At 45.5% G+C, this 288358-nt stretch overlaps 3 protein-coding genes across 9 annotated transcripts; 1 reads left to right on the top strand and 2 right to left on the bottom strand.

The window, feature by feature from the left end:
• Positions 1–13589: 13589 nt before the first annotated feature.
• CASP7 (caspase 7) lies at positions 13590–55411 on the bottom strand. Its single transcript, XM_061403534.1, has 7 exons — positions 55281–55411; positions 47748–47857; positions 22391–22527; positions 21659–21787; positions 18714–18889; positions 18032–18161; positions 13590–15413 (listed from the first exon to the last, which is right to left on the bottom strand). Exons 2-7 carry the CDS (start codon positions 47855–47857, stop codon positions 15190–15192), a joined length of 906 nt encoding a protein of 301 aa, XP_061259518.1. The 5' UTR covers positions 55281–55411; the 3' UTR covers positions 13590–15189.
• A 9193-nt stretch (positions 55412–64604) lies between these two features.
• Positions 64605–140114, top strand: NRAP (nebulin related anchoring protein). Of its 7 annotated transcripts, none has more exons than XM_061403526.1 (42): positions 64760–65006; positions 65299–65393; positions 65963–66050; positions 70274–70378; positions 71698–71802; positions 73609–73713; positions 74421–74525; positions 75694–75801; positions 76096–76200; positions 80609–80713; positions 81704–81820; positions 84486–84590; positions 86040–86147; positions 87714–87818; positions 92315–92413; positions 93975–94079; positions 95083–95190; positions 95455–95556; positions 96912–97109; positions 97698–97802; positions 100457–100555; positions 101860–101964; positions 103514–103621; positions 105337–105648; positions 106756–106860; positions 109868–109966; positions 112186–112290; positions 113394–113501; positions 114050–114163; positions 115840–116037; positions 117978–118082; positions 119332–119430; positions 121585–121689; positions 122033–122140; positions 123008–123319; positions 130195–130299; positions 131086–131184; positions 132427–132531; positions 136106–136213; positions 137980–138291; positions 139202–139333; positions 139868–140114. In XM_061403526.1, exons 1-42 carry the CDS (start codon positions 64935–64937, stop codon positions 139970–139972), a joined length of 5193 nt encoding a protein of 1730 aa, XP_061259510.1. In that variant the 5' UTR covers positions 64760–64934; the 3' UTR covers positions 139973–140114. The 7 variants fall into 7 exon arrangements, with proteins under 7 accessions (XP_061259514.1, XP_061259515.1, XP_061259513.1 ...); XM_061403525.1 differs by having other exon boundaries at positions 80606–80713; XM_061403530.1 differs by lacking the exon at positions 84486–84590 and having other exon boundaries at positions 64605–65006.
• Positions 139378–174855, bottom strand: HABP2 (hyaluronan binding protein 2). The gene is made up of 13 exons (XM_061403533.1): positions 174680–174855; positions 160293–160329; positions 153979–154089; positions 152408–152515; positions 150880–150996; positions 149721–149840; positions 149042–149213; positions 147755–147852; positions 145593–145848; positions 145055–145197; positions 144081–144215; positions 142953–143098; positions 139378–140706 (listed from the first exon to the last, which is right to left on the bottom strand). The coding sequence occupies exons 1-13, from the start codon at positions 174746–174748 to the stop codon at positions 140542–140544; spliced, it is 1677 nt and encodes a 558-aa protein (XP_061259517.1). The 5' UTR covers positions 174749–174855; the 3' UTR covers positions 139378–140541.
• Positions 174856–288358: the final 113503 nt, after the last annotated feature.

The raw sequence follows: 288358 nt of genomic DNA, 5'->3' as shown, positions 1-288358 counted from the left end.
CAAATGATTTTTCAGGATAAGTTTATTTCATGGAATATTTGGGGCATACTTACACTAAAAAAAAAATTGTTTTGAAATTCCAATGTAACTGACACCTTGTTTTCTATTGGGCATCTCTACACTCAGTGCCCATTCCTCTCCTGAAGCTCAGACTATCAGCTCCGCCAATCTTTTGCTTTCCTATATTGTCCCAGGACCTTGACAGCCAGCTCCTGCCTTCGTCCTTCCTCTCCTCTGCATTCAGTTCAGTTCAGTTCAGTTCAGTCGCTCAGTCGTGTCCGACTCTTTGCCACCCCATGAATCACAGCACGCCAGGCCTCCCTGTCCATCACCAACTCCCGGAGTTCACTCAGACTCACGTCCATCGAGTCAGTGATGCCATCCAGCCATCTCATCCTCTGTCGTCCCCTTCTCCTCCTGCCCCCAATCCCTCCCAGCATCAGAGTCTTTTCCAATGAGTCAACTCTTCGCATGAGGTGGCCAAAGTACTGGAGTTTCAGCTTTACCATCATTCCCTCCAAAGCATGGGTAGCCATAATTCTCAGAAAGCCTCTTCTGTAGCTTAGAGTCCACTTGCTCTTCCTTTTCTCCCCATTCTTAATCTCCTTTCTGTGTCCTAAATTATTAATAAGGTCAGGTTGGGTTGTTTGCTTGTTTGTTTTATTTTTTGGCCACACTGCACAGCATGTGGCATCTTAGTTCCTGCATTGGAAGCTCAGAGTCTTAACCACTGCAATGCCAGGGAAGTCCCACGGTTTAAAAACATAGTTAAATATTCACTGAGTACTTTCTGTGTGTCAGGCATTGTGTTAAGGGCTTTATACTCATTATTCCATTTATTTATCACAAGACTCTTCAAGGTAGATATCATTTCCTAGGAATCTGTGTGCGTGCATGCATGGTGTTTCTTCAGTTGTGTCCAACTCTTTGAGATCCTATGGACTGTAGCCTACCAGGCTCCTCTGTCCATGGGATTCTCCAGGCAAGAATACCAGAGTGGGTTGCCATGCCCTTCTCCTACATAGCCTAGGTACCTATACACGGCTATTTCCATTTTAAGATGCAGAAACTGAGGTTTAGAGAGCTTGAAAGATTCCTCAAGGTTATGCAACTTGGATAGATGGGGAATAGGGCTCTTCCTCCAGAGTCTTTGTTCTCAACTAGCACACTAGGAAACGGAGAAGGTACAGAGAGCCTTGTGGCTTCGCTGTTCCAATTTTCCAGCTTGTTCAATTTAGCTTTCTGAAGCTCCTGGGATTTGGAACAACCACTGGATAAACCTCTTCCATGCCACATGGGTGGCCTAGGAGATGAAAAGTGTTGACAACGTAGCAATCCATAAGATGCATACATATTTTTGGAAACTTTATTTTTAACTCTAGAAAAAAAAAGTGTCACCCACAAGGCTCTTGAAGAAGGCTTCAGCATCCATTGCCAGCAAAGTAAACAGTCAACCCGGGACACTGCTCTTTAAACACATTTGCTGAGGCTAAGGGGCAAATAGTTTGTGCTGATTCTGGGTAACGGGCTGCAAATATAATGTGTCAGAGAGATTTTTTTTTTTTTCAAGTGTTCCATATCTTTTTTGGTATAAGCTGCCCCTATGCTTTAGTCTGTAAATATTTGTGCAGTTAATGTATGCTGGCAAATGTCTCAGGAGACATGCAGGCTTCATAACGCCAAGCAAAATCGTAATTAGCAACACAAAAGCAAAAGAATTTGTCTCTTTCATCTCAGTGCTTAAAAACTGTCAGCACTTAATACAGCTGGAAGCTTCAGAAGAGATAATTTGCAAAAGCTGATTTTCCTAAGTTTTTTAAGAGTTGGTCCTACACTCTGGTATAAAAAAACATTCACTTGAGAATTAATTTTTCCTCTTCTTACTTAACATTAACCTGGTTAACATTAATTATGAAAGATGTAGGAGAGAAAAGTTCCTTTTAAACTGTCAGTAATGTTGTTAAAGGCAGTATTTTTCACTGTGTACCTACGAGAAGTGAGAGGATAGGGAAAACATGAGTGGCCCCTCTTGCCTAGAAATGACTGCCTAAGTGATTTGAGAGGAAGAGGAAAGAGGTGTGCCTGCAGATACCAGCTGGAGAAGCCCATGCATCTGGACCCACTCACTGCAAACTCCCTCACACTTCCCAAGCTTCCTCCAAAAGTTACCCTGGGCTTGAAGTTCCTGTTCAGCCCCAGGAAGTACCTGGGCTTCAAGTATTCTCTAGTTCTGAGCACATTTGGTATTGGGATAGGATGGCCAGCTGGGTGTTATGGACTGAATATTTGTGCCCCTCCCCTAAATTCATATATTGAAATGTTAACCCCCTGAAATGTGACAGTGTTAGGAAGGGGGGCTTTTTTAAAAAGTTTATTCATTTTTTATTGAAGCATAATGGCTTTACAAAATGTTGTTTTCTGTCAAACCGAAACATGAATCAGCCATAGGTGTACATATATCCCCTCCCTTGTGAACCTCCCTCCCATTTCCCTCCCCATCCCATCCCTCTAGGTTGATACAGAGCCCGTGTTTGAGTTTCCTGAGCCATACAGCAAATTCCTGCTGGCTATCTATTTTACAGAAGGCAATGGCACCTCACTCCAGTACTCTTGCCTGGAAAATCCCATGGACAGAGGAGCCTGAAAGGCTGCAGTCCATGGGGTCACTGAGGGTCGGACACGACTGAGCGACTTCACTTTCACTTTTCACTTTCATGCACTGGGGAAGGAAATGGCAACCCGCTCCAATGTTCTTGCCTGGAGAATCCCAGGGACGGGGGAGCCTGGTAGGCTGCCATCTATGGGGTCGCACAGAGTCGGACAAGGCATATGGTAATGTAAGTTTCCAAGTTCCTCTTCCATCCATCGCACCCTCTCCTCCCCTCTCCCCATGTCCATAAGTCTGTTCTCTATGTCTGTTTCTCCATTGCTGCCCTGTAAATAAATTCTTCAGTACCATTTTTCTAGATTCCATATATATGCGTTAGAATACGATATTTATCTTTCTCTTTCTGACTTAACTTCACTCTGTATAATAAGTTCTAGGTTCATCCACCTCATTAGAACTGACTCAAATGCATTCCTTTTTATGGCTGAGTAATATTCCACCGTGTATATGTACCACAACTTCTTTATCCGTACATCTGTCAATGGACATCTAGGTTGCTTCCATGCTCTAACTATTGCAAATAGTGCTGCAGTGAACAATGGGATACATGTATCTTTTTCAATTTTTGTTTCCTCAGGGCATATGCCTAGGAGTGGGATTACTGGGTCAAATGGTGCTTTTATTCCTAGTTTTTAAAGGAATCTCCATACCATCTTCCATAGTGGCTGTATCAATTTACATTCCCACCACCAGCGCAAAAGCGTTCCCTTTTCTCCACACCCTCTCCAGGATTTATTGTTTGTAGACTTTTTGATGATAGCCATTCTGACCGGTATAAAGTGATATCTCATTGTACTTTTGATTTGCATTTCTCTAATAATGAGCAATGTTGAGCATCTTTTCATGTGTTTGTTAACCATCTGCATGCCTCTTTGGAGAAATGCCTGTTCAGGTCTCATTCCCACTTTTTGATTGGGTTGTTTGTTTTTCTGGTACTGAGTTGTATAAGCTGCTTGTATATTTTGGAAATTAATCCTTTGTCAGCTGTTTCATTTGCTATTATTTTCTCCCATTCTGAGGGTTGCCTTTTCACCTTGCTTATAGTTTCCTTTGGTGTGCAAAAGTTTTTAAGCTTAATCAGGTCCCACTTGTTTACTTTTATTTTTATTTCCACTACTCTAGGAGGTGGGTCATAGAGGATCTTGCTTTGATTTGTCATTGAGTGTTCTGCCTATGTTTTCCTCTAAGAGTTTTATAGTTTCTGATTTTACATTTAGGTCTTTAATCCATTTTGAGTTTATCTCCATGTTCAAGGTCAGGAGGGGTGGCTGTGAGGAGATACCCCTCATCCAAGGTAAGGAGCAGCAGCTGTGCTTTGCTGGAGCAGCAGCGAAGAGATACCCCACGTCTAAGGTAAGAGAAACCCAAGTAAGACTATAGGTGTTGCGAGAGGGCATCAGAGGGTAGACACACTGAAACCATAATCACAGAAAACTAGTCAATCTGACCACATGGACCACAGCCTTGTCTAACTCAATGAAACTAAGCCATGCCGTGTATAGCCAACTAAGATGGGCAAGTCATGGTGGAGAGGTCTGACAGAATGTGATCCACTGGAGAAGGAAATGGCAAACCACTTCAGTATTCTTGCCTTGAGAACCCCATGAACAGTATGAAATGGCAAAATGATAGGATACTGAAAGAGGAACTCCCCAGGTTGGTAGGTACCCAATATGCTACTGGAGATCAGTGGAGAAATAACTCCAGAAGGAATGAAGGGATGGAGCCAAAGAAAAAAGAATACCCAGCTGTGCATGTGACTGGTGACAGAAGCAAGGTCCAATGCTGTAAAGAGAAATATTGCATAGGAACCTGGAATGTTAGGTCCACGAACCAAGGCAAATTGGAAGTGGTCAAACAGGAGATGGCAAGAGTGAACATTGACATTCTAGAAATCAGCCAACTAAAATGGACTGGAATGGGTGAATTTAACTCAGATGACCATTATATCTACTACTGCAGACAGGAATCCCTAAGAAGAAATGGAGTGGCCATCATAGTCAACAAAAAAAGAGAGTCTGAAAGCAGTACTTGGATGCAATTTCAAAAAAGACAGAATGATCTCTGTTCATTTCCAAGGCAAACCATTCAATATCACAGTAATCCAAGCCTATGCACCAACCAGTAATGCTGAAGAAGCTGAAGTTGAATGATTGTATGAAGATCTACAAGACCTTTTAGAACTAACACCCCAAAAAGATGTCCTTTTCAATATAGGGGACTGGAATGCAAAAGTAGGAAGTCAAGAAACACCTAGGGTAACAGGCAAATTTGGGCTTGGAATACGGAATGAAGCAGGGAAAAGACTAATAGAGTTTTGCCAAGAGAACGCACTGGTCATAGCAAACACCCTCTTCCAACAACACAAGAGAAGACTCTACACATGGACATCACCAGATGGTCAACATCAAAATCAGACTGATTATATTCTTTGAAGCCAAAGATGGAGAAGCTCTATACAGTCAGCAAAAACAAGACCAGGAGCTGACTGTGGCTCAGATCATGAACTCCTTATTGCCAAATTCAGACTTAAATTGAAGAAAGTGGGGAAAACCACTAGACCATTCAGGTATGACCTAAATCAAACCCCTTATGATTATACAGTGGAAGTGAGATATAGATTTAAGGGACTAGATCTGATAGATAGAGTGCCTGATGAACTATGGACAGAGGTTTGTGACATTGTACAGGAGACAGGGATCAAGACCATCCCCATGGAAAAGAAATGCAAAAAAGCAAAATGGCTGTCTAGGGAGGCCTTACAAATAGCTGTGAAAACAAGAGAAGCGAAAAGCAAAGGAGAAAAGGAAAGATATAAGCATCTGAATGCAGAGTTCAAGGAAGCCTTCCTCAGTGATTACTGCAAAGAAATAGAGGAAAACAACAGAATGGGAAAGACTAGAGATCTCTTCAAGAAAATTAGAGATACCAAGGGAACATTTCATGCAAAGATGGGCTCGATAAAGGACAGAAATGGTATGGACCTTACAGAAGCAGAAGATATTAAGAAGAGGTGGCAACACTAGACAGAAGAACTGTACAAAAAAGATCTTCATGACCAAGATAACCATGATGGTGTGATCACTCACCTAGTCACTCACATTCCACATCCTGGAATGTGAAGTCAAGTGGGCCTTAGAAAGCATCACTATGAACAAAGCCAGTGGAAGTGATGGAATTCCAGTGGAGCTATTTCAAATCCTGGAAGATGATGCTGTGAAAGTGCTGCACTCAATATGCCAGCAAATTTGGAAAACTCACCAGTGGCCACAGGACTGGGAAAGGTCAGTTTTCATTCCAACCCCAAAGAAAGGCAATGCCAAAGAATGCTCAAACTACCGCACAATTACGCTCATCTCACATGCTAGCAAAGTAATGCTCAAAATTCTCCAAGCCAGGCTTGAACAGTATGTGAACTGTGAACGTCCAGATGTTCAAGCTGTATTTAGAAAAAGCAGAGGAACCAGAGATCAAATTGCCAACATCTACTGGATCACTGAAAAAGCAAGAGAGTTCCAGAAAAACATCTACTTCTGCTTTATTGACTACACTAAAGTCTTTGACTCTGTGGATCACAAGAAAATGTGGAAAAATTTAAAGAAATTGGAATGCCAGACCACCTTACCTGCCTCCTGAGAAATCTGTATGCAGGTCAAGAAGCAACAGTTAGAACTAGACATGGAACAACAGACTGGTTCCAAATTGGGAAAGGAGTATGTCAAGGCTGTATTTTGTCACCTTACTTATTTAACTTATATGCAGAGTACATCATGCGAAATGCTGGGCTGGATGAAGCACAAGCTGGAATCAAGATTGCTGGGAGAAATATCAATAATCTCAAGTATGCAGATGACATCACCCTTATGGCAGAAAGTGGAGAAGAACTAAAAAGCCTCTTGATGAAAGTGAAAGAGGAGAATGAAAAAGTTGTCTTAAAACTCAACATTCAGAAAACTAAGATCATAGCATTTGGTCCCATCCCTTCATGGCAAATAGATGGGGAAACAGTGGAAATAGTGACAGACTTTATGTTTCTCGGCTCCAAAATCACTGCAGATGATGACTGCAGCCATGAAATTAAAAGATGCTTGCTCCTTGGAAGAAAAGTTATGACCAACCTAGATAGCATATTCAAAAGCAGAGACATTACTTTGTGAACAAAGGTCTGTCTACTCAAAGCTATGGTTTTTCCAATAGTCATGGATGGATGTGACAGTTGGACTATAAAGAAAGCTGAGAGCCAAAGAATTGACGCTTTTGAAATCTGGTGTTGGAGAAGACTCTTGAAAGTCCCTTGAACAGTCCATCCTAAAGGAAATCAGTCCTGAATATTCATTGGAAGGACTGATCCTGAAGCTGAAACTCCAATACTTTGGCCACCTGATGTGAAAAACTGACTCATTTGAAAAGACCTTGATGCTGGGAAAGATTGAAAGCAGGAGAGGAAGGGGACAACAGAGGATGCAACGGCTGGATGGCATCACTGACTCAATGGACATGAGTTTGAGTAAACTCCAGGAGTTGGTGATGGACAGGAAAGCCTGGTGTGCTGCAGTCCATGGGGTCACAAAGAGTCGGACACAACTGAGTGACTGAACTGAATTCTTCGTATTTCTGCATTGTCTGTTGTAACCTCTCATTTTTCATTTCTAATTTTGTTGATTTGATCCTTCTCTAGGAAGGGGGCTTTGAGGGAGGTGATTAGGTCATGAGGGTGAAGCCCTCATGAATAGGATTAGTGCCCTTATAAGAGAGACTCCCAGAGAATTCTCTTGCCCATTCTGCCATGTGAGGATACAGTGAGAAGATAGCCATATTTGAACTAGAAAGCAGGTTTACACCAGACATCAAATCTACTGGTGCCTTGATCTTGGACTTTATAGACCCCAGATTTGTGAGAAATAAATGCTGTTTAAGCCTCTCATTCTATAGAAATTTGTCAGCAGTCCCAAGTGACTAAGTCACCAGATATGATTATAGCCCATGAATGGCTGAACCTTTCATGGTTTTTCCTAGATGTTTAATTGAGGTTTTACTGCCACTCATGCTGATCTGCAAGGGAATCTTTTAATATCAGTATAAAGCACACTGTCCTCGGACCACCTACATCAGAATCTCCAGGCACTTTTGTTAAAATGTGCACATTCTTGGTCTCCAACCCAGAAATACTGAATTACAATGGAAGTGAAGTGGGGTGCAAGAAACTGCTTCAAACACAGATCCTCCAGGGTTCTCAGGCACCTAATACTTGAGAATCACTACAGTAAAGAAAGCTGAGCACTGAAGAATTGATGCTTTTGAACTGTGGTGTTGGAGAAGACTCTTGAGAGTCTCTTGGACTGCAAGGAGATCCAACCAGTCCATCCTAAAGGAAATCAGTCCTGAATATTCATTGGAAGGACTGATACTGAAGCTGAAACTCCAATACTTATGCCACCTGATGCGAAGAAACAACTCATTGGAAAAGACCCTGATGCTGGAAAGATTGAAGGTGGGAGGAGAAGGGGAAGACAGAGGATGAGAAGGTTGGATGGCATCACTGACTCAATGAACATGAGTTTGAGTGAACTCTGGGAGTTGGTGATGGACAGGGAAGCCTAGGGTGCTGCAGTCCATGTTGTCGCAAAGAGTCGGACACGACTGAGCGACTGAACTGAAGTGAAAGTAAACATTTTCTACCTGCTGACCTTTGTTTCCTGTGTCTGCTGCCTCCTCTCAGCCTTGTTGGGAGGATAAAGTGGAAGAGAGTTAGATATATCCTCCGGGAACCCCTCTGAATCCCTAGGCAGAGGGACACCTCTTCACCTATACTCTAGAGTAATGAATGCACAGCTCAGCTAATAAACAAAAATAAGTCACTATTTTACTGGAGTGATTTCTTGGCCTCCTCTGGGGTAAGTATCATTTCTTGGCCATCTTTTTAGCTGCACCCCTAATAAAACATCTGGGATTTAGCTGCTGCTGCTGCTAAGTTGCTTCAGTTGTGTCTGACTCTGTGCGACCCATAGATGGGAGTGGGGTGCCATTGCCTTCTCCGCTGGGATTTAGCAGTGCTCTTTAAATGTTTGCTGTATAAATCAATGTTTGGTGTAATGCCTGTACTTGGGAGACCTCAGACAAACCTAGAGAGCACATTAAAAATCAGAGATATCACTTTGCCAATAATGGTTCATAAAATCAAAGCTATGGTTTTTCCAGTAGTCATGTATGGATATGAGAGTTGGACCATAAAGAAGGCTGAGCACCGAAGAATTGATGCTTTTGAACCGTGGTGCTGGAGAAGACTCTTGAGAGTCTGTTGGACAGCAAGGAGATCAAACCAGTCAATCCTAAAGGAAATCAACCCTGAATATTCATTGGAAAAACTAATGCTGAAGCTGAAGCTCCAATACACTGGCCACCTGATACGAAGAGCAGACTCATTGGAAAAGATTCTGACGCTGGGAAAGACTGAGGGCAGGAGGAGAAGGGGGCGACAGAGAATGAGATGGTTGGATGGTATCACCAATTCAATGGACAAGTGTTTGAGCAAACTCCAGGAGATACTGAAGGACAGGAAAGCCTGGAGTGCTGCAGTCCATGGGGTCACGCAGAGTCAGACACGACTGAGCAACTGAGTGACTGCTGCTGCACCGACATAAGCAAATCAAAATCTAAGCCTATAAACATCTCAAGTTCAGGAAAGAGAAAGCTAAGGGCAACCAGTCACAGCCAACCTGGGTTTAAGCTACAGCCAATCAATAATTTCCTTACTTTGCTTCCACTTTTTCCCTGTAAAAGATTTTCCCCAGCTCCCTTTAGGGAGCACTTCTAACCACTTCCCCTTTGGCTTAAATAAATTTCTAAAATTTTAGTTTGCCTCAGTTTATCTTTTAATGGGACTCAGAGCCAAGTTTCTTTCTTTATTTCAAAGATCTATTTATTATTTATTTACCACCTTTTTTTTTTTTTTTTGCTGTGGTGGGTCTTTGTTGCAGCACACAAGTTTTCTCTGGAATGCAACTCTAGTTGCGGGGGCACGGACTTCTCACTGTGGTGGCTTCTCTTGTTTCAGAGCATGGACTCTAGGCATGTGGGGTTCAGTAGTTGGAGCATGTGGGCTTGGTAGTTGTGGCACACAGGCTTAGTTGCTCTGTGGCACGTGGGGTCCTCCTGGACCAGGGATGGATCTGGTGTCCCTTGCATTGCAAGGCAAATTCTCAACCACTGGACTACCAGGGAAGCATCCAGAGCCAAGTTTCTAAATACTGATGGTTAAAAGCACCTCTGCTAATGCTGGCTCATAAGAAAGAATTTGATGCTGTGAGCACTGATATGCCTCAAACAACTGAAGCTGGAACTAGCAACTTATTTTATTTTGTTTTTATTCTTTGGCTGTGCTGCACAGCTTGTGGGATCTCAGTTCCCCTGCCAGGGACTGAACTTAAGGCCACAGCAGTGAAAGCATGGAGTTGCAAACCACTAGGCCAGCTGGCAACTCCCTGGAACTAGCAGTTTAGGCCAAACCTATCAGACTGTTTCTACCTCCCTTTCTACCAAATTCCTTCTGAACCTCATGCCATCTACCTGGATCTGGCCATCAAAGCTCAAGAAATGCCTGGCTTGTATTCCTGCTTTTATAAGCCCAAGTGCCTTCCAAATGTAAATCCTTTGACACAGGTTGGCTTTAAATGCTTAAAACAAATTTATTAGAAAATTGTACTGTCATTAATATTTATATAAACCAAACTTCACGCTAAAGTCAACTCATCATATCTGGCTTTTGGCTTTTCAGGTGTTGATCATGTACTTTTAGACGGTTAGACAAGCATGAACTTGCAAGCTAATGGTGTTTCCATGTCCACACCAATACTGTGGCGCTGGCTGGGACCTTCCAAATGTGTGCTTGGTATGTCTGTGCTAATGATTTATGAATCAGAATTATTTACTATCTGACCCAAAACAAAGTACTGAAATATATCAAGGGTGATCTATGGCCTGAGGGCACACTGGCAGGGAGAGGCAATTATTCTCTCAACTGGGAGGACAGGTGGGAAGAGAAAGGATCTGTGGTTTCAGTGCACAACAATCTGTGCCTGTGACAAAACCATGCAAAGAATGGCTCCCTTAATCCCATTCAGTCTATGAAAGACATTTTAAAGCCTGCAATTCACATTCTCAAACATTTTGAGAACGTGTAAACAATCTTATTGTATCATTCAGCAGAAGGCTCACTTAAAATGGAGATGGGCATAGAAAGTATACCATGGAGATTAATGGCATCATATAATTTTACAAGAAGATTTTGCTGAAGATTAAAACATGCTTGAAACATGTCTTCTGTGAAAGCTCCAAAACATGTTATGTTCTTTCATGAATTCTTTTTAGGCATATGGTGCTAGAGAAGACTCTTGGGAGTCCCTTGGACTACAAGGAGACCAAACCAGTCAATCCTAAAAGAAATCATCTGTGAGCCATGACATTAAAATACGCTTGCTCCTTGGAAGGAAAGCTATGACAAACCTAGACAGCATATTAAAAAGTAAAGACGTCACTTTCCTGACAAATGTCTGTATACTCAAAGCTATGGTTTTTCCAATAGTCATGTATGGATGTAAGAGCTGGACTATGAAGAATGCTGAGCGCCACAGAATTGATGCTTTCAAATTGTGGTGCTGGAGAAGACTCTTGAGAGTCCCTTAGACAGCAAGGAGATCAAATCAGTCAATCCTAAAGGAAAGTGAAAGTGAAAGTGGCTCAGTCATGTCTGACTCTTTGTGACCCCATGGGGTTCTCCAGGCCACAATACTGGAGAGAGTAGCCATTCCCTGAAATCAACCCTTAATATTCATTGGAAAGACTGATGCTGAAGCTGAAGTTCCAATACTTTGGCCACCTGATGCAAAGAGCCAACTCATTGGAAAAGTCCCTGATGCTGGGAAAGACTGAAGGCAAAAGGAGAAGTGGGCAGCAGAGGATGAGGAAGTTAGATAGCATCACTGACTCATTGGATGTGAATATGAGCAACCTCTGGGAGACAGTGGAGGACAGAGTAGCCTGGTGTGCTGCAGTCCATGGGGTCACAAAGAGCCAGACACGACTTAGTGACTGAACAACAGAAAAGTATTATGAAGCTCCAGCTTCAGTGCACAGGGGAAGCAAAACGTGTAAACAAGTGGTCCTTGCCGTCAAACCTGAGTTTCTCAAACTGCCACATGAGTGTTGATCCCCTGGGGCTCTGGTTAAAATGCAGGTTCTTGCTGAACATGTCTGAAGCAGGGCCTGGGATTCTGCATTTCTGACAAGCCCCCAGGGCATGTGGATGTTGCGGGGCACAGACCTTGTATTTACAAGGCAAAAACATTTATAAGGCAAAACAGTGTAAAAGAACCTTTTGACTTTGCATATTTTTGCAAAGAGCTCTGAAGTTCTTTGCAGAACTCTGAAGGATAACTTTCCTTCGGACATGCGTGCTACTTGGGGCTACTGGTAGCCCCTTTGTGTCCCTGCCTAAAGACACAGATGCATTGCTGCTGCTTTAATTTGGTGACCACCACAGCTTCTCACCTGTCCAGACATCTGATGGAAAAGAACCTGCCAGATGGAAAGCCAGACAGAAGGGTGTGTTCCTAGGAAGTCAAGAGGCAATCCGTGGTGCCCAGAGTATCTAGTCCAAAGATTTCGGGTGATGCACTGCAAGGCTGGACAAGAGAAAGGATTTGTCAACCAGTGTCCATGTCCTTTCAGTGAACATTATCTTCTTTCTCGGTTTCCTTGAGGTCTTAAACCGTGCTGAATACACTGCATCCTAGTAGAGAGACCTATTTTGGGCAATTTACAAATATAATCAGCTTATGATGGTTTATGGAAGTTTGCTCAGAGGAAAAAGCTCAGGGCAGAGCCTAAAGCTGGTACTTAAAATAGGCCAGTGGCATCTTGAGAAAAAGCAAACAGAAACCCAGACTTGAGCCCATGATGCCAAGGGAAGCATCTTCCTCATAGACGTCAGCACTCTGCTTGGTATTTTTGCAAGGAGGAAGCTTGGACTCTAAGTAACAATAACCAGGAATGTGTATTCACCAGGATTGAGTTCTCCTTTAGAGTAATTTTTCATCAGAATTTCAGATTATAAAAAGATCAAAAAGTTTAAGAACGGAGATGGGTATGAACACATAAACAACTTGGGATAAGATTTCTGATCTTGGTAAATGAGAGCATCTGCCCCATGATGTACTGCAAGACAAAGGCTATTTTCTAACAGTGATTTATATCTTGGGACTAAAGAGCATGAGGTAATATTCATAATTTATAAACTTAATACCTATGACTGCTCAGAGAACTAAAAAACAAAAAATTAATGCTGACATTAATGCTGATCACGTCTGCCTATTTAATGAAGATTACAAGGCAAATAACTAGAGTGCCATGATTTTTACTTCAAATTACAATGCACTTGGGCATATTCTAAGATAGGGAACTTTAATAGGATGGCCTATTTCCCAAAGAACAGCCAGTGAATTCTGAGAACAGTGGGGTAGATGCTTGTTGATTTTCTTGATTCATGATCACCACTTATGTTTTGAACATTTGGTATATTTTAGATGGCAGGAAACCAGGGGCAAGTCTAAGAAACTGGCCTTAAATTAGTTCTTTTGTTGAAAGAAGATACTTTTACACGATCTGATTTTGTTGCCAAATTAATAAATGCCGGTCCATCACAAATAGCTTTACAGGTTCATTAACTGTTTATGTGAAAATTTTCAGCTTCCTAAGTGATGATTTACTTGTTGTTTTATTAGTGTCCGAGCTTCAAAAGAAATCATGAATTACGTTCTGTGTTGAGGTCAAGTCATAGGGTCAGTTCTTATCCTGTTTTCTCATTTTCCAACTGCCATAAAAAACAAAACAAAACAAAACTTCAAAAGGAAAGCAAATGAGCAGATTAGGAATTAACCACATTTTAATCAATAAATATAAACACTTGTTAACAAGTTACTAGGCAAAATAAAACAGTAATTTATCAAGAATTCAAAAGAGAACACCACCTTGAAAACACAGGGCAAACATTTTCACCATAAACCTTTCTCCATTTAGAGAATTAGAGGTCACAAAAATTTACTCTGAATAAAGCTTGGAATAACCTAAAAAGTTCCAGGTAGATTATAAAGCTAAAACAGATGATTTTGCACATAGTAGGTAATGCACAGATTGTCTGACAACTCAATGAATAAATGACTGAATGGATGAATCGCTGAACACAGGGAATAGAATTCCTTCTGTTCACATTGTGAACCAGGCCCATAACCATTTCTCGTTCCTTCTCTGCCTCACTATGCCTGGCTATGCTCTGTATTGCAGGAAATCACATTTCCAAGGACCCTTGCCAGATGGCTTCCAGGTAGAGCTGGAAGGGTAAGATGTTGAAGGAAGATTACAGGGCAGGAGCAGAGGTGGAAAAAATGAGGAATTCTTCCAGGTCTGACTCATCTGGTGTTGTTTCATGGTGGGCAGTGGCTTTGTCCCTGCCATTGCTTCATTTCCTGCAACTCCTGGGCGGTCTAGCTCCCACCAGGCAGCCCCACCATGGTTCCAGCTCCTGTGCAGGATCCCAGTTTCTGGACTTAAGGAACCGCACCTCCTCATAAGCCTATGTGACAACGCACGTGCATGTTAGGTCACCTCTGTCATGTCTGACTCTGTGACTCTATGGCCTATAGCCCACCAGGCTCCTCTGTTCATGGGATTCTCCAGGCAAGAGTACTGGAGTGGGTTGTCATGCCCTCCTCCAGGGGATCTTCCTGACCCAGGGATTGAACCCGAGTCTCTTACCTTTCCTGCGTTGGCAGGCGCATTCTTCATCACTAGTGCCACCTGGGTTACAGCTTCCTTTCATTTATCTTCTCTTTCATCATCTACGTATGTCAATTTCCTCTATTAAATTCTCTCTACTGAAATACCTAGAATGGTTTCCGTTTTCTTGACTGGATCCCGACTGCTACATATTAGAATCATTTTATTTTTTCCTGCCTCTTAACATATCTGGGAATTTTTGCACAAGAATCTTCCCTAAGTCAATGAAAAATTCACTCAAACTGCATTCGATATTCCACTTTCTGCAATATAGGCGAATGAATATCCCTTTGGCTGTTTTTTGTCAAGACTCTCTTTGCCACTACGAATATGACTCTGACAGTCTTCCAAAGTCACCACCAGTTATGGTGGACACAGTCAAAAGTCACTTGCAGAGGTCATTTTTGTTGTATGTACTAAGTGCGACAACAAGGAGAAAGACAGACAAAATGAATCTTAAGAGAAAAAGTCATCAAATGGATAACAATGTAAAAAAAAAAAAAGTCTCTGAAAATTCAGAGACCGTAAGACAGCACCAGAGAGTTTCTTTCCCATTGAATCAATAATTTTCCTGAAATTAAAATCTTTTAGAATTTCTGGATCTTTTAAGAGCATTACAAAAAAAATTTCTGATTCATCAACAAATGATCCATAGTTTCTCAGCTGGAATGCACCCCTGGAATGAATTATCTTCAGAAGTAGAGTTCCTTGGTGAGCATGGAGACCACACATGGAATCTGCTTCTTCTCGTGGAAGCGTGGGTCATCAGACTGGGATTCAAAGTGCCTGGCCACCCTGTCATTCACCCGGGTGAGGATCTGCAAGATCTCCAGGCTCTTCCCATGCTCATTCAGGATGGAGCAGAGGGCCTGCACAAACCAGGAGCCACTCCCTGGGTTCCTCCATGAATAATAGCCTTCAATGGGAGAAGAGAAAGGAGATAAAGTCAGCTGACCTGGCTGCTGCTTTGCTCACTACCCAGAAGGAGCTGTCTGTGATTGGGGCCTTCACATGCGCTCTTCTGAAATAACATCAGTCCCCACTTACCCATACTGGATATGTGTTCTCCAAACTTTGTACTCCAGGGAATCATTCTAAAACACAAATCTCATGTTGTCCCTGAGAAATGGAATATTTCCTGCCATATCAGTAAACGAGGATGTCACAGCCATCAGTGACTGCAGCTCTCCAATGTGAGCTGGTGAGCCCAAAGGGCACTCAGGAAGGAGAAGAATACCTGTGATCCGGCAGCCGGCAGACTGCAGCCACTCCCGATGGTGAGCCTCAAGGGAGCTCAGGTTGTGAAAAACACAGGATACTGGCCCCAGTAGTTGATGCATATGAAAGCAGTGATTTCAGGCAGTTCAGACTCTTGCCTCTTCCCATACATAGAGAAGCACTACATTAATTTGGGTTATCTGGTTTTCTTTAATTAACAATAACCTTTTGATGTTCAAACTACCTGCCCTTTTGTTGCAAAACTTCTATACAACCTGGCTCCTTCCCTTGTCTCCTTGGAGTTCTCCCAAGATTACTTGAGATGCTATCTCCTGGGCTTAAGTCCTAAAAATTTCCATGTAATAAAACATAACTCTCAAGTTTTAGGTTGTGAATATTTTTTAAGTCAACATCCCTCTCTTACCTAAAACAGCTCCTTCTATATAAGGGTGAAATTTAGGCTGCTTAGCCCTATCTAGGTTTGAACCTTGTTCATGCCCAGTCCTGCAGTCCATGGGGTCGTGAACAGTTGGACACAACTTGGCTAATGAACAACAACAACAGCATGCCAATCATATCCTGTGCTATGGCCTCTCTCCCCTCCCTGGGCCACGTCAGTGAAGAGGCAGTGGTTTACAAGCTAGGGTAGCAGCTCTCATCAGAAGCCACAATGCCTGGCACCTTGATCTCAACCTCCAGAACTGTGAAAAATGAACTTCTGCTCCCCAGCCTGTGGACTTACATTAGAGCTGCCTGAAAAGACTAACACACCCTGTGGTCTGGCTCTTGAGTTTTACCAATGCACTGAGCCACCTGCCCCTGGGCACTCTGTCTGATAAGCCATTTCAACCTTCCTCCTGTTATTTGATTTTTTAAGACTCGGTTACAGAATTTCTTTCTTCGGAAGCCTCTCTCACCTGCCTCCCTAGAATTCACCCTTAGATCCACCCTTCTTCCTTCAGTTCTGCCAGGACCCGGCTTAGGGCCCCTCCAACTCGACTGACAGGTTGGATTGCACAACGGCATGCTCCCATGACTCTGCCTTCCTCTCAAGGGCAGGAACCAAATTTCTTTTTTACAGGATTCTTAAAACTTGTGAAGTTTCCATTCTCACAAAATCCCATCTGTACATCTTTCCAGAGCTGGTTTTCCAAACACAACAGCCAACTTACTGTAACCAGTACTTCTATACCAAGCACTTGACAAACTACTACCGCAGCTGGGAGAATTCTGAGTGATGGTTTTTAACCCCAAACAATGGAACTTCACTGAACTTGCTCAGGCAAACCCAAGCAAGAGGGAGGCTTGGTTGCTGCTGGCATTTCTGGTGCTTGTTTACAGGCTACTGTATAAAGGAATCCTGGTCTGAGCTAAATGACTCTATTATGTATGAAAATCTCTATATGACCCTGGGCAGGTCACTTAAACTTACTCAAGCTCAAATTTTTTTTTTTTCTATCTGTAAAATGAGGACAGAAGTAACACCCCTCCTAACTACTACAGAATTATTTCAGGGTAAAAGACATGAAAAACACTCAGTAAATAGGTGCCATAGACACGCTTGTTCTTACAATTACCAATAATAATAACAATCATAAATGAGAGAATTCAGCTTTCTTTTGGAGAGAAAAGTGACTATATCCCCATGGTAAGCAGAACAGTGGCCCTCAGAAATGCTCATGGCATAAAGCAGGGGTCCTCAGGATCTAATGCCTGATGACCTGAGGTGGAGCTGATGTAATAATAATAGAAATAAAGTGCACAATACATGCAATGTGCTTGAATCATCTGGAAACTGTCCACCCCCACCCTGGTCCATGGAAAACCTATTTTCCATGAATCATGTCCCTGGTGCCGAAAAGGCTGGGAACTGCTGCCCTAGAGCACTTCACAGATGGGGCTGAGGTCAAGGAAACAAGATAGAGAAATTACCCTGGGATTATCCAGACAGGACTAATCTAACCACAGGAGCCCTTATAAGAGGGTCAGAAAGAACGTTAAGGATGGAAGGAGAGTCAGGTATGAGGCTGCCGGCTTTGAAGCTGGAGGAAGGGGGCCACAGGCCAAGGGATGCAGGCAGTTCTAAACATGCTGGGAAAGCAAGGCTGTGGATTTGCGCCCCCTACAGTCTCTAGAAGGAACTGCTGCCCATTCTGGAATTCTGACCAGTGGAACTGTAAGGTAATACATTTGTGTGTGTTCAGCCACCATGTTCGCCGCAATTTATCACTGCGGCAATAGGAAACTAACACAGCTCCAAGTCTCCATTTCAAAGGTGGGATGCATGGTGTGGTTAGCAGACGAGGGACTTGATACCTGGAACTGTGGAATAGGCAAAGAGAAAGTCGGCTTCAACTGGGATCTTATAACGGGGATTAGCATCAGTGTCATTGATAGGTCCCGAGTCGGCCTGGATCCCGTCATCAAGCTCTGTTCCCCGGCAAGCCTAAAATCAAAGCAGAGATGGCTGCATGAAGCTGAAAATAGGAACATGTGTGCTATTCACAGCTGTATCCCACTGCAGTCTTAGAACTGTGCTTGGCATGTACCAGCAACACAACGATGTCCAAGATAATCTGAAGATGTGTTGAATTAGCAAGCAGAGCAACTAAAAAGACTATAATGTCTTAAACTAAGATAATTTGTGATCTAATGCAAATACAGATGCCAAGCATTAGAGGTAGAAAAATACAACCTAAATTTGCATACCCCAATGGAAACAGCATGTAGATTTGTAAAAAATGATACAAGCCAAGTCAGTCTGTAATCTTTTTTCATTTCTATTGACTTTGTTTTTTTAAATTATTTTAATACTTAAAGAAAATTAATTTATTTGTCTGTGCTGGGTCTTAATTGCAGCTTAGTTGCACTTAATTATGACACGTGGGATCCAGTTCCCTGACCAGGGATTGAACCTGGGCCCCCGGCACTGGGACAGCAGAGTCTTAGCCACTGGACTACCAGGGAAGTCTCTCTATAGACTCTGAAAAGGGATTACCTGAATGAAGAAGAGTTTGGGTTTCTCTAACAGGGTTTTGCATCGATCCCCCCTAAAATGGGCTGTCAAGTCCTTTATTGCTGTCTTGCCGTCTGTTCCATAAATTAAATTTTCTTCTCCATGGCTTAATAAGATGCAGGCGAAGCAGGCTGAATTTCTGTGGTCTTCTTCAGAAGCTGCAAGCCATTGATACATTGAAAAGTTAAAATATGACTCCTGGGTGTGGGACCTCAGACGTTCTATTCCCTTCCAGTCTGGTGGCTGCCACTGATGAAGAGGGACAGGCAGAGGGTGGAGGAGCACCCTGTATGACACTGAGGAGAGGTTAGAGGGAGAATTCTAGAATTCCCACTGAGTTGAAACCAGAACAAGGCTGCCTCATGTGGAAGAGAATCCCACAGGCAAGCGGGCTTCAGGCAGCTTCTGGGACAGCATATTGGGCTGCTGAAGGCTGGGGCCTTGGTTAGGTCTGTGACACTGGGCAAGCTGCTTAACCATTTTGTGTCTTGGTTTTCTTGTCTGTAAAATGGAGCTACCCATTAAATGGGTTGATATTTGCAAAGCAGACCACATGAGTATCAAGCAAGTATTTGTTAAAGAAAATAAAACACACTAAGTGAAACAAGACTCTGACTAAAGAAAAGAGGCCCTATGATTTCACGTATATGAGGTTCCTAGGGTAATCAGGTTCACAAGGCAGAAAGCAGAATGGTGGTTACCAGGGGCTGAGGGGATGGGAAACGGGGCCTTAGGGTTTAATGGGGACAGAGTTTCAGTTGTGCAAGATGAAAAGACTTCTTCTGGAGGTAGGTGGTGGTGGTTGCCAAACAAGGTGAATGCATTACTTTTACTGAAAAGAAAAGAAAGAGTTAGTCGCTCAGTCGTGCCCGACTCTTTGAGATCCCATGAACTGTAGCCCACCAGGTTCCTCTGTCCATGGGATTCTCTAGGCAAGAATATTGGAGTGGGTTGCCATGCCCTCCTCCAGGGGATCTTCCCGACCGGGATCAAATGTGGATCTCTTACATCTCTCCTGCATTGGCAGGAGGGTTCTTTACGACTAGCGCCACCGGGGAAGGCCCAGTAAGTTGGCTTAGCTTGATCTCATCTACGGTTCTATGGTTCTAACTAACTAGCTAGCTAGAAACTATGCACTATAACCTTTCTTCTCTTCATCCGTGATGAGAGAAGAGTAAGATTCAGAATTTCTTAATTCCATGGCAGTCAAGTGGTTAGGACTCCATGCTCTCACTGCTGAGGGCCTGAGTTTGATTCCTGGTTGGGGAGCTAAAATTCCACAAGCTGCGATGTGGCCAAAAAAATAATAGTAGTAAAAGAATTTCCTGAACACCTACTGCAGCAGTGATCTAGGTACTTTGCCCGAGTTACCTTACTTAATCTCTACAAGAGCCCCTTGAAGTAGGCCTCATTCATTTTTATTTCACTGATAAAAAATGGCATCTCAGAGACATCCTAGAACTTTGCCCTGTCAAGAAAAATCACCACATTGCTATTTTGATAGGACGATAAACGAGAATTCTGTGATCCTGATGTGACCTGGGCTCAGGTGGAATAATCTGCTTTTTAAAAAATATTTATTTTTATTTATTTGCTTATTTGGCTGAGTGGAATCCTAGTAGCAGCATATGGGAGCTTCGATCTTCCTTGTGGAATGTGGAAGCTTTCTAGTTGTGGCATAAGAAGTCTTAGTTGTGCCATGTAAATTCTCTGACCAGGGATCGAACCTGGGCCCCCTGCATTGGGAGCATGCGGTCTTAGCCACCTGACCTCCAGGGAAGTCCCAGTATAACTCACTTTTCATAAGAACAGAAACCACCATTGGGAAAAGTCCTTACATCTGTATAGGGCATTACCCTTCTCAAATCATGCTCACAAGCTTTCCCTCAGCTAATGCTAATTGCAACCCTAAGAAGCAGGACTTACTGTATCATGATCCACATTTCAGGAAAGCAAAAAATCAGGAGGGCACAGACACCCTGCCTTGCTCACCCTTGGACTGCTCAAACTTGGACTAGACCCCAAATGTGTACTCGTGATTTCCAGTCTGCTCTACCACGTGGCCTACTAGGGTACCGAAGGTCGGCTCTTAAGATCCTTGTTTGAAGAAGTAAGGAAAAGATGCCTGGTTTTTAAAAATGTAAGAGATGGGTACTTAAGAGAGAGTGTTATAAAGTGGGGAGAGGGACCTTTTTCTTGTTTAGCTGCGCATCTGAGAAAAGGATCAGTAGTTGAAACTTTCTACCCTCTGCCCATGGGTCACTGTCTAACAGGTTGGGAGGGTGTTACTTTCAATTATTTGCCTTAAATGTGAGAATATCATAGGTAGCTTCCACTAGATAGGTGTGGGATAATAGAAAACATAATTGTTCTGGAATTAGTTAATGCTTGAGTTTTGGTCCTGCTCCTCCTAACTGTGCCTTCAGTATGACCCTTATTCTCTCTCTAAATCTCTGTCCCTACATTTATGAAATGGGCACGATGATGTTGTTGGCCAACACGGCAGGGGTTCCATTAAAGATCTAAAGAAACAATTCTGTGAACATGTTGTGTAAGAATTAAGGTAGTTCTGAAGTGTATGGGGATTATTATTCTCTATCTGCCACCAGTGAAAATTTATACTTAAACTCTGTTCTGGACAGAAAGGTAAGATTTGCCACTTTATTAGCCTTTTGAAATTGAGACTGTTCTGTAGCTACAGAACCTATTGCTGTGAGGTAAGCTGCTTTCCTCCTTTGAGGGGGAAATCTAAGTTTACCAAGAGAGACAGGTGTCCTGGAGACAGGTATGCAGTCGCCTGGAGGAAGGAAAGGCCTCCCATGCTGAGATCCCTCCCCCCGTCACGTGAAGGCAGCTTCTCAGACCAGGTGGGGCTGGCTCCACTGGGGAGCAGGAAGATGACTGAAGGAGCAGGGGCAGGAGTGTACCTTTTTTCAGCAGATCTTGCATCTTGGCACAAGAGCAGTCGTTATAGACACTCACATCGAAACCCAGGCTCCGGAAGCACTTGAAAAGAGCCTCTGCATCTTTGTCTGTGCCGTTGCGGACACCCATTCCTGTGGGAATCGAGCACCGAGTTCACCGATGGGCGCCACATGCACAGAAGGTGAGTACCGCCGCCCCCCTCCCCACCAAAAGGTAAGCCCCTTCATGCGGCTTGTACTCGTGCTCAGTCATGTCCGACTCTTTGCTACCCCGTGGTCTGCAGCCCACCAGGCTCCTCTGTCCATGAGGACTCTCCAGGCAAGAATACTGGAGTGGATTGCCGTTTCCTCCTCCAGGGGATCTTCCCCACCCAGGGATCAAACCTGCGTCTCCTGTGGCTCCGGCACTGGCAGGCAGATTCTTTAGCGCTAGCACCACCTGGGAAGCCCATCACCTGGCTCAGCCGACGCCAAGCAGCCCGCCCCCAACTTCATCCTCCGAGTCCTTTGGTCCAAGCCCCACATCTGCTAACCCACATGATGGGAATCTCAGACTGAAAGTTCCCAGTTTCCCCTCATCCCTCTCTCCTGGACACATGCCACCGCCTGTGCAGGGGCTGTCTGCCATAGCAGGTAGACACAGAGGCCTTCTGACGAATGTCTGATACCAGTCTGAATGAAGCTGAAGGAACTGGAAGGGAACAGGAGAGCTGAGCCCATGCCCCCAGCACCCACCTGTTATTCTGTCAAAGTTCTTGTTGTTTATGATGATGCATTTGCCCACCTTCTCAAAATTCATGTTATACTGATATGTAGGCACTCGGTCCCGGGGGATGTTGACTGATTTCCCTGAGTCATTTTTCTTCTTCTTACTGGGAAAATATAAAGCCAGTCAGGGGCTATCGAAGTTGTCAAGACAGTAATGACCTCTTGATTTTACTACTAGCATAAAAGGCATGCCTAAGAACGCTGCAATGTCTGTGGGGAAAAAAAAGACCTGGGGTGGACAGATTGTTCTGTTTAACTGTCGTATTTAAAGTGAGCAGGATCTCCTGCTTAATTTCATTAGATGCTACAGAAATGCCAACTAAAATCATAATGTGATACCAGTACGCTCCTTACAAGTGCTACAGGGTGTCGGTGACTATGCCTTAGAGTACGACAGGGTGTTCAGCACCTGGAGTTACTATTCGATGCTGGGGGAGCCCACTTTGTACATCCCTCTGTGGAAACTGGCAGAATCTACCAAAACTGAACTTAAACATATCCTTTAAGAGACCCAGTCCACTGCTGGGTATCCAGCCCAAAGGAGAGCAGATGTTTACCTAAGGACAGAGCCACGCGTGTGCACAGCAGTACTGTTTAGTAACAGCCCCAAACAGGGAGTAATCCAAATGTCCATTTACAGTAGAATGGATTAACTGTGGAATATTTGTACAGCGCAACACTACAGATATGGAGATGTGGGCTCAGACCACTGCAATCAAGCAAATATTACAATAAAGTGAGTCAGATTTTTCTTTTTTTGGTTTCCCAGTGTATATAAAAGTTATGTTTACACTACACTGTAGTCTACTGTGTGCAACAGCATTGTTTCTTAAAAAAAAATGTAGGTGTACCTTTATTAAAAATACTTTATTGCTGACTTCCCTGGTGGTCTAATGGCTAAGACTCTCCCAAATGCTGGGGGCCTGGGTCTGATCCCTGGTCAGGGAAGTAGATCCCACATGCCACAACAGAAGATCCTGCATGCCACCATGAAGACTGAAGACGCCACATGCTGCAGCTAACACTTGGCACCGCCAAATAAACTAATACATAATTTAAAAAACTGCTAAAAAATTCTAACCATCATCTGACAACATAGGGTTTGTCACAAGCCTTCAATATGTAAAAAAAAAAAATTCATGATCTGTGATGCATGATGAATAGAATGCATTAAAACACATGCCTACAATAACGAGATGAATAAACTATGACAACACAGAGCCATGCGGATGCATCTCAGATAACACTGAGTGAAAGAACCTAGACACAAAAGGGTACGTAAGTGTGTGCACTTCTCCATATGGATCTTATCATTCAATCAACATTTCCATGAAAGGGGGAAAAAGGAATAGTAACTTAAAATGGAAAGTAGGCCCCTTCCAATCTCCAGACCCTGACCATCCAGTTTTCTGAGTCAGGCACACAGGCACTGAAGCTGGAACCTGGGGCATTGTTGAGAGGGTAGAGGGAAAAAACATCAGATTGAGTGGGGAGCTGCATTGCTAGTCACCCACCTGAATGTAAATTCCATGAGAGAGAAAAAAAAAAAAAAAATATATATATATATATATATATTCTGAAAATAAAATCTCTTCTGAAAAATTGCAGAATTCCCAATACCTAGAACAATGCTTGGCTTGTAAGTTGCTCAATAAATATTTTGCTGTAAGCTACAGATCAATATCCTTCATGAATACAGATGCAAAAATCCTTGATGAAATCTTAGAAGCCAATTCTGCAAATCTATAAATAGGATTATACACCATGACCAAGTATGATTGATCCCATGAACACAAGGTTCATGGGATCCAATTTAACATCCAAAAATCAATCTATATAATCCATCATATTAACAGAATAAAGGACAAAACCTATGTGATAAACTCAGTTGGTGCAAAAAAGCATTTGACAAAACCCAATACCCTGCTGAGTTAAATTCACCCACTCCAGTCCATTTTAGTTCACTGATTCTTAAAATGTCAGTGTTCACTCTTGCCGTTTCCTGTTTGGCCACTTCCAATTGACCTTGATTCATATCCTGAACATTCTAGGTTCCTATGCAATATTGCTCTTTACAGCATCGGACTTTACTTCCATCATCAGGCACATCTACAACTGGGTATTGTTTTTGCTTTGGCTCCGTCTCTTCATTCTGGAGTTATTTCTCCACTGATCTCAAGTAGCATATTGGGCACCTGCCAACCTGGGGAGTTCATCTTTCAGTGTCCTATCTTTTTGCCTTTTCATACTGTTCATGGAGTTCTCAAGGCAAGAATACTGAAGTGGTTTGCCATTCCCTTCTCCAGTGGACCATGTTTTGTCAGAACTCTCCACCATGACCTGTCTATCTTGGGTGGCCCTAAATGGCATGGCTCATAGTTTCATTGAGTTAGACAAGGCTGTGGTCCATGTGATCAGTTTGATTAGTTTTCTGTGACTGTGGTTTTCATTCTGTCTGCCCTCTGATGGAGAAGGATAAGAGGCTTATGGAAGCTTCGTAATGGGAGAGACTAACTGAGGGGGAAACTGGGTCTTATTTTGATGCAGGGTCATGCACAGCAAATCTTTAATCCAATTTTCTGTTGATGGGTGGAGCTGTGTTAGGTAAGAATCCTTTAGAAGAAATGGAGTAGCCCTCATAATCAACAAAAGAGTACAAAATGCAGTACTTGGATGCAATCTCAAAAATGACAGAATGATCTCTGTTCCTTTCTAAGGCAAACCATTCAATATCACAGTAATCCAAGTCTATGCCCCGACCAGTAATGCTGAAGAAGCTGAAGTTAAACAGTTCTATGAAGACCTACAAGACCTTCTAGGGCTAATACCCAAAGAAGATGTCCTTTTCATTGTAGGGGACTGGAACACAAAAGTAGGAAGTCAAGAAACACCTGGAGTAACAGGCAAATTTGGCCTTGGAGTACAAAATGAAGCAGGGCAAAGCTAATAGAGTTTTGCCAAGAGAACACACTGGTCATAGCAAACACCCTCTTCCAACAACACAAGAGAAGACTTTACACATGGACATCACCAGGTAGTCAATAAACAAATCAGATTGATTATATTCTTTGCAGCCAAAGATGGAGAAGCTCTATATAGTCAGCAAAAATAAGACTGGAAGCCGACTGTGGCTCAGATCATGAACTCCTTATTTCCAAATTTAGACTTATATTGAATAAAGTAGGGAAAACCACTAGACCATTCAGGTATGATCTAAATCAAATCCCTTATGATTATACAGTGGAAGTGAGAAATAGATTTAAGGGCCTAGATCTGATAGACAGAGTGCCAGAAGAACTATGGATGGAAGTTTGTGACACTGTACAGGAGACAGTGATCAAGACCATCCCCAAGAAAAAGAAATGCAAAAAGGCAAAATGGTTGTTTGAGGAGGCCTTACAAATAGCTGAGAAAAGAAGAGAAGTGAAAGGCAAAGGAGAAAAGGAAAGATACACCCATTTGAATGCACAGTTCCAAAGAAGAGCAAGGAGAGATAAGAAAGTCTTCCTCAGTGATCAATGCAAAGAAATAGAGGAAAACAACAGAGTGGGAAAGACTAGAGATCTCTTCAAGATAATTAGAGATACTAAGGGAACATTTCATGCAAAGATGGGCTAGATAAAGGACAGAAATGGTATGAACTTAACAGAAACAGAAGACATTAAGGTGAGGTGGCAAGAATACACAGAAGAACTGTACAAAAAAGATGTTCATGAACCAGATAACCACGATGGTGTGATCACTCACCTAGAACCAGACATCCTGGAATGAGAAGTCAAATGGGCCTTAGGAAGCATCACTACGAACAAAGCTGAAGGTGATGGAATTCCAATTGAGCTATTTCAAATCCTAAAAGATGATGCTGTGAAATTGCTGCACTCAATATGCCAGCAAATCTGGAAAACTCAGCAGTGACCACAGGACTGGAAAAGGTCAGTTTTCTTTCCAATCCCAAAGAAAGGCAACAAAGAATGCTCAAACTACTGTACAATTGCACTCATCTCACATGCTAGCAAAGTAATGCTCAAAATTCTCCAAGCCAGGCTTCAACAGTATGTGAACTGTGAAATTCCAGATGTTCAAGTTGGATTTAGAAAAGGCAGAGGAACCAGAGATCAAATTGCCAACATCCTCTGGATCATCAAAAAAGCCAAAGAGTTACAGAAAAACATCTACTTCTGCTTTATTGACTACATTAAAGTCTTTGACTCTGTAGATCACAACAAACTGGAAAACTCTTAAAGATATGGGAATACCAGATCACCCTACCTGCCTCCTAAGAAATCTGTATGCAGGTCAAGAAGCAACAGTTAGAACTGGACATGGAACAAGAGACTGGTATGTCAAGGCTGTATGTTGTCACCCTGCTTATTTAATTTATATGCAGAGTACATCATGAGAAATGCCAGGCTGGATGAAGCACAAGCTGGAATCAAGATTGCCGGGAGAAATATCAATAACCTCAGATACGCAGATGACATCACCTTATGGCAGAAAACAAAGAAGAACTAAAGAGCCTCTCAATGAAAGTGAAAGAGGAGAGTGAAAATGTTGGCTTAAAACTCAACATTCAGAAAACTAAGATCATGGCATCTGGCCCCATCACTTCACAGTAAATAGATGCGGAAACAATGCAAACAGTGACAGACTTCTAACCAGTCAATCCCAAAGGAAATTAGTCCTGAATGTTCATTGGAAGGACTGATACTGAAGCTGAAACTCCAATACTTTTGCCATCTGATGTGAAGAGCTGACTCACTGGAAAAGACCCTGATGCTGGAAAGATTGAAGGCGGGAGGAGAAGGGGATGACAGAGGATGAGATGGTTGGATGGCATCACCGACTCAATGGATATGAGTTTGAGTAAGCTCTGGTAGATGGTGATGGACAGGGAAGCCTGGCTTGCTGCAGTCCATGGGGTCTCAAAAGAGTTGGACATGACTGAGCGACTAAACTAAACCGAACACCCTGCTATGAGAAAAATCATAAATAGACTAGGATTACAATGGAACTAACTTAGCCTGCAAAGGGCATCTATGAAAAACCCACTGCTAATATCATATTTGATGAAATAAAATTTATATTTTTAGGCAGGGCAAGAAAAAATTAAACACAAACTCTGTTTGTTTGGGCTTCCCCTCCCTTCCTAATGTGCAGTAAGCCTCTGCATTATACATTAACCAGAGCTCTTCTAGGATGCGGAGAAGGCAATGGCACCCTGTACTCCAGTACTCCTGCCTGGAAAATCCCATGGACAGAGGAGCCTGGTAGGCTGCAGTCCATAGGGTCGGTAAGAGTAGAACACGACTGAGTGACTTCGCTTTTACGCATTGGAGAAGGAAATGGCAACCCACTCCAGTGTTCTTGCCTGGAGAATCCCAGGGGCGATGGAGCCTGGTGGGCTGCCGTCTATGGGGTCGCACAGAGTTGGACACGACTGAAGCGACTTAGCAGCAGCAGCGGCAGCTTCTAGGATGGGGCTGCCTGCTCAGCTGCAAAGATCAGTACTTCTTTTTTCTTCTGATGCTAGCAATGTATATAATATTCTCTCCTGATTCTGCAGGGGGTCATGGTGACTTGCTGCTGGCTTGCTTTATGCTTACCTGGGACTGTGTGTCTTTGGTGAACTTCATGTGAAATACCAGTGTGTCATTTTTTTTTTTTTAATTAAGTTATTTATGTGGCTGCTTTGGGTTTTAGTTGTGGCACATGGAATCTTTGTTGAGGCAGGTGGGCTCAGTATTTGTAGGGTAAGGGCTTAGGTGCTCCATGGCATACGGGATTTTAGTTCCTCAACTAGGGATTGAACTCGTGTCCTCTGAATCGCAAGGTGAATTCTTCACCGCTGGACCACCAAAATCCCCAGTATGCAATTTCGATGTATGATCCTATGTCTCAAAAATGTTTATAATTATGCCTTTCACTTCTAACAGGTGGAGCAGTTCTCAGAGCTTTCTGTGAATCTGCTTCCTAGAGCACAATTCTCAAGTTTCAAAACTCCTGTTTTTTCTGACTTGATAGTTAACTGAATTTTCATGACATACTTAATGATAAAAGGCTGAAAGCTTCCCGCTTGAGTCCAGGAAAAAGTCAAATATATCCACTCCTGCCACTTCTACTAAATATGGCAAGAAAGGTTTTAGCTGGGACAGTCAGGATTAAAAAAGTGTCATATGAATGAATGAATCAGGTTTTGTTTGCTCATTTGGCAGACACAGAAACTGAGGTCCACAGAGAGGAAGGGAGTTGTCCAAGGTCGCCCAGTTAGTGATCGGCAGAGTGGGACCATCCCAGGTCTCCTCCTTCATGTCAGAGTTCCAGAGCCCTATGCCCTTGAGTATTTGTTAGAGTGATGTATCCACCACCCTCCCAAAGCTCTGATCAAAAGTTGGAAGAAGGAGCTTCTTTGGTGGTTAAGTGGTTAAGACATCACCTTTAATGCAGGGGGTGAGGTTTCGATTCCTGGTCAGGGATCTAAGCTCCCACATGCCTTGCAGCCAAAACCCCAGACATAAAACAGAAGCAATGCTGTAGCAAATGCAATAAAGACTTTAAAAATGGTTCATATTAAAACCAATTTTTTTTTAAAAAGTTGGGATAAGAAAAATGAAAGTGAAAGCTGAGCTTGTTTCCTGGTCCAAGGGTCCTTTACTCTGGGTCTTCACTCAATGTTACCTGAGTTTATCAGAATCTGAAAGGAGGTGGCCTTTCCCCTCCTACCTTGGCCCACATTACAGATGAGCTGTGTAAGTTCAACATTCAGATTCCTTATTGCTGTTTTCAGCTTCAGCGTGACTTTATCTTCTACTTTTATAAGGTCAAATTTCTTCTGTCATATCATTTTATTTCTAAAAGAGAAATGTCCTCGGTCTGGTCTCCTGCCTTCTAAGACTCCCCTTCACCGTTGTTTCCTGTCTGTTTACAGGCGTGATGCCAATCTTCCTTCATCCTACTTCCCCCGGGGCTTTCCTGGTGGCTCAGTGGTAAAGAATCTGTCTTCAATGCAGGAGACATGGCTTCAATACCTCGGTCGGGAAGATTCTCTGGAGAAGGAAATGGCAATCCACTCCAGTAATCTTGCCTGGAGAATCCCATGAACAGAGGGGCGTGGTGGGCTAGAGTCCATAGGGTTGCAAAGAGTCAGACACGACTGAGCGACTAAACAATTTCCCCCAGAAAGGCAGTACAAAAGAGCCCTGGACTTGGGGTCAGACAGAGGTCTGCACTGTCCCGTGTGCCCTGGGTCGGTGAGTCTCTGCTTTCACAGAGCATCAGCTTCCTCTCTTGAATTCCCTGGGGCCTCTGTGACTGTCACAAAACAGTGGGGAGTTTCGGTGACAGCAGGTCTTCCCGTGGCGTCTTCTCCCGCTCTAAGGCCTTCATAAAAGCTCAGAGATGAGTGTCAGCAAAAGTGTTTCTGTCCTGGTCAAGGACACCCCGTTTGGGGAGGAGCAGCACCGGTTTCCTTATTGCCACTGTGTCAATGACCTCCACGGATGGTGTTCTCTGTGCAAGTTAAAATATCTACACCGTATTTCACACGTTTACAGAATCTCTGGTCTTCAACTGACACCTCTGAGGTAGAAGGATGGGGTATAATCACACCCATTTTATACATAATAATAACAATAATTGGTGTCTGTCAGTATTTCTCCTGGGCTGCTATCTTGATAAAATTCTCATATCTGCATTTTCTCACTGACTCCTGACAGGTCTTTAGCTAATTTATGGCCACAGTCCATGGGGTCGCAAAAGAGCTGGACACAACCTAGCAACTAAACAACAAAGACCCTAACAAGAGGAGCATTAAGTCTGACATGCTGGAGGTCAAGTTTAAGCCCTTTAAGAGATAAAATTTTACTTTTGTTTTCTAAAATATAGATTATTTTCAAGCAATCTGTACAATGATATCCAAATAATAAACAAGCTGTGATATCTTTAGGCTGCCATTAACCCAACCTCAGGGGTGATAAATCAAACTACACCAGCAAGTATCTTTTATAAGAAAAACAGGCTCTGGGGATTCCCTGGCCATCCAGGGGTTAGGACTCTGCACTATCCATGCTGAAGGTGAGGGGTTTGATCCCTGGTCAGACAACTGAGATCCTGTAAGCCACAGCACAGCCAAAGAGGTAAAAACAAAGAAAAACAGGTTCAGCTAAAAATTACATAAAGAAAAGGACTCAGTTTCTATCAGAACAGAATTTGGAAAATAAACTGCTTTAAAAATAGGAACACAAAAGTATGCATGTAAAGATACACAACTTAAAGAAAATACTTTCCATGGTTCTAAAAAGTACCTTAAAAATGAATATGAATGTGATTCTGATCCTGATTAAATATCTTAAGGGAGGTTAAGGACAACTTCCCTTTCTTACTCTTTCCCCAAAAAGAAGGCTGAGCGCCAAAGAATTGTTGCTTTCCAATTGTGGTGCTAGAGAAGACTCTTGGACTTGGACAGTCCCTTGGACTGCAAGGAGATCAAACCAGTCAATCCTAAAGGAAATAACCCTGAATACTCATTGGAAGGACTGATGCTGAGGCTGAAGCTCCAATAATCTGGCTACCTAATGCAAACAGCTGACTCATTGGAAAAGACCCTGATGCTGGGAAATATTGAAGGCAAAAGGAGAAGAGGGAAGCAGAGGATGAAATGATTGGATAGCATCACTGATTCAATGGACATGAACTTGGGCAAACTCCAGGAGACAGTGAGGGACAGGGAGTGCTGCAGTCCACGGGGTCACAAAGAGTCAGAGACGACTTAGCGACTGAACAAGAACAACAACATTCTTCCCCTAAACTGAAATCTCATTTTCAAAATGAACTTCATATCTGCTTCCTCCTTCTGGATTTGAGCGTCCGTATTCATTTTTCCTTCTAACCTAAATAGGTTTTTGTTAAAAAACCTATTTTGAAACCCAGGTCTTTCTCTACCAAAGATGTGGATCAAAGAGTGATAATCAACTTAATCCCATCGAGTTCATCTTGCTAAGAGGCACCAGGGAAGTCCCGCTAAGAGGCACAGGTTTTGAGAAAACTCCACCTGTAGCTTAAGTCTGGGGAAGCAAACCCTGATGATTAGACGATGTAACAAGAGACAAGTAAGAGGAAGAACCGATAGTCGAGAAGTCACCAGGGGAAAAGAGCCAGGAAGAAACCAATTGGACCTGACTTTCCTGCTGGTCCAGTGGCTAAGAATCCACCTGCCAATGCAAAGGACATGGGTTCGATCCCTCCTCGGGGAAGATTTCACATGCCGCCTTGGAGAAACTAAGCCTGTGTGCCATGACTACTGAGCCTGCACACCTAGAGCCTGTGCTCTGCAACAAGAGAAGCCATGCAGTGAGAAGCCCTTGCCCTGCAACTAGAGAGAAGCCCTCACTTGACACAATCAGAGAAAGTCTTCATATAGCAATGAAGACCCAGCCCAGCCAAAAGCAACAAAAAGCAAAAACCAAAAAAAATAAAAAACAAAACCCAAGTGGACTGAAGACTGTTGCCTGGGGATGTATTCTGCAAGAAAGACTCCAAGAGACTAGAGTCTGCCACCAACTGGTTGTGAGGCTTCAGGCTCCCTCTTCCTGGGGATTATTTAGCTCCCTTCCACCCCATTGTCCTTCTTGTGCCATCTCTCCCACTCTGTCAGTTACTGCTGCCAGGCTGCGGCAGAGACATGAATTGAGCACAGCCTCACAAGTAGGAAGGGGACTGACTCCTGAGAGAGGCTTATGTTCGGAAGCCCCAGTCGCTGATTCCGCAGGACACAGGACAATCATTGTGCTTAAGTCTTTCTTTTGTGTCTGACACCTAACATTGTTTGGAAATACTTTTGGACAAGTTCTCTTCCATTTTTTTTTCCCCTCCACTGTTCCCATTTCCAATTTTGAAACTTAATAATAGCAAGCCGCCTTGAAAAGACCTGGCTGGCAGACCTAAGTTTATTCAATTAGCCACTCCCTCTTATAATAACCAGCAGGGCAAGTATCAAGATCCAATTCGGTCTCTACTTCCTGGATGGACTCTAAAAGAGAGGGTCTTGAATCCAAATCAAACAGTATTGTTAAAAAATAATGGGGAGGCTCTCCCTGTCTTGCTGTGGCATAATTGCCAATAAGTAGCGTTAAACGAAGAGCAAAACAAAGCAGTAGAGCAGTGGGAACACTGTGCCACCTGCCAGGAAAAATGAGTACCTCGCTTGGATTTGCATAAAGAGACTCCTGCAGGATGATACAAAGGATAAATCCACAAATTCTGGGACTGGACTGCTTGGGTTTGAAACTGTGCTCCAGCACATTGCTGAATGATAGTGGGCAAGTTACTTAACCTAACCTCTCTGTGCTTCAGTTTCCTCATTTGTAAAAAGAACAATAACAGCCTCTGCCCCAAAGCTAGTAAACAAGTTAATACCCACAAAGCACTTAGAACTGTGTTTGGCATGTAGTAAGCTGTAAATAAATGTCATTATTATTACTCATGTTTCCCCATCTATTTCCCATGAAGTGATGGGACCATATGCCATGATCTTAGTTTTCTGAATGTTGAGCTTTAAGCCAACTTTTTGGATGGGGAAACAGTGGAAACAGTGTCAGACTTTATTTTTTTGGGCTCCAAAATCCCTGCAGATGGTGACTGCAGCCATGAAATTAAAAGATGCTTACTCCTTGGAAGGAAAGTTATGATCAACCTAGATAGCATATTAAAAAGCAGAGAGATTACTTTGCCAACAAATGTCCATCTAGTCAAAGCTATGGGTTTTCCAGTGGTCATGTATGGATGTGAGAGTTGGACTGTGAAGAAAGCTGAGTGCCAAAGAACTGATGCTTTTGAACTGTGGTGTTGGAGAAGACTCTTGAGAGTCTCTTGGACTGCAAGGAGGTCCAACCAGTCCATCCTAAAGGAGATCAGTCCTGGGTGTTCATTGGAAGGAATGATGCTAAAGCTGAAGCTCCAGTACTTTGGTCACCTCATGCGAAGAGTTGACTCATTGGAAAAGACCCTGATGCTGGGAGGGATTGGGGGCAGGAGGAGAAGGGGATGACAGAGGATGAGATGGCTGGATGGCATTACCAACTCAATGGACATGAGTTTGAGTGAACTCCAGGAGTTGGTGATGGACAGGGAGGCCTGGCGTGCTGCGATTCATGGGGTCGCAAAGAGTCAGACACGACTGAGCAACTGAACTGAACTGAACTGATTACTCATGTTATTTATCACATGCATGCCTGTCAAGTCTCTTTAGTCATATCTGACTCTTTGCGACCCTATGGACCAGAGCCTGCCAGGCTCCTCTGTCAATGGGATTCTCCAAGCAGAAGTATGGAGTCGGTTGCCACGCCCTCCTCCAGGGGATCTTCCCGATCCAGGGATGCAAACTGAGTCTCTTACCTCTCCGTCTCCTGCAATGGCAGGTGGGCTCTTAACCACTAGTGCCACCTGGGAAGTCCATGTTATTTATTAAGTAGCATCAAAAGTGATTACCTGTGTTCTAGAGGCCAAGGGTAAGATAGTAGGAAGGAGGAAGAATTTTGACTGTATATCTCTTTTTGTATCTATGAATAAGTTACCTATTCAAAGATTTTTAAAAGTTATTACTTAATAGTTAAAAATCACTTGCTGCAAATGAATTTCAAGATTGGGTCTGTTTTGAACATTACTTTTTTTGAAACTTTTGGATTCATACTTTTTTTGTGCAATTGTTGAGAGATGTCCCTGAATACCCCATTTTTCTGTTTTCTACTGCAATTTCACCTCTTTCCCTAACTTTTAAAACTTCTTCCTCCTCTATGTGTCAATAGTAACAATAATAATAAATACAGTTCTACTAAGTACCACTTTTTGAACACTTGCTGCTTTACATATTATATCTCATGTAATCTTTACAATAACTCTTTGAGGCATTAACCCCATAACTCATAGAACAGATTGCATTAACTTGTCCAAGATCACAAAGCTAGACAGTGGCAGTGCCCATATTTATTCTGCGGTCTAACACCTTATTCCAGCGTTTCTCTGTTAAAACAGATTCCCAGGCTTCGCCCTAGATCCAGGCTCTGATCCCCAGGCCTGGGTGTTTTCTTGGAGACACTCACACCCTCAGAAGCCTGAGGGCCTCAGCACTAGTCTGGGCCCTTTTGACCCTGACCTTTCACTCCTGTCTCTGCTCTTGCTTTAAGACACCTGGTTACTTCCAGAGCCAGTGGAAGCAGATGTCCCAGTCCTGAGGGGTAGACCAGTCCCTCTCCCTCCTAAACAAGGTAGGAAGCACCAGCTCGTCCACCCTATCAAATGCCACTCTTCACAGGGCTGCAGCCTTTGGGCCCCTTAGCTCTGGGCCAGATCACACGAGATATGCCTTGGGGAGCACGGCCTTGTGGAAGGCACCCTGGGTCAGCAGCATGGCTATATTTAGGGTCACGTGTGGGATTTATGGCTCTCCACGAAATCTGCAAGGTAACAGAGGTGACAGCTGAGCTGAACATTAAACCGAAATTAACAGCAACAACCAAGACACTTTCAGGAAACGCCTCTTTGCAAGCAAGGTCATCCTGATGTGCCCTTGTTTGCACAACGTTTGAGCGAGTCTCCAGCACTGCCTTGGTGGCCCCATAACTCATATCAGCACAGTGTAGGGAGGGGAGCTCTGCCATCCCAGCGTTAGCAGCTCATAAAGTTACTGTCTGGAGATCAATGGCCAGAGCCAAGCAGATTGTTAGATAAACAACTGCTGTTGGACAGAATCATAAGACCCTCAAAAGCTCCAAAGAGATGGTACTAATCCATCAGCCAAGTGCACAGAGATGAGGGTGGTCTGGTCCACACCTCAGCACTGCAGGGTCTCCAAAGGTGAGGGGCCGGGGAGGGAACAAACAGGGTGATAAGAAGCTTTCAAGGATCCAGGTTAAAAACTTCAGCTGGTGATCCTCCCCCGAAGATAAGATTTTCTAAAAGTGGCTGTTCTTGTCCTCTCAGGTTTATCCAGCTTTTCTGCAAGAGGTGCTACCATATGTGAAAACTGCTATTACAGAGACCCCAAGAGGTGGACACGACGCGCACTTTGTTCCAGTCCAGGTCAATGGAAACCAGCCCTTCTCTTGAATCTGACAAATGGCATAAATGGTGGAGGAACCACTTCAGATATCCCCCAAGTCACCAGGAACAGGGATCACTGATATATTTTTAAATTTTATTTTTTTGAACTATAGTCGATTTACAATGTTGTGCAGCAAAGTGATTCAGATACACATATCTGAATATATATATATTTTTTTTTTTCACATGTTCTTCCATTATGGTTTACCACACGATACTGAATACAGTCCCCTGTGCTCTACAGTAGGGCCTTGTTGTTCCATTAATATTTTTAAATAGTGTTTAATGCTTTAACGAAGTCTGTTAATAATCATTACCAACATTTGTTCTACAAAGTACAATGAGAGGTATGGAAGGATCTAACAAATAAAGACCAGCCATGGTACTTTTAAAGCCAGATTCTATGCCTTCCCATTCTACCCTCCCCAGGCCCCATTCTGTCCCCTCCCTTTGCTGATTTTGTGCTGATAAACTTAGTCTCTAACTTGACCTTTCTACATTCTGAACACACTGGCCAAGATTACTGCGCTGAGGAGAAACACCGGATTCTGGTTTTGAACCCTGCTGTTAAGTTCAAGGCTCTGATAAACCATTGAATTAAAAGTTCCAAAATCCTCTTAAAAGCTCCTGTGTTACACAATTGGCTGCAGATTAAAAAAAAAAAACAAATCTGACCACAAAATCACCATGCTTAATTGTGGCCAGACAAGCAAGATCACAAGAGCCACGAAGGCCTAGCAGAAGGACTGACTTAGGAAGTGCGTTCAAGTGTGCACTCAGATACAATGAGCAGCTAATTTACAGAAGCTGGCTGGCTGACTATGGTGCTTCCCCACCATCCTTCATGTTGCCTGCTGTTGTAGTTCCTCGCTCATATGGGGAAGGACCACTATCTTCAACTCCCAGATGCATTCCGGTAAGCTCAAATCTCTGCTAGGAACACAGCTAATGCCAGCACTGATTATCAGGAAGGAACTAGATAATTCTAACCTCTTAGATTGAGAGCTGTTTTTCAGAACCTCAAATTTCACAGTGCACAGCCAACTCAGTCATTTCAGCAACATCAAGAGGCAAAGAATTACAACCAAGCTCCGATGGTTATTTATACAAAAAGACTTCCTTGAAGAATCCACAGTCACTCGTACCAGAAAACATTATAGGATAAAAATACTGTGCCTACTTTACAAAGAAGTAAAAAACCTCAGAAGGCGCACAATAAATTTTTATAATACACTCGGCACAAGTATTATTTTCCCCATCACCAGAGTGAATAAATACAGGTTTTATCTTCTTACAGATCCCCTAGGCTGCTCAAAATGTGAATTATACCTTTCTATATTTGGAAGGGAATATATAAGCACCCAAACCCGCTCCTATTTATTTTCTAAAGTGTCTCCATGAATAGGATTCCCAGTAGCTCTGTTTGCAGACATTCATCAGCACCAAAGTAAACACACCACCAGGCACACAATTCCCAAGGGCTGCTTCAATCGGAACCAGAGCTCTGGTTTTCATAGCTGCTTTGTCTAAATATTTTTGCGATGATTCATTCATGGTTTCAAGATTTAAGGAGAGGGCATCCCCAGGTTGGGACACACCAAGGCACAGAACAAGACCAACAGGAAGGAAAAGAGTGAAGGTGGTACCTCATGTCTCCATCCGAAAGCACCCCCCTCTGCATCAGAACTACACTTCGCCCTGCGATGACCGGCAGCGAGTTTCCTTCTTCCCTGAAATAATAAAAACTCAACATGCTCGGAGCTCAGCAGGGGCAGGAGACTGGCACAGTCCGCCCGGCCCTGAAGGCCTGTGACTGAATCAGCAGTGAACTGCACGCTGGACTTTTCCATAGGACCATTCACACTGGGGCTGGGAACATCACACTGGCCTCCCCCTTCTCTGCTGACCGGCAGAAATGCCCAGGCTCCACGTGGCTGCCTCCTCCCCATTCCCGGACGGCTCCCTAGAGAAAAAGTGACTTTCTAGGAACTTGGGGTCCCAAGGGAAAACCCACACACTTCCACGAAGATGCAGCCAGCAGCACCATTTTTAAGAGTGAAAAACTAGAAACGATGGGACAATGGCCGAGCAGGGGACAGAGGATAGGGAGAATAAAATACTACACAGCTATTTAAAGTGATGAGCACGCAGATGCAGGCAACCCACCGAAGTGTCAAATGCACAAAAAGGTGGCAAAACAGCACACACAGGAACTGTGAAAAGGTGTAAAATTTTATGTAAGTGAATGAAAGTAGGAAGTGAGTGTGTGTTCAATCAGAGTTCAAATTCATTAAGGTTATTTTTTTTCCTTATCAAGATACTCAAGATAGTACTGTAAGTAATAAAACAAAAGACCACAGATGTATACCAAGCCCCTTAATTTTCAAGTAAGGCATATAATCATTTTTCAAGGGTCCTGAAAAAAGCAAATGGTTCAGGAAATGACTATAATTTTCCCCTTTCACTCCTCCAAATGCAATGAGGAAGAGGCGAACACATAAAAACCCAGATTATTAAGCAAACAGCTCAGCAGTGCTGTTCTCAATTTCCTGGTTCAAGGTCACAGTCAATGAAAGGTGTGAAGCTGATGAAATCGAGTTACAACATCTGCTCTCCTGGGCAAACCTCCTAATCACTTCCCATCCTCAGGTTTGTGAAGGAGAGGAAACTGGCTCCATTCCTTCTCTGAAACTACATTTGCAAAAATACACTTCCATTGGGAAACAAAGTCAGTTTAAAGTCAGGCTAAGGAGAAGAATTACCAGCCTCCATATTTCCAACTTCCTCCTTGAAAAAAGAATAGAGACCTCTGGCAATACAAACTGATAAATGACTTAATCATTCAGGGGAAATAAAGGACTGAATTCTCTTTAAATAGCCTAGAACAAAGTGGGAGACACAATGGTATCTGTATTGTGGCTGCAGGCTCCAGAACTGAGAACAGCTCAGACACTTCGTTTTGATTCTCTTACAAGCACTTCATCTACCTCTTCCACTTTCAGCCACGGAGTTTACAGAGTCATCTTAACAGCTGTAGGCCAGACAGAAAGCCCTAAGCACCAGCGAGCTGGGGTTTGATCATGCTAGGCCATAATGCACATTTCTTACTGTGACTACAAGCTCCCTTGAGAAACAGTGGGTCTTATTCTCATAGTACTTTTCTATTACTGGACTTCTATGCTAACGGCGTTTGAAAAGTTCTATTACTATTTACCTGCCTTTCTCACCTTTTAAAAAACCTTTTATTTTGTATTGGGGTATAGCCAATGAACAACGCTGTTCAGGTGACCAGCGAAGGGGCTTGGCCACACATATACATGTATCCATTCTCTCCCAAACTCCTTTCTCACTTTCTCTGTTAACTTTATAGCTTCATTATTTCTCTTCTAGAAGAGCAATCATCTATACATGTAGAAGTTATGGCTTCAGAGTTTTTGACTGCCTGATCATGTTTCAGAGGTGTGGCTCGCTGCTCCTGAAACGGTCACGTGGCCCCCTTTATCAGAAAGCCCATCGCTAGCCCTGTTGAAATGCTGTCTGTATACCATCCCTCAGCTGAAGTGAAGCAGAAAGGGAGCAGTTTCAATGAAGAATTAAATTTGCTGACCCACTTGGGTGGAAGAAAAAAACCGCCCCGCTGGTGGATTAATATGGTTGAATAGCTCGATGTCACTGCACTTGTGGACGGTACTTGATGCAGTGCCCCCAAGTCAGACCCGGGTCTTGGTCTTGCTGGGTGACTGTGAACAGAGGACTTAACCTCTCTGGTCTTCACTTTCTTTGATCATTACAGAAGGGGACCTGGATAAATTACCTTTCAAGGAGTTCTCTGGTTTGAAATTACGGTTCTAAGATTTCTCCCTCATCATGTCCTTTAATTCTCACAAACAACCCAGTGGGTGGTACTGATATTTCTCCCACACAGATGAGGAAACTGAGGCTCAAGAAAGCCAAAACATTTGCTCTAGTTGCTCAACTAGAGTGGGACTCAGGGCCAGGATCTGAACCTGAGTTGTCCAACTCTACACCACCACGGCTGTCATTTTAAGCAATACCATCACTGCTTCAACTACATCATTAAACCATGATTACTCTTTATATAAAAAATGGGGAGACAGGCCTCCAGGATTCCAGGGTCTGAACTTGAAGGCTACCTTTACTGAAAACGTAAACTGCCTGGCTATGTTTTAAAGTTCTTTTTCTCTTAGGGTGCTTGGACCTGGTCTCTTTCAATCAATGAGTATGACTGAATGAACTTTTGCTTAATTAGGGACACAGTCTTTGGAATGAGTTAATGTCTGCTTTGTCCCTTCTTTTCTCCAATTCGCACACCCCCCCTCCAAATGAACAGGCAGGCCACCTGGATCTTTCTTATAACCACACAAATAACACTTTTTTAAAACAAAATAGGGACCTGTTTACATATAACACTTACTGGTGGAGCAACTCAAGCTGCAGCCCAGGAGAAAGAAGAATTACAACCAAGTGCTATTTATGAAACACACTCCAGGAAGGACAAAAGTTGGACCACAGAGATGACACAGAGGGGAAAGCCCATGGGATCTGAGCCAGAGCCTCAAAGTAGGGAATTTATCAAGCTTCGAAAACAAGCCTTTTCTCCTGCCCTCCTCACTCAGGAACTGGAAGGATAAACACACCCCTTGGCAGGGACACCCCTGGCTCCACCAAGGCCCCGGGGAAATTTGAGAGCCTGTGCAATCTGTTTTCTGCGTTTTTTATTTCCTTTAATAGTGACCTTGGGCAGAGCTCAGAAAGGAGTCTCTGATTTCTCAGCTGCAGTGTTGCTGGGAGGGGGTATCTTCCAGGCTACTGGACAGGGCTTGGTTTTGTATCTGCCATGGCTTCCAGTGGTGCCACTGGGACAAAACTCACCCTGTTCAAGGGCCTCCACTGAGACCTGTGCTGCGTGGCCTGGCCTGACCATCACTCCCCTGTGGCTTTGTGCCCCACCCCCACTCCCCACCAGGCAGGCTCTTCCCATCCCCTGATAACCCACTGTCTATTCTGACAAGTCCATCCTCCTCCAGCTTGCCCCCATCCTTCCTCTCCCAGCCTCATGCAGCTCCCAATACTCTACAATTCTGTGAACAGCTATTCCTGGTTACCAACTATTTTAGCTGTGCCTAGATATTCATTAAGAACTTGAGTTTATACCCAGAGCAGGGACCACATCATTAACACAGATGGCAGGTAACCTGGGCTAGGACCTAGGGTTACTGTTAATATCAAGAGAGATCCTTCTTCCAGTGCTCAGATGACACGAAGTCTTGTTCAAAAATGATGGCTCATAATGAACATAGATGGCACACACACCGTTGTCCCTTCGTATCTGAGGGCGATTGGTTCTGGAATCCCTGAGGATACCAAAGTCCTTGGATGCTCAAGTACGGTGTTTAAAATGGGGTAGTATTTGCATATAGGGCTTCCCAGGTGGCAACAGTGGTAAAGAACCTGCCTGCCAAAGCAAGAGACCTAAGAGATGGGGATTCAGTCCCCGGTTGGGAAGATCCCCTGGAGAAGGGAATAGCAACCCACTCCAGTATTCTTGCCTGGAGAATCCTATGGACGGAGGAACCTGATGGGCTACCGTCCAGGAGGTTGCAAAGAGTCCAACATGACTGAAGCGACTTAGCACCGTGTGCATATAATATAGGCATATCCTCCCTTATACTTTAAATTATCCTTAGATTACTTACATAATACTTAAAACAATGTAAATGCTGTGTGAATAGTTGCTGGTACTCTGCAAATCCATTTTGCTTTTTGAACCTTTCTGAAACCCCCTTTCCCAAATTTTTAATCCACAGTTGGTTAGATTCACAGGTACAGAACAGAGAGCACACAGCACTTACTTCTTCTAACTCATTTAAAACAATTTTTAATGGAACTTTTTCTATTTTTATTAAAAAAAATTATTGGAATATAGTTACTAAGTCCAAGCATTTTACTAATTTAAATTTTACATTCTAAATATTTTTACTTTGAGGTTCTCTGTCTTTTCCAAGTGTACTTCAGTAATCAGATAAGTAGAAGACATTTTAATAAAGTTTTGTGTTTTAAGAAATATGAATTAAGGAACAGTCTGGTTTACTCTGGAAAAAGAAATGGCAACCTACTCCAGTACTCTTGCCTGGAAAATCCCATGGACAGAGGAACCTGGTAGGCTACCGTCCATGGGGCTGCAAAGAATCGAATACGATTGAGGGACTTCACTTACTCAGGGCCCAAAGAAATGGGCTTCCCTGATGGTTCAAGAGACCTGGGTTCGATCCCTGGGTCGGGAAGATTCCCCTGGAGAAGGAAATGGCAACCCACTCCAGTGCTCTTGCCTGGAAAATCCCATGGACAGAGGAGCCTGGCAGGCTGTAGTCCATAGCGTTGCAAATAGTCAGACATGACAGAGCATGAATGCAATGAAATGGAAATAAAACGATGCTGTCATGCCATCTAGTGGCAGTGAGACAAAAAACCAAGACAAGTCTAAGGGCCTGGGACTGCCTAGGTCACTGCGTCCATCCCACCCAGACTTCTGGGGAGAAAAGAGAGGTCTTTTTGTTTCCCGGAGTCCTTGGGGTTTCCAGTGGAGGGTGAGGGTCCTCAATCAGAGACAGATGGGGTGCTACTGCCCCCGCCACTGCCTTCAGTTCAGTTCAGTCACTCAGTCGTGTCCGACTCTTTGTGACTCCATGGACTGCAGAACGCCAGTCTTCCCTGTCCATCACCAACTCCCGGAGCTTGCTCAAACTCATGTCCATCCAGTCCACTGCTTTACCTTCCTGCAATTCTGACACCTAGAGAAGGGAGCTGGGGATGGGCCAGGAGGGAACATGCCTGCCATCAGCTGCAGGGAGCACCCAGGGCAGCAGCAACACTCCCACACCACAGGCTGCACCCACCCCTCTGGCGTGAGGGATGCAAAGTTCCCCACACTCTGCAGAGGGAACCACGGAAGGGCTGCCACACACCTGCCAGACTTGCAGGAAACAACCAGTATCTAGGGCTGTGTTCACCCCAGTTACCGAATTACAACCCCAGTCAGAATCCATAAAGCACAGATGGTAAGTGTGGGTGTCCATGGGCCAGGTGTGGTAAGGGACACTCCCTCTTTGCTTCATATTATCCTGTCTTAATCACACTTGGAGTTTCACCCCATCATATACGAGGTCTCTGACACCATCCAAGTTTCTCATGAGGTTTTGGTCAGCAAAGCCACAGGCAGCAGGCACGGTCTGAAGCAGGAAGCACTGAAAGGCAGCAAATGCTGCCTCGGTGCTATCACCGTGACACTGGAGATAGAAAGGGCTTTACTCCTTTGCTGAGCTAGAGGGCTCAGTGGGCACGAGCCACCTTCAACACTCCGTGGGATCCAGGTTCACTTTCCTCTTGTCAATCTCTTCTCTGGCTTCTCCTTCCATTCGGTCAAAGTTTGACAACTTCTATCTCTCAGAAGCTCTGGAGGCCTCCGTCCCGCTCCATCTACACCATCCACTCTGCCTGGGGAACTCCTAGCCTGCTTCCTCTCCCCACAAACCCCTCTTCAGAGCATCCCCCTCCGTGCTGCAGCTTGGGTGATATTGTGGGTTTCTGTAGGTATTATCGATCAAGTCACTCTACGGCTTAAACCCTTTAGTGACCTCCCCATCCTTAGAACCAATTCCAGATCCTTTCTGTGACCTGTAGACAAGTCCTTCTAAAATCCGGCTCGGCCAATCTCTCCCCATCTCTGCTCTGCCCACTCCTGACACCACCACACTTCAGTTACTGGTTCCATGTGTGGTTTCCCTACCAGAGTGTGAGTGTCTGAGGCAGAGACCACACTGATCATGCTGGTCTGCTTGCCGGCTGCAAACCCAGGGCCAAACACAGGACCTGGCACATAAAGGCGGCGACTGAGAGTGGTGGTCAGAGTGTGAATGTCTGAGGCAGAAACCACACGAGCATGTGGGTCGGCTTGCCTGCTGCAAACCCAGGGCCAAACACAGGACCTGGCACGTACAGGTAGCAATTGAGAGTGGTGGTTGAGAGCTCGTGAGTAAAGGTTGAGAGGCAGGTGAGTAAAGGTTCAAATCCTGGCTCTGCCACTAGTCAACTATGGGACTTGCTGCAAGGGACTTACGTTCTCTCAGTCACTCTGCAAATATTTACTGAATGGGACTTCCCTGGTGGCTCGGTGGATAAGAATCTGTCTGCCAATGCAGGGGACACTGGTTTGATCCCTGGTCCAGGAAGATTCCACATGTGGTGGAGTAACAGAGCTCATGTGCCACAACTACTGGAGCCCACGCGCCTAGAGTCTGCGCTCCACGACAGCAGAAGCCACTGCAATGAGAAACCCACACACTGCAACCAGAACTACCTCCCAATGGAGACCCAGCACAGCCAAAAGTAAGGAATACATTTAAAAAAAATGAATGAACAAATGAAATAATCAATTACTGACCGAAATGATATCTCAAGTGGTTAATTTTAAAGATACTTTACTAGATGAAAGAAACTTCTATCCTATTAAAGTTAAATAACAAAAAAAAAAATCAAACAAAAAAAGGGAGGAAAAATCTAAATTTTAAGCATTTGTCACACATTTTACTTGAATTTTAACTGTCTCTTTGGTAGGTGGCTGGTGTTTATCTAACATATGGGTACAGGTCAGATCTGACTGAAGGCAGAGAAAATAAACAATATTTCACAACCTGGATGAAGACAACATTAAATTGACATTTAATGTAGCTTGAATACTGTTTAGTAAGTCAACAATTATGGATGCAATTCATATAACTAAAATAGGCAGTTCAGAAGATGGAATTTAATTTAAATATTTTTTAAGGGTACTTACTGTTTATTTTGATAATATGAAGGCTGATGTTAATATCAGCCACACTATAAAAAAGGTAAGATCCCCTGGAGTAAGGGAATGGCTACCCACTCCAGTATTCTTGCCTGGAGAACTCCATGGATAGAGGAGCCTGGTGGGCTACAGTCCATGGGGTTGCAAAAAGTCTGACCACGACTGAGAAACTAATACATAAAAAAGGTGTAGTGGGCCAGAATATAGGTTATATCCAGGCTTATTTACCTTTCCAAAGAATTTAGGGGGGTAAAAAACCCCGGCATCAAAGACCACACCTATTTTGTGCAAGATGATGGGTCTTCTAGGCAGTGGTCTCCAACCAGGGTGCTCAAAGACTTTCCGAGGGATGCAGACAAGACATTTTTAAGTGAATGAATTGCCAGATCCTCAGTTTCCATTTGTATTTTTCCTAAAACTGGTCTGCTTGAGTATGCTACCACCTCCCCTTTACGAACTCCCATCTTGCCAACAGAAGAAAAGGATGGACTTCTCACCTACCCTGAATCTTAGATGACCTAGAAACTGCCACATGATCTGACCAAGGGCCAAACATCAGTGTCCATGTGTCTCCCTGGCTCGCATTGAGGTGTGCTGAAGTAGGAGGCAGGGGCTCGTTATTAATACTTATACAAGAGTCTGATCAGGGTGAAGGATGGCATTAGAAATAGGGCTGTTTGGGGCCACACTGGACTGTTTAGATCCAATTATATATCAAAAAATATTTAAAAATACACATGATAAGATGAAATGAGAGTGCGTGACTCTCATTTAAGGATTTTAACACCCTGATTATTCCCAAAGACGCTATCACTTCTGAGCTAGAGTCCTGGGAGAGCAAAGTAAACACTTAATCACAAATAAGTGAATAAATAAAGCCCAGCACCGGGCTTTGTGCCTTTTCCTTCCTTCCTTATTTCCATTTGGTTTCGGGTGACTGTTGGAGAACAATGTCAACAACTCAGGTGGAGAATCGAGAAGGAGAGCAGTTCATGAGGAGAAAGGACCAGTTTTCAAAAATAAATAAACAGCATCCAGGGTAAAAGCATCTCACCAAAACGATACTGACTAATATTTATTAATGCAATTTTAATTATCTTCTATCTATTGGAGCATTTTGGGTTAAACAAGTTGCCTTTAAGTAAAAAAGAAACAGGTTGAATTAATAGTTATTTGAGGAGTTTTGATCAAGTCTTTTTGGTGTACTTCCCAGAAACTGAAAAAAATTAAAGGTCTCAAGGGTTGAATAACAATTTATTTTGTAAGTCAGATACTTTCCAATTCTTTATTTTCAATATAACTGAAGAAAGAGCTAATTGAGCTGTCGTGTTCGGCACAGAACTCAGAAAGAACTGAAAGAATTAAGTGACATTATCACAAAACTGCTGCCATCCCATGTACTTATTCACAGTTTCTCAGCATGTCTATCTCTAAAAATGAAAAACAGGAAAAAATGATGATACGAAACTCTTTCTTATTCTAGCAAAAAGTATTATTTGTCCATTTAATCACAAACTAGCTTTTCAAATGCCCTGCCCTCCCATATTTGATCATTATTTCTATGAAAAATTATTTAACAGCACTAACAATTTATCAACATTTATTTGTTCTGATCAACTGTCAATAAAAAACAATAACTTAGTTTAGGAGAAATTTCTTTCAATACTCATAAAACCTGGAAAAATGTCTTCAAACGTATGCATATGTATATATGCATACATATATATGTTAAAGAAATGTATGATGAGGTGATCAATAAAAGACTTTCAAGCAACTAAATCTATTACATCAGAATAAAATACTGTGGACAGAGACAATAAAAAAAAGGGTTCGAGGGGAAAAAAAAGAAATATAAAAATTCTAGATGTTACAGGACAGCTTGTTCACGAACCTTTCTAATGGGTTAAATTACTAAAGAATTAGAGTCCATACACTCAAAGGGATGATTTTTAAATGTTAGTCTTGAGAACACCCTTTTCATTTTCATAATTTCTGGGAAGTATAACAAAAGGCTTTACTAAGACTTCCGAAATGACTATTACATGATTCCAGTTTCTCTTTTACTTAGAGGCAATCTACTTAACCTGAATACTCGAGAGAGACGGGAAAACAGAAATACTATTACATCCTTTGCAAATATTTTGACAAGAAATTTATATGTCACCTTAAAGTGTATGAGGAGGTGTGTGTCTTAGTTTTACATTATTTGGGGGGGGTATGTGAGCAGAAACATTTGAAGGCCACTGCACTGGGGAATGGTTCAGCCTGGACCACCTGACCTCATGACTTTGAAAAGTTTTTAGCGATTGGAGCTGTATTTTCTGTTCGTCTCATGGGATATCTTTGGCCCCAAATGGCAACCAGTGCCAATGGAATGCAGATCTAGGATGCTGAGGTCTTCCCACTTTTCTGAGCCTTGTTTGGGATGATGTGACCCAAGGCTCTCTGTGGGATGTTACAGGGAGCTAGAATGCCCCTTGTCACCAGCAATTCCCTTCCGGAGCACTGCTGGGGAGCACTCCCTAACCTCAGACTTTATCCCCCTCACTGTCTCTCCAACGTGGGGCTTGGTTTAGGAGCTAGCAAGAAGGCTGATGCTTCTGACCACAGACCATCCCTGCCTCTTGCCAGGGAGCCCCACTCACTGCCCTTCCACGACCAATGTTAAGGAGGGCAGGTAAGGGGCTCCCCCACTTCCCTGCAGCCCTACTTTTAAGTAGAAAGCACAGCAGAGGTGCTAAGTGAGCAGTGCTGGTGCTACTTGGATTCTAATCTCAGCTCTACCAGTTATTCACTGCCATCGCAAAGGCAGGCTACTAAACCTCATAATGTCTCAGTTTACTTACCTGTTAAGTGATGGTAACAACAAAACCATCTCCTGGGGTTGTGAGGATTACATGCAATACTAAGCTGGCATACAAAAGCTTAATAAAGGAAGCTGTTATTATTAAATGTAAAGCTCAGGATTTAAGAAGTGAAAAAAGGAAAAGGAAACGGTAGGAATCAGCAGGGTGCTACCGTAAAATCTCCTATCCCATGGTCCCCAGTTCGGCCTTTCAGCCAAGCCTGGTCCCAACTGGCAGCAGTAATAATCCATGCTTTTTCTCAAAGGAGGCTGGCTGCAATTTACCTCTGATGGGGAGCTGGGCTCCCCCACACCTGGGCCTACCCTGGAGATAGGGGAGTGCACAGGGGGACCCCAGTGTTGTCATACACAGCAGCAGGATTCTGCACAAATCTCCCATGCACAGCACAGGCTTCCTCCCCGAAGGCCCCCCTTCTGCCTGGGTGAGTGGAGATGACAGAGGCGTGACAGGCTGAAGTGACCCAGGGTTCCTCTTTAACTCAGCGAGAAAGGAAACTTACCTGAAGATCGATGAGACAAAAGAGGACCGGTCTGGCTTTGCATCAACTGTATCATTGTTTGCGGGATCCTCAGCCCCCTGCTCCACAATATGGCCTTGATCGTCTGCCATCTGGAAGGAAAAAAAACAACCAGAAAATTGGTACCCAGTGGCATCACTGGCCTCATGATGTTTTAAATAACACTCACTCAGTGACACAGTTTTTATTTAAGCCTAGAGATGATCAGTATTGCCTATCTGGGCTCCAGGGCTGCCATACCAATAACTCATTCAAATGCTCGAGTGCCAGCTCTACTTCAGGCTTCCCTCCAGAGTCTGGATACACAGCTGCAAAGAAAGCAAAGTCCTTGTCCCTCTGGGAGCTTCTAATCCAGCATCCATGATTTTGTTAAATGTTCACTGTGTAGGAGAAACTGTGGAAGGTTCATCACGGTCTGTAATAACAAGAAACTCCTCCTGAATTCCTGACAGGTTGTAAGATGTTCATCCTTTGCCTGGCATCCCTCAAGCCCAGTTCAAAAAACAGGGACTTCACTGGTGGCTCCTTGGTTAAGAATCCGCCTGCCAATGCAGGGGACACGGGTTTGATCCCTGGTCCAGGAAGATACCACCATGCTGCAGAGCAGCTAAGCCTGTGCCCCACAACTATTGAGCCTGTGCTCTAGAGCCTGCAGAGCCTAGGTGCCGAAAATACTTTAGCTCACGTGCCCTAGAACCTGTGCTCTGCAACAAAAGAAGCCATTGCAATCAGAAGCCTGCTGCCACAACTAGACAAGACCTGTGAGCAGCAATGAAGACCCAGTTCAGCCAAAAAATAAATAAATAAAACAGCGGCAACCTGGAGTATAAAGCTCTCTGTTTCAGATGATTTTACATAGTTCTACCAAACAAATTTTCACCAACTTATTTTTCTGCTCAAGAATCTTCACAAGATCCCTACAATCTAAAAGTACAAATCTTAAACTGAACTCCTTGGCTCTTCAATATCTAGTACTGGTTTACTAGTTGCTCAGTCGTGTCTCACTCCTTGGGATCATATGGACTGTAGCCCGCCAGACTCCTCTGTCCATGGAATTTTCCAGGCAAGAATACTGGAGTGACTTGCCATTTCCTTCTCCAGGGGATTTTCCTGACCCAGGAATCAAACCCAAGCCTCTTGTGTCTCCTGCACGGGCAGGGAGACTCTACCACTGAGCCACCTGGGAAGCTCATCTATCACTAGAGTAGATGACAAACTATGGCCTACCATCTGTTTTCTTCCTTTGGGGATTCTCTAAGTTTTATTTGTTCTTCCTTTTTCTAATTTTGTAAGGTTGAAGCTAAAGTTACTGATTTGTGACCTTCTTTCCTACATACACGTGTTCGGTGCTAAAAATCTCACACTACATACTCACCACCTGTTTTTGTAAATAAAGTTTAATTGGAACACAGTCACATCCATTCATTTACATATTGTCGATGGCTACTTTCCCACCACAACCACAACTGAATGACTGTGACAGACATCATGTGGCCTGAAGTGCCTAAAATATTTACCACCTGGCCCTTTAAAAAAGATTCACTAACCCCTGATGTAGGATAATTACTAGCCAACAGGATCCCCTGGGACTTCCTAGGTGGCTCAAGAGGTAAATAATCCACCTGCCAAAGCAGGAGACAAGGGGCTTGATCCCTGGGTTGGGAAGATTCCCTGGAGGAGGAAATGGAAACCCATTCCAGTATCCTTGCCTGGGAAATCCCAGGGACCGAGGAGCCTGGTGAGCTATAGTCCCTGGACTGGCACAGAGTCAGACACAACTAAGCAACCAAACAACAACAGAATCTCCTACTCACCTACTACTTCCCTTACTTTAAGTAGCAAAATTAACAATAATAAAAATTAAAACTCACATTTATTATTTGCCGAGCTAATCGCTTTCTAAGTATTATCTTATTTAATACTCTCCCAAATGATGTCGGGATCTCCCTGGTGATGCCAGTGGTAAAGAACCTGCCTACCAGTGCAGGAGACATAAGAGATGGGGGTTGGATCCCTGGATTGAGAAGATCCCCTGGAGGAGGGCATGGCAACCTACCCCAGTACTCCTGCCTGGAAAATTCCATGGACAGAGGAGCCTGGTGGGGCTACAGTCCATAGGGTCATAAAGTGTCAGATACGACAGAAGCAACTTAGCACACGTGCATACAAATACTATTAGATCAGCCCTAGGATCACTGCCTTTGACATGTGAGGAACAAGAGGTTAGAAAAAGCTGTAACTGGCCCCAGGCTAAGTAACTAGTAAACCAAACTCAGAACTGAAGCCAGCAACAACACTCAGAGCCCAGCCCTCACCAACATATCATTCAGCCTCCCAGGGTCTGAGCATCCCTGGGCCCATCATGTTCCATCAGGGCTTATGGTTCTTTCAGTCTGGAAGTCATCACCCAAACCTTTGCTGGACAAGCCATCTTTGGCCAGATGGCTAGTTCTCCATCTTCAAATTCGGTTCAATGGTACCTCTGCTGGGAGGTCCTCCCTGATTACATCTACCTCCCCAGCTCCTTCCCTTCCCCAGTCCCTTTACAGTCCTTGTATTTGTCTTGATTATCAGCATTCTACTTATTGCTTGACATTGTCAAACATGACAATGTAAGTTCATCCTGACAGAGGCAGCTGGCACTCATAAACTATTTGCTAAACAAATATTCATTGAATGGGAAGTTGGAAGAAACAAACACCCCAAAGGAAGAGAATTAGCTAAAAGTGACACAGCTGGTCAGAAACAGAGCCTGTACTAGAGTTCTTTCTCCTAAACCAAATCCTGGGTCCTTTCCTGTAAAGGGCGTGGCCTTTTGTAACAAAGCGAAACCTCCCCAGACTCTGGTTTCAGTCTCAGCGATCGTGGGGTCACAGGTGGCAGCTGCAGGTCTGTACTCCTATCAGCCTCACCCCCAGAAATTTTCACCCAGTTGGAAAATAAGAAGGTATCTATCTGACTGTGCCCCAGAGCACAAGCAATGACTTTTGGAGGGGGCAGAAGGAATCTAGATGGGGGGAGGCGTCCAAGATGGCAAAGCGCTGACCCTGTAGCCCTGAGTGGTATTATCCTGTCACCTTGCAGCTTATTTAGGGGTCAGCTGGACAGTGAGAAGTGACAGGGAGAGTGAGTTCCGTGACCAGATCTCTACAAGGACAGTGAGAAGTCTGATGGCCATCTTGTTTCTCAACACATAATGAACACCCAACCATAGACAGCAAGCTGTTTCCGATTGGGAGGCAGTTAAGATTTTTCAGATTAGGACCCAAACCGTTTCTCAAAAACAGAGATAACCCATATCAAGAGGAAATGGATGTTAAGTATCAGCTCAGTTCAGTTCAGTTCAGTCGCTCAGTTGTGTCCGACTCTTTGTGACCCCATGAATCGCACCAGGCCAGGCCTCCCTGTCCATCACCAACTCCCGGAGTTCACTCAGACTCATGTCCATCGAGTTGGTGATGCCATCCAACCATCTCATCCTTTGTTGTCCCCTTCTCCTAATGCCCCCAATCCCTCCCAGCATCAGAGTCTTTTCCAATGAGTCAACTCTTCGCATGAGGTGGCCAAAGTATTGGAGTTTCAGCTTTAGCATCATTCCTTCCAAAGAAATCCCAGGGCTGATCTCCTTCAGAATGGACTGGTTGGATCTCCTTGCAGTCCAAGGGACTCTCAAGAGTCTTCTCCAACACCACAATTCAAAAGCATGTTAAGTATGCTGCTGCTGCTGCTAAGTCGCTTCAGTCGTGTCTGACTCTGTGCGACCCCATGGACTGCAGCCTACCAGACTCCTCCATCCATGGGATTTTCCAGGCAACAGTACTGGAGTGGGGTGTCATTGCCTTCTCCGATGTTAAGTATAGACATGTAGAAAACACAATCATTTTTATTTCATCTCCTTCACACAGACTTAGTTACTTGTGGATCATTATTAGTAAAGCAAGGAGATATTTTCAAAATTAACAAGTTAATGTTATACAAAATCCACCAGAAAAAGATAACTTTGACATGTGGTGTTGAAGCCTTAAGTCTTTTGTCCTAGAGATTGTCAAACAGAGTGAAGTAAGTCAGAAAGAATCACATATTAATGCTAAGGCTACTCTTAAAGAATGAACCTAGGATATATGATTGATGATAAAACAATGCGACCATTATATAGACCATTATATCTATATATCAATATACGGATACAAGTTCCCGGAAGTTCAATGCACCAGGTGCGTACTAGGAGTCCGGGAGACACCTGACCTGGCCCTGCCTTGCTGAAAGACAGGCATCGACGCATTGCATGAACGTTGACAACCATGATCAGGGCCACTTGTGGTCAGAGCAAGGACCTGTCCAAGCCCCAAAGGAATTAGGGAGGGTTCTCTTGACCTGGTATTCCCGCTGGTTCAGATGGTGAAGAGTCGGCCTGCAGTGCAGGAGACCCGGGTTCATTCCCTGGGTCGGGAAGATCCCCTGGAGAAGAAAATGGCAACCCACTGCAGTATTCTTGCCTGAAGAATCCCATGGACAGAAGAGCCTGGCGGACTATAGCTCATGGGGTCGCAAAGAGTTGGACACGACTGAATGAATAACACTTTCACACTTTTACTCTTGACCTGAGGTCTGAAAAGCGGAAGCAGAGAGGGTGGAAGTGAGGGAGGCAGCGAAATGCATGCCCATCAAGCATCCAACACGCTCCATCGACAGAGGGGAGCAACATAAACCCCTCATCCCTCCCTGACACTTGAAAGGGGCTTTGGACGTAAGTGACAGGCTGATTTCCACAGCTCAGAGGGAGGAAGATCTCCAGAGCATTCTTTGCAAACACTAAGCCAGAAGGGTCTTCTGTTTGAAACCTATAGCATTTTTCTGGCCTGAGGCTGAACACTGTCTAGGGGGGCACTGAGAGACCCTTCTAACAACATTTAGAACATGTGTCTAAAATGAGGCAGTGAGCTGGAGCTTCATTCTTGTATCTGTAAGGCTAAACATTCAGTGACTGTCTTATTCCTCTGAGGCTGGCCTTAATTTCTGGTGGATGCAAAGTTCACCCAGAGTGAACTGGGTGACCGAGTGGGGTGCCTGCTCTTGGTCCCATCATTTCAGTTAAGCCAAGGCTTGGTGTTGACCTTTTATTTACGCTTCTCTTTGGAGCCCAAGATAATCCAGGCCTATCTCAGTCCGCTAACTGGAGAGAGCATGTCTGGCGTCGTTTTCTTGTATTCATTCCTGCTGTAAGGCTAAGGCTGCAAAGACTAGTCAGTCATTTGGGGGAATATATAGCTTATTCAATTGTCAAACATATCTATCTTCTTTTTAATAAATTAATATTTAATACACATACAGCATTAGCAATGCCAGGCACTGTTATTATTATTACTCTTACTATTATCCACTAGGACTCTTATTTGTCATTTGAGAAGTTATCTTAATCATTTTTTTTCTTTTTTTTTTGTCTCGGTCATAGAAAAGTGCCAGGTATACAACAGGCACTCAATAAATATTTCTTTATTAACATCACAACTGAAATGTACTTAAACATTTTAAATCCTTCAGGGCCCTGACTAAATTGTTGACATGGGACAGACAACGGAATCAAAGGGACTCAGGAAGGTGGCTGAGAGCCTAGTCACGGTGAACTGCAGGCCAGGGGTGTAAATCAGCACCTCCACCTATATTAGCCACGGGACCTTGAACAAAGCCCTGGAGGAGGGCATGGCAACCCACTCCAGTATTCTTGCCTAGAGAATCCCATGGACAGAAAAGCCTGGTGGGCTACGGTCCATAGGATTGCAAAGAGTCAGACACGACTGAAGCCACTTAGCACACATGCACGCGCTTGAACAAAGTACTCAATGTCTCCAAGCCTCAGTTTCCTCATCTGTAAAATGGGAAAACAGTGATGCCTAAGTCACACATGGCTGTGAGGATGAATGGAACAATGCATGTAAGATGCTAAATGTTCTAATTTCATGGTGTCTAAATGTTCGATAAATACTCCCTATTATCACCACTGTCTGGAGAACTCAAGACTAAGACAACACTCTCCTGTCAACTCTTACTGGTATATGAAAAGAATAGAAACATGTATATGCATGGCTGAATCTGTTTACTGTTCACCTGAATCTATCACAACATTGTTAATTGGCTATACCCCAACACAAAATGTTTTGGTGTTAAAAAAAATTTTTTTTTTTAATTAACAAAGAAAGAATGCTACAAAGCATGAAAAAAAATTACATTAATATTTTAAACAGCTTTTGTGAAGACTGAAAAAAAAGTTACCCTAGTGATTATTTCTAGACAGGTTTAAGTGACTCATACATATGTAGTAAGAAATCCACATATGGTAAGAATTTCCAGCTATTATCTGGGAATAGCTGGTAAGAATTCCCAGCTATTATCTGAATTTTATTGCAGCTGTTTCCCCTGAAAAGTGACATAATACAACTTGTGCCTCACCCTAGCCCCAATGAAGACAATTTTTCTAAAAGGCTCAAAGAGAAGGCACCCAGAGTACCTCCACCGCTCACCTCCAGCACCGGTGCGGGGAGAGGGGGGTGGTTTCTGCTGGGCCCTGAAGTACTCTACCGTCCCCTGATGCTCACAGCACTGCCAGGAAGCTGGAGCCTATTACAGAAGAAACTTCGGTTTTTTCAGAGAGGTTAAATAACCTGCCCAAAGCCACACAGCTAACAGGAGGCAGAAGTCGACTATGAAACCAGGCAGTGGCTGGCCACCTGGATGGCCATCAGGCTCTAAGACCCTGAAGGAATAAAATGGCCTGTAAGTAAACAAAGGTTAGGGCCACGTCCTTGGCCAGCCCAGGAGTTCAAGGGAAAAGGCCCGGCGATTACTCAAAATCACTCGCAAATAATTTTACTGCCCCATAAAAGGCAAACTTGCATACAAGGGTGAAAGGTTGCAGACGGAGAGTCCTGCCTTTCTCCACTTCCTCAAGGAATCAAGAGCCCCGCAGGATGACAGCGGCTTAAGTTTACCTGTAGTGTGCTAAGCCCGGACAGAGGCACTGCTGCGCACTGCAATCACCTCATTCAGCCTCTCAGCCCACCACCATACCCATTTCACAGACAGGCACAGAGAGGGTCAAGGCCCCACAGCTGACAGGCGGGACGCTGGGACTGGAACCCTGGGCTGTCAGACACGGGAAGCCCCCTGTGTTAGCCAGACGAGAGAACAAACCCCTCCCGCCCTCCCAAGTACCACCACCCCACTTCTCGCCCTCCCAGGTCCATCCCTCCTTCTTTTCCGAAGCCCGAATAGCACCGAGTGTCCCGAGCCCGGGGGCTAGAAGGAAAGAGAGGACTAACTGAGCAAAGTAGGTGATGCTGGGGGTGGGGAGAGCCTTCTTTCCCAAGTTTTACTGCTGTGCCCGAAGGGACCCAACCCCCGACGACCGCGCTCGGAACGACACCGAGAGGGCAGCCGGGCGGGAAGGGAGGAAAGCGGGAGAAGGAAGGGCGGCGGCCCACGGGAGATACGCCCGGCGGAGACGGGGGCCGAAGTTACCTTTCCCACGGCGACCGGACGGCTGGAGATGGCGTACGTCTCCGTCGCTCCGCTGCAAGGGTCTGCGGCGGCTTGAACGAAATCGAAACTAAAAGCTCCAGCGTAACCGGGGGAGGAGTCGCCCGGGGCTGGACCCGGACCGGGCGGGGCTGCGTGCGCCGCCTCCGACTCCGGACCCCGCGGTCCGTACCGTCGGCCGCGCGCAGGAACCCCGCGCCTCCGCGCGCCCTATCCGGGAGAGCGCACCCAGCCGCGCTGGCCCAGCGTCGCGCGCGCAGTCCCCGGAGAGCGCCCGGGGCAAAGCTGGCGAGCATGCGGGGCAAAGTTTGCAGAGCTCTAAAGGGATCCCGCCGCCGCGCGCGCAGTTCCTCCGAGAAGTTTTTGCAGAATCGATCGCGCTCCCAGTGACCGAAGAGCGCGCTCTGCAAATCCGCCGCACGCAGTGTCCCCAGCTGTGCTGAACTGAGAGCACGCCCGGCCGACTTCCCAGGGGCGCCGGATCATGGGGCGCTCGTCAGAGTCCCCGCTTCTGCCCTTTCGCTGCTGCCCTCGGTTTACAGCTCGACTTCGGCCTCCGCATCAGCTCCGGGACCTAGTTCCCAAAGCCCGAAGGCTGCTGCCCAGCCAGATCCTGACCCCACTGTGTGCGGTTCGGGCCCCTTGGGGGACTGGGCGCCCGCATCTGCACGAGTTTACCAAGGGCAGGCGGTGGGAGCCGCTGTGGTCTCCAGCTGCCATAACTTGGTTACACTCCGCGGCGCGCCTTTCTGCAGAGCGCGTTCCCACAGCCCAACACCTCCTGCTGGCCTGGATGTAGCTCCAGAATCATTCCTGGACTGTCTATTGAGCGCCACCACGTGTCAGCCACTGGGTGCGTGCCTGCCTGCTGAGTCGCTCAGTTGTGTCCGACTCTTTGTGACTGCATGAACTGTAACCTGCCAGGCTCCTGTGTCTATGGTATTCTGCAGGCAAAGATCCTGATTCGGGTTCCCGTTTCCTCCTCTAGGGGCGGATCTTCCCGACCCAGGGATCTAACCCCCGTGTCTTTGGTCTTCGGCATTGGTAGCCATGTTGTTTACCGCTAGTGCCACCTGGGAAGCCCAGCCACCGGGTGTGTGGCCGTAAGTTAGTCTAATACGGGAGACACATTGTAGTTGCCCCAATACCACTTCACCCCTCTCCCACGCGTGCCCCCACATTTGTCTTTCTTCAACCTGGAGGCCAGCGGAGGTCTCCAAGGCCTCGCTCTCCGAGACTTCTCACCGGACTGGCTAATGAACACAGGCGCGCTGAGGTGTAAATAGCTGAGGAGAAATTACAGTTTTCTTCACACCAGAGACATTTGCTATGAAACTATAAACGCCTTGAGTGAAAGGAGTGAACCTTGAGGATGTGACGTCAGGCAAGAACGGGCATCTCCTCTTTGCTCTCCTCTGGGCCTGAGACTTCAATATGCTCCATAAAATCTCACCAGGTAAGGACACTTTATTGGTTTAAGAAACACTGGCCCCAGGCAAGTGTAAGTGAATAATTATAATTTAATAAGTTCTGCCAGAATCCTGAATTCATGAATATTTTAAACAGGCCATTATACTATTTATACTATGGCTGTGCTATACTGAACGTCTGTGCACTGGTCCGCCAATTCATGTGTTGAAACTTAATCCCCAGAGTGATGACGTTAGGAGGTGGGGCCGTTGGGAAGTGCTTAAATCTTGAAAGTGGAGCCCTGGGGTTCTTGCCCTTGTAAAGCTGGCCTGACAGAGCTTCCTGGCCTTTGCCACCAAGTGAGGACACAGAGAGAAATTGCAGTCTGTAACCCAAAGAAGGCTTTGACTAGAACCCAACCATAATGGCACTCTGTTCTTGGTCTTCTAGCCTCCAGTACTGTGAGGAATAAATTTCTGTTGTTCGTAAGCTATTCAACCTGTGGTATTTTGTTACAGCAACTGAGACTAAGACAGGCTGTCCTATTCTTTCTTTAATACCCATATTTCTGAAATGTCAGGGCCAACTAAGTCATTGTAGACCCAAAGATAAAATACTTTTTGAAGGAATTCAATTGTGAATCACTTGAGAAATGAAAAATCGTTTAGTAAGGCAAATACATCACTCTTTAATTAATCTGATTTATACAATTAAATTTTTTCAAGTTATAATACCATAAAATACCTGAAATACCATAAAACAGTGATAGATGTGGAGGATGCTTCACAACTAATCCCTCTGCTCATGTTATAGATAAAGAATCTGAGGTGCAGAGAGGTTGCCCACAACACAAGCTTGCTAGTGACAGAACCAGGATCAGCATGCTTATAAAAATAATAAATTTTCCATCCACAAGAATTATGTCATAATTATATCATTAAAACGTGTTGCACACAGGAATTCACTGCTGACTCAGATAGATGATTTGAAGCAAAACTTCCCTTTTTAAGTTCTGTAGTGTGGTCTGATATGGCAACTCTGAAAGTATTGCTCCAAGGATGGATTATCACAACACCGACAAATAAAACTACAGATATGTGAAAGGGAAGAAACAGTTAAAATTTTTTCCCTCCCTGGCGAGGCAGCAAAAGAGACACAGATGTAAAGAACAGTCTTTTGGACTCTGTGGGAGAAGGCAAGGGTGGGATGATTTGAGAGAATAGTGTTGAAACATGTATATTATCATATGTGAAATAGATCTCCAGTCCAGGTTTGATGCGTGAGACAGGGTGCTCAAGGCTGGTGCACTGGGATGACCCTGATGGACGGGATGGGGAGGGAGGTGGGAGTGGGGTTCAGGACGGGGAACACATGTATACCCATGGCTGACATGTCAATGTACAGCAAAAACCACTACAATATTGTAAAGTAATTAGCCTCCAATTAAAATTAATTAATTAATTTTAAAAATCGACATTCAAAAAACTAAAAAAAAAAAAAATTTCCCTCTCTGATAATTGTACTGACCTGTTAGATCCAAATGCTATTTTCTTCTAACTGTTTTTCCTGTGTTTCTCTAGCTTTGGCCCATGTCACTGTTTCCTGCTTCCTTTCCAAATTCACATGATTAGAGCTAAGTCTTTCTCTTCACCCCAGAAAAATCCCCAACTCCATTATTCAGAAGTCTTTACAAGAGCTAACCTCATGGGTGCTCCTGAGTTGATCCCTCTGGACTTTGCCTCTGGCCCTCTGCTCTAGTCACCAGGATGCGGCTGCTAATCCTGCTGAGCCCAACAGTCCCACCTTCATCCTGCTGGGTACCACACCTCCATGAGATACAATCAGCGACTGCTTCTCTTGCTGTTCACAGAACAGCTCAGGCCAGGCCATGACTTCGTACAAGGATACATGACTTCGCCACTGAAGGATAATCCCTTGAGTAACAGAAATGCCCATCTTAGGACTCACAGGCCCAAGCCCAGACTCTGGCTGAGGCACCAGCAGGCTTCTGCAAAGGGACAGAGGTGTGGGTCAGGGTTCAGGCTGAATTCCCTGACAAGAATAATTGATGCTATTAACCACTGCCTGTAAGCTCTCTGTTCTGTGAAAATGGAACTGGGTTTTTAAATAATTTTCCTTTGCCTGTGGTTCTAGGTTCAACTTTGCCAGTTGGGGACAGTAGAGAAAGATTGTTGTTATTAAGTCGTCAAGTCATGTCCGACTGTTTGCAAGCCCATGGACTGCAGAACACCAGGCTTCCCTGTCCCTCACCTCTCCCAGAATTTGCCCAAGTTCATGTCTGTTGAGTTGGTAATGCCATCCAACCAGTGATGCCATCCCTTCATGGATCACTGCCTTGTCATGGCTTGTGTAACTCAGTGAAGCTATGAGTTGTGATGTGCAGGGCCATCCAGGACAGACGGGTCTTAGTGGGAAGTTCTGACAAAACGTGACCCCTTGGAGGAGGGAATGCAAACCACCCCAGTACACTTGCCGTGAGAACCCCATGAACTGTATAAAAAGGCAAAAAGTGAGAGACTGCAGGAGTTAAAGGTTTTGTTCCCTGGCTCTGGTGTGTCTGGCATACTTTGGAGGAATCGGGCTCCTACAGCAGGGATGCACGCCTTCTAGGTTCCTATCACACACCTGGCTTCCCCAGCGCCCGGCTGGGCCTGCTGGGCACCAGTACCCGGCAATTAGCAACTTCCCTGGCACCCCCTTCAGGCATCCTTCCATTGAGATACTTTCCCACGAGCAGCTCTCTCTGGCACTAGAGGACAGATCACTAGCAAGTTCCACTGGCATAGTCCCCAAACTTCTCTGTATCTAGTAAGCCATTAACATGCTCTCTCCAATAAAGTTTGGATCACAGCTCTGGGGTGGGAAGAAGGCACCCACCTTCTGGGGTGGGTCTCTTCCTTAGGCCTTCTAGGGGTAATGGCAAGTTGTTGTTCAAAGTCGCTCAGTCGTGTCCGACTCTTTGCAACCCCATGGATTGCAGCATGCCAGGCTTCCCTGTCCTTCATCATCTCAAACTCATGAGTTTGAGTCAAACTCGTGTTTGCTCAAACTCATGTCCGTTGAGTCGGTGATGCCATCCAACCATCTTGTCCTCTGTTGTCCCCTTCTCCTGCCTTCAATATTTCCCAGCATCAGGGTCTTTTCTAATGAATTGGCTCTTCACATCAGGTGGCCAAAGTATTGGAGCTTCAGCTTTAACCTCAGTCTTCCAATGAATATTCAGAATTGATTTCCTTTAGGATTGACTGATTTGACCTCCTTGCAGTCCAAGGGACTTAATGGCAAGTTAAGTTGTATTATATTGTTGGGCTTCCCTAGTGGCTCGGGGGGTAAAGAATCTGCCTGCAGTTCAGACCCCGGTTCAATCCCTGGGTCGGGAATATCCCCTGGAGAAGGGCATTACAACCCACTCCAGTATTCTTGCCTAGAAAACTCCATGGACAGAGGAGCCTGACAGGCTATATGGAATGAATTGTTTTTTTTGCCTCCAACTTCATACTTTGAAATCAACTCTGCCTCTGTCTAACCCCATGTGATCACCCCCAGGCACCTGAAAACACCAAGGGATGAGGGTGAGAGTGGGGTTGGAGTTCTGACCTGGGAAAGCCTGACAGCTAGAGGCAAGCCCTTGCTTCTTGAATTCTCCACCCCAAGCGTTGGTCACACGTTGCACGGTGCAGAGAAGAGGAAGGAGGGAACAGAATTGACACCAGCAGCCGGAAAAGAAGACCGTGGGAGTTCATGGTGTATTTCATGTAAACGCTTTCCTTCCTCCTTCTCAAGTTGCCTTGAGTGACTGACCTTGCGGTACCCTGTGCGCATCCCTTCGGCTCATCAATAGCTCCTTGTGTGGCACCAGGACCCCCTTAAGTTCCTGCAGCATCAGCCCCCTGCTTCTATGCCTCTGGGCTTTCTCTGAATCTGTAGAAGTCTGTTCAGCTTGTGCAGACAGGTGTACTCTAGAGGTGGAGGGAGTTAATGCCCCTGAGATGCAGCCAATGGGAGATGAGAGTTGGGTGGATAAGTATCCCAGCCTCTGTCCTTCAGTGGGATGGTTTGGGGAAATATTCTACACAATGCCTCAGAGGATCCCTAACAATATTGAGCCTCAGTTGCCCAGTGGTAATTAGCTCAGGATGCACCCTTTATTGACTCTTCTTTCTCTGCTCACTCACCTCAGACCCTCATTCTTACCTTGTAAGATCATCTCCCAAATATACCACCTACAGCCAAATCCTCACCTCATGTTCTGCTTGTGGGAGAAGCTAAACTAAGGTAGGCACGCACACACCCCACCATGGGAGGAACAAGCCCAGTCTAACTAGACTGGCGATGACAGACAGAGGCTTGATACTTTCTTTTTACTTCTCTTTGGTCATCTCTTCATAATCTCAAAACCATTTTACATCCATGGCCCTGCAGGGCATTGGAAATGGTTCAGAGCTAGGAGGAATTACCTCATAATCTCAATGACAGAACCAGGGTTCAAAAAGATCTTGACTGGCTGAAGCAATGGGGCTGCCATCAATAGGATACAATTTAAAAGAAACAAGTGCTATGGTAAAGTTGAAAAGAATCGATTGTTCATGTACTGAACATGATAGTCACTAATGTGAAATGAAATGTGGGGTTTTTCATTGATCACAATCTCCCTGTGAGTCAAGACTTAAAAAAAAGAAGCAATATGGGACACTGTTGACAGAAGCATCTAAATCAGAGCTTAACAGGCCTCTACTTGAGCTGACTCTGGCTCACCACCACCAAGCCCAAGTCCTGGACTTTCTGCTGATAGGCCAACACCACACACCTCTCAGGTGCCTCTTTCCATCCACTTAGCCTCACCTGTCTTAAGACTTATGCCAGTCCAGCCTTGGCAGTGGCCGCTAGCTCTATGTCGGTTTAGCCAACAGTGTCTTTGATCTGCTGTTGCCCTTGCGTTTTTCCCTGTTGCTATTGAGACATAGGATGCTGTGGGATTCCCTGGGCACATGCACAGCATGGATGTCTAAGGGAGTTAACACCCAGTGGGACCAGACATTAGTCAGTGGTGGGCAGGGCCAGCAGGTACTTCCTTCCCACTTCCTTCCTTTAGCAGACATTCCTGAGTAGCAGTGGCTTATGTGGCTTCTTGGAAAGTAGAGACCAAGAGATCCAACATCCAAAGCTTCTGTGGGAAAGGATGTTGACTCTCCCCCTCCACTTCCTGCCTTCTTACTTCTGCCCCCTGGATCACACTTCTGAATAAAGTGCTCGCATGGAAGCCTTTGCCCCAGGTTCTATTTTGTGGGAAATCCAGACTAACACATGTTGTCTGAACGGATCCCAGGGGCCAGAGGAGCACCCTTGTTCATTGGCTAAGATGTGGAGGGTCTGATGTAATCGCTGTCAGAAAGGGGAGGGGCTCTGCCTGATGTGAGAGGGTTAGAATGCACACAGGGAAGCCCATCCACGAGGTCTGTAAAGCAGATGAGGGCTGTGTGTCTCTGGCACCAGCAATGCATGTTCATTTCAGTCTTTAAACTGTCCCACTTCCAGTTCTATGGGGTTGTTTCTTCTCACAATTTCTGATACATAATAAGCACCTTTCAAAAGCAGAAGTGATGGTACAAGTCAGATTTAGCATCTTGCATTTGGGTCATCCTTGTTTTCACAACTTATAGCAGTGATGCAATCACAGCCTTAGAGAAGCGTTAGGTCATTTTTCTTTAAAGGAAATCTGGCTGCGATTCCGCATCCCTCTGGATTGGGGCAGAGTTCTTTCTCAGTGATTATTGAGACTTCCAGCCCATGTCCAGGTATAGCTGGAGAAATCCCACACAGAGCAAACTATCTGGGGAAAGTGTAGGTCTTTTTGTAAAAGGTATTATTTGGCCGGGTCTTGGTTGTGGCACACGAAATCTGTATTGCAGCATCTTTACTTGTGGCATGTGGACACTTGGTTGTGAGATGTGAGATCTAGTTCCTCGACCAGGGGTCGAACCCAGACCCCCTGCATTGGGAGCGCAGAGTCGTAGCCCCTGGACCACCGGGGAAGTCCCTAACCTGTAGGTCTTAGTTCTTTGCCTTTACTGTTCCCTTTTGTTCAGGCCGTGTTGCATCACATTTCAGCCTGAGTCTTCCTGAGTCCGGGGCCCCTACTCAAAGTCTCCTTCTGGTGCTGAGAGGGCAGCTCTGCGCCCGCTCTCTCTCTGTGGGGGACCTCACGGCACCCTCTCCTAAGCGTCATGGGGACGCTGTTCTTCTTCACCTGCTCTGTGGCCTCCTCCTCCCCGTGGTTCTCCTGTCACAACACAGAAACACTACTGGGTTCTCTCTGTCTTCCCCGAGGTCCCCCCAGCAGTTTCCTCAGAGCCTTTTCTCGAGGTGGAAAGTCACTAATTGGTACCCTGCTGATTAACTACTGCCCATGACCCTGTTTTATTGTTTTATTCCCAGTGTTTTTCAAAAGAGGGAATTTCAGGTGCAGATGCAGATAGCTGGCTTTTCTGGAAGAGTCAGAATATTTGTCCCTGCTGGCTACTGATTCCCTCATCACAAGCTGGCTGGGGTGGAGAGGTGGTTCAGATGGGGCCTGTGACCTGTGGCTTCACCTCGGTCCCAGCAGGCATGTTGGCATCAGTGTTGATTTCTTTGATTTGATAAATATTTGTTGAGCACGTTTTCTGTATCAGACCTTGTTCTCTGCATTAGGAATACAGAAAGGACAACATGGACCAAGGACCCTATTTTGATGAAATATCTTGATGGAGGAGACAGATAATTTTTAAAAGCAGATATACTAATATTTAAGGTGTCAGGTGGTGGTAACTGCTGTGAAGAACATAAAGCAGGAAGAGGGTTGTAGAAGAAAGACAGTGAGCTGAGGGGTGGGGACAAATGTGTTGCCATTTTTTGTAAGCTGTTTCTGAAAGGTCTGTATTCAGTGACATTTAGGCAAAGAGGGGCTTCACAAAGCCAAGAAGAGAAACCGTCTTCACGCTGCTCCCTGGGAATCAAGGGACTAAGCAAGACCTGGAAGGCAAGAACTTTTGGGACCCGCCTAAGATAACAGAGGTCAGCACTCAGAGAGTTCTCATCTGCCCTTATTTTTGCATCCTTGCAGAAGCTAAACCTGAATTGATATCTTAATAAATTTTCTGTCCTACTCTTATAAAGATTTTAATCTATTTAAAAACATTTCATTGAAGTACTGTTGGTTTACAATATTGTGTTAATTTCTGCTGTACAGCAGAGTGACTCAGTTATACATATGTATATTCTTGTTCGTATTCTTTTCCATTATGGTTTGTCACAGGGTTTTGAATACAGTTCCCTGTGCCATACCGTAGGATCCTGTTGTTTATCCATCCTATCTATAACAGTTTGCCTCTGCTAATCCCAAACTCCCAAGCCTTCCCACCCCCATCCAGCTCTCCCTTGGCAACCGCAAGTCTGTTTTCTATGTCTGAGTCGTTTTTGTTTCAGGTACATTCATTTGTGTCCTGTTTTAGATTCCCCATATAAGTGATATATCATATGGTATTTGTCTTTCTCTGTCTGACTTACTTTCAGTCATCTCTAGATCTATGCATGTTGCTATAAATAGCCTTATTTCATTCTTTTTTATGGTTGGATGATATTAAACATTTTTAAGAGATAAGGCTAAATTTCAAATATGGTATTTACCCTCTATGGAGTGAGTAAATCTTTTTTCATTTTCCTCGGAGGGGTGAGTTGGACCTTCTGCTTTAGTCACAGGCCTCACAGAGAGAGCTTTTCTCATTTAGTCTTCGTATGAGGGTGTGGGGTATGCCTTTGGCTTCTTTTCTTGGGTTATGATCACAGCTAGTGTTAAACTACTGCATGCTGCCTGATCATACACAAGGATTTGGTCATCCACATAAACATGATGCTGTTGTGAGTTCACTTTTCTATTTAGAGAAACATGTCAGCTAGAAATACCTCCACCTTATTACCCAGACGCATGCGTGCCGAGCAAGTCTCCAAAATAGCCCTTTGAGTAAGTGGCAGCTTTAAAACCATCCAGCCACCGACTTCAAACCAGAACGTCAGCAGAGGAGAGTGGAAGTTGGATACTGAACGGTCAAGGTGCCCACAGGAATTTAATAGGAGTCAGGACTTTGGAGGCTTGAACAACCAGACGGTGGCTTCTCTTTGGATTTCTTGCCTGTTACCGATCTTGGTCTTCTCTCTTCAGACTTCACGATGAATGTGCAGGCTTGTTCTAGGTGTGGGTACGGGGTGTACCCTGCTGAGAAGATCAACTGTCTAGACCAGGTCAGTAGACATTTTTTGGCCTTTGCAAATTGTCACAAACTTGGGAAATATATCTTGTCACATATGGACATGTGGGTTTTTCTGAGCCACCAAGATATAATGTTTTCCCCACTTTTCTTCAGTTCTACCAATTTCTAGCTACATCTCCTGTATTGTCTCAAAAATTTGTAGCCGAGTATGAGTTTTATCATCATTTTATCCCTAAAGCTCATTTTTTTTTGCCCTGAAATATATGATTCCTGAGAATGAAAGAAAAGGTAATTTTGCTCAATCTTTTCTATTTGGTTTCTAGATATGGCACAAAGCTTGTTTTCACTGTGAAGTTTGCAAGATGATGCTATCAGTGAATAACTTTGTGAGTCACCAGAAAAAGCCATACTGTCACGCGTAAGTGTTTGATGTCCTTCCCCACCACCTCTTGAATTATATTTGTTTTTTTGTTTTTTTTTTTTTTTAAATAAGTAACCAACCAGAGGTTCAAATGGTGCACTCCAGGGTTAAATCCAAGAACCCAAGAAATGTCTTCTCAAAAGTTTTTACTTACATACAGTCATTAAAGAGATCTGACACAGGATTTTATGCAATGGACAGAAAGTTGAAAATTTCAGATTTCTTACAAGTGAAAAACAAAATCTATCCTCTATAACCCCATGTCAAATTATTAAAGATTATGCAGAACAGTATAATTGATGTGGCTATGCAGAAAGCTTTAAAATGTTTTCTTTTAAATAATTTCAGGTAAATAATTTCAGTTAAATTTGGTGTTTACGTTAAATAGGGTGAATTTATTTGATTTGCTTTTCTTTCTTTACGACTTATTGCCTGGAAACTCTTGAATTTAATTATTACGTCTTATATTTTTTTGATGTAAAAAGTGACTCTTCCTTTAAGAATAGTCACTCAGTCGTCTTGGATAAAGTACATTTCTAATTCTGATTTATATCTACTTTTTGTAGCCATAACCCCAAGAACAACACTTTTACAAGTGTCTATTACACTCCATTAAATCTAAATGTGCGGAAACCTCCAGAGGCCATTTGTGGGGTAAGTTACTTAATTTTGAATTTCAAAATAGTATTTAAAGAAAATTGCTTAGCTCAGGCGTTTCTTAGTTTTTAAGTGTCTCTGTAAATATGGAGAAAATGGGCAGATTTACATCTAGGCAGAAAATGGGCAGGTTTACACCTAGGCATGTTTAAGTAACAAATATTGCTATTTGTCCTACCACAACATAGACGCCTATCCAGGATAATCCAGCTTGAATATCTGAGATCTTGTATCCATTTTAATCTCCTTGTGTCTGTCCGCTCTGTACACATTGATACAGCAGGCCATACGTACACCAGGTGCTTAATACATAAAACAAATCATATATAGTTGGAAAATATCACAAAGCCCTTTTCTTTGCCCATTGTATTTGGGTACAGACATGGAAACCTCTAGTTCCACACTCTTAAATCTCTCTGCATTCGGTAGTGTTTAAGATCTCTTACCCTGTGGGTAGGGGTAGGTCCGAGATATTTTGATCTGGAGCTAATGTTTGGGTAGGCCAGGAGGCCATATTGATTAACCAACCTGTTTTGAAAAACTAACAGTAGAGTTTTGTCAGGTAACTATTGACCAGACGCTTGCATTTATTAAAATGATGAATCATTTCACTCGCCTCCCCCGGGCCCCATAGCAAGTTGCTTAGGGGATGGAACTAGCAGCTTTCTAAAATTAGAGAATGACACAGGAGGTGGAAGGCTCTCTAGTAATCTGCCTTCCTCATGTTACCTCACCCTATCCTGGCTCTCCTGCCTGCCCAGGCCACGTCCTCCTCAAGAAGACGGTTTAGCTTGAGCTTATCCTGATCATGGCTTTCTACACATAGTTGCCAACTAGCTTATTTCACTAAGTGCTTTGCTCCAATTGTGAGTTTATTTATTTATTTTTTTAACAAGTTTAGGTAACATTTACTGTGTAATTGCTTAACTAACTTAATACATTACAATCCAATAAAGTAAATACTATTATTATCCCATTCTACTGGTGCGGAAACTGAGGCTTGGAGAGTTGTTCCTATATCTAGCATTGACTTCTAACAACTGAGAAGCCTGAAGAGTTCTCAAGCCATCCATTACTGAGAAGGCGGATTCTTTTACGATTTTGCTTTCATCTGTTTTTGCTTGTTTGTGTGGGTTTTGTTGTTTGTGTTTGTCTCTTAATGTCTAACTCAAAATTGACTGTACTGAACTTAACTCTCAGTTCGACAGAGTGCCAGGCATGTTGCAAGGCCCTTTATCTGTATAATCTCACTTGTTCTTCACAAAACCCTCTGCAGTATTACATTATAGCTGGAGAGGCTGAGGCTCACAGAAGTTAAGGAACTTGCCCAGTTTTTCCCGGCCAGTTGAGTGTATACAAACCCAGATCTCTATTACTCTAGGACCCACATCCTAAACTGCTCAGTCAGCCTACTCCCACGTACCTAGGGTGTGGCAAAATCTTACAACAGATCAGGCAGTACTTCCTTCCTTTGAAGTGGTGGCGAATTCACTTTTTTGTAACTTGTATGACAGGCCGGACCTGGAGCGAGATTATGGCTGGTTCTATTTCCAGCCACAGGCAGTGACGTGAGCTTCCCAGGAAGTCTGTGTGTGTGTGTTAGTTCACATCTATGTGGATATGTGTGTATGTGTGTAAATATGTGTGTTTGCATATGGGGAGTGTATATATGTGTGTATGTAGGTGTAAATATGTGTGCACGTGTATACATGTGTGTATACATGGTGTATATACATGTGCGTATATACATGAATGTGTATATACATGCCTGTGTGCACATTTGTGTATGTGTGTGGTATGTGTATATGTGTATATGTGTGTTATCTCTGTGTGTATATGGTGGATGTGTGTTTACATGCATGTGTATATACTCGCATATGTGTGTACATGCATATGCGTGCATGCGTGTACACACACGTGTGTGTCTGTGTGTGTATGCATATATGTGTATACGTGTGTGTGTGTGCGTGTGCATGTGTACAGAACAACTGACTGCTGAGACCCCTTTCTCCTCCTTTCCCACCAGGGGAAAAATCAAGTGGACACTCATGTCCCTTCTAGGCCCCAGATCTTACAACCCCACTGGGGAATGTTGTGGGTTGCATTCTTACTCCCTTTTCTTCTCTGGGAGACTTTGCCAACTGAATAAAAAACAGATTCATAGTGCATGTGCTAAAATTAAAAAAGGAAAGAAAGGGATTCTTCAGTTACGGCGATAAAGGTGAAATGGCATTTGAAGCTGGTCAACATTTTTCTGTTTTTTTAAATATCACTCTTCGAAAAATAAATGCATAAATAAATATTCAGTAAGACAGAATTTCCTGTTTGGTAGGTGTGAATGGAACTTTTAGCAGAACAGAACATCTAGATTCTCTCCTATTCAGAGAATGAACTTTAACCCTTAATGCTTTCTTATTCCACAAATAACATTTATGGCTTTTTTCCTCTTCCTATTTCCTCCAAATAGTCACGAGCCCTGTGAAAGGTCTGTAGGGAGGCAGGCACCCCCGCCTTCCCCTCACTGCCTATACTGTGGGAGAAGGGCAGAAAATACAGATTCCTGTGCACTTTGGTCACGTGATTCTGATTCCTTTAGTCAGTGGCTGTAAAGGAGGGCGATTTTGCCTCCTAGGGGATATTTGGTGACGTCTGAGGGACTTTTTCTGGTCAAAACTGGGATGGTAAGAATACTGGTGACATCTGGTGGATAGAGACCACCCATCTTGCTCAGCATCCTGCCATGAGCTAGACAGGGTGCCCCCAACAAGAAATGAACTGGCCCCAAATGTCAGTGGAGCTGCTTACATGAAACTTTGCCATGAGTTTATGTAGTGTTTAGGTAATTTCTCAATAGCCAAGGGAAAAGGCATGTAAAGATTTCTCAATTTATGTACTTAAAAATATACATGTTAGTGCTGCATTAAGCAAGCCCAGACAAAGTGCCCTTGACAGGGAACTAAAATTCCCGGGTTCTAAACCTGGCTTTGCTAACCTGCTGAATGATTTCAATAAGTTCACTTCTCTTCTCTGAGTTTCTTTCCTCATCTGTAAAATCAATGATTTAAATTTCAACTTGTTTAAGTTGCAGATTTCTGGGTTCCATCTTGGATCTCAAACATTATGATATCTGGGTTTGAACCTGAGCCCTGATATTTTCTTTTGTGGTTAGTTCTTCTTATGTTGCCCTTAAGAAATCTTTGCCTATTCTGAAATCATGAAGATATGGTTAGATGTCAGTTCTCTTCAAATTGATTGACGCAGTCAATGCAGTCCCAGCCAAGATTCTGGTGTTTTTCATAAAAATAGACAAACTGATTCTAAAATTGATATGAGCATACAGTGATTCTAGAATGGCCAAGAAATCTTGAAGAACAAAATCAAAGGACTTAGGTTACCAGGTTTCTAGGCTCCTCTGTCCATGAAATTCTCCACGCAAGAATATTGAAGTTCCCTTCTGCAGAGGATCTTCCCCATCCAAAGATCGAATCCAGGTCTCCTACATGGCAGGCGGATTCTTTACCATCTGAGCCACCAGGGTGCCTCTTCTAGTTGTTAACTCAGTGTAGTATTGGCAGTACTGTAGAATTGACAGCTCAGTGGAGAACAATACAAGGTTAAGAAATAGAGGTGCACATATGTGGTTACTGGAGTTACAACAAGAGCACCACTGCAATTCAGAGTAGCAGGAGTCATCTTTAAATAAATGGTACCCGAGTGACTGGACACTTACGTAGAAGAAATGGACTTGATACCTACCTCATACCTATACATAAACATTAATACAGGGTGTGTTATGGATCAAGATGTGAAAGGTGGAATCATAAAGCATAGGACAACACCTACATGAATTTGAGGAGCCAGCATTGAACAAGCTCCCTGAGTGTTGCACAGGCTAGTTAGGAACCACTGCTCTCACGTCTGGTGTTTTCTAAGCTGAATACTTGGTACTGTGTGATAAGCTTGTAGAGACATTGTCTTTTTATTTGCGCTGCAAAATAGAGCTTTGCACACAGTAGGTGCTATCCACGTGCCACTTGGCTGGTGGTACAGATGAAGCCGGTGGTGACTCTTGACAGTACAGCGTGGCTTTGTCGTACAGTTAGGATGCTCTGTAGTTGAGACGTAGGAGCCACATCCCCCGCCCCCAATTTCGTTCTGTGTTGTTTGTTACCTTTCTCCTTTCTGATGGAAACATTACTGACGACATCTTCACTGTGCAGATCGGTGGCCAGGAGGATGGTGAACGGTTTAAGTCGGTTTTTCACTGGGACATGAAATCCAAGGATGAGGCCGCCGCACCTAACAGGCAACCACAGGTGGATGAGGTGAGGCGAGAGTTATAAACAGGTTTGGAAGCAGAGAAAGGAATGACACATTGTGCAGGTGACATGTGTAGTCAGCATTACTTCGAGAGGGAATTGGTTAAGCTTTCTTTTATCCATCTTATCCTTCCAGCGGTCTACAGAAGACCTCCATGGTCTGTTTCCCACATTTTCACAATACTTGGTATTACCAGACAAAAGTGTTGACAACCTGTATCTTGTTTTTTTCTGTTTAAACTTTCCTGATTGCGAGTATAGTTGAGCGTATTTTCACATATGAATGATCTGACTTTCCAGATCGCCAAAGCATGGTTCTACCCAACCTGTCCAGCTTGCTGTACCTTCAGCCCCCTTGGCTCCCTATCTCTTCCCCCCAGTTCCAGTCAAACCCATTTCCTCATGGTCTTTCACACAAAGTCTATCATTGCCCTCATGCTTTTATTCATGGTAGTCCCCACTCTTAGAATTTATTCAACATGTGTGTTTTTATTTTTTGCCTTTTTAAAATCAGCATGCCGTTATTGAGTATTATATGCCAGGCACTATTCCAGGCTGCTGGAATACATCAGTGCACAAAACAGACGAAAATCTCTGCTTTCATGGAACAGACCTCCTTGAGCAGATGCTTTTTCTTGTCTCTTTGCATCATCTGGTAACTGACCTCACCCCTGGAGGTCCAGCTCAAATTCCTGTCGAAATCAGGGCCCTCACATGGAGATTGCTTTCTCAAAACTCTCACTGTGTTTATCTTCAATACAGTACCTTTAAGCACCAAGCGTTTTCTAATTGCTAATTGTTTCATATATTAGTTTTATCTCCCTAGAAAAACCACACATATCTTAAAAGAAGAATTTTGTCTTCTTTTTTTTCTTTTTTGATTGTCTTTTCCTAGTGCTAATTGCTTAATCTAGCGCTTGGCACACAACAGGTAGCAGATTTTTGAAGCTTGGCTGAATAATGCTGATTAAGCTCAGATAGGTGGCTTGTCCACAGCAACTCCCCGCTGCCCCATCTTGGTGCAATAATGTGCAAAAAAAAGTTAAGTTACATTTTGAACTCTGCTGTGATATCAGTCAATCTCTGAAAGTTTTGGTTATTTAGGAGATGAGGTTATTTTCTAGTTTGGAAAAAATGAACATTTTGGCTAGCTGAGACCTGCCATGTATCAGGAGGAGTTTATCATTTTAAGAGAATTTCTGTCTTTTCTATCTTATGTTGACGGTGTGGGTGGGTGTTGCTGGAAGGGTCGGGTAGGTAGGGTGATCTTGCCAAGCAAGTGTGTGGGCTGTGTGTTTGTATGCACTTGTGTTTCTCCTCTCCAGAGAGCCTATTGGAGTGGATACAGGGAAGGGGACACCTGGTGCCCAGGAGCTCTTCCAGACCCTGAAATCGTAAGGATGGTGGAGGCACGAAAGTCACTGGGTGAGGTAAGGGGCCTAGAAGATTACTTTAGCAGTTAGCTTGAATGTTCATTAAGATTGTGATAGAATACTGGCCCTCGCCCAAACATTCCCATGTCCTAGTCCCTGGAACCTGTGAATATGCTACTATGCATGGCCAAAGGTATGATGAAGGTAGGGATTTTTTTAACAGAATATAGCTGCTTTGCTTCCCAGGTAGCTCAGTGGTAAAGAATCCACCTGTCAATGCAGGAGAGGCTGGAGACAAGGGAGACACGGATTTGATCCTTGGGTTGGGAAGATCCCCTGGAGGAGGAAATGGCAGCCCACTGCAGTATTCTGGCCTGGAAAATCCCATGGACAGAGGAGCCTGATGGGCTACAGTCCATCGGGTTGCGAAGAGTTGGACATGACTGAGCAACAGAACAAACGTACATATATGTGATTTACAGCGTTGTGTTAGTTTCTGACGTACAGCAGAGTGATTCAGTTAGATGTATACATACATAGGCGTGTATATTCTTTTTCATGTTCTTTTCCATTATAATTAATTACAAGATAATGAATATAGTTCTCTGTGCTAGCCAGTGGGACCTTGCTGTTTATTTTATATATAGTAGTTTGTATCTGCTAAACTCAAGCTCCTAATTAAGGTAAGGATCTTGAGATAGGAAGATTATCCTGGATGATTAACATGGACCAAATGTGGTCATAAGGGTGCTTATAAGGAGGGAGGCAGGAGAGTCAGAGTCAGAGAAAAGATGATGTGACAACAGAAACAGAGGTCAAAACTGTTTAGGGCTGTAAACCAAGAACTGTGGACAGCCTCTTGAAGCTGGAAAAGGCAAAGAAATGGATTTCCTACCAGAGCCTTCAGAATCAGCCCTGATGCCCTATTTTAGATTTTGGACCTGTCGCACCATAAGAGAGATCTTAGTAGGTTTTCATTGTAGGAAAGACAATTTTACCCCAGGCTATGGAATTCCTTAATGATTTGCATGCTGTATCCTCTAGTCCTCTCCCTAAACCCAGGGCACCTGTCTTTTGAAGAAACCACTTTGGAAAATATTGTTAGTCTTGAGTAAGTTTTCTTTAGCACATGGAAAGAAAGCAACTGAAGCATAGTTGCTAAGGTGCTGTGTTTTGTTAGGAAAGCAGACTAGCAAAGATATTCAAAAGTAAGGAGGAGAAAAGAACAGATATTTCACTCCCAGTGCTGTAGAAATGTGTCTGGTGGTGGTTGAGTCGTTAAGTTGTGTCCAACTCTGTGACCCTATGAACTGGAGAGCCTGCCATGGACTGCGGGCCCATGGACTGAGGAGCCTGCCAGGCTTCTCAGTCCATAAGGACTTTCCAGGCAAGAATAGTGGAGTGGGTTGCCATTTCCTTCTCCAGGGGATCTTCCTGACCCAGGGATCTAACATAGGTGCCCTGCACTGCAGGCAGATTCTTTACCGACTGAGCTACCAGGGAAGCCCAGAACTGTGTCTAGCGGATGAGTTGCTGAAAGGTCTCCTTCGGAATAATTGCTGCATTATCTTACAAGCCTTTGAGTCAAGGGGCCTCCCTTGGGTTGTGCCAGGTTCCACAGAGTTTAATATAAACAATGAAAGGGAAACTCTTTGACCTAGGAAATATGATTTCTTTAGCCTTGAAGGTGTTAATTTAAATCACCAAGTGAATAATTTTCAAATTTATTCCAGGAGACCAAAATATTTTCCTAGTACCATATACATCCAGTTGCATCGGTTCTGATGATGCTTGCTGTTGCAGTTTATTCATTCCCATTGGAGATCCTGTTGGTTCTCATGCTGACATTGGTCTCACCAACAGGAGTATCCAGAAGACTATGAGCAACAGAGAGGAAAAGGGAGTTTTCCAGCCATGATCACACCTGCTTATCAAAGGGCCAAGATCGCCAACCAGCTGGCCAGCCAAGTGAGTGTCTTACTGCTAACTCACCATTGATTACACTAATTTTTGTCATTAGTGAATCCCTGGGATTCAGGTAAAATCCAACAGGAGAGTTCTTTGGGGGCAGTAGGTACCCTGAGTACAATATTATGAAGAAGACTGTGTTCTTATCTTTTGTATATCAGTCATTCTCTATGCCTGTGCCTCCTCTATCAATGGAGAGAAGACCATGTCACTCACCCCGAAACTGAACCAAATAATATTTCGAGGTTAAGCATCAAGGACACTGATTTTTATTAAGAGGATGGCAGATCCTACTGAAGAACAGCATAGCTGGTTGATTTAGAGCTCAGATTCTGGAGCCAGCTGTATTGGGATTCGAATCCTGGCTCTCTTGCTTCATATCTGTGGGACCCTGCACGAATTACTTAACCTCTCTGTTAAGTAATTGCCCCAGCTGCTCATCTGTAAAATGGGGCAAATCATAGTCCTGCCTCATGTGATTGTTATGGAGACAAATGAATATTTGTTCAAGTTTAGCAGTTCCTGGCACTCTCTTGGACTGAACACATGTGCGTGTTTTTGGAGAGGAGCCCATAAAGCAGGCCAGAAAGACTTGCCATAGGTTTGCCTTGAGTGTTGCCCAGTGGTGTAGCTTCAGGACAGCTGCAGGGAGAGGTCCCACAAAGGCTGCTGGGTGTTACCTTGACTTCGTGCTGTCTCTTCGCCAGGTGGAGTACAAGAGAGGGCATGATGAGCGCATCTCCAGGTTCAGCACGGTGGCGGATACCCCCGAGCTGCTCCGGGCCAAGGCTGGTGGACAGCTTCAAAGTGATGTAAGAAATGATAGAAGCCAGGGATTTCCCTGGTGGTCTAGTGGATGGGACTCCCTGCTTCCACTGCAGGGGGGCCTGGGTTCAATCCCTGGTCTGGGAACTAGGATCTCCCATACCATTTGTGTGTTAGTCGCTCAGTCACATCTGACTCTTTGCAACCCCACAGGTTGCTGCCCGCCAGGCTCCTCTGTCCATGGAATTTCCCCAGGCAAGAATCCTGGGGTGGGTTGCCATTCCTTTCTCCAGAGGATCTTCCTGACCCAGGGATCAAACCTGGGTCTCCCACATTGCAGGCAGATTCTTTACTGTCTGAGCCACCAGGGAAGTCTATGGAGTCCCATGCCATGTGGAGTGGCCAAAAAGAAAAGAAAGCAATGATGGTGGCCAGATGCTGTGATTCTTCTTTAAGGTTCCCCACTCTTTCCTAACGTGGAGAAGGGTGGTCAGGTCAGATTCAGCAGCTAGCACAGGCCACGTGAAAACTCTTCCTTAGAAAACTCAGACGGTAAAGTGTCTGCCTACGATGCAGGAGACACAGGTTCGATCCCTGGGTCAGGCAGATCCTCTGGAGAAGGAAATGGCAACCCGCTCCAGTACTCTTGCCTGGAAAATCCCGTGGACGGAGAAGCCCGGTAGGCTACAGTTCATGGGGCCGCAAAGAGTTGGACACAGCTGAGCGACTTCACTCCCTTCACTTCACTTCAGTAACAAAGCAGATATTTCTGATTAACCTGAAAGAATTCTCTCCTTGTCAGTGCAAATTACAGAATAGAACTTCCGAAGAATTTGTACCATTTGCCTTTTCAATTCCAGTTGCTCCACAGCATAATAAGACTGAAAACTTAGTGTTGTTCTGATTGGGAAGCTTAAGCACGAATCCAGGTTCAGCTTAACGAGTGGCTTCTGCTTGCCTTGGTTGGCCTGCAGCAGGTACTCACAAGTATGTGTTGAATTCTGGCCTGAGCATCTCCATGTATCAGACACTGAGCTGGGTGTTGGGAATAAAATGGTAAACAAGAGTCTATCAAGCGCTAAACCTACTACGTTGCCTAAGAGATCTGATGGGAGATGTGCAGGTGTTATGGGAGCCCTTAGAGGGGCTTCTCACTCAGATTGCCCGGTAGATGGTGGGAATGTGGTATGTGATTCAAAATATTTCTTTTTTCAGGTGAGATACACAGAGGCCTATGAACAGCAGAGAGGGAAAGGCAGTTTTCCTGCTATGATCACACCTGCTTATCAGATAGCCAAAAGAGCCAACGAGCTGGCAAGTGATGTAAGTGTCCCAGGCTATGTTGTCACAGGAGGGGAGGAGTCAGGAAGTTACCCAGACCTGGCAAGTCCAGCTTCCTGCCTTCTTTTGTATGCACTGTGGATCCAAGAAGGAACTTTCCTTCAGAGTTTTCAGTCAGTTTTACTAGAACAATGATCAGGCACTTTTATGTCTAAGACACACTCCCTAGACTCGAGCAGAAAAAGAGCATTCCGTAGACATTCATTTTGACTCTTCTAACCCGTGTGCATAAGAGGCTAAATTTACCAGGTGTATCCTTCTCTCCCCTCCAAATAGGTGAGATACCATCAACAATATCAAAGAGAAATGAAGGGAATGGCTGGCCCTGCTGCTGGAGCTGAGGGTCCGTTGCCAAAGGAATACATGGACCAGTATGGCCAGGTATGTGATAAAGTGACTTCCTGGGAGACTACCCTTTTGGATGGTCAGGTCTCAGTTTGGCAACCCTCTAGCCCATGACACACCCTGTGACAGTTTAATCAGGGGTTGGGCTGTCGTCTATATTTGCCCTATTTATGGAAAGTGGATTTCAAAGCCAGAAAATAGCAGGCAAACGATTACACAGGTTTCAACTTGACTCACTTAGGAAAACAAATTCTAAGTACTTTATCTTTCTTTTTAAAAAAAAAAAAAACTAAAGGACCTATATCAGCATGGTGTGTTTGCTAGGAGTAAAGCATCCTCATCTATTCATTGAAGAAAAATCCTGAGGACTCAGACTGGCTGTGTTTAGCCTGTCACTTCGTAGTAGCACCAAAGGGATCAATGCATGTCTTGAAAAATATTTCGCTGAGTAGCAGGATTCTTTTTCTTAGAAAGTGAATTTCTTATCTAGGTTGCCAGATAAAGCAATATGCCAGAGGGAAAAAAAGGCATATAGCTTTATGCCTTTTTTTCTCAATTTCATTCTTCAATGAACTACATCTTGACAAGATGTAAAAAGATTGAGTGACAATTACAAGCTAATTTCATTTGCACATCCCTCTGTATTTTCTGGTACTAGACAGCTATTGTAAGGGGGAAATGGAACATTATGTTTTCATGGTTGTAAGTAAAGAATGTTGGAAGACCAAATATGTGTTCTGGAAGAGTACATTCAATTGGCCTTAGTTGATATTTTTTTTCTTAATTTGACAGTTGTTTAAATTTTCTGGCACTGAGTAGACTTTACAACGCATGTGACTTATTTGACATATATAATTTATAAAAGGAAGCAAATAACTGATTTCTCTTCTTCAGAAAACTGAGATGCTTATCAGTTCAGTTCAGTTCAGTCGCTCAGTCGTGTCCAACTCTTTGCGACCCCATGAACTGCAGCACGCCAGGCCTCCCTGTCCATCACCAACTCCCGGAGTTTACTCAAACTCATGTCCACTGAGTCGGTGATGCCATCCAACCATGTCATCCTCTGTTGTCCCCTTCTCCTCCTGCCCTCAATCTTTCCTGACCATTGTGGGGTATATTCATGTGAAACTTTGAATGAATATAAAGATAGGTTTTGGTCCCTTTGCAAAATGTCTATCTGAACACAAATGTCTGATTTTGAGTTTATAAGGCAATTTTATTAAATTCCACAATAATTGTTAGTCAAATGGTTTCTAGTGCTTAAAGCTCAGTGAAGATATTTGTTATAATTGTATTTATTTATTTATTTTTGGCTGTGCTGCATCTTTGTTGTGGTGCAGGCTCTTCTCTAGCTTCGGCGAGCGGGAGCTGCTCTCTAGTTGCAGCGTGAGGTTTCTCCTTGCATTAGTCTCCCTGGTTGTGGAGAGCAGGCTCTAGCACGTGCAGCTCCAGTTGTTGCGGCATGTGGCTGCTGCTAAGTTGCGTCAGTCATGTCCGACTCTGTGCGACCCCATAGACGGCAGCCCACCAGGCTCCCCGTCCCTGGGATTCTCCAGGCAAGAGCACTGGAGTGGGTTGCCATTTCCTTCTCCAATGCATGAAAGTGAAAAGTAAAAGTGAAGTCGCTCAGTGGTGTCTGACTCTTAGCGACCCCATGGACTGCAGCCCACCAGGCTCCTCCGTCCATGGGATTTCCCAGGCAAGAGTACTGGAGTGGGGTGCCATTGCCTTCTCCATGCGGCATGTGGACTCTAGAGCAAAGGCTCAATAGTCGTAATGCATGGGCTTACTTGCCTTGCGGCATGTGGGATCTTCCTGAATCAGGGATTGAACTCATGTCTCCTGCATTGACAGGGAGATTCCTTACCACTGAGCCCCCAGGGAAACCCCAAAATATGTTTTTATTGGTTTAATGTTGTAAATATGTTGCTCAGATGGTCTGGACAACTTTTCAAAGTCAGTTTTAAAAATACTTGGCTTCCATATTCAGCAGAAAATATTTTGTTCTATATTTGGGCCATCCTATCTGCCACTGTTACCACACACATATAATTTCTTATATGTATCTAGGCCTTTCTATACACAGTGATGAAATTCCTAGTGCCAGAATGGAGCCTTGATTATTAGGGCATTTTGCTTGAAGTTCCAATCATGATAATGGGCTTCCCAGGTGGCGCTACTAGTAAAGAATTCATCTGCCAATGCAGGAGATATAAGAGACGTGGGTTCAATGCCTGGGTTGGGAAGATCCCTTGGAATAGGAAATGGCACCCCAGTCCAGTGAACTTGCCTGGAAAATTCCATGGGCAGGGGAGCCTGGTGGGCTACAGTCATTGGGGCTGCAAAGTGTCGGATATGACTGAGCGACTGAGCACACGGCATACGGAATCGTGATAATAACAGATATAAGAATCAAAGTGGGTCTGGTTTGATAGCACCACCAGCAGCTGTCGGTCAAGAGGACTCCATCCCCTGTGGCATTTCACTGATATACGTGACACGTCAGGGTGAGATCAGGGGGGAGTGAGAGAGAAACAGGCAGTCAGAGGAACTATAAATATCTGTAATGCCTAAATGACAAAGCAATTCATTCTTTTTTATGCATATTTTTTAGGTTAATGGACTTTACCATGTAATCTATTATTTGTCATCTTCCCAATAGGATTAAGGGTCTCAAAAAGATTTACATACTAAAAAAAAAAAGATTTACATGCACAACATATATTCATATAAACAGAGACGTTAAAATAAAGCTGCAAACCAACTCCAAATCATAAAGCAGAAAGGGCAAAAGGAGGCTACCAAAGAATTTGAGTCTTTGTTATTATTATTTTTTTAGCTTAACTTTTTTCACTTAGTTCATGTGGCCCAGAACCTTCTGGCAACCAACCAAAAAGGAGCTCTTAGGCTAAGCAGTTGTCATTACTGGGTAGAAAGGAACCCTGGGCATTCTAATTTGACCCAACTGTTTCATATAAGACAGTAGTGTGCCAGATACTGAACCGTGTTGCTGGAACCAGGCAGCCCCACCGCGGAGGAGGCCAGAGTGAGATGGAGTCATGAGCCCGAGGGGACACACTAAGGGTTGTTTCAGATCTGTGGGAGCACAGATTAGGAAGCAGCCGCTTCTGCCTGGGGCAGGCCCAGGAATGAGGGAGGAGGTCCCCGGAGAGAAGGTAGCATCTGATGGACTTTTGAAGTACATCCGGTTCCTGATTGCCAGGGAAGGTGTATACCAGTGACGTGGGGCTTCCCAGGTGGCGCTAGTGGTAAAGATCCTGCCTGCTAGTGAAGGAGACCTAAGATTCGATCCTGGGTCGGGAAGATCCCATCGAGGCAGGCATGGCAACCCACTCCAATACTCTTGCCTGGAGAATTCCCATGGACAGAGGAGCCTGGTGGGCTAGGTCCATAGGGTCGCAAAGAGTTGGATGTGACTGAAGCGACTTAGCACGTGAGGACAGTTCCATGAGAAGGAAGGTACTCCTTTATGGGAGTGGCTGGGTGATGTGGTGGGGAGGAAGGAAGAAATCAAGACTCAGGTTGTAATACTTAGTTTGAAATAAACATTTGGTCCCAGTTGAGATCATCTTATGGAAATCTGAAATCTTTTCCTCCCAATATCAAAAATTTAAATCGTTATATAACCTTCCTTTATTAGTAAATGAAATGAATCCATCACTGGGGGAGGCAGTTTGTGGGATATCAGTGCCTCTCTGCATAGATCTGCCAACAGGTCAGAGAACAGTAGCATTCAAGACCCCTGGAAGACAGAGGGACTTTCCTGGTGTCTTTTAAGAAATGATTACTCCACGGGCCTAGGAGACTCATACAGTGTCTTAACTTATCTGATGGAAACGACGATGCCAATGATAATCACTTCCGTTTACTTAGTGCTGACCCCAGTAAGTGTGCTGGACAATAGTAGGTGGGTCTGCCTCCAGAGTCCACTAGCTCAGTAACCACATGTGCTGCTCTTAGGGGTGAACACAGGAGGGTTCAGTGTGGACCGGCCTCCATGAGAACAGGAGATGTAGGAACAAGAGATGTAGGAGAGATCATTGCTAATCCCCTCCCCATTCCAGAGGTAGAGCATTACTGATTAAAGTTTTTTAAAATTCACTAATTATTTGGCTGCACTGAGTCTTTGTTGCTGCTCAAGGGCTTTCTGTGTTGGCAGTGAGCGGCAGGGGCTGCTCTCTAGCTGTTGTGCGTGAGCTCCTCATCGTGGTGGCTTCTCTTGTTGCAGAGCACAGTCTCTGGTGCACTTGGGCTTCGGGAGTTGCTGCACTCAGCCTCAGGAGTTGTGACACACAGGCTTAGTTGCCCCCGCAACATGTGGGAGCCTACGTCCCAGGCCAGGAAGAGAACCCGTGTCTCCAGATTCTTAATTGCTAGACCACCAGGGAAGTCCCCTGATTAAAATTTTCGATTGCCCCAGCAGGGTTACTCAGAAGAGTATGGCGAGCACAGAGGAAAGGGCAGCTTCCCGGCCATGATCACCCCAGCTTATCAGAACGCCAAGAAAGCCAATGAACTTGCTAGTGATGTAAGTACCTCATTGGGACAACCCACAGAGCCACAGAAGCAGAGGAAAAATTAGACTCTGGAGACTGTGCTTCCTGAAACATACACCCAGTTTAATTTTTCAGAGCTGAGTCAAAGCACAATGTTAACCTTCAATTCCTATCCAAATTTCTGACGTCTGCTTTTTGGGTTCATACTGTTAGGTCACATTTGTCTGCTTTAAAGGAGATTGACATGGACAAACCACATAACTTGCTTGAGGTCAGCTGAAGCAAGCGCTGATACCAGTCTAGCCAGATCAGGTGGAGTTAGGAGAGTCTTTGCAAAATAACCCACTTTAGAAATTGAGCACTCAAGAGGAATAGCTGATTAAAATAAATAGTATGATTATCAAATTGGCTGTAACCCAGTTGATAAAATAATTTTTATTTGCAGAATGTTAGCCAGTTGGCCATCCTTGAAAGATAAGCTATTGTTACCCTTGGTAAAGTCATTACACTTGGTAAAGCAACAGGCACACTGCACATCTTTCACCAACTTGAACTTGATCAATCATCAGAGGCCCAGCATTCATCTCATACCCCCTTTGCCCTTCTCCTTTACTTTGTTCCTACTCAGTTATCACCCATTTCCCTAGAAAAGTACACTTTGGCCTGAAAGGGGAAATAAAGGACACATTCATCACTCGAGACTGGATGAGAAATGGTCGTTAAAACCAAAGGCAGAAGGGGTTTTTGGATGATACTTCTAGGTATGATCATTGTGAGACCTTTCTTTATGTAGAACTGGAATGTAAAGTGTAAAAAATGTGAAAGGGGGCAGTAATATTTTAATCTAAAAGGGAGTGAGTGGTTTAGGGACTTAGTGGAGGAAAAACCCATGTGATTTTTTTTTTTCCTCCAGAAAATTGTATTAAATAAATGTTGACATGAAATGTGGAGTAGATGTGGAGTAACTTCTCTCCTGGAGAATGAAACAACAACTCTGGTTGTTCTTCGTGTGCTTCTTTCAGATAAAATACAGGCAGGACTTCAATAAGATGAAGGGCGCTGCACATTATCATTCCCTCCCAGCCCAGGACAACTTGGTTCTGAAGCGGGCTCAGAGCGTGAACAAGCTTGTGAGTGAGGTATGTACGGGGACGGTCCCATCTGTGTGCTGTCACTTCCTTTGGTTCCGACAGACAGTGAAGGGGTGACCCCAGAATGAAAAATTCTGTCTTAACGCCACATGAACTACACACGTGTTACCAGTTTCCAAAGAATGAATAGGTAGTCAAAAGCAATTCATAACAGAGCATAGAACCAAACTAATTAAATCTTTCTCTGATGGTTCAGAAGTTTCCTCCTGAAATTCTCACAGGGCTGTGGATAGTCCAGAGTTCCCAGTAGTAGATTTCTAGTTGCCAGAATTTGGATGAACCAACTTTTATAACCATATATCATTCTTACAGAGTGGACATCAAAGATGAGGGGTGTTTTGAACATGGAACCTCCCTCATTCTCTTATTTTTGTAGTCAAGTTTCCAAGAAGCTCTGTGTGCTGTATGAATTCCTCTTGCCTTAGAGGCAGACCTGACGGCCAGAGACTGTGTTTTGTTTGGCCTGCCAAGGGGTTAGGATTTTTAGAATTGCCAGGGCAATTTGCAAGGGAATATCCCCTCTAGTTCCCCATATCCTTTTTATTGTTCTTGAGTTTCTTAAAGCAGCTTCTTCCCTGTTTGCATCACCTATCAGGACCCTGAAGGCATTTGAGTTGTCAGCCTCTTGCCAGGCTATGCATAGGACTCATCTAACAAGTTGTCTGCAACTCAAAAAAGGATGTGCAAATATCCTAAAAGATTTTTCTTCTCTTCCCTGTCAGTCCTTTATCCCAAAAAGTGCCTTAGCCTGTGATGCTGCTCAGAATCACAAGAGTGTACATTTCCTGGGCATCATCAGAAACTTCAGATACTTAAAAATAGTGGATAGGTGCCAAGCCCACGGAACCTGCATTTTAAAAAAATTGTATATTTGGCTGTGCCAGGTCTTAGTTGCTGCATATGGGATCTGGTCCCTGACCAGGGATCGAACCCAAGCCCCTTGCCTGGAATGGGGAGGCCTAGCCATGGGACCACCATGGAAGTCCAGAACCTGCATTTTAAACAAATTGTCCATATGATTCTTGTGCTCGAGGCCAGAGTTCAGCAAACTATGATCTGAGTAACAAATCTGGCCCACAGCCTATTTTTAGAAATGAAGTCTTATTGAAATACACCGTGTATCTGCTTTTGAACGGTACGGGCAGAATAGATAGATGGTACATCGTGCAGGGCTTCCCAGGTGGCACACAGGGTCGCAAAGAGTTGGACATGACTGAAGTGACTCAGTGCACACACACATACACACACACACACACACACACACACACACGTCCTACCAAGACTCAAATGTTTACTATCTGCTCATTTACAGAAAAAGTTCGCTGAATCTTGCGTTTTGACTCATGGAACATTAGATCTAGGTGGGGTCTTTGCAGTCTTTTGTCTCTGGCTTTGTCATAGACCTGGAAAAGTCAAGTGTCTTATTGTGGTTCTGATAGACTTCTAGGGGCAGAACTAGAACCAGACCCAGGAATAACACTGTTACCATTTTGGCCTTTTTCTACGTGAAAGTGAAAGTGTTAATTGCTCATTTGTGTCCAACTCTTTTCGGACCCTATGGGCTGTAGCTCACCAGGCTCCCCCATTCATGGGATTTTCCAGGCAAGAATATTGGAGTGGGTTGCCATTTCCTTCTCCAGGAATCTTTTCAACCCAGGGGTTGAACCCAGGTCTTTTGCATTACAGGCAGACTCTTTACCATCTGAGCCACCAGGGAAGCCCTTTTCTATGTGAAAGTACTATAAACAAATATATGAATATAAAAACATTTTTTATAGAGTTAGAATTCAACTGTGTGTACAGTTTTATGTGCTTTTCTTCATTTTATATCATATTATAAGCATTATGATGCATCTTGCAAACTTTAAGAGGCATATTCCCACCAAATGTTTTATAAGGTATGATAATAAATTGTATTTCCTTTGGTAAACATCACAAGGGAACCTTCCATTTCTTTCTGCCATTATGCTTCTCTAGTAAGACAAACCAGCCCTGCCTCTATTAATGGTAACTAGCCTTCAGCTGCCTTCTCCAATTACCTGGAATGACTTGGAGTCTATTTAATAATGACCTCACATCTTACATACAACGACCCAGAGGAGCTCAGCTAGCCATTTAAAATTAGAACGCACTCCTGTGTTTATGTGTGGTCTCATTTATTATGTTCTTTGGTAAAGTAACTTTTTTGGTTAAATTCTACTGAAGTATATATACAGAGAAGTGCATATATCTTAAGTGTTCAATAGGAAGAATTTCCACAAGTGGACTCATCTTTGTAATAAGCAATCAGATCAAAAAACAGAACATGACCAGAAGTCCTGACATCCCCCCAGACACCTGTCTTCAGAAGTAACCACTGTCCTGATTTCTAAGACTGTTTTGCCTTTTTTTTTTGAGCTATGTAAGAATCTTAAAAAGTATTTACTCTTGAAAGGGACTATATATTTTTTAATATTCAGAACCAAACTGATTGTTTGCTTATTAACTATTTGAAAGGAAAACATGTATTGTTGACCTACAGTAGCCTATGCCTGGTATTTCAAAATCTTCAGTTGAAAGTTTTCTAAAAATATCCTAAGTTGAGCCCTGGTGACATTTTCAAGAGTGACTTTGGGTTTGGTTCTCCTGTGCATCTGGTGTTTTGGTTTCCAAGGTGGAGTATAAGAAGGATCTGGAAAGTAGTAAAGGTCATAGTATCAACTACTGTGAAACGCCTCAATTCAGGAATGTGTGCAAGATTTCAAAATTCACCAGCGATGTGAGTTTTTAATGCCTAAGCCTTTGTTTGGCCTTTTTTTTTTTTTTTTAATGACCTGAATTTCTTGGTCTCTTAAGAGACCATGTATGTGAATGCATCTGGATGTCTTGGAGAAGCATGGCTTCTTAGGCACAGATACTATGAGTGTTGATAGAGATTGCCTGCTGGGGCTGGTCCATGGAGTGTTAAATCCCCAGCATGCACTTGACCCTGAATCCTCAGGGCTGCATCTGCCCTCTTGCCTCCTTCATGTAAAACAGTATCCAGATCCTAGGGCAAATGCTGGTGAGGAAGCCTAGCTGAGCATGCAGCGTTCCCTCTCAACTTGACTTTGTACTTCTTAAATTAGTACATAATTTCAGTTATCCTGCACGGTCACCTGGGGGGCCAGGTGTTATTTCCACATCTTACAGCTGAGCAGATGTATGCTGGCGTGGCATTTGCAAATTTGGAAATTCTCAAAGTCTGGGGATGTATCCTTGAGAACAAAGACTGGTTTATATGATTGTACTTCTACTTAGTTGCTTATCGTAGTAAAATCTGAAATCACGTGGGACTTTGTAAGGCTTAGTAAGGAATTTTTTTTTTTTTTTTGCATACATGCCATAGTTGAGCGCACCAGCTTGGAGCTGACGGGCCCGGTTCCATAATTGGCTAAGTGGCTGACTTTGGGCAAGTTGCTTAAGTTCATGGAGCCATTTGCCTGTCTGTAAAATGGGGATGATAATAAATCCTTCCTGCTCATAGAGTGTTTGTGGAGATTAACTGAGATAAATAGAACTATATCTGATGTAGAGTCATAGTATTCTGTTAAAATACTCTCAGTGCCTGGAAACTCAATGGCCTCCCAAGGTAGGTGATTTTAATGTAGCTTTATTAGAAAGTACTCAGATTTTTCTGACTTCTTGTCTTCTTGTTTTGTTCTTTGTAAGCTGCATTTGGGACATAATATAGTTACTTAACATGGTCGCGGCAATAACCAATGTGTCATGTAAAAGGTGCAGAATTTGGCAAAGCCCGGGTTTTATTCTTCATGTATCTAGAAGGAGTGGTAATAGCATGCAGTGCAGGGCTTGGGGCATGGGGTTGCATGCAGCCCCTGTGTGATCAGTGCTTGTCCTTGGAAAGCTCCACATTCATGTGATAGGTTTTCACATTGGAAAAATCTGGTATGTTTACAACTGAAAATGTTAAAAAAAAAAATCAGGTCTGTTATGTGCCGTCTATGCATCAGATCCTGTGTTTGCTTGTATGCTTGTTTTATCCCAACTTCTTGAATTCTAATTTTTTTTTAGGTTTGTCTTATTTTTAATTCGCTGACCCACTGAATACATAAATAGGCTCTATTTAATCATTTATATGTTGGATTTAGTGCATTAAGATGAGTCGTTTGTCTTCCACGAGTTGGGGAGAGAATGCTTTTGTTGAAGGTTCTGTGTTCCCATGTAGAATAAATATAAAGAAAACTACCAGAACCGCATGAGAGGCCGCTATGAAGGAGTCGGGATGGACAAACGGATGCTCCATGCTCTGAAAGTTGGAAGCCTGGCAAGCAATGTGAGTCCTGTTGTGAAGGGCCTGCATGTCCTTGGGGTCTATTGGGGTGGAGGGAGAAAGGCCACGAGGAATTCAGCCAATTCTTTCCCAACCTCCCCTTTTAAAAAGTCAGTGTTTTGTTGTGTAAAGACTGACCTCAAAGAGTTTCTAAATGTTAATCAATACAACCAACGCTAGGTAAAAAATCCTTGAAAATTTTCAAAAGCTTCCATGTATTAATCTCAGCTTTCTCTGCTTTGAAGAGTACTTAGATCTATTGTAATTGATCCAGTGTAACAAAAACTTTCAGTTTCTGAGAGATAAAGAGAAATGGGTGAGCGTGATTCTCATTTGAAATGCTTCAGATTTCCAAAGTGTTTATGATTTATTTGAAACTGGTTGGTTGGTTGACTGATTTATTCATTTGTTCCATCTTAATGTTCATTGTAGATTTCCTGTGTCCAGGCACTGCTCAATGTAGTGGGATAACAAGATAGATTAGGTCCCTCTTTTTGCTAAAGCGTGTGATCTATTATCTCTGTCTTTGTCCATTTAGTTTCAGTTCAGTCACTCAGTCGTATCCGACTCTTTTCGACCCCATGAATCACAGCACGCCAGGCCTCCCTGTCCATCACCAGCTCCCGGAGTTCACTCAGACTCATGTGCATCGAGTCGGTGATGCCATCCAGCCATCTCATCCTCTTTCATCCCCTTCTCCTCCTGCCCCCAATCCCTCCCAGCATCAGGGTCTTTTCCAATGAGTCAACTCTTTGCATGAGGTGGCCAAAGTACTGGAGTTTCAGCTTTAGCATCATTCCTCCAATGAACACCCAGGACTGATCTCCTTTAGAATGGACTGGTTGGATCTCCTTGCAGTCCAAGGGACTCTCAAGAGTCTTCTCCAACACCACAGTTCAAAAGCATCAATTCTTTGGCACTCAGCTTTCTTCACAGTTCAACTTTCACATCCATGCATGACCACTGGAAAAATCATAGCCTTGACTAGACGTACCTTTGTTGGCAAAGTAATATCTCTGCTTTTTAATATGCTATCTAGGTTGGTCATAACTTTCCTTCATTCAGTTTACACGTTTGCAAATGCCAGAGTGTACATCTTGGAAGTAAAGGACACTAAGAAGAAGCTGATCTCATTATTAAAACATACACATGTCAAATTTCATCTGCCTGAGAAAGTCAAATTTGACCTTTAGAAAAAAATTTCAAGTACTCTGAAGACTCTTGAATTTTCATTTATTTTCTGGGCATTAGCCAAGAAGCTCTTTTATTGTATACTTGTATGCAAATGCTTCTTCTTTAACAAAAAAATCTACAAGGGACTCCATGGTTAATAAGAAAGATAAAATAAATGTGCTACAGATAAAGTTAGCTAATTTTGGGTTAATTAAGAAGAAGAATTCAAATTAATTAAAGGCAAAAGTGTGAATGTAATTTAATTTTCCTTGGAGGTGATGAAACTGAATTAATTTTGTTTCTGGTTATTTAAAGAATATTTTTATGACATTCAAACAAGGTCACAAGAAAGTGGGGGCTAATTGCTCTTTTTTTGGTCTTTTCTTTGTGTTTCAGATCGCCTACAAGGCTGATTACAAACACGATGTTGTCGACTACAACTACCCGGCCACTCTTACCCCTTCCTATCAAACAACAGTGAAACTGGCTCCCTTGAAAGACGTGAGTCCTTCCCCAGTAGACCTGTATTCCTCATCACTTCCCTCCAATGGAGTGATTCTTAGCGAGACAGAAAGAAACAGGATACAGCAGTTCTTAGGAGATACAAGGGACTGAGAAACAGTAACTCTTTTCTAACATGACATTCATATATTCATGTCTGGAAACTCTTGTATTTCCAACATAAGGCAGAGACAACCCTGGTTTCATCTTGGAAACGTCTTAGAATTTGGGAACTATATCTGCTGCTGGGCACATTTAAAGTAATTATTTGCTAGCAGTGATGAGGTTTATTTTTTTTTTTTAAGTTTTATGTTTGAGGACCAGAGGAAGTAAACTGAAATAGCTATAAGTTGAGAGGAAATGGCAGCATTGGCTTAATTATTTTCTCCAGGAGCACTTAATTATTTTCCCCAGGAGAAATATGTGTGTAATTTTTAAATTTAATTTTATATAATATTAAATAAAATAATTTAAGATTAAGTAAAATAACTTAATTTTATTATGTAATATTATAGCAGTGATTTGATTTATTTATAGTTTGGTTTATCTCCAATGAAATATGTATAATTAATTAATTTCATTGTTTTCTAATTGCAAGAATTTTACTACATGTTGATTACAGAAAATTTAGAAAATACAGAAATGTACAAGGGAAACAGTAGAAGTTACCTGCTGTTTTAAAAAGTATATAAGGTGGTTTAGAACTGAGTTGTCAGTTCACATTTGTCAGTGAGAGTCACGGACTCTTCAGTCAATCATGGACTCTTCCCTGGTGGTCCAGTGTTTAAGACTTCACCTTCCAATGCAGGAGATGAGGTTTGGATCCCTGGTCAGGAAGCTAAGATCCTACATGCCTCATGGCTGAAAAAACAAAACATAAAACAGAAACTATATTGTAACAAATTCAATAAAGACTTTAAAAAGGGTCCACATCAAAAAAAAATCTTAAAAAAATAATTTAGTATGTTATTCAACTTCTGCCCATTGAGTGCTCAGGGCTACTTTCCTTCACATTCTTCTGGAGTCAGCACAGCTCCAGCAGTTGACTTGGTCTGTGCTGTTGGTAGATAGGTCTTTGCAGCTGTTTCCCTTTTGCTCCGAGTAGGAGCAGTGGCAAGTTCAGCTGGGCATCTCCAGCATCTAACATAGATACAGGACAACAAAGGCCAGTCAGTGGCAAATGACAGCTTGATGGATGAAAGGGACTTTTCAGATGTGTGAAAAAGCAGGGGATGGGAAGTAGAGTATAAAGAGCCCCCATTTTGCTGCTCCCTTTCCCAGAAAGTTTGGTTGCATTGACTTACTCATTTCACCTTAATGAAATTCAAGTTTAAACTTGGCTACCAAAGCCAGGTTTCTTTTTTTGGCTGCATACATTACCTGAGTAACGAGAAATCAAGAGCATCTCATAAAATCTGAGTGAGTTCTTTCACAGTGGGCTTCTGAGTGAGTTCTTTCTTTGAGTGGGCTTCCATAGTAGCTCAGTCAATAAAGAATCCGCCTGCAATGTAGGAGGCCGGGGTTCAATCCCTGGGTCAGGAAGATCCCCTGGAGAAGGAAGTGGCAACCCACTCCAGTATTCTTGCTTGGGAAATCCCATGGACAGAGGAGCCTGGCGGGCTGCAGTCCATGGGGTTGCATAGAGTCGGACATGACTGAGGAACTAACACTTTCACTTTGACAGTAGAATTCTAGAAACAATGCTTAGTAACAGAAATGAAATGAGAGAGGGTCCTACAACTATTATATAGGGTCATGTTATATGTTATAACATGTTATATGTTATAACATGACTTGCTATTACATTTGCCTATATAAGACAGTGGATCAAACCAGGCATCTGCAATAGAGTCAGCTCAACCTGGAGAAGTCTGAGAGATGAATTAAACTAGACTGGATTAGAAACATTAATTGGAAGCAGAGGTAGATTCTGCACTGGCAGCCCGTGAGCCAGATCCAGGTTGCAGAGGTATTTGGTGTGGCCACACAGTGTTAAGAAAACTTGTTTTTGAAACGATATGTAGAAATTGTGAGTTCACACAGGAACTGTGGCCCTAGTTCCTGCGTCGCAGCAGTTGATGGGGACTCAGTGCCCACTTCTTCTATCACCTTCACCTGCTTTACTTTTTTTATTTTCCGGGCTCCTGTGTGAAAATTTTTACCGCCCTTAATGTAGGACTTTAGTTTTCAGGAAGTTTGGGAATCCATTTATATTTGAGGTCTCTCTTTCTGTCTGGTAGTCTTAAAGTTGGTCAGGTATCCCTGAAATCAAATAAACAAGCATGGGCCCTTAATTAGAGAGCATTCCTTTCAGATGGATTTTAAAAACACTAATAGCATTAAAATGAGACTCTACCCTCAGCAAAGGGACCTTTCAGAAAGTAGACTGAAGCATTGACCAAGCATCTGTGATGTTGCAAAGATATAATTAATCATGGAGAGTGTTAATTATGTCCTGCAGAGGAAAGTAATTGTGCTCTGCTACATACTTAATGCAGAATTATCAGGAAGAAATGTGCCATTTAAAAAAGAGTTTTGTGACATTTTATCATGCATAATTCTGAATTCTATTAGACTCTATTATGAGATGATAATTTTCCCTCTGACTTAGTGCGTTAGGAAGCTACTATAGTGTAATCTCATTAATATTTGACATTGAAATGACTTCATATTTCCTAGTTTTTCTACATACCCCAGGTCCAAAACTCAGAATGTAAAAAAACTTTTCTCCTTGAATTGTTAACTAAATAGAATGAAGCAATGCTCTCCCTTTTCTCCAAATCCCAACAAAAGATTCTGTAGTCTAGTACTTGGAACACTCTGTTCTTAGATCTTGTTCTAGAAGCTAATTTATAAGTCTTTTTGATTTTTGTTTTGTTTGTTTTCTAATTTGTCATAATACATCTCCTTCTGTAAGCACAGATAGCTCTGGTTATAGGGAACCCCTGACTCATCTATAAGATAACAGGTAACAGTTCCAAGCACACCAGCATTGGCAAAACCACAGTTACAGTATGCAGTCTGGGAGCCACTTTGGGAGGCCGACTGCTGGGATTTGAACTCTAGCTCTGATACCAGGGACTTTCCTGGTGGCTCAGACAGTAAAGAATCTTCCTGCAATGCGGGAGACCGGGATTCAACCCCTGGTGGGGAAGACACCCGAGGAGAAGGGAATAGCTATCCGCTCTAGTATTTTTGCCTGGAAAATTCCATGAACAGAGGAGCCTGATGGGCTACGGTTCATGGCATCTCAAAGAGTCAAACATGACTGAGTGACTAACACTTACTTTCTGACACCAGCTGGTGACCTTGAGCAAGTCACTTCAGGGCTCTGTGCCTCAGTTTACATGTTGTGAGGTGGGGATAACAGTGCTCCCCACAGGGTGGTTGGGAAGATTCAATGTGTAAATAAATGTAAAGCACTTGCAGTAGTGGCAGGCATATAGTAAGTGCTATTTTTTAGTCGTAATTGTTGTTTAGCTCCTGTTGAAACAGGCAAGAATGGAGTGAGTCCAAGGAAGAGATGCCATCTCAAGCTTTTCACTGGGTCTGTTTCCCTTGGGTCAGTGGGTTTTAAAATACTGAACTGTTTCTCAGCATTTAAAATTGTAAGAATTTATATAATAATATGAGTTTCTGGTTTCTTTGGGATAACTGGACTGTCTGGCTACTCTGAGTCCCATTTGATCAAGATCACCATCTCTCAGAGCTGAGCGGTAGCTCTGCCCTTTGCCACAGCCCCCACCACTCCTCATTACTCCCCCACAATGAGGCCAAACACTGAGCCAAGACAAGTGCCATCCAGCTAGTGGTCTGTGACTCCCAGGGGTGAGCTGTCACCCAGGGAGGTGGCAGCAGGAGGTGACGGCAGGTGGGTAGGATGACAAAGACATCAGACTCTGGTTTAGACAGACAGGATATAGTAGAACAGTGCAAGGCTGCCCCCTGTGAGGGCAGAGCCCCCTGCTGTGGGATCATGGTCGAGGCAGTAGGTGGAGTGTGGACAGAGACGTAAGAGCTAGTGGGAGGCTAGAAAGTGGGGTGTGGAGGCCTAAAGAAGCTGCCATACTGTACAGGATCCTGGGTGGGGCCCTGGGCTTTGGGCAATTAAACAGAGGCATGAAGACCATGTGTGAGATGTTTGATGGTAATCTGACTGCTACTAACAGATCCAGAACCTAATTGACTAAAGGGCCTAGCTTGGAGATGGTAGGTTTTAAAATTCCTTTCTCTGATTAGCAATGTGGATGATCACCCTTTCTTCCATTCCCTGGCCATTCAGTTGAACTCTTTTTATGAGCCGCTTGTTCAGTCACTCACTCTTCAGGGGACTGTTTCTCCATCTGTGGGCTTGGAGTCTCTGTTGGTCTCCAACTGGAATCTTCGGGTTTTGCTTTGGTCATTTGATAATCATGGCTCTATACGCCTGGGGGGAGGGAGCTAAGGAAATCCTTAAAGCAAAGTACAGGTGACACCTTGTACCTCTCTGCATCCAGGTCAACTACAGGCAAAGCATCGACAAGCTGAAGTACAGCTCTGTGACCAACACGCCTCAGATTGTTCAAGCCAAAATCAATGCCCAGCAACTGAGTCATGTAAGTGACACCCTCTCCACCCGGCTAGATGTGGGGGACTTGCAGTTGCTTTGCAGGGTTCTGGATATCTGGTTCCCCAAAGATTTGACTTCCATTGATGGTGTCATATGTCCTGTTACAAGCACGAGATGGTTCTTTTTAAAAGTTACTATTTTTAATATTTGTTTATGTTTGGCTGCGCTGGGTCTTCCTTGCGCTGTGCGTGCAGCCTTTCTATAGCTGCGGCAGTCAGGGGCTCCTCTCTAGCTGTGATGCTTGGGCTTCTCATTGCGGTAGCTTTTCTAGTTTTGGAGCATGGACCCTAGAGTAGTTTTGATGTGCCAGCTTAGTTGGTCATGTGCCAGCATGTGGGATCCTCCCAGACCAGGGATCAAACCCGTGTCCGCTGCTTTGACAGGCGGATTCTTAATCACTGGACCTCTAGGAGAGTCCAGAAATCACTCTCTTTGATTTAAACTTTATTTTATAAATTTCAAATACATTCAGAAGTATAAAGAACAGCATAATGAACCCCCAGGCAGCCGTCACTCAGCTTCAGTGAATTAACTCGTAGCCAGTCTTGCTTCAGTATGCACATCCACTGCCCACCTCCATATTATTTTGAAGGAAATCCTAGGTATTGTATAATTTAATCTACAGATAGTTTAGTATGAATCTCTAAAATGTAAAAATAATTTTAAACATATTTATACAATTTTGATATAGCACACCAAAAAAACCAACAAAAATTCTTAACATCACCAATGTCCAGGTGGGATTCAGCATTCCAGTTGTCTCATAGGGTTATTTTTTTTTTTTTTCGCAGTTTGTCTGAATCAAGCTCCAGATAAGGTCCACACTTTGTGATTGGTTGATATGTCTTCAAGACTCTTTTGATCTTTACGTTTTCCTCTTTATCTCTTTTCTTGCAAGTTGTTTGTTGAAGAAACTGAACTGGTTATCCTATAAAGTTTCCCACATCTGAGCTTTGCTGACTGTATCCCAGTGTGATTGCACATGTGTTCTTCTGGCCTCCAGTGCCTACAAAATAATAGTTGGATCTCTAGGTTTGGTCAGGCTCAGGTTTAATTTGGGGGCAAGACTGCTTTTCATATGATGCCGTGTTCTTCCGTTGGGAATCATAAAATGTCTGGTTGGCTGTTTGTGTGTGTGGTTTAAGATGGTCTGTTTCCAATGTGGGCAGACATTTGATAATTACTCTTTGAGTATCTAACTGCACATAGCGAGAGGTTTGGCATTGCAGTAAGTTTAAAAAAACGAGTTTCATACCCTCAAGTGCTTCAGAGGCCAGTGGGTGAGGTAGCCCCAGGGAAGTCTTTTGCAAACTTGTAACTGTGAGCATGCCTTTGAGTTGTTTGACTTTTCATTTGGCATCTTCCGTCTGTTAATTTAAAACATTCGTAAAATTACAGGCTTCCTTGTGAAATGCCTTTTCCAGAAATTCCTTCTCGGCTACGGGCCTACAAAAAGAGACTGAGAAAGAGTGCATTCTCTCCAAAGTTCTCCTTCTGTCATGTCAAAACCATGTGCTTACCCTGCGGGTTTATTTGAAATCCAACAGGTGAATTACCGTGCTGACTATGAGAAGAACAAGTTGAATTATACGTTGCCCCAGGATGTCCCTCAGCTGGTGAAGGCCAGAACCAACGCGGAATTGTTTAGTGAGGTGAGCAAGGAGCATGGGTGAGAACGCTGTGGGGGCTATAAACAGATGTGAAAATGAAGGGACAAGGGTGGTCCAGCAAACAGGGCCCAGGGACTCCTCTATTCATGGAGAGGTTCATCAGAGGCGCCCATCAGGTTGTAATTTTGAATGTTGCTGCCTCATGGCATGTGGTAGTTCATGAGAATAAACTGATCACAGCAATTGAATTCCCAGTGTTTGTGCATGTGTATGGTGTATGCTGGAACACACACATACACACACTCATACACACTCATCATCATCCCCATCATCATCCTGATGACTCCTAGCTGGTGCTTTGCTGTGTGAGTAAAGTTTAAGTTTGAAGAAGACAAAACTTAATCACCAGATTCTCCCAGGAGTCACAATGAGGCTATGACTAGGCTTCTTATTCTAGATGGGAATTGTAGGGCAGGAGAAAGGAAAGAGGAACTAACCTGGGAGGTGGTGGTTTAGTCGCTAAGTCATGTCCCACTCTTGGGACCCTGTGGACTGTAGCCCACCAGGCTCTTCTGTCCATGGAATTCCCCAAGCGGGAATACTGGAGTAGGTTGCTATGCCCCTTCTCCAGGGGATCTTTCCCACCCAGGAATTGAACCCACATCTCTTATGTCTCCTGCATTGGTAGGCTGGTTCTTTACCACTAGCACCACGAGGAAAGCCCCTTAGACAGATATATTATTTTTGCAAATGGTAAACTGAGGACCAAAAAAGTGAAGTAGTTTGTCCAAGGTCACATGATCAGGCAGCGACAGTGCTGGGATGAACCCGTGGGTCTTCTCATTGCCCTGTCCCATCATTGCCCCACACGGCCCTGCAGCGAGGGAATCCACAGTGTTAACAATTGTTATCACTTCAGTAGTAACAGCCAAGATTCTGCTCTGTAAACAGATGAAGGTGCCAACTTTGTAATTTAAAAAACTTCTGTTCAACTTTTGGCAAGACTGGACAGTGATTCCCATTCACCTGTGATTCTGTTTGTCAGGTTAAGTACAGAGAAGGCTGGGAGAAGACAAAGGGGAAAGGATTTGAGATGAAGCTGGATGCCATGTCTCTGCTGGCTGCCAAAGCTTCCGGAGAGCTTGCAAGCAATGTAGGTTTCTCTCATTAACTCAGAAATGCATAAAAAACAGTTCCAGTAAAACATCAATGGTCCCGCAGAAAAGAATAATGACTGTTAACATTGTAAACATTGCTACGCATTAATCTTCTACTGGGTTTGAGAGGTGTTGGGAGGTGTTTTTTCAGAATAGTTCTCCTTGCACTTGTCACTTGGACAGGGTCCCCCTTGCACTAACCACAGTCCCTCCCATGGCAAAGTTTATCTCTCACAGTTGACTTTCCTCTTTCTCTCCAGATTAAATACAAAGAGGAGTATGAAAAAGCAAAAGGCAAAGTCCTAGGAACCACAGACTCGAGGCTGCTGCACTCCCTTCAGGTTGCCAAGATGAGCAGTGAGGTAAAATCTTTTCTACTCCTCAACCCCCTCATTTAGGGCTGTGTTGCTGTGAAAGTTTTTCCCAGCCTGCTTCACCTGAAACTGTCATTTTTCCACTTCCGCTTGTAATTTCTTTCCTGGCTTATGTGGGAAATGTTTTCTTCCTTTATCTTGGCAAAGACTGCTATTCTTTTAAAGGAGATGAGAAGTGTGTGGTCTCTAAGGGTGACCGGCATCTGCTGTTCGTGGTACAGGATGTTCGTCCACATCTATTCACTCTGAAATGTTTACTAAACAACTACTCTGCGCGAGAATTGTGTGAGACACGGGGGCTGTAAGAGTAAACAGCACATAACTGGTGTCTCTCTAATGGAGTTTAAGTACATTGGGAGCATTAGACAGGAAGCATTCTGTTTATTGAGGTGGTGAGGCTGGCTTATGATGCTTTGGGAGTGCAGTCAGTTATGATTACCTGTTGAGTCATGGAGGAACCAGGGCTTGAACAGAATAAGAGAATTGGCATCTTATAACCATTTTGGATGTGCCCTATGGAACAAGCCCTCTAATGTCCTCAGTCATGAAGTATACAGAGACGCTGAGCATTTGGCTTCAGTTTAGACAGAGAACAACACTGGTTTTGCATACTCGGAGCAAATGGGGCCAAAAAAGATGGCCTTGCCCTAAGTCATATTGTCGTCAGTGGTAGTGGCTGAGGAATAGAGAATTAGACCCAGAAGTTAAGAACTCTTACCTTACTCCAAACTTACTCCTAGACTTTTTCTGCTGTACCACACTTCCTCACCATCACACCATCATCACCACCATCACACTATCACCACCATCATCACCACCATCCAGCCTCATTGACCCCCTCATTGCCAACATTTATCAGGTGTTTGCTGTATACCATCCCTGCACTAAGTGGGTTTTGGCTACTGTTTTGTTTACTTTTCACAATAGGCCTCCAAGGAAAATGAGCCTTTAGAGAGGTGATGTGACTTCCCAGAGGCCATCTAGCTGGAAAAGTTCAGATCAGATTTGAACTCAAGCTTGGCTGACCCTGGAGCCCAAACTTTGCTATATTTGCCTCTCAAAGCTTCCACAGAAACCATGGATCGAGTGTTTTCTTCCTAGAGCAGCTGAGTGAAAAGAGTTAGGACGCATTTCTCACAGAGGCAAAGTAGTGTGAAACCTCAGTTCCCAGGTGCCACCACCTGGCAGAGCCAGGACTTGGGTCTCACCCTCTGGACAGACAGGTGGCATTGCCCAGAGTGCCAGTTCCTCATGGAAGCCTGGGCTTCTTTCCTGCATTTGTTTCCACGTCAGTCCCGCCAAGGCAGGCTTCCAGTAATAGAGTGTGTTTTGGTGCCTTCAAGGTTGAATACAAGAAAGGCTTTGAAAAGAGTAAGACCCACTTTCACCTGCCCATGGACATGGTCAACATCAGGCATGCTAAGAAGGCCCAAGCTCTGGCCAGTGACCTGGACTACAGGAAAAGACTGCACAAATACACTGTGCTGCCTGAAGATATGAAGACTCTCTGGGCCAAGAAAGCCTATGGGCTCCAGAGCGAGGTGAGCTCTGACTCTTTGCCTGCTCTCCCCATGCAGCTCTTGCAGCTGGATATGGTGACACTTTCAGAGTGATTTAGAACTTGTCCATAAGTCTGTTAGGTGACTCAGGACCAGGAAGAACTGCTGGAGGTGTGCCAGGCCCAGCGGGGATGGATGGGGAGGTAGAGATGGAGATGGAGTTAGAATCAAGACAGTGAAGACCAGAAGGTGGAGGGTTGGGACTCAGAGCTATTGTGAAAGTCAAGGTGTGTTGGTAATGGGATGAGCAAAGAGGAAAGCAAGTGCGAAAGTGGTAAAGCTGATAAACGTTGTAAAGTACATCTAGGAAGTATAGCAGGTTGGCAGATAAAGTCCTTAGGCAAAAAGTCTGAAAAGCCCTCCTTTTTGGTGAAGGTGCTGGTGGTTCAGAACTAAGGTAGAATAGCCTCGTCTGGTTACAGGGTGGGCAGTGGCTTCACCCCCGAGCAGAGTTCTGCCTGACTATGATGAAAGGCAGAGAAAACGCAAGAGTGAGCACTTTCCTAAGTCTCCGTTAACTTCTCCCAGCCTGCATCCATGTGTCTGATTAAGCTTGTCTTCCTCTTGCAGCTGCAGTACAAGGCTGACCTGGCGTGGATGAAAGGGGTCGGGTGGCTGACTGAGGGCAGTCTCAACTTGGAACAGGCCAAGAAGGCTGGACAGCTGGTCAGCGAGGTAACCTGAGCCCAAGCCCCTGGCTTCTTGTCCTTCTCAGCCCAAGTGACCCCAGAGAGCCATCTTTCCCTCTGAATTCTCCTCAACCCCCAGGCTTAGTTTTTAAGTGAGACTCAGGGGAGTACTTCTTCATTTTGCACGTGTAGCTCATCCTGAATTAGCTTTCTACACCCTTAAGCTTCCTGGGAGGTATTTGTAAGAAGCCAACCGATTTAAGTAGTACTTGCATCGATGAGTCAGAACGGTTGTGATATACAGTTAGGACATAGGAAATGTGTTTGTCGTGTAAGGAGTGTGTGATTACTTCTGAATCAGAGGATCTGGTATTTAGAGGTCAGTATTCTCATCATGCTTTTTGGGAAAAAAACAAAAAACAAAAACCACCTGATGCTGGTAAAGATTGACGGTAGGAGGAGAAGGGAACAACAGAGGATGAGATGGTTGGATGGCATCACCGATTCAATGGACATGAGTTTGAGCAAATTCCAGGAGACGGTGAAGGACAGGGAAGCCTGGCGTGCTGCGTTCAGTCCATGGGTTCGCAGAGTCGGACTAAGCGACTGAACAACAGTTCTCACCATGTCGTGCCGTAAACTCACTGTAGACTTTAGGCAAGTCATTCAACCTTTCCAATCCTCCTTCTCTCTTATACAAATGAGAAGGTTGGCTAGGATCCTCCCCAAATCCCTGTGGCTCCAAGCCTGTGCTTCTCTTTACTCCGTGTACAGTTGGTGTCGGCAGCAGGCAGAGGAGGACTTTTGAAGGACATTTCATTTGCAAATGTGACTATTTCAGGAACCCCGTTTGGGATCTTCAAAGGGGGTTCTTATTTTGGTGCCAGGAAGGCTGAGTCGGCATTTTTCTTGCATATGGTAATCATAGTGCTGGTAACAGCTGCCGTTTATAGGCTGATAATAATTATGCAGCCAGTGCTGTCCTTCATTGATGACTGTGAGTGTATTACACACCCATGGTTCATTTATCACTCAGATTTATTACTCCTCTGTGAGTAGACACTAGTATTATTATATTCACATCCCCATTTTACATAGGTGGAAGGTAAGACAGAGTTACATTTCCAGAAGTGGCAGAGCTGGGATCTGTACTTAGTGTTTTGGTCCAATGCATCAGCTCTGGACAATTAAGCAATATTGGATTCCCGAAGCACCTTTTCTAATTTATCCTTATTTATCCACTGCACTCATCCTTCTCTCAGACAGACACATTCAAGGTTAGGGTGTTTGAATAAGGAAGGTAGAGAGAAGAGAATACCCTTGAGGGTTCCCATCACTTAACTTCTTTGAGACCAATTGAAATCCGAGTGGTACAAGCCGAGCCCCATTTGTCTTGGACAGGTGTGTGGTAAGGGGACCTTATGCCTTAGGCATGCCTGATCCCATCTCACTCCTGTGCTGACTCATTGTTAAGCTCCTCAAGGGCCAAGAAGATACCTTTTCCTTTGCCTTTCTCATAGCCCTGCTCTGCCCTGGGCAGGGTGGGTTCTTGGCTCCTCACTCGGCACTTCTGATTTGACCAATGCAGAGGCTGGGACACCCAGGGATTTCCAACCATGGAAAGGCAATGTGACTTCCTTTAATTATGTGGTGAAGGGGTTTTCCCATTCAACATGCTCCAATGAGAAAGGGAAAGTACAAGTCTCTTTGGAATATTTTTTATAGAATTTCTTTTCTTCCTCACGGGAGGAAGTTCAAAACTTTCAGTATTCCAATCCTTATTTGTGCTTCAATTGGTATCAGCAGTCCTCTTGCTGATGGCACTGGGGGCTCTGCTCACTTGTGATCTCCCCACAAGTTTTTGCTCAATAGGCCATTCTCAGGGCTTCCCTTCCCATCAGCTTTGGCAACTCCAATGGAAAAGCCAGAGGAAGTAAACCTCCGGGAAGGACAAGAAAGCCCCGTGGGGGAACAGAATTAGCACATGTAATTTTTGCCAGTGGCTTTGCGGGTGTGAGATGGGGACACGAGGAAGATAAGCCCTCAGTAATCTGGAACACAAAGAGCTGTGAGGGCAGAACCCACCTGGCCACCTGCCTTCTGGATGTGGCTCCTGGCCTTTCCTTTCACAATACTTCCTGGAACATCCTGACAGCACTGTGAATAACAGTGACTGCGAGCACAGTGATCACTTACTCTGCCCAAGGACTCCCCTTGTGGGAAGGGAGGCTTTGAAGCCTCTGCACCACCGTCAGTAAAGCAGCTTCTATTGTTTCCCACATTGTACAGTCCAAGCCTGAGCAGCTCAGGGGATCCAAGGGTCTGCCCAAGGCCATGAAGCCAGAAAGAGGTTGGGGGAGATTTGGACCTCAGGTTTCATGGCTATCAAGTCCAAGATCCCTCCACTCAGCTCTCCTATGTCAGATCTAAGTTTACAAAATGGATCCATCCCAGGGCTCACGGTGACACACAGGGTTCACTGAAGGGAAGATTCAAATCCCCATTCAGTAGAAGCGACTAAAACAAGCTCACCAGGCTGAAAGTCTCAGGTCTGAGTGGTCCTCTTTAAGCTAAAGGAATAGCTGGACCATCCCCCTTGGGAAAATTCTTGGGTCACAGAAAGTATGTGGGTGTTTGCATGTATGTGATGGTGGGGACAGCCCGATCTAATGCTACTGAGTCTCTTTTCTTTGGAAACAGAAAAACTACAGGCAGAGGGTGGATGAGCTGAAGTTCACCAGTGTGGCCGACAGCTCCCAGATGGAGCATGCCAAGAAGAGCCAGGAACTGCAGAGCGGGGTGAGTCCTGGGCTGCCCTTTCTCCTGCGACCTGCTGTGTCACGGGCCTGGACACCTCCAGGACCACAGCAGGTGCTGCCCAGGCACAAGCCAGGAGCCAAAGAGCCTTCCCTTTAAATAGGCCGGAGCCTGCTTTCCACGGGCTTCCAGGCCTCCCTACCGTACTCGCCATATTTCTCCTCTGTTTGTTAAGGACAGACGTCAACTGACATTGTTCTTTTTCAGTTTTTACACTAGTTCCTTCTTCTTTCTTTCTCCTTCTCTCCCTCATCAAGGACTCCAGAATTCTGGAGCCTGTAGAGAGTTATCTTAGAGGAGGATAGCATTTGCTTGTGAGATGGTGCCCTTCATGCCCACTTGCACTCAAATGTGGAAGGTAGAACACTGAAACACCACATATGTTATTTACATGTTAGGGATCAACAGCTGAGCAGGTGTAGTGCTACCATCTGGCCAGGACGTTCCTCGCTCTCCTTTCTAAAGGTCCAGATACATCTGCCAGGAAGGATGCAATAAACATAATTCGGAGTCAGCAGAAATCCACTGCATGGAAACAGGCCGGGAAGTGGGAGAGAAGGGAAGAGAAAAAGAGCAGGAGTGATTCAGTTTCCATGGAGAAGATGTTCACTCGTGCTGCCTTTTTGGTCACTGTTCGATTTCCAGGTGTCACTGCCTGTGGATGTGCTAGGTTTGATCTTGAGGTGCAGGAGGCAGGAGATACTTCTTATTTTTCCCACTTGGGGAGTCCATGTTCATCTTAGCCCTCTAGTGGGTCATTTGTGTGGCCATAGACACTGTGGATGGGAACAGCTTGGGGACGTTGATGCCTCCTGGGAAAATGGGGCTTCCCTGATGGCTCAGATGGTGAAGAATCTGCCTGCAATACAGGAAACTCAGGTTCGAGGGTCAGAAAGATCCCCCGGAGAAGGGAATGGCAATCCAATCCAGTATGCTTGCCTGGAGAATCCCATGGATGGAGGAGTCTGGCAGGCTATAGTCCATGGGGTCACAAAGAGTCAGACACGACTGAGCGACTAACATTTTCACTTTCTTTAAGGGAAAATGAGAACCTTAGAGGGGTTCTCAGATTGGTTCCCTGGCCACGTTTTCCTCCCAGCGGCTCACTGCTGCTGCTCATTCCCTAGTCATCTATTCTGCCTTAAGCCTCATTTCCTGCATGCTGCCAGTCAGCATCTGGCCTTATTGATCTTGTAATGGATTTTCCATGTAAGACCAGAAGAACCGAGCAGCCAGCCACCTCCTCCTTTGCCTTCTGCTCCTGACCCAGTGTTCTCTCCCAACAGGTGGCCTACAGGGCAGAGCACGAGCAGTCCGTCCATCAGTACAGCATTAGCAAAGACGAGCCTCTCTTCCTACAGGCCCGAGCCAACGCTGCCAATCTCAGCGAGGTACAGTCGGGGGCAGCGGGGAGGGGAGGCGTGCCGAGGGCTCTACTTTCCTGTATGTAGGCACCTGATCTGTAAAGCCCACCAGCTGTATCAGTGTGTCTGTGTCCACTGAGGCTGCCTGTATACATCTGGTCGTTGTAAACTCCTCACCAGTATTAGTGGGCGGGAGGGGCTTCCCTGGTGGCTCAGTGGTAAAGAATCTACCTGCCAAACAGGAGATGCTGGTTCAGTCCCTGGGTCAGGAAGATTCCCTGGAGGAAGAAATGGCAACCCACTCTAGTATTCTTGCCTGGAAAATCCCAGGGACAGAGAAGCCTGGTGGGTTACAGTCTTCGAGGTTACAAAAGAGTCGGACGCCATTGAGCGATGGAGCATGCACACATGCACGCATGCAGACAACCTTTGGTAGGAATGAGCACCAGCTATACGGTGGAGTAGGAGGCAGTGGTTATTCTGGGGTTGGAGTTGAACAACGTAAGAATAGTGATAGAGAAGGGAGTGAAAAAGAGCTCAGAAATTGGCTCCAAACTCTCTGGGTTTTTAGCACTTACTAGGTATGCAACCGTGGGCAATTTCTTTGCTCTCAGCAGTCCCACTGGCAAATGAGGGCACGCTTATTTCCCTCTACACTGGGTTGCCCCGAAGTCTCAGTGAGCTGATATACGGCAAGCACAGGGAGGAGCATGCTCAGAGCGGTTATTCCTTAGGCACGAAAGCTTGCGGAGTTCCAGCTTTTCTTCTCTTTCTTCTAAGGAAGGGCCTTTCTTGGCTCTTCTGCTGGTCTCCCAGGTCTTTGGGGTCCTGATGCAGGTATTTGGGAGAGGGGGGAGAATGGGAAGGAGAAACAGAAGCTAAATTGATTCACACACAGAAATAGAGGGAGCCTTAGATGGTAAAGAATCTGCCTGCAATGCAGGAGACCAGGGTTCAATCCCTGGTTTGGGAAGATGTCTTGGAGAAGGAAATGTCTACCCACTCCAGTATTCTTGCCTGGAGAACCTCATGGACAGAGGAGCCTAGTGGGCTACAGTCCCTGGGGTTGCAAAGAATCGGACACCACTGAGCGACTTTCACTTTCCAGAAGAAAGAACTTGAAATCTGGAGGTGGGGGCAGGACAGGAAGTGGGAGGAGCAAAGGAAAGACCCACATGCACTAGAGGCTGGGCTCAGAAAGAGAAAGGGGTGCACCAGGAGCAGCTGCTGGGCTGGTGGGGTGTGCAGACAGAGGCGGGGAGCAGACTCTTCAGAAGTGCTGCCGTGTGTTGCGCGGTGTCATTCCACCTATGACCTGTCACTAGACTTCCGTGAAGACGCTTAGTATTTTCTAGGGCTTCTGGAGTTCAGTGTCTGCTTCTTTTAGCCAAATTCCTGTAAGGCAAGAGGCCAAAAGGTGGAACAAGAAGGCCTGGTTATATTCAGGCTATAAATTTCTCTGGGTCTCAGGATTTCTATGGAAGGATGTAATGGGTGTTTGCCTCCTGGAGAAGTTGTTATAGAGTCCAAGGGAAGTCCTCTCACTTCAGGATGATCTCTTTTCTCCTACCCTTAGAAACTGTATAAGAGCAGCTGGGAAAACCAGAAGGCGAAAGCGTTTGATCTGCGTCTTGACTCCTTGGCCTTCCTGGCAGCCAAAGCCAAGAGGGACCTGGCCAGTGAGGTAAGTCAGTCCCCAGTTTGCACTCGGCATCATGAATCCTGACATCTATACCTGGGAGATTCTGAAAGTGTTCTGGCAGGTTTTTAGTCTCTCTGAGCCTCAGGATTCTAATCTGTAAAATGGAGATAAGTATGATCATCTTGAAGTGAGATAATCGTGTAAGTGTCAAGCACACTGCCTGCCGCACACTTGTTTTTGGTAAGTGGTAACTGGTGTTATCACTAGTAGTAGCGTGAGTAGTAATCCAAACCACTCCTTTTACAGGTAAACTGATGCCCAGAGACATTCCATGACTTTCTAGGGATGTGGAGGCCTGCTGAGGTTAAAGTACAGACTCAGGTGTTGGAATGACTCGGGGTAAAATCCCCGCTCCATCACCAAATAGCTTGTGACTTGGGGTAGGCTGTCTCACCTTTCAAAATCTCAGTGAATGCACGGGTAAATTAATAATTGCAAAATGGTTATGAGGAAAGGGGATGCACTGACGTGGGTTAAGTGTTCTGTAGTCCAGTGCTGTCTACTACGAGTCCAATGTGAGATAAGGAGCTTAGGCCAGATTGCCTGACATTGGTGGCTCAGACGGTAAAGAATCTGCTTGCAATGCAGGAGACCTGGGGAGCAGCTTTCCTTTTTCTTGATGCTTCCTTCATCAAGAAAGTCTTGCTTCCAAAAAAACCCCCAAATATATATATACAAATATATATATATATATATGTGTGTGTGTGTGTGTGTGTATACATTCTGTATCTATTGTGTATGTATATGTAATAATATATATATATATACACACAAAAATATACCCATAAATGTGTATAGATATCAGCTGAACTAAACAATGGCTTGGCAATGTAGTTGATGTACATTATGACACAAGCCCTTTGTCTCATCACAAACCAGCACTTGTCTATAGATGCACTTTTGAGTGGCACAGATTTTTACCATCCCTGGCTCATTGCAAGTGTTCAGTGAGCCAAGGATCACTATCTGCCAATAAATCGTGGTGGATAGTGATCCTGTTGTTCTTGTTGGCAGATTTGAGAGTAGAGCCCACGTCTCCTGATGACCTCAGTAATGACGATGTTGAAATGATGCCACACCCCAGCATCCTGCTACAGTTTTCAAAGCATTTCCATATTTATTCTTTCTTCAGATCCTCATAAATCTAGATCTAGTGTTTCTTTTTCAGGCCAGTGTGTTCCTTTTGCTCCCCGTAACTCCTAAATATTTACACGTACCTCAGTTGTCTTTCGTTTGAACATCTTTCTGAAATAGCAGTTGTGTTTTAGGTATTCTGTGTCTTTTTCATTTCATGATGACTTTCCATACTATTCTTGCTGTTATCAAAAAAGATTACAAAATGGCTTTCATGAAAGCAACAGGCCACTTAAAAACAAACCCAGGAAGAGTAATCTCAAATAATATAGAGACAAGGTGGACTTTCCCCAGGAAATGGGGAGAAGACTGTTTGATAGCTGAACTTTCAGTTTAGTTCTGAGGTTCTGGCAGTACAGGTGTAAAGGGAAATAATGGGTTGTAATTTTTTTTTTCAATATTTGATGAAAGGAAATATATCAGTTGTTCAAAGGAGGCACAATTTCTATGACACTAATTCTGATAGGTCCTGTTGTATAACTTTAACTTTCTTGTGTGACTTGATGCTTAATTCCTTTAGGAGATATCTGCTAAGGGACCCCTGCTCTCTTTCTTTTGTTTAGGTGAAGTACAAAGAAGATTATGAAAAATCCAGAGGGAAGCTCATTGGAGCTCAGGGTGCCCAGGGGGATTCGCAAATGAGCCACTCGCTGCAAATGTCCAAGCTCCAGAGTGAACTGGAATACAAGAAGGGCTTCGAGGACACCAAGTCTCAGTGCCATGTCCCCCTGGACATGATCCACCTCGCGCATGCCCGCAAGGCTCAGCACTTAGCCACAGACATAGGCTACAAGACGGCATCCCATCACTTTACAGCTTTGCCCACAGACATGAAGGTGGAATGGGCCAAGAAGGCTTACGGTTTACAGAGTGATGTAAGCTCCTTGTGTGTGTGCGCGCGCGTGCACTAGTGTCTCCCAAACCCTTCAGGACATAGTCTATACTTTGAGATACCTGTTTCTGGATCCCTCAGGGGAAACATTTAAGCTTCCTAGTGCCTTAATTTTACTGAAAACTATGTCCATTTTAAATTCGGTACTACCAAACAGAAAATTATACAGCTTCCTTTTTCTTCTTGGCATTCTGATGGACATAGGTTATCTATGTTTCTCCTAATTGCTGGGTTGGCGAGGGGATGTATATGTGACATTCTTAACTGTGACCTGCCCGTGGAGAGAGCATTCCTGGTACTCAGGCCCAGGTCAGTCGTCCCATGTTTAGAAAGGGCAGCTTGCTAGTCCTCCACAACCCTTCTCCGCCTTCCCCGTCGTGTTCTTTCGTCTTCGGTTGACTGGCGAACTGAAAAGACAGGTCAGCGACAGTCAGACTGTCACCCCGGGAGGTGGGCTGGGGGCAGTGCAGGCACACCCTTCCAGGTAGAGCTCTTTTGGGATGGAGAGGTGATCTGCTAGTTTCAGAGATGTGTCCATATAAATGATTTTCCATTAAAACTATTACTCCTTCCATGGCAAAGAAAGAAATGAGAAATCCCTCCCCTGCTGCCCTGCGCTGAGGTTCTTAAGAAGGAATTGGCACCGTGGGAAGTCTCGCATGTCTTGTGAAATTCCCTCAGATAGCTCCCCACCCGGGTTCCGTTGTGGATTCTCATTTTCTTCTCCCCTGCGTGTCATTTTAAACAAGAAACCGGGGAAAGCAGACAATAAGGCCGCGCTTCTTCCTGAGGTTGCCGTGGACCTGTAATGAGGGATGCGACTGATGGGGGCCCCCCTCCGTCCAGCTTCACCCCCAGCAGTGTCGGGTGGGGCTAAAGCCACCATCCGCGGGTCGGCTCCAATTAAGGGAGAAATTAATTTACATTTTGGAGCCCTACCTGTGACTGTGCAGAAATGGATAAGACAAAAGTGGCATCTAATTTGACTCAGCTGGCACCAAGGTGGCATTGGGGAGCCATTAATAGCCCTTTAAATGTCTGCACACCAACAATGGCCTGCCTTTTTTTTTCCCCCTTTCTCCTTTGTCAGAACCAATACAGGGCAGATGTGAAGTGGATGAAAGGGACGGGCTGGGTCGCCACCGGGTCATTAAATGTGGAGCAGGCGAAGAAGGCAGGAGAACTCATTAGCGAGGTGAGATTCCCTGACAGCGTGCAGCGGGCCTGGCTGCATTAGGCGTGCGGCATTTCTGTATAAAATTAAAATAATTTCCACTCAAAAGGCAAAGAAAAAGGCAAAGCTACATGAAAGGCCTCCAAACCCAGACTAGGGCCGGTAATTAGAGGAAAACCACATACCAAACACACCCCAGTAGGGGCCCAGAGAGCCCTGGCAAAAACAAAGTGGGTGACAAATGATATTATGAATAATAATGACAATCAAACAGAGCTCGATTGCTACCCACCAACTTACCTTTTTAATGAAGCAACACGGGAGAGATGATAAAAAGACACATTTATCGCACCCAGAAAGCCCTTTGGTGACTTCACGCACATTTTCTTCCTCTTTCTTTCCGAGGCAGGCAGTGTAAACAGTTTTTGAATATTCACGTGGTGTCGAACATGTGACACGGTTCTTTTTTTGTTGGAGGGTCTCATTTCTGTTTGAATTTCACTGCTGTCTACTTGCAGCCACCCTGGCTGGACTCACAGGCTTCTGAAAGGAACCCTTTCCTCCCTTTTTAGGACAGTATCCCTGAGCAGATCTTTTAAAGACTAGGTCAGCGTTTCTTGACGTTGGCCCTGTGGACATTTTGATTCGTTGTTGTGGGGCTCTCCTGGGCCTGGCAGGGCTTTTGGTGGCATCGCTGGCCTCTAAGCATTAGATGCTCATGGCACTCTTTCCCAGTCGTGACAACCAAATATGCCTCCAGACACTGTTGCAAGGTGGAGTGACTGCCCCGGCTGGACACATCAGAGTCATCTTTGTCTCACATTCACAGAGAGGCTGCACACCCTCGATGAGCCAAATCCACTCTGTAATGTCTGCTTCGGGAGGCACTTGCTCAGCAGCCTGGTCTTTCTGGATGTTCCTTTGTGAGGAGGAGACATAATGACTATAGGCCCTGGAGACTTCAACCTTGACAGTGTTTTGGTCCCAGTTCAGTTCAGTTCAGTCGTGTCCGACTCTTTGCGACCCCATGAATCGCAGCACGCCAGGCCTCCCTGTCCATCACCAACTCCCGGAGTTCACTCAGACTCACGTCCATGGAGTCAGTGATGCCGTCCAGCCATCTCATCCTCTGTCGTCCCCTTCTCCTCCTGCCCCCAGTCCCTCCCAGCATCAGAGTCTTTTCCAATGAGTCAACTCTTCACATGAGTGTGCCCTCCTCCAGGGGATCTTTCCCACCCAGGAATCAAACCAGCGTCTCTTGTGTCTCCCAGCACCACCTGGGAAGCCCAATGTGTCACAGAGCTGATTTCAAAAATGGCCTTGCTCTGATTGACCTAAGTTTTAGAAATGTTAGTGGACATTCAAGGCTCAGAAGACCTTGGGATTTCTGTAGAGATTGTACTGCCCTGAGTATTAAATAATTCAGTCTTATTAAGGAGAAGCTCCCTTAGGAGGGTGAACATGAGAAACTTAACAGATTTAGAATAGAAGATTCATGCTCCCAAACTCTCCATATTGGACCCACTCATAAAAATAAAGGCCGTTGTACACATGATTTAGACTTTGAGATGATTCCTTCGTGTATTTAAGTCTGGAAGACAAGGGATCTTTTTTGGAACCATCCTTCCTATAGTGGTCTTAATTTTCCAACCCATTTTGCAAACTTATTTAACAAACTTGCTTGTCTTCCGTGCTTTATGTGTGCTCAGTCACTCAGTTGTGTCCAACTCTTTGTGACCCCATGGACTGTAACCCACCAGGCTCCTCTGTCCATGGCGTAGGAAATGGAGCATGTTGCCGTTTCCTATTCCAGGGGACTCTCCATGCTTTATATAGGTCTTCAGACTTTAGGAAGGACATCTTTCAGCAACTTTTCCCAACCATCTCATTCCAGTTTGGCATGTTTCCAGTTTAGTGTCAAATTGAATTGATTTCTTAGTTTTCAGACAGAATGCCAGGCTCTGTGAAAGAGCCACAGATGCACACACACGTGTCATTTAAACCAGGAGTTAGCAAACTTTTTAATAAAGGACCTGATGATAGATATTTTTGGTTTTGTGGGCTACCCCGCTTCTGTTATAACTACTCACCTCTACCATTGTAGCCAGATACAGCCATAGATAAACATGTAAATGAATGAGCACAAGTGTGTTCTAATAAAACTTTATTTACAAAACAAATGATGGACCAAATTCAGCTGGACATTTAACTGTCTTCTTAAGATAACCCAGTATACAAATATCCAACCTAAAGGAAGTGTTTCTAAAATAATTGTTTGATTGGATAAAGGATATACTTCATAATTCCATTAAGAAAGCAACTGTTTTACTCTCCTGGAACTGTACTTTGATTGAAAAAAAAAAAAAACAGGAATTAATTTAAGCATGATTGTCAGAATATTTCAAACTTGGGTATCTCAGACTTTGTTAGCACTTGTATTTCTTGTAACCCTTATTGTTTGTTTCAGTCTCTTTCAAATTGTCTGATGATTCCTTTCAATAAGAGCACTCTTTTTCTTGTTATTATAACATTTATAGAATTATTGCATGTGTTAACCGGTTTGTGCGGTCACTGACTGTTAAAGTAAGGGTTTTGACTGTGATAACCTCTTCCAAGTTCTTTTGTGGAAGGAACTTAGAAAGCTTCAACGATAAATGTAGCTATGAATGTTCTTTCCTGCTTGGGAGACCCAAACTAAGGTATGTAAACAACTGCAAGACAGTATCTGAAGGCTACATAAAGAATCCTTTCCTAAGTGTGTGTCCTACAGTATTTTACCCATATAATCTAATTTTGAGATGTTTTCTTTGCACCAGGTAGAAATACTTTAATGTTAATTGACATGAGGTTATTCTTAAATTGAAACAAATATTAACCTGAAGGCACCTAGGCTATAAAGATGGAGGAAGCCGAATAATAATTATGTTCACAAATTCACTCTAATCTCAAGCAACCTATGATTTTCTCTTTCAAATGGCATGAAAGAGCAGCACAAAATTCACAGCTTTGATCTTTTTCTGCTCAACAGAAAAAGTACCGGCAGCATCCAGATGCTTTGAAGTTTACCAGTATTAAAGACACTCCGGAGATGGTCCAGGCCAGAATTAGTTATACCCAAGCAGTGGATGTAAGTGATAATGTATATACATTATGACTCTAAGAGTGGGCTCTTCTTTCAACCCTGCGATTGAAGCTGAGGGGTTCTTGGCTTGCTCCTTCTGTTGTTCTAAGGATGAAGGAGCTTCTTATCCTTTGCTGAGACTCACCTTAGCAGGGGTGCTTCTTCATCAGGATGCAAATGGGGTGTTACCACTGCTCTTAGCTGCCAAGTGGGGCTCCACCACCCCAATGCCCCCAGCTTTCATTCCTTCCCATTTGCATGTCTCCAGGATTTGTCTGTGGTTAAGGCCTTTTCCCCTTCCTTTTGTTTTGAAACACTGTTTTCAGAAATGGGACTTTGGGGCAAAATTCTTGATTATTGGAATACTTAGGAATTGGAATGCTTAGGGTTTCTTGGGACCCAGGGCAGGAATTCTGGCTTTCTGAATTCCCCTAAAGACTTTGAAAGTGATTTGGATCTGATTTATGTACATTAGACTAACTTTCAAGCCATTTCCCATCTTCCCTTTATAAAGTGAAACCAAAATCTGGCCTTTTGCCCTCTCAGCGCAGAGTTCCTTGGAGACTGGGAAGAATGACGAGGTCCTCTAAAAATTCACGTTAAGGCAGGATTAGCCCTGTTTGGCTGATTCTCCTGAGAGGGGCCCCTGGGTCATTGCGCAGGACAGACAGGCCTTTAAAATATCTTCAGACCTCTTAACTTGCCACGAGGGAAATTGACAAACCTTGGTAGGGAGGAGTTGCCAAATGTCTCCGTTGCTTCCCAATTGAAGAAATTACTCCTGTTGTGCCGTATTCGAAAGACATTCTGAGGTGGCTCGAGTGCCTATCTGAATATGTTATGGGATGGTTTACAGACTTATGGGTTTAGAAATTTATTATGTCTTGACAATCAGCCCGTCAGAAGCGAATTTAATTCTGAGAAACATAGATGGTCAAACAAGAGCTTGTGTAGGAAGAGAAAAAAAGATACCTGCATTTTCCTTATCCTAACCAACTCTAGGGGGCAGTGCTGTGATATGTAGAAACTTGGACACGTCTAATAAGATTTGGGATGGAAAAGCCTGGTTTAGAAACTTTCTCCGGTGGTGGATGCCAACTCCATGTGTCACTGCTAACTGCTAGAATTATCATAAGCCCAGATCAGAGATCTGGATGGACAGAGCCCCAGACCCACCCAACCCACTGGGAAGAGGTTTATTAATTTGCATAAGAATCCTTGAGGTGGCAGGGATGAGGGGAGGATGGAGGTAAGCCCAGGGAAAATCTCAGCTGTGGAAGAACCATTCTCTCTTGTGCCTGCTGTATTTTGAGGTCCTCTCCTTGTTGTTATTGTTCAGCCACTCAGTCGTGTCAGCTCTTTGCCACCCCATGGACTCCACACACCAGGCTTCCCTGTCTTGCCCTATCTTCTGGAGTTTGCTCAAAGTCATGTCCATTGAGTTTGCTCAAAGTCATGTCCATTGAGTCTGTGATGCCATCCAACCATCTCATCCTCAGCCGCATGTCCTCTTCTCAGTTCAGTTCAGTTCAGTTCAGTCGCTCAGTCGTGTCCGACTGTTTGCGACCCCATGAATCGCAGCATGCCAGGCCTCCCTGTCCATCACCAACTCCCGGAGTTCACTCAGACTCACGTCCATTGAGTCAGTGATGCCATCCAGCCATCTCATCCTCTGTCGTCCCCTTCTCCTCCTGCCCCCAATCCCTCCCAGAGTCTTTTCCAATGAGTCAACTCTTCACATGAGGTGGCCAAAGTACTGGAGTTTCAGCTTTAGCATCATTCCTTCCAAAGAAATCCCAGGGCTGATCTCCTTCAAAATGGACTGGTTGGATCTCCTTGCAGTCCAAGGGACTCTCAAGAGTCTTCTCCAATACCACAGTTCAAAAGCTAGCTCATAGTTAATAATGAAATTCCTAGAGATTAACCAGACCTCGTTCTCTCATTTGACACCCATCTCAGCAGTGTGCTCCAAGGGGAGTGTTCACTGAGAGGGCAAGTTTCAGCCTGTCATGTTCTGGGATGGGAAGAACTTGGGAGGGAGTGACGTGCATGTCATCCGCACAGGTGAGGATCACTGTGCCGTCCAGGAGGAGGCAGGACACCCAAGATCCTGTCTCCACAGGGAGGGAACAGCGGCAGCACCTTTGTCTCCTGGAGGGTAACCTGGCCGATGGTTGTGTCGGGGAGGCTTCTGGGTTTAATGCAAAATCTCTCTGCATCCACAGAGGTTGTACCGAGAGCAAGGAGAAAACCTAAAGCATCACTACACGCAGACCACTGACCTCCCTGAAGTCCTGCTGGCCAAGCTGAATGCCATGAATATCAGCGAGGTGAGGCTGGGGAATATCAGGAGGGGAAAGGGAAAGTGTTTGTCTTTCTGTTGTGTCCGACTCTTTGCGACCCCACGGACTGTAATGCACGAGGCTTCTCTGTGCATGGGATTCTCCAGGCAAGAATACTGGAGTGGGTAACCATTCCCTTCTCCAAGAGATCTTTCCAACCCAGGGATCGAACTTGGGTCTCCTGCATTACAGGCAGATTCTTTACCATGTGAGCCACCAGGGGAGCCCTGATGGAGGGGGCGTTGGTTTTAATTACGGGAGATCCCAGACTTGCACAGTGGCACCGCATCTGTGCTTGGAAGCATCCTGCGCTCCAGCTCTCGGTTTAATGCTCTGCTGTCACCGAATATGCGAGTTTCCTGAACAAGGGGCCCCATGTTTTCCTTTCCACTGGACCCTGCACACTGTGGCTGGTCGTGCAGAAGAGCCAAGCACATTGATAAGGATGAGACTGGGAAAACTTCCTTCGTACAAAGGGCATTTATACTGAGGGGTTGGAATATAGGTGAAGCCCGATTTTCTACATGAAGCTATATTCTATAGCCTCAGAATATAGGTGAAGACATCCAGCCAAAGAGAGACTTGGGAGACTGAGCTCTTTCCTTCCCTCATCCTGTCAGCAACCCCTTGCCTCTTCTTCAGTGGAGACAGTCGAATCCCCTTGATTCTCCGTCAGGAGCTGTGCACCTACAGCCTCATGCCTCCTTCCAATCAGCTTGCTGTTCAGAACAATCTGGTTCTGACTCCAGAGCTCTTGCCTTTTAAACCCCACCCCCAGCCCCACGGCACCCCCTCCAAGGCTGGACACGAGACAGGTTCCAGCTCTCGGTTGATTTTTGCTGGACCACAGTGATCTCTTAATTGGGGGCTGCTGCTGCTGCTGCTGCTGCTAAGTCGCTTCAGTCGTCTTAGCGACCCCATGGACTATAGCCCACCAGGCTCCTCCGTCCATGGGATTTTCCAGGCAAGAGTACTGGAGTAGGGTGCCATTGCGTCTCCTAATTGGGGGCAGCACTCCACGAGAAACCAGATTCTCATTTTGATCGTGGGAATTTAGGAAAGGTCTTTATTGGTGCCCATCTTCTCAACAGACACGTTATAAGGAATCCTGGAGCAAACTTCGAGACGGTGGCTATAAGCTGAGACTGGATGCCATTCCATTCCAGGCAGCAAAGGCTTCTGGCAAAATCATAAGTGATGTGAGCTTCCACCCACAGTCCTGTGACAATGTTTAATACTCCCCCATTTGTATTCCTTTTGCCCCTAACCCCTGCCTTCTTTTGCCTGTGGCTAATACCCTTTCCTATCCCCAACTGACTGTGTCAGGGCAATCAGATAACGACCGGTGAGAAAGAACATGCCTTACAACAACAACAAAAATCCCCTAGCCGGGTACAAAGCTGATGCTGGCCTATAACTATGGACCCCGGGCAGATGAAACGCACCCTCCGCCAAGCGCTTTCCTAAAGCCAGTCCATGTGAAGAGACTGGTGACAATGCACCCACCTTCCTCCCAGCCTGGGCCGCCCAAGCACTCTCATGTCCTGCCATTTCATATCCCAGCCCTTTAGTCATTGGGAGGCTTGCATATGAAAGAACCGGCCTTTTGACGACTCCCGCGCCTTTTCTTTTAACTCACCCAGTTACTGTCAAAAGAACAAAACATTTTTTTGCCCAATACCCACCTCTTCCATTCCGTGTCCCTTGTCCCTGAGCTGTTACTCTCTCCCGCTCTCTTTCCCTTTAGTACAAATACAAAGAGGCATTTGAGAAAATGAAAGGGCAGATGCTCGGCTCCCGGAGCTTGGAAGATGATATCAGCCTTGCGCATTCAGTGTACGCGAGCTCTCTGCAGAGCCAAGTAAGTGGGAGAGAACTCAGTGGAGCCTGGACCCCCAAACCTAATGATGACGCACAGCCCACAGATGTCCTTCGTCCTTCTGGTTGTGGATTTTGGCTCTGTCCCGGCTAGCTGGGTGGCATGGTCAGGACCCTTGGCCCCTCTGGGCTTCAGCTTCTTCCTCTGTCAAGTGAGAGATTGAGCATTCTTTGATTCTTTCATTCTATGATTTTGACCAGCAGCCACAAATGGAGGCCTGTGGGTTGGATTTTGGACTGCAGAGGTATTTTGTTGGGTCTGCAGAGAAGATTAATTGCAGACTTTTCAAAATGGGAAACTTGGCATGAAAGTTTTAAAGTTCTGTGCAGAAGCCAGGCCTGGATTCCTCAAGGCTACCGTTGAAGTTGATTACTGAGAGCCCTGTTTAGAAGGGATCTGTGCCCTCCCGGTCATGCAGCCCAGCCCTGCTCACCCACTTCCTCCTTCACTCAGTTATGCTACCTGACTGGCTCCTGGTGACATCTGAGTTTGCACCCCTTGACTTTGATCCTCTGAGTGCTGGCACACGCGTGTGTGGTATCCCCTTGCACATATGTGAGTTGGCTAATGGGTGGGATGAAATCTAATACTGTCCGACATGTAGTAGAGGACTAAACACTATAACACGCAGTGTCTCATTTAATCATAAACTTATTTCTAGGAACATCATTTGTTCATCCTGGTTACTGATAAGGAAACCTAGGCCCTGAGTGTCTCAGTCCCTTGCTCAAGGTCGGCTGCAAAGGGGCAGAGCTGCACATGGAGCCAGCTGTCCATCGCATGCTCTCTCCACAGCTTCACATGTTCTCTGCCTCAGTTTCCCTGTTTCTAACATTTCTTTCCACTTTCCATACCGGGGTGGGATTGGACTTGAATTGTCCGTGACTTTATTCTAGGGGTTGGGGGAGGATGAGCAGAAGTGCAGGTGGGTGGTTAGGGAGGAGTGGGCAGAGCTTGGAGGGCAGTGGGAAGGCTGGAGGAAGAAGAGATGGCGATTATGCATCTGACTCCCCAGAAAGCCCAGAATGAGCTTCGAGGATCTTCAAACAGCTCCTCTGAGGACTGGGGTGGAGCTTGAGGTCTACAAACAGGCCTCCCCCTTCCCGTTGCAGGATGCATGTTGGGCTCTTGGGAACTCATCCCTCAAAACTGGCTTTTCAAGCGTCCGCCCACTGCTCTCGGTTCCCAGATTTACTAGGATGTCATTGTTTAATGCTTGAAGACGCTCTCCATCGGCTAGCATACGAGGAGAAACCCTGGTGTCTCAGTCTGAACTTGAGAGGATGATAAGAATTGCTGGGGAGCAGGAGGCAGCTCAGCTGTGCCTCCTCTTGCTTTTCGAAAGAGAGACAATCTCGACTTGAACTAGGGAACCACTGACATTTTATCTGCCCCTTGAACTTCTGTATTTTCCCCAAGTCGGGGAACCCTGAGCCTGGGTCATCCCAATCAATGACCCCCAAGAGCTGAGAGTGGCGAGTGGCAGGACCTAGAGATGAGTCCTGCTTATTAAGCCAGTGCCCATAAGAACGGAGGACCGGCCCTTCTAAGAACACCCCTCGGGGCTCACCTGGGACAGTCCCAGCACATTGCTCTCCCCCATGGCCCTGATGCAAACGGCGGCTTTGAAATAACTGTCGATCTGTCTGCCCATCTAGGTGAATTACAAGAAAGACTTTGAACACTCAAAGGCGCAGTTCCATCTGCCGTTGGACATGGTAACCCTGGTGCATGCCAAGAAGGCTCAGACCCTGGCCAGCGACCAGGACTACAGACACCCGCTCCCCCAGTACACGTCCTTGGCTGAGGACCTGAGGCTCAGCTGCGCCAAGAGAGCTCACAAGTTGCAGAGTGAGGTAAGGGGACCTGCCTCTCTCGTCGAGCTCTTTTCCTCTTAAATTTGACCGTGAGGCAGTGACCCGCAAGCTCCTGTTGGCTCGGTGGGGGCTCCAGAGATGAAGAATCCTATATCTGGGGTTTCTTTTGAAGCATTGCTGCCGTTGTTCCTGCCTTGCTCTTCAGAAGCACAGTCACATAAATCTATTAATAATGGTATCAATTTATTGAGTGTGTTAAGTGTGTGTTTAGTCGCTCAGTCGTGTCCGACTTTGCCACCCCATGGACTTAACTTTCCCCTATGGAGTCCGCCAGGCTCCTCTATCCTTGAAGTTCTCCAGGCAAGGATACTGGAGTGGGTTGCCATTTCCTTCTCCACCTTATTGAGTATTTCTGCTGAATTCTAGGCGTTGCATTTACAAGCACTGTCTCTTTTAATACTCAAAATAACTCAATAGTTTTTATCCCCATTTTACAGAGAAACTATAGTGAGTCTCAAAGAAGTGAAATAGCTCATGCGAGATCACAGAACTATAACTGAGAAAGGGGTGCTGAGATTCGAGGCTCACGGTTAGCGTGTTCAGGACTTGTCAGTGGTGTTGTCTCTGGTCCAGTTTGGGCTGGGGGTTCTTCTAGGAGCCTCGTATGTGGGTCACCTGTCTTCTGAAGAGGCCTGAGGTCTGCCAGGAGAGGTGCTCAGAGCCCCTTTGGAACTAACCCAATTCAGGCAGAGGAGAGTGTTGGGCGGTTGTTGTTCAGTCGCTCAGTCATGTCGGACTCTGTGACCCCATGGACTGCAGCACGCCAGCCTTCCCTGTCTTCACCATCTCCCGGAGTTTGCTCAAACTCATGTCCATTGAGCCAGTGAGACAGAGGGCAGGGAAATCAGGGCCCCAGAGACCATCCCTGGGCCCTCCCAAGGGATCTCCAGAGGCCTTCACACTCCCTACAAGTGCGTTTCTAGCTCATCCTGCCCATTTTCTTAAGCAGACAGGCCTGGGAGCATCGGGAAGTGTTGAAGAACTTCCTCACTTACCGGAGGTATCTCCCCAACAGGCAGCAGCATCCTTTTTGGTGCTCATCTTATCCCCCAGCTTGCTGCATTTCCATTGCTGGGAGATTTGCAAGTAAGGGGCCTGAGTTGGAAATAAAACAAGCTCTCCCCCACCCCCCCCACCCCACCCCCCAAAAAAAACCCTGCTTTCTGGTTTGGCAGAGCCTGAGAGCTGAGTGGCGCTCAGATCTGGGTTGCTGTCGTCTGTTGGAATTTTCTGCCCGTGTGCGGCGTTTACTGAGTGACATAAACTGTCAGGAACCCAGGAGCAGCTGGAGGAACTAGCAAGCCGCCACGCTCAGCTAAGGGGCCCGTTTGTCACTTGCGCAGAGCCCTGACTGTCCCTGCCTCCCATTGCCTTAGCAATTGGAAGGAGGCATGCCCAGGGGGTGCCTTGGTGGCTGAAGGGGAGTGAATTTGAGGCCCTCTTTAAACTGTCAGCCCAGACCCTTCAGGTACACACCCCTGCCCCCACCCCAACAGACTCAGGGCTTTGTCAGATTATTCTGGATTCATTTATTAGTTCTTTCTTAACCCATGATTAATTCATGCCACTCTCTGCTGCTGGGGTTTGTTTTGAAGACCTATTAAATCATTTCCACATTTGCCCCAAGACAGCTGACTTTCTAACCACAATCCGCTCCAGCGATTATTTTTTGATAGCCCACATGAAAATAAAAATCTGCTGAGCACCCCTCTAACAGCTACAGAGACGAGTGACAGCAGAATTATTTTCTTCTGACCTACATTTTTGTTTCCCTAATGAGCATTTACTCAGAAGCCTGTGTGCGTTCGCTGAGTATTATGTGTCTGGAGAGGCTGGTTTGGCCTTGAGTTCTAATTACGATGCTGTCTGTTGTGGGTCCTTCCTTGTTCCACAAGTTTGGTTTTTCTGATTCCTTGTAGAATTTGTACCGGTCGGACCTGAACTTTATGCGGGGTGTTGCCTGCGTCATTCCAGGCACGTTAGAGATTGAAGGGAGAAAGAGAGCATCTGAACTCATCAGTGAGGTAACTGGGGGCCCAGGATGGGGTAGGGGTGTCAAGTATATTCCACAGTAGAGATTAAACTACTATCAGTGTGTCTTATTAAAGCCAATTAGATGCTACACTGTTAGCCGTGGTGACTCACCCGGCCTCTCCCCTTACTCTCTTCTCCATTCAGACAGGGTGGTACGTAAGATAACTTTGCAGATTCCGGGTCAGGTCCTGTATTAATACCATACGAGAATTATTCACTGGTTCGTAAGATGTACTTTCCCAGAATCCATTTGAAGAGTGGCTTGTGGAAAGAGAGCAGGCTTTGGAGACACAGATGGTGATTCATTTGCTGTGTGACCTCAAGCCAGTCACCTGCCCTCTCTGAGCCTCAATATCTTAATCAGTCAAATGGGAATACTGAGACCTGTCTCATTTAGTTTTTGAGAGGATCAATAGTCATCTAAGCACTGTGCTTCTTTGTTGGCTGTGTATGAAATCGTTGCTGTGAGCCTGGTGATAATTTCTTGGTAAAAAGATAGAAGTCTAGAATTCTAAGCTTTTTGAACTCCTGAGGAATCTTGCCCGCCTCTAGGAGGGCTCTGGGACTTTCGTTCCCAGTAGACTGGCATAATGGAAGGCATTGGAAGTGAAAGGCGGTCAGCGTCCAGCCTGGGTGCCTCAGAATGGCTTATGCGTTGATTGATTAGAAGCTCTGAGCAAGCAGAATGGGCCTCACTGTGGGAGTCGAGATTTAACTTTGTGCTTTGCTTTTCCAATGAAATCTCTAAAGCAGGTGGTTTCTAAACTTCTTGGTGCATCAGAATCCCCTTTGGAAACTTAAAAAAAAAATTACAGAGGCCTGAGGCTACTGCCGATTTATTGAATCCCATTTCCTAGGGTGGTGTGCAGGCATGTGGGTTATTTTAAGCTGAACGATTGTTTCCCGTGTACCCTCAAAGCTGAGGAATCCAGGGTCTTCAGTGAGCAAAGGAAATTTGAGAGCAAAACATGAATTTCAATAGTCATGTTCATATTCATGGCAAAGGACTAGCTCTCCCTTTCTTGTTAATAAGCGTCCGATTCCGTCTGTCCTCCTCCTCTCTGTTTGTTCGTCTCACTGAGTTCTGAGGTCACAAGAGCAGGTGATGGACTGGATTCTGGGTCATAGACTGGCAAGCTTCGCAAAATGAGGGTTTATTACTAGTGCTTAAAGAGCTGATTCTTCCTCTGGTTTTGCACCTCACCTTGTCCTCTTATTCCCTCCTGTGTGTGACTTCAGAGTAAATATCGTCAGCATCCCCAGTCGCTCAAGTACACAGCCGTGACAGACACACCCAGCCTCACTCATGCAAAACTCAGCAACCAGATTACAAACGAGGTAAAACCTTCAGATGACTTCGGGATGGGCTTTTTAAAAAACTGCTAGATTGTTTAAAAAAAAAAAAAAGTATGAATATTTGTGGGACGAGGGAGATGGGGAGCAGGGGAAAGCATGCATGTTTGCATGGAAAGAAAGGAATATCATTAGATGAAACTGAAATAGTTTCCAGAAGGAAAAAAGGCCCAGTAGAAAGCCTGTGGCCTTGCCACCCCCCACCCCAACCCCAAATGCATTTACAGACTGACAGCATCAGTATCCCCTGGGAGCTTGTTAGAAATGCCGAACCTCAGGCCCCACCCAAGAGCCATCGAATCCACGAGGTCATTTAAGACCCTCACGGGTTTGCTTTGCACATGAAAGTTTGAGAAGTGCTGGTCTGTCATTTTCTGTCCTATCTGGGAAGATATTGGCTAACCCTTCTTCCATCATCATTCCGACGATGTGGTGGGGAGGATTTGTGGTTGTCCAGGGACGGTGATTGATACAGTGTGAAGTCTGCCAGCTTTCTTGGTTCTCTGCCTTCCCATCTTCTTGCTCACCACTTACCCAATTCTCACTGTAATATTCGAGCAGAGGGGGCCCAGGGGAGAGACTCTTAATTCCCTCAAATCATCGTTCCAGCTCTACCTCTTCGGAGTGGTTCTCTGACATGTTTGAAATAGCAAGTGAGCTTGGCAGAGAATGAAATGAGTTTTTCAGATTCTCCCTTCTGACCCTAGCTTTTGAAAGTCAGTTGAGATTTGGGTATTTATATATTAGTTTCCACTCTTACCCCAAGATTGGGTTAAGAAGACCCAAAGGGCTGTGTGCAACGTTATCAATTTAAGATTCCCACCGAACCTATCTTGCCTGCTTTGTGATCGGTCTGGCCTCAGAGAACTCGGCAACCGCAGGCCATGTCTAATTACAAGAGCATGTGTTTTCATGCCGGCTGAGGCCCTGCACGGGAGCACTGGTGTGTTTGCCCGTGGGAGGATCCTGGGACTTTAGTGAAGGATGCAGACGGGGTTTGGGAACCTCCTTTCCAACCAGCAGAACAGCTCCTAAATTTCCCAGATATTAACATTGTCTTTATACCGTGTCCTCAGCAAAAAAAAAAAAAAAAAAAAAATATATATATATATATATACACACACACAATGGAAAGAACTGTAACAGTATTCCTAAAGGTGTTGCCCTCCCCCCCAATTATTGAGCAAAGTAGAGGGCAGGGAAAAATACCTTTTCTTTGACTCACCTTGGGTTCTCGGCTGGGGCTCTGTAACAAAAGACAGATGAACAAGGGAAAAGCATTCACATTTATTTAGGATGAGCTTTAGGGGATGCAGGAGTCTTCGTAAGGAAATGGAGATCAGGAGGAACTGTTAAACCTGAGCGTTTTTATTCCAGGTTTGATGAGGAATGTAAGATCGTGGGCAGGTGTCGTAGAACAAAAAGGGATGAGCTGAGGCTAGGAAATTGGGGGACACTGAGCGAGGTCTGCTTGTTCAGATGCCTCTCGGGTTCCTCGGGGTTCAGAGATCAGATGCCCCTTTCTCCCTCCACCAGAGGGAGGGCAGCTCCCCCAGGAGGCATGTGACCTACTTCGGGGGGAAGGTCAAAGAGAGGGCTTCCATCTCCTGCTACTTCCAGATTCCTTTTGCTTAAAATATGCATTACGCTAAGGTACCCTATTTGGAGGTAACATGTCCTGAACCCCGTCACAAGCAGCTTGCAATTTTTTTACGCATTCCTTTCATAGCACTCAATTTGACTCATGAAGGACTATCTTTCCTTCAAGTTTTTAAAAAATTTTGATGTGGATCATTTTAAATCTTTATTGAATTTCTTACAGTATTGCTTGCTTTTTTAAAAATTTTATATTTTTGGTTTTTTGGCCATGAGGCACGTGGGATCCTAGCTCTCCAACCAAGGACTGAACCCACACCCTCTGCATTGGAAGGCAAAGTCTTAAACACTGGCCCTCCAGGGAAATCCCATGAAAGATTACCTTTATTGAAAGAAATATCTTCCCCAAGCTGAGGGTGTGTCCATGACATAGTGAATGGCCTTTTACAAACGTATTTATTTCCCAGTTGCAAAGGAGGGACCTCCAGTCCTGCAGAAATGCACAGCATTTACCTTCTTGTTTTTTTTCCCCCTTCTGCCCAGCGCCTCTATAAAGCAGCGGGGGAAGATGCGAGACACCAGTACACAATGACCCTGGGCCTGCCCGAGTTTGTCCGAGCGAAAACAAACGCGGCCAATCTGAGTGACGTAAGCCTTTCCCATCGCTGAGGTTGAGATGATCTCCAAGGCCAAGTCTCTGTCTGTGATGGGACATAACAGTGACCCTGCTGGCATTCGCAGAAACTTTCAACCATGTATCTGGTCGACATGCATGTTAAACATACCTTTTCCCAGATGTGTTGATATGTATGTGTCAGAGCCCACTTCCGGGAGGGTGCTAATGAGATTTTCTTTGCCAAGTCGAAAGTTTTTGCTTGTCAGAAATCTGTTCTGCGACACTACATGACAAATGAAGTGGGTAGCCTTTGTTCATGGAGTCGTGTAATTTTTTTGTTTGTTTTCTTAAGATCTACATGTGTTCCTACCATAGGCAAAATACAAGGAGTCTTGGAGGAATCTCCATGCTCAAGGCTACAAGCTAACAATAGATGCTCTGCCCTTCCAGGCGGCTCGAGTCTCTGGAGACATAGCCAGTGATGTGAGTTGAATGATACGACCTTCCATTCTGCCTAATTTCTGTTAACTTCATGTAAAACAATGTCTACGGCTGGTTTCCCTGAATTAAAGCAGATCTTTCACCATGTGAAACAGGATGTCATCTGCGGAATATATTAGTTATGAATGAGATTCTTTGATGGAGAGAGGGAAAGAAAGGCCCTGGTAATCAGAAGCAAAATGCAGGCAAAGATCTCCAGCAGAAAGGAGATTACAATTTATTTCTAATTGTAGCATCTAGGCAACCATCCCCCTGTAATGTGTGAACTGTCTGTTTTCTAACTCCACCCAGATTTAGAAAGAGAATTTGCAGTAGAAATTGTAATGTGGCCGTAGCTCAGTCCCCTCTTGACTCTCTGTAGCTTCCCGCATTGGCGGTAGGGTTTGCAGCTGTGTTTCAGCCATTTGACTCATAGCGTCCATAGCTTTGGGACATGAAGGTGACTTTCTCTTTCCCACAAACAAATCGCAGAAAATGTAGACTTCAAATAAATGTATCCTGTCTTTTGGGTTTGATGTTTTGCCAAGTGTGAAGGGATAAAGCACAACTTTCTCTTTCACCCTTTTTGATAAATTCCTTTTGGCCATAGAACTCGTAAGGGGAGCGGGCCCTTGCTTTGGTTCTAAGAATCTAGTTTTAATTAGATGGGAGGAAGGGAGCACTGTTTTAATTGTTCCTCCCCCAGGGCGGGGGAAGCAGGCTCTCCGGCCAGCCTCACTGTGCCATTTCTTATAATCATCCCCGTCTCGTGTAAGAACAGGTGATTTTCTTAGTGACCGCGAGGAAGAGGCACAGCCAGAACATCAGTGGGCCAAACGCCGGCCCCTGACCGCCTGGTTCTCCTTCCAGTTTCTCTACAGACATGACTTTGTGAAGGAGCGAGGACGGCTGATCGGGGCCCAGAGCGTGAGTGACGACCCCCGGCTCCAGCACTGTCAGCGGGTGGGCCAGCTGCAGAGCGAGCTTCAGTACAGGAGGCAGGCGGCGGGCAGCAGAGCGCAGTGCCACCTGCCCATGGACATGGTGCCACTGGTCCACGCCCGGAAGGCCCAGGCCCTGGCCAGCGACCTTGACTACAGGACACAGTGCCATGCATTCACAGCGCTGCCCGAGGACCTGAGGATGGCCTGGGCCAAGAAGGCTCATGCCCTGCAGAGTGAGGTAGGGGGTCTGTGGATCACACATCAGTCCCCAACTTCTTCCTCCCACCAGGCCTGGGTGCACATCTCTGCCTCTTCCTTAGCCCTTCAGATCCCTTCATCAGCCCCCACCCCTCATCAATGACTTGCTTGGTCTGTATCATCTAGGTTGGGATTATTCAGCCAACAGATATTTACTGAGCACCTGCCATGCCACAGGCATCCCTCAAGGCCCTGGGAATATAGCAGTCAGCAAAAAAGCTCAAAAGTTCCTGGTGTCAGGGAGCTTCCGGTCTGTGGGAAGATGCAGCTGTGTGGTGTGTCAGATGGAGACAGAGCAGGGAAGTGGGGTGTGTGTCAAAGTGTGAAAGTGTTAGCTCGGTCACGTCTGACTCTTTGCGACCCCATGGACTGTGGCCCACCAGGCTCCTCTGTCCATGGGAAGTCACCAAGCAAGAATACTGGAGTGGGTTGCCATGCCGTTCTCCAGGGCATCTTCCTGACCCAGGGATCAAACCTGGGTCTCCCCTGTTGCAGGCAGATTCTTTACCATCTGAGCCAGCAGGGATGGCCAGGTAAGCATATGTGTGCAACGTAAAAAAATGATGGACAGGGTCACTCTCATCCTCTGTCACCCCCTTCTCCTCCTGCCTTCAATCTTTCCCAGCAGCAGGGTCTCTTCCAATGAGTCAGCTCTTCCTATCAGGTGGCCTAAGTATTGGAGCTTCACCTCCAGCATCAGTCCTTCTGATGAATATTCAGGGTTGTTTTCCTTTAGGACTGACTGACTTGATCTCCTTGCAGTCCAAGGAGGATGAGATGGTTAGTGGCATCGCCGATTCAGTGGATATGAATTTTGAGCAAACTCTGGGGGATAGAGACATACAGGGACAGGGACAAGGACAGCACTGGCGTGCTGCAGTCCATGGGATCGCAAAGAGTCGGACACGACTCGCGACTGAACAATGACAAAGACAGGGTCACTCTCGCTGCAGAGGTGACATTTGAGCAAAGACCCTGGGTGGCAGCAGCCTCAGCATATCTGGGACTGGACTGAAGCGAGTGCCTGAGTGTGTGAGTGAGGAGGATGCCCCAGGGGATGGGATGGGGGTCAGAGAAAGAGACCCAGGGCCCGACTGTGTGCACTGGGGATGTCCCTGAGGCGAGGTGGAGAGTTGTGCCCAGAGCTGCCGTTCACCAGAGCTGACTGCTCACCAGTATGGCACCCTCGCTCCAACACTTAGGGGTGAGAGCCTTGCTTGCTCTTCCTGTTGCACAGATGAGGTCACGTGGGAGGGGCTGAGGCAGGCCTGGCTCCAGAACCCATGCTCTCAACCATGCCACCCTCCTGGAGCAGGGGAGTCACGCTTCCTATGATGCAGGTGTGAATGCTTAGGCCCAGAGAGGGGACGTCCCATGCGGGGGCATTAAGTCCCACCCTTAGTGGACGTCTCCAGACTCAGTTCCTCTGAGGTCAGTTCCAGGCCACTCCAAGTTTCGGCTCCTTCAGAAGGGCCAGGGTGGTGATGAAAATGTGGTCGCAGTCAGCACTTCCAGGCCACGTGCCCATGGCAGGCCCTGCACCATGCTTGCTTATGTGTATCATCTCCCGCAGCCCCACAGATCCCCCGGGAAGAAGGTGAGGTTTCAGAGCAGGTCTCATGAGACTGTAGTCACATGAACCCTTGTCGTCCATATCGGGGTTTCCAAACTTGGGCACCTTTGACACTTGGGGCTGGATGCTTTGCTGTGTGGGCCAGTCTTGTGCGTTGCAGCATCCCTGGCCTCTACCCTCAAGATGCCATCAGCACCCCTCGATGTGACAATCAGAAATGTCTCCATATATTGCCCAATGCACCTGGGGGATAAAACTGTACTGAGAACTCTGTTCTCAGTTGAGGACTGTCTATATGATGCACTGCGCTGAGCACACACAGTGCATGGTCCATAGGAACATGCCAGAGGCTGTGAGCTGTTAGGATTGTTTTCCACCAAGCCTCCTGATTCTGGGGGCCTTAGGGCAGTGACTGCTCCGAGTTTAGTTATGTGGCACAGGCAGAGTGTTGAAAACACCCAGTTGATGATTAATTATGACAACAATGATGCAATGATTTAATGAATGCCGCGATCGTCTAATTATGAATCAAGATTTGCTGGGACTGTAGTACTGAGTGGGTACCAGCCAGGGGAGCGTGGAGCAGGGCATGCATATGCTGAAGCACAGCCCAGGACCCACCCTGAGGTCCCTAAGAAGAGGTTCTTAGTTTGACTCAGAGTACAGCCCAGGACCCTTCTGTCGGTGGCCTCTTCCGGGGAGAAAATAAACCTCCTGGGACAGGACAGGCCACTGTGGGAAGATTAGGGGCTCGGCTAGAAGCCCAGCTTCGTCCGTCAGCAGCCACTTGGCTTTCTAGGCCTTCATGTTTCTAGAAAAGCAAAGATGTTTGGTTTATTGGTGATCTCAGATTTCAGGATTCATAGATAAATGTTTTTTTAAATGCTGACATCATCATAGTATCAGACTATTTTACTATGTAAGGAAAAAGACCAAAAACCAACTCTTACCTCAAGCTACCATTTATATCACTGTTACTTCTGAAAAGAAAGGATAGTTTAACACACACACACACAAATAAGAACAACAAGAAAAAAAGAGAGTCCTTCCCAAGAAACACTTGTTGGCAATCATAGACTTACACTTTACCAAATGTGATATGTTTTGTGCTGAGAATTTATTGCCTGATTTAAGAATGACCATGTTGGGCTTCATGCGTTGTTTTGAAACTTCAGGTTTGTTAAACTGGGTGGTCTTGGGCTCCAAGATCCTGTGAATAGCAGACCCCCAGAATGTCCATCTGGTCTGGAGGCTTGTTCTCTTGCAGTCATCACTGAAAATCCAATTCCACGTGGTTATGTTCCAGTGAAAAGGAAACAAAGGCTTGTTGTGAGCTCATGCAATTCAGCAGAGTTCCGGGCAGGAACAGCAGCTCCGGTAGCCATCAGTCGTTCTCCTTACCTCTCCCATCCAGGCCGGAAAGCAAGCTGTGGGTCTCGGTGCTCACCCTTGGCAGGAGGGTCCTCAAGGCTGTGACTGCTGAAGTCTTGGAAAAGTCGTGCTTACCTCAGGGATGTGTCTGAGACACGTGCTCCGCCCAGGCTGTGCTCCACCACCAGGGGGTGCTAGTTCAGTCACCTCTTCAGTCAGTCAGTTCAGTCGCTCAGTCGTGTCCGACTCTTTGCGACCCCGTGAATTGCAGCACGCCAGGCCTCCCTGTCCATCACCAACTCCCGGAGTTCACTCAAACTCATGTCCATTGAGTCGGTGATGCCATCCAGCCATCTCATCCTCTGTCATCCCCTTCTCCTCCTGCCCCCAATCGCTCCCAGTATCAGAGTCTTTTCCAGTGAGTCAGCTCTTCGCATGAGGTGGCCAAAGTACTGGAGTTTCAGCTTTAGCATCATTCCTTCCAAAGGACACCCAGGACTGATCTCCTTTAGAATGGACTGATTGGATCTCCTTGCAGTCCAAGGGACTCTCAAGAGTCCTCTCCAACACCACAGTTCAAAAGCATCAATTCCTCGGCACTCAGCTTTCTTCACAGTCCAGCTCTCACATCCATACATGACCACTGGGAAAACCATAGCCTTGACTAGATGGACCTTTGTTGGCAAAGTAATATCTCTGCTTTTCAATATGCTATCTAGGTTGGTCATAACTTTCCTTCCAAGGAGAAAGCATCTTTTAATTTCATGGCTGCAGTCACCATCTGCAGTGATTTTGGAGCCCCCAAAAATAAAGTCTGACACTGTTTCCACTGTTTCCCCATCTATTTCCCATGAAGTGATGGGACCAGATGCCATGATCTTTGTTTTCTGAATGTTGAGCTTTAAGCCAACCTTTTCATTCTCCACTTTCACTTTCATCAAGAGGCTTTTTAGTTCCTCTTTACTTTGTGCCATACGGGTGGTGTCATCTGCATATCTGAGGTGATTGATATTTCTCCCGGCAATCTTGATTCCAGCTTCTGCCTCTTCCAGCCCAGCATTTCTTGGTCCTTTCCAAATCTGCCACTCCATGCTCCTCTCTGCGAGCTCACATAAGGGTTGCAGGCATCCTGCAAAGCACATGAAGGGACCGTCAAGGGGACAGTCTTGGCCCCAGCCTTTATGGCTGCAAGGCCTCAGGAGACTCCTTAAGCTTCCCCGGCTTCCGTTTCCCCATCAGAAATAACAGCAATGACAGTAACAATACCTAAGAAGTACGGAGTGCTTATCTCAGGCTAGGCATTTATTTAAATATTTTGCATGAACGATCTCATGTAGTATATCTAGGTAGGTACTGTAAGTACTTCCATTTTTACAGATGTGATAACTAACACATCTATAAATTTTCAGGAACTTGCTCAGGGTCATAAACTGCCAGGGAAATGACTTGCTCAAGACCATATATGTCTTGTTAAGAGGCAAAGCCCAGCTCTGGGCTCCTGACTCTGGAGTTAGCGCTATCTGGCTCCCCCTGGTGGCTAGATTAGGAACCCAGGCGCTCTGGCTCTTGAGGGTTCTCTTAAGAACCACCTGCACAGGGTCCCAAAGGACAGCAGCTGGTGACTTATCTGAGAATCTGAGCATTTAACCCCCCAGATTGTTCTATAGTTGGGAATTTTGAGAATGGCACAAGGACTGAATGAAGTAATGAAAGTGAAAATGAAAGTTGCTCAGTCGTGTCTGACCCATGGACTGTAGCCTACCAGACTCCTCTGTCCATGGAATATTCCAGGCAAGAGTACTGGAGTGGGTTGCCATTTCCTTCTCCAGGGGATCTTCCCCACCCAGGAATCGAACCCAGGTCTCCCACGTTGCAGGCAGACGTTTTACCGTCTGAGCCACCAGGGAAGCCCCAAATGAGTCTGAAGCAAACCACACCCTTTGCAAGATAGTTGTTATAGTGATTCTTATTATTAATATGACAAATATACCCCTTCCCCTGGCCACCTCCTGGGTTCACCTCCTGGTTATGTAATTCCTGTTAGAGCTCAAGGGTTACAAGCTACAGCTTTTGGGTCTCCAGAATGGGGGGCAACAGGAATCTCACGTGTGACTCTGAAGGTGGCATCCAGGCCTTCATATGTACAAGGGCAAGTAGTGAGGCTGCCACTTGGGGAAGCAAGGTACAGCTGGGCAGCCTGAGAAGATCTCTTATTATCTTAGAATCCTTCTTGGAAACCATCTTTGGGCCGATTCTCCTTGACTACCCTCCTTGCTCCTCCTCCCCTCTTTTATGGTGAGGTCTCGGGCAGGCGTGTTGTTTTTAGGGTCTGCGTGAATAGTCAAAGCGGGGCTGGGAGCAGAAATATCAATAGACAATCCATTTATAAGCGAGTCGGAGGCGCAGTCAGATCTTTGGGGAACCTGCGTCTTGCCTTCTGACTCACCTGCGCTCGCACTGTTCAGCTCAACAAAAGGCAAGTTGAAAGCGTGCGCCCCCACTTCATCTCACGTATGAAAGGAGCAAGGCCCGGCTGTGAAGAGGCCCTGTAGGATTATTCTCTCTAACTTAGAAATTTATCCAATTTTCTCTGTTCTTTATCAGAGTGGAAGGCAAAAGCTTTGCTGGTGTAGACTGAAAGATCGCGGTATAAAAAGCAATTTCACTGACATGGGGTTTTGAAACGTGCTCCCAAACCCGAGTGATGTCCCCCTTCAGCAGTTGGAAAGCAGAGTGGGATTTGCACAGGGGCCTTAGCCAGCAGACAGTAGATCAGAAACGGACCCTCTTTGAGGCCAGCTGTGAGGAGCACTGTGATTCCTGAAATGAAAGAAAGCTAAAAAGGCCGAAAGGCTGATTTCAGGAGCGGGTATTTTGCGTTACCGCAGAGCTTGTATCTAAATTAGAGAAATGCCAGCAACTTCGTTTAGTTCCAAATTTCACATTTCCTTAGAGAGTCCTTTTTCTTCCTTTAAAAATGCCTAATTTCCATATGGAGAGGAAGAAAAGCTTTTTCAGAGACTGTCTCGATGTAGGTAATGGTGGGCAGATCAAGGAATGGTAATAAGATTAAACATTTCAGGAGATTCCTAATCAGGCCCATTGTCTTAAAACCCCACTTACTCTTTTCTTCCTGGAATTGATGCTGTAGTTCTGATCTTCCAAGTCCTTAAGAGGAGGAAAATGGATAAAGTTTAAGCCTATTGTGCAATGTAGGCAAATCCTGAGTAACCAGATGAGGAGGGGTAAACTGAGGCATGGAAATGTTAAGGCGGTTTACACACCATTCCCCGGTTGTAGCCAGGTTTGTTGCAGTTTTGAGAGTCCTGCAAAGAACTGCCCCTTCCCCACCACTGCAAAGAAAAAAACAAATCTAACACACAGAATATCTTTTACCCGTCAGGACTCTCAGGTGTTTTCATGAGAACAGAGGATTGTCATGACCTTCGGGTATCACAGAGAGAAACTGAGTCACATTTTGGTGCAGTGATTTGCCCTGAATCACAGCAGGTTTGATCCAGAGCTCAAAGCCCTTTGATCTGCTGAAAGTGTGTAAAACGTTTCTGTTTAGGCAGGTGGTCAATCGCCTCACTGCCAGAATGAAACCAAATAATCAAGGCTGACGTGTGGGCTGGGGTATCTATCTCAGATCTTTCTTAAGGGATCATTCCCATAGGTCACAACCTTCTGCTTGGAATCCAGCCAGTTTACATGTGGGACCTGCTTGTATCTTACATGTGATCCATTACTAAATTCTGGGCAGAATGCACAAACTCAAATAGTTTGCCTTGGTAACATGCAGAACTCACCCAAATGAAGATATTGAAATGTTGTGATGAAGCATTTTTATGGATGCCACAATGGTTTGCAACCCTTTCCTGATAAAAGCCAGTGTTTTTTTCTTCCCACAGCTGCGCTACAAGTCGGACCTGATGGGCATGAAGGGGACAGGATGGCTGGCGCTGAGTTCCCCACAGATAGAAAGTGCAAAGAAGGCCGGAGAACTCATCAGTGAGGTATCATTAACCTGACTCTACCACAAACACACCCTGGCGTTTATCTCCTCCTGACGAGGGAACTTGCAGATGGATTGGAGAGCCTGGGAGGGCCCATGGCACTGGACTCCCGATTTCTTTCTGGGGCTATTTGCGATCAAATCCCAAAACAGAACAAGATTTGGCTCCCAGTGAATTCACTTACTGGCGAGTTAAAGGCTTGTTCCAATCATTAGAGGATGACCAACAAATGTTTTATGTACAATTATGATCTAACCTGACCCATTATTTTCATGGAGATAAGGAGAGGGTTTGCCACCCGTCTCCTGAGTTTACTCAGTTCAATGTCCTAGGGTTACCTGACTTCAGAGGGTGTTAAAAGTTGCCCAGAGATGGTTACATTAACTGAACTCCCCCCCCCCCATGTTGATGACCCAGAGTTTCTTGCCCTGGGAACTCCTTGCGAGCATGGCACTGCCTTCTTTAGTTCCTTAATAACAGAATCTACTTGAATAGGGTCTGGGCAGGGCCGACCTAAGGCTGAATCCTTCCATCTACTGAATTCCTTTTCTTGTGATGAGCTTTGGCATTTTGCAGCCTCTCTTTTCAAGAATGTAAATACCTGTAAAATGGTCCTTATCACAGAGGCAGCTTGAATCTCTTCTGTATGCTGGTGAGGTGGCCACAAAGAAGAGAGATTTCTTTCCCAAGCATGTCATTGGTACATCTGGTACTAAGGTAAAGCGGCACCCGGAAAAATGCCTGGTGTTTGATTGTTTCTTGAGAGTCTTGGTCTTTCTCTTACAGACCAAATACCGTGAAAAACCAGACACCATCAAGTTTACCACAGTGGTTGACTCCCCGGACCTAGTTCATGCCAAGAACAGCTACATGCATTGCAATGAGGTGGGTGTTTTCTGCTCACTCATCCCAGGCTTAATAGGGGGTAGGGCTGCACAGTGGCCAGTGCTTAAGATGTAAGTGCAAACCTTCTGTCCCTTACCTAGGCGATCTTGGGTCAGTTTTCTAATGTCTTCTAGCCATGGTTCCCTTATTTGAAATAAAGATAATGATAGCAACCATTTCATAAGATGGAGTGAATTAAATGAGGATGAAGTAAACAAAACTTCATGAAGCTTTTAGCAAGTATTTAGAATATAGTAAGTCCTCAGTAAATGTCCCTAGTTTGACTCATAATCATCACAATAGTAATACTAAGTATTGTTGATGGACCCTTACCAAACACTAGGTCATATATATCTTAATTGTCCATAGATGATAATGGAATTAAATCTTAACATAAGCCAATTAGGAAAAAAAGCAGCTATATAAAGAACTTCTTTCTACTGTATAATTTAGCCCCATTTCCTCTCTCCTGTATTAATTTTGAAGAATAGGAAATTACATATTTTCTTCTCTGAAATCCTCCAGGGATTGGATTTTTGCACACTGACAAAGCTGCCGCCTGCTCACAGAGTCCGAGTGCGGTACTGACCAGTTCATGTTTGAAAACACAAACTGAATTTGGGAAAGGGTTGGAATGTTAAATATTTTATTTCCTCTCTAAAACTGGATGAGACTCAACCACCTCCTAAAATTATTTGCAGTTTTTAGATCACTGCCCTAAAAATAGCCATTAAGAGAAAGCTTGATTTCTAAAATTGTGTCTTCTTGGGACACAGGGTAGACTATGAAAACTTTAAATTTCTTAAGAGATATTAAGGTGCTTAAGGTTTTTTAGCTGCTATGTCTTTTATTATTTTTATTAATGTTTAGTAACAAAGGCATTGAGGCGTCTTGTTACTAGTAAAAAGCTTGAGCAAATGCCTGATTGCAAAGATTCTCTGAAATATCCACCCATCTTTTACTGTTTGTGAAACACAGGTACAGCAACCCAGGATTATGGTTTGTGACCCTTTTGGAGCAAAACTTGATGAATATTTTTAAATACTTAAAACCAGCTCCTCACCACCTGACCCTGGCCACTCGGGCACCTCCCTTCCTGGGTGGCGTCTGGAGGGATGCTCTCCGAGTGCAGGATAGCTTCTGCACCCTGGGGTGGGAGGGGCAGGAAAGGGCATCAGCCCCTCTTCACCTTGACTGCAGCAAGTGCGGTTTCCCATTTACCGTGAGCCTTCTTCCCTGCAGCGCCTGTACAGGTCGGGGGATGCGGAATCCCGACACAGGTACACCCTGGTGCCCGACCACCCCGATTTCACCAGAGCCCGCCTCAACGCCCTGAATCTGAGCGACGTAAGTGAACCAGCCGCTCATGTGGTGTGTGCCCGCTTCTGTAATGTGATCTGTGCCCAAATGGGATTTTTTTTTTTTTTTTTAGAAAGAATTCCTAGGAAGGGAGCTGGGAACAGAAAGCACCCTAGACTGAGAGTAGGATAAATGGCATGTATAACTTTGAGCCACTTTTCTCGCTGGGCCTCAGTTTCCCCAGCTGCAAAATGGGGATGGAGCTGTGCTAGCCGACTCCTGTGGTTCTGTCAGCTCTAGCATCTCAGTGCTGGGCATGACTCCAAAGACCTCAGTCAGGTGCTGGGCTCCAGTCAGAGGAGTGGTGCCCTGGCTCTGCCTGCTCTGCTTGTTCCCCAGACTCCTCTCCTTAGCCATTCAGAGCCTTGTAAGTTTGGAGACCGAGTGGCGCTTTCTTTGCTTTCTGCAGGTTAGAAAGACGCTGCAATTGTAGTCCATGGGATCCAAACACAATCCGCTCCTTTGTGCCTGAGGCTGTGGCCCCCGACACGTCTGTTCCCTTGGATGTGTGCCCTTTGCATGCATCTCCAAGATGCTGTTTCCTCAGCCCGGGCTTGTTGTTGGCAGGGGTCGGAGGCCCCTGGTCGTAATAGAATAGGCGGCCGCTCTGCCGGCAAAGCTGTGATCCTGGGATAACAGGTACCGAGGCGGCAGAATCAAAAGACGCTGTCAGATCAGAATAACACAGGCTGAGTGTGTCGGCCTGGGGCCGCGCGGGGCCTCCCAGAGTCCGGCCATTCTTCCCGCCCTGGCCCGGCCATTGTGTCCTGGGGCTCCGTGCAGATCAACAGCTGCTGCTGCTCACCCCAGAGGTAGCCGCCTCGCAGGGGTCGGCAAGAGGCGCCTTCTAGTTAGCGCGTGTGTTAGTTTGTTGCGTTTGTAAAGCCCTGTGGGATCCCACGCGGTGAATGTGCTGCTGCTTTGTAAATATGAGTTATTATGACCATTTGATGCTTTTGAGGGATGCGCAGGTGATAATTTTAGAACAGCAGCTCTGGTGGGCTGACCTCCATCTGGGGAAGCGGGACCTCCCCCTCAGCGGAGCTCGGACAAAACATCCATCTCATTAATGCTTCAAGGATAGGGGAAGGCCAGGCCTCCATGTGAGGAGCTCCTGGAGGCCCATTGCCCTGGACACTGGGATAGAAGTGCCAGTCCTTCGGGGGCCCGACTTAAGGAGGACAGCCACCCCGGGCTGGTGGCAGAGGCATCCTTCCTTCCACAAGGGGTGCCCGTCTGCAGAGTCCCGGAGCTGAAATTAGCCGCCAGGGCACGCGGGTATGGAGGACTCATGAACCTCTTTTGAAAGAGCACTTCTTTGGGGGCGTGTAGGATACGCACAATTGGATCAAGTGCTCTGTGAGGAAGATGTGGAGGGAAAGTGACCTTCCTGGGCAAAGAAAGCCATTGAGATGTGTAAGGCAGCCGAAATAACTAAAAATCAAATGACTCTAATGTGTGAGGATGAGGGCAAAGCTGTGCCCACTGTGATAAAGAAGAGGAACGCCCAGGGTTCCAAATCAAAGAGCCTGCGGAATCTAAAGACTCCCAGTGGCAAGGCAAAAACCTCAACAGAATTAAAAAAAAAAAAAAAACTCAGGGAGGAAGCGATGACAATCAAGCAAATAGTATACAGAGAGAAGCGGGGTGGGGAGACAGGGAGCCAGCGCCTCGGGCAGAACCCCAATCTGGGCCTGCCCTTGAGTTGACTCCCATGCGGTGCGGTGGTAAAGAATCCGCCTGCCGATGCAGGAGACGTAAGAGACGCGGGCGGGTTCAATCCCTGGGTTGGGACGATCCCCTGGAGGAGGAAATGGCAACCCGCTCCAGTATTCTTGCCTGGAGAATCCCATGGACAGAGGAGCCTGGGGGGCAACAGTCCATTGGGTGGCAAAGAGGTGGCCAGGACTGAGCGCCTGCACCATACTTACACTTGAGCTGACCCCCAGTTACAGAGACTCGGAGGCTGGGGTACCTTGACACCAAAGCAGGGTGACCTTGGAGTTCGATGCTGTGAAAAGATTGGTATTGTTTCCTAGCCCAGATCTGGTGGAGAATCTCACTAGGAAGGCGCTGACAGACCCCTTTCCAAGGAACGATAAGGGTTTTGACTCTCCTTCCTAGTCTAATTAATTTGTACGACCATCAAAACAAGGAAACGCAATGCTAAAGGGGCTGGTTGTCTGTCATGATCTGAATTCCGCCTCACCTTCTACATACCTCTCAGTCCTTCCCCGCTAAACTCAACGACGACCCAGGAAATCTAATCCTTTGGGCCCTGTTTGTGATCTGCTAATGAGGTGATGACCTTAGCGATGATTAGTTCTCTATTTCTAGGTACATCAACAGAGTAGGCATTTGGCTTCTGGTTTGTAATGTTGGGACTGGAAGAAGTGATGAAGGTAAAGGTGATGATGAGCAGCAGGACTTAACAAACAATGAGCTCCACCACGCTTGGCTCAAGCTTTCTGTGGTCCCCTCTAGTTCCAGGCTCGGTTGTGGGGTGGCATGAGGGCACTCTGCTTTTTTCTCTGCCACTCTTCCTCCGCTTAATCCCCCCAATCCCCTGTAGAACAGAGTCTCAGCCTTGACCTCTATTCCCAAGTGACAAAAGTAAGGTTCTTAAGGGCCCCCTGACCTGCCGTGGCTCTGAGATGCGTGAGCGACCGAAACGGTCTGGGGCTGTCACTTTGTCATCTGCTGGCGATGCGCCTCACCTGCTGTCTCCCTTCTCTGCAACAGAATAAAGGACAGCCTTCCGCTGGGATCTCCAGATGACTCCTTTCATGGAGCCATTCCCTTATCTTGAAAAAAAAAAAATATATGAGCTACATGAAGGCACGGGCGGTTTTGATGCCTCCGTAGGTGATGTGGGTCTACCTGAGGACTAAGAGGATGTGATTACAGACTCCCGGAGGGTGTGCAAGAACAACTTGAAAGGCAGAGAAATAAAAGAGGACGATGTGAAATGCAGGGGTCAGGAACTCGGTCAGGTTCCTGACGATCAATTTAATTCAGGTGAAGGCTCTCCTCTCGGTGCAGACTCCAGGAGGGCATGGGGGCTGCAGCACGCTTCACAGGGATAATGTGACGTGGCATCAAGGTGGCCCAGGGGCCCCCAGGAATTGAGGGGAGCCTGTGAACATGAGGGTACCAGGACCCAAGAATAGGACCAACAGCATGTGGGGAGAAACAGGGTTCTTTAACTTTGCATTCTGGCAGCTGGAAGCTGCAAACTTGAGGTGCTGGAGTGAAAGCAAAGACAGGAAGAAGGAGGACAGGGGCATCTGGTACCCACAGGGTGTAGCAAATCAGCCAGACCCCGAGACCCACAAGAGCAGGGCCTGATGCTCAGGCTTTGGCTGGGCGTTTAGAGCCAAAGCCCTTCATGGCCAGAGCTGAGGAGGTCCTCAGGGTGGCCGTGGGGCCATGGGCTCTGCCATCTGGGCGCCAGCAAGACAGAGGGTACCTGTGTAGGAATTACTCCCTCTGAGAACTAGCAGACATGGAGGCATGGAGCTGCCCATTCGCCTCTCACTCATTTCTCTGTTTCCCCAACTAGAAAGTCTACAGACACTCCTGGGAGCAGACCCGGGCTGGCGGCTACGACTTCAGGCTGGATGCCATCCCATTCCAGACGGCACGGGCATCGAGGGAAATCGCCAGTGATGTAAGACCTCATGTTCCCTCCCTGCCTCTGTCTCTGATAGGTGTCACTCTGGTTTCCCCAGTTCTGTTGAAAGGCAGACCACTGGGAACCAAAGCTGAGAAAGTATTTCAAGTGAAAGGAATAAAAGTTGGCCTCAGTTTCTAGCATCTCAGCCAGAAATTTGGAATTAGGGAAGGTTTTATTCCTATTTCCTCTCCTTCAAGAGAGGCGTTCTTAAATGTTGATGCATGTGGACAGAAACTAGAAATTCAGTTAGCAGAGGACTGATTTGTTGACCTTCAATAAAGGGACCTTTTTTTTTCAAAGCTGAAGTGCACTATGGAATAGAAAGAGACTGGGTTTCCCGCCTAGATTGACTTGAGTTCAGATCCTGCCTCAGTTGCTTAGGAGTTGGCTCTGTGGTCTTGAGCAAGTTGCTTAAATCCTCTGAACTAAAATTTCTCCTATGAAATAGAGATCTAATATTTGTCTCTATTGGTGACAGGATTGATGTAGAGAGAGTGAAAGTTGCTCAGTCATATCCAACTCTTTGCCACTCCATGAACTATACAGTCCATGGAATTCTCCAGGCCAGAATACTGGAGTGGATAGCTTTTCCCTTTTCCAGGGGATCTTCCCAACCCAGGGATAGAACCGCGGTCTCATGCATTGCAGGCAGATTCTCTACCAGCTGAGCCAGCAGGGAAGCCCAGGATTGATGTAGGAATGTAACCAAAATGGTTCAGTGTCATGTACAGAGCAAGGGGACAAAGCATGGCAGCTGTTATTATCGAAGAGGAAGACATCACTAACTAGATAGGAAGACATTACTAACTAGATATATGATCATTCATGAACAACTTGTCACTGGTTCAAAGTGAAACAAGTATAGAAACCAAGCATTTAGCAACACTTAGCAATGAGATATTCTGGCCTCCAAGCCTGAGATGGGTGGACTCCTCTGGCTGAGCAGAATAGAGGCCGGTTTGGGTTTATCAAATGCACCTGGTACTTTTTACATACTAATCACAGGCTTCCCAGGTGGCGCTAGCGGTAAAGAACCCGAGTGCCAATGCAGGAGACATAAGAGATGCGGTTCGATCCCTGGGTGGGGAAGATCCTCTGGAGGAGGGCACGGCAACCCACTCCAGTATTTTTGCCTGGGGAATCCCATGGACAGAGGAGCCTGGCGGCTACAGTCCATGGGGTCACACAGAGTCAGACACGACTGAAGTGATTTCACACACATGCAATCACAGGCAGAAGGACTACATATTGGACTTCGATGGATTGGAAATTTTAAAAAAGAAAGTGACTCAGTCCCGTTTTTCACTATATATGGTTTGAGGAGCACTGAGTTGGGTCCCTGAAAGCTGGAAAGAATCAAAGGATGAGTGGCTGCTGATAGAATGGGTGCACTCCTTAGCTGTTGGATTAACTGTTACCACAGCAATACCGTCACCTGCCGCTGGGTGGACGTGAGCCTGTGCAGGACATGAAGCTCAGCCCCTCTCGCTGAATCCTCTCAAGATCCCGTGGGGTGGAGGTTCCCGCACCCATTTTCACACCCATTTTACCAAGTGGGGAGACCAAAGCTCAGAGAGACTCAGTAACTGACCCGAGGCCACACAGCTAAAGGAAACAGAGGGAAACCCGGATCCCAGGCCTACTTGAATCCAAAGCGGTGCCCTTGACCCACTGCTGAACTTCCTGCTGAGAATCCCCAGGGCCGGCCCTGGAGGGAAGGGGGGCGCCCATGACCACCTCTCTGCTCCTCTGCCCTGCAGTTTCTGTACAAAGAGGCCTTCCTACGGGACCGGGGCCTGCAGATAGGGTACCGCAGCATCAACGACGACCCGAGGACGAAGCATTTCCTCAGCGTCGGCAGACTCCAGAGTGACAACGAGTACAAGAAGGACTTCGCCAAGAGTCGGTCCCAGTTCCACAGCCGCCCAGACCAGCCCGGCTTCCTCCAGGCCAAGAGGAGCCAGCAGCTGGCCAGCGACGTGCACTACAGGCAGCCCCTGCCCCAGCCCACCTGCGACCCGGAGCAGCTGGGCCTGAAACACGCGCAGAAGGCCCACCGGCTGCAGAGCGATGTGAGCTGCCCTCCCCTCAGGCCTAGGCCCTGCCTCTGGTTCTCTTCATCAGAGGTGTCCATAATCCCACGTCCCGTGTTACCCTCAGGGAGGAGCTGGGCTGCGATAGAACCTAGGAGACCTGAGATGATAGTGCCAGAAGAAATCACAAGAATCCCAGTGTATCGAGTCCTTCCTGTGGGCCAGGCTCCGTGCCAAATGCTTTCCATGCCGTGCCTCGTGGCTCTCACAGCCAGCTGGTTTACAGATGGGGAACCGGAGGCTTAGAGCCATGAAGTCACTTACTCAGGATCCCATGGCAATCAGTAGCAGGTCTGGAATCTGAGCCCCATATGGCTTAATGTGAGAGCCCAAGGTCTTGATTGCTGTGCCTTAGTCTTCCCAGGGCTTTCCAGGTGGCGCCAGTGGTAAAGAACCTGCTTGCCTGTACAGGAGATGTGAGAGACACAGGTTCGATCACTGGGTCAGGAAGATTCCCTGGAGAAGGGCATGGCAACCCACTCTAGTATTCTTGCCTGGGAAATCCCATGGACAGAGAAGCCTGATGGGCTACAGTCCGGCAAAGAGTCAGACATAACTGAAGCGACTTAGCACGTACACACTCTTTCCAAGGGATCTTAGTAGTCAGCAGCCTGGGCCCTTTATCTCTGAGAGGCGACTGAAGCCCCTAAATGGGAAATGACTTCCTTAAGGTTACAGAGCAGGTCTAGATAGGAGCTCGGCCTTGAACCCTCACTGCAGCCCCCTTGAGTAGAGCAGTGCAGAGGACAGCGCTATGCTGGCCCGACCCCCAGCACAGCGCATCCACAGTGCCAAGGAGCTCCTGCGTAAGGTGGCTTGGCAGCCTTTCTAAGCCTCTCCACTCTAGGCCCTGCTGACCTATTCCTCTTGCCTCCCTCGTTCCCCCAAGGTCAAGTACAAATCAGACTTGAACCTGACCAGAGGTATTGGCTGGACACCTCCTGGCTCCTACAAAGTGGAAATGGCTCGGCGGGCTGCAGAACTGGCCAACGCGAGGGGCCTGGGTCTCCAAGGAGCTTACGTAAGTAGCGGGCTGGCAGGCAAGGCCACGGGGGAAAGGCAAACTCAATTGTTTCTTTTCAAACTTTATTTTTGGCCAAAGGTTAGCTGGCTCTAAAGATGCGTGCAATGCAGCTCAGGCAAGGTGCCTAATTTCATGGGTCTGAGATGACCAGGCGGATGACACCTGGGTTAACTTCCTGCGGGGTTTTCTCTGAAGTCACAGCCATTAGTTCTTCGGAGGCGAGCGTGCCGGGGCTACATCAATCCTGGCCACGCGGGCCAGGCTGTGCTGACTGCTTGCTCGTTACATGTGCGGAAGGGGTCAGAGCTGCGCTGTCTACCACAGTCTGGGTTTTGAACCCTACTTTGTTCAGAAGAAAGGCGCCCCGTCTAAATGAGAGATGGGCTCTGCTGCTTTCTTTTTCTTGCCGTGAGGTTCCTTTTTCTTGGGGAGGATGGAAGAGGGAGAAAGGAAGGAGAGGGCGAGCTTTTTAGACAGCTTGTCTTGTGGGAGCTTCCGCTTCACTCAGGAAGGTGTGTTTGGTTTCTGCAGGGGGGGCCGGAGGCTGTGGAGCCCAGAGATGATCAGAGCGGGTTTGTAAACCCAGATGCCACCGAGATTCTGCACGTCAAAAGGAGGAAGGCCCCGCTGTTCTGAGTGGGCGGCGTCCACCCTTGGTTCTTGGGAGAGAAGCTGGAGAGGAGATCTGCACGCCAGAGACACGGCTTCAGTCGGAGCCAGCTGTGAAAACGGCGCCCCTGCCCTAGCCTTCCTTTATTAAAATAACAGCTCCCTGAAAGTGGGTGGAGAATGTTGTGTTTGGTCCTCTGACACCTAGCAGTGGGTGGCTCTCCCTGTCGTGCACCTCGAGTGTCTGAGGAGCAAAGACGTAAAGGTGACCCCCACCGATGCTGAGCCGTCTGAAAGCTCTCACTTGCCAGTGTCCCAAGTGAAGGCAGGCTGTGAACACTGATTTTCTAGAAGCTACGATTGTTGGAAGGGAAGCAAACGTCATGCACTTCAGCTTGATTCTCTCATTTCTGGGTTTCCCAGGAGGGAGCCTGAGGAAGCGGGGGCCATGCCGGTCCCTGGTGCCCTGGGCTGGGCAGCAGTGGTCTCTGCTGAGAGCCTGTGTACTCAGAGGCTCCGGGGGCGTCCATTGCTGCCCACAGGGCCTCGCCTTGTCTGGGTGTTCACAGGACGGGCTGTGAGCCTCACAAGACACCTCAGAAGCTAGCCTCCTTCTCCATGGTGGCTTTGATCCACGTTAGGAATTTGGTCACTTGGGTGTAGACGCCTGGCCTCTTCCCACACTCCAGGCCCCAGCTCACGATCCCATAGACGTAGGAGGTGCCGTCCTTCTCACAGGTCAGAGGGCCTCCGGAGTCGCCCTATGGGAAAAGATGCAAGAATCCACTCTGTGGTTCAGTATACACTCAGACACCCCTGCCTTCCGTGAGGGAATGCTGGGGGGTGAGGGGTGGGATTGTTGGCCAGCCCTGGGGAAAGTGGCAACAAGGTTCTTCCTATGCCTCATATGATGCAGTGCTCCGAAGGGAGAGAAGCAGATACCAACCTGTGTCCTAAGTCAGAGAGGGCTTGGCAGAGAAGCCATGGGGCCAGGCCCAGGTCATACCCTGACTCCCTAACCCACCGTGACTCAGTGATGCAGGTATTACTAAGGGGCTCTCGACTTCTCATTCCATCCTGGGATCTAGCAGGGGCTGGAGGGATGCCCTGTTTGGATAGAGCACCTTCCAGGGCCTGCGGGGCACACACTGGTCAGGAAGGATGGGGTTCAGAGGCAGCATGGCCATGATGTTCAGCATGGTCTATGGGCTTAGATTTACCAGTCTCCAAGCCAGGCTGTCCATCTGCTGGCCTGTGGGGCCTCCATTCTCACACTGTAAACCATAGGTGGCCACAGAACCCACCCGAGGGTTCTTGCGAGGACTAAGGTTTGTAAGGCTTATGGGACAGTGCATGGTTCACATTAAACCCCCAATTAGAGTGAAGAGGAGGAAGATGGTGAGGAGGGCAGGAATGAGAAGGACAGCTCACACACACACGTATGTGCTCCCACTTACACACCTGTAGGATATTTAATGAATTATTTCTTTCAATCTTAGCCACAATCTCCCAATTTTATGGATACCCTAGTTCCATTTTATAGATTAGACACTTAATGTTGGCTAATTATTTGAGGGCAGCAGATTGAATGTTTGTGTCCTCCCTGCCCTGCTCAAATTCCTGTGTTAAAGCCTAATGTTTTATCAAAAGATAGGGCTTTGGGGAGGTAATTAGGTTGGGAGGGTGGGGACCATGCACAGGATTAGTGCCCTTGTCAAAACCTTGTGGCTCAGTTGGTATAGAGTCCACTTGCAACACAGGAAGCCCAGATTTGATCCCTGAGTCAGGAAGATCCCCTGGAGAAGGAAATGGCAACCGACTCCAGTGTTCTTGCTTGAGACATCCCATGGACAGAAAAGCCTGATGGGCTACAGTCCTTGGGGTTGCAAAGAGTCAGACACAACTGAGTGACCAAGCACGCATGCAGAAGGGACCTAGAGAGCTCTCTCTCTTTCTGCCACATGAGGACACGATGAGAAGTTGGCAGTCAGAGAGGGTCCCACTGGAACCATGCTGGCACCCTGATCTCAGTCTTCCAGCCTCCAGGACTGTGAGAAACGTCTGTTGTTTAGCCACCCAGTCTAGGTCACTTATATAGAAGCCCAGGCTGACTAAGCCATTCAGTGACTGACAGGTCACAAAGTAAAGGACAGAAGCAGGTTTCAAACCTTTGACTGTCTTTTTAAAATCCTGCAATATGTTTCCTTATCCATCTTCTAGGGACTCAGGGAAAATCACTCCCGTCTGCCCATACCCTTCCTTTAAGTAGGTAGATACCTGCGGCTCCTTGGAAAAGGACAGAGGGTCACAGGAGAGCCACAGACCCTGAGAGTGACCATGATTTCCCATCCCAAAGTAGGCTCGAGGCTGCAGATCACTGTTGAGTTTCTTTGTAGGGAGGAGCTCAGGTTTGAGGGTGCCCATGCTTGCCCCCCAAAGTCCTGTCTGGGGGTGGGTGTCAGGCAGGATCTAAATTGGCTCTGGCCACAGGGGAGCCACTCAGCCAATTAGTGTATTAGGGGTAAATCTCCTTCCCCCTTCACACACACACATTTAAATCCTAATGGTGACTCAATATTGTGAATTCTCTGGCCCCTCATCTTTCTCTTTTTAACCACTGGTCTTTGCAAATGTCCCCTGCTTATTGGGATTTGCAGACAAGCTGCCCAGCACTGAGGGCAGAAACACCCTCTTCACATTTTAACACAGAGGAGCAAGTTCTTGCTATGCACTTTCCACCCAGGAGCTGTGGACCAAGATAATTTCTCTAAGCATCTGTACAATGGTGACAGTGACATCCTTCACCAGACTGGTCAGAATCAAATTCAACAACAGCGAGCAAAGTGACTGCTAGGGTATTGATGCTGAGCCCTCAGAGGACAGATGTGCCCACCTTGACTGAATGGCAAGTGGGTCTCTGCCCCTCCTCCCTGCCCGGGGCTCTAAGTGCCCTCTGTGCCCCTGTGTAAGGCCCTGCTTTCTCCAAATGCCACGTGGAGTCTCTGACCTGGCAGGAGTCTTGTCCAGGCTTCTGGAGGTTTCCTGCACAAATCATGTTGTCATCGATTGAGTGGTCATAGAGTCGGCGGGAGTTGCATATTGTGTTACTGATCAGCTTGACCTTGGCATCCAGGAGGTGGCGGGACCCTTCTCCTGAGGGGCAGAGAAAAGATGTTGCCACTGTAGAGACCAGGGTGGAACCTGCCCCACCAGAAATCAGCAGTGGTCAGAAGAGGGCCACCTGCCCCAAGTTCAGGCAGTAGGGGTTTTTCTAGGAGATGGGGAGAGAAGCCTACTTGAAATGATCCTTGCCTTCCATTATTAAGAACAAGATTGGAAGGGAGGGAAATCTATTTTGAGTATTTGAGAGACACTTAAGATACTACTCCTGAATTTCCATATTACAGGGCACATGCATTGGAAGGACTGATGCTGAAGCTGAAATTCCAGTACTTTGGCCACCTGATGGGAACAGCCAACTCATTGGAAAAGACTCTGATGCTGGGAAAGGAGGAAGGCAAAAGGAAAAGAGGGCAGCAGAGGATGAGACGGTTGGATAGCATCATCTGCTCAATGGACATGAATTTGAACAAACTCTGGGAGATAGTGAAGGACAGGGAAGCCTGACATGCTGCAGTCCATGGGGTTGCAAAGAGCTGGACACGACTTAGTTACTGAACAATAACAATATAATCTTGTCAGTACTATATCTACCTAGGAAAGGAGGAAATTCTCCATGGATGCAAGATCAATACCTGGTGAAAGTCAAGGAGCTAGGGGCTAGGGCCAAGGACAGATATGGAGATCAGAGGAGACTGTGAAGGTGATGAGATTTAACTAGAGCTAGAAAGATGGTCAGGAAGATACCCTGGAGTGGGAAATGGCAACCCACTCCAGTGTTCTTGCCTGGAAAATCCCACAGACATTGAAGCCTGGTAGGCTACTGTCCGTGGGGTTGCAAAGAGTCTGACATGACTGAGCACATACACAGAAAGCTGGGGCAATCTCTTTCTTTTGATAAGTCATTTTGAATATAACTCTGATTTCTAGTCCTGGAGGGCAGTTGAATGTGACCCTTTCCTGTCTGGTGGATGTAAGTCACCTGAGTGGCAGGAGAATGCATGGCCGGACTCACCTGTTTCTGTGACACCCCAGCCGGAGATATAGCACTCAGTCCCGGAGAGGAAGGGACCGTTGGGCAAACAGACAGTTTTCACATATTTGGATTCCAGGGCACAATGACCATCCACTGGCTTTAGCTTGAGCAAGGCTAGGTAGAGAGAGGGGAAATGGGTGATGAAACCCTCTCTGTCAAAGAAGCATCAGCTTCAGCTCGATTGGAAGGTGGTTGTAGGAAAACCCTACTCCCAATACCCCAAATTCTTCTGTTATCATTTCATGCTTTTAACCTTCACCTGGGGGAGGAGTCATAACACTTCAGGCTGAGAGTAATGCTAAGGAACAATAACTGAGTTTGAAATCATTTTGAATACCATTTTGGAAAAACAGGCTTTAAGTGGGGGGAAAGATGTTGAGGACAGAAGAGCCTAGTCAGCTCCCGTCCAAAGGGTCGCACAGAGTCGGACACGACTGAAGCAACTTAGCATGCGTGCACAGTGTTGAGAAGGGAGAGTGAGAAGTGTGTGAATGAAGAAATACAGAACTAAGGAGCAAGAAGCATAAGTACATCATTGCCTACCAGGTGCCAGATGTACATGGGACATATGTACATCATGTCACTTAGCACACAGGAAGTGAACAGCTGGACATCAGTGTCCCTGTTTCACAGAAGAGGGAATTGAGACTTAGAAGGGTGAAACCGGTTAGGAAGTGGGGGAGTAGGGATTCAAGACTGAGCTCTGCACAGCACACCGTTCTTTGCATCGGATGTTCCTTTCCCTCAGTTTAAAAGTTTGTGCACATTTATCTGCAACACTAACATAGACCTTTCAGAACTAAAACGCCCTGGAAGAAATGCTCTACCTTACAGGGTCTATGAAAGACCTGCCCAGAGCACCTTCCAAAACCAAGCCTCAACTTTCTGTCAGTAGAGAAATCCACCCAGGACAAGAGAAGCGGGAAAGCCACAATAGAAGAGAAGAGACTTGCCAATATCGTTGTAGGGAATGTCGTCTATTTCAATATAGTGGCTGTACTTGAAAATCTTCTGCACCCCAAAGCTCTGCTCATGGAATTCCGTCTTCGTCAGGTCCTGGTCTCCAAGTACCACTTTCAGATATTTGGTTTTTATCCTGTAAGAGGAAAGTATAATGATCAGGAACTAGTCCTGGAATTTGAGAGGCTGGAGCCACACCCGTGAGCTGTGACCTTTGACAGATGACCTGACTTCTTGCCCGGTGGCATCCTCATCTGTAATCATGGTCTTGCTCACAGAGCTCTCCTGCCGGTCATTCAGCAGTCAGTTTTGAGGCTTGACTGTCATAACACATGTAATGCATGTGGTAAGCATTCTACACACGGGAGATTTCTTCTGTTGTCTGGTTTTAAGGAGACACACTTTTGCCCTTGGAGCTAGATCAGACCCCCTAGTCCTGCCAGAGTTGTCAAGATGCTGATCAGATGGGAAGGGGACAGCACCCCCTGGGGATTCTGGCCACCCTGGCCTCTGCTCACAGCAGGCGCTTACTCAGTGCAGTGGGCAGCAGTCAGCACCCAGCACGGGTGGATCAGCGCCCCCCCACAGTAGTGGCCCTGGGGCGTGGAGACAGTCAGTCGTAGTGAGGTCTGCAGGGATGCCTGCCATGGGTGCTTGCCGGCCGTGCTCTTAAAGCCTCCAAAGATCCTCTTGACCTTCTTCTCTGCTATCTCCGTCCTCCCGCAGGACCCAAACTCAGGAAACTTGGTCAAGGGCTCAGTGGGTCTTCCCTCTGGGTTGGCAACATCTGTAAAACACAGAGAAATGAATCACACTTCCACCCTCCCTCTGGGGTCTCAGAAGGACCTTATCAGAGATATGGCTCTGCCTTAGAAGCTGAGCTACTGTCCAGAGCTAAGAGACCGTACTGGTGCATACAGGATGAGCGCGTGCAATTAACATTTGTTGGCAGAATTCCCTGATGGTCCAGTGGTTAAGACTCTGTGCTCTCACTGCTAAAGGCCCAGATTCAATCCCTGGTCGAGGACGGAAGATCCCACAAGTCCACTCGGTATAGTGAAAAAGAAAAAAACACCTGCATGCTTATACATACCCTTAAAAATTTGTTGAGCACATTGATTAACACAAAGCAAGTCTATAGAATTAATGATGAAGATACTGCTTTTTCCTTCTTATTTTGATGTGCATACGAACACATAGAAATGTGTATGATTTATATATGGAATCTAAAAAATACAACGAATTAGAGAATATAACAAAAAAGAAGCAGACTCAGATATAGAGTATGAACTAGTGCTTAGCAGTGGGGAGACAGGGAGGAGAGGCAAGACAGGGATTAAAAGGGACAAACTATTAGGTACACAATAAACTACAGGGGGTTATTTTGTTGTACAACGGGTGGAATATAGTCCATATTTAAAATAACTATAAATATAGTTCAACATTTAGAAATTGTGAATCCTTCTAGTATATACCTGTAACTTACATTAACACTGTATAGCAAGAGGATTTCAACAAAACATGCAAATAAGTATCAGTTAGAAATCCATCTCTGGTAGTTTAGTTGCTAAGTTGTGTCCAACTCCTTGGACTGTAGCCCACCAAGTTCCCCTGTCCATGGGATTTTCCAGGCAAGAATACTGGAGTGGGTTGCCATTTCCTTCTCCAGGGGATCTTCCAGACCCAGGAATCAAACACAGGTCTCATGCATTGCAGGCAGATTCTTTACTGACCTCCAGTTATGTATTTAACTATGTTAATGCACACATAGATTTTTGAAGGCTTTTTTGGTGCCTAGGGGAAGATACCCAGATGACAGAGTTGGGTAGATGAGACATTTGCACAGATTATTGTCAATCAAAGGAAAGAGCAATAAGAGTTGTAGGGTGGTGCCCAGTCCATTTCATGAGGTTTGTAAGGAGTGAAAGGTAGCGCTTCACTTGGTAGGTCATGGAGGACTTTCTGGAGGAGTGATTGAAAGTCACAGTTGCTCAGTCACGTCTGACTCTTTGTGACCCCACAGACTATAGCCAACCAAGATCCTCGGTCCATGGAATTCTCCAGGCAAGAATTCTAGAGTGGGTAGCCACTCCCTTCTCCAGGGGATCTTCCTGACCAAGGGACTGAACGCAGCTCTCCTGCACTGCAGGTGGATTCTTTACCATTTGAGCCAGGAGGAGTGATTACTTGGGGTGATTCTCAAAGAATGGTTAGATATGGACAAGAGCGAACGTGGGACAGAGCAAAGGCACAAAAATGAAACTGTTCAGGGAAGCAATTCCACTGATCAGGGCAGGAGGGTGCATAGCTTCAGATGTGGGTAGAGAAGTGGACCAAGGCAGACTTTTAGAAAGACCATGAAGCTGGAACTCAGTCCATGTTGTATCCTGAGAGGCTGTGGAGGCTCAGCCAATGTTTGATCCCCACTGTAGGCTGAAGGCCTGGCATACGGCATGCAAGCGGCCAGTATTTGCTGAGTGCACTGACTGGGAGCCAGGAGGCCTGAGTTTGCAAAGCTGTCCAGGTCTGCTCGACCTGGGAGCAGAGGGTCGGGGAGCTGGGTTGCCACCAGGTTGGCAAATGGTGAAGCAGGTGTGGAGGGAGAGTAAGAGTCGGGGAGAGAGAGAGTTCCAGGAACTTCTGTGGATCTACAACCTCCCCACTCCCAGACCTCCAGATAGCCACAGTCTTACCTAGGGCAGAGCAGGCAGGGACATCACAGTACTCCCATTTCACCTTCACATTGTTTACTTTAATGAAACACCAGGGCTTTTTGTCTCCATCTGGGTTTCTAAAAAACAAACAACAAAGTAAGCCGGGGTTGAGGCTTGGTGAACCCACTGGACTTCATTAAAGGACCTTTGGGTAAAAGAATATCAAGTTCTTACACCCTCTGCCCCCCCATACCCAGAGCTAACTTCCATTCCATTCCTCCAACAGGTTAGCAAATCTTGGCATATAAGCGTGGTTATAGCTCTGGGACCAAGTTAACTTCTGGAGGGGAATCTCAATAACCAGAAAGTAGTTCACAAACTTTATGCCAGATCCACAAGACACAAATTGTTTTGCAGGAAAATAAATGAGATCCCTATTAAAGACCCTTCTTTGTTAGGAACATGAAATAAATACAGAAACAGGGCGAGAGAAGGGCTCCTTTGCCCAAAGTTTCTAATTTTGAGCCTGAGAATTCTCTGAGAGAGGCTACCATGCAGACAATCCCATGGAAGGAACAGCTCAAGATCAACGAAAGTGGAAGGGAACTTGTGTGTTGTACAAGGGAAATCCTTCTGCTTAATGGAACCAGTTGAAAGCCATACACAAAATCCCCGTTTCTATATGGAGACCGTATAGAATGTCCTTGGCCTTGGTCAGACAATGAGCAGAGGGAGGAAGGCAACAGAATGGTCTGGAGGCAGCAGATGGGGAAGAAGGTAACTAGTCATCACCAGGGATGGAAATAACATTATTCTTTTCTGGGAAAGCCTGCACATCCTTGTGGCAGAGACTGTAAGGCTCACCAAACCTTTCGTTTCCTCCTCTGATGTTCCGTTTCTCCCTTGAAGTTTGTGTGGGACCATGTGAATATTTCTGGTCAATGAAATACGTGTGCTGAAATGATGTGTCACTTCTAGGTTGAGGAGGTAAAAATCTCATCCTCCATATTCCAGGCTCTCCTTGCCCTCCCTGGATATTTGAGTAACTTTGTGGAGTTACCCAACCTACATGACACATGCAGTGTGAGTGAGAAATAAACACTGATGTTTTCAAGCCACTGGGGCTTGGGGTTGTTCGTTACAGCAGCATAACCTAACCTATACTGAGTTGGAAAATCTTCCTATTGATAGTAAGCTGATGAGTTTCAGTGTTCCATTTCAAAATCTCTAAGCTGACTCGGGAAAACTAGGAGCAAGGTGAAGGGACAAGCAAATCCTCACCCTGACAAGTAGCCAAGGCTGAGCAGAGACGTAGGTGAGTTTTACCTGCAGAAATTGTGCTCCCCAATCCCGTGGGCCTCAGCGTCCTCCATAAACATGTTGTACTTCTCCTGCAAGAGGAGGTGGGAGTTCCAGTAAAGGCACGTGTGCTGGTGGATGGTCTTACTCACTCTCCCTCGGTAAGAGTAGCCGTCGTCAACATAGCAGTCATCAGGACCTCGGAGAGAGCAGGCAAGGATGTGAGAGCTGAGGCCAACGCGTGCCGCACCCGGAAAGGACTTGTCAGCTGTATCAGGTGTGAGAGGACTGGCCTAGATACAGATCACCCTGAGATTCCACCACAGGTCCCAGAAAGAAGGTGGCTTGCAAATGTTCCACCTTCAACCCAGTTTAAAAACACAATCTCATGGGGGTTGGGGATGGCAACTGAATTCTTTAATTTTGGCTCAAACCAGAACTGGTGCACCGAGGGGCATTGAGGTAGGTGCATTGAGGACCGAGGATGCCCAGATGTATTTGACTTGCCTACATATATCCCCATTGATTACATCCTTTACATGGAGCAGGACACACCCTATGCCCTTTGGTTGGAAGGCTGAGGCAATAGCAGTGCTTGGGAATCTTGACTTGAATCCTGTTCTGCCAAGTCCCCAACAGATAAAGGATTCCAGAGGCCTCCTGTGTGGCTCTGAGATTCTGGAGAAGTGGTGGTAGAGACCCATACCTATTTCACAGAGCTTCCCCTTGAACTGGTCAGGACAGGCACAGGTGAACTTGGACCTCCGCCTCTGCCGGGAGCAGGTGCCACCGTTTTGGCAGGGATTTGGCCTGCACACAGGAACCACTGTGAACACAGGGAGTGGGTCCAGGAAGACTCTTTAGGAGGAGTTGCAGCTACATCTGAGCTGATGAGGAGATGCTGGTGGCACCTTTCTGGTGTCCATCCTTTCACAGAAGGTGGGTCACCAAAGGGGAAAGAGACCCACTGGCATGCTAGTAAACATACACACACACCCTAAGGATGTAAACAAACGTGGGTGAGACAGTATGACAGAGGCCAGCAAAAGTGAGTATACAAGTAGACACGTCGTTCAGTGAAGAACAGCAAGATGCATGGACTGAGCAGGAATTTGGGGCCAGTCTGAGCTAGACTGGAACTCAGCTCTGCCCCTTGATAGCTGTGTAACCATGAGCAAGTTAGCTAACCTCTCTGAACTTCAATTTCTTCATCTGTAAAACTCTTTCTTGTAGTGTTTTTGGGAGAATGTGAGAGAGAATGTAAATCTCCTGGGACAATGCCTGACTCGCAGCAGTGGATAAATATACATGACCCATTCTAGGAACAGACTCAGAGAAGGCAATGGCACCCCACTCCAGTACTCTTGCCTGGAAAATCCCATGGATGGAGGAGCCTGGTAGGTTGCAGTCGATGGGATCACTACGAGTCGGACACGAACTACGAGTCAGACACGAACTGAGCGACTTCACTTTCACTTTTCACTTCCATGCATTGGAGGAGGAAATGGCAAGAACACTCCAGTGTTCTTGCCTAGAGAATCCCAGGGATGGGGGAGCCTGGTGGGCTGTCGTCTATGGGGTCGCACAGAGTCAGACACAACTGAAGCGACTTAGCAGCAGCAGCAGGAATAGACTGGGGCTTACTTCCTAGCAGCGGGTTTCAAGATGATTTTTTTTATGGGAAGGCACACAGACTGGTCAATTCCCACTGGACTCTCCAGGGATAGTGAATATTAAAAAGTCTTCGTTAAAAGGGCCATCAAAACTTTGGGTTGGTATCTGGACTTCACACAGTAGGATACTGACATCCTAGGCATAAGTCAGGGTAGAGAGAGCTTAGCATAGAACAGGCTTCCAGAACTTACCTCTGGAGCAGTCTGAACCCCTGTAAGGGTGTTTGCAGGCACAGCGGTGGTAAGGAGGACTCTGAGTAATGAGACAGTCTCCCCGGCCACAGGGGTTGTTTTTGCACTTGTTTTGCACTGTGGGAGACCAATAGAGAAGTTTTGCCAAGTACAGGATGTTATTTGGGGCACATTTTACATTGAAAGGTACCTGCACAGTACAATATTTAGGAGGTGGTCCTGGGAGAGGTGGTGATGGTGACTGGTAGAGCATGTGCCCTTGTCCATGGTTCTGAAACACCATGCTACCACCCCCCCCTCCCCATCCCTCACACTCCCCCCCACCCCAAGAAAATTTCCCTCATCCTTGGGTCATGGATGATTGCTTCCCAGTTCCTTAAGAGTTCCTAGAGCTCATAGCCTTTATTATTCTATCTTTATGAGCACTTTGATAATTTTAAAACTTCAACAAATCCAAATGGATCTGCAATTTGAGCTTCTCCACTTTATAGCTGATTTTATGTTCCATTTACAATTTTGTCACTCTTCCAAGAAGTGGAGGATAAGCTCAGATACTGTGCTTGTGCCTGATTTCCCAAACCATCCTGAAGCATTTATTTACACTTTGTAGTGTTGAAAATGATAGGACGGACTTCCCTGGTGGCCTAGGGGCTAAGATTCCATGCTTCCAGTACAGGGGGCCTGGGTTTGATTCCTGGGTGGGGAACTAGATCCCACATGCTACAGTTAAGAGTTTGAATGCCACAACCAAAGATCTCACGTGCCCCAACTAAGACCCAGCACAACCAAATAAATAAATGAATATTTTTTTAAGAAAATGGTAGGAATAATTGAAAAGGGCACAGAGGAAAGAAGTCAACCTCAAAACCCACACTGTCTCCCCCACCCCAGTTATATGGTCACTAGATAGGACAGAATCCAGGTTTTCTCTAAGGGTATAATTGGCCCAAAAGAATTCTATTCCCAATACCTTATCACCTCATGCTATGCCCACAAGAGGTCACTAAAGGCAGACACAGCTTTTATCAGAGTCTTCATGAGTGAGGATGGCAGGAAGAGAGAATCAGGCCCCTGCTGGAATCAGGCCCCAGATCTCTAATTCCTGCTCTTCTCCCAACTAGATGTGTGACCATGTACAAGTCCTCTGTGTACTCTGGTCTCCCTTTCTCTAACAGGATTGGGCCTTATGTGCCCTGAGCACCTTCCTGCTCCCCTATTTGAGAACACTGTTCTGTTGAAGTTGGTCTAAACACTCTCAACAACAGTAATAACAAGCCCTGATCAGGATCCAGTTTTTATCTCCTCAGTGTTCTCATCTGTGGAATGGACATATTAGTCCAATCTAACACGTGGGGATGAGGACTCAGGAAGATGTTGCCTTGACCGGGCTGAGGAATCCTTTATGCATAATATAATATGTGTGGTTTTCAGCCTTTCCATGGGATTTCTGAGAGCCTTCATTAACCCCCTAGAAAGTGCCTGTTATTCAACTTGGAGGAAAGAGTGGATCTGGTGAAGGTACACTCACCATTCTGACACCTGTTTCCAGAGAAAGGGTCCAGACAGCGGCACGTGAAGGTGGCCCCACTGACGAGGCAGTCCCCACCATGTGTACAGGGGTTGGACAGGCATGGGTCTAAAGCACATGAGCAGAAGTCAAGGTTTGCAATGAAAAGCAGGCGAGACACCCCCCTTCGCTCATGGGATTTCTGCCTCCTGCCCCCAAATAAAAGAGGAACTACAGAGCCAGTTATCAGGGAAAGGGGGAAACATGCTTTGCCCTTAAAGATCCAGGAACACTGCCATCACAAGGGCAGAGGGAGGGATTCGGGTTAGTAAGAGGAGAGGCGAGAAGGAATCGTGCCTGTCTCCCTTCGCCTGGCTTTGGATGGGGCCTTTCTCCTGGAGTAACTCCCCTTTCCCGTCATCACTGTCTCTCTCCTCCCAGTCTCGCTGGGAGTGCCACGGGGTCTGTCTCTGATGCTGAAGGCATTTCACAAGCCTGAAGACCTCCCCTACTCCCAGTGCCCAGGGGTGGAGGTCAGGAGTGGGGAACGAAACCCACCCCTAATGAAACACCAGCCTTCTGAACATCAGGAAAGAAGACCAAAGGCAAAAGGGGGACAGAAGAATTGACGGCGAGGAGGAAATGACCCAGTGGCCTTCATCTTTCTTCAACTACTTGTTCAGTTAGATTTTGTCATATTTCATCTGTGCCTTTGGCTTTTCATGGCTGTCTGAATGGATCTTCCCTTGGGGAATTCTTTATCCTTCTGTTCACACACATTGTTCTTTGGTTCAGGAACTAGGATCCCTGGGCCTGGCTCTTGTTTTGATGGCCCCTTCTGATGTTCCCCTGATGCCCCGGATCTTGGCCCTGCCTTCCAGGCCACTTTGCAGTTACACAGCTTTTATTCCAGCTGCTAAGTGCTTTCCATTCCTTCTCCTGGTTTAGTCACGTGCCTGTGCTTAGGCCCCGCTTCTCATTTTCCTTTCTGTCCCTTTGCGTGGGTTAGGAAGCCACGGAAACAAAAACAAAGGTGGCCGAAGCACACGTGTGAATACACGCATGCACACACACAACCTAACAACCGTGCAAAGCTTCCAAAGAGCGGAAAGAGAAAGGAAGACACAGCGCAGCTGAAAGGGAAGTCCCAATGCCAGCTGTGCATTAGCTACAGTCTGCTGCCTGACGCTAACCGAAATTCTTCTGCATAATTAGGACCCGCATGTCATGAAAGCTCTGGGAATGACTTTGAACATGACTAACCCACAGGGTCGGGAGACCTGAATGACGATGCACTAACTTGCTGTGTGATCTTGGCTAAGTCAGCTCCCCTCGGCCTCACTTGCTTCCCCTGTCATTTGAGGATGGAAGAGATGGTCTCAAACAACCTCTCCAGTTTTCACAGTATATGATTCTAACTGAAAAAAAAAAAAAAAAACCAAAAAGCCACTCTAAATAACTTTTTCCAAAACCTATTTTATGATCCCATTCAGAGAGGAGGTGGTGAGCCCTTGCATGTGGTCATATGTAAACTCCCTGCTGGGTGGGCTGCTCTCCTTTCGGGAGGGCCCCCAAACAGCTTTGGTACCCACCATCCTCTTCGTAGTACCAGTCAGGGTTGTCAGAATAGGCAGGGGTACTGCTGGCGTTCTCTTCCTGGTTATTATACTCTTGGCTGTACTCATACTGGTCAGGAGTCCAATCTACAGACATGGGAACAGGACAGAAGAAACCCTAATTGTTAGACTTAAAGAAGCCACCATTTTATTTCACTGAAAACCCCATTTTCTGAAGATTTCTAGGTCCTAAAAGAGGCTTCCTGTGTCTTTTCAGCTCCTGACACTAATAGGGTGTATAGAAGGGGTCAAGCATTGTGAATTTTCATTTGAGGGGGTTGTTATGACCCAGTGATCCAGTACTGGCACTTGGCAAGGTCAAGAGTACGTGATTGGAAATGGGAAGAAGATGTCAAGTTCTGGCTTTTCGCTAACCATGACCTGGGACACAAGCCAACTGTGTTCTCGGTGCCTCAGTTTCCTCACCTGTAACAGGAAGATGACTGGGGTCTAGGAATCCTCCAAGTTGCTATACAGATCTGCCCAGGGTCAGATCCAGGGGCACTTGGATGCCTTGTTGGGTGGTTCTATGAATGAAATTTCTCAGTGGGACTTTACCAGTCACTTCAGCTCAATCAAGTCAAAGAAATTTGTCACCTCCCTTTCGGTCACAGCATCAAACTGCTCCCAAGTTATTTCTATAGAGTCATCATAACCGTTAATATTTACTGAGTCTTTACTATGTACCAGGCTCGGTACTAAGCATTTTACATGAACCATCCCATTTCATTCTCCTGAAAATCTAGGAAGTGTATTATTATCTCTACTTTAAACCACACACTAATAGATGTAGCTTATGAACAAAGGCAGCTTATCTCCGCACAACCCCTAAAGTGCACACTCTCCACTTCTTCAGCAGGCCTCTCACACTGCCTCAGAGAATTCACACTTGCCCTTGTCAAAGGGGTCCAGTCATTCCCACTGCACATCCAGCCTGTTAATTAGGAATCACCCAAGAACAACCTTGAGAAGGTTCACAGATCCTGCCCACTGAGAGAAAGGGCCGTGTGTGGTCTTGGCCATGGTGGTAAATCTCACACTAGACCAGTCCACTGGGGAAAGCAGGTGTGTGTAAGGCTGGACCCAAGCTCTTTGTTGTCCGGGGCTTTGGAAGATGTTGGTAGCTCTGCAACTGACAGAGAGAAGTTTGGGATTTAGGAGAAGTAGGGTTGACTTTGCTCTCGCCAGCTGGCAGGAGTGTGGCAAGCCGGCAAGCTGAAGCTGCAAGAAAGCCCTCCGGAGATGCATATGATAATGACGTAGGGGCAAATGCAGATAGCCGACTTGAAAGGGCACTCCCACAGAGCCAGCTGATGGCTCGGAGGATGCCACTTTACCTAAGCCTGATTATCAATCACATTATCTTACTGGTCTCTCAGTCATTCCCTGATAGTCTTTATCGCTCTAGCCTTTGAAAAATCGACTTTTGCACAATGGCTGTTTTATATTTCCCATTAAAATGGAACTATCTTTTTATTTCCTTTTTGAATACGCCAACTCTGGTTCCTTGCCAAAGTTTCACCTCATTTATCACACTGTCAAGTCAAGACTCCCTTTGCTTCCTCATTATTTCGCTCGAGCCGCTTTTCCCCACTATGAAAATGCTCCCAGAGGAGGCCACCTTCCCAGGCAAGAGGATCTAGGTTGAAGATAAGGCCATTGTCTTCCTGGGGCAAATCAAGTTTCTTTCCAGCTAGCTTGATAAAGTAGAGAAAGAGAGGGAGAGTGTGAAGGGAAAAAAATGTTTTTCTGAATTTGACATGAAAGATTTCAAACTGACATTTTGCAGAGACAATGGGTTTGGTAATGAGATGATGGCCCCATTTCTTTCTTTCTTTTTTCTTTGGAGAATTGATTTTTGTTTTCCAACAGGTGTTTAGAGATCAGCGCCTTCGAATTGTTCCTGTAATTTCTCCCATCACTCCCACAAGTTGAGGGTCAGACTGGCTGATCTTGGTTAGACCATTGCAGATATTTGGAAATGAGGGGAGGTTTTTATAGATAGATGGAATGGTATCATTTTTCCAGATGATGAGGGATGGATGAAATGTGTGCTGGAGGGCTTTGACTTGAATCCAGCTCTATTTACAAGGCCTCCTCACCCCTCAGTGAAGCTAAGGAGGGAATGAAACACGTAGATATTGATTATCGTCCTGCTAAGCAAGGCAGTGTGTGTGTGTGTGCTCACTCGGATCCGACTCTTTGTGACCCCAGGGACTGTAGCAGCCAGGCTCCTCTGTCCATGGGATTTCCCAAGCAAGAATACTGGAGTGGGTTGCCATTTCCTTCTCCAGGGGGTCTTTATGACCCAGGGATCAAGCCCACATCTCCAGTATTGCAGGCAGATTCTTTACTGCTGAGCCACCAGGGAAGTTAAGCTGGGGGCAGGGGTTGGGGGACACAAAGTAGATTTTTTACTATATTGGGGTCAGCATCCCTGACCCTCACATTGTTCAAGGGCCGACTATATCATGTAGTAATAACAAACAGACCCACATAGCTTGATTAATATTCAGTTGCTGGTGGGATACAAATTCTAGATACTAGAACTCCTCAATGGCTCAGCTGATTGCAGAATTTTAGGTTGCATGGCTCAATCTCAGAGGGCATAGCTCTTGTACTTCGTATTTAACATGGTCTATCTGATTTGTTTCCTCCAATTGCATAGTTGGCTTCTTAAGAGTAAGAGCCATGTCGGTTCTTCTCTTTCGCTCCACAGTGCCCAACACAGAGCCCTATTAGCCCCTGACATATGTATTTGATAGATCAAGCTTTCCCTCGGGGGCCAAGCCTCCCTTCCTTCTGATCAGCCGACACACGGTGGGCACACGGCTCTGCCAGCAAAGATGGTGTCTGTCTGGTTTAGAGTAAACAGAGAATTCAGGAGAGAAACTGTGAGACTTGGGTCATAGATATTTGGTGAAGACAGTGCCTGATGAGCTTGACAGCAGTATAGACATTTGTCCAAGGGCTTACCTGGGGAGAGAGGGATTGCATGCAGCCCGACATGAAATTTGGTTCCATTGGCAGATTTTAAAAAATCACTCCAGGTTCAAATACAGATTATCAGAAACTTTCTCTAGTCTACAGAAAAGGAGAAAGCTTTGAGGGAAGAATGGGGCAGCTGTCAGAAGTATTTCATATCAGGTATAAAAAGAAACCCTTGTGGATTTGTCTAATTATCAGAGTCTGCTTTTAGAATTTATCAGGAAGAATGGTAAGAGTATCTTAACTCCAATAATCCAAATAAGAGGTTATTACACACTCACTATTTTCTATGTATTGGTGACTATACTAAATAAATGTGATTTCACACAATCTGTTTAACCTTAACAAAACAAAACCCTAATGGCATAGGTCTTCTTATTTCTATTTCACAGAAAAGGAAAAGTTAGGGCAGAAGGAGATGATATCAGAACCCCAGTCTACCTGACTCCAGTCTAGTTTGCTTTTTATGAGCCCGGGAGCCTCTTGTGGGTTTGTGTTTCCTAAAAGTCCATGGGTTTTAGCTTCTAGGAAGTAACATGCATTGGGAAATCTCCTTTGGCACGTGCTCCAGGTCCCTGGACTGGGATTATCGTGGTCCCTACAGAAAAACTCCAGAGTTCCTGGGATGGGGCTCTGCAGCTGTTTGGGTTAAAGAGCTCGCCAGATGTGTGGAACGGAGTAGAAATCCCTGGAACGCTGTCCCTGTTGGCACCATCCATCACTGTGGCACAAACCATTCCTCCGAGGGCCGCCCCCAAACCCCAGCCCTGTCAGCCTGCATTTGACGCTTCCAATCGGCTGACAGGGCAAGCCCAGCAGAGACCCTTGCTGGCAGGCGGCAGGACAGCTGATGGATGCGCTCAGCCTGTGTTGCTGGGCCCAGTCTAGCCGGCTTTGAAGAGGCATTTCCATAGGCTTGTGGGCTGTTGTGTCACCTGCTTTGGGGAGATGAGCAGAGTCTGTGTTGTTTGATGGCCACCTCCTCTGCCACCCGTTGGGGACTGTGTCCTGGCCCCATCTGTGCCAGCCAGGCCGTCACCACGCACTGACTCCAGCAGGATCAACCACAGCAGCAGCTTGCCCGTGGACATGAGCACAGTGTATCTCTGGCCCCACCATTGTCTAAAGACGGCGGGGAATCTGACAAAATTCCATCAAAGTATAACCCTCAGATGAAATTAAATCAGACACAAACAGAGGAGTCTTTAGAACCTAACCTGTTCTTTGCAGACAGACCCAGTCACGACATCTCACCTCATTCCACAGCCACAGGCTGACCGAACACCTTGAGAGGGACTCGGAAAACTGTGGGTGGCCTGCTCCAAGGTCCCTTCTTCTACTCACTGAACTCTCAGAAACCATTGGCAGAGTTCTTATAAAGTCCAGAAGCTCAGCATGTTAAATTCCACTCTTTCCACTCCCTATTGCTGTTGTTTAGTTGCTAAGTCGTGGCCGACTCTTTGAGAGCCCGTGGACTGCAGCACGCCAGGCTTCCCTTTCCTTCCCTGTCTCCTGGAGTTTGCTCAAACTCATGTCCATTAAGTGGTTTTTCAGCCTGTGCTTGAATACCACCAGGGATGGAGAACACACTATTTTCCAAGAGCCCCAAAGCCCACTGAGATTTTTTTTGAGAACTCTGATGATCTACTATTTGCAGATTAAATCTGACACTATAGTTTCCAATCTGTTTAATTAAAACTGAGAGCTTTGTGGACGCAAAGTCCCTTTTCTGTGACCTCTGTTCAGCAGAACCACTGCATATAGTCCACGTTCTTTACGCTGTTCACTGCACAATCCAGGGCATCATAAACTTAGAGTCATTGTAGATGTCTTTTGCAACTTTCTGGCAGGTGGCAGTAAAGTGTGTTGAGGTAGATATCCCTCTTAATTCCCACAAAGGCTACCTCATGGACTAAGGGTGGGGCTGCTCTTCAAATACATGGAGAGTGAGGTCCCTTGAGACTTCAACGTCCTGTTTCTTCTTCTGTGTGACCACACAGTTCTGCAGCTGTGTCTCCTGGACACCCAGACTACAGCAGCCCATTCAGTGGTGCCTGAGAAGTTTTGTGCAGAAGGCTGGGGTGGGGGCAGCTTGTCCCATCTCTGGACTTTGGACCTTCCCTGGATTCCACATGTGGACACTGCTGGTCTGGCCATCCAAGGGAGCCCTCCCTGAAATACGATCCTTCCAAGGAATTACATGTTGTTGAATTCAACACTCTCTTGTGCTTTGAGCAAAGACCCCGATCCTTTCAAACCCCAGCATGCCACACTCATGTATATTTCTTACCAGTTTCACAAATGTTCCCTAAGCACATGGGGTGGGATAAGGTCGCTTGCCTTGAGCTGGCACAAGTCTGTCTGCCCATGTAGGGCTTTGCTGCCAGAGAATATTGACTGTCAAGCTGAATTTGACCCAGTGCCATCTTTGCTCCAAAGAGACCCTTGATCCAAAGCTGAGACATGACTGTAGTCTCCTTGTGCCTGGCTCGTGTCCTCTGCGGGTGACCAACATGGGGCACTACCAGTGGGGGATGCGTTCTACCCCCCAAGTGAAGTAGTGAGTGGAGTTAACTCCCTTGGGTCTCAGAGCAGCAAAAAGAGACTCGGACCTGGAGACAGAGACCCACAGGGGACCAGATGCAGGAAGGAGCAGCTTTGCTCAGCCCAGGGTACCGGACAGAGGAAACAGGATGGGGAGAAGGTGAGAGGTGGCAGGTGTGTCTGTGAGAGAAGAGCTTGTGTGAAAGAACACTGAGGAAACAAAGCCGGTGGAGGAGCATCCCAGTGGGGCTGCTGGTGGGAGGCCATCAGCAGGGATGGGCCAGCCTGGAGCCTGCCTACATGGCACCACCCTTTCCACAGAGAGATGCCGGCCTGCCACTGATGGAGTGGAGAGAGTAGGGTAGCCCAGGGCTGCATCCCTGGAGCCATTGCTCAAGACATCCTCCCTTTGCCAAGGCAAAGTGTCTCATCTCAGCATTAGTAGGCTGTGTGACCTGGGGCAGGTTACTTCCCCTCTCTGAGCCTGTTTCCTTCTCTGAGAAATGAAGGGGTTTAACCACTTCAGCAGTTTTTCTCTTGGAGTCCTGAGGCAACATCAGTCAACTCAAAATTGTGTGAAACACTGTTTGTGGACACATAAACACCCAGGAGTATATTTCTTTGGGGAAATCCTCAAAGGGGTCCAAGCCACTTCCGAAACATTGGACCCCTGGGGGCACACGCACACTCACATCCCTTTTCTCCATCCCAGAACCAGCCTGTGGGGTGAGCAGCCCCAGGGCAGTCTGCACACTCACCTGGGTCCGGCTCTGTGAGAAAAGACAGCAGGGAGAGCTGAAAGAGAAAATGACAGAGAGAGGAGCAAGGTTGAGTTCTCTGAGCTGGTTGGGCTCTTTCCTGAGCTCCCGTGAGCTGAAAGGGGCTGTTTTGGGGTCATAGCCAGGGCATAGCAGCACTAGGTACTTTCTGATGGCTGGGGGCATGGGAGTGTGGACTGGAGAGAGTGGTAGGGCCTATTTGACCACGCTCCCCACTCTTCCTGTGCTGGTTGAGCATCCGAAACATCCCTCTTCTCCTCAGTATGGATGCAGAGTGCTTGCACTTACCTGTTCCCAGGGTGAAACCTGGCTGCCCAGGTACCGACCGTTTTCTTAGTTACAGCGATCACCATGTATTGTGTGTCTCCTCTGCCTGACTATACACTGCTGCATTTAACTCTTACAACAACCCTATGAAGAGGTTGCATTAGCATCTTCACAGGTGAGGAAATTGAGTTTCAGAAGTCACACAGCTGTGAGAGGATTCACATTTATGCCCATGTCTAGGTGATTGCCTTAGACTTCTCTGGTGGCTCAGAGGGTAAAGAATCTGCCTGCAATGCAGCAGACCTAGATTCAGTCCCTGCGTTGGAAAGATTCCCTGGAGAAGGGAATGGCGACCCACTCCAGTATTCCTGCCTGGGAAACCCCAAGGACAGAGGAGCCTGGTGGGCTACAGTCCATGGGGTTGTAAAGAGTTGGACACAACTGAGCGACTGTCACACAACAGCTCTTTAAGGTTGGAGATGGACAGATGTTTAAACTCTCCAGTTGCTCCTCATTGTTCTTGGAACAAAATAGGAACACCTGCCATGACCTATGAACCTCATCCCAGACCCTTTTCTCCAAATGTTGTTTCTCTCCTGATGCTCCAACTAGACCTGGGTTCAAAATGGCACCAGCCGAGCTCTTCCCTCCTTGGGGCTTTTGCACTTGTTCCTTCCACCTAGATAGCTTGCCCCACCATTCCTCCCTTGCCTCCATGTCAGCTTGAATGTCATCCTCTCTGCATCTTTCCTGCCTCCCCCATCAGTATGACACACCCCAGTGGTTTTGTCTCTGCACCCATTCATTTCCTCCATGGTGCCCATTACTGCTTATAATTTTATATGTGTTTATTTGCATGTTATCTGTTGCTCACATCAAACTCTGATTCTCTAGAAAATCAAGGCTCTTTCTGTTTCACCACTGATGTATTTAGCCATTATCCAGCAGTGTTTGGCATATGGCGTGCCTCAACATAGGTTTGCTGAAAAAATAGATAATGGTAGGAATAGTGTTTGCGTTGTTCTTAAAATGATGTCAGTCAGTCAGTTCAGTCGCTCAGTCATGTCTGACTCTTTGTGACCCCATGGGCTGCAACACGCCAGGCTTCGCTGTCCATCACCAGCTCCCAGAGCTTGCTCAAACTCATGTCCATCAAGTCCGTGATGCCATCCAACCATCTCATCCTCTGTTGTCCCCTTTGTTTTTAAAATGCAGTACATCAAAAAAAAAGAGAAAGTGTTATTTATTTAATAGGTGGAATATTTCCTTTCAGTTAAATCAGAGATCAGCAAAAAAAAAAAAAAAATAGCTCTGAAGCTGAAGCCAGATTGTGTTTTTGCCAATAAAGTTTTATTGGAACATGGCCCCTCCCACCTGCTTGTATACTGACTTTAACTCTTTCCATGCTATAATGGTAGGACAGTTGTGACAGAAACAGTATAGTCCCAAATATTTCCTGTCTGGAACTTTACAAGGAAGGTTTGCTGACCTCTGTCTTAGGAAACAGGAGCTCCGTCTTCTGACAGGCTTCCCTTTGGTTCTCAGTGGCCAGGAAGCTGCTGTCAGTATGATGTATTTTCCTGGTACCCAGTCTAGGCAGTTTCGTATATTTGCTTCCTCCACCTCCAGCAGAAGCTTCAGTTTTCTGTTTCACTGTAGCACCTTCAGTCATTTTTGGGTAAAATGGTAAGAAGAAAGAATGCATTCGACATGGTGTATGAAGGGCACAACAGTCTAGACAAAAATGCTTATCCTGAATCTGCTCATGAAGAACATGACAGACAGAAAGCGTGGGCTTTCTGCAAAACAGCTAGCCTCAACTCTGCAAGCCTGTCAGTGTCATAAAAGATGAAAAAGATGGGAAGATTGTTCCCTGTTAATGAGACTAGAGAGACCTGACAACCAAATGCAGAGAAGGATCCTTGATTGGATCCTAGATTAAAAAAAAAAAAAAAAAACCCTGAAGAATATCATTGGGACTATCTGGAAATTTGAATATAGACCTAGGTTAGACAGTATTATTGTGTCAATGTTGAGTTTCTTGAGTGTGATAATGGAAGTGTGGTTTTATAGAAAATGCCTTTGTTCTAAGAAGGTCCTGAAGCAGGGAGTGGGATGGCTGCAATTTAGTTGCGAAGGATCCAGCAAAGCAACCAACTAACCAACCAACCAGCCAAAGCAAATGTGTGTACGTAAAATCAGGGCAGAAAGCAACATGGCAAATGATCAGTGTTGCATCTGTCTGGGTGAAAAATATTCACTGTATTATTCTTTCCACTTTTCTAGAGGTTTGACAAATTATAAAATAAAAAGCTGGGGAGGAGAAAGGATGCAGAAACAGAGGTCATTTGCTGCCCGGAGTGCGCCTGTTTTGGAGAGGTGAGGGCAGGTCGGCAGAGGAATGGCAGGCTCAGGGCTCAGGGTGTTTCTGGCCCTGGGGAGTGTCTGATGTTGATACCTCCGGGCTTGGGTGCCAGGTAGGTGCCAGAGAAGAGGAATGAGGGGACCCTGGAACAAATGTTACCCCCTCCTTCAATCTTATCCTCGTCACAGCCAGTCAGCTCAGCCTTGATCCAGTCCTTTGTCTGTCTCTTCATCCCTCCATGAAGCTGTCTGGAGGCCAGGGCCTGTCCCTCTCTACCGGCCTTCATCCAGGCCTGCAGGACTTATGCCAGGCCAGAGCCCCACATTTTAACTGGAAACTGGAGCCTGAGGGACAGCTGGGTGCTGCACTGCTCATGGCCAGCAGGTGGCAGACGTGCCCTTCGCAGGAGTTGGAACCGGAGCTGGAGCTCAAATGGAAACTAAACAAAAAGAAAGCAGGACCTTCCCAAGCTGGGGGCCCTTCAGATCCCTCGGGCTCTGGGAGTCTGAAACAGCTGCCTCCCAGCTGTGCACCCTGGGCTGATGTCAAGGGGTCCCAGGGGTCCGAAGCAGGCCCACTTATTTCGTGAATCACTGGATCCACCCACAGAAAAGAGGCTGTGGTGGAAACGTGGATACTGGCAGTCACACCACCAGGCTGGACCAAACCAGAAAGGCCACAAGAATCGCCAGTTGTTTGCGCCATACACCTGGATCCTGTGGCTCACCTGGGTGATGGCAGGGCATGGGGATTGTGAATAGACAGCATCTACCTACTTTCATCCCTATAATCCATTCTGTTCCTACAGAGAGAGACAGGGAAAGGATAAGAATTCTTATTCCTGGGACTTGTAAATCCAAAGAGGAAGATCACTAGTGCAAAACAAGGAGAATGGGGAGAAGGAGGGGGACAACTATGATCTCAGTTCACATTTATTAATACCTGACAGTTGCCAAGGACTGTGCTAAATGTTTTATGTGCATTTTGTCCCTTTTATTGCACATAATCTTTGATAATTGGAGTACTATAATTATGTCCATTGCAGACGTTAAGTTACCGAAAGTAACTCAGCTAGTAAATGCTGGAGCCAGAGTAGAATGGAGCCAGTCTTATGCCAGAGCCATTGTGTGAGGGATGAGGGACCCACCGCATGCAAGCATGATAATGAAGGAAGTAGGAGAGCCACCCAATCCTAAGAGAGGCAGGGCACTCTCTGGTGAAGAGATTGGGCCCCTGTCTTTGGAAAGTTTTTGCAGGTCCTACCCAGACTAGCTCAGGCCTGGCAGACACAGAAAGGGCCGCTAGGCTCCAGGGGCATCCAGGGTAGGGACAAAAGTCAGCTGGAGCCTCAGCCAGTTCACTGTGACAAACATGTTTCAGCAAACATCTCCACCCAGATCGAAAGGCGCACAAGCTACTGCCTGCTTCTTCCGTCATGTGTATCCCCAGTCTCACCATGGCTGAGTGCTCACAAACTGCCCAGCTCCTCTGAGAGAGCTAGGAATAGCTACTTCTGGTACGTGGGAAGGTAGACGTTTTGCAGTAGATTCAGTGAGAGCCCTTGAGATCCAACTGCTGGTCCATCTCTAATCAGGCTTTCACGATGGATCCATGCCTCAGGACTTTGGCCTTCCCCAGTTGGAAGGACTGATGCTGAAGCTTAAACTCCAATATTTTGGCCACCTAATGTGAAGAACTGAGTCATTGGAAAAGACCCAGATGCTGGGAAAGATTGAAGGCAGGAGGAGAAGGGAATGACAGAGGATGAGATGGTTGAATGGCATCACTGACTCAATGGACATGAATTTGAGCAAGCTCCGGGTGTTGGTGATGGACAGGGAAGCCTGGTGTGCTGCAGTCCACGGGGTCACAAAGAGATACGACTGAGTGACTGAACTGAACTGAACTAAACTGAGTTAGAAGCAAATTACTAGCAATGTTAACATCTCACCCCCTTACCCAGTCACCAGTGAGCATAATATGGTGTCTTCTAGGCTAAGGATAGTTTTGGGGGGAAGGCAGCTGGGGGGAGGGGGGCACAGAGAGAGGGATCCTGTGACTTACAGCATAATCTTCTTGGGGGTGGAGGGCATTGTGGTCTAATCTCTTCTGTCCTATCTTTAATCTAGTGATTATTTCAACACAGGGCTCTTCCTCTACTTTTGACAATTCTAAACCTTCTAGAAAACAAAACAAAAAAGCAGAGACTAAAAGTCTGTGTTGATGGTCTCTAGGAATTAACTATTAGGACATTTTCTCAGAAGGCAGAATGCTAAAGAATTGATGTTTTTGAACTGTGCTGCTGGAGAAGACTCCTGAGAGTCCCTTAGATAGCAAGGAGATCAAACCAGTCAATCTTAAGGGAGATCAACACTGAATATTCACTGGAAGGACTGATGCTGAAGCTGAAGCTCCAGTATTTTGGTCATCTGATGCAAAGAGCCAACTCACTGAGAAGACCCTATGCTGGGAAAGATCAGGGGCAGAAGGAGAAGAGGGTGTCAGAGGATGAGATGGCTGGACAGCATCACTGGTGCAGTGAACATGAACTAGGGCAAACTCCGGGAGATGGGGAGGGACAGGAGGCCTGGTGTGCTGCTCCATGGTGTCGCGAAGTCAGACTCAACTGGGCGACTGAACAGCAAGAACAACACAATATGTTCTCAAAGGACTGGGAAGCAGTAGAGCAAAGAGCTGGGGCTAGACCTGACCTCTGGGGCTAGAACCTTGGCTTAGAATGAGCCAATAGCGGAACAACCTTTCACCTGGTAGGTAAGATTGGAACTCATACCCCAGCCATCTCTTTCTCTCTGGATGTTCTTCCAAGCCCTGGTGGTAGACCAGATGTCACTACACACCAGGGAAGGATTTGCATTGCTCCTAAAGGCAGCTGGAGAGAACTGCATTGTGGCCATGTGAAGCTGCAGGGCTGGAAAGCGAGCCACGAGCAGGAGTGCACAACTCAGCAGGGCCTGTCCCCACTGCTGGACCAAGCGCTCAGTGTTGGGGTAAGAGGTGGAGGTGACAGAGGACAGGGGTTGCCAGTATTCCAGTCACCATTCCAGCTGCTGCTTCCTTCATACCATCCATCTGCTCTGGCCCCTGCCGCAAACATAAGCTATGTCCTGAGATGAACAATTATGCAAAGCCTCAGCCATTTTTAAAAAATTGTAAAATATATGCACCATACCATTGTTTCATTTTAACCATTTTTAAGTATACCATTAAGTGGCATTAATTACATTCACAGTATTATGTAACCATCACCACTATCTATAGCCAAAACTTTTTCATCATTCCTAACATATAAACTCTGTATCCATTAAATAATAACTCTCGGGCTCCCCTGATGGTCCAGTGCTGAAGAATCCACCTTGAAATACATGGGACACCGGTTCCAGCCCTGGTCTGGAAAGATTCCACATGCTTTGGCATAAATGGGCCCAGGAGCCACAACTATTGAAGCCTTTGCAGCTATAGTCTGTGTTCTGCAGCAAGAGAAGCCACCACAACGAGAAGCCCAAGTACTACAGCCAGAGAAGCCCCCAGTCGCCACGACTAGAGAAACCCCGTGCACAGCAACGAAGACCCAGCACAGCCAAAAAATAAGTGAATAAATAAAAAATTTAAAAATAACTCTCTTCCTTCCTCCTCCAAGCCCTCAGTAACCTTTATTGTACTTCGTCACTATGAATTTACCTAGTCTAGGCACCTTGTATAAGTAGGCAATGGCACCCCACTCCAGTACTCTTGCCTGGAAAATCCCATGGATGGAGGACCCTGGTAGGCTGCAGTCCATGGGGTTGCTAGGAGTTGGACACAACTCAGCGACTTCACTTTCACTTTTCACTTTCATGCATTGGAGAAGGAAATGGCAACCCAATCCAGTGTTCTTGCCTGGAGAATCCCAGGGACGGGGGAGCTTGGTGGGCTGCTGTCTATGGGGTCGCACAGAGTCAGACATGACTGAAGCGACTTAGCAGCAGCATGTAAGTAGAATCATACAATACGTGTCTTTCTATGACTGGCTTTATGTCACCACTATTCATGTTTTCAAGGTTCATCCATGTTGTAGCATATATCAAAATTTTTTCCTTTTTATAGCTAAATAGTATTCCATGGCATATCACGGTTTATCCATTCATCTGCTGATGGACAGTTGGGTTGTGATATCCTTTGCCTATATGAATAAGTCTGCTACGAACATTGGTGTACACGTAGCTGTTTGAGTCCCTAATTTCCATTCTTTGGGGTTGATATTAGAAGTGGAGTTGCTAGATCACGTTGTAATTCTATGTTTAACTTTTTAAGAAACCACCATGCTCTTCCACAGTGGCTGCACCATTTATTTCCACCAGCAATAAATGAGAGCTCTGATTTTTTCACATCCTCACCAATACTTGTTATTTTTCATTTTCAAAGGGTTCTAGGCATCCTGATAGGTGTGAAGTGGTGCCGCTCTGTCCTTTGTGGTCAAAGGAAATCTCATCCTTGCTTTAGCACATGAACTATCCATCCATTGCACATGCGCACTGCTATCCTAGCAGTGGCTTCACTGTGGCTTTGTTTTCATCTGGAGCTGGAGGGAAGGAGGGAAGGTTCTAATGGGAAAATTCGAGGCCAAAGGAGAAGCAGCATCCAGTGGTCCCTCTGGGTGGTCTCCTTCTTGGGACACTGGGCAAAGCTGTTTATAGGACCACAGTGATGAGCCAGGAGGTGAAGGGGAGCTGGCCCAGACCCTTTACATGCAAAGGAGGAAGCTCAGGCCCAGTGGGATGACGCACTCCTGTAAGGACATGAGGGGATTGGGCTGGGGAGGAAGTCAAGGCTGGATCCCTTCACTCTGAGGCAGTCACCTGTGCCCGACCCAGGGCCACCTACACCACCTCTGCTCAGTTAGCTGCGGACTGGACTGCACAGCATTTGCAATCGGTTGCTCTTCACATAAGCACTTGGTGAGAGATACTGGTGCAAATGGGTTATCGCAGGAGCTTGCAGGGAGGGAGCCGAAGGATCAGGCATGAGACCATCCAGTATGAGGAGGTTGGAGAAAAACACATTTCTGGATGCGATCATGCTCTTGGGAGCCCACTGAAATGGCAAATGAATGAACAAAAGAGTGGGTTGGCCTTGTGTCTGAGGCCCGCCACATGGGCACAAGCCCCAATATTCCCCTCCTCCGCCAGTCAGTTCTCAGGAAAAGCCCGGGGCTTCCCAGGGAGGTGGACTTCCCTGGTGACTCAGATGATAAAGAATCCACCTGCAATGCAGAACTGTTTTTGATCCCTGGGTTGGGAAGATCCCCTGGGAAGGGAATGGCAACACACTCCAGTAATCTTGCCTGGAGAATTCCATGGACAGAAGAACTTGGCGGGCAGGTTATAGTCCACGGGGTCATAAAGAGTCAGTCGCAACTGAGCAACTGTCTCTCTCACTTTTTTCACTTTCCCAGGAAACTAACTTCCCACAAATGGGAACCAGTTCCATCCCCGAAGCTGTCTTTACGTCTGTGTTTTCCCTGGTGTGGCATGTGAACTGCTGCTGGTATCCAAGTTGATTCGGGTGGTGCCTGGCCAGGGGAGACATCATGTCAAAACACAGCGTGAGAAAGCCATTTCCTTCTCAGTTTTACTGTAAGCTCTCCCAATCCCATAACAAAGACAGACTGGGGTGGTGCTGGTAAGTCCTTCTCCTCCAAAGTGAAGTATTAGTTGCTCAGTCATGTCTGCCTCTTTGTGAGATCATGGACTGTAGCCCACCAGGCTCCTCTGTCCATGGAATTCTCCAGGCAAGAATACTGGAGTGGGTTGCCATTTCCTTCTCCAGGGGATCTTCCCAACCCACGGATCAAACCCAGGTCTATCTCATTGCAGGTAGATTCTTTACCATCTGAGCCACTCTTCCTAATCTTCCCTCCTACCAAGAAGAAAGCAGAGTTCCGCGTGGAGTTTTAGAATGACAGCTGCAGCCAGTTGGAATTCAATATCATTGTTTCCTTTTCTTTGATTTTCCAATTTATAGTAGTGACAGTTTCCTTTCAAAATAAATCTATTTAGGTTGACAGAAAGTATTAAGAAACTAGTCTGGGCTTTGGCAAAATTTCTGAAGATGGATTCATTCATGACTAAAGTTTTGAAAGCCCTGAGCTAACGGGCTAGCCATCTAGCAAGACTTGATCCCTCTCGAGTTGGAAAGAAAAGCTTCAGGGATTGTTGGAGAAGCTTCCAGGTGGGAGTGACTTTTCCTCCTGCCTGAAGCTGGAATCTGAGGCCACTGTCCCTCTGGACACGTTCCATTCCACATTGAAGGTCTCAGTCTTTTCAGGGTAGTGCCTGTCACAGCAACCTCTAACACAGAGGTTATGAATTTGGGACCAGCATCAAGCCATCCTGGGTTTGAATCCCAGCTCTGTAACCTCACGGGGCAGCCATCTGTGCAGATTATTTAATTTCTTTAAAGCTTAGTTTGTTATCTGTTAAATGAGGATGACAGCAGTCCTTACCTCATGGAGCTGTGGGGAAGCTATACATGAGGTAATAAATATAAAGCACACAATATCTGACATATAGCAAAGACTTAATAAGCTTAATAAATACTTGCTACAGTGATTATTAGCCATTGTTGTCAATATGTTAAAAAAAAATTTTTTTTTTCAAATTATGAAGTGATTGAGGAGAGCTCACTCAGCAGCACAAACTCTTCCTGGAATTTGTTCGTTGGGTCACAAGCACGTCACACCAGCCCCCTCCCCCCATTTTTCCTGGGATCTTTGCCAAGTCCTAAGCCAGGAAACCTTGTTATATTAATTATGAAGAAAAAGCATGTTTTATTTAAAATCCCGGCTGCCGAATATTCTGGCATGCTGTTTCTTTCTCTGTGACAGCAGAATTGCTTTTGCATTTAGGAAACTCTAATGAATTGAAAATATAAATATATCTGTGCCTACACACACATACGATTTCCTGCAACCTGATTTCCCTAAATAACAGCGTACACTACCAAAGCTAATGAGTTGGACTTGTGCTTAGGATCAGGTTTTTTTAATATCTATAGGTACATCCAGTGCAAATCAGTACTTATCTTTTCCATAAGACTTTGAATAGGTTACACAGCATGAAGGAGGGATGTCTCCTATGCCTGAAAGAGACCCTGACATTCTGGAGCACTGAGGCTTTGAAAAGGGCGGTTTGTGTCTTCTCGTCAAAGCCCTTGTTTGGTCCTGGGGGCCATGCGGTTATGGATTCTTGAATTAATCAGACAAGGAGCCCTGTAACTTGACCACCCGAAATTGACTCTAATATTTCGGCATCCACAGTGTTTCTGAACAATAATCAGACAAGCATGCTCTCTGTGTTTCTTTCCTTGTTTGTCTCTCTCTTTCCAAGGTGGAACTGGACAGGTAATGTACACCCATCGAACAGAGACAGTGTCAAAAGTAGAGCATGCTGGGACCTGGGGGGCCTGGGGTCTTCAGTTTCTAATACCAGAAGCAGTAGTTCCTTGTCCCCTCGGTGTTATATAAGAATGGAAGCCTGTGTTACTAGAATGTCTGATTTTCAGGAAAAGCTGGGGTCTGTATTATTATATGAGGTGTCCTGATTCTCAAATGTCACCAGCAATTGAAAGGAAATGAAAACAGTCTTCAGGTTGAACTTTTACCTGACAAACAAAACATGGGCTGTGAGCAACATGCATCCCAAGCCACAGATTTGCAACCTCTTGTCTGTGCAGATATTTTTGTGACTCTCCACTAGGAGGATTCTGGAGCCCTAGAGTTCTTGAGTTTAAATTCTATAGGGTTTAAAAAGCTAAGAAATGGGAGCAAACACGCATTTTAATTGCAAGGCCCCCTGATGAGGATGAGCTGAGATGAACAGGGCAAGCCTGACAAGCCTCATCCTCTAGCTTCTGACCCTGGAAGAAGTCAAAGTGCATTACAGCTGAGCCCAGGAGCACCCCAAGTCACCCTCAGAACCGCAGCAGGAAAAGACGTCAAAGCCCTAGGGACAGGGCACATAGTCAAGCAAACCTCCCGTGATGGGTGAGGAGTCACAGAGCTGAGTCTCAATTCTGGCTGGGAAGTTAGGTCACCATCTTTGGGCTGGCTTCTCCTTCAGAAAATGGGAATAACAATATGAGATGTCCTGGGGATTTTGTTGTTTAGTCGCTAAGTTGTGTCCAACTCTTTTGCACCCCCGTGGACTGTAGCCCGCCAGGCTCCTCTGTCCATGGAATTTCCCAGGCAAGAATACTGGAGTGGGTTGCCATTTCCTACTCCAGGCAATCTTCCCGACCCAGGGATTGAACTTGATTGTCCTGCATTGGCAGGCATTCTGCACCACTGAGCCACCAGGGAAGCCCCTGTGCTGGGGACAGGTGTTCAACACTGACAGGTAAGGAAAAAACAAATCTAGACCAGACCAGGAAGGCACTATGAAGGATTCCCTGGAATCTATGGCAATATTTTACCCCGCTTTTTTGGGATCATGATACCTGAATATAAACCTAAGTTACAGATGAGCCCACAGAGAAGTCATCATAATGTTTGTGGTATAATCTGAATGCATAGGCAGATTTCCGGGCATCTCTCCAGTGGGCAGCAATGGGAGACCTGTGACTGCTTTTGTTTAAACTTTCAGAGGCACAAGGAATCTGTGCCTGACGCTTGACCCAGCAACGGGCCCCTGGTCTAAAAGCCCCCCATCCCTATAGGAAGGATCATACCCCTAAGGCCATATGTTGTTGTTTAGTCGCCAAGTCGTGTCTGGCTCTTTGTGTGTGTGTGTGTGTGTGTGTGTGTGTGTGTGTGTGTTTTGTGTCTGACTCTTTTGCGACCTCATGGACTGTAGCCTCGCCATGTTCCTCTGTCTATGGGATTTCCCATGCAAGAATACCGGAGTGGATTGCCATTCCCTTCTCCAGGGGATCTTCCTGACCCAGGGGATGAACCCAGGTCTCCTGCATTGCAGGCAGATTCTTTACCATCCGAATCACCAGGGAAGCCCCCCTAAAATTAGTTACTCAGTTGTGTCTGACTCTTTGTGACCTCTTGGACTGTAGCCCACCAGGCTCCTCTGTCCAAGGAATTCTCCAGGCAAGAATACTGGAGGCTGTATGGACCAAAGAAATCTCATCCTCAGCCAGGGCCCCAGGCAAGAGGCCTTATCCAGACAGATGGAAACCAGCCATAGTCTGAGACTCAGCTCTGCCACCTCCTAGTTTGAGAACACGTTCCTCAATTTCCTGCTCGGCAAAGTGGAAGCAATAACGGTACTTCTTTCTTTTCTTTTTAAACTTTTTACTTTGTGTTGGAGTATAGCTGATTAACAATGCTGTGATAGTTTCAGGTGGACAGCCAAGAGACTCAGCCAAGCATGTACATGTACCCATCCCCCCCACATTCCCCTCCTGTCCAGTCTGCCACATATCATTGAACAGAGTTCCCTGTGCTATACAGCAGGGACTTGGTTATCCATTTTAAATATAGCGGTGTGTACATGTCCATCCCAAACTCCGTAACTATCCCTTCTCCCCATTCTTCCCCCTGGCAACCATAAATTCATATTCTAAATCTGTGAGCCTATTGTTGTTTGGTAAAAAAGTTTATTTGTATCATTTCTTTTTAGATTCCGTTTATAAAAGCTGTGACATGCTATTTATCCTTCTCTGTTTGGCTTACTTCACTCAGTATGACAATCTCTAGGTCTGTCCATGCTGCTGCAAATGGCATTATTTTGTTCTTTCTTCTGGAGAACTCAAAAGCCAATGCCTCAAAAGCACAGCGCACAGCACACAGGATTTCTCATTAAATGGGAGTTTGTTATTACTACCTACGTTGGGGCAGGAGAAGCCACCCTGTCCATCCGGCTATGTGGTTCCTTCCTTCCTGGTGATGTCTCAAGCTCTCTAAACATCCGAGTGAGTTGGCCACTTTCCCCTGTATCTCTGTGTATTGGCCTATGGAATGCAAGCCACTCTCCCAGTCACCTGGCTGGCATGCATCTGGAGTAAGAAAACATACCAAAGCCCTGAATCCTCTCTTTGGAATTGACTAAGCTCGTTGCCTAAAGGCTAGTTCTCATATTTTCTCTTTTATCCATTATTGACTTACAATTTCATTGCTAACCCTAAAAATTCACTAGGGCTTGCAAAATGAGAATTTGGGGAGACTGTTATCTTTTGCTGAACTTCAAACAGACTGCATCCACTCTCTTCCTTGCCTGCAAATTTTAGGATTTAATTTCTTCTGAGTGGTACTTTCCCTGGGCCCTTTGTGAGTCTAATAATTTCCATCGCTTTTTTCTAGACCTGTGCTATTTCTGTAGGGTCTTAGCCTCAGACATTCAACAGCAATCAGTGATGTAGAGGGTTTGATAACGACTGATCATTGCAGCCACACCACACACACACACACACACATACACAAGTTATCATTGGGAAAGAAAATTCTTTCCAAGATGAGTCATTGGCAGCTTAATATGGTACTAAGGTAGGTGTCTGTGTACAGTTTACGAAAAGGGGAGGAGAAGCTGCTGTTTTTAAGGCATGCTAATCAGAAAGCCTAAAATCTAATCTGCTTCCTGCAGATTAGCTCTATGGAGTGAAACTGGAAATAAAATGCGAAGGTATTTAATATGATGACTGTTATTTCAGTTCTCATTTGTTTCTTGTACGTTACTCACCACCCCCCTCCACCCTAACAAAGGTGAGCCTTCTTTGATTTTTATAAAGAACTCGTGTTCACTTTGGAAATTTCAAGGGAAAAGAGCTCACATTTATTGAATGTGAGCATGCATTGCCCCGCTTAATCAGTCACGACCCTTCCCAAATCTGGGGGAGATTATCAGTTGATTTGCAGTAGAGGAAACTGAGGTTCACAGAGATGATGTTATTTGCACAAGGATCCACACCCAGAATGTGGCGAAGCTGAGATTCAAACCCTGGCTTCCAAGCCCACACTCCCACCTCAGACCACCTCCAGCATGGAACTTGAGAGGTGTGAGGTCTGGTGAGGACCCCCCTCATATGCCCACAGAGACCCAGCTAACAGTCTTGGACTACAAGGGCATGAAACAGGAGCAGACACCACCATACCTCATCTGCTCCCTAATGTCTTGAGTCCCCCATGTGAGAGCCCCTGATGTAACTTTCCTTCTCCACTTACCATGACCTCCTGGGCCCCTGATCACCTCTGTGCCCTGTTAACTACAGCCACAGTCACAGGTTGATGCAAGAAAAAGTCCTGCTTGCGAAGCTTCTCTCCAAATTCGATCCACCTAAGTAAAGCTGTTGCCAGCAAGATTCTCCTCTAGGGTCAAAGTAGGGGGATTCTTACCCTATTGTCCCCCAAAGAAGCTGGAGAACTGGGTATGCGTGTCAGCATGTACAGAGAAAGAGTTGGTAGCTTTCAGTGGCTTCCCAAAGGGATCTCTGGGTTCACATCAGACAAAACATGCTGCCTTAGTGGATTTTTTGGCTCCGATTCCCTTAGTTGGAAGTTGTTCATGGAGACTGCTCCAAGATGACTCAAGTCAATTGCATGGCTTCATGGAACTGGCCACTTAATAGCAACCAACATGAAAGACCTGCTTTAGAGCTCAAAATCAGGACATATTCGACCTGGCAACACCAGTCTTTCACAACTAAAGTTTCTCATTGCTCCTGGCCCAGTGGGTTTGGTCTTCCTAATAACCTCAGAGCCTCTCAACACCAGATATTTGAAAAGAACACTTACCCCGAAGGCTGTCTTTCCCGCCAGAACCATTAACAGCAGAACATGGAGATCAGACATTCTGGCAAACATCTTTGTAGTTTAAGAACTCTTGTTTTGCTCTAAATACAATTTCTTTTGTTGTCTCTGCCTTTTGGGGGGAGGGGGGAATGTCAGTCTCCCAGGATTCAGGAACAAATGAAGAGGATGCAAATTATTAACTAGGCATCAAATACTGTTTAATGTTTAATGTTTTGCAAACCAACTATCTTGATTAAACAAATGGTAACTTTGGGGCTGGGCTGAGTCATGGGGTTGGTTTCTTTTCTGGAGAGAAAGTCTCCAAAGAAAGCAGCAGAGATAAAGTGCCCCTGGCTCCTGGGGGTGGGGGCGGGATTGCCAAGGGTTCAGTGCAGAAGGCCCCACAGTTCACTAGCATCTCGGTTGCAGGATAAAAGCCTGGCCAGAGTGAGGCTCCTGCCACAGGCCTCTGACATTGCTGACTCGATCAGAATGTTAATAGAGATCTGATTCATCAAATCGCTAACAGAATTAAGGCATGGATAGGCTCCTAATAACATCACGCTTTATATTCATGAAAGATAAATTAAAGGATGCAAAACTGCTATTGACAAACATTGATTCTAGGCCCTTTGAAGCATTGCCCACGATTGCTTGTTGGCTTCAAAGTTTTCTTTTAAATTTCATTACATAAGGCTTTAACTTTTTAATTATTTTTTTTCCCTTTCATTAGAGTCTTTCTTTGATCAAGAGAGGGGGAAAAGTGCCCACGGTGCTCATATCTGGGGCCAATTGTTTCTTACAGTCTTTTTTACCTACACTGATTGCAGGTAGCGCTATAAAAGCAACAGTTGCCTATGAAGCGTGGGTGCTCATGGATACAATTGATCTCTTTAGTAGGATCGTTGTGAGCTTCTACAAACACCTAGCTGCCCACAATAACCTCTGCAAGGGCTCCAGGAATCCTCTCATCTGAGCCCTAAATCCAGGGTCTAAAATCCTGCTGATGACCAAGGCAGGTGCTCAGCTGGCTCACCTGTTCGCCCATCTGCCATCCCTACTTGGACATGCACTTAGACACCTGTGTGGCTGCTTCCACCTTCAGAAGCTGGGTTGCTTGTCATGGAGGGCCCCACACGTAGTAGCCCAGGAGAAGACCAAAGTCAGTGCCCCAGTCGCCAGAGAGATGGTCCTTGAAGAACAAACCATCGAAAAAGAGCAAACCACCAGAAAGACGGTCCTTGAAGAGTAAACCATCAAAAAAGAGCAAATTACAAAAAAAAGACAAACCATAATTTGTCTTCTGTTCACTTATTTTTTCTCCACTCTGTTTTAGGCAGACAGCAATTCATTCCTGGTCAACATTCATCGAATCCCTATAAGATAAGCACAGTTTCCTGGGAAAGATCTTTAATCTTCCCTTATTAGTCCCCAATCTCCCTTGCTTACTCAGTTGTGTCCGACTCTTTGATCCTACGGGCTGTAGCCCGCTAGGCTCCTTTGCCCATGAAATTTCCAGGCAAGAATACTGGAGTGGGCTGCCGTTTCCTATTCCAGGTGATCTTCCTGACCCACGGATTGAACCGTGTCTCCTGAGTCTGCTGCACTGCAGGCAGATTCTTTACTGCTAAGCCACTGGAGAAGCCCCAGCCTTATTCCACTCCTAACTCTCATCCTGACTCTAATGCTGATCACTCTTTAGCAGATTCATTTAGGTACCCATCTAGTTAATCCAACTTTCCAATTTCAGCCCAAACATTTCTTCTTTTAAAAAATTTTTATTATTTTTTTCTACCTAATTTTACTTATTTATTTTTGGCTGTCCTGGGTCTTCATTGATTTACGCGAGTTTTCTCTAGTTGCAGTGAGCAGGGGCTACTCTTTGTAATGGTGTGCCGGCTTCTATTGTGGTGGCTTCTCTTGTTGCGGAGCACAGATTCTAGACACTTAGGGCTTCAGTATTTGCAGCATGGGGGCTCAGTCACTGTGGCACACGGGCTTTGTTGCTCTGCAGTGGAATCCTCCTGAATCAGGGATCAAACCTGTGTCCCCTGCACCGCCAGGAGGATTCTTATCTACTGTGCCACCAGGGCTGTCCCAAACATTATTTCCTCAAAAGCCCTACATGAGTTTTTCTTTCACAACACTTATCAAAGCTGCAATTACATACTTATATTACTCTTCCATTAATATTTGTTTCCCTACGGCCCCCACTGGACTGAAAACTCGTGTGGTAGGCACTCTGTTTTATTCATTATTGGATTCTTGGTGGGGATGCCTGGCACTTGCCTGGCTCGTGATAGGCATTCAGTAGATACACCATGAATGAATGAGGAAAGGAATAACCACTTTCTTACAGTGGTTAAGTGACAGCTGGACACTTTTTAACCCAGGCACCATAGATAGCATAGCCAACTCAATGTGAAAAGGAAAACTGGGTATGAAAAAAAAAGCCAAAGCATTGGTACACTTGTAAACATCCTTCAGTTTATTCATGGACACTACATGAATATTCACTGGTTACCTAGTGATGATCTGCTGTGAGCAAGCGTTGGCCACACTGGGACAGAAGAGTCGGACATGAACTTTGCTCTTAAGGAAGTTTCTTGCTGGTTAAGGGAGAGTTAGGCAGACCGTGAAAGGGTAAGCAAGTTAATTTTAATAAGTGGAAGAAAAGAATAAGTCTAGAAAAGAATGAAACAAGGTGATCAGACAGAAATCTTTGTGAGTGGGAGTCTTCCATAGACTGTGAGGTGGCGATGGTAGAGACAGTGGCTAAGTGGGGTGTAGACAGCGTTACTGGTTATCTGGTCATGGAGCAAGGGTCAAAGAGGCAGTGTGCACAAAGAGGTTGCTGCTTTCCAGACTCAGAGCTGGAGGCTTCGTAGTATCAGCTCAGACTGTGAAAGGCGGAAATGGAAATTTCAGACAAGTCAAATCACTGAATCACCCACGTGACATAGGCTTTTCTTTTAACCTCCACAGCCTCATGTGAACTAGCGACCTTCTGACTTTGTGGAGAGATTCCCAGAAAACAAACCAGAAGCTTCTCTTCCTGTGTCAACAGGAAGTGACCTGGTGAGTCTGTTGTTCACCTTTATAAACAGAATCTGGATTCATTTCCCTGACATGTACTCTTCCTTTTATCTCAAGCAAAAAGTGAACAATTGTGCTCTTTGTGTAATAACCGCAGGCCTCCCACATATTGTCTCAGTTCCCTAAAGTTTTGTTATCACAACAGTGTGAAACCGAATAAACTTCTGCTTATAGCCCTGAAAGAGAGAATTCTCTAAAAGATGCTTAATCCTTTTAATTTGGTGGGACAAAAGGACTAGTTTATCATGTGATATGGCTTTATCCGGGGAGTTGATTCAAACCTATCTGGGATCTCTGTTTTTTAAGTCCAAACACATGAGACTTTACCTCTCATCCCGGCGGAGGTTTCAGATGTGATCAAGTCAATCTATTCTCTAGCGCTCTGGGTGCTGTTTTCTCACGTGTAGGGTTACGTGTTGCTGGTGAGAATGTCTGTCCTGCCCCGGGAGGCCTTGGGACTCTGGTTCTCTAGCAGGCTGATTCTTCCACCCTAAGGGAAGTATCCCTCATAAAATGCCCTTGCTGGAGACCCAGCCTTTGATGGACTGGGTTACATGACATCTGTTGGGCCTGGACTAACCTGCTTCATGTTTATTATTTACAAGTAACAGCTCTTCCGGCTAGGCCTTCAGTATGGGGAGGTAGTGGGCATCGGGGGTAAAGAGCAGCAGCCCAGACTTGAAATTGACGTGAGCTCTGGCTCAGCCACGTCTCTGCTTTGGACAGTGGGCCAATCATTTCCTCTCTCCGAGTCTCAGTTTCCTCATCTGTGAAATAGGGATGCCGTGGTTCCTCCCTCATGGCATCACCATGAAATATACATGAGAGAATAAAGGTAAGGCATTAAATGCAGTGTCTGGCATAGAGCCAGAGAAGGCAATGGCACCCCACTCCAGTGCTCTTGCCTGGAAAATCCCATGGACAGAGGAGCCTGGTGGGCTGAAGTCCATGGGGTCACTAAGAGTTGGACACGACTGAGTGACTTCACTTTCACTTTTCACTTTCATGCATTGGAGGAGGAAATGGCAACCCACTCCAGAATTCTTGCCTGGAGAATCCCAGGGATGGGGGAGCCTGGTGGGCTGCCGTATATGGGGTCGCACAGAGTCGGACACGACTGAAGCGACTTAGCAGCAGTAGCAGCAGCACCTGGCATAGAGCAGACTTTGCAAAACACACTGGCTTTAGTATCAGAAGTCTTTTCATAGGATGCTACTTGCTGAGCCCCCAGACCCTCAGAGATGAAAGGACCTGTGTTCAGTGAATCTAATCCCCAACCCAGGGACAGAATGACTGTATCCTTGGGGTGACTCTTGTCTTACTGTTCTCTCTAGAACAGGGGTCAAAAAACTTCTAAAAGTGCTAGATAGTAAAAATCTTAGTTTTTTTCTAGACTTCCAGTTTATGTTGTGAATCTTCAGTTCTGCCATTTTTACACAGAAACAGCTGCAGCTAACATATCCAGCACTCCACATCCACAGTTCCATATCCACAGATTCCACCAACCACAGATCAAAAAAATTTTTTTTTGTTGGTCATTTTAAAGTATTTTTTTTTCTAATTTTATTTTATTTTTAAACTTTACATAATTGTATTAGTTTTGCCAAATATCAAAATGAATCCGCCACAGGTATACATGTGTTCCCCATCCCGAACCCTCGTCCCTCCTCCCTCCCCATACCATCCCTCTGGGCCGTCCCAGTGCACCAGCCCCAAGCATCCAGCATCGTGCATCGGACCTGGACTGGCAACTCGTTTCCTACATGATATTTTACATGTTTCATTGCCATTCTCCCAAATCTTCCCACCCTCTCCCTCTACCACAGAGTCCATAAGACTGTTCTATACATCAGTGTCTCTTTTGCTGTCTCGTACACCGGGTTATTGTTACCATCTTTCTAAATTCCATATATATGCGTTAGTATACTGTATTTATGTTTTTCCTTCTATTTTAAAAAATATTCTAGACAATTCCAAAAAGCAAAATTTGAATTTGCTGCTTGCTAGCAATGACCAATATTTACATAGCATCTACAATTATTTAGTTTGCACAAGTTCCAAGAGTTGGTGATGGACAGGTAAGCCTGGCATGCTGCAGTCCACGGGGTTGCAAATAGCTGGACACGACTAAGTGACTGAACTGACTGACTGACAACTAATTATATAGCATATTCTTTGTATTAACCACTGAAATGGTTGGATAGCATTACTGATTCAATGAATATGAATTTGGGAAAACTCTAGGAGACAGTGAAGGACAGGGAAGCCTGGTGTGCTGCAGTCCACAGGTCATGAAAAGTCAAACTGAACAACAACATTTATATTAGATATTATAAACAATCTAGAGATGATTTAGAGTATACAGGAGGATATGTGTAGGTTTTATGTAACTACTACACCATTTTTTATAGGATACTCAATTGCACTCATTTCACACGCTAGTAAAGTAATGCTCAAAATTCTCCAAGCCAGGCTTCAGCAATACGTGAACCGTGAACTTCCAGATGTGCAAGCTGGTTTTAGAAAAGGCAGAGGAACCAGAGACCAAATTGCCAACATCCGCTGGATCATGGAAAAAGCAAGAGAGTTCCAGAAAAACATCTATTTCTGCTTTATTGACTATGCCAAAGCCTTTGACTGTGTGGATCACAATAAACTGTGGAAAATTCTTCAAGAGATGGGAATACCAGACCACCTGACCTGCCTCTTGAGAAATTTGTATGCAGGTCAGGAAGCAATAGTTAGAACTGGACATGGAACAACAGATTGGTTCCAAATGGGAAAAAGAGTACGTCAAGGCTGTATATTGTCATGCTGCTTATTTAACTTATATGCAGAGTACATCATGAGAAACGCTGGTCTGGAAGAAGCACAAGCTGGAATCAAGATTGCCAGGTGAAATCTCAATAACCTCAGATATGCAGATGACACCACCCTTATGGCAGAAAGTGAAGAGGAACTAAAAAGCCTCTTGATTAAAGTGAAAGAGGAGAGTGAAAAAGTTGGATTAAAGCTCAACATTCAGAAAACGAAGATCATGGCATCTGGTCCCATCACTTCATGGGAAATAGATGGGGAAACAGTGTCAGACTTTATTTTGGGGGGCTCCAAAATCACTGCAGATGGTGACTGCAGCCATGAAATTAAAAGACGCTTACTCCATGGAAGGAAAGTTATGACCAACCTAGATAGTATATTCAAAAGCAGAGACATTACTTTGGCAACAAAGGTCCGTCTAGTCAAGGCTATGGGTTTTCCTGTGGTCATGTATGGATGTGAGAGTTGGACTGTGAAGAAAGCTGAGCACCGAAGAACTGATGCTTTTGAACTGTGGTGTTGGAGAAGACTCTTGAGAGTCCCTTGGACTGCAGGGAGATCCAACCAGTCCATTCTGAAGGAGCTCAGCCCTGGGATTTCTTTGGAAGGAATGATGCTAAAGCTGAAACTCCAGTACTTTGGCCACCTCATGCGAAGAGTTGACTCATTGGAAAAGACTCTGATGCTGGGAGGGATTGGGGGCAGGAGGAGAAGGGGACAACAGAGGATGAGATGGCTGGATGGCATCACTGACTCGATGGATGTGAGTCTGAGTGAACTCCGGGAGTTGGTGATGGACAGGGAGGCCTGGCATGCTGCGATTCATGGGGTTGCAAAGAGTCGGACACGACTGAGTGACTGAACTGAACTGAACTGACCATCTATGGATTTTGTTATCCACAGAGGGTCCTAAAACCAATCCTCCCCAGACACTGAGGGATGACAGTACTAATACCAACAGCAAGACTATGTTTCAATAAAACTGTATTTACAAAAAAGAGCACCATAGTTTGTGGACTACAACTCTAGGAGAGAGTCCTGAAGATGTAGCCAGAGCACTGCACAACTGGAGGGGCCCTGGCAAACAATGGAGACACTTTGGTAAACGTGGGAGGGGACCCCGGGCTGATGACACTGCTGTTCTCAGTGTTTGGTGGTGGTGGTTTAGTCACTAAGTCATGTTCGACTCTTGCAACCCCATTGACTGTAGCCTGCCAGGCTTCTCTGTCCATGAGATTCTCCAGGCAAGAATACTGGAGTGGGTTGCCATTTCCTTCTCCAGGGAATCTTTCCAACCCAGGAATTGAACCTGGGTCTCCTTCATCGAAGGCAGAATTTTTACCAACTGGACTACAAGGGAAGTCAGTGTTTACTCAGAAATTATTCTTCCCAAATCCCGGAATCATCAGAACTTCTTTGTGGGATGGGAGGACTAAAGATCATTTGTCATTCCTTCTATAAGAATTTATTGAGCACCTACTATGTGCCAGGTGACAGACCAGGTGCCAGCTTTATGGAGTTACATTCCCAGGACTATCCCCACTCAGAGTCACATGGCTGATCTTTGGCTAAATTCTTCAGGTCATCTCTAATCGTAGACAACATCCTGCAGGGACATGTCACTGCTTCTTCTCGTTGTTCCCAAAGACATCTGCCTGACTCATTCACTTCCAGGGGCACTGTCTTTTGGGGGGAAGGGGGATGGCTTGTTAACTTGTCATGGGGCAGTAACCTTCCCCTAGTCTGCCTCACGCCCCCTAGCATGGTCTAGTATGTTCAGATCATTGTAAACTTGTTGATACCACATACACACTCCATTCTCTGGCCTGAAAGATACTAGGGTGCTGCCCACCTTGTTTGTGAAAAGAAACCAGCATTTATGGAGCAGTTTCTGGGTTACAGGTACTTTTACTATCTTGAGCTCATACAGTCTGTGTAACTACCCTGCAAGGTGATTCGGTCCATTTTGCAAATAAAGAAACTTGAGAGATTCAGAGAGGTTAAACACATTGCCCAAGGTCACAGAGCTTGAGGCAGAGCCAGGTCTGAAGCTCTTCCTGCTCTACTGCATGGGCTGGAGACTCTCGGGGTGGTGGTTTTGCCCTTAACCCCGAGCCACATTGGAACTTACTGACGAAAACAGCAAGTCTAAAAGTAAAGGTTGCCCATTGCCTCACCAATTTCCATGTCCACGTCTTCCTTACAACTACTTATTCTTAGGGATGTCACTGTTGCCACCAGCAATATCAGCCATTTGTTTTAGGTTGGGTTTCCTGGGAAACAGAGATGTTGAGATTTGTGGGCAGGGAATTTGTTGGGAAGTACTCTTAGGACCAACACCCATGAGGAGGGAGGGAGGCAGAGGGAAAGGTTGGGCTGTAAGGCACTCACAACAGAGACGCATTTCATGAAATGTTCTAGAGCTGAGATGGTCTCCAGTGTTGTCCTGCCATGAGCCAAGGGGACTGGGACTTTGTACTGGGACCATCTTGTCATGGAATGGGGGCTAACCCTGGGAGATAGGGCTGAGCTTGGGCAAGGCAACCCTGGTTAAGAGTAACTCTCGGAGAAGAACTCAGCTGAGAGCCCCTGGCAGCCAATATCTGGCCTCTGAGAGAAAGGGGGCTTCATTTGGGAACTGGGGATCTGGTGGTACCCTCTAGAACACCCACTTCAACCACTAAATGGGAATTTACCTCACATCCCTTAATCCAAATATCCAATTCAGGAAACCTGAATGGCCCAGTCAAGTTCTGAATGAAGTTCCCTAGTCAACACTCGGTCTAGTCAGAGATGGCTGGAGCCACAAACATGGGCAGACTGATCCGGATCCGTGGGATAGACAGTGACAGATGTTTAGTTGAGCTAAACATCTCAACTTGATATTGAGTTGAGATGGAGAAACCAGAATGCTATTATAGGAATATCAAGGAGAATATCAAGGAGAAAACCAGAATGCTATTATAGGAACCATAAACTCTACATAGTTATTAAGCAAGCCAAGTTACAAATTTATAGCTAAACTCCCCATTGGCCAAAGGAAATTGAAAGCCCTGATCATTTGGCATGATTTTCATGATATTTAAATCAATTTTATAAGAAAAATTTTAAAAAATTCCCAAGACCAATTCCAGGTCAAATTTTTTGTCTTTTATAAACCTTATGATCTGATGAACACAAGTGGGAGTTAAGTAAACGGGATGGGGAAACTCATGGTCTCTCTGATGATTCGAATTCCACGTGGTCCGTCAGCATCACCCATGAAGGGCCTCTGTCTATCAGGCCAAACCAAGAGTCTGGATGAACCCATGACATAGATTTGCTTCTTTTTCTCAGAAGCAGGTGTTGAGTCTCTAGCAGATAGTAGGTGCCCAAGAAATGCCAGTTGGAGGACAGGAAGAATCAACAGCTTTTTCCAATCCTCTCCATTTTAGAAAATGGCATCAGTGTACACATGACTTTTCAAGTTGGAAATCAACATTTGTCTCTTCCTCTTCTTCCTCAATCCCAAAAGGTCAGCATGTTTCTACCTCCAGAATGCATCTCAAAGCCTTCTAGCACCACCCACCCTAGTCTAAGCATGTGTGATCTCCTGCCTAATCTCTTGCAAAAGCCCCTTTACTGCTTTCTCTGTTTTCACTCCTGCTTCCTCTTAAATTCATTTTCCACCATATAATAGTATGTCTTGTAGAAAACGGATTCCCAGGCGGCACAGTGGTAAAGAATCTGCCGCCACTGCAGGAGATGCTAGATTAGGGTTTGATTCCTGGGTTGGGAAGATCGCCTGGAGTAGGAAATGGCAACCCACTCAAGCATTCTTGCCTGGAAAATTCAGTGGACAGAAGAGCCTGGTGGGATACAGTCCGTGGGGTCATAAAAGTTGGACCCGACTGAGCACATATGCACCACCGTTGTAGAAAAGCCTAATCCAGATTACATCATGCCCCTGCTTAAAACTCTTGGATATTTTCTTTTTGCACTTAGAATGAAAGCCAACATTCTTATTGAGATAGATACTGTTTGATCTGGCTTCATTGTGGGTTCTTCTCAGACACACAGTATTCTCCATTCATCTCAGACACACAGTATTCTCCAGAAGACCATGCATCTGTCATGTTTACTGCCCTAATTTATCCTCTGGCCCACAGTCTGGTATGGAGTGTTAATATTTATTCGTTGGCTGAATGGATGAATGAAGAGACAGTGGGCAGCCATGCTAGATCAGGTGCCAGAAGCCTCTCTTTCGGCAAGGGCTCACCATGGACTCCAAATCCAGAGCTCCTTCCCTCTTGCCAGAGGGATCCCTGGTCTTTGGCTGTTGGTAGTTCTGGCTCCTGTGATCTATAAGGTTTGGAAAAATGCAAAACCACTGAGATGCAGTACAACTGTATAACCTCCAAACACAATGCAACCCATTATGTATTAAACACCTGAAGGTCTTCACACAACAACTGATCTATTTGTGCTTCTTTCCTTTCTTTAGTCTTTCAGTGAGGCTTCGATCTATCCTCTTTCATTTTAAATCTCCTCTGCTCAGTGGTTATCTATGGCAGAGAGTGTGTTTTTTCCCCCAATCTCTCCCATTCCATCAACCAGTTCTACAGAAACAGTATGCCCCTTGACTCTCCAGCCTCACAAAGAGCTGTCACCTGGGCTGTGTAATGCTTCTTACTTTAAGTGCATCTTTGATTTATTAGACATTTTTGAATAAAATTCTGCATACATTTTGTATGTTGGAAGGTTTCTCTACCCTTCAACATAACAGACAACCTGAAAGAGAGGTGGGATCTTGATATATGGGTGTTCTTTTCTGTACAGACTTGCCAGTATTCTGAATAGAGGGTGCAGTTATATTTTGAAAATCCTTCTCTCTTTAGGGGAAGGCAGATCTCTGAACACTTCTCCAAAATGTATATCTTCTAGACCCTGCCTGACATTGACATCTTTCCGAAGCACATTTTCTTTCTTTTTTTAATTTAGTGTGAAAGTGAAAGTCACTCAGTTGTGTCCGACTCTTTGCGACCACATGGACTATACAGTCCATGGAGTTCTCCAGGCCAGGATGCTGGAGTGGGTAGCCTTTCCCTTCCCCAGGGGATCTTCCCAACCCAGGGATTGAACGTAGGTCTCCCGCATCGCGGGCGGATCCTTTACCAGCTGAGCCCAACTGGATTTCTCAGCCCAACCCTCAAATCCACACTTCATGGAGCCAGAGAGCCATCTTCTAAAATGCTGATCTGGTTGTGTCACTAACCCGCTTAGAACTCATCAATGGTGCCTAACTGGCTGCAGGACAAAGTCCAGGATGAGTCACGTGACACAGGACACCCTGCTAAACTGACCTCTGGCGACTGGCTTTCTCCTGGCCTCACTGGTTCTATTCCCAACTACCATCCCCCTTCCCTTATATCCATTCTAAACACGCACCCTAAGCTCCAGCCTCAGAAGCGCCCATGTCTTCATTTATTTACAATTGTGATTCCCTGGCCAGAAGAGTCTCCACACCTCTGGTGCCTGGAAAACTGTACCCTTTTCTGTTTTAAATCTCAGCTTGACAGATCTCCTAGGGGAAGCTGTCTTCCCCTATAAGTTGGAATCTGCTGCTACCCTGAGGATTCCTGTGGCATCTTGAAGTTTACGACCTTAAGACCCTGGTGTGTTACTCTTAGGGCTTCCCAGGTGGGTCAGTGTTAAAGAATCCCAATGCAGGAGACGCAGGAGACACAGTTCCATTCCTGAATCAGGAAGATCCCCCGGAGGAGGAAATGGCAACCCACTCCAGTATCCTTGCCTGGGAGTCCATGGACACAGTCTGGAGGATGGCAGTCCGTGGGGTCGCAGAGTCAGATGCGACTGAGCATGAGCACACGTTACTCTTGGGGACACAGGAGCTGAGCCTGTGATTCTCTCACTTTTGCATTTCCAGTGTATGGCACACAGCAGTTGCTCAATAATTGTTTTCTGAATTAAGTTAATGTGTTTTTGTCACTTTAAGGGCATGGGAGCTCACAAGGATTTAGGAACAGGGACAAGAAAGGGAAAAGAGAGATGAAGGCAGGCTTAGAAAGAGGCAGTGGTGCTCTTGGAGATGCTAGGGCCCCAGATCCAGTCTGAGTCTGTTACATCCCTGAGTAATCGGAAGCAACAGCAAGTGAATACAAGGAGCTTGTGTCAACGGGCCCATGGAAACCGGGCTCCACTGTCAGTACGCATGCTCCTGCTGGTGTTGGCTCCAGCCTGAACCCTCCCACTGGCTCCCACGGAGATCTCTGCTGAGTCCCTCTAGAGGGCTGATATTGCCCTGCATGAACAGTGGAGCTGGGGGTTGGGTTTTGGATCCCAATAACTTCTTTTTATCACCCAGTGATCTGATATTGTTTGGTTATTCAACCAGTTGGGACCAATAAGGGGTTAGATAATATACGGAAGCTCTTTGTACAGTAAGTGCTCGATAAATGCAGCTATTATTTCTCAGGCTACCTTAGAGCAAGAAATTTAACAATCATAAATGAATGCACATATTACAAGAGAAAATTATTAAAGTTATTTGTATAACATCCTAATGGTTCTTTTCTGAGGCTGGTCATCTGAATCCTTCACTTGGCAATATGTGCTCACAGAAATCACAAAACAATAATAATAAATATGAATTTGTTTATAGAAAAAAACCATACATTTTCTAAAAACAAACTCATTTTCTGGTTGGATTTGGGATTTTGTGATCACATTGAGGCCAACGGATACCAGAGGTCTCTGGACCTCCTTCTAGGTGGTTTTCCCCCCAGCCCTTTCTAATAAAATCAGTTCTCTGATATGTTCTTCTATCTTTAAAACATTTACACTGGAAATGGCACCAGCCCCACGGAGGGAAATACTTGCACAGAGCTATCAAAAGTTTTCCCTATTCTAAGAAATTATTGACTCATCAATGACATTTTGATCAACTAGTCAATTCTTCATTTTACACTCAAGCAGTGGAATCCTGGAAGCTGACTCACACTGGCTCTCAAGAGTCGGCTGTCAACATCTCTTTCCAATTCTGCTTTCAGTAACATCACATTGGTAGCTTAAAATCAGCCATGTAGAAATATATCACAGAAGTTGGCAAATGCTATAAGTCAGGGCTTCTCCCCCACACTCAAGAGTCAGCTAGTAAAAATTTACCAGCATATCATGGATCCAATGGAAATGAGAAATAGAAAGATAAAGTGACTCCCTCAAAGTCACACAGCACAGTAGTTTAGAAGATAAATTGTTAATAAGGACTTTTTAGAGCATGTAAGACTTAAATTTGGCTTCTAAGATAAATAAATAGAATAGAATAGAAAGATAGACAAAATAATGCCCCCCCCCCAAAGATGTCCATGCCCTAATCCCACAGAATTTGTGAATATGATACCTTGTATGGCAAAAGGCTCTTTGCAGATATGTGTAAGGGTTTGGACCTTGAGGTGCTGAGATTATTTTGGATTATCTGGGTTTACCCAATTTCTTAAAGACATGAGTCCTAAAAAGCAGAGAACATTTCTTTGCTGGGTCAGAGGGATGAAGCAGAAGAAAAAGGAGAGATTCAAAGTGTGAAGAGTCCCGTGGTTGCCTAGTGGTTATGAGTCGGGCTCTAACTGCTGTGACCCAGGTTCAATCCCTGGTTGGGAAACTAAGATCCTGCACGCTGCAGGGATGGGCCAAAAAAGAAAAAAAAATGCCCAAAGTTGTAAGAGAGATCAGATGTCTAAGATGGAGAAAGTAGGGACTTCCTTCGTGGTCCAGTGGTTAAGACTTTGCCTTCCAGTGCAGGGGGTATAGGTTGACAGATTCCTGGTCAGGGAGCTAAGATCTCATATGCCTTGTGGCCAGAAAACCAAAACATGAAACAGAAGCAATACTATAGCAAAATCAAAAAGTTTTAAAATGATCCACATAAAAAAAATCTTTTTAAAAAAGGGGAGGAGGGAGAGAAAGGCCATGTGTCAAGAATACGGGTGGCCTCTAGAAGCTGAGAAATGACCCTCAGCTGACAGCTAGCAAAGAAAGTAGGAATCAGCAGGAACATAGCCCTGCTGATAGCTTAAAGGTAGCCCTTGGTGACCCATGTTGGGTATCTGGCCTACAGAAGAACCAAGGAATAAATCTGTGTTGTTTAAGCCACAAACTGTTATGGCAGCAATAGAAAACTGATAGTGAGGCTAACATTTAGTTGCTCAAGGAAAAGTAGGGAAGTATGGATACCCAAGGTAAGGAGGCAGGAGGGCAACACGTTTTCAAGGAATGAGAGTAGATGACTTGTCTGCATGGAGGCTTCCAGGAGAATCAGAGTGGGAAGAGACTTTGGCAGGTCCAGGGCTCTGTGTGGCCCTTCAGGAACAGCTGGCAAGTGGCAAGGACAGAGACAAGGAACGGCAGTAACAGGACGAGTCTGGGGCTACTAATGTAGATGCCTGCAGAGGCCAGGCAGGAAATCTGAAATGAATGGAATGGAGGGTGTGTAAGGAAAACAGCCTGAGGATGGCGATGGATATTAGCTTCAAGGTGGGAAGCAAAATGGTTGGTGGAGACTAGGGGAACAGGGGGAGCCCCACCCAGGGTCAGCATCCTAGGGCAGCAGGACTGTGGGCCTGGTGTGGCCAGAGAGTTAGCTTTTTCAAGAGAAGCCAGAAATCCTGAGTTCTTCTGATTTCTAAATGTTGACAACCATTTCAATGATTTTTTTAAATTAATTAATTTATTTTAATTGGAGGCTAATTACTTTACAATGTTGTAGTGGTTTTTGCCATGCATTGACATTTCAGTAATTTTTTTAAACCTGTGTTGGTCCTGGTTGTCTGTGTCCCATTAAAGCACACCTACAGGCCAGCTCTTGACCTCTGTCTCCCGCTCCCAGCTTCTTCTCCTCCTGGTTTTTGGATCCTGTGCTGATTCCCAATTTGGATTGAGTAAGCTTCCGGGAAGATTACACAATTCTGTAGTGGGAGGGCTCAAGGTGGGCAGAGTCTGGACTTCCTGCTAGTACTGGCCCAACTGTTTCATTATAAAAATCACAAGAGCTCATCCTTCCCCTCCCATCCCCTTTCTGTCCACAAAAACGGAAAACAAAAGTGAACATGTTTTGCTGTCTCGATGGCTGGCTTGCTCAAAGCTTGCTGACTCCATCTCAGACCCTGGTCTTTGATGCTGAGGAAGAACAGGCCCAGCTGGGGGTCTTCTCTTCGGGTTGATGGAATGGCTGCGGTCCTTCCCACTCACTCACTGTTTTGCCCAGGACCTGCTCGGACTTGCCTGGAGCCTTGGGGAGGGGTGGGGGAGAAGGAGGGCAATTATTTGGATTTGTTGTCAGAAACCAATTTATGCTGCATTTATCTGAACAGGATTCAATATTTTGTCTTCCCCAGAGCCACCATTTATTTATTTATTTGGGGGGGTAATTGATTCTTCATACTTTTCTTGTGCTACCTGATGGAGTGCTGCTGAGGAAGCAGTTTTAAGTGGTAAAGTACACAGAGATGAAATAATGGAACCAGGCATGGGGGAGAGGCTGCCCTGGGGCATTTCCTGAAGGAACAGACCTTTGTTCCTGACATGGGCCCCTTCAACCACTTCTCAATGCAACCCTGCTCTTGATGGAAGGGGGAGCTCAAGCTGACTTTTTCAGGGCTGGATGGTGCGGTGGTTGGGTGCTCTGGTTCTGGGTGAGACTGACCCGCCTGCCGTTCTGAATTCACTTGTTAGGACTTGAATGATGTTAAATTCATCAAGCCCTAGGAGCCTCAGCTTCTTACCTTACAGGGTTTGGGGAAGATGAACTAGGGTAGGTTATATAAAGGGTCTTGCTGTGACTCCTTGAGGTGTTATATTTACGAGCTTGCAGCCCAGACTGCACGCACCCCAAGTGTGGAGACACGCCCAGTGCACACTGCCTGCGGATGCACCTGTTCTCACGCCCGTTCCTTGGGGCTCCCCTGCTTCAGTGTCCAGGAAGGTGACTACATTGATAGCTCTCTTGCCCTCTGGCTTCTGGGCAGGTTTGGCCACAGGGTGGTGGTTGGAGGTGGGGAGGTAAAGGTGGGTTGTTGTTATTGTTCAGTCTCCAAGTCGTGTATGACTTTTTGTGACCCCATGGACTGCAGCACATCAGGCTTCCCTGTCCTTCACTATCTCCTGGGGTTTGCTCAAATTCATGTCCATTGAGTTGGTGATGCCATCCAACCATCTCATCCTCTGTCACCCGCTTCTCCTCCTGCCCTCAATCTTTCCCAGCATTGGGACCTTTTCCACTGAGTGAGCTCTTCACATCAGGTGGCCAAGGTATTGGAGTTTCAGCTTCAGCATCAGTCCTTCCAATGGATATTCAGGACTGATTTCCTGTAGAATTCACCAGTTCGATCTCCTTGCAGTCCAAGGGACTCTCAAGAGTTTTCTCTAACACTACAGTTCAAAAGCATTAATTCTTTGGAGCTCAGCCTTCTTTATGGTCCAACTCTCACATCCGTACTTGACTACTGGAAAAACCATAGCTTTGACTTTGCAGACCTTTGTCAGCAGTCATGTCTCTGCTTTTAATATGCTAATACATCTAGGTTTGTCATAGCTTTTCTTCCAAGGAGCATTTCACAGCTGCAGTCACCATCCACACTGATTTTGGAGCCCAAGAAAATGAAATCTGCCACTGTTTCCATTTTTTCCCCATCTATTTGCCATGCTAAGTGCTTTACATATATTTTAATCTTATTTCATCCTCTCAGGGCCCCTGCGAAGAGGAGGCTACCATCATTAGTCCCATTTTACAGATGAGAATACTGAGTTTCAGGTTAAACTGCCTGCCATCCATCTCACCACTGGTCACCAGTGTCACCAGGATGTAAACTAACATAGTTTGACTTTAGAGCCTTTGCTCACCAAGGAATGAGCCAACTGAGGGCTGGCTCAAGTCTTACTTCATTAGCAAACCATGACCCTAACTGCCAGGCCAGCAGGCTGACAGCAGCCCACACTGGGCCTTGACAAGAAACACTTCCTGCACTGTAGCTCCAAGGAGGGGAGAGCGGCCTCGAAAAGCTGCAGCTGTTAAAGTTTTGACAGACACCACTAGCTGGGCCCAAGAAAGGCTCTGCAGCTTTGATGGGTGACAAGATCCCATCCAGGCAGCTCCCGGAGATGGCTTTGCTCTGAACAGATAACTCAATATAAAGGAGAGGAAAAAGTGAAGGGGTGGAGGGAGGGAGAGAGGCAGGGAGAGGGGGCGGGGGAGAAAGTCCCCGATTTCACAGAGCCCAGCCCCGACCAGACACTCTCTGATGACCAGGGGAAAGGCTTTGAAAAGTGGAGGGGCAGCGCCTCAAACCCCGTTCCCTGAAAGTGGGGGTGGATCCTGGCAGAAATCACATGGGGACCCCTGCTGTGGAGCCAGGGAGCCCGGGAAAGTTCAGGTGATAAAAAAAAAAAAAAAAAATGTTAATAGAGGACTGAAATGCATTTGGCTGCAATTCAAGTCTTCCGATTCCCAGTTTGAAATCCTGGGGAAAGAAGGCAGTCAGGCTGCTGCCCCTCCCACCCAGAGGACTCCACTCCCTCTGGGGCAATGCCACTCAAGACTGGCACACCTTTTGTTGATCTGTGATGTGAGAGCCGCCATATTAAATGTGGCCAAGCAGACACCTTGGTTTGAATGGCTCTTCTGTCAAGCATCCTCCTTCCTCCTATATCCTTGAATCACTTGCTGGCCACAGATGAAAACATTTGAAGGCCATATGGACTCCTTGCCCCAAGAAAGACGGGGTGTCCGTGCCAATGGTTGATGAAGAGGAACCCATTGATACCTCCAGTTCACTCTCCAGAAAGGATATTGCAAGGTACAAAAATGGGATCACATTGCTTCTCTGCTGAAATCTTCACGCCTTCCTCATGCACTTAGATTACAATCCAGTCCTCTCTTGTCTAACCAGGTCCTACATGGCCAGCCTGAGCCTTCTGGAAACCCCATCTCAGACCATTCTCCCCTTTGCTCACAAAGCTCCAGCGGAAGGGCCTCCTCTCAGTTCCTTGATCACACTCTGCTCCTCATCACTGCCACAGGGCCTTTGCACATTCACTTTCCTTTTCTTGGGGCCCCCCTTCAGGCTGCTCTTTATGAACCTGGCTCCTTTGTATGCTCTGGCTCAGCTTAGATGCCTGGTGGCATTTCTCTTTAGAGAAGAAAAGGTCCATGAGTTTCAATCTCAACATCCTTTAGGGCAGCAGTCCTCAGCATTTTTAGCACCAGGGACCAGTTTTGTGGAAGATAATTTTTCCACGGACTGGGAGGGGTGGTGGTGAGGGGAATGATTTCAGAGTGATTCAAACCCATTACATTTATTTTGCACTTTATTTCTATTAGTACTGCATCAGCTTCACCTCAGATTCTCAGGCATTTTATCCTGGAGGGTGGGGATGCCCGCTTTACGGTACTTTCACAGTATGCGGTTTGTCTATTTATTGGCCTCTTAAGCCCCTGTCCCAAAGTCCAGGGGCATTGTGTGTCTTTTACGCATCTTTGTCCAGAGTGTCCAAGCAGAGGTGGTTGCTCAGTGAATACTGGTTGAATCCATGACTGAAGAGGGCAGGAAGCAGAGAGCTGCTTCCTGAAGCGAAGGGGGACTTCCCGACTAGCCTGTAGGTGACTATTCCCGGAGGGAATGGGGACGAAAGGCCGACTCTTAGGAGCTGGCTGTCGAAGAGGGAAGATCCTGAAAGAGGGTCCACATGGACAAGAAGAGGTCTGCACTACTGTGCCTCCCTGGCTTCCTCTGGCAGATGTGTGTCAGCAAAAGCAGAGGTAGACCTTGATCCTTTCAGTTTATCTGGGCCAGTTTTTAGACCTGGGTCCACCAGCTCCCCACACACGTCACTCTCTCTTTTTAACTTCCCTGTGGAAGTAAACCCAACAAAACTGTGACAATTCCACCCAGCCAACCAACTATTTTGAGATCATGTAGATGAAGACACAGCAAAGGAACCAATGAAACAGAAAAGAAAGACCCTGAAGCAAATACAGACATAGACATGTGTGTCTAAATATTAATAGTTGCTGTTATTTAGTCCCTAACTCATGTCCAAAACGTTTGTTATCCCATGGACTGTATCCCACCAGATTCCTCTGTCCATGGGATTTTCCAGGCAAAACACTAGAGTAGGTTGCCATTTCCTTCTCCTGGGGATCTTCCTGACCCCGAGACTGAACCCAGGTCTCCTGCTTGGCAGGCAGTTTCTTTACCACTGATCCACCAGAGAAGCTCCATGTAAATAGTACATATTTTTAAACAATGTACATTTAGACAATTTAAACCAATGTATTATTTAGATAAATGTGACAAATAGAGGAAACAAGAATTTTCATTTAGTTTGGAGAAAAGGAAGAGGGAGGGATGAGTGTGTCCTGAGAGAAAAAAACCCAACCCTCATCTGTCTGAGTAGGAGATCAACAGATTCATAATCCATAAAACAAGAAGTGGTGGTGGTGGAAGCAGAGCATCTGGAGAAGGTCATCAGAAGAACTAAAAGCAGAAGAAAATTTTTAAAATTAAAAAGAAGTTGCCTCTGAGCTTGAGAGAGGAAGGTTGTATTTCATAAGCCATTGAGTGCTATTTTTTTTTTAGTTGTATCCAAGTCAGTCTGATACATGACATGATACACTTTTTTAAAATTAAAAAACGTTTGTGTGTGTTTCAGTGGCTTTGATAAACATTTAAAAATATTTTATACTTTCTAAAATATTCATATATTTAGTTTTTCAAAAGATAAAGACAGGTAAAATTGCAGAGGGGAAGGGGAACTAGGTCAGATGGAATGTGCTGGAATCCGAGTTAAGCCTGTATAACTCTCCATCAGTGTACTTCTCCCGGTTCCCAGGCTAGCTGCACAGATCATTGCCTCTTCTGTGTGTTCCACACCGCCTCCCATCCCACTCTCTCCTAGTACTCCTGGGCAAATCTCAGATCGGGGACAGGGGTGCAAGCCCTTCCTCACCATAAGGCTCTGGGAAGGGAGTTAATTACAAGAAGCCCAGGACCCTGAATCGGGTCTGAATGGACCTGCCCTGAGACTCCTAAACCCACATCAGCAGACGTCCTTCCTTGTGTGCCCGGTTCCTGGAGGAGAAAGGACAGGGGAACATCTCAGGGTACTTTCCCCGAATGGCCCTTGAGGTGACACTGGTTCTCTCCTTCCTACAGCCCTGCCCAGACCTGCAGACCAGGTTCCCATCTCCCAGCGTCTGTGTGGGGCTCCTGGGTGGGTCTGAATCCCACTTGGCAGTCCTCAAAGCCTCACACAGAAAGGGGTAAGGGGAAAACTGCTGTTTTTCTTGTAGCCAAGAGCCATCTCCCTCCCCTCTGACTGTGATTCTCCTCCTATTCTTTCTTGATTTGGGGCCAGGTCACCTGTGCCATCCTTGGAACCCTTCTCCCCCTCAGCCTCGCTCTGCAGGGCCATCTGTGAGCTGGTCATGTCCCGTTCATGCTCCTGAGAACCGGGGTTGGCAGGCTCCTACCTGCAGACGTGACAGTTCAGCCTATCTGGGAATGACTGCGAACTCTTGTGACTGTTATTTTAAGTCAGCCATGCCTCCAAATGTGTGCTGTTCCCTTGGAAGCACTCAGCTTTCTCTTGCAGGTCCCAGGGCACCACTCCTTCCTTTCGGGTCAGATGCCATCCACCCTGTTGGGACTCCCCTTCAGACGCTTCATCCTGTTAGCCCCTCTGATGGCAACCTTCAGCCTTCAAGCAGGGCTTGGATTTCTTTGGAACTGAAATGGCCAGGGTCTTGGGATCAGAAGCCAGGCACACTGCAAGAGGCGGCTTGCTCGTGCGCGTGTTAAGATCCTCTGTGAGTGTCCTTCTGCTCAAAGCCAGCCCACCCTGCCCCCGGGTCTTGGCAGAACCCAGTGCTTGTGCTTTGAATGGTGTGCAATCAGGCAGGTCGGTGGCCCCCAGGCTGGGAAGGAAAGACACCTTGTTAGTGCAACAGAGCATTCAAGCACCACACTCAGGGAGGCTGCTCTTTTTCCTCTTCCTCCTGCGCTGCCCCAACGGTCCAAAGGAAACGCCATCCTCTATTTGTCCCCTGTGCGCGCATCTCACTGTCCTCTGGCTGCAGGGAAAGGACGGTCTTGTTTCCACAAACGGCTCAATGCTGGGCTTTGCCAGGGGGGCTCTCTCTTATCTCTGCTCTCCTTTCTCACAAAGAATTGCAGGGCAGGTTTCAGTTTGGGGATTAATCTCACCCAAGTACGGAATCTCCTTCTCTGCATGGAGAATGCTCTCCATGCTGTTGTTTATCTGTCCCCCTCCCACCCCCCTCCCTGTTTCATCCTAATCTTTGGAGCTTAAAAAGGCTTAAAGTGCTTCTCAGGCTTGGAATCATTCTTGGGAAGCAACTATTGATGAGCTAAACAGAACTGACTTCGAAACTTATTGTGTGAACTTTCCTCCGTGACTATGTGGCCGGATGTGGAGTGAAAAGGGAAGGCGTGGGCTCTCCCTCCTATTGTCTTATGTTGTGGGATATCTTCTTTCTGGGGAAAGACTGGCCATCGGAAAAGTTCAAACATGGAACCTTGAACCTGCTATGGAAGCAGCGATGCAGAGGGCCCCCCCTTCGCCCTTCACGTGGGAGGAGGAGTTAGTTCCCTTCATATCATCCTTCTGCTTCTTGTTTTATCAGTTCACAGCAAAACGGCATATCAGAGTAGAACCCTAACATCCAAGTGGCCCCTTGCTGTGTGAAAACTGCTTTCACATGGATCGTTTTGTCACTCACCACAATGCAGTGGCATAAGCACAATGATTCCCATTTGACAGATGAGAAGACTGAGGCTTGGAGAAGGGAAATGACTTACCCAGAGTATCTCAGTTACTAAGCTGTAGTGTTAGGATCAAACCCACAGTTCTGAAACCACAGTCCTTTTGCTGCGCATTCCCGGTCCAGCTGCTTCCCATAGCCATGTGTGAAGCTGCAAAATGGATGATGATTGGTGATTTGAGCAAGGTGTGAGTCCTTCATGGTATTACTAATAGAAGAAGAAAGGTTTGTGCTGCTGCTGCTGCTGCTGCTGCTAAGTCGCGTCAGTTGTGTCCAACTCTGTGCGGCCCCATAGACGGCAGCCCACCAGGCTTCCCCGTCCCAGGGATTCTCCAGGAAAGAACACTGGAGTGGGTTGCCATTTCCTTCTCCAGTGAGAAGTGGAGAAACTCGAAAGTGAAAACTGAAGGTGAAGTTGCTCAGTTGTGTCCGACTCTTCACGACCCCATGGACTGCAGCCTACCAGACTCCTCCGTCCATGGAATTTTCCAGGTAAGAGTACTGGAGTGGGTTGCCATTGCCTTCTCCAAAATGTCCATGGGTCATTCCTAAATCAAGTCAGTTGGAGACTTCATGCAATATGATAGGAAAGAAATGTCCCAGAAGAAGGTATCTCTGAGCTGAAACAAACACTCAAAATGAACACAGAATTTACCTTATCAAGTTGGGGAATTAGAATCCAGTGACCTTAAAATGATCCTAAAACCTGGGCTTCCCAGCTAGTGCAGTGGTAAGAATCCACCTGCCAATGTGGGAAACACAAGAGACGCAGTTTCAATCCCTGGGTCAGGAAGATCCCCTGGAGAACGAAATGGCAACCTGCTCCAGTATTCTTGCTTGGAGAATTCCATGGGCAGTAGCCTGGCGAGTTACAGTCCATGAAGTTGCAGATAGTCAGAAATGACTGAGTGACTGAATACACACAGCACTCGACCTTAAAATCTACCATCTAGAGCATGTTAGAGCTGACCCACCCATGGGAAGGGGGAGCAGAAAATTAAGGGCAAAGTCAAGTGATTGAGAGCGTGCTGACTGTTCCTGGGGGGAGCAGAGGCTGAAGTGTCTTGCTAATTCCCTGCCTTTCTCCTCACCTTGCGTGAGTAGACCGGCTGAGCTGAAGGAGCAAAGAGATTGTCTGCCTTAGCTGCTCCATCAGTGCTGATTTTAGAGGCAAACTGCAATCGCCAGTTTTGAGGTAGAAACCTTTGCTGCTGACACTAGCGTTTGAATCTTCTACTCACATTGTTGAGAGAACAGTTCATGTTTGATGCTTCCTTTAAAATCTTTTTCTATTCCCTCGCTGTGGAAGGACAAAATTGGCAAGAGGTGGAAAGGAGGAATTTAGTCATAAGAAGAGATGCATGCATGGAAATCTGTGGTTATTGTCCTGAGTTCTCAGGGTCCCTGGCTGTCTTGTCTAATTCACCTGAGAAGCATGATATTTACTCAGGGACTCCTGGAAGACCCAGTGGTGTCCTAATGAAATAATAATGGGGCATATCCTTCTCCCCAGCATTTTCTACCGGGAAGATATACTGTCATCCCAGATGGGGATTCAGTTCAGTTCAGTTCAGTCACTCAGTCGTATCTGACTCTTTGTGACCCCATGAATTGCAGCATGCCAGGCCTCCCTGTCCATCACCAGCTCCCGGAATTTACCCAAAGAGACGAGGATTAGGTCTAATAAATTGCACTTCAGAATGCAGGATGCACACAAAACGGCAGGGCTGCGTCCTTGGGCAGATGGCCCTGAGCACAGAAAATTCATCTTCCTGGGGGCAGACGCACAGCAGGCACCAAGCAACAGGAAGTAGCCTGGAGTGTGTCCCCCACCCAGAAGTGGTTCTTGGAGCTGAGAAGGAAATACCGACAGTGATGCAGGGGAGTGACTGTGTGTGGGGGTTGTGCAGGACGGGGCACTCAGATGCCGCATTTGTGGGTCCCTGTCCTCTTCCTAAGAGAATGTTGCCCATTCCTGGGTCTACCTGGCTTTCCCAGCCTCAGCACTGTTGATGTCATAGGTCAGATCATCCTAGGCTGGGACGGAGGGGGCTGTCTTGTGTAGTTTAGGATGTTCGGCATTCTCCCTGCCCTCTGCCCACTAGATTCCATTAGCACAAAAAACGTCTCTAGACAAAACATCCCAGGATGGAGGACAAATTGCCCCCAGTTGAGAACCACTGGTCTATTCTAGGAGGGATGGAGTGGCTGCTATGTCACCAGAACAGAGAATGGCTTCCAGGCTCACTCAGAGTCCACTGGGACCCCAGCTCCTTCCTTATCCACCTATCCTGCCTCACCCAACATTTCTTCCCCTGCTCACCCCATGCTTGCTGGTCCTCGTGTGCCCCAGCTGTTCCCTTGTTAGGGACTGTATGTTTGCCCTTTCTCCTGCCTGAAATGCTCTTTGCACCTCCCCCTCCCCAGTATCCACATGGTTCATTTCCTCCCCTATTTGGGTCTCTGCTCAAATGTCACTCACTTGGAGACACCTTCTCCCTGACCCTTCACCTTGAAGAGCATCCCACTCCCATCACACTCTGAGTTCTTATTCCTCATTCTGACTTATTCTCCCCATGGTACCCCTCCCCATTCTGTACGTGCTGCCCATCTTCCTCATCAGAATTCATGTTTCTTGAGGACGGGACCTTATCCGCTAGATCAACTGCTGAAGTCCCAGCTTCTCCAATAGGGCCTGGCCACCTCAGATGCTCAGAAACCCATTAACTGAAAGAGGACAGAGTCTGTGCCCATATTGGTCACCAACGTGAACTCAGAGCCCACATGATGTTAAAGAAGGCTGTTGAGCTATGATTAATGACTTCTCAGATGGTGTCCTCTCTTACAGGTGTGACATGGGGATAAATGGAAATCAGAAATAATCAAGCAAGATGCATACACTAGGTGTCCGCCTGGGCTCAACTCTGCATGGGGCTAAGAGCTTGGCTTGGGATTAGACTGACCTGGATTCAAATATCTGCTGTGGGATTTCATGAAAAAGCCACACACTGGCTTTGGGACCTTTGGTAACTCTTCACTCCTCCAGGCATCAGTTGGACAGTGGGGATATGGGTATCCCCCCCTGGCCAGGTTGTTTGGAGGAGAACATGAGCGGATGCTGACAAATGATTGGTCCACCCTACTGAGATGGATCTGCCTCCAATCTGGGCCTCCATGAGGTGCTGCCTGCCCACTCAAAGCAGATGCAGGCAGGGCCTGGTGCCCCATTTCCATGATCCAGTGTGGTTTGAGTACATTGGCTGATGGTGGGAATGAGGTGCTAAGAAGCAATGGAGCTACACTTTCAGCCTAGGCAAGTCCCACCCAGCACATCAGCCCAGAACTTCCCAGGGATGAGCAGAGAAGGGGGGCTGGTTGAACTTGGGGTTCAGGGTCATCAGCAGTTCCCTTGGTGGGGAGACCTGAGTGGTGCCTGCTGCCACTTTCCTCCTCCCAAGCCCTCAGGGGGGTCACCTGGCCAATGTCATCCCAGTGTGGGCAGCAGGGAGAGATCCCGTGGTTCTGTGAGCTTCCAAACAGCAGTCCAGAACTGTATGGGCCTCCAGCCCAGGACCTGACCTCTGCTGTCTTCCAGAGCTTCCCTGGGAGCTGTGTCCATTTGGGCTTTGTATGCGTAGTTCACAGCAGGATGTGACCTGAGACACCTTTCCACATTTCTGTGTCTAGCATTTCCCCCTGCAGTTTGACCCAAGACCCTAAATCACAATCATACCTTTATACCAGTGGCTGCAAGAGAATATTGTTACAAATACTATTCTTAGGGTGTCCCCTAGCCAGGGAGGAACCCTTTTGTTCCTACTGAAGCTGAGAGTCTGAGAGCATCATTCCCTTCCCCTCACTCCAGCCTTGCCTCCCCTCCTCCATGCTTCCTGAGAGCAGATGCAGAGATGGGAACACAGGTAAAGCCCCCGGGTTACACTTTCAACAAGGAGTCATTTACCACACCCTTTGCCTACCACACTCCCCGCTGCCTTCCCAGATGCCCATGAGTTGGGAGGAGGATGATATCACAGGGAACTTTAAGCTTTCCTATTAAAAATTGGGCTTCCCAGGTGGCTCAGTGGGTAAAGAAACTGCCTGCAACGCAGGAGACACAGGAGAGTTGGGAAGTTTCCCTGGAGGAGGGCCTGGCAACCCACTACAGCATTCTTGCCTGGAGAATCCCATGACAGAGGAGCCTGGCGGCTACAGTCTAGGGAGTCGTGAGGAGTCGGACATGACTGAAGGGACTGAGCATGCTTTAAAAATTGAGACGATCATATGAGTAAATATAGGAGGTGGAGAAAATGTGTCCTATTTAGGCCTGGGAAAGGAACAAAGAAAAAAAAGGGAAAGGAGCCTGAGAGGAGTCCAGCAGCTTCCTGAGGGTGACTCACTATCGGGAACATCTGATGGAAAGACTCTTTGTCCTGCAGACTGGCACCGGGCAGAACATTCCACCGAGGTGGGCTCAGGCCTGGGCAAGCTGCACTTCTGGGCAATTTCTACGCCGGCAGAGTCTTTCCGCAGAAGACTGGGCCCTTCCCCTCCATCCAGTGTGAAGTCCCGCCTGGGACACAGCTTTTGATATAACACAGTGGTTACGAGTACAAGCTCTGAAGTCGGGATTCCTGGGTTCAAATCATTCTTCTGCCACTCAGTAACTGCAAGCCCTCAGAGGAGTTTGTTAATGTGTCTGGGCCTCAGTGACCCATCTCTACAACGGAGATGCCATAGTGAGCATGGAGCGAGTTATTACTAGCACGTGGTTCAGCTTCCAGCAACATTAGTTGCTCAGTAAATGTCAGGTAGCATTATTTTACTGTGAATTTAACCCTCCAACAACAAATTGCCTTTCTACCTTACATTCCCACCTGTGAACTAGGACTTTTCAGAACCTCACAGAGTTTTAGTCTGCTGCTGGCCATCAGTGGTAGGAATTCTCCAAGGTCTCCTCAGGGACAGGCCCGGGGTCAAGTAAGGACTCTGTCTTCGCTTACTGGCCTAGGGTCAAGGACATTCCTTTGGGGTTGGTAGGGCATCCCCACCCATGGGTCAGGGGCCATAGCACAAGTCCAGCTGACCCCCTCAGGAACACCTGTGCTGTGCAGACATGGGTGGAAATGAGAGCAGATAGAAGAGCCCTCAGGACCCCACTGGGGCACAAGCCCAGGGAACATGACTTGTGAACTGTGGAACTCCTACAGACTTCCCGAAGCCTCTCCCACTGTGTCACTTCCTGGACAATGCAATGGATGAAGAAATACACCCTCCTGGTTCCTATTAGCGTGGGGTGTCTTTGTCCCCTTGGAGGACTTCCCGGGAATCATATCAGAAGCAAAAAGAATAGCTGCTTGTTTAAAATCGGTTCCTGAGAAAAGTTAGGTGATAAGCTAAAAAGATAATTCTCGTACATTCCGTGCTTATTACATGTCAAGCACTGGACCAAATCTTCATACACATCATTTCATTTGATTATCACAACAGCACTATGAACTAGGTCCTCTATTATCATCTCCATCTTATAGAGGAGGGAGCCAAGGTTCAGAGAGGTTAAGTATCTTGTCCAAGGTCACACAGCTAGGAAGTGGTGAGGCTGAGGTTCAATTCCAGGTCTGTTTGACCTTTGAGCCCAAGTGACTTTATTTCACATTAGGAAACGGAGTCTCCTAATAAAGGAATTGTCCCTCTGACCTCTCTTCTGATTACTGGAGTATTTCAGTTAAATATATACTTTCTTTCTTAGCAACGGGGACATTCAGGGTCCTGTGTATGAGACTTACTGTTCCGTATTACCAAAGAACACTTTATTCCTCCTCATTTTAGGTGATATTGTGAAAAGGACACTTGACCCAGATACGCAGTATCTTTTGGAATAAACCGGATTGCTACAAATCCCTCTTAATTAAGCCATGACCTTTACCCAGTTTATCTTCTTCCTGAATGAATGCTCTCATTTTCTGCCCAAACTGCTTTGAGTAAAAATGAGGCTGGACCTGTAAAGCATTAACCTTTTCCTCTCTTCCTTTCTAATATCTGCCGCTCTGGTTCCCATCTCTCATTTCCAGTTGCCCACAGGAAATTGCCACTGGCAGTCCTGAAGGCCCCTCCAACTCCACCCCTCACCCCAAACAAAGCACATCCTCTCCTCTGTGCCCACCCCTACTCCTGCTGGAGGTGTCATTGTTCTCCCAGCCTGCAGAATTCAAGGTCAGTGAAGCAGCTTTGCTGGCACCACTTCCTTCATTCCTGATGTAGCAGAAGTCACCAAGCTCACAAAGGCTGCCTTCCCAGCATCCCGGGCCTTTGTCTCCATCAGCACCTTGTCCTGAGTTCCAGACTTCCTCACCTCCTCTCAGGACCCAGGCCCATTCACAATCTGCCTGGCATGAGCTGCCAGAGAGGCCTTGCCTCCAAGGGACGTGATCACATACACTTGCCCAGCAACCTTCTGAGAGTCCCTTTGCCAACTGTGGCAGTCTGCTCAGAGTCCCAGGGAGCAGACCCTCTGTGCCCCCTCTTTCCTATCAGATCTATCTTCTCATTCATAATTTAGCTCACTTCACGCTCTCTGGCGAAGATGCCCTTCCCCTCCCTCTCTACGTCTGTCAAGTCCTGGGAAAGTCCGTTAGACTCCATTTCCCACTCAGCTTAATTGTTGTAACTGCCTAGAGCTCTGTAATGAGAACTCTGAGGTCATATAGATGTTCTATGTGTGTGTGTGAGAGAGAGAGAGCGAGAGTGGGTATATGTGTGTGTGTGCGTGCGCACGCGTGCCTGCATGCACTATGATTGATTAGCACTGTCTGCCATGAGTGTGAAAGCCCAAATGATCGATTAGTGATGTATGCCACAGGAAAGAAGGGAGAAATGGAAACCAGTGGACTCTGGCTAGGCTTTCATGGTGGACCAGCAGTAAAGAATCTACCTACAATGCAGGAGACACAGGAGACACAGGTTTGATCCCGGGGTTGGGAAGATCCCCTGGAGGAGGGCATGACAAACCATTACTCCAGTATTCTTGCATGGAGAATCCTATGGTCAGAGGAGCCTGGTAGGCTGTAGTCCATGGAGTCCCAAAGAGTCGGACACGACTGAAACAACTTGGCACACACAGACTCTGGCTAGAGCCAGATGATACCCTGCCGATTCCATGCAGCCTTGTGTCAAGGCAACCCTATTCGTCATCTTGCAATCAATGCACTATCGTATTAATAAACACCTTATTACAAAGGGCTCTGGGAATTAAAAACAGTAAGGAGATGTGCCCTTGAGAAGGCTATGATTAGGAGTATATTTATCCGACTGTTTATTACATCCCACCCTGTTCTCTATCTGCACGAGACAATTACAAATCTTATCTATAACAATAATGGCTAACACTTACGGGGATCACTCTGCGCCAGGCCCCATGCTGAGGTCTTGCCGCACATCGTCTCAATTAATCATCTTGACTCTGTGAAGGAGGAACTCTTATGGGCCCATTTTGTAGACTAGGAAACATCTAAAGCGGTGGTGAAGGAGGAACTCTTATGGGCCCATTTTGTAGACTAGGAAACGTCTAAAGCGGTGAAGTAACTTGTTCCAGGTCACCTAGGCAGTAAGTGGTGGGACCAGCATATACACCCAGGGCTGTCTGGTCTCGAAGCTTGACTGGTAGGTTGACAGGTATTTTTATGATTTTTCATGTGTGTACAGTGTTCCATAGTGTCACCCTGAACTACTCACCTTTGGTGAAGGTATTATGAATAGACTGCCAGGTCTTTGAGGGCAGAAATCTGCCACACACGCTGTGTCATTTCCTTTCCTTCAACAGCCAGTTACTTGACACAGTGCTAAACCAGAGCTGGTGGACACTTGGAGTCTCTGATGCTCACTTTAAGGCCAATCAAGCCCATTGGAAGTGCTTCCCTGATAGCTCAGTTGGTAAAGAATCCTCTGTAATGCAGGAGACCCTGGTTCAATTCCTAGGTCGGGAAAATCCGCTGGAGAAGGTATTATAGGCTACCCACTCCAGTATTCTTGGGCTTCCCTTGTGGCTCAGCTGGTAAAAAATCCACCTGCAATGCAGGAGACCTTGGTTCAGTCCCTGGGTTGGGAAGATCCCCTGGAGAAGGGAAAGGCTACCCACTCCAGTATTCTGGCCTGGAGAATGCCATGGACTGTATACCCCATAAGGTCCCAAAGAGTTGGACACGACTGAGCGACTTTCACTTTTCACTTTCACAAGCCCTGTTAGTTATATATCTAGCATTATCTTAACACATTTTCAAGCCATTGGAAGGAGGATCACAGACACATACAGGGTATGTGGGACTGGATGAAAAAGGCTCTGCTGCTACTGCTGCGTCACTTCAGTCGTGTCCGACTCTGTGCGACCCCATGGACTGCAGCCTACCAGGCTCCTCCATCCATGGGATTTTCAGGCAACAGTACCGGAGTCGGGTGCCATTGCCTTCTTGGAATCCAAAAAACACAGTGTTAGAGGAAACAAAAATATCTCCCTCTCTGTGGCTGCAGTGCAATCTTTTTCAGATGTGACAGCAACATTTTGGCCACAAGAGGGCAGTAAAGACAAGGCTACCAGGACCAAATCGCACCAGATTCCATCCAGGCCTCAGAAGCAAGTGGAGACCGTGGTCGCAATTGTTTCTTCTACTGATATTACGGCCACTGTCATAAATCTTCAGCTGAGATGTACTGCACAGCTGATGAGAAGAGCTAACGTACGGGTTCTCTGCAATTTCCAACAGAAACTAAGCTAAATGGGTTTGTATTCATGAATGTATTCGTGCCACCTGCATTTATTGAGCACCTACTGTATTCCAAGTACTGTGGTGCTGCTGAGGATGACAGAGAAGTAAACTGAGAATTCTCCTGCAGGCTCCTAAAAGGCACCTGCCACCTCAGAGGAGACACTCGCGTCTTCCTGGAAGGGCCTGGGGTGAATGGCATCTCAGGAGGTCACATGGGCGTTGGGCCTTAAAGGAAGTCTAGGATTCCCCCATATAGAGAAGCCTGGGGAGAGGGCATCTCAGGCAAAGGGAACAGGAGAATGGGACCTGCTCAAGTCCCTGGCCTGGAAGTGAATTTTTTTACTACTTTCCAGGGGTTGGAATTTGATGGTTATCTTTATATGAAGATTCCTGAGATTTTCCCGTCTCTTTTGGTCAGGTTTGTAAACACAGACAGGAGTGGAGCTACAAGCTCCAGCTAAAGGGTAGCAGTGGGAGCCATCTTTTCTAGAAAGTTCCGATGGTTATATTCTTCCTGAGCACGTTTGTGGGAGCTCCTAGCAAAGGCTTCACAGATCTTCCTCTGGAACAAACCCACAGGGACAAGGTGGGGACCCCTTGGTGCACTTCCCACCCACACTTAGAGACGGCTGAGGGCCCGGGTCTCAGCATGGAGAAGCGGCCACAGTCCAGGCCCCGAGCAGCTGGATTTCCCAATCTGCTCTTCCTTCATGAGCTCTTTTTCCAAAATGGTGTTTCAACCCCTCCCCCTTTTCTCCTGCTTTAGGCAGATTCTGTGTCAAATAACAGCTGCCCTGGCAGTTGATCTGAGCCTCTGGGTATAAGGTGGGGTAGGAGGTCATGAGGTCTCTGAGGTTAGCCCTGAGCTCAAATCTAGGTCATGTCCACACCATGGCTATGTGAGCTTGGACTTGAGGCTCAGCCTTTCTGGGACTCCATTTCTTTGTCTGAGAAATGAGAATCAGAGTCCTTTGCTCACAGGCTTATGCTGAGCAGTCGCAGAGGTAAATGTGAGCTGCAGTCCCAAGTGAGGGTCTGGGCTCTGGACCCCAGGATGCCTGAGCATCGTGAAGGCAGTGACTGGGCATGTCAGGGTGTCGGGAACACCTGGGCAAGGGCCATAGCTTAATCTGCTCAGGGATTCTCCTGGGGAAGATGGGTGCCTTCCCTCCCAGCATGGGGCGCCTCAGTGAGGAAAGCACGCCCAGAGACTGTCGGGGGAGGCTGAACAGTTGTCTCCACCAGTGCTGACCCTTAGTCCAGGGAAGCTGGGAGCAGAGGGGCTAAAATGGATGCTGGAGGGAGGGTGATGGGGGAGCTGATGCCAGGGGGCAGTCATGGCCCCCACAACCCAGAGTTGTTCCTTCTCAAGGGGATCCCAAGAGAGGGCAGGGCTGGGTGAGAGCAGGGATTGTGTCAATCACAGTGTCAGGGCTGTACCTATGTCAAGAAAAGGGGACCTCAGCCCAGAAACTATGCAATGGCACCCTACTCCAGTACTCTTGCCCGGAAAATCCCATGGGCGGAGGAGCCTGGTAGGCTGCAGTCCATGGGGTCGATAGGAGTCGAACACGACTGAGCGACTTCACTTTCACTTTTCACTTTCATGCATTGGAGGAGGAAATGGCAACCCACTCCAGTGTTCTTGCCTGGAGAATCCCAGGGATGGGGGAGCCTGGTGGGCTGCCATCTATGGGGTCACACAGAGTCGGACATGACTGAAGTGACTTAGCAACCTAGAAACTAGAAAGCCTGGGTGCCAGGCACAGAGGGTGCCAGGGCCTGGGGAGAATGTAAAAGTTGTGAGGCAATGGAGAGAAAGGTCCTGTGTGTCTTTCCTCATCACCATCATCACCATAACAATATTATAACTAATAATAATAAAGGAGTAACTTGAATTTACTGAGCTCCTACCACACTTTAGGTACTTTCCATACATGAAATCCTCACAACAGTATTTCCACGTATTTGTCATTATTACTCACATTTGCAGATGAAGACTGAGGCTCAGAGAGTCTAAGGAACTTTCCAACTTGCTAAAAAAAGCAGCAAAAGCCAGGATTCCAATCCCGGTGCACCTGACTTCAAAGTTCAGCCTCTTTCCACTTCCCCACTGCTTCTCTGAAAGAATGAGTCACTCTTGATTCAAAGGACAAAGACCCCATGCAAATATCCTTCAACAATTTGGTTACTCTGAGTTAAAATGCATGGAACTCAAAGGCAGATTGGGAAAATCAGCTGATGTTTAAGGGATGAGGAGGGAAAAAAACAGAACCCTGGGTGCAAAAAAAAAAAAAAAAAAAAAGCTGTGGGAGGTACCCCACAGACCTGAGACCAGCCAGTCCTGTGCCTTTCTGTTCTCTCACCCACTCCAGTCCTAGCACCCAACAGAGTGGGCCAGATTTTGCAATGACCCTTCCCCATCTTCAGACTTGCCTGGGGAGGGAACATTCTGCTCTCTGCAGGGCTGGGACTTCAGCTCCTGCCCCACTGGAAGTCAGCAACTGAAAGCCAGGCAGAGCCTGTTTCAAGTCCAAAGAGTGGCTGTGTGGCCTCCTCGGCATGTCTCCTAATTTCTCCGGGCCTCAGTTGTCTTGTCTGTGAGATGGGCTAATACCTGACTTGTGCACGTGTAAGATGCCCTCAGTTATAAGATGCTCCATGATCTTATGTACCACTGCAGAAAGATTTCTAAAAGTGTTGCCAATTAAACTCTGAGTCAATACTGAGATGGCATGAACACTCAGACACATCCAAATTGTGGTGATACAAAAATATGCAATGGATGTTTGTTTTAGAATTGATGACAGAGGGCGATGGTCCCCACATCCAACTCTCAGCACAGTGCCTGGCGCGAAGCCATCATCCTGTGAATGGAAGCCAGATGGGGCTGCATTTGCTGTATAGTCTCTTGTTTATAGTGTCCCCGCCAGAACTCCCTCCACCCTCAGGGGTATCTCCCCAGTGCCCCGCCCCGGTGAGCGCCCCTGGACACCTTCCCGCTTCACTCCCTGCTTCTCCCTCCCCGCTTCCTCCCCTCCCAGGAGCAGCTTCTCCCCAGGCAAGAACGTGGGCTCAAGTCCCTTCAGAAATGGAGAGGGAAAAAAAAATACGATTTTAAAAGTTCTCGGAGAAGCTTTCTTTTTCTCTATTTTTGGTGAGCCTGTCAGACTCCTACCTGTTCTTTGAAAGTTAGAACATTAGCTGGGTCGGCAGGGGAGCCCAGTGCACTGCAGAGCTTCTGCTCTTGGGCAAAACTTTTCTTCCTGCTGTGGCGAGACCACAATCCTTGGTTCCGTCCCCTGCTCTCCTCCGCTGGCTCTCTGGATAGTGGGGCTGATTCCTGTCTTGAGAGGCATTCACAGTCTGCCTGAAGGGGCGGAAGTCAAGTTTGGCAGTTATCCAGCTTTTTGCAGCCCACAGAGCTGCAATTGAGGACCCACCAAGCCTATACTCTATCCTCGGGGTTTACACAGGAGCTGGTCGTCCGTCCATTGGTCCATCACAAGCCCAACTCCTCCTGGCTTTGGTCTGTTGGCTTTGGACCCCTTGCTTCCCCTTGGCCAGAAATCAGGCAGGAGGGAGGGGCAGGGATCTGCAGGGATGCTCCTGCAAAGGAGGGACACCCACTCCCCACACAGGTGGGTGGACTCAGCTCAGTCTTGTCACCTGAGCTTTGCCAATAGTGTTCATCTGGGCCTTGCCCACACGTGCATCTCCCCTGTGGGTACCACGCACACCTCAGAGTCGGGAGATGCCCGCCTGCCTCTCTGAGAGCCTTTGGTTTCTTTCTCCTGAGACCACTGTGGGCAAGGGATTACCACATGTTGAGCTATGCTCCCCGTGTGTGGGTGGACAGAGACCCTTCCCTACTGCCCTGGAAACACTGTTCAAGAGACATGGAATGTTCTAGAGCCACATTAACAGCTCCCAAGCCATGAGGATCCCAGAGAGGGGAGTCCTAGTTGTCTTATTTAAAAACAAAAAAAAGAGCTGTATTTTTGCTTTTTGTTTGCCCACTGATGTTCCTTCTTTAGGATACAAGGAGGAAGAAGTGGGTTTATATGAAAGAAGGCTGATGCCAAGTCCCCGAGCAGTTGAGGAACCCAGCAGGGTGCTCAACACTCAGCTAGAGCAGCCAGCCTATGGTCCTGGAAGCAGGCCTGGCTGTGAAAGTGAAAGTTGCTCAGTTTTGTCCAACTCTTTGCAACCCCATGGACTATACAGTTCATGGAATTCTCCAGGCCAGAACACGGAGTGGGTAACCTTTCTTTTCTCCAGGGGAGCTTCCCAACCCAGGGATCGAACCCAGGTCTCCCACATTGCAGGCAGATTCCTTACCAGCTGAGCCACAAGGAAGTCCTGCCAAGGGGGCTGGAAAGGCAAGAACTGGCTGACCTCAAATTCTGAAGACTGAGAAGGAGTCAATGGAGAAACGGTAGCTTAAAATTAGAAGAGACTGAGATACAGAGAATGAACTTTTCCTTTTCTGTCACGTGGGTCTTAGCGTACAGGTCAAATTGCCTTCTTGTCTTTCTGAAATCCCCAAACCTCTGAAAACAGAAAGCCTCACCTTTTTCCCCTAAATTTTTGGCACAAAAACTCAGTGAGTGGTGAAGTCTGACCTGCATTAATAAGAAGTAATGTGTAACTTACTTGTCCCACCAAAGGTGAAAATAGGCATGTGTTTGATCAAAGTGTGGTACTGCTGATCCTATGGGGGCATCATGGACCGTATACCGTATTATTCTTTTTCTAAAATCTGAGAGGAAAAGGCTTAATTTTGAACACAACAGACCCCGAGAATTTTTGGCTAAGGGCCTGAGGACCTGCAACATCTTCCGCAAAAGATTATTCTAGAAATCAAATAAGATAACACAGGTAAAGCGCTTACTGTAGAATTTGGCATCTAGTATGAAGGTCACTGGCCCCTGGCCCCAAATGGTATCCCTAACATGTTTGGAGCTTGGACAGAAAGAGAGCTGGACATCCTTTTGAAAAGGGACCTTTTCCCTGAGGGAGCAATAGGGACTTCCCTTAACACCAGGATCCCCTTGATCCCCCAAATCATATTTCTCCCAGTGAATCAAGGTAACTACCCAACTAAGTCAGTTTCCAGAAAGAACATTGTATTATACATGGCTTTCTCCCCCAGCTGCTTTAAGTTGCAATACTCCCTGTTGGTTATGAAGTTGAAAAATACATTCACATCTGTCCTTGATCTGTTAAGTCAAGAACGTGAAAACTCAGAAACACAAAGACATTCTTCCACGCTCCTTCTAAAGGGGCAGTTTCCATCAAGAGTAAGAACTGTTTTACATATGTTTTTGATGCTGAAACTATAACATTTGACTTTCTTCTCCTGCCCCAAAGTGTTAACCAAATAAATAAGAATTAGATGATGTTTGCGTAAACTCCGATACATGACCTAAGATTCTTGTTTCTCTTCTGACTTCAGCATAAGGCTTAGCTACTTAATCCTTGCACTTTAAAGCACATGTCCTACTTATTTACTTGTTTTATCAAATCCATTTATGTGGCGAATAACCTCTTCAAATATACAAGCAAAGAGGTTGTTTTGTAGTCTTACCAGAGTGGAATGAACACTGGAGCTTTGTGGCTGTCTAGGGGTGGGGCCACTTCACTTATTATCTGGATCAATATAGGTTCTTTTCTGTCTTCATTGCCTTGGTCCCCTGACTTCTAGCCACTGGCCACCAGGGGGAATGGGCATTGGGTGACCAATGGACTTCACTTGTCTGAGACTGAAAGGTTTTCTAGGCATGGAACTTTCAGCTGTAAAACTGAACAAATTCTGGATAAACAGGGACCAAGTGGTTTCCTGGGTATGGGTGAGAGGATGGGTGTGTCAAAGTAAGCTACCTCTTCCACTGGCTTGGAATGGCTGTGCTGTCTTTATTTCTGAAGAGGTGCACGAACACCTGGTCACACAAGCAGGGGATGGAAGGCAATGGAAGCTTCAGGGTAAAAGGACTTTGGCAGAAAGCTACTGTGAGTTGTGCAAGAGCAGGGCCCAGCCCAGTCTCATCCCAACAGGTACTAGCCACGAGGGGCCATGGGATGGGACACATCTCTGGAGAGCTTGGTGAAGACCTGGGGTGTCACAGGGAGGAGAAGCCCACAGGACACACCTCTCCCACAATGCCAGGAGGGAACAGAAGTTCTCCCACCACAAACAAACAACAACAACAACAAAAACAAATGCAACAATGAATGACGACTCTGCCTCCCAGAGGAGCGCTGAAGAATGGGTAAGGAAAGTCCAGAAAAAAATTGAGGTTACGTTCTGAAAAGGCAGAAATTCATCCCAAAGAGTTCATCTCAGACTGTTTTAAATCACAGACATTAAGAATGTCCAGTATGAGGTTTTTATTTCTTGGTGGTGAGAAAGATCTCTGTGCTAGATCAAGTTGACATTATTTAGAGGGGAAAGGTTACATTCTTGAGTCTTAGAGAATAAGTGTGGAAGCCCCTCCCCCACTGGCTTGATCATTATGACAACTTCTGTTACTTTTAAGATAAGGTCCAGATCTCTATCACAGATGCTGGATGACATCGTCCCTGCTTTGTCCCTTTCCAATCACATCTGGTACCATCGCCTCCCCTCCCTCTGCATGCCCAGCGCACTGGCCTGCTTCCCATCCCCCACTCCCAGATTTCATCCTGTTTCAGGGCCTTTGCACCCCTCCTGATCCTTCTTCCTGAATACCTCCCTTACTTCTTTTCCTAGATCACTCTAATTTTCCTTCTTCACCCCACATTAAGTGTCTTTTCCTTGGGGATGCAATTCATGACCTCTGAGATTAAGCATTTCTGCATCCCCAGGACCTGGCACAATGTGGAGCACAAAGTTGGTACTTAAAAAATATGTCAGACTGACATAAGTTAAGAACTCCAATAGTTCATTCCTCCTTAGAAGGGATGAATAAACTGGCAAAAACTTCCTCAGAGTCAACTATTTTTTTGAATTCTGGAAATTAATCAAAAGCATGAAACAATAAATAGAATTGTGGTTGGTTGTTTTGATCTGTCAGGCTTCCTGGAGGAGTATTGCCATTGTCTTGCCTAACTCAGAACTCTCCCAGTGCTGCGATGGTTATCCAAAGGGCATTTGTGAAAGATATTTAAGGACACGTGCTAGTTCCTACTGGCTGGACAGTGTACAACAGCTGGGGCAAACAACACACTAACCAAAAATTGGAGAGAAAAAGCTGGAGGGTAAGATACTTTGAGAAATAAGGGCTTTGAAAAGCTCTGGCGTTTTCTTGAGCGTGTTGCAGGCCGCAGGCATACCAAGTGGTGGACGCATGCTCAGGAAAGAACCGAGAAGTCACAAAGGTCTTATAGTTGGCTGACCTTAAGTTGTTGCACAAATAGGAAGAAAAGGTTAAGGCAGAGTTGTCAGCTGCTTACCTGAGTGTTGAAGGCTTCCCCCAGTGGATATCAGAACTCATCTACAAAGACTGAGAGTTGTTTTGTTGTTCTAGACATCTGAAGACATCTCTTTCTACCCTCTGGCTGATTACTAAGCCAATGAAATAGAGACTTCAGTGATCACAGTTGACAAAGAATACAGACTTTACAAAATTAGTTAAGAAAAGTCATTAAACAACTACAACATGTAGAAATCCATAAACTGTGGGAAGGAAGATAATCTAATTTCCAGAATTGCCATGTTAAAATGTTCAATGTCCGGTTTTCAACAAAAAAAATTATGAGGCATGCAAAGAAACAAAATGTATGGTTCATGCACAGAAAGAAAAACAATCAATAGAAACTCCCTGGGAAAACCTAGATGTTTGGTTTACTAGACCAAGACTCCATATCAAATATTTTAAATATGTTAAGAAAGCTAAAGAAAATCATGAGAATGATGCATCACCAAATAGAGAATATCAATTAAGAGATAGAAATTATAAAAGGGAATCAAGTGGAAATTCTCAAGTTGAAAATTACAATATTAGAAATTAATAATTCACTTGTTTTAGTTGCTAAGACGTGTCCAACTCTTTGTGAACTCTTGGACTGTAGCCAGGCAGGCTCCTCTCTCCATGGGATCTCCCAGGCAAGAATACTGGAGTGGGCTACCATTTCCTTCTCCAGGGGATCTTCCTGATCCAGGAATCGAACCCACACTTCCTGCATTGGCAGGCAGGCTCTTTACTGCTGAGCCACCGGGGAAGTGAGTCATGTGTTATCATTGTGTTATATTTATATCAGAAGGATTCTGGAAGATGTGTGTGTGTGTCTTTATCTGATGGGCTAAAAAAAAAAAATTCACTAGGTGGGCTCACTAGCACAGTTAAGCAGACAGAAGAAAGAATCAGCAAATTTGAAAATGGATTAACTATCCAATATGAGGTGCAGAAAGAAAAAATAAGGAAGGAAAATTAACAGCCTAAGAGGACACGACTGAGTGACTGAACTGAACTGAAGAGACCTACAGGACACCATGAAGAATACCAACATATGTATAATGGGAGTTTCAGGAATGAAGAGAGAGAAAGGGAGGTATGTGGAATATTTGAAGAAATAACAAAACTCAAAATGTTGATGAAAACTTTAATCTACTCACCCAAGAAGCTCAATAAACTCCAAGAAGGATAAATATAAAAAAGATTCACACAGACATAAAGTAAAATCAAACTCTGTATAATTTAAGGCCAAAAAAGCTTTCTTGAAAGTGGCAAAAGAGATGTGACTTGCCCTGTACAGTTCAGTTCAGTCGCTCAGTCGTGTCCAACTCTTTGTGACCCCATGCAGCACACCAGGCCTCCCTGTCCATCACCAACTCCCAGAGTTCACCCAAACCCACTTCCATTGATTTGGTGATGCCATCCAACCATCTCATCCTCTGTCATCCCCTTCTCCTCCTGCCCTCAATCCCTCCCAGCATCAGGGTCTTTTCAAATGAGTCAGCTCTTTACATCAGGTGCCAAAGTATTGGAGTTTCAGCTTCAACATCAGTCCTTCCAATGAACACCCAGGACTGATCTCCTTTAGGATGGACTGGCTGGATCTCCTTGCAGTCCAAGGGACTCTCAAGAGTCTTCTCCAACACCACAGTTCAAAAGTATCAATTCTTCAGTGCTCAGCTTTCTTTATAGTCCAACTCTCACATCCATACATGACTACTGGAAAAACCACAGCCTTGACTAGATGGACCTATGTTGACAAGTAATGTCTCTGCTTTTTAATATGCTGTCAGTGATCCTCAATTAGATTAATAGCTAATTTCTCTTCAGAAACCATGGAGGCCAGAAAGCAGTGGGATGACATATTCAAAGTGTTGAAATGATAAAAACACCAACCAAGACTTCTATATCTTACAAAACTATTCTTCAAATATAAAGGAGAAATTAAGACATTCCCAGATGAACAAAAATGGAGAGAATTAGTAGCTGGTTGATCTTCCTTACAAGAAATGCTGAAGGGAGTCTTTCAGAAATAACTCAAATTCACCTAAAGAAATAAAGGACATTGTTAAAGGTAACTACATAGATAAATATTAAACACAGCATTAGTCTCTTTTTGGTTTGTTTCCTTTTTCCTATATGCTTTAAAAGACATCTTCCTAAAACAGTAATTATAAATCTAAGTTGATGGGCACACAAAGTATAAAGGTGTAATTTGTGACAATAACCACATGAAGAGGGGACAATCTTATAGGAGCAGTTTTTGAACACTATCAAAACTAAGTTGGTATTAATCTGAACTAGATTGTTATAAATTAAGATGTTAATTATAATATCCAGATCAACCACTAAGAAAATAAAAATATATGACAAAAGCAATAAGGGAATTAAAGTAGTACCCTATAAAATATCTATTTAACACAAAAGAAAGTAGTAATGGTGAAATTGAAGCCAAAAAAAGGAAAAAAAGATATGACGTGTAGAAAAGCAAAATGAAATGAGTAAGCCCTTCCTTATAAATAATTACATTAAAAGAAAATGAATTAAACCCTATTCAAATGGCAGGAATAGGTGGAATGGATTAAAAAGAACATGGTCCAACTATATACCATCTACAAGAGACTCACTGTAGGTGCTGCTGTGGTTTAAATTTCAAGGGGAAGACAGTGACTGAGGCTGCCTATTCAAGTCTCTTTCTGTCAAACAATATCCCTTCTCTGACAACTTGGGAGAGTGGAATCCAGGGAAATTATTGATATTCTGCCAAAAACCTAGAAACCACTTTCTGCTAGGCTAGATCAAAAATGAAAATAACCCATAAATGGAAACTTTGAAGGTTACTCTCAGTCAGTTGATAGTGGGCAATGACTATATCACCTGCATCTTCTACTTTTAATACTTAATCATGTCCTTCAGTAATATCCATGGCTGTAAGTGTGGCCTTTTAGTAGCAAAGAAGGGGCTGGTACTCTTATACATGTCCCAAGAGCATCTACCTTACAATGTGGCTTGAGAGGAGATTTGGGCCACCTGGTCTATATGAGGGTTTGAACTGAAATTTGATTCAACATTTTTTTTTTTAGCACCTATCATTATGCTAAGTTTTGAGGCTGCAGTGTGAATGAATCCACATCCCCTGTCTCATGGAGCTTCTTTGTTAAGGCAGGGTGAAGGGATAGACAGTAAACAAGGAAACAAGAATATATGAGTCACATGGCAATGTATGCTTTGTAGACAAATCTTTTAAGGGAAGGGAGTGAGGCTGGGGGAGAGGAACTTTTCGCTACTTTATACAGGGTATTCAGGGACCCAGTAAGTACCTCTGAGTAGAGACTTGTGACACAAGTGAGTGGGAGCCACGGAGATATCTGGGGGGTATTGTTTCAGGTAGAGGGAAGAATGAGTGGGAAGGTCTTGGGGTAGGAGCTAGTCCTGTTTGAGGAATGACAGGAAAGCGGTGTGTATGGATCAGAGTGAGCAAGAGGTAGAGTGGTAGAAGGTGAGATCAATGAAGACCGGACCACAGAGAGTCTTGCGGACAAGTCTAAGATCATTGAACTTGAACTTGTATCATGGTGTAGGTGGGGTCTCTTTCATGAGGGCTAGAAGATATTTGGGGTCTAGAAACAGGACCAATCTCAATGAACCTGGCTGCCACAAAATCATTTACCACCTGGACATGAAACCCCTTGGGTACATGGAGGGTCTATCATAGACTAAGGCCAGGCAGGTCCTGGTCTATGTGCCAGATGCTCCAAAGAGAAAGAGCAGAGCAGCAGCTGGGCTACCCCAGATTCACCTGATTCCCTGCTGCTGCTGCTGCTAAGTTGCTTCAGTCGTGTCCGACTCTGTGAGACCCCATAGACGGCAGCCCACCAGGCTTCACCATCCCTGGGATTCTCCAAGCAAGAACACTGGCGTGGGTTGCCATTTCCTTCTCCAAAGCATAAAAGTGAAAAGTGAAAGTGAAGTCGTTCAGTTGTGTCCGACTCCCAGCGACCCCATGGACTGTAGCCTACCAGGCTCCTCCGTCCACGGGATTTTCCAGGCAAGAGTACTGGAGTGGGGTGCCATTGCCTGATTCCCTGGTCATTCTGAAATCATGAGGAAGCAAGCCAATCTTGAGAGCAGATTCTAGAGCGAGCTGTCCACTGAAAACAAGCAACTCTCCCTCCCTGGTGTGTCTTCCTCCTGCTCCCGTCTCCCTCCTTCCAGAAGGTTCCTTCTGGGTTTGTGTTGTCTCTGTGTGCCCATGTGTGGCACATATTATACAGCCTTCCTGACTCTGTTGAATGTTCCTGGTACAGCAGTATGAGAGAGAAGGCTGAAGACACATTCAAAGTCTTGGGGCACAGCTGCTGAGTCACTTAAAAACAAAACAAAACAGGCTTTTAACAAGCCTTTGTATCAGGGCATAGGTGGGGGCTCTTTCTTGAGGGCTAGAAGATATTTGGGGTCTAGAAAGAGGACCTCATTCAACTTCCACACTTGAAAGATTCCCTTCACTTTGAATCAATCACCCTGAAATCCTAGTTCTCCCAGCATCCATCCAGATGAGTTAGTGACTGCCCTCTACTGATTCCACCATGGTCCACACAGGGTTAATTCAAATTTGCCTGTGTTCCCCTAACCGGTGAAAAGTTGGAAGCATTTCTGTTTTATTTCTGTTCCTCTACTTACTGGTTTTTCTAAGCCACTCATTTTTCAAGAAGTAATTCCTTTGTCCTTTAGGAAGGATAAAGTCGTTTTTTATCTCATTGTGTTTATCCCAAACCCTTATCACCAAGGGCTTTGTAAGTTATGCCTGCTATTCCTTAGCTTCTGGGTATAATTAGTGCCCATTGTAATCATACAACTGACCAATCACGGGCGCCCTCAAGGGGGCCAAGGCTAGAAGGGAGACTATTCATAAAATCATACTTAATATAGTCTTATCTTGCCAGGGAAAAAAAGCCATCTGTGTGGCATCCCACAACCCAGCACCATGCAGGTTCTCCAGCTCTCCTTGCAGTGACAACTCTCACCAAAGTGTGCAGCCAATGGGTTTAAAAAGAGTCACACACAGGAAGTGACCAGAATGCTTAGGGACTTTGTCAAAGGACAGTTGCCAGGGTGCTGTTAGTGAACAAATGCACCTCACAACTCAGAAAACAGGAAAGAATGAAAATAGAAAAGAAGAGGCAGGCTCCTCTGCATCACTCACCCATGCCAGCCTTGCAGAAAGCTGGTTTCTCCCCCTCCTAAAGACTTTCCTTGAAACTGCTGCAAAAAAGCATTGCCAGGAAAGTTAATGAGTCCCACCCCATCCTCCTCTCCTATTCCCTCCCAAAGAAGCAAACAGGCTTATTTACATAGGTCAGCATCTGAAGGTAATTAAAAATGTAATCTTATATTTGAAGCAAGCTCTCTCATCTCTAGTAAATTCCCATTACCGAATCATACTAGGTGGCGTGGTGGTAAAGAATTTGCCTCCCCATGCAGGAGACACAAGAGATGTGGGTTTGATCCCTGGGTCAGGAAGACCCCTTGGAGTAGGAAATGGCAACCCACTCCAGTATTCTTGCCTGGAAAATCCATGGACAGAGGAGCCTGACAGCCTACAGTCCATGGGATTGCAAAGACTTGGACATCACTGAGCGAATGAGCACGCATGCAAATTATACTACTGCCCAACATCTGGAGTCGCACAGAGTCGGACACAACTGAAGCGACTTAGCAGCAGCAGCAGCAGCCAACACTGGAGTGCACTTTAAGCTTCTTTTTTCCATCCTTTCACTCGGGTGATGGATTGAGATCCTCATTGCAATCTGCCCCCACTGGGTGGGTAGAAAAAGAGCCAATATCCCCCTTTTACAGATAGGAAAACTGTAGTAGAGAGGGATCCCATGACTCATCTAAGTTCAGTGAAGCCAGGTGTTCCTGTTTCGAGTGGAGTTATTTGGCCCATATCAGGAAGATGATAAGGAATGGTTTGTTCTGGTGCAGTGATTGCTTTGCTCAACTCAGTTTCCATGTATGCTAACTTAGGCTCCAAAATGTTCCAAAAAAGAAAGGAAAATGCTACTGCAGAGGATTTTATGTAGAATTTTATGCTGAATTTTGGAGCTAGAAGTTGACTTAAAGCACATGGAGACCACTTCTCACATCCTGGACAGGAATCTGTGCCCCAGAGGGGGCCGTGTCAGCCAAGTGACTCGAAAGGAAGGGGCAGTTCCAGCCTGGGAGAGGGGCTCCCAACTCGTAGAAGACCGATCCAGCATCTTCTGATGGATTCAGAAATTACTTCCAAGTCTTTCTCCTATATTGCCTTTCTACTCATTGTCAGGGGTTAGCATTGTGAAAACAGGTGGTCCAGTGAGTTTTCGAGCTATTTGGGTTGTAAATGGAGTTCAGTATCGTAAAACCAAACGAACACTAGAAAGTGGCATAATGTAGTGGGCTGGGCACTCTACTCGGAAGAGACACATCTTTTCTGACTTAAGTTCTGTTAATAATTCACTTAGGGAAGGGGTTGGAGGTCTTGTTCCCCATCTGCCACTAACTGGCTGTCTGATTCCAATTTCTCTCCGTTTTATCATCTGTGTAAGAGGGAAGGGAGACATTGGATGAGTTGGTCGGGACGAGCACTTCTGCCTTGAGAAAAATGTTGGTTTTAGGGCACATACGTAGTACTGTCTCTCCCCATCCTGCCAGGGGAAGATCATCTTGGAATTAGTGAATAAATTAGAAGGACATGTCTGATCTCAACTGGACCTCCGCAGGAACTTGCATTTCACTTACAGTGTACTTGTGTTCCAGGGGGTATCAAACCAAGGTGGGTGTGTATGAGAAGGCTTCAGTTCCACAGCTGTTTTTGTTCAAATGTAATGATACTCGTTCTAATAAGATTTGATCTATACACGTGAACACTGAGCTTTCCTTAATAAACATCTTCTGTTCCCACAGTCCAGGGGCTCTTTCTTCCAGCAAATCCAGGACTGACTTATTGTGGAGATGACTGCCAGGTGACAACACTGGGACACCTTCAGAGGAGGGGGTCGGTGGTGACTCCAAATCTCACCAGGGATCCCGGCTTGCCACGGCCTCCACATCCAGTGACAACAGAAAAGGACGCGCACAGAAAGGAGTGGTCAGCGTTTTGCTGACTGCCCTTCCTTCTTCAAGCCCGTTAGAGAAGTCCGACCGCAGGTCCGTAGAGAGGGCACCTCCACCGCTAATGCCCCGCCACTCAGGGAGCAGGACAGGGAGGCAGTGGGGAGGCCGCCCCCTCTTCTTCCACCATCGGAGCCCAAAGCCATCCTCCATCATGCCTTCTTTTCCAGTCTGCATCTGCACGTCAACCCCCATCCCTGGTCCCTGACACACAATACTGAATAAATATGCCTGGCCCGGGTCCACGTGGGAATTCTGGAGAGTTACGATTGTTATTTCCAGGAATGCACAGACACCAGCAAAAATTCATTTCCCAGACGCATGGCTATTTTGAGAACCAAATCTCCTGCTCTGTAGCAATCAAATTGGGGGCTTTTCAAGTCTTGCTTTACAATAGAAACCTGTTCTGCCTTCAGCTGCCTTTTACCTACAAGAATTCAATAAGAGAGAGAGAAGCCATTAGAGTTTCCTTCCCCATCTCCGCTTTGGCGCGACATATATTCCTGGCCAACTTTCTCGACTCTACATCTTAGTAAATTCTTCCTGACAATAGTTAGTGACAAGCATGTCAGAAGCAACAAACTCCGTCATCTATAGGGCTTATCAATAATTTAGTCTCTTCCCCCTCGTGAGAGCCTGTGTGTTTTGCAATAATGAAATATATGATTTTAAAAATAAATAATAGGCTGTTGTCAGCCCGATTGTAGCTGCAAGTTATGAATGTGATTGATTGATTGAACATTTGACTTCATCCGCTCGAGCAGGATCAAAGAGAGACTCTTCCACCCGCCTAGGGCCATTAGCAATTTATTTAGAGACTGTGTTCGTATCCCAGCAGGTAGCAATATCGGACTGAGGTACACAGAAAATCAGCTCTTTGAAATTTTTTCCAAGTCCGAGGGAAGCAACAAATGAGATTTTTTTTTTCTTAGTTCATTAAATCATTAACCACTTAATCACTAAAACAAGGCATGATAAGCATTCCTTTTAGCTGGGTTACCCAGGACAAAAAGAAATGAGGCTTTGCTGAGATCTAGTGTTGGAAGGTGGGCCCTTTTTACACAACGTGACAGTCTGTAATTTTTTATTTATATGGCGCTGTATTTTTTTTCTTCATCTTAACTAATCAGCATGGCAACAGCCACAATGACATCCAGAAGTGACAGGTGTCTGAATTGCAATGAGGTGTCTACACAGCTGCCAGCACAGGACGGAAAAGACAAAGGAATGGAGGGGATGTTTGTAAAACAAATAACTGCAACTGCTACCAGGTGGATGGAAAAGGGGGGAAAAAAGAAAAGAAAATGGGGCATAGGAAATTGCTGGAGGTGTGGAATGTGGCCCCTCACTTCAGCCAAGGAAGAGATCCTCCTGAGTTTGGGTACCCAGCTGGCAGGGAAAGGCTGTCCCTTCTTTCTCAAGGGGTCAACTCTTGGGCCCTCACACAACAACTTCCCTGATATTTTAAAACCCTGCAACCCAGAGCTCTCCCCACGAGCTGGGGAGCTGGGCAGCATTCCGATGAGCGGGGCTGGGGCTGGTAAAGGGCCTGTGTCTGGTCCTAACCAGGGTGCCGGGAAGAAAGGAGACAGGATGTGAAGGCCCGAGGACATCCACCCACAGAGGGACAGGCCCATCTTAATAAGAACGGGTTGCGGTCTTCGTTGTTCTAGCAGGGGAATGGAAGAAAGGGAACAGGCTTTCCTTCCCGGCTCCCCTAGTCCTCTGCTGTCTGACCTCAGGCAAGGCAATTTAATAATCATCCAAGTGCTTTTGACTTCATAGGGCCTTTCATCCACGGATCTCAAAGCACTTCACAAATACCAATTCATTAACCTTCACAACCTGCCCTGGGGGACAGAGGGTGGGCACATTTCCCTTGTGGTGGGAACACGCAGCTGGAGGCATGGAGAAAAGCAGTTTTTCCTTCAAGGTCACTTGAAAGTTGACCAGGAAACTCCGGAGTGAGATCCAGAGCAGCTGGCATCAGCACCCAATACTACGGATGCTGGAGCCTCAGTTTACCCTCCTTTGTGCCATTGGGCTGGACCCACACCTCTGATGCTCCTCATAGAGAATAGAGGAACAACAGCTTCAGGGAGGACAGGACAAACCGCACGGCTCGCTGCCGGCTGGGCATTAGCTGTTTTCACATGCTACGTCACATTCATTTCCTAGAGGATCCTGTGAAGTTCTACAAGCCCTGTTTCACAGGGGAGAAAATTGTGGCTCAGAGATGCAAAGAATTCACTCAAGGTCACCTAACTCATAAGTAGTAGAGTGACCATCTGTTTGTAGTAGTAATAATAATACATAGATATTCACTTGAGAGGAATCTTGAGAGTCCCTTGAACTGCGAGGAGATCAAGCCAGTCATTCCTAAAGGAAATCAACCCTGAATATTCACTGGAAGGACTGATGCTGAAGTTGAAGCTCTGATACTTTGGCCACCTGATGCGAAGAGCCGACTCATTGAAAAGACCCTGAAGCTGGGAAAGATTGAGGGCAGGAGGAGAAGGGGATGACAGGATGAAATGGTTGGATGGTGTCACTGACTCAATGGACATGAGTTTGAGCAAACTCCAGGAGATGGTGAAGGACAGGGAAGCCATGGGGTTGCAAAGAGTCGGACACAACTTAGCGACTGAACAACAGCATAGATATTCACAGTCACTTTCCCGAGGCCACCTCTAAGGACTTTGTTTTTGTTTATGAGCCTTCCTGGGTCTATGATCCACTCATCAATTGAGCCTCTGAGCTGTAACAGGAAATGTTCAGGCCAGTAATGGCAAAAGCCTGGCTCAGTTTAGAGAGCTAGAGAGTGGGGAGACAAAGAGTGGCTCTGAAGAGGGAGAGGGAGATGGGGAAGGTGAGAGGGACAGCTTGGTATGGGTTTAGAGAGAGATTTTAGGGGAATGAGCTTGGCATATAGGATGCTTGGCATTGAGGATGGGAAGCAGCTGCTGTACATGTGTGAACCAATTATGGAGAGACACACAAAAAGAATTTTAAGAAGTTTTGCTTTGCAAATGTGATGTTGTTTATTAAGGAACTATAATGTAGATTTGAACTACTTCTCAGTCGCTTTTGGGTGCCAGACTGATGCTCCCTAAGTGCAATGCTAGGCAGAAGCCAGCTGATGCTCAGTTTGGTGCTGTGAGTTACACATTCGTCAGTTGCATATCTCTGCTCTTTTCATGCCTCATCACCTGGCATCCCTCCCACCTCCGCTGAGCTTTTGTGCTCCCATGGTATTCAAAACGGGTGTTGACCACATGCTATTCATCCCTTCTTGTAACTGTTTTGTGATAAACACTGCTTCCTGTGATGAGCCGGGGTGAGGCTTGGCAGAACAAGAGGCATAACTGATTTTACCATCTAAGTGATCTAGCACGCATGCCAAGAGGCAATCAATATGTGCAAGATGTATTAGTCAGGGTAGATTAACTGTCATAACAAACAGCTCCATTCAGTTCAGTTCAGTTCAGTCGCTCGGTCTGTCCGACTCTTTGCGACCCCATGAATCACAGCATGCCAGGCCTCCCTGTCTATCACCAACTCCCAGAGTTCACTCAAACTCATGTCCATCGAGTTGGTCGTTAGGTTGACATAATGAAAGATGATTTCCCACTCACATGATGTCCCCTGTTGTTGTCCCTGATCAGCTGTTCTCCTGGGCAGGTCACCTCCAAGCAAGACTCTGGGGGTAAGCTTCTACAGTTCTGATATTCCCCCATCCTCTGGGGGCTGTGGAGCCCTGCACATCCAGTTGCAAGAATGGCAGAAAAATGGAGGGTGAAGAAGGGTACAAGGGCCCGAGTCAGACCTGCAAGTGTCATATATGTCACTCTGCCAATCATATGGTCCTGCCAAAATGTCAGGGAGGTCGAGACATGTTGTCTAGCTGTGTGTCCAGAAGGAAAAGGAAATTTGGTTTAATAAGCATAGAAGTGTCTCCAGGCTTCCCAGGTAGCACTGGTGGTAAAGAACCCATTTGCCAGTGTAAGAGACTTAAGACACGTGGGTTCGATCCCTGGGTCAGGAAGATTCCCTGGAGGAGAGCATGGCAACCCACTCCAGTATTCATGCCTGAAGAATCCCATGGACAGAGGAGCCTGGCAGATTGTAGTCCATAAGATTGAAAGAGACATGACTGAAGCAAGTTAGCATGCATACACGCACACACACAGGAAAGTCTCTGCCACTCAGGGTCCTCCACCTCAACACCAGGTATTCCCTCATCAGTCAAACTTGGAGCTTTGCTAGAGATGCTCTGGCGGGCAGTCGGGCATCAAGTTTGCAGGTACCATGTGATTCTCTTTCCCCCCACATAGGTTAATGAGTAAGCTAGAATTCTCCAGAGGGCAGCAAAGCTTGTTTGGGGAATTTTGAAAATGGATGAGGACAATCAGAAGGTGTCTGATATTTTCTGGTTGAAGGGAAGACATGTCCGATTTAATAAATGCCTTTAAACTGACATTGACCAAGACATCCTTCTCTTTATTCTGTAAAAAAGAAAAAACAGGAAAACAAAAAACTCCACTGCACATCATGTGCAAAAACCTGGCAGAAAGGAGCTGATCACCTGGACACCAACGGTGAGTGCTGACAAGTGCTAACACTCCAGTTTTCTATCTCCAGAGTCCATCCAGCCAAGGTTGACTGTGCTTTCTTGGAACATCAGTCAATCTTAGGCAAAAGAGAATGATTTGTCCTTCATTTTCAGAGAACAGCCTCCGTTCTCCTTCTGTGTACAGTCATGGCCTCAGCAGTAAAGCTGGTAGGAAGCTTCATTCCTCCGATTCCCTGGAGAAGCTATGCTTTCTGGGTCACTATGACAATCCTTAAACATGCAGTTTTATTTTGGAACACAACTGTGCACACTTCTCATACACTCCAGGAGTTTAATAACGGCAAAAACCTCTTAGAACACGGTCTGTTTCTTTTCATTTCCCCTGAAAATACCAACCTCTGGTTGTCCCAGAAAACCAAGGTGAAAATATTCCAAAGAAATATCTCACTCATCCTTTCCTGAGTTCTTTTCTCTGCTGCCTTCAATTCCCTTTCCCTTTCTATCTGTAGAGACAAAAGAGAAAATTCTGTAACCACTGGCCTCGGTCCAGGAATACAGAAGAAAATGAAGCAAGGCAAGCAACAGAGAAAAGTGAACAGAAGAACAAGCTGAAATGAAGCTGCTTGATGATCGTATAGTGCCAGCCTGGCAGGAGTGTGCTTTGACTTCTTTTCCTCTTTTTCTTTAACATCCAGTTTGGGGTCAAAATTCTTAAAATAAAATCGAGGATGGTTAAAAGTGATTGAAAATCCCTACATGGAAATGACTTGCCCATCAATATGTATCCTGGATCTTTAAAGAAGTTATCTGGTTTGACTCAGTAATTCTGCTGCCGAGATTCCATCCAAAGCTATGACTTAGCTTGGTGTCTTCTAGCAGCAGAGCCTGAGACAAGGATTTGGTGCAAGTGGGTGGTTTCCTTGGGAGGTGACCCCAGGAAGCATGGTAAAGGAGTGAGGATTGTGGGAAACAGGTATGAAAAGGTTTACCTTAAAATGTTATTTTACCAGTAAAAGAGGGTCTGTTCAGGAATAGCAGAGGAATTGCAATATGAGACAAGAAAAGCTATCCCATGGACAGAGGAGCCTGGCGGATATGACTGAGTGACTAAGCACACACCCACACAAGCTAACCCAAAAGCCATAGGCAAGTCCAACGAACAAAGGAGAAGAATGCTGTTTTATAGAGAAAAAATAGGAAGTTGGGGGGGGGTTGTTTTGAGAGAAAGTCTGTTGGAGAAAAGCAGGAGTTCAAGGTGATGATGGTTTCTCGTTGACTGAGTTGTTGGGGTAGCCAACGTCTTGGAAGAGATGCAAGGCACATCTTTTCCTGTTGGGATCTGTAACTGACAATTCCTGTAATTGACATTGAGTGGTACCACATGAGAGCTCCACCTTCTGGCTTCCTGACTCTATTTTCACAGGAGGAAAGATAATGTTAATAAGCTGGCCACTGTGGGTAGCTGGGGCTCAACCCTATGGGAATCATCTGACAGACTGTGTATAACACACCCTTCTTTGGTCACCTGGATGAGCAAGGAAGCTGAAATTCCCAACCCCACTGGTTGACAGTCACTTAGGGACATCAAGGCTAGGATAAGCGTACTCCCATGGTCAGAGAATAAGTTCAGGTAAGTGATACAGGAAGCCAGCAGATGGACCTGGGAGAGTCTTCAGGTACCTCCGGGAAAGCCCTAGGGGTGGAATGCTGACAGTATCTGTTATGGATAATAATCTTCGTATAGAAAAAAATAAACATACCAGAATTGCAGCATTATCTATAGTGGTGAAACAGTAAAGGAGACTTTAATGTTTACGTTAGAGCATTAGTGGGAGGGTTCAATGAGTTCTGGTATACCCACTCCATGAAATACTCCTCACTGTTGTTTTGTTCAGGAATATTACTGTCTGCCAGGCTCTGCACTAGGTCCTAGGGTCACTACGATGAGAAAGACAGACCCTGTCCTTACTCTTCAGAAGGGTATGGTCTCATTTGTTTAAATAGGATTTGGAAAAAACATGAATGCATGTCTGAGTTATACACTAATATTCTGGAATCAGGATTGTATATACAGCTTGACCTTAATTCTGTTTTTTAAAATGCATAGAAAAAAGACTGGAGGCAAATACACCTGATTGTTAATAGTGATTTTCTTCGAGTGATGAGGGTTTCTTTGCTTCTTGCATTTCTCTTTTCACCAAATTTTCTATAATAAGAATGTCTTCTTCTCATAAGGGAGAAAATAATAAACTTTATTTGAAAAGAAGAGGGAAAAAATTCACCTGCCAAGCAGAAGAGAACTCAAAGCTGGCCCTTCTCACCTTCTCCCTATGCCCAACTTTTGTGTGTGTCTAACATTTCTGGTTTCCTGCTGCAGCTGGAACCAGCATCTAATACGCAGTAATTTGTAATTTGGGGTGCCTTCTCAGGCATGACTGGGGCTTGAAGGTAGCAAGCATTTCCTGATAAAATGAGAAGTTCAAGGACATCGAAAAGAGAACAAGGATATCTGCTCCTTTTGCTGCTGCTAAGTCACTTCAGTCATGTCCGACTCTGTGCGACCCCATAGACGGCAGCCCACCAGGCTCCCCCGTCCCTGGGATTCTCCAGGCAAGAACACTGGAGTGGGTTGCCATTTCCTTCTCCAACACATGAAAGTGAAAAAATAAAGTGAAGTCGTTCAGTCGTGTCCGACTCCTAGTGACCCCATGGACTGCAGCCCACCAGGCCCCTCCATCCATGGGATTTTCCTGGCAAGAGTACTGAGGTGGGGTGCCGTTGTCTACTCCTTTTACTTTTCTTCAATTAACTCATGGAAATACGAAGTCCACAGCCACACTGTCCACACGGGTTCCTCTGAACACTGATTAGCTTTGACGCCGTCTTCAACAGTTTGCTGGGGACTTCAGCATTGCCAAATTTCCTGCTACTGTTAGAAACTCACCATCTCGCTAGAGGGAGGGGACCTCCATGGTGGGGAATTTTCTTGCCAATCATCTCTCTGATAGATTCGTGAGACTTGGAGCTGAAAGATATGACCTAAATACAAAGTGTTCTCGTCAAATGCTTTGAAAATGTACAGTAAGCTAGGCTTAAAGGAGCAGACATATGAGTATATTCAATGTAATTTCATGTATTGGAATAGTTGCAATTGGCAAAGTTCATCTTGAAATATTTTCCATGCAATTTAAAAGAGTTAAATATCTTGGAAATCCCCTCCCTAGACTCCCCCAAACCCTTTAACTCTAAGTTATTTCTAGGAGATGGAAGTATTTTAGTTCTTAAGCTTCTCATTAATGCTGGATTTGGCTTCAAATCCAGGCTGCAGTGATGCGCAAATCCAGGGAACTCTATTCCAACAGGACTGTCCCTTGGGGCTTTGTTTACCCAAATTAAAACATATTTATTTTAAAAACAAATAAAGTAAAATTTATTTATTTATTTTTAAATTTTTTTGTATTTATTTATTTATTTTTGCCCCAATACTTTACAATATTGTATTGGTTTTGCCATGCTTTGACATGAATCCACCACGGGTGTACATGCGTCCCCCATCCTGAACCCTCCTCCCACCTCCCTCCCCATACCATCCCTCTGGGTCATCCCAGTGCACCAGCCCCAAGCATCCTGTATCCTGCATTGAACCTGGACTGGTGACTCATTTCACATATGATAATATACATGTTTCAATGCCATTCTCCCAAATCATCCCACCCTCGCCCTCTCCCACAGAGTCCAAAAGACTGTTCTATACATCTGTGTCTCTTTTGCTGTCTCGCATACAGGGTTATCGTTACTATCTTTAAAATAAGTTTAGGAAAGGCCAGTTCAGTGGTGTTCAACAGGATTTTTTACTCTAGGCCTTTTTACTTCCTGGTCTTGAAGTGCATCATGTATCTTTATGAATCTCCAGGAGGCTCAACTACTAAGCCCATGTGCCTCAGCTACTGAAGGCTGAGTGTCCTAGAACCTGTGCTCTGCAATAAGAGAAGCCAGCACGATGCGGAGCCCTCGCAGTGCAACCAGAGATAGCCCCTGCTCGCTGCAGCTAGAGAACGCCTGCATGCAGCAGTGAAGACCCAGCACAGCCAAAAGTTAAATACATAGGTAAAATTATATATATATGTATGTATGTATGTATATAAAAGATCTGCTCACTGGGAATAAGGCAAGAATTGGGTACAGGAAGTAAAGCATCAAGGCCAGATAACAAACCTGATTTACAGAGCACTTAGTCCAAGTTCCCTGAAAATACTTTTTTCTGGGACTGGTTTCTTAGTATAGAACTGAGATCAGGACTGAAAGGCCGCTCAGAGGAGGACTATGGACCCTAGGAGAAAGACAGTCAGCCTGCCAGATCTTGTGGTTCTCTCAAAGCCCTCCAGTGCCCACCCACTCACACAGTAGGTGCTCATTCATATCTGTTGCATAATCACTGTATTTGCTAGAGGGATGTGACCAACTTGATTCCAGGAGCGACCGAACAATAACACACCGAGACTTTGCTTTAGTCAGTTTAGTTTGTTCTTCTCAGAGCAAATGAACAAAAACCAAAACAAAGCAAAAAAGAAAATCAGACAAGGTTGTGTTCTGAAAGACACTGAACAAATACACTTGAGTTCTTAACACAAGAAAAATCAATAACTTTCCCAGTGTCTGAGCCTTCGGCGTTGACTTGGAAACCCTGAAATCCTGCCGGCCGGAGGGTCTCCCGAGTCCAGGGGCTGAGCACGCAGGCTCCAGCATCCCGAGCGGCCAAGCCAGTGTGAAATCATTTCCTTCTTGGAGCGCGGGGCCATCGCTGCAGGTATTAACGCACTTTCTGAGCCCTCTGCCTCCTGGCTAGTGTAGTGAGTGGATAAAGGAAAGAGGAGGCAAGTCGGGCAGCTGTGGGGCTTGGGGTTTTGGAGAGCAGGTTTGGGAAAATCACAGGGGAGTTCAACAAGCCGGGAGGCTGGCCAAGAGCTAAGCAGATGCTTGGCTGAGCAGCAGCATCACCTGGGGACCTTTTATTAAAATGATTAGTAGTATTTAAATTATTGTTTAATGACAGGTTCCTAAGTCCCACCCTAGAGTAGATTCACAGTCTTCATCTTAACATCCTCGTCTGGAGATTCCATGATGAAAAAACCTTGCAGCAGTCAATTTATGTTTCAGTCTCAGAGACTTGATTGTTCTGAGCGATCTCCAACCTTTTGCAGCTCACCCAGGGGTCTCAGGCTCCAGAGAATTCTCCCCAAGCAGTCCTCTTGGAGGAGCAAGCTCATAGCATTGGGGAGGACACATGGCATTTTTAGGACATAGAGTGTGAAAAAGAAGAGCTAGAGAATTCTCAAAGACTCTTCTCATGGTTGCAGCCACGTGTCTTGGAAAGCATTCCCTTTCAAAAATCATTACAAAGAGTGGAGAGAAGTGTGCCCTTCTGTCTGTTTAAAAGCATGTCAAGATTCTTCCTTTCAGCACTTCAGCTCCTATGAAGAAAAAGTGGACCCTTTGGGTGTCTTGTTAACAAATGAAGAGCCAGTCGGTCCTTGTAGCTTGAGGGACAGTGCATGGCTGTCCAGCCCTCTCCTCTCTGGCTGTGCCTGCTCTGAGTGAGAATAACTCTCAATATGGGGGCTCCTATAGTAAGGATTTTATACAAAATGTCTCATTTACTTCCCCTGACTACCTTACAAAATGGGTCAAGGGTTGGCAAACAATGGTCAGTCACCTATTTTTTTTCCTTAATATTTACTTTTACTTATTTATTTGGCTGCACTGAGTCTTATCTGTGGCATGTGGGATCCAGTTCTCCGACCAGGGATTGAACCCAGGCCCCCTGCATTGGGAGTTCAAGTCCCAGTCACGGAACCACCAGGGAAGTCCCTCAGTCACCTGTTTTTGTAAATACAAACATATTGTACTATGGGTCATATGCTCAGTCGTGTCTGACTCTGTGACCCCATGGAGTGTAGCCTGCCAGGCTCCTCTGTCCATGGGATTTCCCAGGCAAGAATACTGGAGGGAGTTCCCATTTCCTTCTCCAGGAGATCTCCCTGACCCAGGGATTGAACCGAGGTCTCCTGCATTACAGGCAGATTCTTTGCCAACTGAGCCACCAGGGAAGCCCATATTGGACTACAGCCAGCGCCATTCATTAATGTATCATCTGTGGCTGCTTTTGCTCTACAAGGACAGAGGAGAGCAGTTGTGACAAAAACCCTATGCCTTAAAAAGTCTAAAATATTTGCTGTGTTGCCCTCTACAGAAAATGTGGGTTGACCTCTAAAATGGGTCATTGGTACCACTTTACAGATGGGGAAACAGAGGCACAAAAGGCTCAATGTGTTGCCTAAAATCATTTAGGTTATAAATAAGTGTCAGAGATGTCTCTGGCCCCAGAGAAACTATACCTGTGCTTCTCCCCACTCTACACTCTTCTTACTCTATCATGTTGATGGATTCCTGCTCAATGTGTCAGGCAAGAGGGACATGTTTATTTGATCTAACAAAATGTCTTCTGCTGACGATCACACAGACAGGTCTGCAGAAAATTCTGGAGTCCCATAGAGGTGGTCATCCAGCCCACCCACTCCTCTCCCAGCCCCTAACATCAGGGTCCAACCCGCCCAGGGTTTATCAGAGGGATCATCATCCAATATGCAGAGAGGTTTTTCAAGTTCAGGAGAGTGGCTCAAGGATTTGCTGATTAAAGAACTAGAGAAAAGAGGACTTCACTGTGGTCCAGTGCTTAAGATTCTGTGCATTCACTGCAGGGGGTATGAATTCTATCCTGCGTCTGGAACTAAGATCCTGCATGCTGCATGTGCAGCCAAAAATAAATAAATAAATAAATAGAACTAGGGAGGAACCAGGTATGTGTGTTAGTTGCTCAGGAATGTCCAACTGTTTGCAATCCCATGGACCGTAGCCCACCAGGCTCCTCTGTCCATTGGAGTCTCCAGGCAAGACCACTGGAGTAGGTTGTCATTTCCTTCTCCAGCAGATCTTCCCAACCCAGGGATCGAACCCAGGTCTCCCACATTGCAGGCAGATTCTTTATCATCTGAGCCACCAGGGAAGGCCCCAGAACCAGGTAACCTCAAGCCAAGAACAACAGCTGCCCTTGCCTGAGTGACACCGCCAGGGGAGCTGAACCCTAGCCCTATCTCTGGAGACAGGCGCATGTTCGTCTTATCTGCCATTCTGCCCCTGCTGATGTCTTTCTGCTTAGCCTTGGCTTGACTTGCCTGCTGGTATTGCTCATAGTCACACTGCCTCGCTGTCCAGAGTTCCCATCCGGTCCTGGTTTCTGCCTGTCTGACCTTGGCTCACACTTGACCCTGTAGGTAAACAGGCCATGCCTCAATAGTGGTCTACAGCTCCTAAGGGATGTCAAAGCTGAAGCTCTGTATCTTGGGGAGAAAACCCAGTGTTTCCATACATATTTTGAAACCAAACCAATTCCAAGAATAGAATGAAAAGTGAAACCAGTGGAAAAGATTGCTCAGTCAAAAGCCACCAGAATTTCCAAACACATAGAAATGGTTATATCAATTAATGGCAAATCTATACAATGGAATATTATGCAGCCATTTAAAACGATATCAACAAAGATTTTAAAATAACATTATGCAGCAGAGACAGAACCAGCCTCACTGGTGTGGGACATATGCAGTTAAACAGGGACCTATGTTTATAAGGGCCCCACACTTGTTTAATTTTCCATGGCCACCATCTTGAAATTCTTCATAAATTTTGGACAAAGAGGGCCCACATTTTCACTTTGCACTGAGCCTAGAAGTTATGCAGTTGATCCTAAGTAGACATATCTCCCAGAATTTAGTGTCACCTATCTCTTAGTAATAGAACTTCCCCAATCCAAATCACATCACTCTGACTAATGTTTCACGTGAGAATGACTTTCCAGTATTTCTTGGGAATTTTTTATGTTTTTCCAAATTCTGAAAAAAAAAATTAGTAAAGAAATTGGGATAACGTGAAAAAATACAGTAATCCTCCTGCAAGAACTGAAGCTTAATAATCAACATAGAGACATTTGTCTGAATCCTCCTGTGTTATGACAAAAGCAAGAGCAGAAACTCGAACAAGTTAGGACTGACATTTCTGGGAACCAGAACGGGAACACATAGGAGAGAACTGGCTATGATGTAATCAGTCAGTCACACTGGCAGTTCTTGTTCTGTTTTAAATGTATATATGGGGTGTCCCTGGTGGCTCAGTGGTAAAGAGTTCACCTGCCAATGCAGGAGACTTGGGTTCAATCCATGATTGTGGAAGGTCCAACATGTCATGGAGCAACCAAACCTGTGACCACAATTTTTGAGCCTGTGCTCTAGAGCCTGGGAGTCACGAGTACTGAGCCCATGTGCCACAGCTACTGAAGCCTGTGTGCCTTAGAGCCCATGCTCTGCAGCAAGAGAAGCCGCCACAGTGAGAAGCCCGGGCATCGCAACTAGTGAGGAGCCCTCGCTCACTGCAGCTAGAGAAGACCCTGCACAGCACCAAAGACTCAGCACAGCCAAAAAATAAATAAACTAAAAAAATAATAGAACACCTTAAGACATTTTAAATGTATACATGGCCATGACTGCTACTAATGGCAAGTCATTCTTGCAAAGTATAATATATATTAAAGGTTATTATATAATAAATAAATATTATTTTATGTGCATATGCACTTTATATACATATCTTGTTAGTGATGTTCTCAGAAATAACAAGTTTGGGGGGCAAAATAAGCCCTTAAAGGGGCAGTATTGACATATGATTCTATATAGGGCTTTAACTGCTGGAAATTTAATTGCTACATTATTTAAATATTACCCGATAGAGTTCACTGGTATTTTCCAATGTGTAATTTTTTATGACAGGCTATAATTGCTTGTAGGGCTTCCCACGTGGTGCTAGTGGTAAAGAACACGCCTGCCAATGCAGAAGATGTAAAGATGCGGGTTCAGTCCCTGGGTTGGGAAGATCCTCTGGAGGAGTGCATGCAACCCCCGAGTATTCTTGCCTGGAGAATCCCCAAGGACAGAGGAGCCTGGCGGGCTACAGCCCACAGGGTCACAAAGAGCTGGACACAACTGAAGGAACTGAGCAGGCATGCACACACAGTTGTTTGTAAATTCACTGAATCAGTATTTCTTATTTAGCAAGCTACTATTTTTAGATATCCACAGTAATGAGTAAAAACTATGAAGAAAGTTGGAAGACCTTTAAGAATAATATAATTTCGGGAGCTTCCAGGCATTCCAGCTTCTCATTTGTAAACCCTGAAGATTCATGTCCTTTGGGTAGTGGAAAACATCGCTTCTATACATAACCGTTCAACTAGAGACTACAATTTCCAGCTTCCTTTGCAGCTAGTTATAGTTATGTTCTGTTTTGGCCAATGAAATGTAAGCCCATATGAAGGGTGCATCTGCTGGATCAAGTTTTTGTGAGGAAGTCGCTTGCCCTCCATTCTCTCTTTCCTCTTCTCCCTGGCCTGGAAATGATGAAAACTGGAGAAGCCACCTGGGACTGGGATATGGAGACTGTGTGTTCAAGAAGAAAGAGCTGCCCATCCAGTTTGTTCCACGGATGACCTTGTAGAACAGAACTATCTACCCATGATAGCCTATCTTTAGATTGTTAAATGAGAGATGAATAAATCTTGTTTTAAAGTGTAAATATATATACATGTAAATATATTAAAAAATATATTTACATATATATTAAAGTCTGTATATGAAAGTCTCTTTTTTTTATAGCAGTTTAGCTCATACAAACACGTGTGTGCGCGCTAAGTTGCTTTAGTTGTTTCGGACTCTTTGCGACCCCATGGACCATAGCCCACCAGGTTCCTTTGTCCAGGGAATTTCCCAGGCAAGAATACTGGAATGGGTTGCCATTTATTCCTCCAGGAGATCTTCCAGATCCAGAGATTGAACCTGGGTCTCCTGCATTGCAGGTGGATTCTTTACAGGTGGAAAGCATAAGCATATAAGCTTATGCTGCAAAGCTACTTGACAAAGCATCACACACAATTGTATATTATATTATATCACACTGGAGCTGCAAAGAGTTGGACACATCTTAGCAACTGAACAACAATAACACTATTCTATGTATTATATTATACATAATTGTGTATGTAGTTCCAGAATGCCCCATGGATACAAAAATCTGCAGATGCTCAAGTCCCTTTTATAAAATGCCCTGGCATTTGCATACAACCTACACAAATCTTCCTGTATACTTTAAATCATCCCTAGATTACTTATAACACCTAATATAAATACTATATAAGTGGTCATAAACCACAATATAAATGCTATGTAAATGTTGGCAGCATGCAGCAAATTCAAGTTTTGCTTTTTGGAACTTTCTGGATTGAAAATATATATATTTTAGACTTGCAGTTGGTTGAATCATACATAGATGCATAACCAATAGATACAGAGGGCTGACTGTATACATAATATAATCTCAATCGCTAAAAAACACACAAATAAAATGCCTGGGAGAAAATACGTCAAAAGCCTGGCAAAAAAAAAAAAAAAAAGAGAGAGAGATGAAAGAAGCCAAACCAGACATTATTTCAGAAAGAACTAGGTAATATTATCTCTATAATTGGGCTTCCCTGTGGCTCAGCTTGTAAAGAATCCACCTGCAATGTGGGAGACCTGAGTTCGATCCTTGGGTTGGGAAGATTCCCTGGAGAAGAAAAGGCTACTCACTCCAGTATTCTGGCCTGGAGAATTCCTTGGGCTGTATAGTCCATGGGGTCACAAAGAGTCAGACACAACTAAGCCACTTTTTTCTCCACTTTCAGCTCTATAACTGGGGCTTCCCCGGTGACTCACTGGTTAAGAATCTCCCTCAGTGCAGTAGACACAGGAGATGCAGGTGTGATCCCTGGGTTGGGAGGAGGGCATGTCCCTGGAAAAGGGCATAGCAACCCACTCCAGCATTCTTGCCTGGAGAATTCCATGGACAGTGGAGCCTGGCAGACTACAGGCCAGAGACTCACAAAGAGTTGGACACGACTGAAGCGACTTAGCACACATCTCTACAGTCATTAAACTAATACTCATTGAGCAGGACTTATGTTTCAGGCAGGGAACTAGAACAGACAGCAAGAAAGATATATTCTCTGTATAAATATATATCAGATATATTCTCTGTATAAAATTTAGGGTAAAACTAGAAAGGAAGGTATATAATTAGTACATAATTACCATCTTGAATGATATGAAGAATTTATTCTTTCCTTTCTATGAGTCTTTCTTCATGGAAATGGGAATATTGGTGAGATGTGGGGTTTTGGATAACCTCAGCCTCTCCTTCAAGGACTAATCCCTGCCTAATGCCTATAGAAGTTGAGCTTTCTCTGGGAGGTGGCCCACCCCTCCAGGAATCCTTCAAGGCTAATGATGGGCAGGAGAATTCAAGGGTTTCCATTCACATTCCTGCCGCTCCTCTTGAGAAAGCTCCATCCAGCTTCTCCAGCCCTGGGCTAAAGAAAACTGGAATGTATCCCAGCCTCATTACACTCTCTGTGTCAAGGGAGCCCTCCTTATCAGAGAACACAGGGTTGGCTATTGGGTTGCCATCTTGGGAAAACCAAGAACATCTCTTTGGTTTGAGTTTGGGGGATAAGCAAAGAAAGCTGAACAAACACGTAAGTGGAAATTTGGCGCTTGTCTTATACAGTAGCTATAATTTTCATAGCCTTAAAAAAGTGAGAAACTCAAGTGTTCTGTCATTAAACATGCTGTAAGAGGCTGTTGTAAGTCAGTGAGAGGCGGTCAGCTTGCTGTTGGGTAACAGTGTTTACAGAAGCCTTTACCTGCCTATCTGTCCATCTACCTGCCTGGTGAACACATCTGGCTCTGCCAGCCACTGCGGAGCATTTCTGTCCACATACCTGTCAGATTCCATTTTTCACCAGAAGCTTCATTAAGAAATAGAAGCTGAGCATTCTTAGAGGCACTTTAAACCACTGAAAATAATGAAGGAGAAGTCAATGCAATTAGCCAAGCCCTTGGCAGTGGGATTTGAATAGCAAAGGAACTAATTATGTGCCCCGGGCACCCACACATTGTACTCGCCACATCATCAGGCCACAACAAAGAATGTCTCAAAGCTGTGCATCTCACAGCGCCAGAGTGAGACAAAAGTTACCTTGGTGAATTCCTTTCCTTCCCCATAAAGAAGGCTGAATCTTGCAAGACAGAGTCTGCTCTTGTTTACCCACTATCATTCACCCCTTCTTCCTTTCTATCAGAAACAAGATTTTACCCAGATTGGCAATGTACCCAGATTAAAGAATACGCTTCCTCATCTCCTTTGCAATTATAAATGGTCAATGAAATGTTAGTGGAAGTCAAACGAGTCTTCTGAGAAAGCTGTCCTTTTCCTTTTTCTCTTTCTACCTGGAATATGGATGTAAAAAGTGGAGTTTCAGCAGTCATCTTGATACCATGAGGCAATTGGAAATGGAATTCATCATCTTAAGATGGAAGAGTAGAAAGACTGAAGGAAATTGGCTGCCTGATGACCATGAAGCTCCCATGGGATTCGCAGGCTCTACACTTCATGTTGCATGACAGAAAAATAAATCTAATTATTTATTGAGTGTGTTAATCACTCAGTCATGCCTGACTCTTTGCAACCCTGTGGACTGTAGCCTGTCATGCTCCTCTGTCCATGGGATTCTCCAGGCAAGAATACTGGAGTGGGATGCCATTCCCTTCTCCAGGGGATCTTCCCAACCCAGGGATCAAACCCAGTTCTCCCGCATTGCAGGCAGATTGTTTACCATCTGAGCTGCCAGGGAAGCCATAGTTATGTATGACAACTATTAATTCAGTTATCAGTTTCTAGGAAGAATTCTAATTTTAACACATACAACATACATTCAATTTCTACCTTTTCCACAAGTTTTTTCAAGAGCCCCTAGAAAAATTCAATCATTGACTGAGGCATTTACTTAATGCCCACTGTCAGCCCAACTCCATGGTCCACATGGGGGAACGGAAAGGTAAGCATGCGTGGTCCCTGATGCTAGGAGCACAGTTCCCCACTTCCCCATTAGAATTAGCTGTTCTCGCCCACTGAACTTTGAGTCATTGTCAGAGTTGCCTTGCACGAAAGGAATTGTGTAAGCTGCTGGAAGGCAGAGAACCTGCTTTGTTCATTTTGATATCTTCCTCCCACAGTCTCTGGCCCAACTCCTTCCCCTTAGGAACCCAACGTCCGGGGCAGGGCTATATAAAGGTTGAGCCTTCAGCCCAGCCCAGCTTGTTTCAGCAACTGCCTGCATCTGACCGTCACTGTATAAAGAGTGGCCCTGTTCCGACTCAGGGTTCACTAACGATGCTCGTCTCTCTCCAACCATGTGCCCTGAGGCTCAGATCTCCATTTCATCCTCACCATTCTCCTCAGATACAGTGCAGAGGAAGATGGGACTTCCTCTCAATTCCAGCTCTGCCTCTCTAGCCTGACTTTGTTTCGGATATGGCCTTGTCAGTTCAGCTGGGCCCCAGCCCCACCAGGCAAGGAATATCCTTTGCGTCCTCCACCCAATCACATGTATTCAGGGTGAAGAAACCATCAAATCTGCCAGGCAGTAGCCCCATCCTATCAACTGGTCTAAAGTAGGATCATCTCTGAAGATCAAGGGTTTCATTGAAGGGGAGCCAGTGAGCACCCGCCCTCCCCCATGATATATCCCTGGGGGTCATTTTTAGCAATGGAATTTTGGGGCAAATACAGCATTTGTTTCTCTCCAGCCTTCTCAGGCTCTCCAATGTGCCAATTCCCAAGCCCATCATGACTGAGGCAGGCCCTCTTTCAGATCCTTACTCTGGTCATCTGGTAAGGTAGTGGGGGTGGGTAGGGGGGCATCAGTTCTTGCTGTCCAAGCCCAGATTATGTTGGAGGGCAGCGTGGTCTGCATACCAACTCCATTCCTTTCCACCTCTGGGACTGTGAACAAATTACTTAATCACACAGTGTCAGTTTTCTCACCTGTCAAACGGGAACAACACATTGACCTTACAGACTTGTTACAAAGATTAAAGAAGTCAACGTACAAAAGCCCTGTTCCTAGGACAGAGTGAACTTTCAATCAACAGTAACTGTCATCATCAGTGTTAGTAAAACCTGGCATCACCTGTTGTTAGAAATGTCTCATAACTTAGTAAACATTAAACACTATTGCTGTTCAGTCACTCAGTTGTGTCTGACTCTTGGCGATCCCCATGAACTGCAGCACGCCAGGCTTCCCTCTCCTTCACTATTTCCTGGAGTTTGCTCAAACTCTTGTCCATTGAGTCAGTGATGCCATCCAACTATCTCATCCTCTGTTGACCCCTTCTTCTCATGCCCTCAATCTTTCCTAGCATCAGGGTCTTTTCCAGTGAGTTGGCTCTTCACATCAGGTGGCCAAAGTATTGGAGTTTCAGCTTCAGCATCAGACCTTTCAGTGAATATTCAGGGTTGATTTCCTTTAGGATTAACTGGCTTGATCTCCTTGCTGTCCAAGGGACTCTCAAGAATCTTTTCCAGTACCACAATTTGAAACCTTCAATTCTTCGGCACTCAGCCTTCTTTATAGTCCAACTCTCATATGTGTACATGACTACTGGAAAAACCATAGTCTGACTAGATGGACCTTTATCAGCAAAGTGATGTCTCTGCTTTTTAATACACTGTCTAGGTTTGTCACAACTTTTCTTTCAAGGAGCAAGGGTCTTTTAATTTCATGGCTGCAATCACCATCCGCAGTGATTTTGGAGCCCAAGAAAATAAAGTCTGTCACTGTTTCCACTTTTCCCCCATCTATTTGCCATTAAGTGATGGGATCACTTCATGCCATGATCTTCGTTTTTTGAACACTGAAAACATTAAATGTAATTAAGGTTATAATGGGGCTTCCTTCATAGCTCAGTTGGTAAAGAATCTGCCTGCAGTGCAGGAAACCCAGGTTTGATCCCTGGGTTGGGAAGATCCCCTGGAGAAGGAAATGGCAACCCACTTCAGTATTCTTGCCTGGAGAATCCCATGGACAGAGGAGCCTGGCAGGCTACAGTCCATGGGGTTGAAAGAGTCAGACACGACTTAGCGACTAAACCAAACCAACCAAGGTTATAATATTGGTGAAGAATCTCAATTAGATTTTTTGGGGGGGATTAGCTAATTTTTTAAAGTGACCGCCTCCCTTATTTTTCTCAACTCTCTTCTTTATTTCCCATTCTTCTCTCTAGGGATATTTTTTGTCCCTGAGGTCATAAGGAAACAACCCCACTGCAGTCTAAGCTCTCATTCTAACATCCTTGCTCTGAAGCATCTTTCTTTCTCCCTCTCCATTGCATTTTTTTTTTCCCTTTTGTGAAGTTTACAGTAAAGGGTCAAATTACCTGCCCATTTTCTTCCCAGGACGCTCCCATCCATGGCGTGTCTGAGGTGTGGTGAGACAGGCAGAAACATAAAGACGCATGTGGGAATAAATGTGTAAATGTATTTAGACTTTATTTGGGGAAACTGGGCTTTTGCCGTCATCCAAGTTCAACAGAGATGGCTGTGCAGACCAAACAGTGGTTAGTCGTTGACACCAAAAACCATTTGCAGCCCAAATTAGACACAACAAATCAGAGAAGGAATTTTTAAAAATCCTAACCTTGCAACCCACCCCTCACCCAAGACTACTTCAGGCATCAGAAATGAAGGAAAATATGCATAGCAAGAGGCGGCTCAGGAGGCCAGAGAGGATTCCTGGGACTGTGCAGGTGAAAAGCACATTTGTGAAAGGAGAGCACATCTGGGGGGCTGGGAATGGAAAAGCTGGGAGGGTTTGTGAGATGAGGCCCTTGGTCCCGTCTCCCCTTTATTCCCAGTGTGAGAAACTGTCCAAGCTGAGGGCTGGGTCATCCCTATGCCAGGGCTATTGGTAATAAAGCAGAAAAACTCAGGGATTCTGGCTGGGACCTAGCAGGCAAGAGTCTGCAAAATTCAGACAGGAACATATGTCAGTGGAGTGGGTGGCTTAAGACCAAAGGGCTGGAGGGCCCTGTGGTGAACCAGACCACAGGCCCTGCAGGAGAAGAGAGTGTCTCCCAGGGGGCGCTGTCTATGCAGCCCTGCCCGGTGGTTGCTGTGAAGAAATAATAGGCCGAGAGTGGCCAGATCTTCAGATGTTTTAAGAGATGCTATAAAAGATCCTGATTTTCAAATGCTTGGCAACTGATTCAACGCACTTTACAACACTGTGTACAGACTGAAGAAAACAAATCTGTCGGCTGGATCTGGCTTGCAGGGCAGCCGGCTTCTGAATTCTGGGTGGGGGCTGACTTTTATCTCATCTCTGAAGCGCGGGGGTTTTGGGGGCTGGGTTGACAGCCCACATGTATCCACGTTCGCTCTTCTGCCCAGATCGTCCCACTGCTAAATTAATCTAGCCTAAGAACTCCTTTGCAGCACTGAGAAAAGCAAAGCTACAAAATCAAAGTAGAAACCCAGACAAAAACCTTCCAGGTAGAAGCCTCAAAGATTGAGCTTTACTTTTATTTTTTTATGTATTTTGTCATGTCCCGGAATGCTTGGCCATTTTAAAATCACAGGTGGAATGAGAGTCACGATCCTCTGTAGCTCCTGGGGACCGGACAGCTTGGAGAAGGAAGGGAGAAATGAAAGATGCTAAGTGATGGCACCCAAGACCGCCCAGGAGGCTGGGGGTGGGGGTGCTAGTCAGGAGCCAAACTATTTCCTCCTCCTCGTCCAGCTTTTAGTTTGAAGCCTGTATTCCCAAGCCACCCCCTGGAACTTGGAATATCCAGACAATGGCTCTGGTAGATTGCTTGGGGAGCAAAGTTTGAAGGGAAGAGCACCAGGAGTAGGTGGAAAGAGTGAGGTCTGAGGGTCCCCTGTTGGCAGGGCAGAGGGGAAACCCCTGTCCCCCCCCGCAGGTCACGGTGGCCCCACTGTCTTTTGCATCGACCAAGCAAGGACTGTCCACAAGAACCCGAATGTAAAAAAAAAAAAAAAAAAAAACAGCCAATGCATCTTAGGGCAAGGACTCAAGTCAGAAAACAGACTCTACACAAAAATCTCTAATTCCAGGCAAGTGCTGTAACAACCCAGCCAGCCAGGACTTCTAAAGGTTGACGTCCTCCTCTTCCTGCCCTGTACGCCTTCACCACTGCCGCACATCTGGGGAAAGGGAAGAAGAAGAAGGCAAAAAGCAAAAATACAACAAACAACAGAAACAAAACCCAAAACCACAGAAAGGCGAGGTACGGGGTCTCTAGCCTATGATTAAGCCCTAAAGGGCTGGCAGCTCATTGCCACAGCCCCGCACCCGCCTGGCGTTTCCCCCGCAGACACCAAAGTACCTCTCTCACCTACCAGCACACACGAACCTTTCACTTTGTTCCCTAGAGCTCAGACACTGGGGCTGCTCGGAAAGATCTGGGAGCTCGCAGAGCATTGTGGGTACTGACATGCAAATGAGGCGCGCAACCAAGCGTGTCCCACATTGCTTCAGAGGACCTGAATTTTTTATGGCTTGTATGTGCTTTTTGATGTTTTCATTGTCTCCCAGCATAACTGATATGCATTCCGATTCTGACAACTAGAAGTTGTCTTTTTTTTTTTCTTTTCTTTTCCTGGAGCTGGTCTTCTCCACCTTAAAACAAAACAAAGCAAAAAAAAAAAAAAAAGTGGGGGTGGGGGATAAAAAAAACAAATCCACCACCGTAACAAACCGAGGTTACTTTAAGGAGTGAAATATTTTAAGCAATTGAACCACAGATGCAACCGGGAAAGGAAAACATGTTGATTTTCTTAAATTCCTTGGAGGAAAACAACTCCAGCTTGTCTACCTCATTTAAAGGGACAACTTCCAAAGAGAGCAGAGTAGGGAGAGAGTCACTTTTTTTTTTTTTAATTTGCTGGCGGTCAGTCGTGAAGAGCCCGTTTCTGTTATGAAATTCACCCTTCCCATCTGTTTGCACTTGCTCTTAATTAGGTTGGGGAAGTTCATTTGGAAAAAGTGAGAGCCTTGTTGGACACACTTCCCTACACACACACACACACACACATACACACATACACACTCCAAGTACTAAGTGAACTTTTAAGGGAACCATTTTCATTTTATAGTCATTTGCCCTTAGAGGATCCAGAACACCATAACCCAGGCCAAATACCTCAGGCTCAGTGGTTTTTCTGGTTTGGCTGAGGCAAGGAATAGCTGAACAAATCACAAGAAAGTCATTTCTCAGAGAGTCCTGTCAGTGTCCGCCCCCACCTCCCATCTCAGATCACACGGGTGATGGGCTGGATGGCAGAAAGCCTTTCTGAACCTAGACGTGGGACCTTCAAAGCACTCTATCCTTACCTGCACAAAAAGCAGACAGAGCACATCTTGTAAATGTGAGTACAATGGCAATGTCTGTAAAAATATGACATACCTTGTGTTTTGCTCGCCATTCTCATCCAGGGTCTTGCAACTCGTTCCAGCCTCCATATCCCTGTTTTATCCAGACTCAGTATCATTTTCTCCTTTTGGTCCCATTCTCTTCTGTCCATTGGCTTTGGATGACTCAGCCAGTAAAAGCTAACCACCCACTCACCAGAGGCCCCAGTCCCCACCCTCCTTCAGTTCAGTCGCTCAGCTGTGTCCGACTCTTTGCGACCCCATGAACCACAGCATGCCAGGCCTCCCTGTCCATCCCCAACTCCCGGAGTTTATCCAAACTCATGTCCATTGAGTTGGTGATGCCATCCAACCATCTCATCCTCTGTCATCCCCTTCTCCTCCTGCCCTCAATCTTTCTCAGCATCAGTGTCTTCTCAAATGAGTCAGCTCTTCACATCAGGTGGCCCAAGTATTGGAGTTTCAGCTTCAGCATCAGTCCTTCCAATGAACACCCAGGACTGATCTCCTTTAGGATGGACTGGTTGGATCTCCTTCCAGTCCAAGGGACTCTCAAGAGTCTTCTCCAATACCACAGTTCAAAAGCATCAATTCTTCGGCACTTAGCTTTCTTCACAGTCCAACTCTCACATCCATATGTGACTACTGGAAAAACCATAGCCTTGACTAGACAGACTTTTGTTGACAAAGTAATGTCTCTGCTTTTTAATATGCTGTCTAGGTTGGTCATAACATTCCTTCCAAGGAATAAGCGTCTTTTAATTTCATGGCTGCAGTCACCATCTGCAGTGATTTTGGAGCCACCAAAAATAAAGTCAGCCACTGTTTCCACTGTTTCCCCATCTATTTGCCACGAAGTGATGGGACCAGATGCCATGATCTTCGTTTTCTGAATGTTGAGCTTTAATCCAACTTTTTCACTCTCCTCTTTCACTTTCATCAAGAGGCTTTTTAGTTCTTCTTCACTTTCTGCCATAAGGGTGGTGTCATCTGCATATCTGAGGTTACTGATATTTCTCCTGACGATCTTGATTCCAGCTTGTGCTTCTTCCAGCACAGCATTTCTCATGATGTACTCTACATAGAAGTTAAATAAGCAGGGTGACAATATACAGCCTTGACGTACTCCTTTTCCTATTTGGAACCAGTCTGTTGTTCCATGTCTAGTTCTAACCATTGCTTTCTGACCTGCATACAGGTTTCTCAAAAGGCAGGTCAGGTGCTGTGGTATTCCCATCTCTTTCAGAATTTTCCACAGTTTATTGTGATCCACACAGTCAAAGGCTTTGGCATAGTCAATAAAGCAGAAATAGATGTTTTTTCTGGAACTCTCTTGCTTTTTCAACAATCCAGAGAATGTTGGCAATTTGATCTCTGATTCCTCTGCCTTTTCTAAAACCAGCTTGAACATCTGGAAGTTCACGGTTCATGTATCGCTGAAGCCTGGCTTGGAGAATTTTGAGCATTACTTTACTAGTGTGTGAGATGAGTAAAATTGTGCAGTAGTTTGAGCATTCTTTGGCATTGTTTTTCTTTGGGATTGGAATGAAAATGGACCTTTTACAGTCCTGTGGCCACTTTAAGTTTTTCAAATTTGCTGGCATATTGAGTGCAGCCCTCCCTCCTTAGCTTGGACAATTTAGACCCAGTTGCTCTTTCCTATCTTTCCTTGACACTTCCTCCCACAACCAGGGGAGGGTGGGGGTAGGGGAAGGGCAGTGAAGGAGGAGGGTACAGGTTCCAAAGCCAGAGCTGCTGAGGCGAAAGGTCAGCAGCTCTGACCTTTGACCTCAAGGTCAAAACTGCTCCTCAGACAACTTCTATTAATATGTCCATCCTCAGCTCCCAGCAGCCCATCTTAGGCACCGTCAGTTTTGCAAAATAATTATAAACGAAAGTACTTCATTATTTACTCGGCAGTTTCACACATATTGTGTCTGATTTTCACTAAAGGCCTAAGAGGTAGGTATCAGCATATCCATTTCACAGGTGATAAAACTGAGGCTGTGAGAGGGCACATGACTTCCCCAACTATTCAGTGTCCAAAGTCTGCTGTTGCTGCTGCTAAGTCGCTTCAATCGTGTCCGACTCTGTGCGACCCCATAGACGGCAGCCCACCAGGCTCCCGTATCTCTGGGATTCTCCAGGCAAGAACACTAGAGTGGGTTGCCATTTCCTTCTCCAATGCAAGAAAGTGAAAAGTGAAAGTGAAGTTGCTCAGTCGTGTCCTACTATTAGTGATCCCATGGTCTGCAGCCTACCAAAGTCTAGTGATCTTCAAAAGAGATCGGTCTCATCCCTTTATCTTTTTCAAATCACTTCCACAAACAGGATGACCCTGTCAGATGGAGGTGAATAATAATCCTGTTTTACAAATGTGTGATCGAGTGGCATAAACCCTTGCAGTCCCATGTCCCATGGCAGTTCTGTTCTCTTCTTCCAGAACCTTCTTTGGAAGACCACAACAACTGTGGATTAAAAGGGAGTCTGATTCTCCCATAGCATAAGCTCCCAGAGGTGAAAGGGAGGTCAGGTAGGAATCTGAAGGAGCCGTGTTAACCTTTTCAATTACAAAAGCCTACAAGGACTTAATTCACCAAACCACCCTCAAGACCACAAGAATTTATGATCTTTCTAAATATACCCAAACGAGTCTCCGGAAGTATCTCAGGTAGCCAGAATCCAGCTCCATAAAGCATATAAAGACATTTAAAATAGCAGTAAATGTTTCCACCCTTCTGTTTTTCTACTGACTGAATGCACCCCAAATAGAAATGTCGGCAGTCAACTCTTTAATAACGCTATTTACATTTAACTTATCAGGGTATAAATAGAAGCACAGTAGGCATACATACCAGGCCTTGGTTTATGTGTTTTCAACTTGAGAGCTGGCCAGTCCTTATTTTGTACTGACAATAAAAATACAGAGAGACACAAGTGTTCTCACTTCATCCTCAGCTTCCAGCTCTGGTGCCCTTCAGTATATTCAGTTTTCTCTGGAGCATCTCAGAGGAGAGAGTCTTCAAATGGACTTAGCTTTCCAAATCATGAATGAGAGGGGGATTTCTTGTGAAACGCTTTGTAGTGGTGGCTGCAGTAGAATTCTAGAAAAAAATCAACTGGCACGAATTAGGGTGGACACAAAAAGAAACAATATTTCCTAACTGCACATCCCCCACCCAACAATGCACCCTCACATTGTTTAGATTTCAGGTTCTTGAAGGAAATGTATTTCTTTTGACATTTAATAATGTCTGTTGACATGCAGCATCCCTGCTAGGGCTTTTCATTTTTTTATTAAATGATGTAAGTTCTGTAACTGATACCAGTTGTCATCAAACATCTTAAAGCCAATCAGGCCTCGAGTCATCAATATTTATTGTCCCTGGTGGGGGAGAGGCTGTTTTCAGTTTGGGGCAGATGGGTTTAATTTTTAAGTGGAATAGTTAAAGCAGATGCACCTAGTATAAAATATCAGACCGGCAAGGATCTGCCGACATGGTACAATTGAGATGTTCACGCAGCTGAAAGGAAGAGGATGGGGGAAGAGAAGGAGAGAAAGGGAGGAGAGAGGAAGAAAGAGGAGGGGGCAGGCACAGATGAGAGACCGGGAAAGAGTGGACGTGGGGAAAGGAATAAAGAAAGGAGAGAGAAAAAAGGAAAAAAGGTGTGGATTCTCATCAGATGTATGGCGTGTACACGAACAAAAATTTCTGTTCTAGTGAAGTCTATCAAAAAAGGGAGACTTCTCTACTGGTCCAGTGACCATGACTCCACACTCCCAATGCAGTGGGCCCAGGATGGATACCTAGTCAGGCAACTAGATCCCACATGCTGCAACTGAAGATCCCTCACCCTGCAATGAAGATAGAAGCTCCCATGTGCCACAACCAGGACCTGGCACAGCCAAATCAATCAATCCATCAATATGTAATATGACTTAAAGGAAAAAAAAAGGACTCAGGGCCTTGGAAGGAGACACCATGCTCTGCAAGGGCAGGCTGAGCACTACAGTGCAAAAGGAATTAGAGAAAATGAAAGGGAAATATAAGAATGAAAGTAAAAGAGAGAAGGTGAAAAGCAAGGCAAAAAGGAAAATAAATAAGATATAATGTGAGAGAAAGTGCAAGACACAAACGAGAAGGTGAAAAATGAGTGAAAAAAAAATGATGAGGGATGGAGAGATCTGTAGAGAGAGAAGGTGAAAGAGGAGTGAGCCAGAGGCAGGGTCAGGAGATGCTAGTGGGTCTGACAGCTGGTACCAGTCTGGGAAGAGAGGGGACCAGGACACAGGCCAGCATCCTAAGGGCAGGGTGGGATGGGGCAGGAGCTTGGGTAGGCCTTGGCAAGCTAGTCACAACCAGAGCTGGGGGAGTGCATCAGTTTATCTGTGGCACCTTCGTCTGTCCTGCCTATGTCCTCTTCCCCACTGGAGGTCTCTGTCTTATGTGTCTGGCTTCTGGAATGTTTTCACACTCTACCTTGGGAAAGGCTCTGAGTATATGATTCACACTGAGGCATAAATGACCAATAAAGCTTAATAGGATACTCCTGGCTGGTTCAAGTTTTACTTACTTGATTTTAGTGCTAATGGCAAATACACAGACCAGTGTCAGCCCGTGTGTGTTAGTCGCTCGGTTGTGTCCGACTCTTTTCGACCCCTTGGAGTATAGCCTGCCAGGCTCCTCTGTCCATGGAATTCTCCAGGCAAGAATGCTGGAGTGGGTTGCCATTCCCTTCTCCAGGGAGTCTTCCTCATCCAGGGATCAAACCTGGGTTTTCCGTGTTGCAGGCAGATTCTTTACCATCTGAGCCACCAGGAAGCTCTCAATGTTGGCCAGGTAAGGAAAATTTCAGATGTGAAGCTGGCGGCCAAGCCTCATCCCATAGACAAGTCTATCCTGCCTCCTGAATGTTCTGTTGGAAGCACAATTTTTAGACCCAGATTTCTTTTTTTGGTGGGTTAGGGGTTGCTTCCAATACTTTGGCCACCTGATGCAAAGAGCTGACTCATTGGAAAAGACCCTGATGCTAGGAAAGATTGAAGATAGGAGGAGAAGGGGGCAAGAGAGGAGGAGATGATTGGATGGCATCACCGACTCAGTGGACATGAGATTGAGCAAACTCCAGGAGATGGTGAAGGACAGGAAGGCTTGACGTGCTGCAGTCCGTGGGGTTGCCAAGAGTCAGACACGACTTAGTGACTGAACAACAGCGGATGGGAGTGATAGAAGTGTGCTAAGCCTTGAGCCTAGATGGTGCTAGACTAACCTTGGGAATGCAGTCCTGAGCTGCTGAACAGAGGGGCCAGAAAGTGGGATCTCCAGGGAACAGAGGATGAAGAACGTTGTCCCTCATCCTGGGACTTAAGGGGACTCTTGCAGAGACCGGGGCCTGGGGGGAGGAGGGGTCAGGAATGGACTCCTTGCCCTCAGTGTCCTTGAACGCCCAATTTCTGCCCACGCTCGCTTCTGTGCTGACGTCAAAGTCAGAGGGAAGAAAGGAAGAAGGAAGGAAAAACCTTAACAAAGAGAGCTTCCAAAAAAGCTCCTGGTGAAAAAGAAATAGGTCAAACCTCAAAGCAGCTCAGCACACTCTTCCTAGTGGTTCAGCCCACCACTTGCGTTTTGAAATTATAGGCCTTCGTATTTATGTAACCTGGCCTGTGATGTAGGCGGGGGCAGGGTGCCCTCCCACCGTGTGGATAAGGATTCTGAGGCAGGGAGAGTCCCCACACAGGGTCCCAGAGAATGTTCAAAGCACCAGAGGAGCCAGACCCAAAGACCTCACTCGTATCTGCTATCTTCCTTCCCTCCTCGGAAGAATGAGAGGCTGGGGCGGGTATTAATGTTGCAGTCTCCTGTAACTGACCTCTATTTCTCCCACCCTATCTTGTACATTTCTGAGTAGAAAGATGCTGTATTCTCTAGCTCTCTCCTGAATTTTCCCATCTGGTCTGGACAAGTGTCGGAGCCTGAACGGCACCCTGGTTTCTTCTGTTGATGTTCACCCAAGCCACCCCTGGTAGCTCACTGACAGCTCACCTTGCATAACTTGAAATGGCTGCGTGCCATTCCCTGTCCAAGCACCTCGCTAGCAACCTAGAACCCCCTGGAGATATTGTTACTTAGTCGCTCAGTCGTGTCCGACTCTTTGTGACCCCATAGACTGCAGCACACCAAGCTCCTCTGTCCGTGGATTTCCCATGCAAGAACACTGGAGTGGGTTGCCATTTTCTTCTATCCAGGGAATCTTCCCAACCCAGGGATTAAAGCTGCGTCTCCTGAATTATCAGGCAGATTCTTTACCACTGAGCCACCAGGGAAGCCCCATTGCAGATATTATGTTCCTTGTATTTGTAGAGAATTGAGCTGATTGGAAGGTTCCTGTTTCCCCTTATCCTCACTAAGGTTTTGTCTTTTCTTCTGACTTTTCTAATTGTTGCCAGCTGGCATCTCACTGCTTTTTAATTTGCATCTGTCTTATTACTGATGAGGTTGAAGAGTTCTCCATAAATTTATTGGCCATTTAACTTTACCTTCTAAGAGCGGCCCATATCACCCCATTATATTTTCTGTCTTTCTCTTGTGAGTTTCCAGTGTCGTATTCTGGAGTCTATTCCTTTGTTAGTTTTAGACAGTATTCATGATTTCTTCCCGGTCTGTCACCCATCAGTTAATTATGGCTCCAGTGGCCGTGTTTGAACAGATATTTTAAATTTTGATGTAGTCAAGTTCACCGATTTTTGCCATGTGGTTTATGCTTTTGCTGTCTTATTGAAGAAAGCGTTACCACCCTAAGGTCAAAAAGATATTCTTTTATATATTCTTCTATTGAATACACAGCATTTTCCTTTCACATGGAGGTCTTTTTGAGTTTATTTTTGAATGTGGTTTGAATTAGAGTCCAACTTTATTTATGTTCATCCAGTGAGCCAGTTACCCCAACAGAATCTATTAAATAATTCACTTTTTTTCCTCTACTGAATCCTTGTGCCTGTTTATCATATATCATCAGTCTCTTTCTGAGTTTTCTTCTTTATTCTATTCATCCGTTTGTCTGTTCTTACATGAATACCCCATAATCTATAGTACCATGTCTTCATGGAATGTCTTGATATCTAAAAGAGCAAAATTTTCTTTCTTTCTTTTTATTTTTCAAAATTATCTTAGCTATTTGTATAGCTTTATTTGTCTTAATTTCAGAAGATTTATAAAGGTCAAAAAAAAAAGGTAACATTTTATTGAATAGAATTTTAGGAATTGATGTGGAGAGGACTAACATTTAAGTTGCTCTATGTATAAATATGTTCTTTGTCTCTATTCAGTATTATTTTATTTAAATTGTTTTCTCTGTAAAGATCTTGAGTATTTTTAGGTGGATCTCTAGATACTCCTGGTAATAGAGGGTGATAGTAGACTGTTATGAATCGTGACATGCGTTCTATTACATTTTTCTAGTAGATTATCTCTGATATAATGGAACCCCAATGATTTTTTTATTTTAACTTTTTAAATCCTCAACTTTACTTGCACAAAAATTTACAGACAATAAGACATACCCACTTTGACTATAGGCTTTAATGAGTTTTAACTAGTGTGTACACTGATGTAATCCCCTCCACAATCAAAATATAGAACATTTCTGTCACCTGACAAAGTCTCCTCTTGCTCCTTTGTAATCAATCCTTATACTCTCTAGTCACCCAAGGCAACCACTGATTCTCTTTCTATCTCTATAGGTTAGAATTGGCTTTTTAAGAATTTTACTTCCTAATTTTTCTTTAGTTGTACATGGAAATAAATTAATTTTTGTCTATTGACCTTGTATCATGAAATACTGTTAAATTAGTATATTAGTTCTAGTTTCATGTTTGTAGACTCTTGGAATTTTCTGCATAGACAATCAGATAAATTCTCTCAATAAAGATAATTTCACTTCTTCTTTTCCAATCTTCATCCCTTCGATTTAAAAGTTTCTTCCCTATATTATCGCACTGCCTGGGACCACCAGTACAATACTGAACAGACACGGTGAGAACAGACATCTTTGCTTGTTTCCAACCTTGAGAAAGAAGTTTTGCTTTTCACCCTAAAGTATGATGTTAGCTCTAGGTATTTCTTACAGATAATTTTGTCAGTTTGAGAAAGTTCTTCCTTATTCCTAATTAGTTGAGAGTTATTATCTTAGATGGATATTGAATTTTATCAAATGTCTTTTCTATATCTACTAAGATGACCGTCTAAGGTTTCTCCTCTATTCGATCAATAAGGTGAATTGTGTTTGTTGGTTTTTTCTTTTTTCTTTTTTTTTGCATCTCTGAGATAAACCCTGCTTGGACACAATGTATTTTCCATTGTATACATTATTGGTTTAGATTTACTAAACCTTGTTAATGATTTTTGCAGGTATTTTATGAAAACTATTAACTCTGTAACTTTTTTCTTTTAATTTCTTTTATTTTTTTGTCTTGTTCTGATATTCAGGTAATGCCAACTTTATGAGTTAGGAAGTGTTCCCTCTTGGTCTGTTTTCTGAAATAAAAAAAATTAAGATTGATGTTGTTTCTTCCTTAAATGTTTGATAGACTTTACCAGTAAAGACATCTGAGCCAGGATTTTTCTTGTGGGAAAGTTTTTAATTACTAATTTATTTTAAAAACTGATTTAAGAGCTTCCCTGGTGGCTCAAACAGTAAAGAATCTGCCTGCAATGCAGGAGACCCAGGTTCAATCCCTGGGTTGGGAAGATCCCCTCGAGAAGGGAACAGCAACCCATTCCAGTATTCTTGCCTGGAGAATCCCATGGACAGAGGAGCAAGAGTCGGGCATGACTGAGCCACTCAGCACACACATACAGTAGGTTCTCATTAGTTATCTATTTTAATAGGGATACATGTCAGTCTCACTCTCCCAATTCATTCCACCCCCTTCCCCCCTTAACCAGGTTTGTTTTCTACATTTGTGACTCTTGTTTCTCTTTGCAAATAAATTCATCCATACCATTACTTTTAGATTCCACATAGAAGTGATGATGTATGATTATTTATCTTTCTCTTTCTGATTTACTTCATTCTGTATGACAATTTCTAGGCCCATCCATGTCACTGCGAATGGCATTATTTCATTCCTTTTTATGGCATGGAGTTCTTTCTCTGTCTGACCTCCTTCCTCTCTGGTTCTCTGGCCACAAGTTCCAGTCTCCTCAGCCACATCAAACACTGACCTCTTTCTTCCCAGCTCAGTGAGGCAGCCATGAGCTGCTTGAGGAAGTGCCCTCAAGATGGGGGTTGGTACTCCAAGTGCCGGCTGTCACTCAGGTCAACTTGAGAAGTGCCCTCTTTGGCCTGTATTCCAGAATATTCTTCCAGGCAGGTCAGGGATTGAAAGATTTGCCTCATTTGTTTGCCTTTTTTGAAAGATCACAGTCCTGTGTTGCCTGTTGTTCAATACCTGAAAACAGCTGTTTCATATATTTTAACCTATTTTCTAGTTATTTACAGAAGGATGGTAAGTCCTGTCCCAGGCCTTCAACATACGTGGACCATACACAGAAGTCAGGGGCTTCCCTGACCTGAAAAGCAGGAGACCCATTTTGATTCCTGGGTTGGGAAGATCTGCTAGAGAAGGGATGGGCTACCCACTCAGTATTCTTGGGCTTCCCTTGTGGCTCAGCTGGTAAAGAATCTGCCTGCAATGCTGGAGAGCTGGGTTCAATCCCTAGGTTAGGAAGATCCCCTTGGAGAAGGGAAAGGCTACCCAGAGTCGCAAGGAGTCAGACACAACTGAGTGACTTTCAAGCAGAAGTCAGAGATAAATTTTTTTCATTGAGGTATATAAATACTCTTGTATCTAGCAATCTTGCCAGGCGCTTATGAGTCTTAAGAGTTTTTTTTTTCTCTATTGATTCTGTTGGATTCACTGTGAAAATGATCATTTACAAATAAGTATAATTTTTTAAAAACTTTCAATTTCCACGTTCTGTCTAATTTTCTTATTGTTGTATTAGACAGTATATTGTATAGTATATTGTTTAAAAGCATAGAGCATATATTTATCTCATTAACAATCTTATGAATCTAAGGAAACTTACTTGAATTTTTTTCATTGAGTTTAGATTTTGCTCCTGTGTATGTATTGAGCATTTATCAATTTAAGGAAAGCTTTTTTAAAGTACCTTTCCTCTGAGTTAAAAAAAATCATAATTAGATACTGAACGTTATGAAAATAATATTCTGAATATACTGAGATAACCATGTAATCTTTCTTTAGTACATGAAATATGGTGAATTTCATTACTCTATTGTCTGGAGTTAAGCTATACTTTGTCATTATTTATTTTTAACTATGTTATTGAATTTGGCTCTAATTGTGATATTTTTCTAGCATACTCCTCTCATAAAATGTGTTAGATAGCTGTCCCTCCTGATTTCTGAAACACCTTGTATGAGGTAGGATTATCCCTTACTTTGATGATTTAATAGAACTTTCTTCTAAAATTGATATTGCAGTTTACAGTGGAAACATGGTTGATCACCATGTCTATGGTTGATACTTGAGCAACATAAGGTTTAGGGGTGCCAACACTTTGTGGAGTCAAAATTCCACAAATAACTTTACAGTTGGTCATCCATATTGTGGTTCCATCCATGTACATAACCGTGGGTCAGTGATGTAGTACTACAGTACACATTTAGTGAAAATAATCCACCAATTTGTGGACTTGCACTGTTTGAACCCATGTTGTTCAAGAATCAACTGTATTCCTTTATGAGCTATTTCTATTCAATATTTCTATTTGTCTTATCCTAGTTTTGGCTTTTTTTTTTTTTCCTGACTATTTATCCATTTTACTCAGTTTTCCAGTCTTTTGGCATATAGCTGTTCTCATATATTTTATTGTTATCCTCTGATTTTTCACTGCATCTATAGGTATCTCCAGAGAAGGCAATGGCACCCCACTCCAGTACTCTTGCCTGGAAAATCCCATGGATGGAGGAGCCTGGTGGGCTGCAGCCCATGGGGTCGCTAAGAGTCGGACACGACTGAGCGACTTCACTTTCACCTTTCACTTTCATGCATTGGAGAAGGAAAAAGGCAACCCACTCCAGTACTCTTGCCTGGAGAATCCCAGGGACGAAGGAGCCTGGTAGGCTGCCGTCTATGGGGTCTCACAGAGTCGGACACGACTGAAGCAACTTAGCAGCATCAGCAGCATAGGTATCTCATGAGAAACGCTGGGCTGGAAGAAGCAGAAGCTGGAATCAAGATTGCCGGGAGAAATATCAATAACCTCAGATATGCAGATGACACCACCCTTATGGCAGAAAGTGAAGAGGAACTAAAAAGCCTCTGATGAAAGTGAAAGTGGAGAGTGAAAAAGTTGGCTTAAAGCTCAACATTCAGAAAATGAAGATCATGGCATCCGGTCCCACCACTTCATGGGAAATAGATGGGGAAACAGTGGAAACAGTGTCAGACTTTATTTTTGGGGCTCCAAAATCACTGCAGATGGTGACTGCAGCCATGAAATTAAAAGACACTTACTCCTTGGAAGGAAAGTTATGACCAACCTAGATAGCATATTCAAAAGCAGAGACATTACTTTGCCAACAAAGGTCCGCCTAGTAAAGGCTATGGTTTTTCCTGTGGTCATGTATGGATGTGAGAATTGGACTGTGAAGAAGGCTGAGCACTGAAGAATTGATGCTTTTGAACTGTGGTGTTGGAGAAGACTCTTGAGAGTCCCTTGGACTGCAGGGAGATCCAACCAGTCCATTCTGAAGGAGATCAGCCCTGAGATTTCTTTGGAAGGAATGATGCTGAAGCTGAAACTCCAGTACTTTGGCCACCTCATGCGAAGAGTTGACTCATTGGAAAAGACTCTGATGCTGGGAGGGATTGGGGGCAGGAGGAGAAGGGGACAACAGAGGATGAGATGGCTGGATGGCATCACTGACTCGATGGATGTGAGTCTGAGTGAACTCCGGGAGTTGGTGATGGACAGGGAGGCCTGGCATGCTGCGACTCGTGGTGTCGCAAAGAGTCGGACACGACTGAGCAACTGATCTGATCTGATCTGAAGCACACACACATGCATACATACAAATATGAGTAAGTAAAACTGTAAAATTCTAAATAAAATCAGTATACTGTATTACTGTCAATAACCTGGTTGTGCCTTGCACTGTGGTTTTGTAAAATGTTACCTTTGGGGGGAAAAGTACATGAAATTTCTCTATATTATTTCTTATGATTGTATGTAAATTTACAATTCTCTCAACCAAAATTTCAGTTAAAAAATCAGTTTTACCAGATGTTTGTCTCATCTCATTAATCTTTTAAAAATGCTAACTTCTGGTCTTGTTAGTCTTGTCCATGCTTTTCTGTTCTCTGTTTTATTAATTTCTAGCCTATTTTTATTATTTCTTTCCATCATGCCTTTTTGAAGTTTCTGTTTTGCTGTTGAAAACATATGAAAGTTTAGATCTCAAAGCTTAGATGATTTGTTTTCAGGTTTGCTTTTTTTTTTTTCCTGGACAAATGTATTTAAAGCCATATGTTCCTTCTTTCATCTGTTGCACAAATTATGGTATACAGTGTTTGCATTTGGCTTTAAGTACTTAAGAACTTCCCTCACGATTTTCTCTTCAACCCAAGAGTAATTAAATAGTACACTTTTTAGTTACACAGTGGATGTAATTTTTAAAGCTAATAGTTTGGTATTGGTTTCTTCTTTTCCTGACAATAAGAAAACATTGTCTGATGCTAATTCTTTAGCATTTATTGAGGTTTCTTTAATGGCTAAGTCAATAGCTAAGTTTTTGTGCATGTTCTATGTGAACTCAAAAAATGATATATATTCTGTATTAAATACATTATTCTATAAACATCTATTAATGTGAGTTTACTAATTGTGTGTATTTCTGGACCTTGTTTCTTATTTATGTTTTTGGTTTTTACTTTTGATCCAATCTGGAATCATTGTTTTTTTTTTAATCAGTGAATTTAACCTATTTACAGTTACTATTGGGTTTCCCAGGTGGCGCTAGTGGTAAAGAACCTACCGGCCTGTGCAAGAGACATAAGAGACTCAGGTTCGATCCTTGGGTCAGGAAGATCCCTTGGAGGCGGGCATGGCAACCCACTCCAGTATTCTTGCCTGGAGAATCCCATGGATAGAGGAGCCTGGCGGGCTACAGTCCATAGAGTCACAAAGAGTCAGACAGGACTGAAGTGACTTGGCATGCAAGCATGCACAGTTACTATTATACTAAGGCAAATTTTTGCCACTTTATTTATCCATTTCCATTTACCATACTGTCTTAGGTCAAGTTTTCTAGAAGCAGAGCCTGAAACAGCGATTTTTTTCAAGAGATGTCTTAGCAGAGAGCTCCCAGGAGAAGGAGGAACACAGAACAGGGCAGGGGCAGAGGACTAAGACTGTATTTTCAGCTGGAGCTGAGCCTCCGCTGAGTAGGATGGCAGACCACCCTGGCTAGTCTGGAGTCTGCCTTGATGCTGACCTGCTTCCTCCAGCAGCTGCTGGTGGGCACTGCTGTACCTCCCAGAGGAGATAAAGACCTGTGGTCTGCCTGGGACCATGTGAAAAAGAGAAAAGGGCAAACCTTAAAGGCTCTCCCACATCCAGGAAGCTGACCCTGTTCTATTTTGGAGGTTCCTGCTCTTCAACCTGGAGACCCATCATCTTCTTTCTGCTTAGAGGTTGATTCCACATGTCTTCCCTCTCATTTTGCAGTTTCATCCACCTTCCTCTGGTCTCCATGGCACCTGCAGGGCTGGGGTCAGGCAAGGGCACAGCAGCCTCTGTCCATTTACCATCGTGTGCTGCTGAGCTTCCACTCACTTCCTCTGTCACAGGCTTCTCTGAGGACCCAGGTCCACTTTGATGAGTGAGTTGGAGGTTAACCTGAGTGACAACCGGCACTTGGAGTACCAATCCCCATCTTTTCCAGTACTGTCGGTTCTCCCACCCTCTAGGATGAGTCCTTTCCCAGGAGGGCCCCTATCTTTCAGATGGATAGATTCCTGCTAGGGAGTCCTCAGATCCCTGGGACTGGTTCCCACATGCTTACATCTTTGGAGGAAAGCAGTTCAAACTCCAGCTGAGACTCCCCTTTCGTTGTATATTATATACGGCTTGAACTGGACCAAACTCTGTCAAGTGGCTGCTAGTGAAAGAAGAACATATAAAGGTAGACACAAAACACTTACAAATAAAATTAGGAAGATTACAAGTCATACACAAGGAGAGGTAAAGAATTCTTTGAGGAAAGATATTTGTATTCAAGCTTTGACTTTACCTGGCAACTAAGGTAAACCAGATAGGCACTGGGCCACATTCAATTGGGGATTAACCCTGGATGGATCATTTGGAAAATCAACAGCAAACATTTCTAATTTAAAAAGTCCTCTTTTTCAAAGCCAACATATCTTTAAACAAGTTGGTCAGCTTCTTCCTCACTTCTTTGTTCTGGCTGATTTTTTTCTTCAAACTTGCTTGACAAGTGAAAAAATAATCATGTTCCAGACCAAGTCAGTAGCTTTCTTTGCTTTGCCTTTTGCTTCCATTTAGTCATTGGATTTAGAAAAATATTTTAAAGATGTGTCTTCATTGTCCCCTCACCAAGCTTTCGTGGGTTCTGGGAGAGAGGTGCAGGATTGGGTTCAAATAGTGTGTGTCTGTGTGTGTGTGTTTGTGTGTGTGTGTGTGTGTGTTTTGTCCCCTCCCCAAACAGTTCATGTCATACCTCGAAGCCTTGTGCTGGGGTTTTTTGTTATAAACTATCCCCACTTCACAAGTAGCCTCAAGCAACAATTAGTCCTGCATGTAATTTCTGAATCAAATGGTGGGTTTGGGTGAGAACGGTGCAAGCAGTTTGGAAGCAGATGTAGCCCGAGGTGAAGTCACTCTCCATGTTTAATGGGAGGCAGGAAGTGGGTGGAGGGAAAGAGGGGATGCACAGCCTGGTGTCTGACCCAGCGCTATGAATGAGCCACCAGAGAATGGAGATCACCCTGCGGTGGGCAGAATAATGGCCCCTGAGGATGTCCACACCCTCATCCCCCCAAGCCTGTGAACACCTTACCCGACAGGGCAAAGGAGACACTGCCGATGGGATTAAGGTGGAGGACCTTGAGATGGGGAGGTTAGCCTAGATTATCTGGGTGGGTGCCACTAGTCCTTAAAACTGAAGACCCTTTCCTGGCAGTGGACAGAGAGAGGTGCGCCCGACAGAAGGGTCAGAAGATTTAATGCTGCTGCCTTTGAAGGTGGAGGAGGGGACCATGAGCCAAGGCAGGCAGTGGCCTCTGGAAGCTGGAACAGGCCAAGAAGTGGATTTTACCCTTGACCAACCAGGAGGAAGGAAGTCCTGCTGACACCTCGATTTAAGCCCAGTGAAACCCATGTCTGACCCTTGTAAAATACTAAATTTGTGTTGTTTTCAGTCACCGAGTTAGTGGTACTTTCATAGCATCACAAAAGATGAATACAGCCTGCCTCCAAAGATGCCTCTTACTGCCCTAACGTCTGGCCACACCACTGAACTCTCCATGAGCCTCGATGCTTTCATCAGTAAAATGGGAACAGAGTCACTTTTTACCATCCAAAACAGTCCAGGCCTGACCAGCACTCAGGGAGAGGGAAGTCAGCTAAACTATAACATACAAATGTGTGCCTCTGCCCTGTTTCTGAGCAGCCAGCAAGCACCAGCAAGTCTCCTTCCCACCCACCTTTCTGCAAGACAAATTCCACATCCCCTTGCACTCAGGAAGTGGCCTGTAGCTTTTTAGCCAGGCCCTACATGCCAGTTTTCCCAGTGGTCATGTATGGATGTGAGAGTTGGACTGTGAAGAAAGCTGAGCGCCGAAGAATTGATGCTTTTGAACTGTGGTGTTGGAGCAGACTCTTGAGAGTCCCTTGGACTGCAAGGAGATCCAACCAGTCCATTCTGAAGGAGATCAGCCCTGGGTGTTCTTTGCAAGGAATGATGCTAAAGCTGAAACTCCAGTACTTTGGCCACCTCATTCGAAGGGTTGACTCATTGGAAGAGACTCTGATGCTGGGAGGGATTGAGGGCAGGAGGAGAAGGGGACGACAGAGGATGAGATGGCTGGATGGCATCACCAACTCGATGGATGTGAGTTTGAGTGAACTCCGGGAGTCGGTGATGGACAGGGAGGCCTGGTGTGCAGTTCATGGGGTCGCAAAGAGTCGGACACGACTGAGCGACTGAACTGAACTGAACTGAACTGAACATGCCAGTTTAAGGCTTACCAGGTGGCACTAGTGGAAAAGAACCCACCTGCAATGCAGAAGATATAAGGGACACAGGTTCAGTCCCTGGGTCGGGAAGATCCCCTGGAGGAGGAAGTGGCTACCCACTCCAGTATTCTGGCCTGGGGAATCCCACAGACAGAGAAGCCTGGTGGGCTACAGCCCATAGCGTCGCAGAGTCTGACATGACTGAAGCGATTTAGTATGCACTTGCCTGTTTCAACTTAGCTCTGCAGAAAGGACTCTGCTGTCAATTTCACAGCCCCTTACTGCCCTTTGATGCTAACCCCTCAACTCAGTGCTCAGCAGCCTCTATTACCACTCCCCACTCGTCTTGGGGAGCATTCTTGACCTTGCACCCAGAACTCCTTTCCATCAAAATTTATCTATCCTGTGTCCCACCCCCTTTCCTCAGAGGCTTGCTCTCAACAGATCTGAAAACTTCCAGGAGAGTGGGGAGGTGGCAAAGATCATTATTTTCCCCTTGACAGCTTTGCCCAAGGCTGGCCCTGAAGCGGATAATCCACCCAGAGCAAGTTGGAGGCACAAGCTGCTTCATGCTTTTTGTGATGCAAACGTGCACAATCTATGTGACCCTTGTTTGGAGTAACATCTTCTAGGAATCAGCCTCAAAGCACCCAGTCAAGGCTGTGCTTCTCCCTTTCAGGAGGCCAGAAGGTTGGGGGTGGGATCCGCTGTCTCAACAGCATCCTCTTGGAATCAGCAAGAAGCTTTTCCACCTGGAGTCCTCGGGGGCTCTTGCCAGGGTCGCTGATCAACAAGACCTTTCAGATTCAGGCTGAATCTTTCTGTGGAAACTCCAACCAGCTTTCAGAAGCTGAGCCTAAGTACCCATGCCCACCATGGACGAGGATCCTGGACAGAGTCATAAAGCAGCTCTGGTGGACGAAGCTGCTTCAGACACAGCCACCCTCCATGACCTGAACTCTGAGCCGAGCCCAGGGAAATGCGGGACACACGGGGGTCTCTCCTTACCAACTCTAGGGGTAGGGTCCGCTCCTAAGAAAAGAATTTGAAAAAGCTCCTAGGAGCTCTAAAGTGCATTCTGGTTGTGCTCATTTCCGAAGGCAAAACTCCAAATCCCCAAATGATAGGCAAACACGACTTGGTCACCACCCCGGAGCAGGGGGAGGGAGGTCAAGATGGAAACGTGAACTTTGAGGCGCCTTCCAGGAGCTGGTTGTTGAAGCTGGCCCGAGAGCATCTTGCTCTGGCCTGAAGGTGCCACAAGATGGCAGCATTTCTGAATGTTTCAGACCCACCCAGGGGCCGCCTCTCAGGGCGCTGGGGTGCCTTGGCGCCTGGTCAGGAGCGCAACCTCCCTCGTGTTCAGGAGGATTAAGAGTCCCGGCCTGGGCTGCTCAGTCCTCAGCCAGAGACGGGAGAGAAGAGGGGCAGGGCAGAAGGGCTGGAGCTCCGTGGTGAGCATTCAGCTGTTTCAACAAAATCAGCGTTGAACCCAAGTGCCTGTTGGCCAGTGGCCACTTTGGATGTTGGCTGGTTTGTCTTAGTTTGTCTGAAAAACTCAATGCTTATTTGGCCAGATGTTGTGCGGAGGTCAAGGAACTTTGCAGCACTTGAGAAAATACATCCCCCTCACCCTCCTTCTAAGCCTCAGTTTATATGCTCTGGGGGATTTTTTTCAGCACGGCCTGGCATCCGTGCCAGCTTTTGGATTCCCACCCCGCCCCCACCAGACTGGATGCTGGCAGCAATCAATTGGGGTGAAAGAGTGGACAGCTTTTTGCTATTAAGATCCTTCCTGGTATTTGTCTGATTCTTTATTCATTCATTCATTCATTCATTCAATGAGGCACTTTTCAATAAATATGTATTCGGCACCTACTATGAGCCAAGTGTTCTATTGTGTCCTGAGGATACAAGAATGACCGTTCTACGACCATAGAACTTGCATCTAGTTGCAGGGCGAGGATAGTGTGTGTGTGTGTGTGTGTGTGTGTGTATTAGTCATTCAGTCATGTCCAACTCTTTATGACCCCATGGACTCTGTATATGGGATTCTCCAGGCAAGAATACTGGAGTGGGTTGCCATGCCCTCCTCCAGGGGATCTTCCCAACCCAGGGACTGAACCCAGGTCTCCTGCATTGCAGGCAGATTCTTTACTGTCTGGGGGGAGTTAATTAATCACAATTATAAAAACTGCTCTGCAGGCAAAGTGCAGAGTATTCTGGCAGGGACTCTGGAAGGCTCTGCTCTTTACTAGCAGTCGACCTTGGATGAGTTAGAGAGGGCCTCTGTATAGTTCCTGAGATTTTGCATGAGGTGGTGGTGAGGATTAAAGAATTAACGCATGTGACTGTCTGGCATATGGTAAATGCCAAATGAGGGCTCTTACTTCTGCCGTGCAGCCCTCACCAGCAGGGTGTGCTTTTCATGCTTACTCTTCACACACGCAGCAGATGGTGGCATCTTTGACTTAACCTCTCCAAGTTTCAGTTTCCTCATCTGTAAAAAGAAATAATAATGCTGACATCATCATGCAACTGTTGTGAGGATTAAATGAGGTGTGGAAACAGGGTAAGTATTTAGCTTGGTACCTGGTGCCTGTTATTATTATTAGATGTAGAAGGCATGATATCAAAGCTACATGTAAAGATTTAAATCTGCATTTCAGAGTCACATGTATAGCCCCAGGGTGCCCATTAAGGCGTGTGTTTGGCTAATTAATGGCCCCTTTTCATCTGGTAACTGCCTCCTCTTCACACCACCTGAAGGGGCTGTTGAGAAAGCTGATGCTGATGGCCTGGCAGTGTGCCCATGCCCAGCTTTCAGGATCAGGTTGGTGCCCATCTGTATGCAGCAGAGAAAGATCTGTCCAAGCTGCTGGCCAGTCAGATTGGCAAAACTGGCTGAGGTGGGAGGAGGAAAGACCACGCCCTTTGTGGAGTGACCCAGAGTGACAGCTACTGGCCGTGATATGTCACCTCATGTCCTGCTCAGGCAGCCCTAGAAGATAGACACCTATTTCAGCATCCCTATTTTATAGATTAGGACATGGAGGCCAAAGTCATATGTCAAGCATGTACTGGAGCTGGACTCACACAGGGTCAGCCTGACTGCAGATCCTGAAGGCTGTCTGAGAGCTTTAATGGAATCTCTAGAAAGTCACCACTTAGCTTGTTGACAAGAGCCACTTAAATGCTAGTTGAATTGGGCCAAGGGGCCAATTCGGTCCAAACGAGCCATCCATCGGCTCCCATGTGGACAAACACGGCCTGCTAGAAAATGATTAAATGGTGACTCCACCAGCTTGTGTGATGCTATGAGCTTCCTTCCAGCCCACCCGCAGATGCCCCTGGGTGAGCAGCCTTAGGTGGGCAGATTGCTATCTGTGGACGGGTCGTTTCTGAGAACAGAGCTGTTCTGACAGTATGTGTCTCGTCTGACGTCCAGGAAGAAGGTCTCATGGTCTCAAGACAACCCCGGGTGGAGTCAACCCTGTTCAGACCCCCGAGGAAAAGGCTATTTTTTAGGTTCCCATGGGAGAAGGGAAACAGCAATGTCTCTAAATACTGCCCTCCACCTAACTGGGATGGCAGTGACATCGAGCAACCCGCAGGACCAGGGACGGTGAACGCAGGCCAGAGGACGGATGGCGGCTCAGCCCACACACAGGTGCTACTGCTGACTCTTCTTGCCACCTTGGTTTTCAGGACATCCGGGCAGAATAATGATGAAAGTGCTTCTCAGACACAGGAAATTTCAAGTGTTGCCACCAGAATGTTTGGTGATCGAAGGTCTGGGTCCGATGAGGTGTCACAACGGACACGCTGTCACACATCAGCTTTTTCATTTCTCAACACTCGTTTTGTCAAGCTATAGGGGCTTCCCTGGTAGCTCAGCAGTAAAGAATCCGCCTGCCAATACAGGAGACGGCTTCGATCCCTAGATCAGAAATTCTCCTGGAGAAGAAAACGGCAACCCACTCCAGTATTGTTGCCTGGAAAATCCCATGGACAGAGGAGCCTGGCAGGCTACCAGTCCACGGGGTCACGAAAGAGTCACGGCTTAGCAGCCAAACAACAAAAACAAAAGTGAAGAGCAGGTCTTTATCCCGGCCCAGCATCCATTCCCCTTCTTCTCAGAATAACATCCTGGGTTTTCCTGTGGGGGCCACCCCTTCCCTCTGTCCAGTCTTCTGGTTTGAATGGGACTGACTCCTTTCACCACTTCTGGGGGGTGTGCACGTGACCACAGCTGACCAATCCCCATGCTTTATGCCCTGGAGAAGTGATTGTTCCCTAGATGGATGTGTGTCTTCAGCCAGACCAAAAGAGAGTCAGTCCTCCAGTTTCGCTGGAATCTGGGGACAGCACACTCTTTTTCTCAGGAGTTGTTAGGCTGATTGCCCATCAGCCTGGTTCTGCTGGTGGCTATGTTACTGCTACCTGAGATGAAGCCAGCCTTCAGGAAAGCAGAGGGAAGAGATGAGACTGAGATTCCTGTGACATCTTCTGAGTGCCTGGATTCAGCGATGGTCTTTTCCAGTTAGCGAGTTAATATATTTCTTTCGGAGCTTTTGCAAGTTCGAGTTGAGTTATCGTCTCTGAGACCTGAAACATCCTGTCTGATGGAACATTTCCAAAATATACCAGTGAGTTGGATGCTGAGAACACAATGAAAATTTCACTGGAGTTTGACACTTAATAGCAATTGTGATTGTTTTGTGATATTAAAGATGTAAAAGATGTGATATGCCTACATTATGTCACAGAGAAAACAAACAAAATAAACAAATACACGCTACAACATTATCTAATAAATCCCTGCTTCTCTGGAGGCAGAAAGGTCTGAGTTTGAATTCTAGCTCTGCCAATTATCTTGGGCGACTGTCATAACTGTCATAAGCCTCACTCCCCTCACCTGCAATGTGGTGTTAATGAGAGTAGCTACATCACTGGATCATCATGGAGGACTATCTGAAATAGTAAGAATATCCATCCTTACAGCAGTTCTGTGAGAGAGGAACTCAGGGGCAGAAATTGTTCAAGGTCAATAACTAGCTCAAGATCAGCCAACTAGTAAGTGGCAGAGCTGGGGTTTGGACCTGGGCAGAAGGGCTCAGGGCTTCCACCCTTGACCACCATGTTTATGAACTCTTGAGCTAAGAGAGGTTGAGTCACTTGCCCAAGGTTGCATTTCCTAACGTGGTACACAAAGTGCTTTTCAAGTGAGCGGATCCGTAGTAAATCTCAACAGATGTTAAGGAGAACACAGAGAGAGGAGAGTGTTAAGCAGCTGGTTACATTTTAGGGCAGGGTCATGTCTGCAGTAATGAAGAGAAAATGCAGAGTAGGATTTAGGATACCCAGTTTTAGACTCTACTCTGTTGCAAACCATAACACATGACCTTATCAACACATAACACTTGCTTCTCTGGTCTTTGGCTTCTCATCTGTAGATGGGAGGATCAGAATTATCGCCCTCCAAAAGCTTGTCCACAGCAACCATCTACTGGTCCAGGGTTTGGAGCCATTTGTCACAATCAAGGTGAGTGAGGCTAAAAGAACTAGATATGGAGAGATGGCTAGATTAGAAGAGCCCATCTCCTGTGGGTCAGTCTGAAGGCTGGGGTTCAGGACTTCGTCTCCATGCTCTACACTGCTTCCAGCTTGGGTCTTCTCTCCCAAGTTTTCCACCTTTTTCTAATCTACTGTGTTTCCAAGATCAAGGAAAAAAAAATGTGACCAACATAGTCCTTCTCTGCACTAGAGTGAAGAAAGCCCAGACTAGGCCCTCAGCCTCCTCACGTATCAGACTCATGATCAACTCCTAACCTTTTCACTGGAATTGTTTTAAAGGCTTTTTATCACATCTGAAAATGCTTCCCAAATGGCAACAAACTCTTTCAGGGGGGAAAAAGAGTGTTCTTGATGAGTTAAGTGTAAATGAATCAAAACCATATGGATTAAATTTCCCCTGAAATACACTCAGGATTGATCATTCAGGACAAATGCTTTGGGACAACACAGGCTTTTTGGGTGGGAGGGGTGGAGAGCATAGGATCCAACTTGGAACTTCTACTCTGCTCCTAACAACACCTCCCCAAAGTCCCAGGCCCCCTAACTCACTCTCAGTGTTTAACAAATGAAGTGATCATCTGAGCCTGGGACTTAATGGAACTTTTGTTACCTGAAGAACCAAGGGCATCTCATTTTAGCCATTCTTGCTGTGAGAGTCTCTATGAACAGGTGGTAAACTTGTTGAAGGTGGTAAACAACCTTGAACAAACAAGTCAACTTGTTTACTCAGTCAAAGAACATTTACTGAGCCCCCAGTTTGTGTCAGAAACTGCAGAGTAGGAACTTACTTGGCAGTCCAGTGGTTGAGACTCTGTGCTTCCATTGTAGGGGATATGTGTTCAATACCTGGTTGGGGAACTAAGACCCCACAAACCACGTGGAACAGCCAAAAAGAGGGAAAAAAAGAAACTGCAAAGTAGTGAGAAGCAAAGAGAAATGAGACCACCCTAGCTGCTCTGTCTCATCCACCTGCTTCATGACACCATTTGCCCTGCTGCTGCTTCTCAGTGGGTCTCTCTTGCTCTTGATGCCACCAAGCTCTGTGCTGAGAAGGTTTTCAGACCAATTTGGTAGTATTTTCTCAAGGCTTTGGTTGTGGCTGGGATGTACTGGATGGCAGTTTATCTACTCTGATGCACACTTGTTCATCAGACACTGTTCACAAGACATCTCTCTTACGGAAACACCAAGGCAGACTCCTAAAGGCTCATCTTGTTTGTCCCCTTCCAACCCTACCACCAGCACAATCGGCCTAGGCCTCAAATCTGACCACATCACCCTACTGTTCCAAGAGTCAGAGCTCCTGTGCATCCACTCAGTTAAATGCAAGCTCCCCAGCCTGGCAGACAAGGCCCTCCAGGACTGGTCCTTCCTTGCACTGATGCTTCTTCAGTCTTCTCTCTCCACTTTGTACTTCACATTCTGGCAACACCAAAGTGCCTGTAGCCGTTGCTGCCACGTGCCCCGTGATTTCCCATCTCTGTCTCCTTGTTCATCCAGAATCTTCTACCATTCTTTGCTGCACTGATTCAAGCTCTTGGCCAAATTCCTGAACCCTCCTCCGAGGAACACTGGCTCAGTGAGATGCTGAATATTTGGCTCCATGAAATAAAGGATCTCATGGTCAGAAATGTATGGAAAGTACTGAGTTAGCAGAAGTGAAGTGGGCTTTTTATTCTTTTGCAGACCTTCTCAGAGCCTTGACTCTGCTTTGCTCAGAGTGCTAACATGCACTGAGGATCTTCAGGATCAAACCACATTTGATCACAGGATCCTGTTTGTCTCAAATACTTATTGCCATCTGTCATTTCTGGAAACATAGTTAAGGAAAACTATCCCGGAAGTAACTGATTCTACAACTTTGAACAGACAAGTTAATTTGTACATTCAAAGAACATTTATTATTGTGTCAATCTGATAAAAATGGAGGATATGAGCAAGCTTAAAGCCTTATCTGACAAAAGACTATTTTCTAGAATATATTTTAAAAAATCTCAAATCACAACTGCAAAAACCTACATAATCCAATTATAAAATGGGCAAAAAAGATGAACAGACATTTCACCAAAGAGGTTATCCAGATGGCAAATAAAAACACATGAAGAAAATATTTAATATTTTCCATTAGGGAAATGCAAATTAAAACTACAATGAGACATCACTATAGACCTACCAGAATGGCTAAAATTTAAAAAATGACAACATCAAAAGCTGGAGAGGATGTAGAGAAACTGGATCATTTATCCATTGCTGGATATATAATATATATATATATATATGGATATATATATAATATATATCCATTGCTGGAATATAAAAGGGTACCTCCACTTTGGGAAATAGTTGAAAGTTTTTTATACAACTATTCATGCAATCACCACATGACCCAGCAGTTGTACTCTTGGGCATTTGTCCCAGAAAAAATGAAAACCTACATTCACAAAAAAACCTCCATGTGAAAGGGGCTTATTTATTAAACCCCAAACCTGGAAACAGACCAGATGCCTTTGAATGAGTGAACAGTTTGTTTAAATTGTGGTACATTCATACCATGGAGTACTACTCAGCAAGAAAAAGGGACTATTAATAAACACAACAGCTTGGATTGAATCTCCAGGGAATTATGTGGAGTTAAGAAAGTCAATCCCCAAAGGTCATATACTACATGGTTCCATTTATATAAAGTTTTTGAAACGACAAAATTATAGAAGTAGAGAATACATTAGTGGTTGCTAGAGATTTGCATGAGGGGTAGAGGGCAAGAGGGAGGTGAATGGATGTGGTTATAAAAGGGCAAAAGAGAGATCCTTGGGGCGGTAGAAATGTTCTGTATCTTGACTGTGGTTGTGGTTATGGAAACACACATGTGATGAAATCGAATAGAACCTTGTGCAGAGTTTCCGTTTTGCAGGATGAAGAGTTCTGGAGATGGATTGCATGACAACATCAACACGTTTTACACTGAGATGTGCACTTAAAACGGAGAAGGCAATGGCACCCCACTCCAGTAGGAGTGAAAAATCCCATGGATGGAGGAGCCTGCTGCACTGCAGTCCATGGGGTCGCACAGAGTCGGACACGACTGAAGTGACTTAGCAGCAGCAGCAGCAGCAGCAGTGCACTTAAAAATTGTTAAGTTGGTAAATTTTATATGATGTGTATTTTACTAAATGAAAACAAATTTTTAAATGCATGGAACTAAATATACACACATACTAGAGCATAAGTGAAACTGGAGAAATTTGAATAAGATCTCTAAATACATCCATCTCAATATCTTAGATGTGACTTTGTACTATAATTTTACAAGATGTTACCATGGGAGGAAACCAGGTAAAGAATACATGAAATTTCTCTATATTAATATTTTTTTTACAACTGCATGAAGGTCTACAGTTATATTAAAATAAAAAGTTTATTTTAAAAATCTGCTGTCTCAAACTAAACAACCTCTACCAACTTTTATATCATCTTCTAAGGACATTGCTATTTTTGCTCTTGTATAAGTGTCTGGTGTACTTTTTTAAATAAATTAATTTTTTATTGAAGGCTAGTTGATTTACAATGCTGTGTTAGTTTTTGGTGTGCACCAAAGTGATTCAGTTATGTATACATATATATATTATTTTTCAGATTCTTTTGCATTATAGGTTATTACAAGATACTGAATATAGTTCCCAGTAGGACCTAGTTATTTATCTATTTTATATATAAAAGTGTGTGTTAATCCTAAAATCCTAATTTATCCCTCCCCTCCCACCTTTCCCCTTTGGTAACCATAAGTTTGTTTTTAAAGTCTGTGAATCTGTTTTGTAAATAAGTTCATCTGTATCATTTTTTTTACTTCCACATAGAAGTGATACTATAAGATATTTGTCTTTCCCTATCTGACTTCATTTAGTATGATAATCTCTAGATCCATCCATGTTGTTGCAAATGGCATTATTCATTCTTTTTTATGGCTCGTTAATACTCCATTGTGTATATATATATATACATATATGTATTTATGTATACCACATCTTCTTTATCCACTCATCTGTCAATGGCCATCATTTAGGTTGCTTCCATGCCTTGGCTATTGCAAATAGTGCTGCCATAAACATTGGGGTACACGTATCTTTCTGAATTAGAGTTTTCTCCAGATACGTTTCCAGGAGTGGGCTTTCTGGATCACATGGTAAGTCTATTTCTAATTTTTAAAGGAACCTCCATACTGTTCTCCACAATGGCTGTACCACTTTACATTCCCATCAACAGTGTAGGAGGGTTTCCTTTTCTCCATACCCTTCTCTGGTGCCCTTTTTTAAATCGCATATTGTGTGTTCTTACTCTTAGAGTCCACAGGGTACATTTCATACAAGTTAATGTATGTTACATGAATTCACAATGATTTTTTAAAACTACACACATATACATGCATTACCACACAGTGGGCAATATTAGCACATAGCATTAGATCCAAGACCGTAAGAAGGGAAGCACAAAGTGGAAAACAAAATAGCATATTCCTTGAACTTGACTGTGATTCTGCTTGATGGGGTGGGAAGCAGGGGGGTGGGGGGTGGGGAGAAGGAGGCAATGTGAGACTCCCAGAGTTATCTTGTCATGTAAGATGGCTGAGGAGTCAACTTGGCATTCCTTACAGGAAGCAGCCAGTTCCAACTTGAAATTTCAGAGGCACTCAAACTGAAATCCATGAGGAGTGTTTTGCAGTTGGAAAGAAGGCACACCAAAGTGAATTGGTAGTGACTTTTATTTTCCCAAGGAAAAGAAAAGTGGGGGAGAGAGGATTGAGCCAAGCCAGAGGCAACCTGAGAGTTTAGGAAGTCTGTCCCCAAGGTAGGGCGTTATACTCCTGGGAGACTGAACATACAGACAGACAACAGCCAGACCAGACATGAAAATGGAGCTTTGACCCACAATCTGCAGCACCCGTTCATCTAGGACAAACAGCCCAGGAAGCCAGCCTGCAATGAATCAGACTTGTGGGAAGCCAGATTGCTATCTCCAGTGATAATCCTGGAAGCTAAACAATAACTTCTGTGACAGTCTGCCTTAGATAATCAGGATTTGATTAGTAACTGATGGCTTCCCTCATTTTTGACTCTGTTTCCAACTCAGGACCAACCAGAGAAAGCCAAATATGCATGCTTCACTCATCACATAGGATAGGATGCCCCGCCTTCTATTTATCTGCCTTCAGCACACCCAGGCTAACAGCCTCCAACCAGGGCACATGTGAAGCTTCCTTATTTTCCCATTTTAAAGCTCATCCAACCCTCTGCCGGCTTTGGAGCCTCTGTCAAAACACAAGTGATGGTGGCTGACACCCTCTCTATAGCAAGCTCTGAAGTCTTTGCTTTTCTCATTTGGTTAGTCTTCACTTATTTTCACACATCTTTCTAAATATTTGTGGAATAAACAATTCCAAGCAACCAATGGTATCACCTACTCTCCCCACATCTGTTTCCAGTGGCACCAGCTGGTAAATGGGTAACTGATAGGTGCTCCCACTTCTCTGCTTTACAGCCAGAGGTCCCTTTGCAGGCTCCATCCTGGGTGTGCCATGATGGGTTCCCGAGGTCTTGAGCAGGCCTGACGGGGGACTCTAAGATGCACTGGTTGGGCCTGAGTGTTTTTTTATGGCTGGCATCCATTCTGATTGCTTGAGGCCCCTGACTCAATACAGCACTGTGTTTCTTACTCATAAAACTGCAGTGGGCTGGTTTCTAATCCCAGCACTGGCCAGTGGGGCAAGCCACACCCCTCCCTGGTCCTACCTCTGCTGCTGTAATACGAGGATGGGGCTCATTAATGTCTTCGATCCCCACTGAATCTAATCCAGCTGAACCTCTTCTCCATTGCCACACAGCCCTCACAGGTTGGACATTATAGAAATCTCAAAAGGATCACCAGTGGGCTTACCCTTGCAGAAGGAGGGTGAACCAGGCTAGTGGCATTTCTACTGCTTGGCCAGAGAGAGGCAAATCCAGGATGGAATCAAGGCCCTGTTTTCCTACACTCGACCTGCTGTTCCATTTAAGCCCCACCAACTTTTGAGTTCCTGCACCCTTGGTTATAATTCACGCCCACAGACTTGATTCCCCGGGGAACAGGTTTTTAAATGTTGAATGAATCCAGAGTTCACATCTGTTGCCTGAATGCGACATGGTGTAAGACTTTTTTTTTTTTTTTTCTTTTGGTAGCATCGCCCCTCCTTTAGAAAGTCACTCTCATTGAGTGGCTTAAAAACAAAACAAAACAAAATCCTCACTCCCACTCAGAGGCCTCAGTCCTGGGGAGCCAGAGCAGAGGAGAGATTGTCACCTCCCAAGTTCAGCAATAAAAATGACTTTCTCCTTTCAGCTGCTGTTCCCTGATGTGACTGTGATCAGTATCAAATGCTCGGTAGCAAGGATTTCTATGTAGCCTCCTCAGCTAAAATAGATTGAACCTGCCCGCTGCTCTTTGTGTGGGAACAATGGATGTGACAATGAGGAGCTGCTATATTGTTCATGCCTGAATAGTCCCGATTCCAGATATTTGTTGTTGGCCCTGTAGATTACCCGCAAAGAATGTCCAGCTCCCCCGGCTGAGAAAGGTTATGCTACCTTTGAGCAGTCCAGGCTGCTCCATGGTAATGAATCAATAGGGGCCTGCAATTAACGAAGTCTCATTGCAAAATGGTAGGGAGTCCCCTTGTGAAATAGGGTCTGTTTTTACCTCCAGCTTAATTGCACAGCCTAGGATATCTCCACTTTGAATGTGTCAACTTTGTGTGTGAGCCAGGGTTAGCGGGGCTGGCAGGAAAGGGCAGAGGGTGAAAAGCAAGGTGGCTTTGGGGGCTTACTTGGGCAAGCTCCGGGAGAAATGAAACCCATATGTGTGGTTATTAGCATGTGACTTGGAACCAGGCAAACAACAGAGGCAGGCTGGAAGGGCAAGAACATCCTCTGAGTTTCCCAGCCCCAATTTTTCAATTTGGGCAAAATCTGAATCACTAGGGATTCCTGCTATGCGGCTGCAGACTGAATCTTTGGCTCATGGCTACTGCATGGTGGTGCTGGTGGGAAAAAGAAAAACCCTCACAGACTTTGGATCCAGCACATCTGAATCTGAGTCATTGCTCTACTGTTTACCAGCTGTGTGAACTTAGGCAAACTGCTTAACCTCTCTGAGCATCCTCTGTCTCCTCTGTCAAACGGGGGTATATCATCACCTTCCTGCAGGGCTCCCATAAAAAAAAGCACATTCCCCTAGTGGGCATTTGGGCTTGCCTGGTGGCTCAGATGGTAGAGAATCTGCCTGCACTGCAGGAGACCTAGGTTCAATCCCTGGATTGGGACGATCCCCTAGGGAAGTAAAAGGCTACACACTCCAGTATTCTTGATTGGAGAATTCCATGGACAGAGGAGCCTGGTGGGCTACAGTCCAGGAGTCAAAGAGTTGGACATGATTCAGTGACTTTCACTTAACTTCGGTGGGCATTCAATAAACGGGTGAGACAAATATTGCTAGTTTCTCTATATCTATCCTCCCTTTCTTCCTTACAAACAGAATCTCAAGTTTCTTGGGAGCAGCAGTATTCAACTGAGAAAATCTCAATTTCTCAGTGTCCCTTGAGGTTGGAGTGGCCAATTTACATTGTTCTGGTCAATCAAAAGTGGACGTCCGTTGGATGGGGCTTCCTGGAAAGCTAATTTTTTTTCTTGATTAAAAAACAGACAGACTTCACAAAGTTTTTCCCTTTTTCCCTATCCTTTCCTTCTTTTCTGGAAAGCAGTCACAATGGCTGGAAGTGTGGGAGCCTTCTTGTAAACATGAGGACAAGTTGGGAATGACACGGAAGAATAGAGGTGAAGAGAAGGATTGAGGAGGCACTGAAGCAGCTGTATTGGGTCTTGCTCAGGACTTCTGGTCCAGTGAGAACAATAAATCCTTGTTCACTTAAGTCCCATTTCTTGAAATTTCTCTTTCATGCAGCTGAGAACAATCGCTAGGCAGGCAAAACAAACCCTTGGAAACTTTCTAGGAGACTGACTAAAGGAAGGAGAAATACACTGGCAGACAAGCCACCCAGTCTCGGTTTTATCATGACCTCACCACCGTTTCCTGTATCTGCCATCCATGTACTCGAGCTTCGTATTTACATAAGTTTCCTTGCGTGCTGAGTGCTAAGTTGCTTCAGTCGTGTCTGACTGTTTGCGGCAATGTGGACTGTAGCCCACCAGGCTCCTCCGTCCGTGGAATTCTCCAGGCAAGAATACCAGAGTGGGTTGCCGTGCCCTCCTCCAGGGGATCTTCCCTACCCAGGGATCAAACCCACATCTCCTGAGGCTCCTGCATTGCAGGCAGATTCTTTATGGCTGAACCGCCAGGGAGCCCCATAAGCTTCCTTGCTTACTATTAAATCAAGGCTTCTGGGAAAATGGAGCTAAATTAAGGGAGATCAGAAGCAGAGATAGTCATGGTACTGTATAAAAATACCTGTTTGCATCACATAAGATAGTGGAGTTAATCAACTCCAAGAAAAAAGGCAGTTTCTAAATGAAAAAACTGCCATGGCCACCCTGCTGAGCACAGGAAGTAAACATGGGAACCAGTAGGTCCCCAATAACAATGGCAATAAGATTTTAAAAGCTTCATCCCTAATAAAGAAGCCTTTGCTGAATTCTCACCGCCTGAACAAAGAGCCAAGAATACTGGGCTCATCCAAAGAGACTTAACAAAAAGTTGGGGGCAGTATAGACATGCCTTAGTCGGATTGGGATGGGGCCCCTTGACTCAGAGGGAGAGCTAAGAGGGAGCCTTCTGGTGACCTTTGAAGGTCAAGCCACTGGCCTACCGCTCTGGGCAGTGTAGTGTAGAGGCTACTTCTCTAGGAAAAGAGTGGAGTAAAATGAGTCGCAAATGAGCTAATCACCATTAATGTTTCAGCTGAAACTGCCAGTCTGACATCCCTCCTAATGGCTGACAAATGTCAGGGTGACTTGTGTGCTTTTTTTGTTAATTGAATTGGTTAATTAGGTCCCAGAGGCCTAGCTGCTAATTATGAGCTACAGCCGAATATGAACTTAAGAAAAAAAAGATGCAAGGAAGTTAAAACAAAAGAGAAAACACACATACACACACACACACACACACACACACACAATTCCTTTGTATTCTTTACAATCTGTACTGTTACCTTCCCTTAATTTTTGACCTGCCACATGTTACTACTTTCTTGATGTGCTCAAAACAATTTTAAAAGAGAGCAAGGAAAACTCCAATTCTGCCTCTTTCCATGAGGAGCATCTGCTCAATCAGTATTTCGTTCATTAATTTTCTGCCAATTAGCAAGAAAAAAAAAAAAAGACAGGCAAAGGGGAGAAAGAGTCCAGATTTCTAGCCTAACGCATTACCTTGTGAAGATGGTGTCTGCAGAAGGGACATGTTGTCTCCTGTTTGGGGAAAGAGACTGCAAGGGTCTACCAGACCCAGCAGACTTGTTGATGTTTAAGAAAACTTTCCCAGAATTTTCTAGAACAGGCTCCAGATGCAGAGCAATCTATCCTGTCCCGTTCAGGAATATCTTTAAAGGTAAATAAAGTGCCTTGTAACTCATGGAGGACCTGAGAAATTTAGCGCTGAAGGCGAGAGAAGTAGCTCTCTACTCTCGCCCACAAATTCCTGGCATTGTCTTTGTTTTTTTGCATCCAATTAGGGGAGAACATTAAAGGAAGTTGAAAGTTCCGGCTTCCTGACTCCAGTTCACACTACTCCTGGGAGCTGGCAGACCCCAAATATCTGATAAGCTAGTCCAGCATCCTTTGGCTGGTGGGGGGGAGGAGGAGAAACAGGGCTGAAGGCACACTGAGCTGGGGCGGGAAAGGGGAGGAACTCAAAGAACCTTTGTGGCAGAATAAGAGTCTTCCAGCCCCTGAGGTTCTGGCAAAGATATCTGGATGGGGAGAAGCTGCCCAGGACTGCACTCTCAGCCTCATTCTTGGATTGGCAGAGCCTGGGAAAGCATGTGGCCAGGAGCTTGAGGACTTGAAGAATGTGTTTGACCCAGACACTGCTTGGAGCATCTTCCCTGGCAGATTCAGGTGCATTTGACTCACATTCCCCATCCTACAATCTGCCCTCCAATTTCAGCTGCCAAGTCCAGAGCACTCCTCCCAGTTTCTTCCAGTTCCCAGCCTTCGCCCTGTTATATCCTGTGCATCTGCTCCTGGGGGTGATCCCTCAGGATGGCACCAAGCCAGTTTCCAGGCTCCTCTGTTCATAGAATTCTCCAGGCAGGAATACTGGAGTGGGTAGTCATTCCCTTCCCTAGGGGATCTTCCTGACCCAGGGACTGAACCTGGGTCTCCTATGTTGCAACAGATTCTTCACTGTCTGAGCCACCAGGGAAGCTCCTTAACACTTGCCCCATTCCACAGTCTGCCCTCCAGGCTCAGCCGCAAGTCCAGAGTGTGTGTGTGTGTTCAGTACCTCAGTCATGTCTGACTCTAAGTTCAGAGCACTCCTCCCAGTTTCTTCTAGTTCCCAGCCTTTGCCCTGTGCATCTGCTCCCAGGGGGTGATGGCTCAGGATGGCTCCAAGCCAGTTTTTGGCCCCTTGATGTTCCCAAGTCCTCGGATCAGAAAGGCTCTAGCTTCCCTGAAGACTTGAGAGGGAGGAGCCACACCCAGCACAGAACCTCTGCCTTCTGCAAGGCTCTCCTTCCAAAGCCCCAGCACCTTTTTAAACTCCTCTCCGATCTTCTAAGGTCATGGGATTGTAAACTGCCTCACCCACTTCAGGTGGACAATCACTGAGACGTGTGCAAGAAAAGTTCAACATTTGAAAAAAAAGCTGCATGTTTTACACATGAGTTTCTGCATTTTTACTAGCAAGAGCTTGTGTGTGCATGTGTGCGTGTATGTGCGTGCGCGCGCGCGTGTGTGTGTGTGTGTGTGTGTGTATGTGCCAGCATTACAACAGCATTGACTCTCTGGGTTCATCCTGAGCAAAGCATCTCTGAAGGGTTTTCAGAAAATCATGGTAAAAATCTATGGGGACCTTTGGTGAGCTTGATTTTGCTGGGAGGACAGGAGATTAGTTGACCATGGAGCACCCTGGTCAGGACCGTGCAGGACTTTCATCAGCTGAAAGGGATGATCAAATTCCACATCCTGACTTTGATACTTGCTACTTGGGCGACCTTAGACTAGCCACTTCATCTTTGAGATGCATGTTTTCAACTCTGAAATGCAAATAATAAGAGTGCCCGTCTCCTAGGGCTGCTGGGGGGAGTAAAGGAGAGAAGGGGTGAGAGCTGTGAGCACTGCACACACAGGAAACACCAGCAACCACACTTGGTTTCCTCTCTCACTCTATCCTTTCAAAGCCTAACATCCGCATAAACATGGCAACACCAGGAACTTACCATCAGTGTCTTTTACTTCATTTGCTTTGCTTACCACAAGCTTCTCACATGGCTTGGATGGTAAAGAATATGCCTGCAATGCAGGAGGTCCAGGTTCTATCCCTGGCTTGGGAAGATCCCCTGGAGAAGGGCATGGCTTACCCATTCCAGAATTCTTGCCTGGAGAATTCCATGGACAGAGGAGCCTGGTGGGCTACAGTCCAGAAGATCGCAAAGAATCAGACATGACTGAGCATCTAACACTTCCACTTCACTTTCTTCTTCTGTCTTATCATCAGATGAAAGGGAAGATCATTTGACTACCCTAAAACATAGGGTGATTAAATGTGGCCGAGGAGTGCCCAGGACAAAGGAGGTTCTGGGACATGGGCCTTTCAGGACTCAGAGGAGGAACAGCCCAGGCAAACCAGGATGAGTCGGTCACCCCCTAGAAGGGAGAATTTTAATTGTTTGTTTAGGAGAATCACTGTGGTTGGGGGAGGTCATGATGCCAAACCAGCCAGCAAGTTAACAAACTCAGTAAAAACCTGGGGCTGCTCAGTGCATCAGCAGATGTTAAGTGTGTACATGTGGCTTGGCCGGGTGCTGATGGCAGAGGTCACAGAAACACAGCATTGCTTATCGCACAAGACCAAGGCTGTAGAACTCGTGCCCTTGAAAGTTGAAGTCCCGTGTGGGAACTTATTAGAAAGGAAGTCGTGAGTTAACCAAGCTGCTCCCCACAGGTTACATTATGGAACATACATGCAAATATATATATGCATATATATACATGCTCTATAATGTATATATTAATATATATGTTCCATAATATATTGGCTTCCTTGATAGCTCAGTTGGTAAAGAATCTGCCTACAATGCAGGAGATCCCGGTTCGATTTCTGGGTCGGGAAGATCCGCTGGAAAAGGGGTAGGCTACCCACCCCATTATTCTTGAGCTTCCCTTCTGACTCAGCTGGTAAAGAATCTGCCTGCAATTCTGGAGACCTGGGTTCAATCCCTGGGTTAGGAAGATCCCCTGGAGAAGGGAAAGGCTACCCACTCCAGTATTCTGGCCTGGAGAATTCCATAGACTGTATAGTCCATGGGATCCCAAAGAGTCAGACACGTAACTATATATATATATATATAGGGGTGTGTGTGTGTGTGTGTGTGTGTGTGTGTGTAGTGACAGAGAGAGGAGGAGATTTTTTTTTCCTTTATTTTGATACTTGAAGTTTCAAAAAATATTTTATTTACTTATTTTAAATAAATTAAAAGACGCTCCTTGGAAGAAAATTTATGACAAACCTAGACAGCATATTAAAAAGCAGAGACATTACTCTGCTAACAAAGGTGTATAGTCAAAGCTATGGTTTTTCTAATAGTCATGTATGGATGTGAGATTTGGGCCAGAAAGAAGGCTGAGTGCCACAGAATGGATGCTTTCAAATTGTAGTGCTGGGGAAGACTCTTGAGTCCCTTAGACTACAAAGAGATCAAACCAGTCAATCCTAAAGGAAATCAACCCTGACTATTCATTGGAAGGACTGATGCTGAAGCTGAAACTCTAATACTTCGGCCACATGATATGAAGAGCTGACTCATTAGAAAAGACCCTGATGCTGGGAAAGATAGAAGGCAGGAGGAGAAGGGGATGACAGAGGCAAGAGGATTCGATGGCATCATCGACTCAGTGGACATGAGTCTGAGCAAGCTCTGGGAGATGGTGAAGGACAGGAAAGCCTGATGTGCTACAGTCCATGGGGTCACAAAGAGTCAGGCATGACTAACAACAATGCAAAAAAATTAATTTTTAAGATTGAAGTACAGTTGATTTATAATGTTTCAGGTATATAGCAAAGTGATTCAGTAACGCATATATATGTATATACATTCTTTTTCAGTTTATTTTCCATTGTAGGTTATTACAAGGTATTGAATCTAGTTCCTTATGCTATACAGTAAGTCCTTGTTGTTTATCGATGAGATATTTAGGTGCCAATAAAACAAAAAACCCACAGGGGCTCGAGGACACTGCTCACCAGAGGCACGACCTAAGAGATGTCAACCACGGTCTCACATCCTGATGCCAGCTCCTGCAGAGTTGCCTTTCTCAACTTGGGTGATTGCTTTGAAATTAAACAGCCAAGGTTGCCTCTTCGAGATTTGCAAAGGACGATGCAAAAAGAAATGAGGGTTATATCTCTCCACAGAAGGAAAGGGGAAATAAACGTCAGGAAGGAGAACTAATCTGCACTGAGCACCTAAAATATGCTGGTCTAAGGGTCACAGAATATTTTCAGAGAATCTTAAATATTAAAAGAGAATAGTTTTGTGATTCAGATTTAATAACTGAGAAAACCGGGGCTCAAGAAGGAATGTAAGTGTTATAAGCTCACTCAGCTAAGAAGTGGCAGACCTGGAAATTGTAATAATGATAATAATTATTATTAATTAAATTGATAATTATTATTTGGTAAAAATAACCAACATAATGGAGCAACAGTTTATATGTATTATGTGTTTCTTAGGTCTAGGTAGCAGACTATACACACTTTTTAATGTTTAATCCCATTTAGGCCTGAAACAGCCTTCCAGGTCAGTATCACTATTAAGCCCATTTATCACGAGTAAATTGAGGATTAGAGAGTTTCTATAAACTGCTGGGGGACATCCAGCCAGTAAGTGGCAGCACTGGAGTTTGAACCCACCTCTGTAAACCAGGCTATAAGACATTTGACCCATCTCAGCTTACAAAAACACTTCTGTGCAGGTTATCACATTTGACTTTTGAGACTAATATTTTCTAGATTTAAAAAGTGAGGTCAAGAGAGCTTCTGATTGGTCCCCACTCATATGGCTTTTAACTGTGGGAGAGTCTGCCAGAAAACTGACCCCTGGTCCCAGTACCCCAAGACAATAGTGGGCCAATGTGTCCACTGGGAAAAGAATATTCTTCCAAAATGCTAGCTTTCTTCTCTCTGCTGCAACAGGAAGCTTCTTAGGTAAACAGATCTGCCCCATAGGAGATCACCGGGTGACTCAGAAAGGGAAAGGAGACGGTCATACTAAGAAAGCAAAGCCAGAAGAGCCTCTGCCATCCCAAGCCTCCTCCCCCAGACAGTGCAGCAAGGCCTGGATCTCGCCTGCACGTGCAGTATTGACCTGGTGATATCGACGCACCCCCTGCAGGGTTGCCTTTCCTTATTGATAACCAATGGCAATGCCTAAAGTTCAAACACTGCTGGGCGGCTTTCATGTTTGTAAACAGTATTGATGCGCATAAATAAGGGCCCATCAGCCTGCAGGATTAGACGGGATGGAGGCAGAACATTTGGGAGCTTAAATCCGGAAGCAGCTAATTAAAACCAGAGCTGGGAAGGAAGCCGGAAAGGGTGCCATGTGATGTCAATGCCTCCGATCCTGGACACTCCCGTACCCCAACTCAGCCTCTCCCAACTCGGTGGCCAGTGATGCTGCCTCCTTCTCCTCAGGATGAAACTGGTCCAAGGCTGACTGCCCTTGGTTTACCCCTCACAGAGCCAGGTGGGCCAGTGACCCTGTGGGAATAGCCGCACTAAGAAAACTAGGTAGTCTGCGGGAGAACATAGACATCTGACATCACGTTTTGACCCAGGATATTCTGATGAAGCCTAGAAAATAAATGCTTAAAATTTCAATTAAAAATAAATAAATAAAAGATGTAGTTAACAAGGAATGTGTACACAGCAACACTTCCTCTTTGACTCCAAGAGGTCAGTTTTAAGGACAAGATTGGGTTCAGGGAGAGAGGAAGGCTCAAGGTCAGTTGTCCTCATTACTTTTAATTTTTTTTAAAATCCATTTTCTCCCAAAACAATTAAGAAAATGGTCATAGGATCATACATATTGATAATTACCTTAAATGTAAATGGATTAAAGGCACCAACCAAAAGGCATAGGGTGGGCGGATGAAAATATGTGCATGTATGCACTTCCACTTACCACATCACTCTACTTAACCCCTCAGACTGTACATAGTTATTTTATGTAGTTAGGTTAATCATGTTTCCACTGTGGCTTGCAATTGTAAGCATCTTTTGTATTTTGTCTGGCTGTTGATTGTGAAAACTGATAAACACGTCTTACTACTGTGATTATGTAACTATTACTTAATACCATTGTATCATGATTGGTCAACAGAAAATAATTGAATTCTATATCATCAATAGAAAAACGTGTACTCACTTTTTAAAATCCAGATACATATCAGAATTATCTCGGACTTTTTAAAAAAATACAAATGACCAGGTATTGCTTTTTTTCCTCTAAAGCTCCAGGTATGTTTCTAATGAGCAGCCATGTTTAGAAACAATTGGACTATATAATGATCTTTTACTTTTATCTAGTTTGTTTCACTTTTTCTATTTTATATTCAGTGCTCCCATTTCACTTAGTTTATGTTCTCCAATTTCTCCCTCTCTTTTTTTTTCTTTGATGTTCTTTCTTAAGCCTTTATCAAACATAGTAGAAAAGCCTTTGTATACACATATATACAAAAATAATATGTATAATATATATATTTTAGAAAACTTGTGAATTTTTGTTTAGCTAAAAAAATTATGAAATGTGATTTCATTTGTTTGACTTAGTATAAATAGAATGCTAGATTTCTAATTTTAAAAAATAGATACACAATAAGCAATGAAGATTTAGTATATAGCACAGGGAACTCTAGTCAATATCTTATAATAACTTATAATGGAAAATAATATGAAAGATAATATATGTGTGTATGTATAACTGAATCACTTTGCTGTGTACCTGAAATGTTGTAAGCCAATTATACTTCAATAAAAAATATATATTAAGGAAAAAAGGATGTTTTCTGCATTATGATGGATCAATAGCAAAAAGGTCACATTGAAATGTCCCATCTCAAAACAGCTCTGTCCAAACTGCCACCTCACTCTTGGGCAACCTAAATGTGTGAGGGCAGGTGCTAGTTGTCTTGGGATAAAGAATCTCTTGCCAATTGCTCAGGAGAAACACCTTAAGAGCTGTCAACAGCAGGGAGGTAACTCATGTTTTTTTGGTGCCACACTTTCTCCTTTTCACCATCCTTAGCGAGGCTTCATTCAAAGCCAATAAAAATAACAGCTAATATTTATTCAGCACTTACTGTGTGCCAGGCATTATCTTAAGCACTTTACCTACATAAGCTTCTTTAATTTTCATGACAACCCTAAGAGAGGAAGCTGAAGTACAAAGAGATCATGTTATTGCCACAATGACTTTATTTCCCCAAGCAATCTTGGAAGGGAAATAATGTTAGTCCCACTTTTGAGATGAAGAACAGAAGCCTAGGGGTAAAAATGACTTTTCACAGTGAGAGGCAGACACCTACCAGAGCATCGTTTTGAGTGCACCTAGATGCCTTGCTTTTGTAGAGCAGCATGTGGGAGCCATGTTTTGCCCCCAGACACCACTCACCATTATCATGGGCCAGTCACAGCCCAACATGCTTCCAGAACCATTGTACTGGATTTAAGAAAAGGTAAGGTAAGATAGCCCCAACATTGGGCTATCATGAAGAACAATGCCATCAAATGCTGTAAAGATGTCCTAGGCTATTGCTCCGATGAGAGGAGTTTCCCCTAAAACAGATTCCAAGGCTGCCTTTTTCTTAGCTGGTCCCAGCAAAGGTACCCTCTGCTGGCTCAAGTGACAGGGGATCTGAATTGTGCAAAAGCACCTAAGATTTCTGGGAGCTACAGAGGGAAAGGGGAGGGAGGGTGAGCGCATGTGAGTAAGAAGGATCATGTTCCTGGTTTTAGGTTAGCTCCAGGACTGGAATGCTTAACTCATGTGGTTTTTCAAGATTAATCATAAGTTACAACAAGCTACTTCCCCTTGGGGTATTTCATTTGCATCATTTTCTCTCCCAGAGGGTTGAAGGAAGAAAAAAATATCCGCTGCACAGCTTTGGAAATTAGCTGCTTGTCACTCACTCGCTTGGAATGGGATTTGGATCTCATGGCCTTCGCTCCAGAGCTCTGGACCAGCTCCCCATTAAGCAAGAGGCGTACAGCTGGAAAAGACACTGCTGCCAAGACGCTCAGAGCGAAGAAAGCCAGTTGTGGGCAGCTCAGCAGTAACATGAGCCCCAGCTTCCGAGTGCCATCATTTATCTGCAGGTCCCCAGGCACTTCAAAACTAGGCACTCAGCCTGCCATATGCATTTGAGCTTCAGGAAGGAGCCTGCATGCCCCATTCTCCAAGGAGATGAGAGATCATGGTTGAATCTTGGGGGAGAGAGTTTTAGGTGAGGTATTCAGGGTCCTTAGCTGTCCAGGTAGGGCAGCTGCCTGGAAACTGACCTGGCTGGGAGGTTGCTGACTGCCTTTCAGAAGGGCAACCCAGGATCCCTTTCTGTATTATACAGACTGGCCAAGTGAACCCAGATTCGAAAGAGTCAGTGTCACGGTGGAGCATGTGGGGAGTGGAACATGTTCCCAAGGCACAAAGTCCACACCATCTGAAGGAGGACCTCAGCCAAAATCTGGGAGTGGAGGGTCATCAGAGCCCAAGATACAAGGCTGATAATCAGAGCAGCAAATTCAGAGTGGTGGGAAAACTGGAACAGAAAACCAGGAAGGCAGACAGAAGTGTGTCCCATGGGCATGGCCTGCACCGGGCATGGCCAGGGCCAGACATGGCGAGATCGGTTTAAGGTTGGGCTCCCCCACGGGAGGTCTAGGGTAGCACAGTTCCACAGAAGACCACACCTTCTGGCTAATTAAGACTGAATATGCTGCCTGACTTAGGTGGACTGATTCACGAAGAGAACTGGTGTTGGTATCTGGAGAGATGAACCCAACCAGGTGCCTCCAGGCCTGCCAAGATCCCAAGTGCCACTTCCTGGGGTGCTCACTGAGGTGTTACCACCAAGTGATGAAATGGATCAGAAGTTTAACCAACAAAGTGGCATCCCCAGGAAGCAATATGCTCGACTGTGTAGCCAGAAGGAGCTCTATTTACTTCAGCAAAGCCAATCACTCTAGAAAATCATTCATTACTTTATTACTAAGTGTCTCAACTTCTGATTTCCTTTGCTCACCTAGGACTTATTTCTGATTACGTTTTGACCATTGGTAAACCCAAAATCCTCCAGAAAATTCTTCCTTGGAAAACTGTAACCGTTTTTTTTTATTATTATTATTTTTATTTTTAATTGGTGGAAAAAAGTATACTGCTCTAGTCCATGATTGGAATTATTTGATTTTGTACTCAGAGTGGGCTAATCAGGGCTAATATGAAAAAGAGAGCTGTGTGCTAAAATAGGAAGCAGAGACCACCGATAGCAGGCCACTTCAATTATCTTCTAGGAGAGCAAATGTTTCATGCAGGGCAGGAGGTTTAGGTCTTGTGCACAGAGGGTACATGTATGCAATGGAAGTCACATTACTCAGCCATGAGAAGAAGGAAATAAGGCCACTTATGGCAACTGGATGGACCTAGAGATTGTCGTACAGAATGAAATAAGTCAGACAGAGAAAGTCAAATATCAGATGACATTGCTTATATGTAGAATCTAAAAAATCAAAACAAATAGAGTCACAGATGAAGAAAACAACCTTACAGTCATGGGGGGAAAGGGAGAAGGAATCAATTGGGAGATTGGGATTGACATATATGCAGTACCATACATAAAGTAGATAACAAGGAGCTGCTGTAGAGCATGGGGAACTCTACTCAGTACTGTGTTATGACCCATATGGGAAAAGAACCTAAGAAAGCGTGGATGCCTGTACATGCATAGCTGATTCACTTCGCTGTACAGCAGAAACTAGCACAACATTTTAAAATCAACTATACTCCAATTATAAAATTTTTTAAAAGTAAGAAACTAACACAATACTGTAAATCAACTACACTCCAATAAAACATTTTTAAAAATAGAAAATACACTTCATCAGTTAAAAGAGGCTAGGTTTGGGGGAACATACAACCCCATGATGTCTATGGCTTGCAGCCATGAAGGTTTGCTTCTCGTTCAGGCTGTGTGTCCACTCTGAGCTCACTGCCTCTCTGCTCCATGCTGAATGCTCCAGGGGACCCGGGCAGGTGATGAAGCAGCCTGTGGCTGGAACTTGGACAACTTTATGGCAGAAGGAAGAGACATATGGCAGGTCACTCAGAGCTCTTAGAGCTTCTTCTTGGACAGAGCTCACCTTTCACTGGCCCAGGGAAGTCACCTGGCCCAGTGTGAAGTTGAGGCAGGAATGTGTAATCCTCCTGCAGAGAGGGGCCGTTGCACGAAGAGGCACTGAATATGAGTTCAACCCACCATGGGAGCATAAGCTTCTAACATATTTCTGAGAGAACCAGCTTTATGTGACTTTGGGTGGTCATTTTATTTCTCTAGCCCTCAGCCTTTTCATTGAGTAAATGGGAATTGTAACACTTACCCTCTCTTCCTTACAGGGCCATGGAGAAAATTAACCACGCGATTAAATATGAAATTGCTTGATGAATGATTCTTAAAACACCCCAGGGACAAAGGGCATACATTGACCATATTTGGGATATAAATTGCAGTTTATGTCAAAAGCAAAGACTGGTGGCCAGTGACAAATCATGTCTTTCCCCTGAGCTGTTGGAAAGGAAGGCAGCCTGGTAGGTGAGTGGGTTCAATAAGGCAGTGCCCATAAGTGTACCCTAGATAGTTGGGAGGACTGGGGAGGGAGAGGCCATCTTGCTGGCACATTAGTCTACTCACCGTAATGGAATTTTTACTTTAAACAACTCTTTTATCCACCTGCCTTCCTGGTGACCTGGTTGCTGCTGCTACTGCTAAGTCACTTCAGTCGTGTCCGACTCTGTGTGACCCCATAGACGGCAGCCTACCAGGCTCCCCCGTTCCTGGGATTCTCCAGGCAAGAACACTAGAGTGGGTTGCCATTTCCTTCTCCAGTGCATGAAAGTGAAGTCACTGAGTCGTGTCCGACCCTCAGCGATTCCATAGACTGTAGCCCACCAGGCTCCTCTGTCCATGGGATTTTCCAGGCAGGAGTACTGGAGTGGGGTGCCATTGCCTTCTCAGTGACCTGGTTAGTGCAGGTCTAAGCACTGATCCACATTAAAGGGATGTAAATGCAATAGGATGCGTGCATGCTAAGTTGCTTCAGTCATGTCCACCTCTTTGCAACCCTATGGACTGTAGCCTGCTAGGCTTCTCTGTCCATGGGATTCTCCAGGCAAGAATACTGGAGTGGGTTGCCATGCCCTGTTCCAGGGGATCTTTGTGATCAAATTCAGATCTCCTGCATTGCAGGCAGATTATGGCTGTGCCACTGGGGAAGCAAAATATCATTGGATTGCTACCTGCATTTTGTAGCTAAGGAAACAAGACGTTCAAGGTCACACAATAAGTAAACACACAGCGTCTCCTTTAAGCACTTACATACAGTAATATTTAATCCTTGCAACAACTATATGAGGCAGGAGCTATAACTATGCCCATTTCACAGATGAGGAAATTGAGGTACAGAGAGGCTAAATAATTTGCCCGCTGTCCCACAGCTCATTAGTGGCCAGTATTGGGGGAGCCCTGGGGTTGAACATCCACAGTTGCACATTTTCCTCCCTACAATTTAACATCTCTGAAATTTGGGTGTGTCTTTAATTGACTGTGTATCATAGCTGAGGAATCAGTATTTTTCTTAGTGGTATATAAAATAACGGGGCTTCTTAAAATTGATGACATCTTAGTTAAAATCAATGTAATAAGAGACTTGCTTTCTTCTTGATCCACCCCTCCCCACTTCCCTTCATCACTTTTGAGATTTAAAAGTGATCCTTCCCCCTGGATGGAGGGGAAATCAGACATAGATCCTATCATCATTCTTTCTTCTTTCCTCCAGCCCTCTAGGTGAAAACACAGGAGACGCTGCTGACAAAAGGTGGCCAGTTCAGGAGCAAGGCAGCACTCAGGCTATGGACTGCTCCTGGGCAAGAGGGGGTATTTGGGAGAGAGGGGTGCTATCCAGCCAGCATTTCCAGGAGGTCAGAGCCCCAGCCAGATTCCCACACACAGCACCCGTTTGTGAGCACCAGTGCTGAGAGCAAGCCCATTCCCTGATGTGCAGAGATGAAGCCAGGAAACCCGAGTAGGAACTCAGGGGCAACTGCAGAAGGCACGTCTAAGGCGCTGCAGTTACTGAACAAGACACGAATCTGTGTCCATTTCTTGGGGGGTAAATACAACCACATGTGGCTGAAACCCTCACATCATTTAGTCTGCGCTGACATGAATCCCCTTGGAAGAGTTAGCATTTGGTTAGGTAAACGTTTCCCCTCTCCCTCCCCTCCTCACCTCCCTCGTTCTCCATCAATATCTTGCAGATGTTGGAACAAGCCGCTGACGGACTTCTTTCCCACACTGGAATGCTGGCCTGGGGAAGGATGCCGCAGCGCTTTCTGGCCGCCTGCTACCCTCGGCTACAACGGGCCTCCTACACCCTCTTACTTGCGCATCAAGCCTCTGGCTGCTTGCTGCCAAGTATTAAGTGCTTGTTCCACAAACCTGGTGTAGATTATCACTTCGCCGTATAGATGTATCTAATAGAATTAAATAGTTGGCTCCTGACCAGTAACAGATGTGCTACATATAATGCAATAATAATGAGATTGAAACCACCATGTAATATCGAGGGAAGAGTGGAGGGCGACTTGCATTTCTCTAGTTTGAAAGAAAAGGAAAGCAGAGAGGATGGTCATTTATTTGCACCGAATGAGCTGTATCTCTGTGTTACAAACTCTACGAGGAGTGCCTCTTGCAACCCTGTGCACACCCGTGAAATGAGAGGCAAATAGGGTAGGAAGGGGGGTGGTTTGTGCTAGAGGAGGATCGGTCCAGCTCAGTGACCCCTGCCCCTCCTCCCAACCTGGTGCTGCTGGCTTTGGAGGGCTGTACTGGGATCATACTGGGACATGCTCTTGCAGGCTGCTTCAGGTGAGAGATGGCCAGTGGAGCCTGAGCTCAGGAGGTCAGCCACGTGGGCAGGATGAAGACAGACGTGTAGACGAGGGGAAAAGGAAGCCAGGCTGCTTGCTGGGCAGGCCCCCAGTGTTCCTAAGTAGGGACTGCAGGGCTCTCTCCTGGTGTTTGTGCAGTTCCAGAACCTTCCTCAGAATTGCACAAGCTGGTCTCTGGAGATGCCTGCTTCCCAAGAGTTCTCAACTCTGGTTCCTAGGACTGCTAAAACAGGAGACCTGGGAGAGAGTATGCATACGGCGAAGGGGTAGCCAAGCTCAACACCGGAGGTCAAAGGACAACCACAGGGTGGAATTCCTGCTGTACAGCAGTGCTTACTGTGAATTCAGGGCTGCAGTTTTTCTGAGTGTTTTGATCTGTTACTGTACCTTATTCCTGTCTTCTTCAACTCCACTGCCCTCCTTTCCTCTACTCTTCAATATTAATGTCTTTGTCAGTTATTGCTGACTAACAATCCCCAAAACTTAAATATATGCTTTATTTATTTATTTGTTTTTCTCACAATTCTCCATGTCAATTTGGTTGATTTGAGGCAACTCAGGCCTCAATCAGTTATCTTGGCTGGACTTGCTCATGTGCCTGTGATCAGTGGATAGACTGGCAGAGGACTGGCTGGTCTTGGATCGCCTTAGGTCCTCATAGCTCTTACAGTCCTCCAACAGCCTTGCCTGGCTATATTCCTCTGCCAGTGTCGGAGTTGTGACGAGAGAGCTGGTGGAAATAAGCCTGCACTTTCGAACTTCCACTTGCGTCCCATTGGCTTCCCACTGGCCAAGCCAGTGTCACTGCTAAGCTAGAATCTGAGCAGGAAGGGACTGCAAAGTTACAAGTCAAAGGGAGGTCATGCAGTCATTCTACTACAGTATCTGTGACACTTATCAGAGGTTTTCAAGTACACAGATCAACAAGAGTCAGTGAAACAGGTTAATGACATGCCCTGAAAACTCAAGTCCCATTTCAGTCCATCCGAAGACATGGTCAGAAGGCAGTCAGGCCAGTTTCTGCTGCCTCTACCTGGACTTCCATCTTCTATCTTCCTACAATAGCACTTTGGGACTGCCTGCTGTCTCCCACCCCCCATTCACATACACACTCAAGGACAGACCCCGGTCCAGTTTCTGGGGCCACTTCCTGCCACAGTCCCCAGTCACGTAAGGATAGGCGAGATACATAAAGTTAAGGTATGAGAGCACAGCACACAGTCCCAGAAAGTTTGGGTCACAGGAGAGGAAAAATCAAGGGGAAAAACAGACTTCATACTGAGAGGAGACCAAACAGTAATTAATAT

The sequence above is a fragment of the Bos javanicus genome, chromosome 26 (genome assembly GCF_032452875.1).
Source record: "Bos javanicus breed banteng chromosome 26, ARS-OSU_banteng_1.0, whole genome shotgun sequence".
NCBI classification, from domain to species: Eukaryota; Metazoa; Chordata; class Mammalia; order Artiodactyla; family Bovidae; genus Bos; species Bos javanicus.
Note: the sequence above shows the minus strand (reverse complement) of the source record. Positions and strands in the feature narration are given on the sequence as shown.

Excerpts from the sequence above, each read along its gene's own strand:
- HABP2 (XM_061403533.1), bottom strand. The coding sequence starts at position 174,748 with ATGTTTGCCAGAATGTCTGATCTCCATGTTCTGCTGTTAATGGTTCTG. Across the intron at positions 152,516-153,978 it reads CTGGTACTACGAAGAGGATG|ACCCATGCCTGTCCAACCCC; the intron begins GTGGGTACCAAA and ends CATGTGCTTTAG. Across the intron at positions 150,997-152,407 it reads TGGAAACAGGTGTCAGAATG|TGCAAAACAAGTGCAAAAAC; the intron begins GTGAGTGTACCT and ends GGTCTCCCACAG.
- CASP7 (XM_061403534.1), bottom strand. The coding sequence starts at position 47,857 with ATGGCAGACGATCAAGGCCATATTGTGGAGCAGGGGGCTGAGGATCCC. Across the intron at positions 18,890-21,658 it reads GCAAGATCTGCTGAAAAAAG|CTTCTGAAGAAGACCACAGA; the intron begins GTACACTCCTGC and ends AATGGCTTGCAG. Across the intron at positions 15,414-18,031 it reads TGCCTATTCCACAGTTCCAG|GCTATTATTCATGGAGGAAC; the intron begins GTATCAAGTCCC and ends CTCCCATTGAAG.
- NRAP (XM_061403525.1), top strand. The coding sequence starts at position 64,935 with ATGAATGTGCAGGCTTGTTCTAGGTGTGGGTACGGGGTGTACCCTGCT. Across the intron at positions 97,803-100,456 it reads CTGGACAGCTGGTCAGCGAG|AAAAACTACAGGCAGAGGGT; the intron begins GTAACCTGAGCC and ends CTTTGGAAACAG. Across the intron at positions 113,502-114,049 it reads CTGGCAAAATCATAAGTGAT|TACAAATACAAAGAGGCATT; the intron begins GTGAGCTTCCAC and ends CTTTCCCTTTAG.